Source organism: Taudactylus pleione, unplaced genomic scaffold (assembly GCF_031769625.1).
Source record: "Taudactylus pleione unplaced genomic scaffold, aTauple2 ptg000329l, whole genome shotgun sequence".
Classification (NCBI taxonomy): Eukaryota; Metazoa; Chordata; class Amphibia; order Anura; family Myobatrachidae; genus Taudactylus; species Taudactylus pleione.
In genome coordinates this window covers 6,656,301-6,935,849 of record NW_028284730.1, presented here as the reverse complement: position 1 = coordinate 6,935,849, position 279,549 = coordinate 6,656,301, and the positions used below count along the sequence as shown (strand labels likewise).

At 45.4% G+C, this 279,549-nt stretch overlaps 3 protein-coding genes across 3 annotated transcripts; 1 reads left to right on the top strand and 2 right to left on the bottom strand.

Annotated features, from left to right (window-relative positions):
• Positions 1–54,712: 54,712 nt before the first annotated feature.
• On the top strand, positions 54,713–130,838 carry LOC148509305 (zinc metalloproteinase-disintegrin-like VLAIP-B). Its single transcript, XM_088443228.1, has 25 exons — positions 54,713–54,782; positions 64,019–64,101; positions 74,710–74,786; positions 77,213–77,291; positions 82,965–83,041; positions 84,162–84,342; positions 86,278–86,340; positions 87,879–87,950; positions 89,706–89,875; positions 91,063–91,147; positions 91,359–91,483; positions 99,222–99,399; positions 101,661–101,750; positions 102,461–102,656; positions 104,226–104,322; positions 104,433–104,577; positions 105,403–105,483; positions 106,786–106,861; positions 113,929–114,022; positions 114,994–115,090; positions 116,113–116,187; positions 117,689–117,751; positions 119,448–119,522; positions 121,175–121,237; positions 127,455–130,838. Exons 1-25 carry the CDS (start codon positions 54,731–54,733, stop codon positions 127,479–127,481), a joined length of 2,421 nt encoding a protein of 806 aa, XP_088299354.1. The 5' UTR covers positions 54,713–54,730; the 3' UTR covers positions 127,482–130,838.
• Positions 130,839–133,976: 3,138 nt separating this feature from the next.
• LOC148509304 (zinc metalloproteinase-disintegrin-like ohagin) lies at positions 133,977–211,102 on the bottom strand. The gene is made up of 19 exons (XM_088443227.1): positions 211,051–211,102; positions 203,792–203,874; positions 194,878–194,954; positions 194,530–194,614; positions 189,841–189,917; positions 186,321–186,498; positions 183,052–183,120; positions 179,290–179,361; positions 178,778–178,947; positions 177,064–177,148; positions 173,085–173,215; positions 166,098–166,275; positions 154,373–154,462; positions 153,163–153,358; positions 148,278–148,380; positions 139,376–139,520; positions 137,604–137,684; positions 135,089–135,157; positions 133,977–134,051 (listed from the first exon to the last, which is right to left on the bottom strand). Exons 1-18 carry the CDS (start codon positions 211,100–211,102, stop codon positions 135,095–135,097), a joined length of 1,935 nt encoding a protein of 644 aa, XP_088299353.1. The 3' UTR covers positions 133,977–134,051; positions 135,089–135,094.
• Positions 211,103–234,938: 23,836 nt separating this feature from the next.
• LOC148509303 (scavenger receptor cysteine-rich type 1 protein M130-like) lies at positions 234,939–260,138 on the bottom strand. The gene is made up of 8 exons (XM_088443226.1): positions 260,052–260,138; positions 257,579–257,700; positions 249,178–249,322; positions 248,254–248,364; positions 246,066–246,199; positions 240,191–240,366; positions 237,614–237,879; positions 234,939–237,398 (listed from the first exon to the last, which is right to left on the bottom strand). The coding sequence occupies exons 1-8, from the start codon at positions 260,101–260,103 to the stop codon at positions 237,148–237,150; spliced, it is 1,257 nt and encodes a 418-aa protein (XP_088299352.1). The 5' UTR covers positions 260,104–260,138; the 3' UTR covers positions 234,939–237,147.
• Between the last annotated feature and the right edge of the window lie 19,411 nt (positions 260,139–279,549).

Sequence of the window (279,549 nt, the reverse complement as noted above, 5' to 3'; positions counted from 1 at the left end):
CGACCGTCCGCAAATAGCGTCCAGCTCTGAATCAGGCCCAGAGTTCAATTTTCAACCCCACTCCGTGTCGGACAGACCTATTCAATTGTTACTCCTGTCGGGCTTAATCCAGTGGCAAACGCAGGATTTCTAGAGGGGGGTTTCCAAATGCATGATTTTAGAGTGAGTGTGACCAGTCCATGAAGAGGGCAAAATTACTACTTAACCATTTTTAATATGCAACATACAAAGTGTATAGTGTGTCATAATTCCAGCATATACAGGACCAGTGATCACAGTAAGCCATTAAATGCATCAATAGGCCATCCTGCCTGAGCTGAATGTTTTTAGTTTAGATGTGGGCACCATTCCAGGGCATTGTAGCAAGTCCGGGAGTCTGAAGGAGCAGCAGAAGAACCTAGCACTGCCCTGGACATATATGTACATATTGGGCTCTATAGCAGTACAGTACATCTCTAACAGTGCAAGTTTCCAGATCTCCTAGTTGGTGCACAGGTTATTTATTACTGGTTGATACGTGTTAAAAGATCCACAGGTGGTGCTAATTATTTCATTTGTGATACTGAGAAGAACATACAGCACTAGTACAATTCATTTATATTTCTAATTTCTATTGTGGTCATGGTGTGGGCTGGGGTGGGGGGTTTCCAGGCAGACGGAACCCCCCCCCCTGCGTTTCCCTATGCTTAATCAGCTGCCGGCAACGACATTTAAGCTCGCACCCCCCCCCCCCCGGGAGTGTGAGCTGTAATACATTGGGTGCCCAAACTGCATTTTACACGATCGCGCCCAGCACTTTGGTCGCGTGTAGCCGTTTTATGCGCCCAAACCTGACATCTTTGAGCGCGGTCGACGTGAAGATCGGCACCATTTGAATAGCGTCCCGCAAATTTTTTTACAAAAAAATTACAAAATTTAAAGCTAGACCCTGGTTGGTTGCTATGGGCAACACTACATATTCTACACCATTTCCTGTAGAATTGTTTTCATAATTGTCCACCATTGTATATCAGACCAACAGGACCAAGGGATCTAAGTCACACAGTACTATTACATTAAACAATCAAAAGATAGCAAGAAATAACCATTAGAACATAACCACTGGTATCGGGTCCATGCTGCAGGATTTGGTTGAGTGATGCATTGTAGATTCAGGACCCTGGTGTGGTGCAAAAGTGTGTTTTTCGTTCTTTTGTTTGTTATTTTTAAAATAAATCCCCTTGTCTAGGTGGTTTTTTTATTGGATTATAAAGCTGCAAGAACAGTTAGGAGAGAGCGGGAGAGTCTGTCAAATGTCCTGTGTTTACTAAGCAGCGGGTTCTAAACCCCGGCGGTTTGGTGGCGGTTTGACGGCGGGTTCTATTCTGTTCTAAACCCCGAGGGTTTGGTGGCGGTTTTGCAGCAGTTTCTAAATGACAGCCTTGTTCTATTCTATTCTGTGGTTTGGCGGCGGTTTGCTATCTGCAGATTTACTAAGTAAAAAAATCGCTGCAAAACTGCCATCAAAACACATTATAGAATAGAATAGAACAGGGTTGTCATTTAGACACCGCTGCAGAACCGCCACCAAACCACCAGGGTTTAGAATAGAATAGAAACCGCCACCAAACCGCCGGGGTTTAGAATAGAAAAAAAACCGCCATCAAACCGCCGCTTAGTAAATATTGCCCTTGATATCCAAACAGTTAACTTTAACAAAATAATTTGCTACTATGAGGAAGAAAGATTGGCACTGTATTCATTAGATACAGTTATAAAGTAGTGTAACTTAGTAGTAAAAATAAAAAAAAATGCTTATTAAAGAATAAATTATTCAGATACTCACTGTTCAAATTACCATCACCAAATAACCATAAATATCATATATTACCACTTTATTATAAAAGTACAGTGCATGACAGACCTTTATAATGCGTTATAGTTTTTGTAATTTCCAACTGCAACTTCTGTTTCTTACAAGAAACTGCATAGCTACACAAAACACTAACGTACGGCCGTTGCTTATATAGAACCTGCTGTCTATCGTCCCACATTAAGCCTTAAATTCTATATTCCCTTCAAATTGCTATAAAACATTCTATATTGCTACCTTTGACCTATACACTAAACCTCAGCATACCTAGAGGCTGGACTGGTAGTAAATTTAACAGTCAAGTTAGTTTCTCCTCTTCAAAAAACACAGTGGGCCAAATGTAATGGGGTGAGAGTTTAGAAGTAAACTCTTGACACTTTTTAAACTTGGCCAATGTAATAGAGTCCGAGAGCATGCAAACTCGCATGTTTTTAGGGTCCTATGTATCAAAGCTTGATGAGAGATCAAATTGTGACAGAAAAAGTATTAGCCAATTAGCTCCTATCCTTTTTCAAACACAGTCTATAAAATGTAAGTTAGAAGCTGATTGGCTGGTGATTTAGATTTCACAATTTTATCTCTCCTCAAGCTTTGATACATAGGCCACTTAGACTAAAAAAAAACTCACCCAGATGTTTTCCCATTTTGAAGATAAAACTCGACCAATGTGAGCGTTTACTGCTAAACTCTCACATTTTCTAAGCTCTCACTCTATTACTGCCTTCGGGCAGATCCTGGTAAGGCCTACCACAGGTTGCCGGGGGAAACCTCAACTCGCAATACATGACTGGTGATGACTGGCGCACACATACCAGGTAAAGAAAGATAAGCCACTTGCCATGTTTATTAAATGGCCTGGTAACTGAAAGAACAGTGAGTTGGTAATTAAGCAATACAAGGAAAGGACCCTTAACAAAGATAAAGGAATCGAGATAGTTGTAATTATGTAACATAAATAAACTGTGGTAGGAGAATAATACAAATTCAAAGGCAAAATATTTAGTTGAACAATAGCTCAATGATATAGCTTTCAGTATGGCATTCAATTATTTCATTGGATAAGTTAGACTCACCAATAATAATAAGGTCAATAGCATATAATCATCAAAATCTGTGATAGCCAATTGGAGCAATTCACAGTGATTGTGGTAGCAATACCATGTTAAGGTGCCTATTTAGTATTGTATTATTTAGTAGCGGTTCCTCTATTTTCATTCACAAAAGCCATCCCCGCAATTCTCTGTGGGGACTGCCAAAATGGCCATATAGTAAGCTTGTATTAGCAACTACCACTGTAGATTGTAAGCCTGTGAGCAGGGCCCTATTACCTTTATGTCTGTCTGTTACTACCCAGTTTTGTTCTATTCATGTTGTTTCCATTTGTAGAGCGCAACGGAATATGCTGCACTATATAAGAAACTGTTAGATAAAGAATAACACCAATGTAGCCTATAGGCTACCATTCTGCATATTTTTAGCTGGAGAGGGATCTTCCCTTCCCAGTAGCCCATACAGTACTTACACATACGTGGCCTGAGGAGCAGATAGATTACTGAAGTGTGGGACAACCTATTAGACATCCCCTTCTCCCTCACTACAGTACACATCTTACTGTTTGCACATTGAATCAGCATAGTATGACATATGTGCAGAATAGCCCAAGGACCGGTAGGGGTGTATAGAGCTGCAGGATCAAATGATGATTAAATACATTTTTATTTAAATTAAAATTAATAAGAAATAGAAGCAGGATATTCCTCACAGAACTGCCAATGGTTAAAGCAGTATTGAACAATCTTAATTGATAGATCCAGTGTAGGAAATGCTTGTGATTGGCAAGTTCATACAGTTTTCAACTATAGTTGCATGTCAGTAATCTTTGTGAATTATAATAAAACCATTCTACATTGAATAGATTCTATTTTTTAGATAAACAGTGCTGCCGAAAGAGTATTTTATTTAATTAAAGTTAATTTTTTTTTAAATATCTATATTTACTAACCTTTTTAACACATTTGTAACAATAGGGGAGGGATCCAACAGATTTGTAACCATTATAATTGGATTCCCAGAGGTGGCAAAGGCTCCTCAATATTACTAGGATGAGATAATAAACTCATGTCACAAACGTAACAAAATTAGAATTAAAGGTCAATTTAATAATATATTCTGGTCCTAAATAGCATGAATTAAAATACATGCATTAAAAAATGCATAATTTATGCCCTATAATGAAATCAGTCCTTATTATCTATTTAATTATATGCTATGATCTTTTTCTTATTATGAACAGCAGTAATCACCTTCGGTGTAGAACAATTTGAACACTGATTGTTTAGAATTTATTATGAACAACAATATTCTATTATAATCTGTTGATACTAATATGTGAACACCACCAATGTGTTTTTATTGTATATGAAATTTTATGTGTATATCTGTTTTATCTGGTTCAGAAATAAATGTATTTCAAATTATAAGAACATTTGAGACCTTAACCCATCAAGGAATAGGCAAGCAGTCTAAACCCTCTCTTTTTTCTATTGTTTGTGGAATACTGTACATCCCTCTTTATTAGACAGCAGCACTTTTCCTTTTAAATTCTTTGATTAGCGCCTTACATAGTATCCATTTTCCTATTGTACCTTGTAACTGTGCTTACCTGCCTTGCACACATCTTTTTGCGCTACAACTGGCCACTGAGATGTATTGTCTTCCCGCCTAGCTGCGCCTCCACTATAGTCAGCTAAAATTGCTATTAAGTAGACAAACAACACAAAAGGAGCGAGGCTTTGGGCAGGAAGGTGGGACATTTCTATATAAACCAAACAATATATACCCCTTAAACAAAAACACACCCTCTCAAAACCTACTGTCCCAACACATTGGATGAGAAGACACTCCCTAACTAAGGGGCCCATTTATTAATGATCGCATTTTGCAATGCGATCAGGACATGCAGTACCGCCCATGATCGCATTGCAAAATGCGATCATAGCGACCGAATGTATGATCCGGCACATTGCGATGCGGCCGGAGGCTGCTGCGCATGTGCAGTCCCGCAGACGGCACATTAGCGGCGCCCATTGCCAGCGGAGGGATCTGGGAGATCCCTCCGCCGGTTGATATGCGGTAAGTCCCCATAGGCTACAGCGGCTAACGCTATCTTAAGATTTGGCTGGTACATTTGGCAGCATCGCATCCCCCATAGAAACCTATGGAGGGATCGCAGCAGGTATCCCTCCTTCATACATTTGGGGGATATTTAGTATTTGAGGTAAACCCCTGAAAAAAGGTGTTTTCGGGGAATTTACCTCAAATTCCCTTTGATAAATGGGCCCCTAAAACTCTAATCTGCCTGATAACAAGGCTGTATTACTCAGGCAATCGCCAGAAAATGTGGACTCTTACATATCCTTATGTATATCCTCAAGCCTATGTAGCTTTAGGGGTCTATTTACTAAGCAGTGTTAGGAGACAGTGAAAAGTGATAAGATGTCATTCACATTCATTCGTTGAAGCATGGATTGGGGATGAGGGGGGGGAGAGAGAGAAGAAAAAAAAAACCTCTGCTTGAATAAAAGCACTTTGCTCCAGTGCCCTCTGCAAGTGTGCTATATCACACGTGAAGAGTGAGCACTTTTTCCTTTGGAGAGGAAGGAAAATTGTTTGCACAGAAGCTGAAGTGGTACTACAAAGAAAATGAATTGTTTGTGAATTTGTAACAGCAGAGAAGGGGTTAAAGTAAAAAACTGCTTTTCTCTGGCTGAAAGCACCAAAAGTGTTCCTCTGTCTCATTAAATCAGAGAGTGTGGTACTCCGGGCTCCCATCAGAAATCATTGGGCTCTGGGCCTGATTCAGAGCCGGACGCTCTGACCAGAGCGCTCGCTCTGAATCAGGGCCCTCCTACCTAAAAATGGAGCGGTCTCATGGACGCTCGCATAGCTGTGGGTTACCACCCACAGCTATAGCGAGCGTCCCATGATGATGGTCGCGATGGTCAAGACCATCGCGACCATCGGGCTTGCGACGAGACCCTGCGGTAGGGTCTCGTTGCCGCAAGCCCTGGAGTGATTTTGGCTCTATCAGAGCCAAAATCACTCCCACTGACATCACTAGTGATGTCAGTGGGGCCGGACCCAGACGGTAGGGGTTCCCATGGGAACGCCTCCGTCTGGCTGCCACGCCCCCGGCACGCCCACCAAAGGGGGCGTGCTGTCAGTCACCATTGACAGCACGCCCCCTTTGGCGAGAGACCCATAGCGACAGCTTGGCTGTCGCTATGCGGGTCTCGCGCATGCGCACGACGGAGCTCCCTCCGTCGTGCACATACGCATTAGGGCACCATCGACCCACTTGCGAGCGTCCTACGCACGCGAGCGGGTCTGAATTAGGCCCTCTGTACAGGAGAACTGGCTGTCCCCCCCTGATGGTGGCCCTGGTGGTACTGACAGAATAGAGAGATTCCTTTTGAAAGGCTGTTAAAGGGACAGTGCTTGATACATGCTGGTAAATGTAGTGCCACATCAAGTGAAATGTTTTACTGGATTGAGAATGCTCTTGAAAGCAAAGTGTGATACAGTGAAAACAAAGCTGGTCCTATGGTTTATGCTGTGTGCAGATAAAATAAGGGTAATACAAATACATATGCTCCCAGAAGGAGCCAGATGAGTTGTGACTTATGATGATATAATATTATATAAACTCCTATGAGATAACCATTTGCTGACAGTGTGTGTCAGGGCCTGATTCAGCACGGATCGCAAGTCTGCAATGGCACGCACCCCGCTCGCTGCAAAAATAAGCTAATTAATGCGATCGCAGTGCAATCGCAGCACTATACCAAGACGCCCATCACTGTATAAAGCCGCACATTTTCCATTACATACATCCGCAAGTCAGCAAAAACATTGGTAACATCGGACCCATATGCACAGTTGTGGATGAGCTGACTCTGACTCACAAACTGCGAATCCTCCTGTTGCCGTCAGACCTCTGGCTGCGTATGCCGTCGCAGGGGCTTAATTCTGCACACCCCTGTAACGGCGTTCAAAAGCACAGGCATGCCCGCGTTCCTTCTACCAACCCCCCTCTCCACCCCAAACGCTGCTTCCTGTCAATCATTTCTTTGTGCTGCTGCATGTCCGCTGTGTTCGCATACCTGATCGCAGTGGCCGGCTAGCGCACGCACACTGTCATGCGAATGTATGCGCAGAACGCAAACATCGACCGCAGGGGCGTTTCAAGAAAGGATGGGGCCCGTGTGCAGACTCCGTCAAGGGCCCACTCCTCTCAGTCTGGCGGCCAGCAGCGCACTGAGGGCCTGATTCAGACCCACTCGCGAGCGGCTGTCCGCTCGCAAGTGGGTCGATGGGCTGCACTGCGCATGCGCACGACGGAGGGAGCTCCGTTGTGCGCATGCGCGAGACGTGACGAGCGAAGGACTTTCCTTCGCTCGTAGTGTCTGATCAAAGGGGGCGTGCTGTGGATGTTGATTGACAGCACGCCCCCTTTGGTGGGCGTGCCGGGGGCATGCCTCCCAGACGGTGTATGAAGTGTATGAAGGGACATTAGAGTGATGCAGAGCACACGTAAGTAAAAATGGTGGATTTAGGGCCTGATTCAGACCCGCTCGCAAGCGGGTCGATGGTCCCCCACTGCGCATGCGCTGCCTCTGGCGTGCGCATGCGTGAGACCCGTCTAGTGACAGCATCTCCGTCGCTACGGGTCTCGCTGCAAGACAGGGCGGCTGTCAATGGTGAGTGACAGCTCACACCCGTTTTGTAGGTGTGGAGGGGGGGTGGCAGCACAAACGCAGGTGTTCCCTTAGGAACGCCTGACTTTTGTGGGCGGCCCTACTGACATCACTAGTGATTAGAGCAGGAAGTCCACTCGGGCTTGCGGGAGCCAAGACCCTACCACTGGGTCTCGTCGCAAGCCCGATGGTCGCAATAATCAGGACAGACTCCAGGCCGCTCGCACAAGCTGTGGGTGGTCACCCACAGCTTTGCAAGCGGGCTGGAGGAAAAAAAAAAAAACTACGCCCATCAGACCTGCAAGCGAGCGGGTCTGAATCAGGCCCTTAGTTTTGATGTTAAATAGAAAAGACTCTTTAATTGTATCCACACAAGAAAAACTTGAAGAGTGTGATTGGTTGGAATGAAAATCTGGTACGGTATGGGAGTAAATGACGATCAGTAATTTGCTCCTAAATGCCGGAAAATGGACAAAAACTGTAGTTTGAACAAATTGTTTAGATCAAACATTTAACAAAATTGTCTGACGTCCATTTTCATCTGTTTTCTGGCATTTAGGAGCAAATTACTGATCATCAGTTACTCCCATACCTTACCAGATTTTCATTCCAACCAATCAACTAGTTGGATGGTTGGACAGAAAATCTTTACGTGTGTATGCAGCTTTAGAGAGAGATCTCTGGCTGAGAAACTTTGGCCCTCATTCAGAGCCGTTCGTTAACAGCAGTACGCTCGTTGCGTTCCGATGTTGACTAACCGCGCATGCGTCGACGTAACACTGCGCATGTGCATACGGCAGATTGCGAGATTATTTTGACTCGTTCGTACAATAGCGTACAGGAAGTGACATGTCCAATGTGATTGACAGAACAGGGCGTTTTTGGGTGTTGACGGGGGTGGAGATGGAAAAACGCAGGCGTGGCGAGGCGTTTTTGGGGCGTACATACATTAGCAGATGCGAACGTAAAATGTGTTCGGACCGACTCATACGTCACTGGATGATCCTCTTTCCCTTCAAAATGTTCGCACAGCTTAGGGTCTGGATTACTCGACCACATTGGCGATGGCCTTCTCCTCCGTCCCGGCACTCCACGATGTTGCAGCGATTAATCGCGGGTGGTCAGAACAGCAATTAGTGTTGGATTGAAAACCGGCTTGGTATGTGTTTTGAAAGCAGTTTTTTGGGTTAGCACAAAGCGTACGCAGGTGGAAATCATAGCTGCTAATGTCAGGATTACACAATCATTTTGCGTACATTTTGGGGGGTTTATTTTGGCCTCAATTTGTTGGTTTGGGCCTATTGTAACAATAATGTCATCATGTTTTTTTTGTTTTTTCATTTTTCTTTGGGCCTGGTGAATTTGCATCGTTATGTAAATTTATAAACGTTCCTTAAAGAGCCCTTTTTGTTAATTCATGTAAAATGTTGTTTTTGCACGTTTTTGCCTTTTGGCCCAGGATTAAATGTAACCCATTTTGACAATAATGTGAGAATACAATTTCAGACCTTTTTTTGAATTTTATTGCTCAAACAAAAACTAAAATAAAAAACAGATTGTAGAAAAAGATTTTTTGCAGGGTTCATTCCCAAAGTTACAATAATTGGGCCAACAGAAAAGTTTGATGAAACGTAAAACACAAAATTAAAAACAATTCACAAGAAAGGAGAGGGAAGTTTTGTCCAGAAAGGAATATGAGCCAAGCACAGAAGGAGTGTGGGAGAAGTAGCCATTGCTGTCACCGTTTTTTCACCCGTTTGGCTGGGGGAGGGAGGGCGCCAGACCGGGTCCGGGATGTCATCGGGCTGGCCTGTCCAGAGGCAGATGTTGTGGCCTCTGGACTAGGCACAGGGCTAGGCACATTTGGAGGATTGGCTGATGTTGTGCCAGAGGTGGAGGATCCTGATGTTCCGGCAGGAAGGGAGGTCGGCTCCACCATGTGCTGGTGAACGAGCTGCTCCAGGGCATTGGCGATGCGGATGTTGGCCCTGGTATTTTCCGCCAGGGCCTGACCAATTGTCACGTTGGCCGCTGCATTTTGCTCCAGGGTCTCAGCCACCCGTATCAGACTGGCGTCCATCCTCTGCAGAATCTCCATATGGAAATCCGATTTGAAATTGAGTTCTGTGAGGAGGGCCACTGCCTGCGAGGGGGATTGCCCTGGACTGGCTTCTGCAGGGTCCTCAGCCGGATGTACTGGTTCCTCCCCTGCAGAGCCAGCAGAAATTCTGCGGCCAAGGCTCCCCTCTGGAGCAGACTCATCCGCCTGTGTCTCTGTTGGAAAAATGAGAAAAGACTCACTTATAATCTACATATTGGCACAATAACATTTCAGAGTTGGTGACATCACAAAATTTACCTGGGACAACATGAGGAGCCGCAAAGTCTGGCATGTCCGTATCCATGTTGGACACGCCAAACACCTCCACAGGCTGCACACACCCCTGTGCCAGCTCTTCTAAATCGTTCAACTCCAATGACACAGGGATGGGACCCCCACCTGTCCCCCTTGCATGCCTAGCCCTGTCCGCCAGTTTTTGCTTTAGGCGATATTTGAAGTCGCCCCATCTGTGGGATAATATTGGAACCATTATCCTTTTGTTTAAAATGGGGTTTGTTTTTAGGGGGGTCAAGTGTTTACTTACCGCCGTTTGACATCCCGGGCTAGACTGACATAATCACCCACCCTATTGACAGCAACGGCTACCTCTTCCCACATTCTCCACTTCTGGCTTGTACTCATATTCCTGTCTGCCTGTGGCAGGATGTCCACACACTTCTGTATCAAAACCTCCATCTCCTTTCTTGTGAATTGTGGCTGCCTTTTCTTTTTGGCAGCTTTGCCGGAATACTGGGCCCAGCAGCCTCTTCCATGTCATCCTCCTCACCTATTTGTGTAAATATGCAGAATTTTCAACTTCACAACTTGCCCAATATTATGTTTCAAATTAATCATTGAGACAAAATGCATGAAATACTTACCGCCTGACTGTTGGCCATTGTTTCCCTGGTCTGTAGCCATGTCTGAGCTCCAAACAAGAAATACACCAGAATTTTAATTGTGTTTCGTGACGTATTTATACATGCGTCCTTATTTTGCGGCCGCATCATTGATTGTGCGTTCCTATGATCCCTCATTAATTGGTGCGGGAAAATAAACACTATTTATGGCTTGGTGTGTCTCGAGTCGAGGTGGCGTTTTTGGATTGTTGGAGGTTACCTTGGTCGGAGTTTCTTGTTTGCGGATTTTGGATTTGGCGTTTTTGGGAGTTTATTTTGTTTGCTATAGTTGCGTTTTTATTTTCCGGTCGCTTTTTTGTTGGTGTTTTTTTTGGCCTCGTTTCTTGATTTGGTAAGTTTGGGGAAGTCTAACTTTGGTTCAATTTGTGTCTCCTTCTTTTTCATATTTTTCTAAAGTTTTTTTTTCCTAATTTCCTCTCTGTTAGGTTTTTATTTGTTTCGGCCCCAAAGACCTTTGATCGGGAATCTTATATATTAGCTCTTGGTAAGTCCATTTTTTAACTTGTATTTGCGAACTAATTAGCGCATTTTTATCTGTTTGTATAGTGACTTGTATTTGCGAACTAATTAGCGCATTTTTATCTGTTTGTATAGTGACTTGTATTTGCGAACTAATTAGCGCATTTTTATCTGTTTGTATAGTGACTTGTATTTGCAAACTAATTAGCGCATTTTTATCTGTTTGTATAGTGACTTGTATTGGCAAACTAATTAGCGCATTTTTATCTGTTTGTATAGTGACTTGTATTTGCGAACTAATTAGCGCATTTTTATCTGTTTGTATAGTGACTTGTATTGGCGAACTAAGTGGCGCATTTTTATCTGTTTGTATAGTGACTTGTATTGGCGAACTAATTAGCGCATTTTTAAATGCTTATTCATCCTGTAAATTTGTTTGTGTTTTCCCTTTAGCATTTTTGGCTTACATTTGAACCCAATTTGACGTACTGTGTGCAATGTCGTTTTGCTCGTTGGCCAAATGTGTGTTTCGCCTATTTTATGTTTTGTCTTGCACCAAATTTACAAACATAAATGCACAGACTAAACAGATTTTTTTAAATTTTGGGAATATTTACAGTTTGGACGTATCATGACAATACCCCGGCATGTAAGCAGCAATGGATGTTTGCGTTCATCTTTTTTTTTATTAATTTTGTCCCCATCTTCTGTTTGTTTGCATAATCTTTGGCACTCCCACGATGACTACTTCTTGCTACCCTTCAAAAACCTTTATGTGGAAACTTGTGGAATATATTATGTAACCCATATTGCAACGCCATATTTGTGGAATCATGTGGGCATGGACCTTCGTCAACCAGTTCTTGATTTGTTGTGTGTTTGTTTCCTGTTTTTGGTATGTGGTGTATTTCTGATTATCACTGTGTGTTTTGTTTGTGAGTGACCACTTTGTTTTTTGCTTTATGTTGTGAATAAATTTTTTGAGAGTGTAATTTGGTTCCTTTTTGGGCACGTTAGAAGCAAGTGTAACCAGGCTCACAAACGTTACATTTGCCTAAGGGGTAACCCAGTAATGAAGCAAGTTGAGCTAAAATGTAATATGTTTTCGGGGTACAAACCAACACACCAAGGAATCCTGTACAATCAGTTGGCTTCGTAAGATCGGCCTAAGCAGCTTGCACACCAAATAGGAACCTGTAAAATGTTGTAAACTATTATGTTGCCCACCCCAAAAAAGGAAAATGACATTGGTACTGGTAGGTGTTTCTTGTGCCTGTTTGCCTTCAAAATACAACACACAATCTTTAGTGAGAATAATTGGCAATCCTTGCTTGAAGAGTCTACTTATGTCAGTGTAAAGAATCTTTGATTTACAAAAAACGCATGAGACAGAGCGTTAATTAAAACTGATTTATTTTTAAACAAATTTTCTAAAAAAAAAAAAAAACTAATTCCTAAGGAGGACCGCCAGATGGTCAAGGCCCTGCAGCAGCCCGGTGACTTGCTCCCGCATACGGGCCACACACTGACATATTTGAGCCCGACGCCTCTGTCCCTCTGTGGGTGACAAAAGTTTGGGGATTAATACATCAATAATGAAGCCACATTCAAAAAAAAAAAAAAACAAGCAAACCAAAACTTAAAAGCTTGTGAAAAAAACCATCAGTACACGGATAAAACCCAGCACCCCAAAATGTTGTTGGCCAAAAATACAAGGGCCCAAAAAAAATGCCCACAGGTGTGATATGTGTATGGTGAAATCAGCAGGAACAGGTAAAGACAACCCCAAAAAAAACAAAAAGGCGACAAAAAGCCCACAAAAAAGGGGACGACACATGATTACATACAAACAGTTTGTGGTGCCAAAAAAAAAACAAAAAAAACATACCGTTTGCCAAAACGCCAGAGCGAGAAGCCACTCCCTCGACCTCCTCGGAGGTGGCTCCATTCCCCAAACCTAGGGGCAGGGTGTTGGCTGAATCCTGGGAGGGGGTATTTGGAGGAGGGGCGGTTGGAGGAGAGGGGGAATTGGGCTGGAGGGGAAGTAGCCCCGAAGTCTCGGCCACAGGGTCTGGGGAGGAGGGGGTAATTGAGGAATTGGGGGTTGGCGAGAGGGGCCGTGACCGGCGTCTTGTCTGCCGATGATGCTGTAGTCTTTGCTGTGCCCCTAAAAGATGTTAAGAAAATTGTGGTTAGTTTCAACATGAATCAAAAAAAAAAAAAAATTTAAGACAACACAAATAGGAAAACATGGCCATGCAGATATGAGTACAGTGAATAAATCGGACAGACATGAAAACATGCACATGCAGATATGAGTACAATGAATAAATAGGACAGACATGAAAACATGCACATGCAGATATGAGTACAATGAATAAATCGGACAGACATGAAAACATGCACATGCAGATATGAGTACAATGAATAAATAGGACAGACATGAAAACATGCACATGCAGATATGAGTACAATGAATAAATCAGACAGACATGAAAACATGCACATGCAGATATGAGTACAATGAATAAATAGGACATACATGAAAACATGCACACGCAGTTAGGGCCCACAAGATAAACATGAAAACCACAGTCCATAAAACTTACTTTCCGCGATCTGCATGCAAAAGCATGCCAGCAAGCGGGGCGTCCGCCGGTGCAGGTCCGACCACCTGCGCTCCAGCTGGCCGATATGTCGGCGTGAGCCGAAGGAGCGCAGGCGGCGACGTACCTCCGCATATGCGGAACGCTTTCTTTGATTTGTGATGGGTGGAGGCTGCCTGGTGATCCGCCTGTCCATCACCTCCGTGAGCACCAGCAGCTCGCGCCTGGTGAATGTGGCGGCTCTCATGATGGCAATGGTGTATTTTTTAAAAATTAATTTTAATAAAGCACCAAAAAAAAATTTGATTGGCTAATGTATTTTGGAAATTAACAGGACCAATTCTATTGGTTAGTGTATGAGTCATGTGTTCGACAGGGCCAGAAATCTCTTGAGAGTTATGATAGGCTTGATGCAGTGACATGCGTAAGCAAATTTAAATAAAGTAATGAACCCCGGAAAATATGCGGGGATCCAAACAAATAGAACAATTGTTTAATTGGGGCTAACATGTATTTTGACCAATAAAAGTGAATGTTTAAGCCGTACGTATTCTGCGGGTAAACACAAACACGGACAAGATTAAAGTTTATTGCATTGTGTTGAAAAAAAAAAAACAATTAAGCTAATTGATACATTGATTGTCAGGATATGATTGAGGGAGGTAGGCAGAATAAATGAGCAGGTAATCGGAATCTGACAGGCCCACTTCCGGCTTGTACTTGTGCGTGCGTTCCCTTCAAGCCATTTCGGGGATGTACGCTCGCTATTTGGCACGCTCGTTAGTCAGAGGAGGGGTCTGTTGAGTTTGGGGTGGATTTTTATCTGCGTACGAAAATACGAGCGAGTGCTTGAATTTAAATATTTTTTTACGTACGCCGAACGTACGTACGCCCACTTGCGTCCGGGTCTGAATCAGGGCCTTTGTGACTACTTTGGAAAAATAGAGAAATATCTCCAGATGCTGCAAACTTGTCTTCATGCAAGTTTGGAGAAGCAAATACAGATGCTCTAATCCAACTTGGCTACAGCCAGAGCAAGTTCAGAATGTCTGGCTGAAAGATTTGTGTTTTTGGAGTAATGACTGCATGACAGAGTATATACTGTGTATATATATATATATATATATATATATATATGTATGTGCGTGTGTGTGTGTGTATATATACATATATATATATATATATATATATATGTGTGTGTCTGTCTATGTAGTGATAGATAGATAGATAGATAGATAGATAGATAGATAGATAGATAGATAGATAGATAGATAGATAGATAACCAGTTGGCCCCAGACCAAAAATAAATTAGATAGAGCTTGTCTGAATCAGATTTTTGTTTTAGGGATTATGCGTTCTTCCCACTTCCTTCAGAAATATCTTAACTGCTCAGAGGAAAAGATGAAAATCGAACATCATAGCGCCTCTCGTATTACATACATTTAACAAAATTCTAGTGCCAATTAAAAATGTACACTGTATAATAAACATAAGGCTTATCTGGTAGTCGGAGAAGCGCAGGCGTGTCAGTGCATTTGAACGCCGTTGCAGGGGTGTGGATAAATTACCCACTGCGATGCCATACGCAGCTTGGCCTTTCACTGTGTGAGATGAGGTTATCAATTTCTGAGTAAGGTCTGACCTTGTGCGAGTGTGCATGAGGCTCACATTATTCTTGATGTCACCAATGGTTTTGCAGTCTTGCTAAACATTACGGATGTGTGTAAGGTAAGGTGGGCGTCCTTATGTTGTGCTGCGATGGCATAGCGATCACAATGGATTAGCATATTATTGCAGTGAGACTGCGTGCGTAATCGTAGCCGCGATCGCAGTTGCATCCTTGCTGAATCAGGCCCTTAGTCCATGGCAAAATGGCCAAAATCACATCTCCAAAAAGGAAGTTAATGCACGATAATAATTCCTCCCATTAAAGTATATCCTAGAAAACCATCTCCAGTAATGGTCCAAGGTCACCAGGAATATGTAATATTGAAAATGTTGGACTCCAAAAGAGTTCAAGATCAGATACATTTTCTGGTTCATTGGAAAGGTTTTAGGACAGAAGAAAGGTCTTGGGTTCCTTATAAGAATTTACATGTACAAAATGTAAAGAAGGGCTTGTTCAGATTGTTTCCGGGTAAGCCTGGATCTAGGAGTTCTTTATGCTGGGATACTTGTTAGTTGGTATTCTAAGTGCAGCATCATCAACTGTAACTTATTTCACTTGCAGGGGGTTGTTCTAAAATTATGTTTAATGAATGTTCTTTGTGTTTTAAAAGGCAGCCAGGCTTTAACTGCTCTGTCAGTAATAGCTTCATTCCTTGGTGTAAACTAGCTGATCTGACTGCCTGGTAAGTTCTCTGTACTACTGGTATCCTGAATCCTTGTCTGCTAATCCAGTTTGATCTATGGTCTCCTGCTCCCTACATCACCGATTGTTTAGTATCACCTTACTTAATATTGGAAAGTGTAATTTGTTTGCAGTTACCATTACCCAGCTACAGTACCTGTTGTTATACAGCTCCTGCTGTTATTGTAAAAGAAACATGGTTCTAGAGCAGGGATGGGGAGCCTCCTGCCCAGGGGCCATATAAGGCCAGAGGAATCATTTTGACTGGCCCTCTGAGATTTTTTCTGCTAGCCTCATTAGGCCAAAATCTATGCAGCAGTGCCACCTGGAGCGTCCTTAGGAGGCTTCAGACGGTCACACCCCTGCCCTTACAGCTCCCCGGAGCATCCTCAGGATGCTCCAGGCATTGCTGTGATCACCCGCAATTTTGACCATGTCCCTGTGTGACATCACAAGGAGTGGGCATGGCCTGCACCGGGCCCGCAAATCATGCTATATATATCAAAATGGCCCCCGGCAGAAAAAAGGTTCCCCACCCCTGTTCTAGAGGTTTTATGCAATTGTTCAGGAGTATCATAACATAAACAATCCACGTCACCTCCTCTTTATCCTATCTCGACATGCTCACTAGATCTACAAAAAGTGAAGACTTGTATGTGTGGAAGGGGCCCATGGATTCTGTACAAGAGAACGGTCGGGTCCCAATACTGAGGGAGCATGGCCTCTCACTGTAGTGTACAGAACAGTCCTAAGCATGGAAGAATGATCTCACAAGAGGATTATGGGTACTGTGTTTATAAGCATGTGAAAATTGTCCCTATGCTTTCAAATTACATTTTGCATGTATCATAGAAGATATAGTATGACTAATACACGTCATGGTAATAATGTATGTATTACGTATATGGCACTGCATTCAGTATGCTGTGACACCTGTCCTGTTGCAACAAGTTATTTATCACTGAACGTGCTCCTAGTGATAAACAGGATGTTCCAGTTAAATGCTTTCATCAAGTTCCTTTTTTACCAGAAAAACCACAGAATGAAGCAAGTGAGAAATACAGTATGAGAAGTGTCATTTACTTTTATATGGTTATTTCTAACTGCGATGTCAGGCTAAAAAATAAACATTTCTGAAACCAGTTATACCAGATAATACAACAGGAAACATAATTTGCTTTAAATATCAATTATGCTTCTGGGACTGGATGAGGTTTTGTTGATGCCGGTAGCTGCTGACTTCCTTTTAGCTGGAAGGATTTATTTTATACATGATTGCACAGTTGATAAGTAGTCTTGATCATACAGTATTATACTAAGAGATATGAAGACATCACTAGGATGGAGGTACCATAATGAGTCCTTTAACATAAGTGGCTTCAAACTTTTGCAAGAGAAAATGGAATATCTCCCCCAATTTTACTTGACAAAAGATTTCAAGCTCATTAAAGGTTATTTGGGATAGACAGAGGATCCCAAACTCTGCCATTACAGTCCACATTTTAAGGCTATCCAACAGGTGACTTAATTAGTACCTCAGTCAATTTGATTTAACCATCTGGACTCCAGCATGGATATCTTTAAAACCTGGTGTCACGGCTGGCTCAGGGGAATCTCCTACTGAGGAGCTGAAAGCTGAGGTCCCAGGTTGAGGAAGGAATCGGAGGCAAGGGGCCTGGATGTATGTCCTCCTCATCCACAAGTATCGGATGTTGGCAAGACCTGACCAAAGGCACAGAGTCTAACCTGCTGGGAGGTGTTCACCAGTGACCCCTCCAAGCGGGATATGGGTTTCAGCTGCACCCAGCAAGCAGGTCGCGGCCCTTTGGTCAGGTATCCGGTACAGGTGGGAATGGAGGGAGATAACACTGATGAGGCCCAGGAGAATGTACCTCTGAAAGAGGCACTAGCAAGGATTTTGGATTTGGATTTTGTACTGAGTACTCGGGCAAGGTATCGGATACACCGTTGGCACAGGAGAGTGACACTGTGGTTGTACTTGGAGGATGTACAGAGTACGCGGGCAAGGTATCCAATCACAATGCTGGCACAGGAGAGTGACACTGTGGTTGTACTCGAAGGATGTACAGAGTACGCAGGCAAGGTGTCCAGTCGCACCGCTGGCACAGGAGAGTAACTAGAGATGATTCGAGAGTAAACAGCAAAGGAACCTGGAATGAAGTGATGGCAAGCAAACACTAGTAGTAACAACGTTGTACAGGCAACTTCCTGCTGTCCGGTGCCTATTTATATACCCTAAGGTAGCAGTTCATTGGAGGATAGCGTCAGCTGACAACCACCACGCTACCATTGGGTAAAGGGTAATCAGGTGATGAAGACTGCCATGGCTGCATCCATGATGGCAACCTCAGCAACCAAGATACGGAGCAGCTCATGTGTGTCTAGGTGGTCCCTAGGCATAATCCTCAGCGCAACACTCGCTGCTGCACCTGACGTCTCACCACTCGAGAGGTCAGGGGATGCCGGCACTGGGGTGAGTAACAGCCAAACCTAGGCCGCAACCTGACACCTGGATGGTAAGGTCAGAGTTCGGGAACCTCTGGTCTAAGAACTTCAGTATTTCTACAAATAATGTGGAAAAAAGGTTCCAAGTTCCGACAGTCATAACCAAATAATTAGTTTGCAGTATATTTACTGATGCATTTTGTCCTGACACACCAGACTTTATCATACTGCGACTTATACACAAAATTTTACATATTATATACTTTCAAGAAGTAAACTCCTCCCCTCGTATAATTGAATTATTAATTTACTCTTTCATAAACAGTTTTAGATTAGTTGTTTATTGGATAGCATTAATAATTAAAACATACATTTTTAATGTTAGTATTTTAAAAGTATGTAAGTAGTATCATAACTATATATGGCGAAATATAATAAAATAAATAGAAAGTGAAAAAAGGTAATGAAAATGTGAATTAAAAACAAATTAAATAGTTCTCATTGAAACCATGTGTGTGTGTTTTATTTTTGATAATTAAATGACTGCTGTTGGCTGTATGTATCTCAAAAGGAACAAAGCCTATAATTTCCTTATAATTAGGTACTGTTGCCTAGCTGGAGAAAGTATGTTCGTATTTGTTACAGTGGATCTGTTACATTGTATTCAGAGATATAACTACTGCACACATTGTATCTTTTTGATTAGTGGCCCTGATTCAGAGCCAGACGCTCTGACAGAGTGTTCGCTTTGAATCAGGGCCGTCCCTCTTAGTTTTTAGAGCGGCCTCCTGGCCACTCGCATAACTGTGGGTGACCACCCACAGCTATAGCGAGCGGCCAAAAAGATGGTCATGATGGTCAAGACCATCGCGACCATCGGGCTTGCGACGAGACCCTTGCAGTAGGGTCTCGTTGCCGCAAGCCCTGGAGTGCTTTTGGCTCTATCAGAGCCAAAAGCACTCCCACTGACATCACTTGTGATGTCAGTGGGGCCGGCACAAAACGGTAGGTGTTCCCATGGGAACACCTCCGTCTGGGCAGCCACACCCCCGGCCTGCCCACCAAAGGGGGCGTGCTGTCACTCACCATCGACAGCACGCCCCATCGTTATTCGGGTCTCGCACATGCGCATGACGGAGCCGCCTCCGTCGTGCGCATGCGCACTTGGCCAACATCGACCCGCTTGCTCAGCACTCGCGTGGGGGTCTTAATTAGGCCCAGTGTTCACTGGCAGGTTGTATCCACTGATCGGATTTAGTTCTCTATGGGATATGTTTAATTATCAAAAATAAAACACACACATGGTTTCAATGAGAACTATTTAATTCGTTTTTAATTCACATTTTCATTACCTTTTTTCACTTTCTATTTATTTTATTATATTTCGCCACATATAGATATGATACTACTTACATACTTTTAAATACTAACATTAAAAATGTATGTTTTAATTATTAATGCTATCCAATAAACAACTAATCTAGAATAATTTTTCTTCAACATAATAAATTAACAGCACACTCCCAGAGTGCACCAGAGAATCTCATTTCTTTTTCTTCCTTGTATATTCACAATATTTTTATGAGTCTGGTAGCACCAAATCCCAGAATGGATATGTTCCTGATTAAATATATGTAGTTATAGTAAACTCAATTAGAAGAACAACTTGTCAAATTTGGGAAAGGAGTATAAGAATACCATCATTAACGATACATTTTTTTCTCTGTGCAGGATAATCTGCTTCTTTGATCTTTAATAAACAGACAATTTCCTTTAACAGCTGTAGTCAATAGTTGATAATAAAGTATATTATTAAGAAAAAATTATTCAACAATAGGAAATAAATATATTTCTATCTCTATTTTAATTTACCATATAAAAACATAGTCAGGACTGTTGATATATTCATGTTTATGGGTGCTTTTTATGTATTTTATTATCATTTCAATTATTTAATTCTATTTTAATACCTACAGTGTATATATTTATCTGACATTCAATTTTATATCAATAAGGTCCCATATATCCACTTCATATATCAATATGTATATAGTACTGACAAACCCCTTAATTCATCCACTATAACTGCAACATAATAAATATTCTTGACAATTATGATCATTTCAATAACAGTTGCAGTCAAATGTATAACAAGAATACCATTATAGATCTTTTAATGAAGTTCACTGAATTCCAATATTTCATTTAGTCCCTCTGGAGATAAAGTATGTAATTTGTGAATCCATAAAACTTCACTAATTCACAATTTATGGAGATCTCCTCTCCTTACAATAATACTAATACATTCTGCTCCTCCATGAAATTATGAAAAAATATTGGGGAACATTATAACTGCTCAATATGTTTAGAATGTTTCTTCTAAAACTGGGCATTAAGTATCCTTATTGGCTTTCTCGGATGTTTGAGACCACAAGGACACTGAAGCACATAAATCCCATAGAAATGTTTGTAAATAATATACTGCAAAATAGAAAATATATTCTTAGTCACTTTACTGATGTATAACACACATTGATTTATTAGATTAATAACAGCCTTTAAATTCTTGAGATAACTATATATTTTTTACAGATTGTATTGTTTTAAATTGACTACAAAATTTTTCTTCTGTGTGCCTAAAACTGGGCATTAAGTATCCTTATTGTCTTTTTCAGATGTTCGAGACCACAAGGACACTGAAGCACATAAATCCCATAGAAACTTTTGTAATTAACATACTGCAAAATAGAAAATATCTCCTGAGTCACTTTACTGACTTGTAACACACACTGATTTATTACATTAATAGCAACCTTTAACTTATTGAGACAAAATATATTGTTTTAAATTGACTAGGAAACTATGCATTTATAAGAATTCTGTTCTTTTTAAAAACTATTTCAGGTTTTTATTTCAAAATCCCATTTAAAATATTATCCTGTTTTAAAATACTGAAATTTTGAATCCAGGTAATTATAATTTGTCTAGACTTATTGCTATAATTTCATAAACACAGTATCATATTTTCTGTTGTTTTTTTGTTTTCTTTTCTTTTGGTATTAGAAATGCTTTCCTATCTAAATCAGCTGACCAAATAAATTATAGCTACTTCCATAACATATTGATATTTTGTTTTTTAAAATCCAGATCATTTTAACAGTTGCATCACCATCTGCCTAATTGCCCCCTGGTTATATTGTTCACCAAGGGTCTGTGATGAATGCTTGTATAGTAGAGATAATTATTACAATCAACTAATGTATTGTAATCAGAAGTATTAGTATCATCACAGGAAGAGCATGTAAATCAAAAAGTTAATAGGGAATAAATCCTAATATTGTGCATTTCAAATCATATAAATTGGAATTAAGCAACTAAATAAAATCAAGTGCCACACTGTATACCCGCTGCCTTTCCATTTAATAAAAATATCATCAATATAATGGGCATAAAGGTTTTCCCCACATCGGTCAATCAAAATATATTCATCTTCAAGTTTACCAATGTAAACTAGGGGCAAATCTGATGCCCATGGCCATTCCCACACATGAAGAAAGAAATATCTGTCAAACAAAACTACTTGTGTGTCAAAATTAACATAATCGACTCCAAAATAAAGTCACATGTATCATCTGAAATCATTATAAATAAGTGAATGTACAGCATCCAATCATCCCTGTTGTGGAATCGTTGTATATAATACGCTTATATCAAATGTGAAAAATCTATATCCTGATTCTACAAGATGTAAAATGTGTGGTGAGAGATTCCTGGTACTGCTTCAAAAAATTCCTTTGCAGTGTGGTATTGGAACATATAAGCAAGTCTTTACAGAAAAACACTGACCTTTCAACCCATGAGCTCCTTTGAGAACAAAATTCTTTTCTACAGCTTTCTTTATCCTGCCTGTGACTATTGCAGTATATTTTCTAAGAGTCTGAGGGGAAAGTGTTGTAGCAATTGTGTCTCCAGGCAAAATAGGCAAATCAATTCAGAGAGCTCGCAAGTTCCTTTAAACTGCCGCCACTCTTTGGTTTTGTGAGAACAGTCTGTATGTGAAGGTATAATTGAAACATTTGAAGAACATTTAGCCTTCTAGGTATTTTGTTATGTAGTGGATTAATCTACAATATATGTTGATGGTCTGTGTAGATGGTGATTGAATTAGATATTCCCTCAAGAATACTTCTATACTCTTTGAGTGCCATAACAATTGCTAATAGTTTTATATTGCTGCAGAAAATTTTCTTGGGAAAAGTAAATACAAGGTTGCAGAAGTTGCCTTGGGTATTTGCTCTGTGACAATACGGCCTCAACTGCCATCTCAGGCAAAACTTCTAGAAGAAAGTTACAGAAGCAAGAGCAGGCTGTAAGGTCTTCTTGACTTGGTTAAAGGCTATACATACATACTGTGTCCAACCAAAGGAAGTGAGTGCCCCTTTTCAGATAAAATTAGTCAATGGCTGTGTATTTTTGTAAAAGCTCTAATAAACCACCAGTGATAATTTGTGAACCCCAAAATAATGTTGAAAAACTACAGTAATGTCAGAAATATCTGTTCAATCCTTAAGTGCTTAAGTCATTATATTATCCATCTCAATCTCATCTCAATGCCTTTAGCTAAAACAAAGTGACCGGGAAGCTCAATGTGACCAGCTTTAAATGTACATTTTGGTAGATTTGAAGAAAGTCCATTGGTTCTTGGTCACTCCAAAACTCTTCACAATGTGTTGCAGCATATTGGGAAGAGATAAGGATGTCGTCAAGATATATGACCACAAATTGATCTAGAACAGTGTTTTTCATGCTCAAACCTCAAGTTTTCCCAACAGATCATGTTTTGATGACTTCTGTCTGTGGAAGCAGGTGGGATAATTAGTGTCCCAGTGAAATAGATTAACTCACCTGTACATGATTAAAGAAATCTGTGACAGGACTCCCCACCAGGAATTGGCCAGAGTAGCAAACTGATAAGGAACCTGGAAGAGGTCACCTGGAGACTTCCACCTTAAAACATGTATGGACCTTTATGAGAGGGACTTTTGGTAATTCCTCGTTTTTTATCAGAGTCAAGTGTAATATTCGTCTGGAATTTTTGTAGGAGTGTGTATTATGCCAAATACACCATTTTTATTGTCAAATGTGGAGAATTAAAATTCATGTCTGAATACATTTTTATGTTGCTATATTACACGATGTCTGGCGCTATGTTTATGTCTTACATGTGATGGATCACTATCATCTATGAAAGATCTACCTATTCGGGAGACCATTCTTTGTTACATTAAGAGAAGTATTCCTTTTTAATCACTTTGCTGTGTGGCACTAGCGCATCTTGGTTATCAGTATTTTGTAATTGTGTATTTTGAGTGGCTAGAAGGGTATAGCCTAATTCTGATTTCTCTGTTCCAGCTTTATTTTGTGTCAGAGCACCAAAGGCCACTTCAGTAACCATTATATACACTATATAATATACCACTCCACACTGCTCTAGATGTAACAAAAAGCATAATTTTGGATGTTTCTACTTTATGCAGTTGAAGTCCTCGCTTATGCACGAAAGCAGAGAGTGCTGTGAATTGCTAGAGACTTGTGATTCGCTCATCTCCTTGCTTTGAGAGTAATTGGATGTGAAGCTGGCTTTTCATCACTGGATAAGCTGGAAAGATGTTCCAGCAATTATTTCACGTGTGCAGCTTTCTCTGGAAATGTAATGATGCACTTCCAATCTGCTAGACGTACAAATAAAACCCGCACAAGCAAGCAGTGTACCGTTCAAGTTAAAGTTTTTATACTGCCGAAAAGCAAAAAATGTTCACCTGTCCCTCTTACTGAGCCGAGATTTTGTGATAACACTAAAGCTAGCCAACGATCTTACAAGATTCCAACATTGTGCACCACCCGGCCACAGCAAACATGCTGATATTCTCTACGGAGAACTGTTTTAACATCAGTTCACAGAATAATTTGTGCTCTTATTTCACCTTCCGTGTGCATCACTCTGTAGGGGAGGGGATACAGTGGGAGGAAGTATACCTCAAGTCAAGCTACCAAACTACTGTTGGGAACAACACACTCAACACCCACACCCAGGGCCATAGAGAGCCGGGGGAAGAAGCATGGCCTAATCCTGGAGGTGTGGCCACGTCCCCTTAGAAAAAAAGAAAAATAAAAACCTATTTGCATGGCGCTGCGCACTGAGGAGGGGGCACTGTGAGCCCTGCTGTCCGGCGCAAATCCAGGAGGTGCGCAATCAGTGAGATCACTCCCCCCCACAAGCAGTGGAGAGGATACTGCTGCTGCTCAGTTGCTGACAGGTAAAAGGGAGGGGTGGCGGTGTTGGACCCATGCCGAGCACCTCCAATAAGACCATTAGACCTCCAAGTGCCCTGCCAATGTACACACCCGGTGGATTCGTCTTGTCCTGCTCATTACGGGTCCGAGCCACCCTATCACCCTGAGTGAGTAAAGGAGACAGACTCCAGTGTGCCGCCAGTTTGGGTGCACAGACGTCAGGAGATTGTACCTACGTGATTATGTGTTGAACATTTATCTTTGACCCATGTACACATAATGGAGCCACAGATGATTCAGAAACAGTTAAAGAAATGAGTCACACTATAACCTATCAGCAGCTTCTATGTGGGGTATAAAATAAGGCTCTGACAACCTTGGACCATCCCTCTGATGAAACTGCCGTGTTTGTGGGTAGAGAAATGCGTCAGATGGTCTGTTGTCAGTAGAACGCAGGTGGAACACTGATACCAGAAACTCTGGGCTGACTTCCAGTGGCCGCAAGCATACTTACAGCGGCAGATACCCATCCTCTTGCCCTCGCCCAGGACCATTGAAAGGGCTGAGTAACTGGAGTGGAGGTCCCTCTGCACTGCGACTCGGCACCATCAGTTGCTGTGTGAGCAGCTGGAGAGTCAGGTCAGCAGCACACAGTTCAGCAAATCAGTGACAGTAGTTCACGCTGTCTCCAACCCCGACACGAGGGTAGAGGTATGGACCATTCTAAATTGACTATAACATCCTCCCTGAAGTGTAGGTAGAGTAAATAACTATACTGCATGCACAACTTTATATATGATATCCCTTTTCTTCAAAATTTGGAACAACCCATACTATTAGGGTACCCAAGTGTATAATAAGTTAATATTCAGTGTATTGCTTACTAGACCAAATCCTCTTAGCTTTGTGGTATTCATTGTTTGTTTGTGTTAGGAATTTTATTACTTGCCATTTTAGTGGGAGGGTATTGAGGGTTGATTGCAATCATTGCATACACATGTCAGCATTCACTATTTAACTTTCATTGGGAGGCTGCAGGCCATGGCTGCTGGTGCATAATATTAATAAGTGCATAATTTTCCAAGTGCACTGTAACCATGTTTTGGCGTTAGACCAGCGTTAAACTGAAGTCAAACATTAGGAGACCACTCTAACCTCAACCCATCCATAAAAACCTGAACATCTGGACAAAGAATAAACAAGATATGTAAATTCACAACCTCTTCTCTACAAACAATTGCTGTCTGCTTAACCTTGACAATAATCACTGGACTCACTCTTAGAACTTAACTCTTTGCTTGCTAATATTTGGGCTGGCTCTCTGATTTCACAAATATTTTACAGCATAATGTACTGTATCTGTGCCAATTTCAGTTTATCTCTACCTTAATTATTTGCCAAGCCTGTCATCTGTCTTCTAACACAGTTTACTTTAATATTCCACTGCTTTGCCCCCTTCTTCCACCTTTATCATTTCTCCCTTATCTCCTCCACCTCCTCCTTCCCTTATCTCCCCTCCTCTGTCTGCCTTCCTCCCTCTCCTCTCCCATTACTCCACATTTGTTCTCTTCTACCCCACCTGGGTCCTACTACCCCACCACTAATCCTTCCTCCATGCCTCCTCTCCATGCCATGCCATGCCACCCCACCTCCACCCACATCTCATTAAACTCCCTCCCTGCCCACCACCTCAAGGTTCCCTTCCCAACACTGTTGCCTGCACAATCTCTCCACTACATTCATCTTGGTCACCCAAATTAATCTCACCTTCTCATCACAGCAACCCTGATAATCTCATTCACATCTCTCCCATAAACACTGTCCCTCTATCTTGTGCCCTCTGGAATGCCATATCAGTCTGTAATAAACTGGTTCCCACCCATGACCTTTTAATTTCCAAAAACTTGCATCTTCTAACCATTACTGAAACCTGGATTTCACCCTCTGACACCACTTCTCCTGCAGCTCTCTCTTGTGGGGGCCTCATCTTCTCTCACACCCCTCGGCCCGGGGCTCACCATGGTGGTGGTGTGGGGGGGTCCTTCTATACTCCTACCAACTCCTACCCTCTGAACCATCCCTTACATTCTCTACATTTGAGGTTCATGCTATATGCCTCTTCCAACCAGTACACCTGCGAGTAGCTGTCATTTACAATCCCCCTGGCCCTCCCTCTAAGGTCCTTGACAACTTTGCTTCCTGGCTTCCTCACTTTCTCTCCTCTGACCTCCCCTCCATTATCCTTGGTGACTTTAATATTCCAATTGATATCCCCACAGAATCCTCTGCCTCCAAACTCCTTACCCTCACATCTTCATTTGGTCTCTCCCAATGGACCTCCTCACCCTCACATGTGAGTGGGCACTCACTTGATCTAGTCTTCACTCACCACTGTAATATTTCTAATTATTCCAACTCCCCATTCCCCCTCTCTGATCATCACCTTCTCTCTTTTACCCTATCTCTCTCTCCCTCCTCTCCTCTACCTCCAAAGGCCACCATCACTAAGCGTAACATTGAGGCTATCAATGCCATTTTTTTATCTTCCCTGCTTGACTCACTTCTCTCCCCTCTCCTCTCTCTCTCCTACCCTGAACAAGCTGCTTCCCTATACAATGCCTCCCTTACTTCTGCTCTGGACTCTGTTGCACCGGCAATCACTACTCACCCTCGCAGGTCCACACTACAACCCTGGCATTCCAAATGCACCAAATACTGTATCTGCAAAAGTGTTCAAGAACCACTGAGCGACAGTGGAGAAGATCACGCTCTAAGGCAGATTTTCTCCACTTCAAATTTATGCTCTCATCCTACAGTGTTGCCCTTTCCCTATCTAAACAGTCCTATTTCAAGAACCTAATTTCCTCCCAGTCCTCAAATCCCCAGCATCTCTTCACCACATTCAACTCCCTCCTCTGTCCACCCCCTCCCCGCCTCCCCTCCTCACTCACTGCCATTGACTTTGCTACCTACTTTACATCCAAAATTGATTCCATACGTCAGGACATCACATCCCACCAGTCCCCCTGCTCTACACCTCCTTCTTTCCCTGATCACCCATCTCCATCCATTTCACCAATTCTGACAGCCTTCTCCCCTGTATCTGTAATGGAAGTCATGGCTCTAATCCGGTCCCTCCCCCCTTTCTACCTTCCCCCTTGACCCTATCCCTTCATGTCTCCTCCGCTACCTCTCTCCTTGTGCCTGTTCCCATCTTGCCCACCTCCTCAATCTCTCCCTCTCATCTGGCACTGTCCCTTCTGCATTCAAACATGCAATAGTCTCCCCCATTCTTAAAAAACCTACCCTTGATCCCAACACTCTCTCCAACTACCGACCCATCTCACTCCTCCCTTTTGCCTCCAAGCTCCTTGAGTGTGTTGTTTACAAACGCCTTACCACCTTTCTTTCCTCCCACTCCCTCCTTGATCCTTTTCAGTCTGGCTTCCGTTCTCTCCACTACACTGAAACTGCCCTCACAAAAGTCAGCAATGACCTCCTTGCTGCCAAATCCAAGGACCACTACTCTCTGCTTATTCTCCTTGACCTCTCTGCTGCCTTCAACTCTGTTGACCACCTTCTCCTGCTGCAAATCCTTCACTACCTTGGTTTACATGACACTGCTCTCTCCTGGCTGTCATTCTGCCTCTCAGACCAGTCATTCTCTGTCTCTTCTTATGACTCCTCTTCCCCACCACAACCTCTTACAGTAGGTGTTCCCCAAGGTTCCGTTCTTGGACCTCTACTATTCTCCCTCTATACATCCTCTCTAGGTGAACTCATCAGCTCTTTTGACCTCCATTATCATCTCTATGCTGATGATACTCAGATCTACCTTTCCTCCCCTGACCTCTCCCCCTCTCTCCTCACTCGTATTTCCAACTGTCTCTCTGCTAATTCTTGCTGGATGTCCCAGCGATTTCTTAAAATTAATATGTCTAAGACTGAGCTGATCATTTTCCCACCCTCCAACATAACCTCACTTCCCACTATTTCTTTAACAATTGATGGCATAACTATCTCTTCTAGCTCCAAAGTGCGCTGTCTTGGAGTTATCCTGGACTCCTCCCTCTCCTACAAACCACATATCCAGAGCCTCTCACAGTCCTGTCGTTTCCATCTCAAAACTATTTCCAAGATTAGACCCTTTCTCACCCAGGATGTCACCAAAACCCTCATACACTCACTGGTCATATCCAGATTGGACTACTGTAACCTTCTCCTATCTGGCCTCCCCAACTCCCATCTCTCTCCTCTCCAGTCTGTCCTCAATGGTGCTGCTCGACTCATCTTCCTCTCCAAATGCTCTACATCTGACTCCCTCTCCTACAAGCACTCCACTGGCTCCCCTTCCCTTTTAGAACCCAATTCAAGGTTCTCACTCATGCTTACAAAGCCCTCACCCATTCCTCTCCCATTTACATCTCTGACCTCATCTCCCTCCATTCTCCTGGCTGCCCCCTTCGCTCAACTAATGCACGCCGCCTCTCATGCCAAATGATTACTTACTCCCACTCCCGCCTCCAAGATTTTGCCCGTGCTGCTCCCGACCTTTGGAACTCTCTCCCTCTTCCTATCAGACTCTCCTGCTCTTTACAATCCTTCAAACGGGCTCTCAAGACCCACTACTTCATCAAAGCCTTCCAGCTCCCATCCTAACTTGCTGCAACATGCTCTTTCCTCTGTTTACCCCATCTGTTTCACACCTGTTTGTCTGCCCCTCCCCTTTAGAATGTAAGCTCTTATGAGCAGGGCCTCTACCCTCTTGTGCTTCTCCTTACTTTACTTTCACCTACTTCTTACCCCCCACCGGGGCACCTAACACTTGGTTGCTTACGCTCTGTTGCATATCTAGGTGTTATGGTCACTTATGTATCAATGTATATTATCCATGTCCTTGTCCTATTTTGTACTGTAAGTCAGTTGTCAAATTATTTCTTTATGTACTTTGTAAGGCGCTGCGCAACACTTGTGGCGCCATATAAATAAAGGATAATAATAATAATAATAATAATAATAATAATAATAATAATAATAATAATATTTAAAAAAAGCACTCCCCAATATATAGGACAATACATTTTGGAAAGAACAGTAAATACAATTAAGGCTGGGTGGAAGTGAGAGGCAGTAGCATAGAAAATACTAAAGATAGGCGACATGCGTCACTCCAGCTGCTGTCAAACTACACATCCCAGCATGCCGTGCCACAGATTTGCTGTTGGGCATGATAAAACTGTGGCAGGGAATGCTGGGATATACAGTTCCACAGCAGCTGAAGGGCCAGACGTTGCCTGCCCTGGAATAAATGAGACAGTGTCTATAAGTAGTATGCTGAGTCAGACTAAACAGGCCGTGGAAACAGGAACAAAAGCAAACTAGGGTTGATGAAGGTGGGAGTGGGGTTATACAGTCACAATGGAATTAAATAAAAGTGTTCAAATAAAAAAGCAGAAAAAATGAATGGGTGATATAAATAGATAGTATAGTCAGAGAATAAAATAACACAATGAATGCAATAAGAATGATAAATTGCAGTTACTGTAAGTGAGTTGAGGTGTGCATAAAATGAAGGATGTGTATTAACTTTACCAGGAAAGTAAGGGGTACATTTACTAATGTTTGATTTGGTATTCGATTTTTCGAATCTATAAAATCAACTGAAATCAAATTGAAATCGAACTGCAAAATCCCTTAGCAAATCCCTCATTTACTAATATTTGATTTTGCATTTGATTTTCAAATCGAATTAGATTTTGGATGATTTTAAGAAGGGATTTGATGTTCGATTTTGCATGCTCATGTACAAATCGAACACCAAATCCCACTCCAAACCGAACTGCGAAACCCCAAATAAATAGACCTGCTTCATGATTTCATTTTTAGCTTGAGCAGGTCTGATTGACACAGATGCATGCATACATCAGTGAGATGCATGCATATATCTTAGTGTAAAATGCTTGTTAAGTGTTCATTTAAAAAAAAAAAATTCACGTGGGGTCCCCCCTAAAAGCACAAGCAGCCCCGGACTTTTCATAGCCAGTCCTGGTTGTGTAAATACAGGGGAAAACATGTGTAGGCTTCCCCTGTACTTAGCGCAACCAGTACCAGGCTCTGAGCTGGTCCTGGTTCTGGAAATACAGGGGCAAAAATGCATAGGGTTCCCCTGTAATTTCCATAACCAGAACCTGGCTATTTCTAGCGGGGTGGTAATGCCACAGCCAGGGAAACCCTATCACCGGGTCCCCCAGCCAAAGCTTTACCCCTGACCGCTAGTCAGCCCAGGTCGGAGATCCCTGGTGAGTTGGAGACCCCCCCAATAAGGGGGTCCCCCTCTCCAGGACACCCCAGGCCTAGGCTGATAGCCTGGGGCTATCCCCGGCACCCCTGGGTGGTGGGTGCTGGGTTGATTGTGTCAAATGTTTGTAAAAATATAAGTGAAAACATTGTTTTAAACAGTAGAACTGCAGGTCCTAGCAAGCCTCCCCCACATACTGGTACTTGGAGAACCACAAGTACCAGCATGCGGGGCATTAAGGGCCCCCTGGTACCTATAGTTCACCTGTAAACAAATGTTAAAATAAAGACAAGACACACACACCGTGACAGTATACGTTTATAACACACATACACACTCACACATACTCACCTATAATACCCGGACAGGTCCTCTTCTCCATGTAGGTATCCTCGGTCTTCGGGGAAAAAAAAAGAAAAGTCCCGAACCCCACAAACTCAAGTAATGTCCTGTAAAGACGGTACTGCTCGAATGACGGCCTCAGCCACAGCATTTCCCTTAGAAGTGCCGGGGCTGAGCTTTCATTGGCTGAGCCAATGAACGGCTTCCACCATTGAAGTCAATGGTGAGAGTCATATTTCCCGGCATTCGGGAAGTACCTTACTTGAGTTCGTGGGTCGGGACTTTTCATTTTTGTTTTTTATTCAGAAGACTGAGGATGCCTACATGGAGAAGAGGATCTATCCAGGTATTGTAGGTGAGCATGTATGTGTATAATAAACGTATACTGTCATGGTGAATGTGTCTTGTCTTAATTTTAACACTTCTTTACAGGTGAACTTTAGGTACCAGTAGGCCCTTAATGCCCTTCGTGCTGGTACTTGTTGTCACGGCCAGGGTATTTCAGCATGACGCTAGGCCAGGGCCGGCCCTAGGCATAGGCATTAAAGGCAAATGCCTAGGGGCAACTGGAATGCCTAGGGCATCCCAAGCCTAAGGCCAGATGTATTTTTTTTTCTCTTTGAGCTGCTGGGAACCGGTGCGGCAAACTGAGGCAGCCAGGAGGGAGAGATCTGGAGGCAGCAGCAGCAGGGCACTCTGACTCACACAGGCAGGAAGTGTTTTTAGTTTCACTTTCTGCCTGGGAGTCGAGGCTGACGCGAGCTAGTGCAGAGGAGAAGCCAGGCAACACCCGCGGAGCTGCTGACAGACCAGGGTCCAACACACAGGATAAAAGGTAAGATTTGATTGAGGGGAGGCAGATACCTTTGGGGAGTGGGGGCTGATGGCACTACTATGGGAGGGGGAGACAGACCTGTGGGGAGTAGGTAGTCAGGGAGCTCATGATACTGCTATGGGGGAGGGGGAGAAATATACATAGGGGGAGTGGGGGCTGATGGCACTGCTATGGGAGGGGGACAGACCTGTGGGGAGTAGGGGCTCAGGGAGCTGATGATACTGCTATGGGGAGGGGGAGAAATATACATAGGGGGAGTGGGGGCTTATGGCACTGCTATGGGGGGTGAGACAGACCTGTGGGGAGTAGGGGCTCAGGGAGCTGATGATACTGCTATGGGGGAGGGGGAGAAATATGCATAGGGGGAGTGGGGGCTTATGGCACTGCTATGGGAGGGGGAGACAGACCTGTGGGGAGTCCAGGGGCTCAGGGAGCTGATGATACTGCTATGGGGAGGCAGATACATATGGGGAGTGGGGGCTGATGGCACTGCTATAGGAGGGTGAGACAGAACTGTGGGGAGTAGATAGTCAGGGAGCTGATGATACTGCTATGGGAGGGGGAGGAGGAGGCAGATATGTGGGGGCTGATGACCTGTTATGGGGGGAGGCAGATACAAGGGTGTGTGAGAGCTCAGGGCTGAGGACACTGCTATTGGGGGAGGGCAGAAGGCAGAAACACATGGGGAGTGGGGGCTCAGGGTGTTTATGACACTGCTTTGGGGGAACGGGGGAAAGATATTGAGAGTGGGGCCCAGGGGGGATAGGACAATGCTCAGGTGGACTCCATCATCCACAATGATAATAAGTTGTACTGGGGCAGGGTTGCTATGCTGAGAGAAGGATGTTGGGTGAGTGGTGGTGACATGTGCTGTGTGAGGGTCTCTGGGTGAGGGGTGATGAGTGCTGTACTGTAATCTGTGCTGTGAGGAGTACTGTGCTGGGTGACGGGTGCTGTGAGGGGTACTGTACTGGGTGATGGGTGCTGTACTGTGAGGGGTGCTGTGCTATAATCTGTGCTGTGCGGGGTGCTGTGCTGGGTGAGGGATGCTGTGCTGTAATCTGCTGTGAGCGGTACTGTGCTGGGTGACGGGTGCTGTGCAGTGAGGGAAGAGGAGTGCTGTGAGGGTAGAATTTGCCCTATAGAATGTCTTCTGCAGTGGAGGTATAAGGAACTTTCCCTTAAACCTGTCCCTATTTTCTTAGTTACAGCAGTGTACTGAGAGGGGTGCTACGAGGGGAGAATCTGTGATTTTCTGCTGGGGGCACCAGAGAAAATCTTGCCTAGGGCACCAAATTGGCTAGGGCCGGCTCTGCGCTAGGCGAATGTTACCTGTGAGGTCATTGTGGCGCGGGCTGTCTGGTGGCGGAGCTGGTGTCTGGCGGGGGGCTTTGGCTGCGCGCGTTGTTGTGCGGGCCTGTTGTCACTCTGCGCTGGTAAGGCCTGGTGGCGTCTCCATTCCGTTTGGCATGGGCGCCGCCATCTTGCCTTCTGGCCATGTGATGCGGCTGGCCAATCCTGGTGAGTCACATGTTCCCTCCGGCCAGTAACAGCACGGCATGGGGTATTTAGGAAGGGTCAGTGCCTTCCTTCTTTGCCAGTGCAACGTGTATCTCAGCCTAGCTGAGAGGGAGTTCTCTGTGCTTATCCTGTTCCTGTGAATTCGCTGTCTGCCAGTCTGCCTGTCAGCTCCTAGCTCCCGCTGGACTACCCCACTTCCTCCATCACCCTTGCCCATACCTGAGTGCCTGAGCCTGCTGACATCCTGCTCATTTGCTTCAGTTCACTACCTGCATACCTGGCTTGATTATTTTCAGTTCACTAACTGCATACCTGGCTTGATTATTTTCAGTCTCACTACCTGCACACCTGGACAGCTCTAATTGTTTCTACTTGGACATTAACCCATTACTCCCACCACAGAACTCTTGTGCACATTTATATATTCCTGGACTTTTATTTACTGCCATATTTTATGTCTACTCAAGCACTTATTAAAAAACCTATTTTTTTATTCAAACCCGCTTCTGTGATCGCTCCTGCTACCACCCTGGGTCCACAATTAACCCAGAACATAACACTTGTGGTTTTTCAAGTACCAGCATGTGGGAGAGGGTTGCTGGGACCTGCAGTTCTACTGTTAAAGACAATGTTTTCACTTATATTTTTAAACACATTTTAAACAATCAACCCGGCACCTGCCGCCCAGGGGTGCTGGGATAGCCCCGGGCTATCAGCCTAGGGAGCCTTGGAGAGGGGGACCCCTTTATTGGGGGGTCCCCAACTCCCCAGGGTTTCCCTGGCTGTGGCATTACCCCCCCACCAGGAGCATCTTTAGAGAGGAGGGGTCCCGTGTGCATTCCCCATCCAGGGCCCCCTCCTCTCTTCCCAGCGGCCTGCAATCGACTAATGTGGCTGACCAGCCACCGGAGCATTAGTAGACTATGGGCACTAGTGTGTGCCCGGAGTCTACTGTTCATGCGCAAAATGCTGGAAATATGCCCACGGTGGCCATTTTTCCGGCTTTTTGTACAGCGCTTACACCCAGCACAGGACCTCGGAGAGGTAAGTTTTAAGTAATATAGGTGCAGGGTGTGCAATGCGGGGCCCCCCTGGACCTGGGGGCCTGTGTGCACATTAAAGATACGCTCCTGTCCCCCCGCTAGAAATAGCCACTACGCATTTTTTTCCCTGTTTCCAGAACCAGGAGTGGCTATGAAAAGTCTGGTGCTGGTTGTGCTTTTAGGGTGGGACCCCACGAGTTTAAAAAAAAAAATGAACACTTAACAAGCATTTTACACTAAGACGCATGCATGCATCTCACTGATGTATGCATGCATCTGTGTCAAATAGAACTGCTCATGCTACAATCGAAAGCATGAAGCAATTCTATTCATTTGTTGATTCGCAGTTCGATTTTGAGTTCGTTTTACTTTCGATTTGCAAATCGAATGTTAGTAAATGAAGGGATCCTATATTCTTCTATGGGAAAACATTGATGTTTTGCAGAAATTCGATTTGAAATGAAATTCATTTTTCTGTTAGATTTGAGATTCGATTTGGGCATTAGTAAATCTCCTCTAAGAAAATCAAACCAAAATTGAACCTTTGTAAATATTTCTCTAAGGGGGATATTTAATAAAGCTAGGAGAGAGATAAAATTGGAGATAAATAACACCAACCAATCAGCCCTTGTCATTTTTCAAACACAGCCTGTAAAGTGACAATTAGGAGCTGATTGGTTGGTGCTATTTATCTCCAATTTTATCTCTCTTCAAGCTTTATTAAATCTCCCCCTAAATGTTCTCCGATGCCTAGAAGTCTTGAAGATTGGGACCCAAGGACCCGATTCAGACATGCTCGCTAAGCTGCGTTCGCTCATAACAGCCGATGGTGCAGAATCTGCGCATGACGATCAGGAAACATTCGCTCGCTGCGCATAGACTGCTCTCTGGACTGAGTGACAGAACAAGCTGTTTGTGGGTGGTAACAGGGGTTGGTCTAAGAAAATAGGGGAGTGGAGGTGCGAACGCAGGCGTGTCTGAGCGTCTCAACGCCGTTTAAGAGGTGAGCATAATTAACATAGAGTGTCATAGTACATGTCACTTGGTTGGTTTTCACTCTGAAGCATTCACAGTTCTTGCAGTAGGGTATGGTCAACCACAAGCGCTGCGCATGCATCCGATGGTACTCGATGTTACCGATGGTTGCAAACACTTCCTGGAGATGACGCGCATTAGTGGGCGTCTTAAGACAGGCTGGTGGGCGTATGCATAAACAAAGCAATCGCACGCCAAGACATAGTGGGCGTGCTAATGCTTTGCCATGCGATCGCCTGCCTTTGCTGAATTTGCATACACTGGGTGCGAGCGTACGCTTCTAGCGAGCGGATCTGAATCGGGCCCCTTGTTCCAGGGAACATGTATACATTATGTTATGTAAAATCTTTTCGGCCCAAAAACTGTTTTGGCCACCTCCTAATGTAATTTCTAAAGACTTGACTGATTTTTTTTAATTTAAAGCAAAATTACTGATCTATGATTAAAAAAAACGAAACAAAACATATTCTTCATCATATTTGCTTTTGGTATTGATAGAGCCCCACCCCGAGCCTGTTATTAGATGGATTAGTATGAAGCACAATAATAGTACATTCAGGATATGACGGCTGTAGACAGATGACCTCACTCTGCCAGGCAGCCACAGATTTCAAACAAGATTTAAATTTATTTTTATTTTCAAACTTCAAATCCAAATGACACTACAAAATGAAAATCACAATAGTGTATTACCCTAAATGCAAATTCAACACCCTTGAGCCACGGAATTAGGAATAGGTGCTTTCTTCTTATCCCAGGTATTAGAAACGTGTTCTTTTTGTTCTTTCTCAAGCAAGGATCGCACACCACCATTCCTCATATGTGGATTAACCACTTAACTGACAAATATTTTTTTCCATTTTTACCATTTTAAAATTTTTTTGTAAATTTTGAAATGTGCTTTTATAAATATATTTATTTTATTTAAAAGAAACATACATAGGGGGTGTATTGCCCCCCCAATCCCCGTGTCCATAGGCTCCAATTAAAAAAATCACCTTCCACCCCCCCATCACAAATAGCCCCCTCAGTAAAAATAAAGATCCCCAGCATTATCAATATCCACCCCCCTAGTGGTCATTATTTTTTTAAATATATCCCTCCTCCCTCCATTTTAGTGGGCATAACCCACTAAATCCCACCCCTCCCCCATGGCCTAGCCCCGCCCCTTCACCTTCTTGTATTTGTCAGTGGAACGTTGGGAAGGGGGGACTGATCATCAGTCCTCCCTGTTGCAGCCGATCTCTGCACATGCAGAGATCAGCATAATTGTTCCTCTCCTTGCACCTTTACTTTAGGTGCATGCGCCCCCGGCAGGGGCAGAACTATGGGAGGCAATGGAGGCGCCTGCCGCCTGGCTCCAGCACTGAAGGGGCACCTCATCCATTGCCCACAATATATTCATTCCACTTAGGGCTGTAACTATGTACCCAGAGAGTACCGTCACGGATGCCCAATACATGGCACCAGAGAAGCCAGCATACACTAGCGGAGAGCTCCGTGTCAGACCATCAGCTGCCGCCTCCGTCTATCTATAGCCTGTCCCTACTCATTGGTGTTGCTCAGGGTTGGACTGGCCCACAGGGGTATAGGGGAAATCCCCGGTGGGCCCCCACTGCCTGTGGGCCCACCCCCTCCTCTAGGTGTCAGATTTCCGACCCAAAATTATAAATTGTTACACTATTAGACAGTCAGTTACCTGGTGGAGCAGGACCACTGATTAACAAGGGGGCTTGGTTCACTTCTATAGAAACTACACCAAGTTTTGCCGATCGGTTAGCCAAGCATCTCTGGTGGCGGGCCACACCCCCTCTGGTGGATGACCACACCCCTTAAGCATGGGCCCTTACCACGGATTACCCCGGTGGGCCCCTCATGCTCCAGTCCGACACTGGTGTTGCTGCTCCTCAGCAGCTTCTGTTGTCAGGGCGACACGTCTGGCGCCCCCCCCTCCTCACCCACAACTCCCTGTCTTACTCCTCCATGGCATGCCTATAGTCTGTGTGCAACTGCGGGTGTATCTGCTTGCGAAACGCTAAATTACAGTGTCATCGGTTATGGCGGGGGGGGGGGGCACCAAATTATAACTTGCCTCCGGGCATCTGTGATGAACTTACACCACTGGCCCCCGGAGTGCCATTTACACGATTTTGGAAGTGATGTCGGCGGTCACAGAACGCAACGTCACTCCAAGGGGGTCTGAGCCGGAGAAGGACATCTGTTCTGCACTTGGAGGACACAGCAGGACAACACTAATGCATAAGATGCGACCTGGCCAGGTAACACACTTCTGGCTGCAGCTGCACCTCATGAGTTAGTGCCAGGCAAGAGGTTAAATACCCTTACTTTGAGTGAAACCTTTATGGCATGTCAACGTTCCTTTACACCCTCCTCATATGTTGCCCAATAAAGTATCTCAGTGAAGTTTTCTTGAAAGAGAAAACAAAGAGTATAACAAGTATAGTGCAACACTGTATAACCGATAAATGTTAAATACACAGATTCTGCACTTATAAAATATTTTAAAATAGAATGCAGATAAATAACACAAATATGGCTGGGTCACCTACCAGAGAGTCAGAGACTGAAGACACAACAAATACACAATCAGGACAGATGTTAGAAATTCCTCACTGCTAAATGGCCCACCGATCAGTTCTGCTGTCCTACTGTATAGAATCCCCACCTGGAACCTAGACGAGTTTCGATAAAATGTATTTTTCACAGATGTGTATAGAAGCTACTCTACCTTTAGTAACCTGAGCAGGATTACTATAAGACAGTTAGGGGTCTATTTACTAAGCAGTGTTAGCAGACCGAGTGAAAAGTGATAAGAAAGTGATAAGGTGCCAGCCAATCAGCTCCCAACTGTCATCTGACAGGCTGTGTTTGAAAAATGACAGTTGGGAGCTGATTAGCTGGCACCTTATCACTTTATCACTTTTCACTCTGTCTGCTAATACTGCTTAGTAAATAGACCCCTAAATTGTGTAGCTAGAAATCTCCACAGCATACAAGATGATATACTTCAAGCAAGTAAGGAGTTATACAGAAAATAGGGCTCACAGATCCCCTTATATTGAGTTTAAGCATCAGCCCCTGTCCCTGTAACCAATGTAGCAATGTGCCTGTTCACTGCCCCAGCTGGGAAGTTTATTTTGTCCCCAATGGACAAAGAGGAGTATTCTCTTCTCTGTGCATGAAACTACTTGTGGAGATGCCCTCTGGGGCCTCCAGTACTCTCTCCCACAGGCATGCTTCTCCCACTGGTTGAAAATGGGCTCCAGAGAGAAACAGTCAGTCGCTGGAGAACCAGGCTCCCTTCTACCTCTGAAAGGCTATAGGGGCTTCTGAACAAGTGATTTATCTTTAAAGTTAATCTTTCAAACGTGTCACTGTCACCCTTGTCTCTGGCAAAGTCATATTCTTCATAAAGCCTGCATCTGGCCACCTATTTGTATTTGGCATTAAGGTTCTGCAAATCTACTGGTGGATTCTACTTTTCCACTGCAGGGAAAGATATATACTTTTTCACCACAGTATATTATTGTTAGCGCCGATAGCAAAAGTTTTTCTGTTTTGTATAGATTTATGGCAATAAAATTGCCACGCTGCTGGTACCATGTATGATATGGGTAAAACCAAGCGCGGGCATATTCCTTTTCTGTTTTGTTTCAAAATTTTGCCTTGTGCTATCATGGTAGCTTTAATTTAAGGCTATAAAAAGCCTAGTTGGGTGTGGCTCACAGCCAGATCCTGTATAGATGTATCCCACTGTATCTGGGAGGTGAGTACATTTAACTGCAATGTAATGATTTGCTGGGCATATATGTTAGTGTAGGGACCTGCAGAAAAACAAGGGGTCCCTTGACGCTGGGCTGCAGGCTTAAATGCTTTGATCAAATCATGACAAAATCCCCTTGGTTTTATTTGCTACACATATAGATTTGCAGTATATTATTGTTAGCGCCGATAGCAAAAGTTTTACTACTTTTTCACCACAGTTTGCTATTTTTCGTTCATGTTTAATTGGCTTGCTTGTTAATGGCATTTACACAACATACCCTTGATCTATTTATAGCACTGCAACGCATAGGAAATGCTCCATCAATACAACCTATGGCCTTCCTTTGAGGCATAAAAATGCAATGCATGCTGGAATTTTTCTATGTCAATGTATGTGTCTTTTGAAGACCATATTGATATATTTACAGAAGCTGGATAAAAATAAAGGCCATCTGCTCAATGACTCTCAAAGGTTGGCTCCAACAGCATCACTTCTCCTTTGCAACTCCAAATTTTACTCTTTACTGCACTAAAGCTAGAAGTAAAAGAGCACAGAGTAGAAACAGAGGGACTTCTCTAGATGTTGCACCATGTTTGTTTTTCCAAGTAAGGGCCGATTCCGCGTCAGACAGATCTTTTTGCACGGATGCAAATAGCGAGTTTTAGCATCAGATGGATTAGACGGATCTTTGTTGAATCTCACTTTGCATGAAATGGGTATTTTGGGGCAGGAACTTAGTGGGGGCAATGTGATTGCACAGAACTCTTCTGTCTTGTGGGGGTGTTGAGGAAGCGAAGCACAAGGTCCATGCTACTGTATTCTGAGTCATGCTTGCAGAAAAGAGAAGCCTATTTGTAATGGGTCTCTTGCACTGGTAATGATGACGATTGCGGCTGTAGGCAGAAAAGCAGTAGGTGAATGGCTTCTCTCTGGAAGCTGCACAGGCCCTCGCATTAGCCCTAAGAAAACTCCCATTAGCATAAGGTAGTAAGACGGGCTTCCGTGGCTTCACGGACACACAGCTACAGTACTTTGCACCTACATCAGTATCAGCCCCAAAGTGCACAATCCATAGTGCACAGTTTTCTCAAAAAATATACATGCACTTTTATCTATAGACGTGGATGCGTTATTACTCTTACTGCTCTTTATGCTTAGAGAGGCGGAATGGGGGAGAGGTGGGACAGCCAAGAATAGGGCGGGTACAATAACAGCTTATTCACATAATAGCAGCACAATCGGAGGTGGAAGTGTCACAGAGACTCCTGTCATGAGGCGGCATACTGTACCTCTCACCCATTGGGGCTAATTCTGAGTTGCACACAAGCCATAATGTGCAAGGATCTCACGGATGTCCAGATACTGCACATGTGCCAAAGAAAGAGATAGGCTTCTGCGCATATTCAGTATAACGTATGTCAAGGCGAGTTCAGCTGTACAACACTAGCATTAGTGTAAGATAAATATCAGGGTAACAGGTGTAGAGAAACCATGACAGTGTTAATGTCACATTGCCCTATTTGTACACAAAATAATAATGTAATGAAGTGTCATACACATGACAGAAAATAGCGCCTGGACACCATTATTAATAAATCCGAAAGTTGCATGTTCCACATAAAATGTAAATACACTTCAACAAAAAATACAAGAAAGCAAATACAAATTAGATACAGCTGTTATCTACTCCTTTACACCTCCAATAGGAATATATTATAGCACATCATGATATTATGCTAATATGTAACCAAGCTAGTATGCTACAATTGTTACTAGCATAAGCAGTTTGCATTGGCTGGGGTAGTGCTGAATACGGGTGTCCTATTACAGACGCTCGCTGTGACTCTTCAACATCTTCTTAGTTAAAATAAATGCAAAATGAAATACAGAGCCCTATAATTTCTTCATACCTTGAATGAAATACACATAGCGGATGTAATCTTTGGAGAACTAGATGATTACAAGGTGGTGTCATTTCCTAGAGTTACATAAGGGGAAACGTGACCATAAAGTGTATTGTATTTAGTTTTTTATTTGTACCATTTTATTAACAGAAAATGAAAAGAAAGCCCCAATTATAGCCAAAATAATCAAAATATATGAGATGTGCTTGGGGATACGAAATGAGAACCCAATATTAGAAAGAGATACAGTATGTCAAATCGTTCATTGAGGTGCAGACCATTTCCAGGCACCATGGGGACAAGGAAGTTGGGTTCTGTAATTATTTTATTATGGATTGTTGTAATGAGATGTTCTCTTATTTGTGCTGCTTTGTCCTGTGTTTGTGCCTATTGGTGTTACCACACATCAAGAAACAGTTCGAGGATGTTTCATCACCTTACCCATATCCTATGCAAATTGCAGTATGCTGTATCACACCAACTCTTGCCCAACCAGTGGGTATTTGTTTCTTTATGCATTAACCATACTTAGTGCATCATTAGTGGGAATTATATGTAGCACAATAAAATAAATTTTAAAAATTTACATTTCCAGGGACTGATGGTTCATTGGTAAAAGCATTATAGGAAATGTGTGCACTTTCATCCATCTCAACAATGCGAATTTTAATGAACACTGCGCCAGATCTAATAACATGGATTTTAACGAACTGCTTCAGTGGCTGATGTTTTTAGTCTGCGCATGTGTCTGAGTTGCACTGCATATGCGTCCCAATGGTTAGACGCAGATTGGAATGGCACACGTCCATGCGATTTAGGTGGGAGTTTCTGGGAGGTGCCAGGGAGGTGGCTAGCAGGCGCAGGGGTGTCGCGGTTACACTGACCCTGGCAGCCATATTCAGAAGAAAAAATTGCACCTGCCATAGGATAGGTTCAATCCCCAAAGGTGCAACTGATGGTGCACATCGGCAGATTAGCGTCGCAGCCGGTGAACGCTTCAGTAGGAAATCTATTGGCTGCGGCATTAGCATAAAGACACAGTCGCAGCTGTGTTTAAAGATGGCGTATGGCTGGAATAGTGTCCACAACTGCAGTAGCATTTTACATATGCGTGTTTACTCCCAGACGCAATGCACGATGGTCCCAGGGAACGGACCATCTACTTAAGGTAGACTGTTTTTATATGTTACATTGATACAGTTTATATCATTGTGTCACAGATGAATGAATGTAACTGTTGATACTTTTTATTTGTTACATTGATACAGTTTATATTATTGTGTCACAGATGCATCTGCTCTTTATATATTTATTTTTTGAATGAATTGTGCATGTTCATATACTGTATGTAATAATTTGTGTTTATTATTGGGCACATTTGCAGCTTCTCAGTATTTCCTATCTGCAGCATTGTTCAATTATTTTTTTATAGTTTTTCTCTTTTGGTTATCAGCCATTTGTAACAGCTGCGTGGAGTGAGAAATATCTACTGATGTTTTGAATTTTTATGGGATTATGGGCCTCATTTACTAACGAGTTTTATCACCAAAACAAGTGATAAATGTCACCGTGTATGATAAATGGTGAACCAGCCCCCAACTGTTAGAAAAATGACAGTTGGGAGCTGATTGGCTGGAGCACCATTTATCATACACCGTGAAATGTATCACTCGTTTTGGTGATAAAACTCGTTAGTAAATGGGGGCCTGACTCCATTAAGTGCCTGAAGCTTCTAATTTTCATTTTTTTTTTGCTGGATGCGTTTTATAGAATTATTTATTGGGTAAGTTTTCTAAAATGTTTTTGATTAATTATTCTGACCCCAACTATTTGGGAATTAGATATGTATAGGCTTACCATACTATTCCTTTAAACTGGGACACTCACGTATTACACAGGTTTTGTGGCTGATTAAAACCAGGTGAAATGCCGGCTTCAAGCCTGCCAGCCACAGAATCTGTGTAATTCATGAGTGTCCCTGTTTAAAGGGATATTATGGTAAGCCTAGATATGTACAACTATGCCGGCTAGTTGATATATTACAGACAAGCTTAATTAAAATGGTGTCACGTTTATATTTCTATCTGACAAACTTTTTTATAAGATGTTCTAGATACATTGATGTATCTCAATTTTCCAGTGTATATTGTTTACAATTAAGTTTAGAAAGTTTTTCTGCTTGTTTATTTAGAATATTATTGTTTTGCCACCAGGCTATTTAAGCTGGACTACACTTATTATTCCCAGCGGGATGAGTTAACAGTTACTGTATGATTATTTGTTCTGGTAGGTATATGTCTTTTTTTTACAAAACTATTCCAACAAAAAAGATTTGTTATGTTGGAGAACATGTTATTCGTAACATCCATTAATTATTACTATTATCAACCTTTTAAGAAAATACCCCTGAAGAAGTCCTCTGCAATGGACGAAACACGTAGGGTTGTGTTAAGGGTGTCATACCTATTCACCATTTGAAAGGACCCCGCCATCGAGCTCACACCCTAAGGGTGCTGGTGGGTCGCTACATCTATCCCTCATTGGCATCGGTGATTGACATCTTTTATCAGGTTTAATTTTAAAAAAATAAACCATTTGTATTTATTCTAAATCTTGGCCATTGGGCCTTATATCTTGGGTGATTCTTTGGTGAGCAAGTTTTTTCCAGAAGAAAATCATTGGATGTTGCTGTTTCAGAACAAGTGTAATTTCCAATAGATTTTAATAACCTTCCAAGGAACAAATCGACATAAAAATTTGGGACATGGACCCTGATTGAACATCCAAAAGTTTTAAAGTGTTTCCACATAGTGTTCAGTGCCCTCTGGGTTTATTTTTATTGTGTGTGTGTGTGTGTATATATATATATATATATATATATATATATAGTCAGGTGCATAAATATTGGGACATTGACAGAATTTTCATATTTTGGCCTCTATGCACCACCACAATGGCTTTGAAATGAAACAAACAAGATGTGCTTTAACTGCAGACTTTCAGATTTAATTTGAGGGTAATTACATCCAAATCAGGTGAACGGTATAGGAATTACAACGGTTTCTATATGTGCCTCTCACTTTTTAAGGGGCCAAAAGTAATGGGACAAACTGAACAATCCTAAATCTAACTTTCACTTTTTAATACTTTGTTGCAAATCCTTTGCAGGCAATTACAGCCTGAAGTCTGGAACGCATAGACATCACCAGGCGCTGGGTTTCATCCCTGGTGATGCTCTGTCAGGCCTCTACTGCAAATGTCTTCAGTTCCTGCTTGTTCTTGGGGCATTTTCCCTTCAGTTTTGTCTTCATCAAGTGAAATGCATGCTCAATCGGATTCAGGTCAGGGGATTGACTTGGCCATTGCATAACATTCCACTTTTTAGCCTTAAAAAACTCTTTGGTTGCTTTTGCAGTATGCTTTGGTCATTGTCCATCTGCACTGTGAAGCGCCGTCCAATGAGTTCTGAAGCATTTGACTGAATATGAACATATAATATTGCCCGAAACACTTCAGAATTCATTCTGCTGCTTTTGTCAGCAGTCGCATCATCAATAAATACAAGGGAACCAGTTTCATTGCAGCCATACATGCCCACGCTATGACACTACCACCACCATGCTTCACTGATGAGGTGGTATGTTTTGGATCATGAGCAGTTCCTTTCCTTCTCCATACTCTTCTCTTCCCATCACTCTGGTACAAGTTGATCTTTGTCTCATCTGTCCATAGGATGTTGTTCCAGAACTGTAATGGCTTTTTTAGATGTTGTTTGGCAAACTCTAATCTGGTCTTCCTGTTTTTGTGGCTCACCAATGGTTTACATCTTGTGGTGAACACTCTATATTCACTCTTGTGAAGTCTTCTCTTGATTGTTGACTTTGACACATATACACCTACCTCCTGGAGAGTGTTCTTGATTTGGTCAACTGTTGTGAAGGGGTTTTTCTTCACCAGGGAAATAATTCTTCTGTCATCCACCACAGTTGTTTTCCGTGGTCTTCCAGGTCTTTTGGTGTTGCTGAGCTCTCCGGTGTGTTCTTTCTTTTTAAGAATGGTCCAAACAGTTGATTTGGCCACACCTAATGTTTTTGCTATCTCTCTGATGGGTTTGTTTTGATTTGTCAGCCTAATGATGGCATGCTTCACTGATAGTGACAGCTCTTTGGATCTTATATTGAGAGTCGACAGCAACTGATTCCAAATGCAAATGTCACACCTAGAATCAACTCCAGACCTTTTACCTGCTTAATTGATAATGAAATAATGAGGGAATAGCCCACACCTGTCCATGAAATAGCTTTTGAGTTGATAGTCCCATTACTTTTGGCCCCTTAAAAGTGGGAGGCACATATAGAAACCGTTGTAATTCCTACACCGTTCACCTGATTTGGATGTAATTACCCTCAAATTAAATCTGAAAGTCTGCAGTTAAAGCACATCTTGTTTGTTTCATTTCAAAGCCATTGTGGTGGTGAATAGAGGCCAAAATATGAAAATTCTGTCAATGTCCCAATATTTATGCACCTGACTGTATGATTGTATATATATATATATATATATATATATATATATATGTGTGTGTGTGCGTGTGTGTGTGTGTGTGTGTGTGTGTGAACGTGTGTGTGTATCTGCTGCTTTAGAACTTGTTTGTGTTGTTACTTATGGAAGATTTAAAACATTTTTAGAAATACGCACTAAGGGGCATATTTACTAAAGTTGTAGAAGTGGAGATGTTGCTCATAGCAACCAATCAAATTCTAGGTATTGTCTTCTACAAGGTGCTAGATGAATGATGAGTAGAATCTGATTGGTTGCTATGGGCAACACCTCCACTTCTATTAACTCACAATTTAGTAAATATACCCCTAAAGCCGGTACACACTATACAAAGCTACAACCCAGTGATGCAATGTAATGATACATTGCGTCGCAGTATACACTACATGATCCGGCATATGACAGTGCAATGTAACGTTACAAGCTGCACGTAACAAAACCGCGTTGGCCGTGTGAATCATCCCATCTGAGTTGCAGCATAGAAGATGGGACGATTCAATGAATGACAGCAGTGAACGACAAATAGGGCATACACAATAATACAGTGTATATGATATATCGTTCCAATCCACGTTGGAATGATATATCGGACGTTAGATTGTATAGTGTGTACCCAGCTTAAGAAACAATCTGTGGTTGCATTACTATTGCTGACAGACACGTTGGTCTAATTAATTACAATTGGTATTATTCCTATAGTTTAGAACTGCTCATTCATGTTTAGTATGTATTTCATTTATTTTTACTGGTGTACATCATTTTTAAAGACTAATTATGAATGTATTTCCCAAAGCTATATGGTTAGCTTTCATGTTTGTTCAGTGAAAGTAGAAAGCAGGCTCTAGGCAAGGTAATTGTCAGTACAAAAGAATTGGAGTTGTAGGGTAATCATGTCAGAATGCATTTCATATGCCTGAAGAACAATTAACCCTCCTGGCACAGAGGAGACTTCGGTGGCCCCTAACATCAGCAGCAGGAATAGGAGGTTGGGTCAGTCTACCTATCAGGTTGCTAAGGCTTTAGGGTACAGGGTTGTAGCAGCTCCCATCTATTTGAGCTTGCAGAAGGACCCCATTTTGGGCTGAAGGCCCCCATCATCATCCCAAACTTTTGCTAAATATCCCGGCAGGTGTAATTGTTAGAATGGCCAATTACTGCACTTTCTTCTCCACCATACATATTAATTTGAATAATATAATTTAATTATACATTTTGAAATATTTGCATACCATAATGAAAAATCTTGGAAATGGGACCCAAATATAAGCACAGAATGCATTTATGTTTTATATACACCTTATACACACAGCCTGCAGGTCATTTTATACAATATATTCAATAAGTTTGTGGCTCAAATAAAGTTTGTGTACATGCATGAAATTCATTTATGTTTCATATGCACCTTATACACACAGCCTGAAGGTAATTTTATACAATACAATCATTCTGTGCCTTAAACAAAGTTTGTGTGCCTTGAACCATCAAAAAGCAAAAGTTTCACTATCTCAGTCATGCTAAAAATATTCTGTATTTTGGTATATTTGCATATTGTAGACTCTCCCTGTAGTTAAATAAAACTTGTGTGGTCTCATTATTTTTAGTTAAGTTATTGTGATATACAGTATAAGTTGCTGGCGGTGGTGGTGGTGGGGGGATTTGATGAATGATGGCATTGGCCATGGAGGTTTATAACCTATCTTTGTCGGACCTGGAAGCTGCTGATGTGACTGTTGTTGAGAACCATGTAATTGGTATTCATTTTAAGGTTAGGAATTTCAGGGTTGACAGTTATCAGTCTGGATGCCACAGAGATTGGCCATACCCACTTGTAACGAGGATTCTGTTATTAATATATATGTATACGGAGGTTGACAAAGTAAGTAAAACAAAGCAATAAGCAGGTTCAGCTAGCTAGCCCAGCGAGACACTGACACGTGATTCGCTACTAGCTTTGTTGGTAATAACTAGGACATCCATGGTTTAATATTTTAAAAACAAGAACAGAAACTATGCTTTTCTGCTGACAATAACCAAACCCAAGTCCTTCTTTCTAGCCCTTAACAAGTGATTACACCAATGCATTGAGGTACCATACTGTTAGCAAAATGCCTTTACAACTGATATACTGAGCTTTAATATGTGGTTCAATAGATCTACAATAAAAAAGATCGACAGTCATTTGGTCTACGCCAGAAGGTCGACATGGAAAAAGATCAACATGGAAAAAAAAGTTAGAAGGTCGACAGTTTCAACAGTTTGATATGGAAATGGTCAACACAGAAATGGTCAATACTTTTTTTGTTTCCTAACTCTAAACCTAACGATCCCCTTGGTGCCTAAAACTAACCATCCAGTAAGTGCCTAAACCTAACCATCCCTTCAGCAGCCTAAACCTAACCCTCTGGTAAGTGCCTAATCTTAACCCTAAACCCAACCCTAAAAAAAAACAGAAAAACAGCTGTCGACCATTTCCACGTCGACCTTTTTTTTAAACCTGTCGACATTTTGTCATGTCAACCTTCCATGTTAACCATGTGGTTATACATAAAACGAGTGGTCCACAAGCGCAAAGTTCCTCTAACACTTCCGGTCCTGATAATCCTCTTGTCTGGAATTCCTCACCATCTCAGAAAGAGAAAAGAGAGGATGAAATAATGTTCACATATCCTTCTACAATATTCAATTTATGGAGGTGTTCTTCCCTTTGAAAACTCACGTCACACCAATGAGATGAGTGCCTATAAAGGTTTCTTTTATATCCCTTCTGGTCTGATCAGCATAGGTATTAGCCACATACACCAAGACCCCTCTTATATAAAAGCTTACCTGGGAACAGGTATCGACGTTCACATAAACGTATCTTTAATATCCACTCAAGAAGCTACTTGTTAGTTCACCATATGGGAGCATAAATGGTATCCAGAAGGGTATTTTTTTCAATAAAAAAGTGATATTTATTCCAGTTTAACAATAAAACATAGTCCAACAGTAGATAAAAAAAAACATCCAATATATTGATATAGCAGCATCCAAAAAAATGATAATCCACTATAATGGAAAATATTCCTTCCCCTTGGAAACCTACCGGCAGATAAGAGTTAGGACAAACAGTGCCACCCTGTCATCCGGTCTGAGAAGAGGTAAAGTTGTCCAAGGTATATGTAAAAAACCAAAATCCTTCCACTGCATCCAGGTCTCCTGCTTTACACCAACGCGTTTCTGACTAAGGTCCTTCCTCAGGGTGTTGATCAAATGACTGTTGACCTTTTTATTGTAGATCTTTCATCCAGATACCCAAAAAGCCATGCTGGCCCTGATCTGCCCTGCACATTCTACACCTGCATGCTACGCACCCGCGCACGCAGGGGGGGTTTCCGAGTCTCTGGAAACCCCCCCTGTTCGACCCGGCGAGCAGCGCTGCTTAAAACATTTATTTATTTATTTTTCAGGAAGACTATGACACTGCCTGGGCTGGCTGTAGGGGGAGCTGCAGCGCGCAAGCCCCTCCCAGCCAGTTCCCAGGCAGGCACCGTGACTCCACTCAGCGCCGCTGTGGACTGTCTGCCGCGCCTCCGTACCTGCAGAGTTGATTGTTGATCCTGCGGCCAGTATGTGTCGGGGGAGCACCGGGGATCTTGTGGGTGGGCCGGCGGCGGGGGCTGGGAGTCCGAGTATTAATCGGACTCCCAGCTCCCGCCGCCTGCCCGCTCCCCCCCCCCCCTGGCACTGCCATATAATTCCACTGCCAGACTGTCTGCTATACTGCTACTGTGGGGGGTGGGGGGCGGGCTGGGAGTCCCAGTATTTTTTTTTTTTGTGACTGCAGCCGCTGCCAGGTGCCATCTATTGCTGGGGGGGGTAGGGTAGGCACTGCCATATTCCACTGCCGGTCTGCTATACTGCTGCTGTGGGGGGGTGGGGGGCGGGCTGGGAGTCCCAGTTTTTTTTTTTTTGTGACTGCAGCCAGGTGCCATCTATTGCTGGGGGGGGGGGGTTGGGTGGGCACTGCCATATTCCACTGCCAGTCTGTTATACTGCTGCTGTGGGGGGTGGGGGGCGGGCTGGGAGTCCCAGTATTTTATTTTTTTTGTGACTGCAGCCAGGTGCCATCTATTGCTGGGGGGGGGTAGGGTAGGCACTGCCATATTCCACTGCCAGTCTGCTATACTGCTGCTGTGGGGGGGTGGGTGGCGGGCTGGGAGTCCCAGTTTTTTTTTTTTTGTGACTGCAGTCATGTGCCATATAATTATACTGCTGGGCGGGGGGGGGGGGCGGGCGGGCGATTATTTGGAAAACCCCTTTCAAAATCCTGCATTTGCCACTGCTACGCCTGCTTTCTACGCCTGCATGCTATGCCTGCATGCTGTGCCTGCTTTCTAAGCCTGCATGCTATGCCTGCTTTCTACGCCTGCATGCTATGCCTGCTTTCTATGCCTGCATTCTATGCCTGCATTATACACCTTCATTCTGCACCTGCATTCTACGCCTGTGTTCTACGCCAGCATTCTACGCCAGCATTCTACGCCAGCATTCTACGACAGCATTCTACGCCAGCATTCTACGACAGCATTCTACGACAGCATTCTATGCCTACATTCTATACCAGCTCCTATATTTAATAGGTAAAAACATGGACAAAGCAGGGGTGCATATAAAAATAGTGGGTAATTGTGAAGTTTAGACTGCAAATTGCACTTTAGCTGTCAGAACACCTTTGTCCCAATTCTACTCCACTTTCAACGATCTAATTCAAACCAAAACTTTGGGCCTTACTTGACAAACAAGTAAACTTATGACCATAAATAAATAATATAATGCCCATTCCCATCTCAAATGCTCCTAATTTTGGCTCTCCAATGTCTCTTTCCTGACCTTTCCCTACTGATTTATGCAAGGAAAAAGGAGTGATATAGACCAGTGTTTCACAGGGAAAACAGACAGCCCATGTGCCAGAACCTAGGAGATCAAATAGTAGCTATAGTGGTGTTTCCGTGACACAGGCGCTATCCAAATATGATAAATAAAAAGGGGTGAGGGAGGATGAGCAAATGGAAAAAAGGATATAATAGATTGCATATTATTTTCTGAATTCTTTATATGGTGACTGGTTGCAGTGTCTGTGGAAGAGAAAGGAGTCTCGAAACGCGTTGAAAACCTCACTTTTGTGTCAACCAAGAGGGAACTCTCCTTGCCGTTTTGGTGACTAAAAAACAAGTTTCTGCCTGTGTATATATACAACATGCTCGTTTCATTCATCAATCTGGGAAAAGTCTCTATTTGGACCACTTTTTTTCTTGCATTTTGATAGCAGTTTCATATATATTTCATACATATTGCATGTATTTTATAAATAAATGTGTTATTTTAACACTCAGTCCTGGTGTTAAGGTGGCAACACATTCTAATTGAGGACTTATCACACATATATATATATATATATATATATATATACTTATGCCAAATAGTGTTGCTCTATGATTACTGTCTTTCTATGTCAGTTCATATACAGTATATAGCTACATGCTGAAGCCACAGTAAGCAAGCACCATATAAGAAAAGTAGCATTTTATATACAATCTTGTATATATATTTTTGACATTTGCTCTTCCTCACCCATCCTTCTTATTTCTCACATTGGATGGCGCCAGTGTCTCAGAACCACCGCTATCAGGGATGGTTCGAGGAACGTTCGACCAGTGCGGTTGAATAGGGGTGCCACCCCATAGACGGTGCATTCCTCCTAGCCATTCCTGATTTCAATGGGACAGTCCTGTTTTTGGGGCACTGCCCCAATGTTCCACCCGCAGGGGGAAGTGTCAGGCGGGCGGCCGGGAGGTTGGGTACCTCCACCGCCGCAGCTGTGGAGCGGTGCTGGCACCATAGAAGTGAAATGGATGCCGCTCACATGTGTGCGGCATCCATTCAGTGCATGAAGAGGGCTGGGGGCCCTCCACGTTAACTTGAGGCGTGCCATAAGGTCACATATAAAAATAATGTCATTTGGGGGGGTGGCCTATGTCAATTAGCACACACCCCCATTTCACAGCGCGGGTAACAGGCGCCTAAATCCTGTTATGTACAGGACGCTGCTCCCCCTGGAGCCAGCCCTGACCACTATTTATACATTGTACTCACTGAGTTGATTCCTAATACAGTGGTGGTTCCTAAACTTTTCAGTCACTGTGCCATAGAGTATCAGCATTGTTTTCACGGCACCCCTAAGCCAAAAGTTTGTTATTGAGAAATGTATAAAAAAAAATGTAGTAAAGTGAAGTAAATTATGTGGTTGTGGACAGGTTTGCGCTTCTGTTTGTCGACATATTTATATTACATTGACCATAAATAATATGATTTGATGCTGGACCACCAACCTGAGGCACCCCTGCAAGTGTCCCAAGGCACCCCAAGGTGCCACGGTGCACAGTTTGGGAACCACTGTCCTAATGTCTTATTTATTTTCTATAAATACCTAGAAGCATTGCAGCTTACACCAAGTTGGGGGACAGGACCATTTCTTTAACCTGAAATGTGCAAATTTGTACTGTGCATGCAAACAACAAAAGAGAAGTCTACCCCTACACAGAAGGGAAGGGGCGCTCACATGCAGTCCCAGTACAGTAAGAGTGTGCTTACATAATTGCATCTGAGGCAGACCTGCATGGAGATAAACCAGTCAGTAGCCGAATCACTTGTAGGCGTCTGAAGGCTAGTGTAGTGGCGTCCAGGGGCACCGAGAGGAGGGGGGAGTGGGTACTAAGTAGCCTGGCCCGGGCTTGCTGGAGGGTCCCGGCAGGGACCTGGGCCCGGCACCGCTCCCCCCCTCTTACATCACAGCAGACCAGCACATGCTGCTGTGTGCTGGGCTGCACTGGGAGACTGCTCGCAGCTGCTAAGAAGCAGCCACAGCAGTCTCCTATGCCTGTGGGGGGAGCAATCAAGCTGGTTATGTACCGGGCTGAGGGAGCTCACTGCGCCCCCTCGCCAATGCACAGCACTGCTAAGTGGCGCTGCAAATTTTTCTTTTACTAAAGGGGGCATGGCCACGCCTTCTGAGATTAGGCCATGCCCCTTTTACCAGGGCCTGCCGCGGCTCTTGGCGGACCTGATGGCATCACTCTGGCTGTGCAGACCGCACTGGGTGACATACAAGAGGGTGACACCAGAATAGCAGAGCTGCTCTGCTATTTTCATGTTACCCCCTCAGATGGTGTCACTGAGCAGAGCTGATTGATGACGTGCGCATGCCCTCGTCATCCACACTGTGCTGTGAGAACCTGGGGACTTCCCAGCAGCGCCTGGAGCACTGGACAAGCCTGCAGCGTGACAAGGAGAGGGCGTGACACCCAGCAGGGAGCGTGGCCTCACAGGCATGCGCTAGCATCTTCGTCACTTGCAAGGGGTAGGTGTCACCACACCAAGTGATACCACTGGGTTGGTGCAAATACACGCTGATGACGACAGGCACCAGTACTATTTCATCACTTCTGATTGGTTGATTGCAGATAGACCTCTGGAGCTGGTAGGTGTTTTCTTTGCAGCCTGCAGTAATCAAGAATGGCTTTCATGTTTCTGTCATGCACAGTAGGAGCGCCAGGCCCCCCACCCCAACACCACCAAAAAATGGCTCAAATACTAGTGATATATTACTGTGTTGGGCATGGCATGGACACAAACGATAGAACATTTTGGATTTCTCGGAGAGGTAGAGAAAAATTAGAGACCAGAGTAATTTGAGGTCCACTGGATCCTAGATGAAGCTGAGAGCTGGCAATGGAGGTATTTCTCACCTAGGACAACATATGTCATGGACAGGGCTCCCATGTGTCTCACACCAAAAATCCTTGCCTTATATTACTTATTTTCCCATAACTGAGACTTATGATACTTCCAAAAGGGCAGAAAAGTTTAGAATAGGTTCCTATGACTGTTTTACCTTATTTGAGACCTAAATGAAAGTATGGGGTGGTTTTTATGACCTGGGAACGTTTCCGGTCTACCACTAGCTTGTCGAACCTCTGCCACTAAAGCAAAATGTCCATCTATTTGCTAAGCAGAGTGGAACAGGAGTGTCCACCAGGAAAACTGGTCCTGCAGAGCCACTGACTGAAAATGTATTTTGTTAGAAATAGCAAACGCGTCGGGTACTGAATAACAGGCAACACAAACATGTTAGAGGCACGGTTTCAGGAATTCAGTTAAAATAAAGTTTTCACGTTTCCTTTGCATCACGTCTACCAAAGACTCCAAAACTCGAGTCCCACAGTAGAATTCTCTGAATATAAAATATCCCTTATGCTTGTTGCATAGGCTAGTTCTATCACGTTAACCAACTTTACACAAAAGCACCCAAGTGTGTAGGCACAGGTGATATAGCTGACACAAATCACATTGTTTGTTTAGGCTACCAATAGTTATTAGTAACTATTAGCAGATGTGGTGACAGTGGGTTAGGGAAATAACACTGACGTGCTAATGCAGTTGTCTAGGACACTTCTGTATAGAGAATTATTACACAACCCCCTGTGCTGTGCAGAATTTCTATAGTTGCAGACACTTCCTCCATCATTTGTGCTTCAGGACACCATAGCAGAACACTGACAATGCTGAGACCTGTGCTGTTATTACTTGTACTGCTGGAAGGCCCGGTTCTAGGTGAGTCCTCACCCTTACATGCTTTCAGGAATAGCTGCGATGTTTATTATATATATGGTGTGAATAATAAACTTAAATTGTTCTAGCTTTATTAAGGTATGTAATATTACTCTAATACAGTGGTTCTCAAACTCGGTCCTCAGGACCCCACACAGTTCACATTTCCAGATCATCTACGAGGTGTATTCATTACTCACTGACACATTTTAAAAGATCCACAGGAGGAGCTTTGTCATTCTGTGAGGAGGCCTGGAAAACATGCACTGTTTGGGGTCCTGAGGAACGAGTTTGAGAACCTGTGCTCGAATACTATCATTTTCTTTTTACTATGACAAAATATCAAATATATTATTTGTACACATCAGCAGAAAACACTGTAATCAGTAAAAAAAATATATCTCTTACAGGCAAAGCTAATACTAAATATGACACAATTCTGAAGTGGATTGAACAAGGTGAAAAGGTCTAACAGTACCTGCATATAGTTCATTGAAGTGTTTCTGCTTCTACATCACAATAGTAAAAAAAAAAAAAGGCCATAAAGAAACCAGCAGAGATTAATGGAGTCTATAATATAGCTTAGTATGGAAAAGTAGATTGAAATTTTTCCGACATCCCTTTTGGTCTATTTAACTTTTCTTTATATATGAAAAAAAACAAAAGTCACAGAATTTGACTCATCTTTAGATGTTAATAAATAAAATTGGTGCAGAAAATATTCAGGATGTATAGAAAAAATATTCAGATTATTACTGTACATGTGGGAAAACCACATCCAAGGCATGTCCAGAAAATGGGGCCGATGTCCCCGTAGTCTGGAACACTTCTCCGTCACCGCCCCCAAATGTCAGCAACGTGGAAATCATGCTGCATTTTTTGGGGCGCTGTGACCAACGTCGCAGAACCAGATCTGCACACACGGAGGTTTAATATATTTACATAAGTCTCTGAATCAGGCCCGGTCTGCGCGACGTGCACCAACCTATACTGGATGCAGAATATCTATCTGAAAAAAGGCAAATCTCTGAATATGCACAAGATTACATAGGCTGCATGTTTGCCTACACACCCTCAATAGCCTATGTGTCAATGTCTCATTTCCAGTCACGCTCACTGAGCCACAAGTGGAGAAGTGGAGATGTGTCTGAGTCACTCTTAGAGGTGTACAAGTATATATTAATTAATCAGAGTGGCACACTATTGCAACGTTTCATACAATATATACCATGAAGCAACAAACAACAATTTGCTTGTCAGACATTCTGATACTGGCAGATGTAGCCCTTTATAATATAAACGGAAGCTCCTGCCAGATAACCACAAATCAGCTATGCAAAAGACAGAAAGAAATTCTTGCTGCGAGATACTGTAATACTGCTTTTCCACTTAAATCCTGGGTCTGACCCGAGATTTGGAACACAGGGCCTGATTCACTACAGATCGCAATATAGCGAACGCACGCCGTTCAACTGCGATAGTATGCTAATCCATAGCGATCGCAAAATGCAAACTCAGCACGGCATAAGGACGCCCACTTCACCTACACGCACATCCGTAATGGTTAGTAAGACTGCAAAAACTACGGCACAATCGAATACCATCGGACCCATACGCAAAGTTAAGGCAGGTCAGACCTCATTCAGGAATTGCTAACTTCAGCCCACGCTATGAGGCCACAGGCTGCATATGGTAACGCAGTGGATAAGTTATGCATGCCCATGCAACGAAATTAGAGATGAGCGCTTCGGATCCCGTGGAATCCAAACTGCTCCGAACACCAGGGATCCGAGTTCCCGCCTGACTAGGATCCCACTTCGAGGCCGAACGTTGGATTCTCGCAACAGTTGGTTTCTATATAAGGCACCACGACTGGGACTCGGCGCCATTTCTTTCGCACGCTGCGCACATCTCTGCTCATTAAAGTGTCCAGACTCACAAGTGGCTTTGCTAGTAAAGTGACTGTAGGGGGGCACACTGCATGCTGATGTATGCTGCGCTATGCTCTGCTGATTAAAGTGGCTGTGTCCAGAGACTCCAGACTCACAAGTGGCTGTGCTGGTAAAGTTACTGTGTATAGGGGGCACACTGCACGCTGATGTATGCTGCGCTATACTTTGCTTATTAAAGTGACTGTGTCCAGATTCACAAGTGTCTGTGCTGTTAAAGTGACTGTGTGTAGGGGGCACACTGCACGCTATTGTATGCTGTATGCCTTGTACACACAGTGGCTGTGTGTACAAGGTATGCTGATGTATGCTGAGCAGTACATCTGCACCATTGTAAAATAATATTTTTAAAAAAGTTTAAGAAGTAAAGAAAAAAAAAATTTTTTTGGAGCTGTACCCCACTGTGTATACAAGCACCGTCACTCATTGGTCCGTAGCACACTGTGTATACAATTACTGTGACTCTGTTGGTCGTACCCCACTGTATATACAATCACTGTGACTTCTTGGGCCGTAGCCCACTGTGTATACAAGCACTGTGACTCTGTTGGCCATACCTCACTGTGTATACAAACACTGTGACTCCTTGGGCCATAGCCCACTGTGTAAACAAGTAATGTGACTCTGCTGGCCGTAGCCCACTGTGTATACAAGCCATACTTGCCGACATTCAGCTCCCTTCTTCCGGGAGGGAGCTGAATGCCTGCACACGGTGGGGGGCGTGGCCGGGCAATGGGTCCATTTTGGGGGTGGGGCCTCACGATTGCGTCATTGTGGCCCCGCCCCCTCCTTACAATGCCAAAAATAAAGGCATTGTGAAGCAGGGGGCGGAGCCGCGATTCAGCGCGAATCGCGTCATTGGGCCCCCCGCTGCCTACCGTCTGAAGCCGGCCCCACTGATAGAGCCAAAATCACTCCAGGGCTTGTGGCTGGGAGACCCTACCGCAGGGTCTCCGTCGCAAGTCCGATGGTCGCGATGGTCAAGACCATCGCGACCATCTTTTTGGACGCTCGTATATGCTGTGGGTGGTGACCCACAGCTATACGAGCGTCCAGGAGGACGCTCCATTTTAATGGAGGAGGGCCCTGATTCAGAGCGAGCGCTCTGGTCAGAGCATACGGCTCTGAATCAGGCCCTGAGTCAGAAAAGGGGTTCTATTAGTAAGAGTAAATAAAAGATTCACCTAAACAGAACATACATACAGTATATGATTCAACATGCAGCTGTTCCTCCAAGTCTAGAACTAAGCGCTTAAAAGAATCTATACAAAATCCTCAGTGTATTTTTTAAAGCGCTTGTTTCCACTAGTGATCACTTTAGTTTGTAACTTTATATAACATCAGTATTTGTTTTCATTAGTATCAACTTTACTCTGCAACAGTGGTTAATATGTAGCACAGTTTCCTTATGACATGCACTCTGTATTCACTGAATGTGAATACATCAGTATATAGAGCTGAGACAGTAGTGGATAGGTATATACTGTACTCAAACACAGCCTCCTTATAATGTACAATCTTTTTAAAGTGGTGATTATATATAGCGGCTTCTATAGTCGGCTTACTGGTTATCGTTCCCGTCCGTCCTCCTGCCACTTGGAGAATTTGCTCCGTCTGTTACCAATCTCTTCCCTCTCCCGACTGTTCTTCCCAGTGGTATGCTGGTCCAGATATACTTGAGGTGACGTCCGTTCTGCTTTATATAATCACCACTTTATAAAGATTGGACATTATAAGGCGGCTGTGTTCTGAGGAGCTCATTCAGACCTGCTCGCTAAGATGTATACTCTCGCTGCTGCCAATGGTATGCAGTGTGTATGCATTGTGTGTATGCGCATACCTTAGCGAAAGTTCACAATGCATTCGCTCGCTGCGCATAGACAGCCCAGCAGAGCGAGTGACAGGAGAAGCCAATTGTAGTTGGTAACAGGGGCTGGCCATTAAAAACGGGGGAGTGGAGGTGCAAACACAGGCGTTCCTGAGCATCTCAATGGCGTTTTAGAAATGTGCATAATTATAAGACAGCATCATAGTACACGTCACCTGGCTTGTTTTTACACTGAAGTGCTCGCAGTGCTTGCGGCAGGGTATGGTCAACCTCAAGTGCTGCGATAGCATCCGATGTACCGATAGTTGCATACACTTCCTGGACATGACGTGCACACGTGGGCATATTAAAACAGGCTGGTGAGTGTCTGCATACACTATAATGTGATCGCTCTCTAAGACATACTGGGCGTGCTAATGCATTGCTGTTGGTAGCACTGCCTACGCAATTTGCATACACATCGTGCGAGCGATCGCATCTAGCAAGCGGCTCTGAATCAGGCCCTGAGTACAGTATATACCTATCCACGGGAGTCTCAGCTCTATACTGATGTGGCAAACCACAATCAGTGAATACAGAGGGCCTGTCATAGGGAAACTGATATTTATACAACCGTACTTCATATTAACCACTGTTGCAAAGTAAAGTTGATACTAATGAAAACAAATACTGATGTTATAAAGTTACAAAACTAAAGTGATCACTAGTGTAAACAAGCGCTTAAAAGGATTTATACAAGATCCCCAGGAATAACTGTTATGAACAATGGGCCTGTTTCAGCTTCAGACGCAATAGCTAAGCTGCTCGCAAGCAGCTTAGCTATTCCGTCTGTGCTGATATGGTAATGCAGCAGGGGAGCATCAAGCCTCCTGCTGCATTATGTATGCAAGCTGCGTTGGCCAAAGCAGCATCGGATACTCTGCGGACCAGCGGCCGGCTAATTTGACCCATGGGGTCACATAGCCAGCCGCCGCAGATGCAAGGAAACGGAAGCCATCGCCACCCCCTCCCCGCCGCCAAACAGCAGCAGACTGTCAATCACTGACAGTCTGCTGCCGGTTTACATGTGGGCTCGCAGAACCGTTCTGCACATGTGCAGAACGGATCTGGCATCTGCGAAGATTCCCGAACATCGGGAATCTGCGTTCAGCAGTTAGGCCCTGTATGTAGGTAAAAGTGGACATCAGTTTATTTTTGAAAGATTTTGTTCTAGACTTGCAGGAACAGCTGCATTTTGAATCATATATGTATGGTCTTTTTAGGTGAATCTTTTATTTATTCTAACTAACAGAACCCCTTTTTTGACCCAGGGTGGTTTTTACCTATTTTTATTTTACTTCATTTATTGACATCATTTTACTTCATAATTTTACTTGGAGGATATTAAAGTGCATTTGCTTATGTTATTATGTTAAGTTACGTATATTTTTATAATCATTTCCAATTGATTATTTTATTCAGTTAAAATTAATAAATATTACACCGGTCATTATGAATCATTTGACACTGACTTAGCGCCTTTCAGTTGTGTATTCAGTTTTTCGTGTTATATAGTGGGGGGGGACTTGTTATGAGATAGGCAGCAGAGTCTGGTTGTTACTTTGGGCCTCATTCAGACCCACTCGCGAGCGGCTGTCCACTCGCAAGTGGGTCGATGGTGTGCACTGCGCATGCGCACGACGGAGGGAGCTCCGTCGTGCGCATGCGCGAGACGCGACGAGCAAAGGACTTTCCTTCGCTCGTTGTGTCTGATGAAAGGGGGCGTGCTGTCGATGTTGATTGACAGCACGCCCCCTTTGGTGGGCGTGCCGGGGGCGTGCCTGCCAGACGGAGGCGTTCCCAAGGGAACGCCTACCGTCAGAAGCCGGCCCCACTGACATCACTAGTGATGTCAGTGGGAGTGATTTTGGCTCTGATAGAGCCAAAATCACTCCTGGCCTTGCGGTTGAGGAACTCAACCGCAGGCTTCTGCACGCAGTGGCGATGGTCGCGAAGGTCAAGACCATCGCGACCATCATCCTGCATGCTCGTATAGGCTGTGGGTGGTGACCCACAGCTATACGAGCGTCCAGGAGGACGCTCCATATTTATGGAAGTGGGCCCTGATTCAGAGCGAGCACTCTGGTCAAAGCGTCCGGCTCTGAATCAGGGCCTTTGTTATTAAGGAAGATAGGGCAGCGCAGTCAGACCTAAGTTTATAATATTCTGCAAAATATATGACTGGCATCAGAGTTTGTCTCTAGGATATTGTGTAACATAGGACTACCAACTGGATTTATCTCTGTGTAATATATGAGTGGCAATGGGGATCTCTTTGCCTAATATAAGACTGGCAGTAGGGTTATCTTTGAGCAATGGAGGTGGTCCTGTAAAATATATGGCTGACAATTGTAGTATAACTGTGCAATATATAGTTAGCAGTGGTGGTATAATATTGCAAAATAAGAACCAATGAGACCAGAGCTGGCATGGTACAGAAGTCAAGTCCTTTTGCAGAGTTGTGCCCCTCTGCCAAAAAAATAAAAAAAAGGACCCTCCTGTAAATGTGTGATTAATATACAGTATGTAATTGCTTTGTTGATTGTCAGCCCTATCATACAGTGACCAAAAAAAACTAAATCTGGTGTCACCTAATACATTAAGGGGCATATATATCAAAGCTTGATGTGAGATAAAATTGTGAGATATATATCACCAGCCAATCAGCTTCTAACTTACATTTTGCAGGCTGTGTTTAAGAAATGATAGTTTGGAGCTGATTGGTTGGTGATAAATATTTCACAATTTTATCTCACATCAAGCTTTGATACATATGCCCCTAACACACAGTCAAAAAATGCAAATATAGCAATCATTTAATATAAACTACATGATAATGAACAATTGCTCCCGGTAATGCAGCAAAAAAAGTCACAATGTAACGATAGTTAATGCAGAAAACAACAAATAAAAGCAATTGAGCTCAATCTGTGTACAGTATAATACATGTAAATAGCAAATCGAGATCACTGTATATATAAAAGAAAATAGAACTAAAGCCGCTATATGAATTAGTCCGTCAAATCCTGATGGTAAATAAACATGTTAGTAGCCTCTCCACTTATAGTTCCACTCGTATAGACTTTGATAATAAGTCTCTCCCTATATATGAGGAGGAGAGTGGGACAGCAGGCATAAGTTATAGCACTCCACAAGTGTATAATAAATAGCCTCTCTCACCTCAGCCTCGCTTAAGATGAATGTCCCATAATTGGTGGTGGTAAATCCCTAAACGGCCTGCCGGGACCAGCAATGCAGCTGGGATCAATGTACCAAAGCCCGGGCTGCTAGAGGAGTGCACAGATGGAGTAAATGGTAGGACCTGTGTACACTGAGGTCCTGTAGTGGAGAATGCTATGTCTGCAGCCGGACCAAATAGTTCGGTTAGTATTCAAACATTCAGCCGGCAAGAGCAGGAAACAAGAAAGTAGCTGTGGATGTGGCACAATACTGCGGCTGGACTCCGCATCATCAACGCGTTTTGTTTCTCCGCACTAAAGGGCGGCTTTCTGAAGAAGCGGGCACTTATTCTACAGCAGCGGCAGAACTATGGGAGACAATGGAGGCACCTGGCGCCAGCACTGAAGGGGCACCTCCTCCATCTCCCAAAATATATTTACCCCACTTAGGTCTGTAAATATGTACCCGGAGTGTACCATATCCACTGCTCAATACACGGAACCTCTCCCGGCACCTGAGAAGCCACATAACCATATACTAGTGGAGGGCTCTGTGTCAGACCATCAGTTGCAGCTTCCATCTATCTATATAGCCTGTCCCTGCTCCTCGGCAGCTTCTTATGCTAGTGAGACACGTCCAAAAAAAGAGTATTTTTTGGGCATATCCTGCAAATTTTCTTTAGTAAATAGGCCTAATAGAAACATAGGGCCTGATTCAGACCCACTCGCGAGCGGCTGTCCGCTCGCAAGTGGGTCGATGTTATGCACTGAGCATGCGCACGACGGAGGGAGCTCCGTCGTGCGCATGCGCCAGACGCGACGAGCTAAGGAAAGTCCTTCGCTCGTTGTGTCCGATCAAAGGGGGCGTGCTGTCAATGTTGATTGACAGCACGCCCCCTTTGGTGGGCGTGCCGGGGGCGTGCCTCCCTGACGGGGGCGTTCCCACGGGAACGCCTCCCGTCAGAAGCCGGCCCACTGACATCACTAGTGATGTCAGTGGGAGTGATTTTGGCTCTGATAGAGCCAAAATCACTCCGGAGCTTGCGGTTGAAAACCTCAACCGCAGGCTCCGGCTCGCAATTTCGATGGTCGCGATGGTCTCGACCATCGCGGCCATCACAAAGCATGCTCGTATAGCATGTGGGTGGTGACCCACAGCTATACGAGCGTCCAGGAGGACGCTCCATGAAAATGGAGCTCGGCCCTCATTCAGAGCGTGCGCTCTGCTCAGAGCGTACGGCTCTGAATGAGGGCCATAGTCACATATTCGGGGGTGTGGGGGGGCACCAAATGATAAATTGCCTCTGAACTGACCCCGATAATTAACATCATGAATAGTTCCCTATGTGACAAATGACACAGTGAACATGGCTTTGTAATGTAGTGATCTTAATTTGTCAAAACATAGATACCTTCCATCAAGATTCAGTCCTGACTCCCCATCACTAGCGCAGAGTGGTCTGACAGTGGTTCTGCACACAGAGGGGGAAATTTACAGTCCAGCAGCTTGGTGGGTGGTTTTCAAACTCCCATAGGTGTGTGGCATTTAGGGAAATGCTGCAAAACCACTATAAAGATATCTGGACAATAAGAAGATGAGGAGGCAGAACACACATATTATACGGCATATCATTACGTTTGAATAAGGTGGAAAAAAAACCTTATTAATTATCTTAAGGGGGCAATATTATCTAATGAATATATTAGAGGACCAAATTAATACTTAGATTAATAGACCAATGTAATTTATTAATTATAAATAAGTTATTAATAGTAAATGATTTCTAATAGGTCCAATAAACATGTCTAGGATCATCTTATGGTAGCAATGGCCCTGTATTTTCATCATATCAAGGTCATACAAGTCACTTTTGCTAGCCTAGGGTCATATATAATGTACATACTTGCCTATATTTAGGATCTTTCCCCCTGGGAGGGAAGATTCAATAGGCAAATACAGGAGGTGCGGTGAAGCAATTTGCATAACCATTGCCCCGCCCCTGCTGGACATGCTGTGATTTGCCATGATGATGCGATTGATATAATCACATCAGCAGCTTTATCAATTTAACTAGGGCAGTGGGCGGCATCTGGGATGGCACCCTGCCCTCCGGGGATCCAGGAGAACTGTCCAGATTTTTGGAAGTCTCCCTGACATATCAGGTGTGTAGGCAAGTACAATATGATACACTGAACCTCTGATACTTCATTTTGTAATGAAATAAATGGTCTTGTATCTTCTAGCATTTCATCGAATACCCGCAGGACAGAAATATGAAGTGGTTTTCCCTAAAAAACTTCATGCGCAACACAAGAGAGACACACAGGTACTGTACTGTTACTGAATTGCTGACACTGGGTATGTCACTAGTGAGATATTTGTTATTTGCAAAGAAAATTTATCTCAGCAGGAGGAATATAAACAGGGCCTGGCTCCAGGTGGAGCATCGCCCTGTGCAACCATTGTTTGGCGCTCAACCCTCAAGCGTGCCGCGTAGCCGAGCGTGCCTGAAAGGGGGTGTGGCCTAATTGCCATAGACCATGCCCCCTATGGCACGTCTCCTGTTTTACATTATGCTGGGGGCGAACCCAGCGCTCCATCAGCAGCTGGGCTGCCCCCAGCCATCTTCCTGCACTGAATGGACGCCGCGTGCATGCATGCGGCATCCATTCAGCTTTACCGGCACCACTGCTCTCTGCTTAGCAAAGCAAGTTGGGGCGGGTCCTGAGTGTTCTCAACCTCCCGACCGCCCGTGGGACACTTCGGCCCGCTAGTGGATCAGCGGGACAGTGCCTGAAAAACAGGACTGTCCAGCTGAAATCGGGATGGTTGGGAGGACTGCGCCTCTATGGGGAGGTGCCCCTGTTCGACCGCACTGGTCGATCACCCCTAGAGCCAGCCCTGAATATAAATTATAGTGGAAAAATCTTCACAATGTAAGATGGTATGTACATAAGAAACAGGAGAGGGGAAGGTGGGAACTGAGATTCTGCACAGAGAGACAAAAAGTAAATATTATAAATATGATTATGAAAATAAATAGATAGATAAACCAACCATAATGATATGTGCTTTGGAAGAAATCCTTTGCAGTGATAATGGTGTTGGTGGTGCACCCAATAGTCAGAAACAACAAATTGAAAAAAATTCCTGCACAGGCAGGCCAAAGAGACTATTGTGTGGGGCACTCTTAGTTAATGAATTATAATAGTAGAGAAATTGAATAGTTTGTTAATTTAAAACATAAACTTTTAATAATACTTATTAAAATAATAGTGTACCAGACACCCAGAAAAATATGGTAAGGTGTCCACTATAAATATATAAAAAATATATTTTTTTGGATTGAAAAATCACTAGTTTTAATAGCAAAGCCCTGCTTTACAGAGAAAAACTTGATTTATAGCAGGAAAGATTAGGCGAAAGTTATATTTGCTATCTCTCGATCCCATATATGGAGAAAGAAAAGAAAAGAGACTCACATATAGATATTTTATCGTATAGATATTAGGGGTGTGCACCGGCCACTTTTCGTGTTTTGTGTTTTGGTTTTGGATCTGGATCTTTCTTCGTGTTTTGGATCTGGATTGGTTTTGCCAAAACCACCCTTCCGTGTTTTGGGTTCTGGGTTTTGTGTTTTGGATCTGTATTTTTTTGAAAAAAAGCATAAAAACAGCTAAAATCACAGAATTTGTAGGTTTTTCTGCTCCTATGCTATTATTAACCTCAATAACCTTAATTTCCACTCATTTCCAGTCTATTCTGAACACCTCACACCTCACAATAGTGTTTTTATGTCCAAAAGGTTGCACCGAGGTAGCTGGATGACTATGCTAAGCGACACGAGTGGGCGGCACAAACACGTGACCCATCTAGGAGTGACACTGCAGTGGCAGACAGGATGGCAGTTAGAAAAACTAGGCCCCAAACTGTACATAATGCAAAGAAAAAAAGAGGTGCAAGATGGAATTGTCCTTGGGCCCTCCCACCCACCCTTATGTTGTATAAACAGGACATGCACACTTTAACAAATCAATCATTTCAGCGCCAGGGTCTGCCACACAACTGTGGCTGAAATGATTGGTTCGTTTGGGCCCCCACAAAACAAGCTGGCAATTAATGTGTCCCTGCACAAACTGGCTCTACGGAGGCAAGATGTCATCCTCATCCTCCTCATCCACCGATTCCTCACCCTCTTCAGTGTGTACATCCTCATCCTCACAAAGTATTAACTCGTCCCCACTTGAATCCACCACCACAGGTCCCTCTGTACGTTCTGGAGGCTGGTCTCCCTGGAAGAGCTGATAATTCATTTTGATGAACATCATCTTCTCCACATTCTGTGGAAGCAACCTCCTACGCCTTTCGCTGACAAGGTTCCCGGCTGCACTAAACACTCTTTCGGAGTACACACTGGAGGGGGGGCAACTCAGGTAAAATAGAGCCAGTTTGTACAGGGGCCTCCAAATTGCCTCTTTTTCCTGCCAGTACAGGTATGGACTGTCTGACATGCCTACTTGGATGCTGTCACCGATGTAATCCTCCACCATTCTGTCAATGGTGACAGTATCATATGCAGTGACAGTAGACATGTCAGAAATTGTTGCCAGGTCCTTCAGTCCGGACCAGATGTCCAAACTTGGTCCTGCCTGCCCTGCATCACCGCCAGCGGGTTGCTTAGGATACCTAAGTTTTTTCCTGGCAGCCCCAGTTGCGGGAGAAAATGAAGAAGGAGCCGTTGACGTGTCACGTTCCGCTTCAGCTGACAGTGTGTTCACCAGCAGGTCTTTGCACCTCTGCAGGCTTGTGTCGGCCGGAAAGAGAGACACCACATAGGCTTTAAACCTAGGATCGAGCACGGTGGCCAAAATGTAGTGGTCTGATTTCAACAGATTGACCACCCTGGAATCCTGGCAAAGCGAATGAAGGGCTTCATCCACAAGTCCCACATGCCGAGCGGAATCGCTCCGTCTTAGCTCCTCCTTCACTTTCTCCAGCTGCTTCTGCAAAATCCTGATGAGGGGAATGACCTGACTCAAGCTGGCAGTGTCTGAACTGACTTCACGTGTGGCAAGTTCGAAGGGCTGAAGAACCTTGCACAACACGGAAATCATTCTCCACTGCGCTTGAGTCAGGTGCATACCCCCTCCTTTGCCTATGTCATAGGTGGATGTATAGGCTTGTATGGCCTTTTGCTGCTCCTCCATCCTCTGAAGCATATAGAGGGTTGAGTTCCACCGCGTCACAACCTCTTGCTTCAGGTGATGGCGGGGCAGGTTCAAGAGTGTTTGCTGGCGCTCCAGTCTTCGGCACGCAGTCGCTGAATGGCGAAAGTGGCCAGAAATTTTTCGGGCCACCCAAAGCGTCTCCTGCACGCCCCTGTCGCTTTTCAGAAAATTCTGCACCACCAAGTTTATTGTGTGAGCAAAACATGGGACGTGCTGGAATTTGCCCAGATGTAATGCCCGCACAATATTGGTGGCGTTGTCAGATATCACAAATCCCCAGGAGAGTCTAAGTGGGGTAAGCCACTGGGCGATGATTTCCCTCAGTTTCTCTAAGAGGTTGTCGGCGGTGTGCCTCTTACTGAAACCGGTGATACACAGCGTAGCCTGCCTTGTAACGAGCTGGCGTTTCTGAGATGCTGCTACTGGTGACGCTGCTGCTGTTGCTGCGTAAGGTGATACATCTACCCAGTGGGCTGTCACAGTCATATAGTCCTTAGTCTGCCCTGTTCCACTTGTCCACATGTCCGTGGTTAAGTGGACATTGTGTACAACGGCATTTTTCAGGACACTGAGGACACTTTTTCTGACGTTTCTGTACAGTCTCGGTATCGCCTGCCTAGTGAAGTGGAATCTAGACGGGATTTGGAACCGGGGACACACTACCTCCATCAATTGTCTAAATCCCACTGCACTAATGGCGGATACCGGACGCACGTCTAACACCAACATAGCAGTCAAGGCCTCAGTTATACGTTTTGCTTCAGGATGACTGCTGTCGTACTTCATCCTCCTCGCTAAGGACTGTTGGAGGGTCAATTGTTTAGTAAAAGTAGTGGTGTTCCTACTTCCTCTCTGGGATGATGAACGACTCCCAGCAGCAGCAGCAACAGCAGCAGCGGCAGCAGTAGGCGTAGCAATGCAGGATCCTCCGGAGGAATCCCGGATAGGAGAGTCAGTCATGCCAGTGATATGGCCTGCAGGACTACTTCCGATCCTGACTAAGGAGGAAATTGACGAGGAGGGAGTTGACGGTGTGGTTTGCAGGCGCTTGGATACAACAGGACAACGGGATTTAGGTGTCCCTGGACTGCTTACGGTCTGAGCCAAAGTTTCTGAACTTGACAGTAACTTTTTATGAACGCGCTGCAGGTGCCGTATAAGGGAGGATGTTCCTAGGTGGTTGACGTCCCTACCCCTACTTATTTCACCTTTACATATGGTACATATGGCAAGACAGTTGTTGTCCGGATTTGGATAGAAATATTGCCAGACCAAAGAGGTGGAATGTTTGGTCTTCTGCCCAGGCATGACCGTGATGGGCTTTTTCATCCCACGGACAACAACTGTCTCCCCCGGAGCCTGATTTAAACAAACCACATCACCATCAGAATCCTCCTCGCCAACTTCCTCCTCAGCGCCAGCTACACCAGTATCCTCATCCTGTTGTACTTCAACAGTGACATCTTCAATTTGCATATCAGCAAGTGGACTGTGGGTGCTCCTTTCAGCACTTGCAGGGGGCGTGCAAATGGTGGAAAGAGCCACCTCTTCCCGTCCAGTGCTGGGAAGGTCAGGCATCGCAACCACCACCACACTTGGACTCTCCTTGGGGATTTGTGATATCTTCTTAGAAAGCACAGTTCTTCGCTGTGCTTTTGCCAGCTTAACTCTTTTGATTTTTTTAGTGGGAGGAGTGCTTCCATCGTCATGTGAAGCTGAACCACTAGTCATGAACATACTAGGGATCGACCTTAGCCGTTCCTTGCCACTCCGTGTCGTAAATGGCATATTGGCAAGTTTACGTTTCTCTTCAGCTGATTTAAATGTCTTTTTCAAGGTCATTTTCCTGAACTTTGCCATTTGGGATTGTATGTGCCCTCTACTATGACATTGGGCATCGGCCTTGGCAGACGACGTTGATGGCATGTTATCGTCTATGTCATGACTAGTGGCAGCAGCTTCAGCACTAGGAGGAAGTGGTTCTTGATCTTTCTCTATTTTATTTTTATCGGAGAAAGTTTGGTCCTCCATTTATGTTATATCGATTTGATATATACGTGCGGCTAAACACAGAAAATAATTTTTTTTTTGGTTTGGACTGGAGTGTACTTTGTGGGTTACAGCACCCTTTAACGGTCAAGCCAGCCGGCCCTTTACTTATGACACAGGCGCACTCTTGGCACTACTTTGTTGATGCACGTGCGGCTACTGCGCACACAATTCACAAACACAGAAAATAATTTTTTTTTGGTTTGGACTGGAGTGTACTTTGGGGGTTACAGCACCCTTTAACGGTCAAGCCAGCCGGCCCTTTACTTATGACACAGGCGCACGCTTGGCACTACTTTGTTGATGCACGTGCGGCTACTGCGCACACAATTCACAAACACAGAAAATAATTTTTTTTTGGTTTGGACTGGAGTGTACTTTCGGGGGTTACAGCACCCTTTAACGGTCAAGCCAGCCGGCCCTTTACTTATGACACAGGCGCATGCTTGGCACTACTTTGTTGATGCACGTGCGGCTACTGCGCACACAATTCACAAACACAGAAAATAATTTTTTTTTTGGTTTGGACTGGAGTGTACTTTCGGGGGTTACAGCACCCTTTAACGGTCAAGCCAGCCGGCCCTTTACTTATGACACAGGCGCACGCTTGGCACTACTTTGTTGATGCACGTGCGGCTACTGCGCACACAATTCACAAACACAGAAAATATTTTTTTTTTGGTTTGGACTGGAGTGTACTTTCGGGGGTTACAGCACCCTTTAACGGTCAAGCCAGCCGGCCCTTTACTTATGACACAGGCGCACGCTTGGCACTACTTTGTTGATGCACGTGCGGCTACTGCGCACACAATTCACAAACACAGAAAATAATTTTTTTTTGGTTTGGACTGGAGTGTACTTTCGGGGGTTACAGCACCCTTTAACGGTCAAGCCAGCCGGCCCTTTACTTATGACACAGGCGCACGCTTGGCACTACTTTGTTGATGCACGTGCGGCTACTGCGCACACAATTCACAAACACAGAAAATAATTTTTTTTTGGTTTGGACTGGAGTGTACTTTCGGGGGTTACAGCACCCTTTAACGGTCAAGCCAGCCGGCCCTTTACTTATGACACAGGCGCACTCTTGGCACTACTTTGTTGATGCACGTGCGGCTACTGCGCACACAATTCACAAACACAGAAAATAATTTTTTTTTAGGTTTGGACTGGAGTGTACTTTCGGGGGTTACAGCACCCTTAACGGTCAAGCCAGCCGGCCCTTTACTTATGACACAGGCGCACGCTTGGCACTACTTTGTTGATGCACGTGCGGCTACTGCGCACACAATTCACAAACACAGAAAATAATTTTTTTTTGGTTTGGACTGGAGTGTACTTTCGGAGGTTACAGCACCCTTTAACGGTCAAGCCAGCCGGCCCTTTACTTATGACACAGGCGCACGCTTGGCACTACTTTGTTGATGCACGTGCGGCTACTGCGCACACAATTCACAAACACAGAAAATAATTTTTTTTTGGTTTGGACTGGAGTGTACTTTCGGGGGTTACAGCACCCTTAACGGTCAAGCCAGCCGGCCCTTTACTTATGACACAGGCGCACGCTTGGCACTACTTTGTTGATGCACGTGCGGCTACTGCGCACACAATTCACAAACACAGAAAATAATTTTTTTTTGGTTTGGACTGGAGTGTACTTTCGGGGGTTACAGCACCCTTTAACGGTCAAGCCAGCCGGCCCTTTACTTATGACACAGGCGCACGCTTGGCACTACTTTGTTGATGCACGTGCGGCTACTGCGCACACAATTCACAAACACAGAAAATAATTTTTTTTTAGGTTTGGACTGGAGTGTACTTTCGGGGGTTACAGCACCCTTAACGGTCAAGCCAGCCGGCCCTTTACTTATGACACAGGCGCACGCTTGGCACTACTTTGTTGATGCACGTGCGGCTACTGCGCACACAATTCACAAACACAGAAAATAATTTTTTTTTTGGTTTGGACTGGAGTGTACTTTCGGGGGTTACAGCACCCTTTAACGGTCAAGCCAGCCGGCCCTTTACTTATGACACAGGCGCACGCTTGGCACTACTTTGTTGATGCACGTGCGGCTACTGCGCACACAATTCACAAACACAGAAAATAATTTTTTTTTGGTTTGGACTGGAGTGTACTTTCGGGGGTTACAGCACCCTTTAACGGTCAAGCCAGCCGGCCCTTTACTTATGACACAGGCGCACGCTTGGCACTACTTTGTTGATGCACGTGCGGCTACTGCGCACACAATTCACAAACACAGAAAATATTTTTTTTTTGGTTTGGACTGGAGTGTACTTTCGGGGGTTACAGCACCCTTTAACGGTCAAGCCAGCCGGCCCTTTACTTATGACACAGGCGCACGCTTGGCACTACTTTGTTGATGCACGTGCGGCTACTGCGCACACAATTCACAAACACAGAAAATATATTATTTTTTTAGCACTTGGGGGGAGCACCCCTGATGGACAGAGCACCCCCTGGACAACACTACAGCACCCCTTTAGGACTGGGACACTGCACAGGACTTTGGAGTGGACACAGCCCCTATGGAGAACTGACTGCACAACACAGTCCAGCCAGCCCCTATGGACTTTGAAGTAGTGGACACAGCCCCTATTAACAACAGCAGCACAGCACAACACAGCCAGCCCCTATGGACTTTGAAGTAGTGGACAACAGCAGCACTACACTACACTACACTACACAGCACTAACTCCCACCCTCCCTCTTCACTGTCCACAGCCGAGTGAGAAAATGGCGCCGACGCGGGTACCTTATATAGGATCCAAAACCCGCGAGACTCGGAAGGCGGGATGATGACGTTTTGCCTCGATGTCAGATCCGAGTCAGGCGGGAAAAGTCGAGCCTGACTCGGATCGGACTCGGATCGGGGGGGCTCGGGGGGGTTCGGATTTCAGAAATCCGAACCCGCTCACCCCTAATAGATATATATATATATATATGTATAATAACAACTACAAAATTAACACTGGTAATATATAGTATCTTTTTTATGCATGGGATTCCGATGAATAATCTTAATAATTACTATAAGACACCAAAGATTGTAAGTCAGCTCAAAATATTGTAAAATAATGCAATTAATTGTTTCTAGTCAGAATTTGCAAGAAAATTGTCTCAGGTCTATTATTTGTATCAACTCAGAATACTCTGCGAATAGTCTGAATCAAAATTATATTCAAGTGTTACACAATAAAAATGTGTACATATAAAAACTGATGAGAAGTTGATATCATACAATTAAATTGTGTACATATAAAAATGAGAAGTTGGTACATAAATCACTTGCATATGTGGCACAAAAATAGACTTATGAGTGAATAATTGTAAAGAAATAAGAAAAGTCAAAACACTGCTAAGTGTCACCCCCTTCTGCTTTTGCATGGAAATAGTGCAAGCCGTGCAATGAGAGAGTGAGGAGACTGGTGTCTATAGAAACAACAGCAATGGTAAGGTCTGTTAGGGCTCTGCCCGGTGTTAGAGCTTGTTACCATAAAGGCATTGCAGGGTTAAATGCGCCCAGGAGCAATCAGACCACTACCAGGAGAGATAGAGAAATATCTATTAGACCATGCACAAAGTGTTTAAATACAAATAATTAGTCCAATACTATGCTGCTGTGCTCTCTTCCTGTCAGCAATGCACAAATCTATTAATCAAAAGCACAGTAGCGTCTGCTTAGAATCGCACAGCAGCGACACATGATGCGCGTTTCACCCAAGAGGCTTGTTCACACAAAGATTGCCCAGTTTCTGTTACTGGGCAATCTCTTTGTGTGAACAAGCCTCTTGGGCGAAACGCGCGTCATCACCTACCACCTGAGTACCTGTCAGCTGATTACGGTCACATGACCGCAACTGCATGTTTGTCTGCAGAGTCGGTTTTCCCTAAGTCAGACTGGAAGCCTTATCTGAGAGCTGGAGACTTACAGCCCTGACTATAGCGCTTGTCAGCTGAGTATCAATGTATTATCACTATTTTGCGATTCACTATGGGCATTCCTCTATATCTGACTTGGGAGATGTGCATTTAACCGCTGGGTGTACTGCATAGAGACATGTGATCGCCGCTGTGTGATTCTAAGCAGACGCTACTGTGCTTTTGATTAATAGATTTGTGCATTGCTGACAGAAAGAGAGCACAGCAGCATAGTATTTAAACACTATGTGCATGGTCTAATTTAGATATTTCTAATAGATATTTCTCTATCTCTCCTGGTAGTGGTCTGATTGCTCCTGGGCGCATTTAACCCTGCAATGCCTTTATGGTAACAAGGTCTATCTAACACCTGGCAGAGCCCTAACAGACCTTACCATTGCTGTTGTTTCTATAGACACCAGTCTCCTCACTCTCTCATTGCACGGCTTGCACTATTTCCATGCAAAAGCAGAAGGGGGTGACACTTAGCAGTGTTTTGACTTTTCTTATTTCTTTACATTTATTCACTCATAAGTCTATTTTTGTGCCACATATGCAAGTGATTTATGTACCAACTTCTCATTTTTATATGTACACAATTTAATTGTATGATATCAAATTCTCATCAATTTTTATATGTACACATTTTTATTGTGTGACACTTGAATATAATTTTGATTCAGACTATTCACAGAGTATTCTGAGTTGATACAAATAATAGACCTGAGACAATTTTCTTGCAAATTCTGACTAGAAACAATTAATTGCATTATTTTACAATATTTTGAGCTGACTTACAATCTTTGGTGTCTTATAGTAATTATTAAGATTATTCATCGGAATCCCATGCATAAAAAAGATACTATATATTACCAGTGTTAATTTTGTAGTTGTTATTATACATATATATATATATATATCTATACGATAAAATATCTATATGTGAGTCTCTTTTCTTTTCTTTCTCCATATATGGGATAGAGAGATAGCTCATATTACTTTCACCTAATCTTTCCTGCTATAAATCAAGTTTTTCTCTGTAAAGCAGGGCTTTGCTATTAAAACTAGTGGTTTTTCAATCCCAAAAAATATATTTTTTATATATTTGTAGTGGACACCTTACCATATTTTTCTGGGTGTCTGGCACACTATTATTTTAATAAGTATTATTAAAAGTTTATGTTTTAAATTAACAAATTATTCAATTTCTCTACTATTATAATTCATTAACTAAGAGTGCCCCACACAATAGTCTCTTTGGCCTGCCTGTGCAGGAATTTTTTTCAATAAGATGGTATGTAGTCATAATGTCTTACAATAACAACATTCATAATGTCACAATGTCAACTGTTATGGTGTTAACATTGTTGAAATGTCACCATTGAACATGTCGGCATCTGCAGAATGCCCTAACCCTCTACTGCCGGTCTGTGTATCAACATTCTGCACAGACCGGCAGTAGAGGGTTAGGGTTAACATATTAAAAAAATTAGAAAAATCTTTTTGGATAATTTGAAATCCACGTTCTTCACCTAATTCACTAATTTAAAAAAATGTCAATTTTTGAGTGGTTTTTAGAAAACAAATTTGTCAGTTAAGAGGTTAAGGATCGGTCACTCGCACCTTGAATCCCACATAAATGATCCCTCTTGTCCTATACTTCCAATTTATTTTTTACCACTTTATTATGTGCTTGTGTCTCCTCTCACCCCAGGGGAGTCATCCAGACCTGGTGCAGTATGGCTTAGAACTCAACGGTAAACATTTGGTCCTTCACCTGGAAAAGACTGAGTGAGTGTCCTCTGCGCCTCCCTGTCCAGTTACATACACTTACCGGGGGCATATAATGAGTCAACCAAGGGCAATAAAGGGAGTTCATTTAAAAATGTTTCCTAATCCAGAAACCAAACTGAATTGAAATTAATATATATTTAATAGCGCCCAACACATGTTTTTGATAGATTTCTTATAGCGGATAGGAAGTGCGCCATAGGAAGTGCGCCATAGGAAGTGCGCCGTTGTAAGAAAACCCTGACTCTTATCTATACTGAGAGAATCAGGTGAAGAGAAAATAAGCACAAACAGCAGATTAATCTGATTTTAAGAGGATAATTCGATTAGTGGTAAGTCACATTGCGACTAGAAACATCGCTAGTGTTTCCTCACACCCCATAGAGCTGCGCATGAATATTAGCTACAGTAATTGGCAGAAATGTGCAGCCAAACATGGCCTGGAGACAAATCGCTGCATAACTTACTATGATGTACTTGCTCTCAGTGAATGTAGAATAACCTGCTCAGAAAACACATAAAAAGAATTAAAATTACATTTCTAAAGTTAATTGTTCATATATATATATATATATATATATATATATATATACACACATACACAAATACACAGCGGGTAAAATAAGTATTGAACACATCAACATTTTTCTCAGTAAATATATTTGTAATGGGGCTTTTGTAATGAAATTTTCACCAAATGTCAGCTACAACCCATGCAATCCACACATGCAAAGAAATCATACCACAGATGTCCATAAATTAAGTTATGTTAACACATGAAGAAAGGGAGGTGCACAAGGCATGGAAAGCCAAGACACCAGCTGAAATCTCTCAGTAATTAGAAAGCAATCCTGCCCCTTGTCAGTGCAAATTAATATAAGCTGGTTCAGTCCCAACTGATGTCCTATAAAAAGGTGTCTCATTACCAAGGTGTCACACAAGAAACATCTCATGATGGGTAAAAGACAAGAGCTCTCTCAAGACCTTCGCAACCTTATTGTTGCAAAACATACTGATGGCATTGGTTACAGAAGGATTTCTAAACATCTCAATGTTCCAGTGAGCACTGTTGGGGCCATAATCTGGAGGTGGAAAGAACATAATTTCACCATAAACCGGCCCTGACGAGGTGCTCCTCACAAGATTCCTGACAGAGGAGTGAAAATAATAATTAGAATAATTGTCCAAGAGCCATGGACCACTTGTGGAGAGCTTCAGAAAGACCTGGAATTAGCAGGTACAATTGTTTCAAAGAAAATAATAAGTAATGCACTCAAGTTCATGGCCCGTTTGCACGCTCACCACGCAAGACTCCATTGCTGAAGAAAAAGCATGTTGAAGCTCGTTTAAAGTTTGCTGCACAACATTTGGACAAGCTTGTGAAATACTGGGAGAATATTGTCTGGTCAAATGAGACCAAAATGTAACTCTTTGGATGCCATAATATGTTTGGAGAAGAAATGGCACTGCACATCACCCCAAAAACACCACACCAACAGTGAAGTTTGGAGGTGGGAACATCATGGTGTGGGGCTGTTTTTCACCATATGGTACTGGCATACTTCATATTATTGAAGGAAGACTGAATGGAAAAATGTACCAAGACATACCTGATAAAAATCTGCTGTCATCTACCATGATGAAATGAGGGTGGACATTTCAGCAAGACAATGATCACAAACACACAGCCAAGGACACTCTCAATTGGTTTCAGAGAAAGAAAATAAAACTGCTAGAATGGACTAGCCAATCACCTAAATTGAAAATCTATGGAAAGAACTAAAGATCAGAGTTCATAGAAGAGGCCCACACAACCTTCAAGATTTGAAGACTGTTTGTGTGGAAGCATGGGCCAAAATCACACCTGAGCAATGCATGCGACTAGTTTTTCCATACAGGAGGTGTCTTGAAGCTGTCATTCCCAACAAAGGATTTTGTACGAAGTATTAAATAAATTTCAGTAAGCGTGTTCAATACTTCTTCCCTGTGTCATTTCACATTATTACACATAATTAACTTAATTAGTGGACATCTATGGTTTGATTTCTTTGCATGTGTGGATTGCATGGGTTGTTGCTCACATTGGGTGAATTTCATTACAATAGCCCCATTACAAATATATTTACTGAGAAAAATGTAGATGTGATAGAGATAGAGATATATATAGAGAGATAGAGATATATATATATATGAGAGCGGATAGCCAATAAGATAAATCCGAACGAATCTGAACTTGCGCTAATGTGGCGAAAAGATCCAAGTAAAACTGAACCCGCACATCTCTAATTAAAATGAGTGTGCCCGCATTGCTGAAAGAGGCACCACTTAAAGTTGCCCATTTGGTAGTTAGGAGGACAGATTTATACTACTCAAACAGAACGATTATTGTGAAGTTTATTTTTATATGTTTCTTGTTCTAACCATAGAGACCTAATATCTGAGAATTACACAGAGACATATTACCTAGAAGATGGCACGCCAGTAACAAGCAGCCCCAATGAGCAGGTACTGTATGTGTCTTTGGTGATTTCTGTGTATGTTTTTTCCAAAATCAATTAGCCGCGATAATGTGAAAACTTAATGTATGTTAATTTTTCTCACACTTCGGGACTTTTTATGTGTTTTACCTATGCGTGCTCCAGTTTTTCGCCCAGACTGATTCCAAAAGCCGAGATGCGACATTCTCCCGAAAACTGTCCGTGGTGTAACCGGCAAAAAGTAGAGCAGAAAATGGGGAAATCAGTCTGTACCCCAAAAAAAAGGCAAAATGAGATAGGAAAACTTTAAAAAAGTGTATTAGTGGCCCGAATAAAAGTATTTGGGCTTCTTAAATTGTGCTAAATGGCTGTTATATACATTTTGCTATTACAGTAGAAAAATGATAGAAAGCTATTTATGAGGGGTAAAATAAATGCTGCAGCTAAATTAGGGGTATATTAAAATGGGTGCAAGTATATTTTTGTGTCATTTTAGGACACTTAAAAAATGTTAAAAATACACCTGGTGCAGCCACCTGCAATGTTCAAAAAACATGTCCATCCAAACAGCCCCCCAAATACCTGACCCGCTACTTTAGGCCCATTTTCCATAATTTTTTTTTTTACCCCAAAAATGACATGTCATTATTGGCCAAATTACGCAAATTAAATCTTTTAGTCCCTATTTGGTCATTAAGGGTAGTGATGTGCGGTGAGGTGAGGCAGAGCCATACTCCAGAGTTTTGACTATAAAAATTATATGAAAAATGTAAAGAAAATATTTTAAATATCTTTGTATTATTGTAATCATTTTTATAGTCCAAACTCTGGAGTAAAAAGTATATGGCAGGTGAGGCACTGCCTCCTCTGTCTACCATTTCTTCACATCCCTGATCAAAACTTAACAAATTTCCAGCACTATATACTGCTGCACCTTTGTACAATGCCCACATGAACCCTCAGGTTCATATATGTATGTGTAAATCTGGCCCTGATACTAGCATGGCCTCCTCAGCCATTTGCTTCACCACACGTCACTGATTAAGGGGGGTATCCAAGAGGTTCTGCACCAAGTACAGACATTTTTACCTAGGGATTTGCACAACTTATCACCTGCTCTGGTGGTGGAGAAAACTTTTGCCGCTTTTGGCTATGAAGAATTTGCAGATGCAAAAACTGATGCCAATAGGATTGCCCGATAAGTATAAATTCACATGATAAGCTGTTTTCGCCGAATAGCGGCTAATTTCAGTTAGTTGAATTTGAGCCATAGTCTTTGCAATCCTTTTGACACCATTATGAAGCCCATACTTTCAGGTACAACACAAACTAGATAAAAGTTGAAACAAAGAAAATCTAGGTGCAATAGAATGTCAAGTCGTCCACAATGTATACAGTTAAACCTAAAGCAACCACCCACAAAATAGCTCTAACCAACTATTAAGGTAAACAGTACAGAATAAGTGAACTCAATTTCAATCACTTAAGGGTGCACTTAGTAAAATCATATATCATACATTTATTAAAAAGAAAAAACAAAGCATAACATTAGACATAAAACGGATACAAAAATTATTGCAATCCACATATAATGAAGCATAAATCTTTCAAAAAACTACCCAGTCACTGGTAATAAAAATTATACTTCCACTGGTTTGATTGTGTCCACTTTTAAATTCAAACAGTATAAGAGTTGCAGTTAATTAGTGGTCTTAGCCGCATTAGGCCATGAATAAGACTTGATGAAATTGCTATAAATCTTTTGTGGAGATTTGTAGCAAATTTACATATGGCTTATAGCGGCAATACACTTTAAACGTGTTCTTATAAACAATTGTAGCAATGGTACGTAAAGCCTGTAGCAGCAATAGGGTTAGATTTTGATACAATGTCTCTGTGATCCAAATGCAGCTATGGCAAAAAAGCTTGTTTGTGAGTATCTTATAACAGCAGGATCGAGGTGTGGCAAGATAGGCTAATACAGCACGCCAGTTTTTATATGGAGATCATAATCTCGGTATAATTACCCAGCTCACAATTCCCACGCGAAACCTGGGGGGTAAGACTGGTCCGGTAACAGCCGTCCGCTGTGTAGCGTCTCCTAACCAGGCAAAAATCAGCAATCTGGCTGCTGGTCCAGCTGCAGATATGAATCACACGAGCCACAAAGGATAGTGCCACACACCTTGTAGTCCGCTGTGCTGTGATATTCAAAGCAGGAACACAATCCTGAACCAGCAATTAGAGTTGTAAATATGTATCCAATGTATCATTAAAATGCACATATAATAATCATATAATAGTTAAAACTTTGTGGACAACTTGAATGCAATTATGACAAGGAATATGTCATTAGAAAACAAAAAATAAATAAATACATGGGTTTATTTAACATTAGAAAAGGCATCGCTCACAGATTACTAGGAGATAACAACTACATCTAAATCTCTCATTGGAATCCTGGATCCTCAATGGCTCAATGGAACAAAGAGCTGTACACAGATCCCAGAGATCTGGGTTCAACTCCCAACATAACCAGCAATGTACAATTTTCTTATAACACCAAACATAACATAAAAGTAGTAGAATAGTAAACACCATATTCAAAAGAAATAGATTTGTCTAGAGCTCTTAGTTGGAACAATAGTTGCATTATATATAGATAGATCATTTAAAGAAAATGTTCTTGAAATATACTCACAGACTATAGGCTTCATTAGCTCAACAAGATACGAGACCACACACAGTACACATAGACCCGGGTTCAATACCCGGTACTAACCAGATACACACAACTATTATTATGTCATTTTAATCTAAGAAATGATATTCAACTATAGCAATTTATTAACAATTTATTAACAAGGTAAACCAATAAAGATAGAATAGAGAACACTTTAACCTAGATGTTATTAAGCTCAATATTCTCATTGAGCCCCCCTGGTGTCAAAGTGCCCATAGCAAATATCCAATAAGCCTCTCTCCACGCTAATTTAACAAAATGATCCCCTCCCCTAGTAGTAGGTGGTTAATATTCTATCCCTTGTAATGAGAGGACATTAGGATCTCCCTTGTGTTTCATTGTAACATGACGAGAGATACTGTGTGACATGTTGGTCTTTAATACATTCCTCATGTGTTCTCAGAATCTTATATTTAGGGTTCTGATGGTACGTCCAATATATTGTTTTCCACATATACAAGTAACAAGATAAACTGCATACGTGGTTTGACAACTAATATAATATTCAGTAGAATGTTTTACATTGAACACTGAGGAACAAAAATTTGTACTCAAATGGTTGATAAACTTAGACATAATACATGCAAGTTTTCCTTATTTAAAGCAACCATTAGGTCTAGTTTGTAACCAGTTATTAATTCCTCTTTCCACGCCCTCTTTTGATCTCACAAAGAGGCTAGGAGAAAGATGATCCTTAAGATTCCTAGTTTACCTAAAAATCACTAACGGCTCATTTTCTAGGTGTGGTGCTAATAACCTATCCGTTTTAAGTATTGGATAATTATTTCTCAAAATCTTCCTAACCTGATCTGCACAAACATTAAAATTGGAGAGAAAAGACAAATTAAACTCATATTGAGAAACCACACCATCTCTGTGTTTCTTATCAGTACATATATCTTTAGATAGTAACTGTGCTCTATCTATAGCATCTACCTCAAAAAGAGCCTTCTGTAAAAGACCTATAGGATAGCCTTGATCTAAAAAGGCAGCCATAAGTGTCCTAGCTTGTTCATGAAAATCTTCAATATTAGTACAATTACATTTAATCCTGAAATATTGACCTTTTGGAATATTACTTTTCCATTTCATATGATGGCAACTAAAATAGGTCAAATAATTATTACACTCCACTTCCTTCCGGAACGTTTTTGTGTGGACTGATTGGTTCCTGATCGAGAGGGCAATGTCCAAAAAGTTAATATGAGTGGAGTGAATAGTGGGCCTGATTCAGACCCGCTCGCAAGCGGGTCAATGGGGCCCAGTGCGCATGTGCAGCAAGCACACTGCACGTGCGCGAGCCCCAGAGCGAGCTCAAAAAGCACTCACTCCAGGGCTCACATCCAAAAGGGGTGTCTGTCGATGGTGATGGACAGTTCTCCCCATTTGGAAGGCGGGGAGGGGGGTGGCTGGGCAAATGGAGGCGTTCCTGCAGGAACGCCTGCTATTTGTGGGTGGCCCTACTGACATCACTCATGATGTCAGTAGGTGGACTTCCTGCTCTATTAGAGAGAGAGCATCCGGCTCTGAATCAGGTCCAGTATGTGTAAAGGAAAGACCAAAAGTGTTAGCATTAAGATAAGTGACAAAAGAAAGAGCTGTGTCAACATCCCCATCCCAAATAATAAACACATCATCTATATATCTCCCATAAAGCACCAAGTTCACCCCGAATGGCCCACCCCACACGTACTCCTCCTCAAGGAGCCCCACATATAGGTTTGCAAAACTCGGGGCAAACTTGGTGCTCATGGCTGTGCCAGGCATCTGTAAGAAAAAATGTGAATCAAAACAAAAGTAATTATGTGTTAAACAAAATTGAGTTCAAAACAAATTCCCGTCATTTATCATCAAGGCCAGTGTCGAAAGACATGCAGTGGTGACTAGCTTCCACACCATCTAGGTGTGGGATGTTAGTGTAGAGAGATTCGACATCACAAGTCATAAGTACATAGCTATCACGCCATTCCACATCCTCCATCCTAATTGTAAAAAGTGACTAGTGTCTCTTATATAGGATTTAAGGTTAATGACATGACCTTGTAGAAATGAATCAACAAAAGAAGATAAATTTGTGGTAAGGGACCCAACACCTGAAACAATAGGATAACCAGGGGGTGATGTGAGGGACTTGTGTATCTTCAGTAAATGATAATATGTGGGAATAATAGGATATGGTGAAAAAATATAATAAAATTCCTCTTTGGAGATGGCCCAATTGATCAAATCAGTGGAAGTATAATTTTTATTACCAGTGACTGGGTAGTTTTTTGAAACATTTCTGCTTCATTATATGTGGATTACAATAATTTTTTGTATCCGTTTCATGTTTAATGTTATGCTTTGTTTTTTCTTTTTAATAAATGTATGATTTATGATTTTACTAAGCGCACCTTTAAGTGATTGAAATTGAGTTCACTTATTCTGTACTACAACACAAACTAGCAATAGAATCCGAATACAAGCATTTTACAACATAAATATACTAGAAATAATGCCTAACATATGTATTTGGCATCCCAGATGTCTCCATATTTTAAACATACAGTATGGACTCATTTTATCATACTTGCCTACTATTTGAGTCCCTTCTCAGGGAACAGACCAGAGGAGAGATGTAGCTAGCTGACTTGAGGTGGGGATGGGACCTGGCACTATGTGTCACTAAATCCCGCCCCCTCACGGGAAATGCTGCAAATCGTGGGTTAATAGAGAGGGGACGGGGCCAATATGATGTAATTTTCTTAGAAACACATCATATTGGCTCTTCCCCTTCACTGTTTACCCTCGATTCACAGGATTATCCTCCGCATAGTACTCACTTTACTAGGAAGTGGGCAAGATGTGGGAGGGATGCCTACTCTTCCGGGGTGCGGGGGAATGCTCGCAAATTCAGGAGACTCCTGCAACTTCTGGGAGAGTAGGCAAGTATGAATTGTAGGTACTTGCTTCTTGCAGGATCACTGTTATTATCAAGGCCAGGTGAAGAATGACAGCAGTTCACGGGTCAGCCTCAGCGCATGCCATGGACTAAGGTGAGACATATGAGAAACACTACACTGTGATGTGATTCTATTTATTACAGCTAATCTAGGTGTTAAAGTGGGACAGTGTTTATTATATGTAACAAATCAGATGTGATCGATTTAATGGGTTGGGTACAGGATGTTGGCGCTCGGGATCCCGGCAGTCAATATCCGGATGGTGGCATCTCCACAGGGTTAGGATACTGACAGCTGGTTGTAAGTATTCTAATCCTACCTGTACCCCAAACCTAACCATTCCTCCCCACAGCCTTATCCTCTTTGCCACCTAACCCGAACCCTCCCCCTAGTCCCTAGCCCTAGCCCCTAACCCTAAATAATTGCTATACCATAGTGGTTCCCAAATTTGATCATCAAAGGCACCCTAACAGTCCAGATTGTAAGGATATCCATGTTTGAGCACAACTGGCTTAATTAGTACCTCAGTCAATTTAATTTAACCTTCTCTGCTGAAGCATGAATATAACGGTTATAACTTCTAATACTTAAAATAGAACTTCTGAATAAACTTACCTGTTAAAACCTCAGAAATGCACTATTCCTGCCATTTGATAGATGGTGACTAATTGACCATCTGTAGCCACATCTGCAAGCATGGAATAAAAAAGGGGCATTTAAAAACTGAAGGGGCCTGTGTGTAGTTGCCCATGGGCACTGTTCTTATGAAAACAATCCCTCTGGTACTGTGCCAGTCTTCTGTGCCAGTCTTCTGCACATGCGCCATATTTCTGGCATTATGGCCCCCATTTATTAACGAGTTTAATCACCAAAATGAGTGATAAATGTCACTGTGTATGATAAATGGTGCTCCAGCCAATCAGCTCCCAAATGTCAACTGTTAGAAAAATGACAGTTGGGAGCTGATTGGCTGGAGCACCATTTATCATATACAGTGAAATGAATCACTCGTTTTGGTGATTAAACTCATTAATAAATGAGGCCCTATATATGAAAATATTTCTCCAAATTTCTGGAGATTACTTCAGAAATATGGCTCCCCCACCATATTATAATATACACCACAAATATTACGTGACATTACTTACAGAGCTACAGATATGTAGAATGATGAGAGTGTATTGATTTTCTATGCTTGAATATTGTTACGTAGTGGCATGATTATGACCCAAGAACAGAAGTTCTCGATTGAACCTCTAACTATGACGGAGAGTGGAGCACATGCTATGTATGCGTATCAGGCCCAGGAGACCCCAAAAACTTGTGGTGTAGATGACACAACATACAATGAGACCATAATAACTAAGACATCTCTCTTAAGCACTGATGCAGAGGTAAGATGATATATAAATATAAGGTTTGTGGAAACCTTTGTTGCTCTGCTTTTGTTTCATTTTTGTTTAAGAATATGGTGCACTAGACTCTGATAATTAAACTACAGATAAAATCAGATGTATAGAAGATATATAAATATATATTGTGCAAATATGGTCCTATTATGGCATATTGCAAGTTATGTACTTTTGAGATTGTGTTATAATTCTGTCTACGCAGATATATAGGAAGTTTCAATTACCCCCAGAAATTCAAATTTAAATGTACATTCAATTATGGAATCCTGTAACCAGGTAAACCAATTAACCTGACAGGTTAGGGGCAAACAAACCCTTTCTTCCAGGGCTGCATTTAAAAAAGGATGCCTACTTGACTCCTAACATAGGAGGGGGGTAAACACTCAGCCATCTGCCTATAAATGTATTCAGAGTGACATATGCAGAGATCAAAGCATCATCATATTTTATCTGGTTTTGCTGTAAAATTTATATTTCTATAATAGCGAAGAGTTCCCCAACATTCTAGCTATATAGCTGACGTTTTTACGCAACTTAGGTGCATTTTAGAAATCACTAGGATGCGTGGTGTGGTCCCACATCACATCGCTGATGTGCTTGCACTCATCATAGCTTAAATAATGGAGATCAATGTGAACATACCATTTTATGTCATTATTACACAGGTGTCATTATGTACAGTTATTTTTACTTGTTAAAAATTACATAGGCAGTCCTGGAATGCACCCTAATTTAATTAACTGGTCGGCCAGTCATCATCTATGGGGTGGGAGAACAGGGGATGAAAGGTATAGAAGTATTTTATCCTATGTCAGATTTTGAGGGGTCAATTCTAACTTGAAGCCTGTACTTGGATTTCCTGCCATTCCTCGGCTAGAATAAGCTGCATGTTATAGTTTGTAAATTATTCCTTTATGTAATCCTTAACCATTTTTCTTTATATCATGTCTGTAACTAAGCATTGTACTTTGTACTTCTTTGTAAATACAGTATTCCTTTATTAGTCTATTTCATATATGCTCTAGAATCCAGTCTTTGAGTAAGCTTTTAGATTGCTAAAGATACACTATAATTATTATTTATTGCCTGAAGCAGGGGGACACCAGCTAACTGCGTTTTAGTCTCTGTAAAATTGTGATAGCGTGTTTGGGGACCTGTGGCCCATTGTGTACTTTGAGTGTGTATAATTAAAAATAGGAGTGTGGTACAAAGGGCAGAGAGATAGAATATGTAGTATAAGTATTATATTTGGCCCTGCCCCGGATACATCAGGATATGGGCATCTGCACGATCACAGTAGTGATGCTAGAGTGATACTGTCAAGGTGATTGAAATGACTGACTCTGAACCTAGTCAGAGTGCAGTCATCAGGGATATCTACTGGGCTCCCTAACATACACCACAAAACACAACAAGAAACAGGGGATGCTCCAAAGTTCATAAGTTCTAATTTTTAAACATCATAACATGGACAATGCATCCTACATTTGTACCATAGATAAAATCAAAAATAGCATGTCACAAAATTAATTAATGGTCTCCAGACCAGACAATGATCGGTTTTGCAGGAATCTAACCTATCCAATGAGCATACGATTCCCCTTGGTAGAATCAGTATAGATAAGCTTGCAGAAGCAGGAAGTCACTCCCCTAATACATTTGTCTGACAAGGTTGCATAGTTTTCTGTTTAAAGAGCATCCCTGTAGCTTCACTAAAGGATCATGCAACACCAGTGGCTAACTCTAGCTAGAGAAACCAGATAATAATGATAGCAAACAAATAAAGATAACAGTAACTTAATATGTAATATAAACTAATAGCAAACCATATTTAATTGATAAATACTGTTTAATAACATAATTAACATAATTGAAGTCTCAACTCCTTTGTAATATCATTCTTCACCTTTGCTCCAGAAACAGGATTTTGTGAAATCGAAAAAATTTGTCCAGCTCTATATGGTAGCCGATAATTCCATGGTAAGAACGTGTAATATCCAGCATAGTAAAACTATTCTACATGTAACATGTGGACTATTTCTATATGGTATACATTTAAGTGGCACATTATTGTCTGCTTGTGATCCCTACATGAAAGACACTCTTGCGTTTTCCTACTGTGGTGACTTCGCTGGAAGTAACTCTTTACTTCTAAGTCTAAGACATAGGGGCCCATTCATCATCACTTAACATTTTCACCTGCTTTTGTAGATATGAAGGATCAGGGCTATTCATTATAAAGGTAAAGCAGGAGAGATCACTGATATCTCCTGCTTACCTTTCACTCCAGATGTGTCCTGCAGTCCTCATACACTAGTATGCGGGTCTAAATTCATCAAGCTCCGGCAATATGAGTATTTTCGGAGCTGGACTGCGGGAGGATTCGCCATTTTCAGAAGGCGTTTGCTCCCGCACCCCAGGTTGTGACGAGGAATCCTTTTGCTTCCCTCCGCTCCTGTCCGACACCTTACACCAGACACCAGGGTTTTGTGCACCTGCGTGAACTTTAGTTCAAGCTGGCCCACAAGCACTGCCAAGTCAGACTCAGCAGTGCTAAGTTTCACTGCCCCAAAAGGATCAGTAATTTTCTGATCAGCTCTCTCCACACAGGAGCAATGTTGAATTGCTCTGGTGAATATGTATTCCTGGCCGCTCGCTAAGCTGTGGGTGACCATCCACAGCTTTAGCGAGCGGCCAGGTGATGGTCGCGATGGTCGCGACCATTGCGACCATCGGGGCTTGCGACGAGACCCTTGCGGTAGGGTCTTGTCTGTGCAAGCCCCAGTGAGCTTCCAGCTCTAATAGAGCCAGAAGCTCACTACTGACATCACTGGTGATGTCAGTGGTACTGCCCCCAAACGGCAGGCGTTCCTTCAGGAACGCCTCCATTTGTCCAGCCACCCTCCCCGCCTTCAAAACGGGGCAAGCTGTCGATCAACATCGACAGCCACCCCGTTTGTAGTGAGCCCCGGAGTGAATTTCTCACTCGCTCCGGGGCTTGTGCACGTGCACAGTGCCTCATCATGCAAGCTATGCGCTCTCAAGCGGGTCTGAATGAGGCCCTTTGTCACTTACCGTGCGCAGGAATTTAAGTGATGTTGGGCTATCAGATAAACTGGTCATGTGCGCACTGCACATCACCTGTACATCACATGGTGTTCTGTGATGTAACATCACCTGAAATTTACTAGCTCCCTATGAGCAATGCTTGGAGGTCCATGAAGCAGTCTGTATGTAACACCACACCTGTACAACACATGTGCCTGAATATATTAGGGATTTCAACAAAGCACTTTATGTTATTATAAATTAAACATCTGTAATTGTAGAAAATATATTACTTTCATGTTTTAGACCCTTTTCTCCAGTGCCTCTATTCAGTTCTTACATTTCCTGATGGATACATATCTTTGGATTTGCATAATGCCCTTTATAGATCTACAGAATAGATTGTTTTAATATACTTGTTGTTCTGTCTGAGTTACTTTGCTGTTACTAAGCAGTCTTCTTTCTTCCAGTTCATTAAGTATAACCGAAATAGAGGAGAGATCAGAAAAAGGATATTTGAGATTGTTAATTTTGTGAACCAGGTGAGTTAATGCATAATTGCAGCATATTTTGTGTATTTTGTATTGGCAGACACTACAGTGTTAGGTGGCAGCGTTGTGCTAATGGAGGTTAGTCTACATAATATATATAGTATAGTGACCCCTATATCCACTATATTACCGTGATATAGTGGATAAAGGGGTCACCATACTGTATATCATATACTGTATATATATATATATATCCTCCATTGTAAAGGAGAACACAGGGCTTGTCCAATGCTGCACATTGAGGAGAAGGAAAGACACGGCAGGAAGCTGTGCCTCCTGCAACAGCCAGGTCCTAATGCTCACCTGCCGCAGCAGGAAACAGAGGCAGCACAGAGCGAACCTGTAACATATGTCCTTATGGTTGAAGAGATACCATGGTGGAACTGATGTTGTTCCAGTGGGTGTGGCCACTATGGGGTGAAGTGGAGGTGCCCAGCAGTGACAATCCATTTGCCCTTTAAGTCTCTAGTTTGCTCGTCTGGGCATGTGCAGTAATAGCCAAGTTTGGACTTTCAGTTCCAAAACTGATAGAGTATTATGTATTTAGGAAAATAATGTAAGCTCCACTGCTGAATAGAATGGCATTGGTCCTTATGACCTCTGCAGAAAGTGTGAGATTTACAACTAGCTAACGCCACTGTTTTTGATGGGTGCCATGATCCAACTCATAGCTTGGAGATTAACCAAGCTTTATACCAGAGTCCTAGTTCTGATTTGCCGAATTTCTATTCTAGTCCAAAACTCAAATAGGGGAGCCGCACCAACTGCCAGTGAGTTCTAGCCGGCGGTGTTTGGCAGGATTTGGGGTGGCAGTTGGTGTGGCTCCCCTATTTGAATTTTGTACTGCGCTGCAGCCACCACCTCTAGAGTCGCCACTGGCTGCAAGCAGTAGATATGGTAGATAAGGTATATATTATAGGTAAGTTCTAGTCTCATCCAGCATGTTATTCACACCCCTACCTCTTCCTTACCACCTGACTGCCCAGGTCTTTCCCCTGGGAGTGCCCACAGTTCTATGATGTCACACAAAGGCACTTAATGTGCTTGATATAGTCTCTGTTCTCTGGTTCAGCAAGTTGATGTGGGGTGGTAAGGGGATGCGACTCCGGACTTCTTTTAACAGTGACACAATACTGGTTCTGTTTCTCTCGCTAATATCCAATAGCAAAAACAAGAGTTTGATTTATTTAGGTAAGCTAAACAAATAATGCCTTTCACCCCAGATATTTAACATACTAAAGTACAAACAAAAGTACGGTGTCACTCTAAAAAGAAACTGTTTGTCTTGCACCATTATTTTTGGTTCTTGCTGATTATCTCTGAAATAGAATTCTGTTTTAATTGTATTTTAATTGTAAAGGGAATGGGCCACCACCGTCAAAAAAATATCTGACTGTTGTATCTTGCGTGATCTGGACGGAAAATGCCCTCCTGACTTAAATCAAGAGAACTCTGCAAGTTGAAGAGTCCGGCACATGATTGGATATGAAACAAAGAAATTACACATATTTAATTTCTCAACCAATCAAGTGCCACCCTCAGTGGCTCATAATTCCTTTACTGTCTGAAGACAAGATGGTGTCTCTGGCCCAGTGACTATAAATACAGTGATCAACTTTATCCTGCTAGATGTGGTCAAAACTTTTCATATCTTAAAAAGAACAATATTTTAGTCTATGTAAACTCTCTAAAAATTTGGGATTTGCATTAGTAGATCTCCCTCATTCTGTGAAATCTCATTTACAGGTGTATAAGCAAATAAATACTTTTGTGGCTCTGATTGGATTTGAAATCTGGGATACAGGAGACCAATTCCAGGTAGTCACATCGGCTTCAACCAATCTAGACAGCTTTTCTAGGTGGAGGAAGGAGAAGCTGCTGCCCAGGAAAGCTCATGACAATGCACAGTTCCTAACGTAAGACTCTCCAGAGACTTTCCAGATCCTTAAGACGTATAAATTTTTTCCAATTGATACACCTACATGGAGGAGGTACACTGGGCATGTTCAGACAGCAGTATTGGGGAGGCAGCAAAATTAATTTTAAAGAAGATATTTACCAGCTATAAGGTAACACCCCCTCCCCCACCAGCAGTTCTCTATCAGCCATATCTACTGGTAACAGATCATTTTGGAATCCTACACATAATAATTTGTAATGTTTCAAGAGTACTGAATGGCCGCACAAACAATGGCAAACAATTAGCTGCTGGAATCAGTGCAGTGGGAGGGCATCGCCATTGGTTCTCTGCTGCTTTGATACTCAAGATGGGTTAATATTATAAAATGCTTTTTGGCTTGGTAGATATCTTCTTTTAAAGATTAAATAGATGTGTTAACCTGGGTACACATCTAACAGATATATCTGATGATGGTTGTTCATACACGATGAACAACCACCATCTGTCATCTGGCCGCAGGTCCCGCTGGCCGGGGGTTGCGTCACGACCCCCTCCCCTCCTTGCCTCTGTTGCAAGCGTACGGGCGTTCAGCTGACTGCCCGTACACACAGCATGATGGACAGATATATTTGCATATATCTATCATCGACTGTGCAGCACAGCCAACGCGATATGTCTGCGAACGTCGTTCCCAGACTCCTTGCTGGTACACATTGGCCGACGCGTACGCAATATATTGCCCGATCAATTGATCACCCGATATATCTGCCAGTGTGTACCCAGCATTAGTGGGTCTATATTTATATGCCTGAGAAGATGGAAAGCGGGTTATCTCAATGTGGTGCAAAACATAACTTTTATTTTTTTATTTTGCTTACCTAGAACATGGTGACTTAAAATTCAGCAAAATTACTAACATTCAGAAAGAGTACAAAAAGATGAGAACAGTGATTTAAAAATTGTTGCTGTGCACCTTACAACACAATACAATATAAGTTACAATATAAATCTCTGTGTGCTGGTTGGGTGTCTCTCAGGTAGTCCCTAATAAATGGTGACAAGGGGATATCTTGGGGAATATTAGGTACATTTGCGGGTGCAAATGTAGTGATAAATGATAATTAATGGAGGGAAATTTCATAATATTAATAAATATTATATTATACATTGTATCCATATTGTTTCTGTGTTTGTGTCTTGCAGTGACACTGACTTTGATGGTCCCACGGTTGGACTGGCCTGGATCGGTACCCTGTGCAGTGAAACCCTTTCCACAGCAGTTAACCAGGTAAATTACATAACATTGACCCTTACACTGAAGGACCACTTGGTACTATACATTCCTTCCCCTCCTCATCATATACACACATCTGTGGACAACAATTTTATCATTACACCTGTGATGACATTTTTAAGATAACTGAAGTGATTAAAATGCAGAATAAAAGAGACTAGGAGTTTGGCCTTCATTTTAAGATCATCCAATTATATTTTCTCAGGATCACACTAAGGATTCTATTCTTGTGGGTGCAACAGTTGCCCATGAAATGGGACACAACCTAGGAATGAATCATGATGACAACGCGTGCAGTTGTAAGTCTTGCATCATGGCGCCTAGTTTAAGGTGGGTGAATCCAAACACAGACTTTTTTTAAGTGAACATTAATGGTATATATCTCTATACAATTTAAATACATTGTGACCCTAAATTATTGCTTACCACAAAGTCAATACCCCAGGCTATTGTATTATCACACATATATGATATTGACATAAGGGATCTAGCAGCGAATAATGGGATTATCTAATACAACAACTAGCAGCCCCTAAATGGAGAGTACTGCAAGGAGACTAAGGGAAATATTTATTAATTATCGGGTCCAAGACCTGATAATTCTAATTTCTTTTCTCCTTCCTCCATCTGGGGAACACTGCAATGCAGCAGATGCTTCACAGTTGGACTTCTGAAGAGAGAGCAGTGCTGGTTGTGCTGGTGCGCTATCTATAGCAATAGCTGCCAGTCATTACAGATGATGTCGACTGGCTGCAGGAAGTAACTCTGGACCAGACAACCATGCCTATTTAAAAGAGGGGTGGCTGGATCTATGGCAAAGGCCTCTTCTCTCACCCCACTGAAAGGGTTAGAGTTAGAGTGGAGGCTCCCAGTTCCTGCCCTTAACCAAAATGGTAATGCGTTGGGGTAAGGCTAATCATCAGGCTGATCAAGACAGCCTGGAGGAGTTACAGCACATGGTACAGTCCAGCACCTGAAAAGAGGATCTACTGTTGACTGCTGTGAAACTCTTCTCTTCCCACTCAACTCAGGAGCTCCACATGGCTAGAAGTCTGGGATTTGTTTCTGACAAGTCTACATTTCTTACTAATAATTTTGTTAAAAATGGCTGAAAAGGTGAGTACTTCCAAGGCTAAACCTGGAGGGGGGAGTAGGCTTGTTTGCATGAATTTTGTTCCTGGTTTTTGGCTAAATTATCTAGAAGGGACACGCATGCTCGCTGTACTGCTTGGGAGGACGCCTATGATCTGTGACTGGTTGCGGAGGGCCCCGCCGGCCCTGTGGAAGAACCTGCCTAGGTTAGGTCTTTTACTCTTTTTATAGCCACGGCCCAAATTGTGCAAACCACAGCCTATGGGGAAATTGTCTGGATTTTCGGAATCATATATTTCCTCAGAAGAGGAAGAACATCTGGAAGATTCTGAATTTGATGAATCGGTATCCTTTATAGAAGAAAGATCAGGTGTTCAGGGGGTAAATGACCTGGTTAAAGCAGTGCGTCAGGTCCTAGACCTTATAGATAGTGATAATCAGGAGACTCCCTCCGATGAGTTATTCAAAACAAAGAAGTTAAAGATAAGATTGCTATTGTTCTTTCATCCTCACAATTGTCTGAATTAGTGGCTTAACCATGGCATAATCCAGATAAGAGGTTTCAGATTCGACATAGTTTTCTTTCTATGTTTCCTATGCCAAACAGTGATATAGCTCACAGAGGCATTCACTATGGGTAGATGTTCCAGTAGCTCATTTATCTAAGGCCATACATGGCCCTCCCTATTCCATGTGGAACCTCCCTTAAAGATAGCTCGGACCGAAAGTGTGAAAGTATTTTTAAATCCATTTATGTTGGGGAAGCTTTAAGACCCAGTATTGCTTCAGCTTGGGTAGCCAAGGCAATGGAGAAGTGAATTAACTTCTTGGTAGAGGGAATCCATCAGACAGCTCTAAATCTCAGTTGTTATCCATTGTAGAGCAGATCCAAGTAGAAGCAGATTATTTGGGTGAAGTGTTGTTTCTTTTTTACAGTCTAAGATTTCTGGCCTAGCCATTGTGGCTAGATGAGTTATATGGATAAACTCATGGGGTGTGCATTCCGAGACAAAGACATTTTAAGAAGGCTTACCTTTTCAGGGAAAGTTTTTGTTTAGTCCGGAATTAGATAAAAGAATTTCGGAGGTCACTTGCGGTAAAAGCTTATTTTTGCCATTATGAAGTTCTGCTAAATCTAAAGGTTGTTTCTTTCACCTACCTTTTAAACAGCAGTCAGCCTCATCCTTTTGGGCAGGGAACAGGAGCCCTTGTTCTAAGGTTTTGCAAATAAAGGAAGACAATCTAGGATGATTAACAAGGAGCCAGGGAAATAGGTGCCCAAACTCCATGATAGGTCAGCATGATGGGAAGGGCATACACCCAGAAATATCTGGGGTGGGTGCCCATCTACTGTCATTCAAAGACCAGTGGAAAAAGCTCTCTTCAGACAATGGGTAACAGCCATAATAGAAATAGGTTACATTCTCAGTCTTTTGGGCCCGCCACCACTAAGGTACTTTTCAAAAGAGTTACCAAACGATAGAGAGAAATGTATGGCTTTAGAGCAGGCAATCACAACTCTTCAGGACTCAGGAGTGATTGTTCCAGTATCAGATTGTCAAATGGGAAGTGGGATTTTATTCCAATCTGTTTTTAGTTTAAAAACCAGATGGGAGGCCCAGACCCATTTTGATTTTAAAATACTTAAATACAAGACTGAGGATAGACAGACACAGGATGATATTTGTAAAATCAGGCATAAACGGAATGGAGGCAAAAGAGGTTTTGGCATGTATAGACATCAAGGGTGCCTATCTTCACGTGCCTATTTAGGAAGGCAATCAATGTATGTTAAAATTTGCGATCTGAGAAACACATTTCCAATTCAAGGCTCTTCCTTTCAGTTTAGCCACAGACTCTCAAATTTTTACAAAGGTCATTGCATGCCTGCTAAGAACTATGGGAATAAGATGATTCCCTATTTAGATGATTTATTGTTGAAAGCAGATTCAGAGGTTGCTCTTCAGGCAGATTTGTGAAAGGCAGTGGACATCCTACAGTACCATGGTTGGGTTATCAATTGGCAGAAGTCCAAGATGATTCCCAGTTGGTGCATGAGGTTTTTAGGTCTCATGTTCAATACCTAAATGGCCAAGGTTTTCTTGCCAAAAGAAAATTTCAGAGACATTTAAAATCTAGTCCGAAAAATTTGGAAGAGCAGAGGTCCATTAGCTCTGAGTTGTATAAAGCTATTGGGGAAGATGGTGTTAGTGTTCAAAGCAGTCCAGTATGCAACGCTGAATTCCAGGATGTTCCAATTATACATTCCAAAAAGTTGCTTGTGTTGCAACCATTGGTTATCGACTTAATTTATCATCCTTTCTTTAGAGACGAGACAGTCTCTCAGATGGTGGATCCGTTCAGAACATTTGAACAATGGCAGGAGTTTCTTCATTCAGGATTGTTTGGTTATCATGACTGATACCAGTCTCCAGGGATGGAGCAGTTATTCCGAATCATCATTTTCAGAGACACTGGTCTAGAAAGGAAACAAAGATTCCTATCAATGTGCTGGAACTAAGAGCTGTTCTAAACACATTGAAGAAGGTGGAATCTCTTATTCAAGGAATACCTATAAGAATCCAGTTGGACAATGCTACAGCATTAACATACATAAATCACCAGGGGGGAATGAGAAAATCATTTGAGATCCTTTTTTGGGGAGAGATTCATGTTCCAGTTATATTGGCAGTCTTTATGCCAGGAATAGAGAATTGGAAGGTGGACTTTCTGAGCCGCCAGTCAATTCTTCTAGGGGAATGATCTCTGCATCTGAAAGTCTTCAACAGTCTGGTAAAATGTTGGGTTCAGCCAGAGATCGATCTTATGGCTTCATGATTTAACAACAAGACATCCAAGTTTTGTTGCAGAGCCAGGGATCCATTTGCTTTCCTAACAGATGCGATGGTAGTTCCTTGGAATTTTCATCTCGCTTACATTTTACCACCAATACCAATGGTTCCTCGAATTCGCAGGAAGATAAAAAAGTAAAAAATTTTAATTATATAGGTAGCACCAGACTGGCCAAGGAGAGTTCGGTACTCAGAGATATGATATATGGCAGATGGTCCTGGGATCAGACTCCACTTTGGCATGATCTGTTGTCTCAGGGGCCAATTGTCTGTCAGGACAGCCATCAGTTACATTTAATGGCATGGCTCTTGAAACCAAGATTTTAAAGAAGAAAGATTTTTCAGATTAAGTAGTTCAGAAAATGACTAAAGCTAGGAAGAAGGTATCATCTGGAGTCTGGAGGAATTATATAGCACAGTGTAACAGTGATGGGTCTTAGATTAGATTCTCTTAAGGTGCAAGTATCAGCTTGGCTTTAATTCCAGATGTTAAGACTTTTCTGCAGGGTGTATTACATATACAGCCACCATATAGGCATCCCATAGACCCATGTAACCTACAGTCAGGGCCACAACTAGGACGTGGCTGGAAGTGCACGTGCACCAGCTGCGCCGCTGCACCCGCCGCCAGTGTCTCCACCCCGGCACTGCAGGAGGGCTCCAAGCCTGACGCCCGCTGAGATTTTATTACCAGCGGGCGCCCAACTCCTTCCCTGACGTCTCTCCCATAGTTCTGAGGAGCAGCCGGGTGGACCGGACGTCGACAGACTTAGGAGCGGGGTTTAAGGTAAGTATTGGGGTTTTTTGTGTGTAAGCAGCACTACAGGGGCATTACCATATGGGCACTACTACAGGGGCATTACTATGGGGGCATTACCATATGGGCACTATTACAGGGGCATTACTATATGGGCACTACTACAGAGGCATTACTATGGGGGCATTACCAGATGGGCACTACTACAGGGGCATTACTATATGGGCACTAATACAGGGGCATTACTATGGGGGCATTACTACAGGGGCATTACCTCAGGGGGCATCACTATAGGTGCACTGCTGAAGGGGGCATTACTATATGGGCACTGCTGCAGGGGGCATTACTATAGGGTAATTACCATGGGGGGCGCCAAATTACTGTCTTGCCCCGTGACAAATCGTAGTTTCGACTCTGCTAGAGTAAATATTTTACTGTCAGCATTTCAATTACCACCTTTTGAACATTTGTCGGTTGACTTAAAGTGGGTAACTTGAAAGTTATCTTTTCTTTTAGATATATCATCAGCTAGAAGAGTATTAGAATTAGGAGCTTTATCTTGCAGTCCTCCATTTCTGGTTATTCACAACGATAGGGCAGTGTTACATACACTGCCTTCCTTTCACCCTAAGGTGGTGTCGGATTCCATCTTAGTCCCGTATTCAATTAGACGCGAAAAGTCATAAATTTTTTGCCTATTGTACTTTCTGCTGCATTCGCCTGTTTGAGACGCGAATTTGCAGCATGTGCGTCCCCGTGATTCACCGTATTCAATTGCAGAACAGGCGAAAACGCAAACAGGTGAATGCATTACAGGCGAAAAGTATTGAATAGATTGAGGGAATCAGTCTGTACCCCAAATTATGACGCACTGACACTGGAAATCATCACATTACTATTATATTATATTGGTACTATTAGCCCTAATAAAAGTACTTTGTGTCCTTAAGTTGTGTTAAAAGGTTTCTAGAAGCATATTTGTAAAAGTGGTAAAGAATGATAGATAACAGTATTTTTTGTGGAAAATAAATAGTCCACTTAAATTTGGGGTACTTGAAAATGGGTGCTAGCATGTTTTTGTGTCACTAAAGTGCACTTTTAAAAATGTGAAAAATCCACCTGCAATCCTAAAAACACCTGTCCCATCCATACACCCCTATTTTGCTACTTTTTATCCTTGTCCCCCCCCCCCACACTTTTTACATTTTCATCTTTTTTGGGGTGTTCTATGGTTTTTTTTGTGTTTTTGGCTGATTTGTCCTTTGCCAGGGAGGTGTCCAAAGGGTTCAGAATCAATTCCCCACATTTGTACCCCAAAATATAGATTTTGCACTTTTTTCTGCCTGCCATTCAGTGGAGAATTACAATGCATACACTGCCTCTAAGAAAATCTTTATATATGAAACACTGAAGATGACATAAGTTCTGGTGAGGGGTTGAAACTGGGACCATCCATTACCAAATGTCTAGAATCGCCTATGTGTGCTTTGGTAAGCATTAGCATATTTTCGCAGCTGCTACAACGACTAAGACACTATGTGGAGATGGCGTTAACTACCATGGCCTAAGCTCCGCAAAGCATTGCATTCCAGAGCTTAGTAAATAAGGCAAAAAACAGGGGGGTGCTTTGGCAAGCGAAAATAGAGATAACTGTTTTAGTACCCCGTAGATACATTCGGGGGATACTTTGCAGTTACCTTCCCCAAAATGTGTGTTTTTGGGGATATCCCACAAATATTAATTAATAAATAGACCCCTAGATGGAAAAAAAGACACAATGTAAAAAAGACCTACAGTATTTAATGTTTCCTCTTTCCAAACAGTTATCCATGTCCCCAGTTTGTAAGATGCATCTCTCCTTTAACATCTCTCTCCTTCAATACAGTTATACCCCTGTCTCCAGGATGCTATGTACATCCCCATGTAACTGTGCCTCTCTCCATAGAGTTAGTTATTGCCCTGTCTCCAGGATGCTATGTACATACCCCTGTAACTGTGCCTCTCTCCATACGGGAAGCAGTCGGGAATTCCCGACTGTCTAATCCCGGCAAGGGGATAAATGACAGGCGTTGAAATCCCGACGCCTGTCATTTTACTTACGCCGGGAGCTACACACTTGGCTTACCGATTGAAGGTAAACCGGGCACCGGGCGCAGACAGCCGCGGGGGAGGGGGAGGGTTAGGTTTAGGGTTCCCGGGGGGAACTTAGGTTTAGGCACCCCCCTGGGAGTTTAGGGTTAGACTAGGGGAAGGGAGGGTTAGGGTTAGGCACCCCTGGGGGAAGGTTAGGGTTAGGCACCCCCCCCCGGGGGACTTAGGTTAAGGTGGCGGGGAAAGGGGGGTTAGGTTTAGGCACTTAGAGGGGGGATTTGGGTTAAACACTTGGGGGGGAGGTTTGGATTAGGCACCCCTAAGGGAGAGTTAAGGTTAGGGGGTAGAATTAGTGTAGGAAATACTTACCTTAGACGATCGGGACTTCCACTGCTGCCGGGATGCCGCTGTTGGGATTTGACTCCCTCCATACAGTTATACCCCTGTCTCCAGAATTTTATGTACATCCCACTGTAACTGTGCCTCTCGTCATACAGTTATACCCCTGCCTCCAGGGTGATATGTACAGTTATATCGATGTCTCCAGGATGCTATGTACATTCCCCTGTAACTGTGCCTCTCTCCATACAGTTATACCCCTGTCTCCAGAACGCTATGTACATCTCTCCTGTAACTGTGCCGCTCTCCATACAGTTATTCCCCTGTCTCCAGGACGTTATGTATATCACACTGTAACTGTGCCACTCTCCATACAGTTATACCCCTGTCTCCAGGATACTATGTACATTCCCCTGTAACTGTGCCTCTCTCCATACAGTTATACCCCTGTCTCCAGAACGCTATGTACATCTCTCCTGTAACTGTGCCGCTCTCCATACAGTTATACCCCTGTCTCCAGGATGCTATGTACATCCCCCTGTAACTGTGCCGTTCTCCGTACAGTTATACCCCTGTCTCCAGGATGCTAGTATGTACATCGTCCTTAAACTGTGCCATTCTCCGTACAGTTATACCCGTCTCCAGGACGCTATGTACATCGTCCTGTAACTGTGCCTCTCTCCATACAGTTATACCACTGTCTCTAGGATGATATGTACATCCCCCTGTAACTGTGCCTCTCTCCATACAGTTATTCCCCTGTCTCCAGGATGCTATGTACATCGTCCTGTAATTGTGCCGCTCTCCATACAGTTATACCCCTGTCTCCAGGATTTTGTATACATCATCCTGTAACTGTGCCTCTCTCCATACAGTTATACCCCTGTCTCCAGGATTTTATATACATTATCCTGTAACTGTGCCTCTCTCCATACAGTTATGAGCTTGTGCAACGGTTCAGTTTCTGCAGTCATCAGCACTACGATACTTTTCTCCGGAACAAAATGCCGCTGTGTATGAAGGACATGCCAGAGAAAAAGCAAATCCTGTCTACCCCTGTGTGTGGAAATGGATTCACTGAAAGAGAAGAAGAATGTGACTGTGGCACAGTGGAGGTAAACATGTCTCACCACTTATCCTCCTGATTAGATCATCCCTTTTATATGTCATGGACTTGTGTATTAGCCTTCAGGGAGCAATGACACCCTAGGAAAACCCTCACTAGAAAAGAAAAAACAACCCTGGCCTGATAACACTGGGGTTCCCCTGACACACATTGCTGGTCTGTGTATGGGGTAATAGTGTTTAATAGTTACAAAAAGGCAAAACTAGTCCCAGCAAACCCTAGCATCCATAGACTACTTATATGCTAGTGTTGTAGAAGTTCAAGCGCCATCGTGTTCTGGTATATGGGGCCTGCTGGGAGCTTTATTGCTACATAGATAAATGCTATTGAAGAAACACATACATATATAAAAATTTCTTATTCACCAATTCAGGAGGTTGCCAAAGCACGAGTTCCAAACAAAAAGGTGACAATGATTTGGTCGACATCAGAAGGTGGACACTACAGAAGGTCCACAGTACAGACGGTCCACAGGTCCAAAAGGACGACAGGTTCAAAAGGTTGACATGGAAATGGTCAAAACAGAAATGGTCGACACATTTTTATTTTATTTTTGGGGTTATGGTTAGGCACTAGGAGGGGCGGTTAGGCACTTACCCCAAAGGTTAGGGTTAGGCACAAAGGGGAGGGTTAGGATTAGGGTTAAAAAAAAAAGTGTTGACCACTTCTGTGTCAACCATTTCCAGGTTGGCCGTTTGAACCTGTGGACCTTTTGTACCTGTCAACCTTCTGTAGCGTCTTTTGCAATGTCAACATTTTCCCATGTGAACCTTTTGGTGTCAACCAAATTAGTGCCGAACTTTTTATTGTGGACCTATTGTATCACACCCCGAAACGCTACATTGAATGGTTATGAACTAATGAGTAAGCATGATGTGTGCACTTATTTTGTGTTGTTCCAGATAGTTAGGGTGATAGTGGAGGCTCCTTTTATAGGCATGGAGAAGCTTTAGTTTCTTAACCAGTAGATTTGAAGGAGCTGTGAGAAAGCAGGTGAGAGAGGAGGAGTTGTGTGTGGAGCCTACTTGTGCAAAGTTTATGATGTTTAAGTTTGTGTTAGTGCATTTTTGCTATGGGCTTATTTGACCTTGAGCTGTTTTGTGTTTATAGGTCTGTGGCATTCCGAGCTCTTTTGTGTTCATGCTATTTCATGTCTGTAGCGTGGAGATGTTATTGTGTGTATAGTTCTTTAGCGTCTATTGCTCTTTTACATATAAAGCTCTTTTGTGTTTTGCAGTATTAGCTCATATTATTTAAACATTTTACAAAATGCTTTATTCAAAGTATAATTCACTTTTTTAAATGATTTCCATCTGTTATTGCTAACCTGAGAAAGTGAAAACAGAACAGGTAGGGAAGACATCTAAATGGAGGATACCTGTTTTACCGACTATCTGGCATTTTACATATTAATAAAATTGGCATGGCATTTTGATATAAGGGCGATGTGCAAAGTGACACAAGTGGCCTGAGCTAACGTTGCACTTCTCGGTGACAGGAACTGTATGGGGCAATGTATAAATGTAAATCCCTAAGCTCCTAACTCATACAGAAGTACAGATATTGTAGTATGGGATGAGATAACTCTCATATCACAGTCATTTAATTAATCATTGAAAGGAATCAGCAGGCATATGGGGGCAGTTGGAAGGAATCAGCAGGCATATGGGGGCAGTTGGAAGGAATCTTCAGGCGTAATGGGGAAGTTGGCAGGAATCAGCAGGCGTAAGGGGGCAGTTGGTAGAAATCAGCAGGCATATGGGGCAGTTGGAAGGAATAAGCAGGCATATGGGGGTAGTTGGAACAAATCAGCAAATGTTTGGGGGTAGTTGGAAGGAATCAGCAGGCGTAAGGGGGCAGTTGGTAGAAATCAGCAGGCATATGGGGGCAGTTGGTAGGAATCAGCAGGCCTATGTGGGCAATTGGTAGGAATCAGCAGGCATATGGGGGCAGTTGAAAGGAATCAGCAGGTGTATGGGGGTAGTTGGAACAAATCCGCAGGCGTATGGGGATAGTTGGAAGGAATCAGCAGGTGTATGGGGGTAGTTGGAAGGAATCAGCAGGTGTATGGGGGTAGTTGGAAGGAATCAGCAGGCGTAATGGGGCAGTTGGAAGGAATCAGATTGCATAAGGAGCTAACTGGTAGAAATCAACAGGCAAAAGAGGGTACTTGGTAGGAAAAGCTTAAGGTACACAGCTATAGATAATACATAACCATAGTGTAACCAGTCATTGCTGTTGCTGTTACAGGAATGCACCAATACGTGCTGTGATGCTGCCACCTGCAAATTTAAACAAGATGCTCAGTGCGCAGAGGGGGAATGTTGTTCAAATTGTCAGGTGAGTGCTGTATATAATATTCATGTTTAGCCATTGTCCTGCACTTATCGCAATCAGTGTTTGTAAGTATTGTGCTCTCTGCCTCTTTACAAACAATTTTAAATGTTATGCAAGTATTTTTGTAACACTTGGTTATTAGTATTTTATTTTTTATTATTTATTGTTTTGGTGGGGGCTTCAATGACAGATATTACAGCAAAAGGCCACATCTGTAGTTTCCGTCCTGTTATAGGGGCAGGAGGTATGATCAGCCTGATATTATTTTCTAGAATCTGGTAAACCTGCTAACCCTGCATAAAACTGATCAGTTCTGTAAGTGCTGCAAGCAAGGCATCATAGATGTATGCATATTAAGGTGCATGTATTTTCTCATGTATAACAATCGGATACATTAACATATTTTAAATTGAGACATGTTAAAAAAAAGAAAATCACAAGACAAGTCTTAAATGAGGGCAGCGATTACATTCTCTTCATGCAGAAACACATGTACGGCAGATTTGTAACGTCAAAACCAGTAGAGCAGTTATTTTCCGTTCATTTCTGTGTGGTTGGCAAGTATGGTGAAATAAACGTGAAAAGAAATAGTACCCTCACCCAAAATAGTTATGACTTTTATAAATGCACCTTACAGTGCGTCCTGGAAGGTGTGACGCTGTACAGTACGAATGGGGTAAATGCTTGGCATACATTTGATTATTTCTCCTCAGCTGAAGAAAGCAGGATCTGTGTGCAGACCCGCCAAAGACGACTGCGACTTGGCCGATATGTGTGATGGGAAATCCAGCTCCTGTCCTTCTGATCGCTTCTGGGTAAATGGATCTCCTTGCAAAAATGGTCAAGGGCACTGCTATAATGGAAAATGTCCTACCCACAAGAGTCAGTGTGAGAAATATTGGGGACCAGGTATGTGTAAATGCATTATAAGTACCCCATCCCCAACCGTTTTCAGGCACATGCTTTTCTGCTCTCCCACACAGGTGTGTTGATTATTGAGGGCCTAAATATAAAAGTTGTTTATGTACTTTATTATGTGACCTGTGGTTCATCTGGTAGGTGATCTGGAAAACATGCCACTGTTGGAGTTACCTTGATAACTATCAACACATGACAGTATAAGCACTTTTGCTTCAAAATCTAATTGGCAGCTGTAGATGGAACTGTATTATACTTGTCAATAAAGTTTTCTGGGAAATATTGGAGAGCCTGCACAGGGGGGAGGTGTGTGGGGCATGGCTTTTTGAATAGCACCATCCTGACCAGCCAACAAATGCTCAATGCCACAATTCACCAATTGCATAATCAAGCTTCTTAACCGCCAACTTCACCAATGGAGTGTGTCTATTCATGAGGCTAGTTGACTACTTGGGGGTAAATTTACTAAGATTCGTGTTTGGTCGAGGTTGCAATCTCAAGTGACTTTTGCCATTTTGACCAATTCGCAAATGTACTAAAGACAAACTCGGGTGAGTTTGGGAGAGATTTCTCTACTGTATTTACACTGAAAAACTCGGGTGAGATTGCAAACACAATTAAATACACCATCGGCCAAACTCGAAAGTACTTTCACTGAAAAAGATACAACTCGGGAATTTACCAAGAAATTTACCATCTCTGTTCAAAGATTGGATAAACGGATGTAATGTATTCAACAGAACTCTGTACAGAAATGTTAATGACATTCATGTCATCTTATACTAACAAATATACTAGCATTCCTCTATGAATTGAAAACAATATAAAGTTAAATTCCCCCAAAAATATATAGTAGTATTGTTTAGACCCAGGTTGCTAGCTCTCTAGCTCTCTAGCCCGTGCCCATTGCACTATTTCTTCTGTCCTTGCACACATCCCCCCATCTCTCTCTCTCTCTCTCTTTCTCTCTCACACACACATCTCTGTCCTTGCTGTCCTCCATCTCTTTCTCATCTCTGTCTACCCTTCTGTCTGACTTTCTCTCATTCCTGTTGCCCCCCATTTCTTTCTCATCTTTATCCCCCTCCCCATCTCTCACTTTCTCATCTCTGTTCCCCTCCCCTGCCTGTCTTTATCATCTCTGACCACCCTCACCCTTCTGTACCTCTTATGTCTTTCACCCTTCCTCCCAGTTTATCTCATATCTTCCCCCATCGGTCTCTCTCATCTCTGCCCCCCCCGCCTTCCTCCATTTCTCTCTTTCTCATCTCTGTCAAACATCTCGGGAATTTACCAAGAATCATGATTACAATAACGGGTGTAGAGCTGTGAGGGGGAGCTCTAGTGCGCAACTGCTAGATGGACATTTTAGCCCATTCTGTTATAGATATAGAATGTTACTAGCAACACAATTAAAATTTGGATTTGATTGTAACTTGTAATTAAAATGTACAATGAAACTGTTTGAATCTTTTTTTTTAAAGCATCATTTTCAGGCTGTCACTCTATGAGCTAGGTGTGATTACCCCGTAAAGCCTATGTATTTTCTCCTTAATTTAGGGTCTGATACAGCAGATAATAGCTGCTTTCAAAATAACAGAAGAAGTGACTACGGTTATTGTCTTCAATCGGGAACTAAAATTCCTTGTGCAGCCGAGTGAGTACTGGGATCCCCAAGACTCCACCAGAAATATGTGAAGGTCCTGTGGTCAAGGGTTATATCTCAGGAACATCCATATCTTATCTCTGTTGTCTCTATGTATCTAGGGATGTGAAATGCGGAGTCTTCTACTGCAAGGGGGGAACTTCTGGTCCCATCCTAAATGTTGGTTATTACTCATTCTCATCAAACTGTAAATCCCTATACCCCGGGGAATTGGTGGAGGACGGAGCACGCTGTGGAAATGGAAGTGTGAGTACTTGTGGATCCTTTATTGATGACATATGTATGTATAAAAATGGAATGCTTTCTCCAAGTGCATCTGTTATCCCTCACACAATGGTGGAGGCCATTTTCTAGGCTAAAACTATGTTCAGCCTATGGATTCACTACGACGCGACTGAAAGATGAGGTAGAAAATGTCTCAGTGATGTCACTGGTTTCTAGTTGCCTGATATCTGAATTTATGAGAATGTGGCTTTGACTGCCTCCTGTTTGAACAAGGATTGAATACACTTTAATTCATTTCTATATGGTGAGCACCATGGGTACCTGTTAATGGAAGGTCCTGACTCCTCCACTGCTGTTGTGACTGCTCTAGGACAAGAACATTGCTCTTAAAAGGTCAGATTGGGGTCCTCATCTAAGCGTGCTGGAAAAAATAGGAACACCTGGTTGACTTCAACAATCTGGTGCTGTGCTCTTATATGCTGCTACATCTTGATTGTTTCAGACAGAAAGCATTATTATTGGTGCCCCTCCCATTTGTATGAATTAAACAGGCCAGCTAACAATGGAGAAATCCCCATTTGCACTGACAACATGGCTGCCTGTTTGCAGCACTATAGAGCTCAGGCCCAGACTATTAAAGGCATCAGTAGAATGTTTAGACTCCATGACACCGGTAGACTATTCTTTGCATTTTGGCTTTATTTTTTTAACTCAACCCATAATACATTTTTAGTTTCTCAATGGAAGTGATATAATGTGGTCTGGTAATGCTAGTACTGCTGTGTTCTTTTAATGAGTGTTGTCCCATGACCTATCTCTGACACTGAATAATATTTTTTTTTTCAGGTATGTATGGACGGGAAATGCATCAGTGTTGAAAATGCTTACAGAGCTACAGATTGCTCTGCCAAGTGCCCAGGAAATGGGGTGAGATCCGGGTGTAAAAATTGCTGTTCTAATGTGTCTAGTTTCATCATTGGTTCACTTTTGTCATTTAATTCTTAACCAGTTCTTCACCCTTAATTTGAATAATTGGTTTGGATGATGGTCGACACAGAAAAGGTCGACTCGAATTATCGCTGAGTAAAAAATGGTCAACATACAATGGTCGACACATGCTTTTTTTGTTTTGACAGGGTTAGGCATTTAACGGAGGGTTAGGGTTAGGCACTAGGAGGGACGCTTAGGTTTAGGCACTTTCCTTGACAGTTATGGTTAGGTACTAGGAGGGACAGTTAGGCACTTACCGGAGGGTTAGGCACTAGGAGGGACGGTTGGGGTTAGGCACTAGGAGGGACGGGTAGGGTTAGGCACTTACCAGAGGGTTAGGGTTAGGCACTAGGAGGGACAGTTAGCGTTAGGCACCAGGAGGGAGGGTTAGGCGCCAATGGGAGGGTTAGGGTGAAGACTAGGGTTAGAAAACAAAACATATCACATGTCGACCATTGTTGTGTCGACCATTTTGTGTTGACCTTTTGGCCTTTCTACCATTTTTTGTCTACCTAGACATGATCTATCTACTTCCTGTCTATCTTTTATACCAAACCCCTTACAGTATATAGTGATTTATGTAAGGAGAAGAGACGGGTGCCACTACAGGAGCCAGCCCGGACAGCAGAATCGCTAGTCATGCCCTTAACAAAGTACCATTTGCATGAAAGCTACATTTCTACAACATCTGAAATGACTTTACTATTATTTGCTATTAAAAAAAAACAGCATGATGAATTTATAAATGGACAGCTTTGTAGAATCCAAATTGTAAAGCTCAACAGAATGGCTGGCTCTATATAAATAAATGCAAATATATAATATACTGACGCTTCTAACAGGGAATTTTACATTGCAAACCAAAGTCGTCGTACTGCACCTTCCCAGAAATGCAGCGTCCAGCGAGCTGACGATTAAAACTAATAATCCTGCATCAATGCAAAACTACGTCACTGTAATTCACCTTTTTAGTTTAAAGCGAACATGGTGCAATAGAGAATATTTTATTGCCGTCATTTTGATACAACAGTAAGAGGCTGATCCTGAGTCCGGTGCATTGTGGCTATTTAGATCCCATTGTACGGAAAGACATATCCGCCAAAGATCCGTCCAATAATGCAGAGAAACACAAAAATGTGTAAATTCACATCCGCTCATGCGCTTTATGCTATCACTAGCTATTAACAGTCCATGCAAGGAGATCCGTCCCTAAGTTTCTCTACCTTGTTCTTCCTACAGGTTTGTGACCATGAAATGCAGTGCCAGTGTGAGGAGGGCTGGGCGCCTCCCAGCTGTGACACCAGAGTTGATTTTAGTAAGTGAATATTGGTGGATGGAAATATATTTATGTGTTAGGAAAATAATCCTAGATTATCCCATCTGCAGCAATTGTATGACATTGCGATGGTACATAAAGAAATGGTTCACAGTCAGAACCAAACCACACATAAAGTATAAGCGATAGGAAAGAATTCCGATCCTAAGGGGCATCATCATCATTATTGCCCTAAAGAAGATTTTCTCTGACAGATTGATTTTCGACCCAATTTATCAATAGAACTTAGTAGAGATGTGCGGTTCGGTTTCCCTGAAATACGAACACACCCAAACTTAAGGGGTCCGAGTCTAATCAAGTCCTAGTTCGGAATCACTTTGGGGTTCCAAGATGAACTGAGTCCTGGTTCAGTTCTGCAGTCAGTTCAGAACTCAGATTTGAAAACTGAACTTGGGTTTTGGATTGCATGTAAACAGGTCCAAAATAGCTGTTTTATCGATTATTTTGACGATTTTTTTAAATCGATTTTCATAGGTTTTTTAGGGATCCAAAACGAACCAAAACACTTGAGGGTGGTTTGGCCGAAAAACAAACACGATGATGAATTAGAACTTAAACCAAAAAACATGGGGATATCCTCTCACATTTCCACAAATTAGTCATGCTCAGCAACCTGGTGATACTGGCTGGTAGCGGTATGAGGAGATTTTCCACTTTGCCAGACGGTCCAGGTCTCCTATTGCACTTAGGGCCTGATTCAGCAAGGAACGCAGTTGCTAATACACACAAAATCGGTCGATTGTTGTGTTCTGTGCATGCATATGCATCGCAGTGCACGTGCGCAAACTACCAATTGCGATCGGAACTGCATTGGCAGTGGCTATGCAGACCCAGAGCAGAGTGATTGACAGGAAATGGCGTCTTGTTGGTGGTGACTGGGGGGGTGGTCTGGTGAACGCAGGTGTGCCAGTGTGTTTAAGTGGTGTGCATAAATTATCCACTGCGTGGCCATAAGCTGCCATAGCACTGATAGCGTGCGTGGCTGTTAGCAATTTCTGAGTAAGGTCAGGGCTTGTGCAAGTGTGATTATGGATCCGATGTTACTCGATGTTACCGATTGTTTCGCTATGTTACCCTAGTATATGGATGTAAGGTGTCAGGTTGCGATCGCAATGTGAATGCACACATTTAAATGGCTCCGCTGATATTAGCAACAGCGGGGCGTGCGTATAATCAGAATTGTGATTTGTAGTGAATCAGGCCCTGAATGCCTTAAGCTGGGTACACACTGACGGATATATTGGCTGATCAATTGATCGGCTAATATATCTGCTGCCCGTCAGCCAATGTGTACCCGCGATATGTCTGTGAACTACGTCATTCACAGATAGCCGATGGATAGATATGTCTGCAGACCACCCGTACACATGCAGCGGCAGCCACGGGGAGGGGGGAGGATACGCCCCCGGGGACCCGTCCCTTACTACACACTGTACACAGATGATGGTTGTTCAGTTTGTACGAACAACCATCATCTGCAGATACATCTGTTTAGTGTGTACCCAGCATAAACCTGGCTTTACAGTTGCTAATTAAAAAACAAATATATATATTTGTTTTTTTGGCAATTCCGAGTAGGATCCGAGTCTGGCTTAGGTTTTCCTGCCTGACTCGGAATCCAAAACGAGGCAAAATGTCACCCTCCTGCTGTCGGGTTCTCACGGGTTTTGGATTCAATAAAGGTCCCGGTGATAGGCGTGCCTTTTCATTCCAGCGGTGGCTCTTGTGGTGTTTGTGTCAGGGCTGTTCTGTGTCCATCCAGGGGCTGCTGTGTCCATGAAGGGGCTGCTGGCTGTGTCCGTCCAGGGGCTCTGCTCCAGTGTAAAAAAATAAAAGTAAAAAAAAAGTATTGTGACGCTGTAGGTCATACCGCAGTGTAATATTCATACAAGTATTGTGACGCTTCCGGTTGTACCGCAGTGTAATATTCATACACGTATTGTGATGCTGTAGGTCATACCGCAGTGTAATATTCATACAAATATTGTGGCGCTGCCGGCTGTACCGCAAAGTAATATTCATACACGTATTGTGACGTTGTAGGTCATACCGCAGTGTTATATTCATACAGGCATTGTGATGCTGCCGGCCGTACCGCAGTGTAATATTCATACACGTATCGTGACACTGCAGGCCATACCCTAGTGTATCTATTCAAATACTGTGACACTGCTGGCCATACCCCAGTGTATCCGTATAAGCACTGTGACGCTGCAGGCCGTATCCCAGTGTATGTTTCTGTACCCCAGTGTATCCATACAAGCACTGTGATGCTGCAGGCCATACCCCAGTGTATCCATATAAGCACTGTGCGTTTGTGCTGCTGCTCTAAGGCTTACTTTACTTTTTTTTGTTTCATACTGTATAAATAGGTATACTTGCAAAATAATCTTATGCTATTTTTCAACCTTGATTTGTAGATACCAACCTGGTGGGCTTTCCTTGACCATAACAGTCATGTTTGGTCAATGCAATAGTCAATGCAATGCAAGCACCAAATGGAGAGGCTATTTTGTGATGGTATCTGGAGATGTTCTCCTACCTCCCCTCCCAGCCTTCCCATACATAATCCCAGAAGCACAATGATAAAAGATGTTTAGTACCAGACTTTTAAATCCCTCTGCCCCCTTTCTGTTCAGAGCTTCCATTTTATGTGCTGTCACATTAATAGTTCATTCACCCATTCAAGTATCAAAATGGGCAGGTGTGACACCGGCATTACTCCTGTCGGTGGGAGGGTAACAAGGACAATTGAATCTTGCACATCTTTTCTTTGCATTAGTGGATGACAAACATTACTGTTATAGTTTATTAAACTGCCATCCTGCAGTGCCATTGTCTTTCCTAGTTGTGCCATGTTGGTAATTGAACTGCCACAGCCACTGAAGTCTTCAATATGCGGTTATTGGATGCCAAAATTGTCCAGAATTTTTATGGCCACAGACAGCATCGCCTGCATGCCCCTTTAATTAAAAAAAAAAATGCAGAACCACCAAAGAGCTCAACTGGGGGCAAGGACTCATGTGAATGATTAAAGATTTTTTGGAAATGCCTCCCCTCCTCCCTCATAAATTTGCTTCGGAATCCAAAACTTAAATAAAATTTACTGCAAATAAACCCTTCCTTTCCCTGTCTTCAACTACATACATACTCCAACTTCCTCAGGCCTCAGTCTTGATTAATAAAAAACATTTGTTTCCTGATGTGCCTGTTGGAAGTTGAACTGCCACAGCCGCTGAAGTCTTCTACATGTGGTTGCTGAATGCCAAAAAGGTCCAGAAATGTTTATGGCCACAGACAGCATCCCCTGTATGCCCCTTTCATTTAGAAAAAAATTCTGAACCACCAAGTTGATTGGGTGGGCAAAACATGGTAGATTTTAAATGTACCCAGTTTTTTTAATTGCTCCCCCCCAACACCAACCGGTTGCCCCAGTACTTTAGTGAATTGATAGGCTGTTATAAATAACGGTTCAGCTCAATAAACGCCTGCCTTCTTTGTATGTAGCTGACTCTAAGTTGAATAACTGGATAATGTAGATGGTTAGTGCCATGCGAGATACCAGAAATATAATATCAGCAGCAGAGCATCTTACTGTCAGGATTTGTGCTATAAAGTGCAAATACGTTTAATACAAAAATTAATTGTGTATATTGGTCACATGCATACATATTTACATGGTACATACCGTGCAAAGTAGGCTGATGTAACCTGAGGCATGCCACCCACTTCCAGCAGGCCCTGCAAACAGCATGGATTCTGGGAGTTGTAGTTGCTTTCCTCTGATGTAAACAGCAAGTCTTGGTCCCATTATCCCTAACAACCTCCCTCCCATTATCCCTAACAACCTCCCTGAGCACAAAGTAAATGTCTGTTTACAGTGTGTACTATTAAGCAGCACCTCCACAAGCAAGGCCACCACATTTCTATTAGAAGTATAAAAATCCTCCTCCAGATCAAAGGTGTCTTTCAGGAACTGAAGAACTTGATCCTACAATGATCCTCCCTCATAAATTTTCTTCAGAATCAAAACATTAAAATACATTTACAAACTAATCAATCCTTCCGTCCTTTCCTGTCTTCAGTCCATAAACATACTCCAACTCCCTCTGGCCTCTGACCTAGTTCTTGATTAATGAAAACACTCTTGGTTTTTAAACTTCCTATGGGGTCGTATAGTTTATTAAACCTTCATCCTGACTACCACTGCAGTGCCATGTTTGTGCTGCCCACTGCTGTCACTTAGCTTAGTCAGCCATCTAGCTCGATGTAACCTTTTGGCCTAAACTGGATATAATCAATATTGTGAGCTGTGATGTGGTCAAAATTGACTGGAAATGACTGGAAATAAATGTTATTAAGGTTAATAATAATGTAGGAACAAAAACAGGCCCAAATTATGTGATTTCAGCTGTTTTTATGATTTTTTAGAAATAAATACAGATCTAAAGCCAAAACCAAGATATGCAAGGGCAGTTTTGGCAAAACCAAATCCAGATTCAAAACACGAAGGAGATACAGATCTAAAACCAAAACATGGGGGTCGGCGCACATCTATAATATACAGTATATAAATATATATATATTAGAGATGTGCGCTGGACCATTTCTTGCTGGATTCGATTTTGGCTCTGTTTCATTGTGGTTTTGGATTTGGATTTGCCAAACATCCATGACTGGTTTTGGATTTGGATTTGCATTATTTATTAAAGATTGACAAAAAAAGCTAAACTCACATAATGTGGGCCTTTGTTTGTTCCTAGAGCATTATTAATCTCAATAACCTTCATTTCCAGTCATTTCCAGTCAATTTTAACCCCTCACAGCTGCATGGAGTCAGACCGCTTTACGCACACACTCTGGGCTACTACAGCGTACTGGGGTGCTGTGCACAGTACAAATAAATACAACAATTTGGTTTTAAGAACTGGCAACTTGGCTCACACTGCGTGGAGTCCGACCGCTGTTACAGATATGCTCTGGGTGCAGTGCACAGTACAAACAAATACAACTATATTTATTTTTAAAAACTGGCAGCTTGAGTGCAGTGCACAGAACAGTACAAATACAACCATTTGTATTTTTTTTAACTTGGAGTCACACTGTGAACGCAGTGAGTGGGGCCTGCAGACTAAGTGCAGCAACACTGTGATGGAATTAGACTAAAGGGACTGAACACAGCTTGTGGACGGACACAGCCCAGCCACTTAGAGATGGACACAGTGACAGCACAGCCCCTTAGAGATGGACACAGCCCCAGCAGTACAGCCCCTTAGAGATGGACACAGCCCCTTAGCGATGGACACAGCCCCACTTGGGTACCACAGAGCAGAGTGCAGCATTCAGAAGCATGACTGGACTGGAGTGAATGGCCCGAGTCCCGGCTGCGGCACCTTATATAGAATCAAAAAACAGCGAGAATCCAACGCCGGGAGGATGACGTTTGGCCTTGATCGGGCATCCGAGCCTGGCCAGAAACCCAGAGCCAGGACTTGGATGCGGCTCGGATTAAGAAGTTTGGAGTGGTCCAGATTCAAGGTAATCTGGGCCGCTCATCTCTAATATAGATAGATAGATAGATAGATAGATATGAGATAGATAGATAGATAGATAGATAGATAGATAGATAGATAGATAGATAGATAGCCATCTATCTATCTATCTATCTATCTCTCCTATATCTATCTATCTATCTATCTATCTATCTATCACTATCGGCATCCTGAGATGGTGACAGTGATTGGAGGTGAGCAGCAGTACTTGTACCACTGCTGTCCTTGTTCCATGGGCTTTCCCTCAGATGGCTATTGGTTGCAATACTCAGCAATAGCCGGGTTGGGTACGAGATCCAGACAGTCGGGATGCTGACGTACAGGATGCTGACAGTGGCATCTCGACAGTCAGAATCCCGACACCGTAAGCTAAGTAGCCTAACCCTAACCCCTAACCCTCTCCCTAATCCACCTTTCCCGCATTATAACTCCAACCCCCCCCCCCTCTGCAGCCTAACCCTAATCTTCTCCCTAGTGCCTAACTCTGAACCTAACCCTCTCCCTATCCCTAATACTTACCATCGGAATGCCGGGGGTGGGGATTCAGGCGCCGTATTCTGAGCGCCGGCATCCCGACTGACGGGAGAGTGACTACATCCCCAACAGCCACCACTGGTGATGGCCTTTAATAAATATGACAGAACCTTACCTCCAGAATAGCAATATCCACCAGAGATAAGGCTGTGTAACCTGTAATTTCTCCAGAATGTACAGAATTGCTCAGTAGTTTACATATTTACAAATTAGCTGTTTTAGTAGGTGAAGATCCTGAACAATCTAGGTTGATATCATCAGAAGCAACAATGATATATAGGACTGCTTAAAGCCTTTCTCATACCATTTAAGGATCTATTAATAAAAAATATTCGCTAATAAAAAATCTGTATCACTACATTTCGCGGGAATACAGATTTAGTTCACCGTGTTTGACCAATCTTAGCGCTACTGGTGAAGGGTTCGGTAAAACGCATATGCACTGGGAGCAGCCGCGCAGGTGACCTGTAGCTTCACTTTTTGGGGGCAAAGCAAAGCCTTTGCAGATTGGCAAGTATCCTTTCTCAAGGTGACATTACCCAGCAGCGCCCATAGACATCTATGGGGACGTAGGTAAGATCTATGGGGATAGAGGAGACAGTGAATGAGCTGCTTGCATTTAATACAGTGTTTCCCATGTCCAGTTCTGAGGGACCCCTAACAGTGCATGTTTCCAGGGGACAACTGGCATAATTAGAGCAACTAGTGGACTTTTTAAAATGTATTAGACAATTATGAATACACATATGCACCAACAAGTAAGTATGGAAAACATGCACTGTTAGGGTGTCCTGAGGACTGGATATGGGGCACACTGGTCTAGTACTGTAAGTGCAGTAATAAATATTGTAATTCAGAGCAAGTTCAGTTTGTGAGATATATCAGGTTATTCTAAATATTGTAAGTTCAATAAATAACATACAGTATGATTAAATATAATCTCCTGCTTTGTTCCCACAGACTATGGCTACATTGCGCTCATTGTCATCATTCTATTGGTCCTTATAGTCGCTGGATTTCTGCTATACAAGAGGACACAGCGGAGGAAGCAAAGGTATGACTGGGATAAGTATAACAAGTGGGAAAGCCAGTCCTTGCACCACAATACATGTAAATGATTAACTATAAATGAGATACAGATAATACTTAATTAGACCCTTTTCCTCATTTCAGCTTTTTTCTGGTCAGTGTCTGCGTTCAGTGAACAACTTTCTTTGTGTGTCCTCACCATACGGGGATATGGGGAAGCTAAAGAAAACAGTAATCCCAATAGTGTAGTATTAACATTTCCAACAGACCAATCCACCGGAATCCGTATGGAAGATCGACAATAGGTCCACACCACATAGTCGACATGCAATAGGTCCACATAGTCAAAGGGTCGACTAACAAATGGTCAACAGTGCAGAAGGTTGACAGGGTTAAAAGGTCAACAAATTTAAATGGTTGCCATATAAATGGTTGACACAAGTTATTTTATGGTTAGGGTAAGACTGCCAGAGGGGACGGTTAGGGTTAGGCATTAGGGGAGGGTTAGGGTTAGGCATTAGGGGAGGGTTATGTTTAGGCAGTAGTGGGAGGGTTAGGCTTAATCATCATAGGAAGGGCTAGAGTCAAATTGCAAATGTTTGTGTCGACCAGTTGAACCTGCCGTCCTTTTAACCCTGTAAACTTTCGGTACTGTTGATCATTTGTCAGTCAACCTTTTGACTATGTCGACCTAGTGTATGTTTGCCATCTGGTGTCAACCTATTGACTGTCGATCTTAACATTGTCGATCTATTATTATACCACACCCCAATCCACCATATCACAATTCAAGGAATTCTGTTTAAATTAAACTTTAATTGTCTGTGTTAGCTGCTGTATGCTATGGGCTACGCAAAATGTACCGGGAGAGGGTTCTGCCAATATCAACGATAAGACATTACAATTAACGAGTCTAAAACGTAATAAATATGCCCCTTAGTGAGAGCTGGCAGCCGAGTGTACGCCTCTGTATATATTGCTCTTCCTGTATTTCAGGAGACCTGCAGGTGCTACCTCAGGTGTGACCAATCCCGCCTTCAACATCCAGAATCGGACACAGCAAGCACCATTACCCTATCCATCTACCCCGCAGGTAAGTGAGAGGTGTCATTTGAGATGGACGCACACTTGTGTTTCTGTTTTATTCGAGCAAACCATTCTGTGCAACCGCACCTTTATTCAATTGTGGCGCACACGTTATCCAATCGCTTTGTATGTTTTGGAGCAACGAGAGTCTCTTCAGTTCATGTTACTAGAGGGTTGTTAGACATTGATCATGCGATTAGAAATCTGCAATCATAGACCTTAGTTTATAAATGCATGTGATGTAACCTACTGTATTATCATACTGTGAAAACAGTCATGTATTTACACAGAGTCTGGGGATACATGCTTTATGACAGACAGATCACATATATATCCCTGCTTGACTCCTCTTCTGTAGTGTCTGGGAGCCTCCCAATTTTAGAGAGCTCTCCCAGGAAAAGTAAACAGCGTTAGATAACATTCCTGCATCCTATTCACTTCTGCATGATGGCACTATACATGGTGCCACCAACCACAGTTGCCTGTGTGGTCTCACCCTCCAGAATTTCCCAGAGAGTAAACCAAAGTTGGCAACTATGGGTACATTACAGCAGTATGAGGGGAACATTGGGCCAGATTCAGACCCGCTCGCGAGCAGGTCGATGTTAGGTCGACAGCTCGCCCGGTTTTGGAGGCGTGGCGTGGAGGTGGGTTCACAAACTGAGGCATTCCCATGCGAACGCCTGCCGTTTGTGGGCGGCCCCATTGACATCACCAGTGAGTCACTATTAGAGTCAGAAGCACTCTGGGGCTTGCGGCCACGAGACCCAACCACAAGGGTCTCGTCGTAAGCCCGATGGTCGCGATGGTCTTGACCATCATCCTGGCCGCTCACAATAGCTGTGGGTGGTCACCCACAGATATGCAAGCGGCCAGGAGGCTGCTCCAAAAAAAACTAAAAACGCCCTGATTCAGAGCGGGCGCTCTTTCAGAGCGCCTGGCTCTGAATCAGGGCCTTTGTCCCTACAATATAACACTTGTTGTTCCTAATGTATTGGAGGGTCCTAATTGTCACGTTTATTCCTGTAGACACAGATTACGTATGATACTGCAGCGTACCCTCGTCAAACACCTTCCCAGTCTCAGCAACCACAGGTTCCTAACGTAAGTATAGAGCAGGAAGTTCCCTCCTGCAGTCAGTGTATGGGAGAGTATCTTGCATGAAATCACTCTGCACATGCCCAGAAAAGTGGGGGCACATATATTCGCCTACTGTGTGCTTATTTGCGTGATTCTGTCACTTACGCCAGCCTTCACCTGGGAAGGCAGAATGGGAGAGGAAAGGGGCACTCTTACACAGTCCATGTACTCAATTGTGAAGTTATGCAAACCAGGACACAGGCGACAATCAGGACACAGACGCCAATTCACCTAAAAGCCCCCATACATCAGCAAGTGATTGCAGCAATCGTGCAATTTGTAATCGATTGTGTATAAAAAAATCTTTCCCCTTTTCAATGGATTGCAGATTGCACGATTGCTGCAATCAATTGCTGATGTATGGGGGCCTTTAGAATAGAAAGGGTTACCAGGCCAGGTGCAATCAGCGGATGATGGTCACCAGCACCACTGTTAGTGATTGCCTGTTTGTGATCCACCGATGACCCTGATTGGTGTTTCCTTCATTGCTTGGGCATATGTTATATACTTTTGTTTTGCTTGTTACAGTAATTTTATTTTGTGATTAGTTTTCTTGTATGTAAGACAGATTTGTTTCTGCAGTATGAGAGAAGTGTTTGTAGTTTTATTGATGCCTAATGGCAAATGTGTGTTACTATTACCCCTTTTACACTGGAGCTAAAACCCGGGTTTTTGAAGTGTTAACCCGGGCAGCTCCCTGGTGTAAAAGTGGAGAGAGTTGGATCGCCGGGTCGAGTGACCCGGCAATCCAACCCAGGTAACTAGCAGGGTTTAACATGGGCGTAGCCTGTGAAACCCTGCTGTGAGAACAGCGCACTCCGGGTCACGATGACCTGGAGTGCGCTGCTAGCTGGCCGATTGGTCCGGCTTCAGTGGCGCTTGGAGATGACGTCATCTCCAAGCGACCACTTTCACTCCGCAAAAGCCGGGTCTATGCAGACCCGACTGCGGTGTGAGCGGCGCTGACTCAAGAATATCCCGAGTCGGCGCCGGCAAAATTCCGGGTCTGATCCGGGTAGGAACTTTGTTCCAACTCCGGGTCAGACCCGGAATTTAGGTGGAAAAGGGGTATATGTGTGGGTGTAAGTGCATGTGATGTATGCCTGGTGTAAACCATTTGCATACGCTTCTGGTGCTGACCTGCACGTCTCGTGTAATCACTGCCGCTCTGCATGTACATTGTTAGGGAATGCAAATTGCAATTTAGTGCACAGCTGCGGTCAGATCTACATCAGCCCCTTATTTGGTGACTGTGGCCCCGCACATACACTCAGTGTTTGCTACTCATCTCCCTGCAAATGGTCTGTGACCAGAGTATCAGGGGAGGTGGGCAAGGAAGTGAGCTGTGGTCCATCTCTGTCACGTTCTGTCTGAGATGGGGTCACAAATACCTCAGGGCTGTGGACAGAAGACTGACCCTTGTTCATGGATTCATCTAATTTTGCCCTTTCTGTTTTAATTTCAGGCATTTCAGAAGCCATCCTCTGTCCCTCAATCCAGACCACCATACCCTCCATTCCCAGCACAGGTACACCACCGCGCCATGTCATAAACACAAGCAGAGGGACTTATTTATTAGGAAGGATGCACATGTATTCTTCACATTGTGTGGTATATTACAGCAGTGCAAAAGTGCTGAGAGAGGATAGTATTTACAGGTCACCACTTCACAAAGGTACAGAGGGATGGTAGCAGACAGCAGCATTTATTTACTGGGTGACAGGAAAGTGTAAAATGGTAGAAGAGAGCTTAGCAGAGCAGCAGAAACTGACAGCGTTATATAGTGAATGAAAATGTTATAAATGGATAGTAGTGCTAAGCAGGGGCGCCGAGAGGGGGGGGGGAGCGTGTACAGATTACCCGAGCCCGGGCTTCCTGAGGGGCCCGGCGGGGGCCTGGCTGGGGCCCGCGTCCGACGCCGCCCCCCCTCCCTCACAGCAGCCCAGCACACAGCGTGTGCTGAGCTGCAGTTGGAGACTGCTCGCGGCTGCTGAGCAGCAGCCACAGCAGTCTCCTATGCCTGTGCGGGGGAGCGACCACACTGATCGCGCCCCCCCCTGGCTTTGCGCCGGGCTGAGGGGGCTCAGAGCGCCCCCCTCCCCGGCGCACAGCGCTGCTTTGCGTCGCTGCAAATCTTTTTAGTTTAGTTTTTTTTCGCCAAGGGGGCGTGGTCACGCCTCCAGAGATTAGGCCACGCCCCCTATTACCGCGGCCCGCCTTGGCTCTTGGCGGCCCTGGTGCTAAAACAGTCAGATTACTCACCATTCAATAGTAGTGGTCAGCAGCAGGGACGTGCAGTCAGGGTAGGCAGGGTAGGCAAAGCCTCCCCTGTCATACTCCTAAGATTTGATATAAAAATTATTAGAACAATACAAAGAAGATATTTATAACTTATAAACATATTCTTTGTTTATTGTAATCATTTTATAGTTAACACTCACCAGCTTTGTGGAACTACCTGGGATTGCAGGGAGACAAGAGATGAAGCATGAACAGCTCAACCTCGCTTCTGTATGTCAGACACTGCTTGCAGAGCTGGGGGCAGGACCACACGACAGGCAGTAAGCTGCACAGAAAGAGGGCTAATAGAGGCATGCCTCTGAGCATGGGGGGAGTGCCTTAAGCACTGATGGACACATTGGATGTGTTATATGACCAGGAAGTGCACTGCAGTGTTTAGAGATCGGATCTCAGTCAGCAGCACCATGATACATGTAGGTGAATCAATGGACACTGAAGCTTAGTGTAGTGAGGGGAGAGTTACAGTGAGTAGGGGGTGAGACAGGCTCCCAGCACTCAGACCCATCTCCATGTGTGCCTCCCAGCCAATGACCTCACCGCACATCACTGGTGTGGTGTAACAGTGTATTGCCTGGCCTCGTGGCACAATTTATGTAGCGCCCAGGGAATGCCTCTCTAGTGTACTTGGCCCCCTGCTCTCAATAGAAAAGAGCAGGGACCTATTCTAGGCATGCATGCGTGCGGCGCTAGTACATAGTGGAAGCTGCAGGCACCTTGGGGGCTTGGTGGCCAGCCCTACTAACCTACGCGCCCCATGGCAGCTATGTCCTTGTAGTTGTTCCACTGCCGTCATATTCATTATCGTACACTGTTGGCATATGACGACACACATGATACTTACTTTAGGAAATTATGCTTACAGTGAGACCGTTTTTGTTCCTAATGTAATTGATGTACTTAATTCTCTACATTTGTTCCTACAGATGCAGGTGAATTATGGGAATGCAGCATACCCTCCTCAACCCCCTTCCCAGGCTCAAAAGCCACAGGTTCCCCATGTAAGTATAGGGCAGAAGAGGGCTGGATTAAGATTTGTGGTGGCCCCAGGGTAACTAATTTATAGGGACTCCTACCAATAAAATGGTCAAAATTATATACTGGCAATGTTATTAAAATATAATGTGTAAATAAATACTCCAATGCACCACAAATGTATTAAACACACAATGGAGCCCCCCATTCACATTAAAGTTGAGATTTATCAAAGCGAGAGATACAGTGGAGACAGATAAAGTACCAACCAATCAGTTCCTAACTGTAATGTTTCAAACATGGTCTCTAAAATGATAGAAGATGATTTGTTGGTACTTTATCTCTCTTCACTGTATCTCTCCCCAAGCTTTGACAAATCTCCCCCTATGCCACAAGGAACCCACAATTCACATTACACCACAGTAACCCACTGATGTTGTAGCTATATGTGGCCCCCTGCAGAGCCGCAACTAGGGGGGGGGGCTAGAGGTGCACGTGCACCGGGCGGGAATTGCGGGGGGGTGAAAATGCAGACTCTGCCATCTGAAAATGGCCGCCGCCGAAGAGGAGTCTAATGCTAGAGATCCTTACTGGATCTTACTAGCCGTCCGCATGGACTCTGCTGAAAACGGCCATCAAAAAATGGCCGCCACCAAGGAAGAGACAGATGCTAGAGGTCCTACTGGACCTCTAGTGTCTGTTAGCAGAGCGCAATGCACACAGCGTTCCCGGAAGTGCCGGGAACGCTGGCGCTGCAGGGAGAGGATGCTGAGAGCTGCATCTTCTCCCTTCAAACCCCCCTGGCAACGAGCATAAACCCCCCTGGAAACGAGCATGGAACCCCATGCCAACGAGCATGGAACCAGGGACGTCTGAGTAATGCACTACCTTATGGAGGAGCAAGGACAAAATCCAGGTACGGGAAGGGAGGGGGGCGCAAAATTGCTGCCTTGCACCGGGTGACAGATATCCTAGTTTCGGCCCTGCCCCCTGTGTGTGGGGGATCCAGGGTGACTGACCGAGCCGCCCTGTTGTTAATCCAGGACTGGGGCAGAAAGTGGAGCAATTTAGCAGTTATATCATTTTGTAGGTGATCCAGAAAATATATACTTACATCAATATTTAGTTTATTACCGATGCATAAAATGTCACACAATTACTTGCAATACCAATTTAGACCTCAGTTTTACATGCACATTGAGAAAATAGGTGAAATGTGTGAAAATGATTGCATGCTTTAGACACATTTGTCATACGTATTGTATGCACTTTTTTTTTCATGTGCTTTTACCAGTGCTATAACTTATACTGTTCTGGTAGTTACATAATACATGAGAAATAGGTTGTGTCATGTTTTAACATTTTAAAATGCTGCAATACAATTTTAGAGGCATTCATCCTATTTGTAATGTGCTTTTCATACATTGGTTAACACCTGAATAGGGCATATTGTCCTTAAAAGAGCAGCCTCGGTTAAACATTATGGCCTCCATTTCTGTGAAACCGGTCCTCATTTATTTGGCTGATTAAATGATGACCAGTTGTATATATCTGCTATATAAAAGGGTGACCCTATTGATAAATGTCACCTTGCCTCATGGGAAAACCAGGCCTGTGAACAGGCGACTGACCCTCGATGCTGCTTTAATCTAATTTTATTCTTTCTGTTTCACTTTAGGCATTTCAGAAGCCATCCACTGCTCCTCCATCTAGACCAGGATACCCTCCAGTCCCACCACAGGTACACCGTTGCGATATGTCATAAACACAAGCATAGGGGCTTATTTATTGACAAGGGACATTAGGGCAATGAGAAGGTGTAACCATAGAAACCAATCAAATTTCACATTTTAGCAAACAAGTGGTGTCAGACTAATGACAGCTAATATCTGGATGCAAAACTGTTTTTTTTAAACAGAGTCCTATAACAGACCCTCCAACATGACCCGTTCCATTAGGTACAAAATGCTCTGTTCCTGGACTTCCCTCTTAATTGATGATTGCAGCCACCTGTGCTAAAACACCTGTCTCATCAATTACCTAGTTCAACACAGGTGACTGCAATCATACATTAGGTGGGAAGTCCAGGAGCAGAGTGTTTTGTACCTAATGGAACGGGTCATGTTGGAGGGTAGGCTTTAATGTAATGATAATACAATGATTCATCAGTAGCATAACAGGGCGAGGCTAAACAGCTAACATAGGGAAATGCAGCACTGCCCAGAGCGTCCTAAGGCTGTACAGACTGCAGGGTGCGCTCCTGGAGCGTCCAAAGAACTGCAGCAGCAATGTTACTTTGATGAGGCACAAAATACTCCTGAGGAGTGTAAAGACAGGTGACACATCACACCCCACTAGATCCATCCACCTGCAGCAGTGCTCCTCTGTCAGTGCAGGAGCTTCCTCCCCCCTAGGCTCTGAGGTGGCACAGAGGGTGGCTCTAGCGATTTAGGTGTTGATATAGTGTCAAACTAAGTGAGCGAGAGAAGAGAGTAGTCGTCATCACACACGTTGTGGGCTCCTCTCCCCAGATCACCAGCCTCTGGGCTACCTGTATTACTCAGCACAATATCACTCTATACTGCATGTTATACCAGCATTATCTATACAACTGTAACAGACCAGTGACCACATGATTAAACACTAGCAGAGGTAGATGCCCATTTTGTACCAAGTATACCAATAGAGGTACCCATGTTATACCCATGTGACTGCATACGCAGAGATGTGGATCACCATATTATACTGGCACTGCTTATATGGCTATATAGCAGCTGACTCTCACATATCATACCAGCAGTGCCCATACAGCTGTATGACAGCAGATGTGAGTGCCCACAGTCATACTCACATGGCTAGATACCAGCGGAGGTGATTGTGTGATTGCCAGCAGCAATGGGTGCTTTTATTATACAATAGCAGAGGTGGGTGTCAGTAACGTATCAGTAGCTCTGACCCACTGTTTCCAGCCAAGATAGAATTTTGTTGGGCAGTACATTCCGCTTCACGTTATCCTCCTGTCCCAACCCTGCCAGTCTCTCATACCCTGCTGCATTGTCTGAGAGAAGAGGTGGCACAGTGTAGCGCTGCACTACACACTGCTGCTGCTGCATGACGTGGACGTCTGTGCAAAATGCAGTTTTCGGGGGTTTTACCGAATACCCCATATGATCCCGGGGGGTAACTGCTCCTTCATGGGTTGTTGCTGATATTTGGTGAAAATTTCATTACAATAGTGTAACCCTGGTTAGGGTTACGGAGATATATTATATATAAATATAATTCATATATACAATTGAAACAGGTATATATTTTCATTCATCTATTTACAGCAAAATGCCATTTATGAGGTAAATGTTAAATATACTGTAGAGATAGATGTGATGTGATGTAAATATAAGTAAATATGTGGAAATGTATGTACCCTGTGCATGTTAGATATCTATGATGTCAGTGGACTTTGGTGCTTCATGCTACAAATATACATTTCACAGACATTGGTTATAGTTGCAGAAGGGGGCGGAGTAATATAGATGGGAGTGAATTGGTTCCTGTCAGGAAATGAGGATCCGGTGAGAGGGAGGATATATAACAGCTGTTAGCAGCAGCTAAGAGGCAGTCTGCAGGTCCCTCCCTCCAGTGCCTGACCTCCTGTGACCCGGGCAGCCAGTGAGCGGCTATATGCTGCCGGGCGCAGGGGGTCAGAGCCGGAGAGGGAGCCCAGCCGGAGCTGGGGAAGAAGGTGGGACAGCGGCTCCCACCCAGCGGCGTCACGGGAGGTGGACCTGGCAGCGTGAGTGGAAGTGGCTAGGAGCCGTGCAGGAAGTCCCGGTGTCAGCCATCACGTCAGCGGGGAAGCAGATCCGGAAGTTCCGGCTACTGTCCAGTGACAGGAGGGCTGCCTGCTTGGTGGCAGGCTATGACAGAGCCGGGGGAGAGAAAGAGACACAGCAGCAGCAGTGGTCCCAGCAGCAGAGCAGTGCAGAGGGCCTGGTGGTGAGCAGAGGCTGTAAGTGGGCGAAGCTGCAGCACATCACCACAGCTTAGAGGCTGTATCCCAGGAGGAGGGGTGCATCTACAGTTGGGGAGGTGGAGCGGCAGTGGCTGTATCCGGTGGTCAGCGGTAGTTCCCTGCAGGATAGCCCAGCAGCAGTAATACAGTGGTGGGCTGCAGTTAGCAGAAAGAGGGCAGGGTTTCTCTGCAGATGGGAAGGTCACTGATTGACAAGTTAGCAGTGGCAGCAGCTAACAGTGAGTATATATATACACTGCACTCACCAAGTATCTAGCTGACCGGCCCTCAAGAGAAGGTGGGTAGCTGCCTTAAAAGGAAAGTGCTGGGGGAGGAAGTAAACTTTCCTGTTACCGTCTGCATAGGAGCAGAAAGAAAGCATAAATTCCTGTTGAAGGAAAAGGAAGACATATGGTGCATACACACGATCAGATTTTTCCTTCAGATATGAACGATAACGATTTAAAAATCGTTCAGTCGTTCATATCTGAAGGAAAATCGTTCATATCTGACATGCCTGAACGATGGACGATCAACGATGCGCGTTCCCGTTTGTCAGATAACGATATCTGACATCTGATGGGTTTGCAGTCAGACTTGGACGATTCCATTCATTTAAATGCAGTCAAAAATCGTTCAATCGTTCAAATCGTTCAAAACTTTGGTAAAATCGTTCAAATCGTTCAGATCGTTTAATCGTTCAATCGTTCATCTGACAAATCTGACAAGTCTGACAAATCTGACCGTGTGTACGCTCCATTAGGCACAGGGAATAAGGGTGTACACCGAAGTTACAGCAGTCACTTGCCTCATCTGGGGTCATATCTATCCTTTGGAAGGCATTAGTTTGACCGTCATCTGTATAAGGTATAAACGAAACTTGGATGGTATAATGCAAATGTGAATTCAGGAGGTAACTATGTGGTATCTAGTGTTATGCTTTGTTCGATTTATATATATACCAACTGAAAGTTAAAGTATATTATTTATGTATAACAAATCTTAAAAGCTGTAGAAAATATATGTGAAGCTCGGTGGCTCACACCGGTAGTTATATTGTTGTACATGAGCAGGGATCACACATTATAGCTTTAAGTGCAAAAGGAGAAAAAGAGGTTGACGTAATGCAAATTAATAGTATGTTATTGGTGCAAACTCATTCGAATGTATTCATTGTAAATTATAGCAATGTAAAGGTTATAACTTAAATACTGTTCTTAAAATAATTAAGAATAAGAAAGATGTTTACAAATGAATAACTTGGAGTGTTTATTTACATGAGAACATTTCCGGTTTCAACTATCATCACATTACAATATATTTTAACCATTGGGTTTTCCCAAGTAGACCCACATAAACCATATGTACTTGGGTGGAGGCACTGACATTGGGGATGTACACCACTTAGAGGAATGCTAAGAGTGGGTACATTAGGAGTAACAAAGGTGTTAGTAACCTGGTGACCCTTTAGTGGTAAAAAGGGGGGTTACAATAGCCCCATTACATATATATTTACTGAGAAAAATATTGATGTGTTCAATACTTATTTTACCCGCTGTATATCCCACACACTCTACTCAGATCTCAAATATGTTTCACCACCATTATGCTCTTGCCACATATGGAGGGGGAAGCACTGTAATTAGGCAATTCCTGTGATGTGACAGGGGGGTGGTTAGCCAGATGCAGTCGTCTCGCGGAGTCAATAATGCAGTGAACCTCATTATTTAATGCATTTCTCATATACATCAAGCCCCAGAATGCGATACATTCCGGGGCTTTGATGCAGATTCAGATGGCTTTGCCCAATAGAAGCCTATGGGCTTCTCTTTCTGGCCGCCCCCCCGGGAGGTATCCATTCGGATCCCTCCCATCACCCTTCGCGCAGCAAGTCCTTATGTGCATGCGCAGAGGGATGCCAGAGGGATTTCTGGGTGGAAGTCCCTCACTTGCAAAGGACAGCTCTTGCCTAGAGAGCTGTCCTTTGTGGTTTCTTCATGCATACCGTCAGAATCAACGCCAGCATGCATGCGAAGGGTGGCTTGATGCATCGCATCCCGAATGCATCCCGCCCAGAATCACAAGTGAATTAATAAGCTCCACCCGTGGTTCTTTTACAATGTGTCACTAAGTAATAAATACACCTGTGCACCTGCTAGGTGACCTGGAAATCGTGAACTGTGTGGGGTCCTGAGAACTACTGGTGTAAATTGGTGGTTGAACTAAGACCTTCACAATCAGAGAATGGGTTATACTTGCCGACTCTTCCAGAATGTTTGGGAGACTCATGAATTTGAGAGAGCTCTCCTGATCCTACCACGTCACATCGCAGTGGATCACTCCCCATGGGCCTGATTCAGAGGTGGACACATATTGGGTCTGTGTTGTGTCTTCAGTCGCAATGGACCTGAGAAGATATGCAAATGCCGCAGGAGCCATCTTTTGTAAAGAGACGCCTATTGGCAGCTTCTCAGTTTCGCCACTTGCATCTGAAGACACAGCTTCGGGCTAACATCGAGAACATTGGTCACATCATCGGACCACTGCGCAACCCTATGGTTGCTCAGAATGTTCGACGCAACTGCGTCATGGGGGCCAGATGGCTGGCTGCAAAACGCACCCAATACTGTTGTGACACACCTGCGTTTTAGTCCCACACCCACGTTACCACCCCAAACGGTCGTAGGCTGTTAATCAAACTTCTTCTAGATCCACACTGCCACCACCAACGCAAGACCATTGCAGAACATGCGCAGTAGACACAACATCGGGTAATTGCGCAAGAATGGAAACCTCTGAATCATGTCCCATGGCCGCACTCCTGCAGTGGAATGGCACAAATAGCGGCATTATGTTGCATGGGATGGGCCTGAGATAACTTGTTTCATGGAGCTATGCCCCTAGCACTTCCCACTGAGGGGCAGCCTGGAAGGTACCATTTAAAAGTAGGTAAGTATAGAATGGATTTTTACAAAGAGGTAAAGACGTGCTTATTCCCTAAATCAGTAGTTGCCAAACTCAGAACCTGATTCAGACCCGCTCGCTAGATGCGTATGCTCGCAACCAGCGTATGCAAATTCAGCAAAGGCAAGGCATTAGCACGCCCACTATGTCTTGGCGTGTGATCGCTTGTAGCTGGCTGATTTTTACATTGTCCGCAGGTCATGAGGCAGCAAACACTCCCAAAGCGTTTCATCTTATGACCCCTTGATGAAATCATAAGACGAAATGCATTGGGAGTGATTGCTGCCTCATGAACTGTGGAATACTACCTCTCTCTTAAATTCAGATAAGCTGCTAAAATTTCAACTCGTTCTTTTCTTAAATTTACAGTGCCGTTAATGTTATTTATTCAACTTTTTAGTGTCTTTTATATGTCTAAAAGAATCATGCAAGCCCTTATGGTATTCTATTAATTTTTAATTGCCTATTCTTTTATTGTGCTTTAATAAATTGTCTTATTTTTTTACTCCTATTTAATCAATTCTGCACTAGCACTTTTTTGTTCTCAAATTGATACAAATCATTCACTTGCCAGGAGCACATTCTCCTAACGTTTTGAACTTCTTGGTATATACCTAATTTACAGGAGATATACTGTATCATTCACATTGCAGAATACGCCTAATACATGTAGCAAACTTGTCGCTCAAACGGTCAATTCACACTTTTTTCACTGTTTCCTAAATACTCACACTAGTAATTTACTATTGACCCAGAGCTGACACCTGAACATTCGTAGGCCCAGTTGCTATAATTGTATACTGCACACACTACAGTTTGTTCACTCACTAAATATACAAGTAGTGGCGCTGTACCCACCTATTTCTTAGTTATATTATATGTTTTAAATCAAATTAACAGCAGGCTTGATTATTGCCCTTTGTGAGATATTTATAACCGCTCTCCATGTGGATGATGTGACAAAATCTCTTTATGATTTCAGGTTATGAAACCCAACTTAAGAAGATAACATGACCTCTGCAACGTAGATGAAGCAATTGGAGAAACAGATGAATACACTCACTGTTTGCTATTTATTATATTAAGAATGCAGTACCTGAGATATATATATTGTGACAAAAGCACTGGGGAAGTTGTTGATGAGAGGTATATATTTCCAGTTTCTCAACGTCTGTGTGGTAATTATCCAGGTAATGAGCAGCTTTGATTGCCAGACCACCTGTGAGAGGCTGATAAAAGGTGTCAGTTTCTCTGGGTAGTCTCTCACTACCTGGGGAGCAGGCTGATAGACCTGTTGAAAGACACTGCTTTATGTAAGTGCTGTATTTATATGATGTCATGTGTGAGTTGGACATTAGTTCCTCCCATTCATAGGGGTATATTTACTTATGTGTGGGTTTACAGAAGTGGAGGTGTTGCCGATAGTAACCTATCAGATTCTACTTATCATTTATCTAGCATCTTCTAGAAGATACTAGCTAGAATATGATTGGTTGCTATGGGCAGTATCTCTTTTATAAACCTGCACTTTAGTAAATATACCCCTTAGAAAGGGGGATTTATGTATACAGGAAAGGATTTATTTTTATGTTTTGTTTTATTTTATACTGTGGAATAAAATTTGCTGTGGATACTTGTACCAAGGCACTGGATTGGTGTACTATTAATCGGATGCTGCAAGATAAGTGCTTCCGTTTACCCCAGGAGATGACACTCATGGACCTGATTTTTTGACAATATATGTAAATATATATATAGTTATGTTTTTATTATTCCAGAAATATTTATCTCTATAGGTCAGTTTATCCACTATGTAGGATTGTGCATTATAGTGGAAGTTATTTAAGTATATATACCATTAATGTTATCAAGTGGATGGGCTAAAGCATATGATAATTCTAACTTCCCCTATCACTGCGTTCACTGAGGTGGACCTTTGCTTGGTGCTGCAAAATGTATTTCCTTCTTTCCTGGGAGTCCAAAAACTCTCGCCCTAATGCAGAAGTCCACTGGACATTCCAAGCGAGTACCAACTATGGTATATAGGGGCTGATTCAGAGACCCAACGGTTATGCAATTGAGCATTTTTTTTCCTAATGCACAAAAAGTCTAGGAAACCCTTAGTGCGCATGCACTAACCCAGATGCGCGATAGCGTACACAATGGCATACGACATCGCTATGATTAGAGTTAACAACTGTGATCCGTGGACTGAGAGGTGAGCTAAAGTGTTCACATAAAAAAAGACCATCTCTTGGGCGTGTTATGGGAGTGTCAAGGGCGTGTCTTTCATCGCAGCTGCCTTCCCAATCACACATTCACAGTCTCAGAGGCCATGTTTAGAAGCATTTGAGATGAATGGCCTAAGTAGCACCCCAGACTCCCGCAAGTGCCTATGGAGCATCCAATGGTGGGCTGATGGTGGAGTGTTTATAATCACCATCGCAGTTGCGCAATCCATGGAGCCTGAAAGTGGGCGTCTCAGCAATTGTACTCTCCATCGCACGCTGGTGCACAAGGGGAATTAGCAATTCCATATTTCGGCATACGATTTTGAGACAGCGGTTGTCCTTCGTCTCGGAATCAGGGTCATAGTGCATTTGTTGCTTTCACACAGAACAGTCTTTTAGGATTATATTTACTAATGATCATTTGTATTCAGTGGTACTTACACTGTATCACAATGCAATGCAGTGATACAGTATGATGTACTGCTTTCATTTACTAATGTATAGTAGAGCATCTGTCAGATGGTCTACCAAAAGAGGGGCCAGAGAACTCATGCATGCTCACAAAATATTTTACCATACCTACATAACAGGCAAGTGCAAGTCCATTACGGTCCCCATCCCAGTAAGTGGAGCTGTAGGGCCCTGCCCTCACTGAGTGCCGGATTCAAAGGAGAATACAGTGTCGATGTTTGTGCAATTGAGTAATTATTTGCTACTGTGCATGTGCAAAAACTCAGAGAAACCCCCACAGTGCATGCGCACCCCCGAGTGTACACAGAGAGCGCTCTTGTGACGTTGTCAGTTTATTAAAGGATGGAGCAGCTTGTTAAATTCTGCCAAAGCACACTCTTCTGGAGCAATTGGGACTCGGGGCCTGAGTCAGAGATGTGCGCAATGCCGAAATTGACGCAGAGCAAGCGATTGTTCACCATTGCACATGCGTGTAAGTCGCGCTGTGCACACGTAGTGATTGGTCCGCGATTACGCTTGCACAGAGGATCCACTCGCAAAGTGAGTGACAAGGTAGTCAGCTTTTGGGGGAGGCAACGGGGGGGTTAAATAAACGCAGGCGTGCCTGACCGCTTAAATGCTGTTTTCTGGGCGTGCATAATTTAGTCACTGACTCTTTGCTAGCAGCAGGAGACTTAGGCCCTGACTCAAATCTGGTAATAGAGTAAGATTGCGCAAGTAACTGTGCAGCTCGACAAACCATGTTGCACTGCAAGAGGTGCAAATACATACAGTTTTTCTGCATGTGGGGTAAATACTGGCTGCATTAGCATCGTTCACAGATATATCGCATTGGTTGTGCTGCACAGCCGATGGACAGATATATCTGCAGACATATCTGTCCATCGGCAAGTGTGTACAGGCAGATTCACTCCGACCTGCCCCCCGGCCAGCGGGACCTGCAGCTGCCTGGAAGATGATGGCCGTTCAGTGTATATGAACAACCATCATCTACAGATATATCTGCAGATCACTTGATCTACAGATATATCTGCTAGGTGTATACCCACCTTTAGTCAGAAGGCTGATGGCCGTCTGATCTGTGTTCGATGTTTCCGGTTTTGTGCGTGAGCGGTGGACATGAGATGCTTTCAGTGGGAGTCTCTAAGTACTGGAAGGCAAGTGATTCTTCATTAGCATATTATCGCAGCTGCGTTTCGTGCGAAATCGCAGCCGCAATTGCATTAGTGTATATCTTTGAATCAGGCCCTCAGTCAGTATTCTGTCTCCTGCCTGCTTTCTTAGCACTCTGCAGACCCAATATCATGAGGGGAGTGACAGCTACATGGTTGATACAGTGGAGAGGATGAGGTGGGAGGTTTTTAAATTCCCCCTTAGTATGTCTGCAGGTCCTGTAACTAGTAACAACTTCGCTGGTTTTATATATTTGGCCCTATGCTTAAAATAATACGTTGTGTAAAGTGATTCCAAAATAATCCACAAATACTGTATATACTATATGTAAATGTTTGAGGATCTTACCAGAATGAATATATAATATTGAAGGGTGGATACATTTTCTCCATGCACACCAGTTAGTGAATTGACATTTATGAGCATGTTAGTTTAATGACTGTTTATCATCCTGAGAGGACTCTTATTATACCCTTGTTTAACAATTTATTCATAATAAAGTTTGTTTTGTTTGTTTATTTATTTTTAATTAAAAGTCCTTTACTTTTCACAGTGTCTGATGATGCACATGCATAGATCAAACACAATACTATGGACACTGTTATAGATTGGTGTTGCTAATACTTCCCCCATACATATTCAGTGGACTAATGAAGAGACCAAGATAGACATGAGTTTAGGCCTAGTCATAGTAACATAGAAACATAGATTTTGACGGCAGATAAGAACCACTTGGCCCATCTAGTCTGCCCCATTTTTAAACATATTGTTACCTCAACCCTTATTGATCCTTACTTCTTCTGACGGATATCCTTATGTCTAGCCCATGCATGTTTAAATTGCTCTACTGTCTTCGCCTCTACCACCTCTGATGGGAGGCTATTCCACTTGTCCACTACTTTCTGTGAAGTAATTTTTCCTCAATTTTCTCCTGAACCTACCTCCCTCCAGTTTCAGAACATGTCCTCTTGTTCTAATACTTCTCTTTCTTTGAAGAATGTCTCCTTCCTTTACCTTGTTATAACCCTTTATATATTTGAATGTTTCTATCATGTCCCCCCATTCCCTTCTCTGCTCCAAACTATACATATTAAGATCTTTTAGTCTTTCCTGGTACGTTTTGTGGTGTAGACCTTGCATCATTTTAGTTGCCCTTCTTTGTACAGTCTGTAATATATTAATATCCTTCTGGAGATATGGCCTCCAGAACTGAACACAGTATTTGAGATGAGGACGTACCAATGACCTATACAGTGGTATTATCACTTCTTTCTTTCTGCTACTGATTCCTTTCCCTATGCAACCAAGCATCTGACTTGCCTTCCTCATTGCTTTGTGACAATGTTTGCTTGCCTTTAAGTCACCTGAAATAGTGAATCCTTGATCCCTTTCCTCTTCAGTAGTTTCTAGTATAGTGCCATTAATACTATATTTAGCCTTTGGATTTTTGAGACCCAAGTGCATGTTCTTGCATTTTTTGGCATTAAACTGTAGTTGCCACGTTCTTGACCATTGTCCCTCTGGTCTCTGATGAACATGGATAATGCTGGCCCCTCTTGAGTTCTTTCTCATCCCTGTATATCAAAATGTACATAGAGCGCCCATAGTTCAAATCCTTTCCACTGGTGAACCTCAAAACCACTGGATAGAACATGAATAGAACAGTGATAACTAAACTATGAAGGAGAGGAGTCTGAGCTTTGCGTCACTGCTATGGCTTTTCCTGCTTATTGACTATTCTGAAATGAAGGTTTGGTCTTGCCCCAAAACCTATGATATCATTTTGGTAAATATCTGTCTCTGACGTGCAGTGAGAGCCGGCCAACCGCATCAGTGTGTCCTCCACGCAACCCTCACTCAGCTCCCACATCAACGAAAGCCGCCACTACCCTGGGCTGGCTCACCCATGCCACCCACTTTACATTACCCACTCCCCACTTACATTATAATTATGCTGGCAAGTGCTAGAACACCACTTAATCCTGGGCCTGTGAAGTCATCCATAGGCAGCCCGCGCACTTCTGGGATGACATGGCAATGATGTGGCTGCAAGTGGTTGGACATGATTCAGCTTAAAAAACCCTCAGTTTGAGCACAATGAGGTATAAATAACTAATTCAGAGACAAAAGAGCCAGAAGGTGATACTGTAGGGAGCATGATTTTCTGCATGTAACATACCTGTCCCATGTCAGAATCAGAGCGCCCATGTCTATACTAAAGCACATCCTCCGTAGATGGCTGCACACAAATAGTAAAGCTGCTTTTGCTTTTACAGGTGCATTATTTCTTATAATTATAATAATAATACATAAAACACATACAAGCATGGAAGAGAACATACTTGCTGATCTTCAGTAACAGTGTCCCACACTAACATGGTCAACTACTGTGCCAGACACAAAATACAAAAAAAAAAACACCTAACCTAAACAGAATGAGAGAGAGAGAGGCAAAAAAATGGGAATGAGAAAAAGTAAGAGGTGAAAACAGTGAAAGATGGGGCAAAGAGGGGGAGAGAGAAAAAAAGGAGAGACCGAGAAAGAGGGAGGGAAAGACGAGGGGATAAAGGGGGTTTGGTGAAGAGAGAAAGAGGCAGGATAAAACGTGAAGAGAAAAATAGAAGAGATGATGGTGCGATATTGGTGAAAGAGAGAGGGGGAGGGCACGGCAATACTGGGCACAACAACTGGCGACCCGGCAAAAGAGGGGTACATAATGCTAGCTATTAAGCTCCTCCCATAGCTCAGGGCCGGTGGCCGGTGGGGAGAAGTCTAGCCCTTGATGTTGTAAGTTCCCTCTATTACAAAAGCCATGCCTGAGCAGCATCTGAGATAAGTGTATTGGACTGTGCCACCACCAGCATCAGACGTGATGTGCTTTACATACAAAAGCACATTTGGGGGGGCTATTTCTTCCTTGTAAGATATTTCGAACCACAACTATCTGGGCAGTGCTAAAGACCCCGCTGAGTACTCAACAATGGTATCTTGGTGTCTATGGCCAATAGAAAAGATATACAGGTCCAAAGTGTACGGTGCTATACAAACATGATTCAACCTTAACTTCTTTTATTTCAGTTACTTTCTTCCTATGACTGCAACAACCCTTTTTCCCAATGGGCCATCACCAATCATGGTAATTAAATATCTTCTTTATGTCTTTTGTCTTATACAATCCTCTTAGACCAGTGGTTCTTAACTGTAGTAACGTCAAAGACTCCCAACATGTTGTTCTATTAGGAGGACAGGTAAGTTCATGGTATGGCTCTTTCAAAAAGATCCACACACCACCTGTGGTTATGAGAGGCTCTCTAGACTGAGGCTAGAGTGACATGAATGCATTTGTTGGACATGCATGAGCTCTGGAGCAATTTGTTTTACAATCTTACTCCCTCAATATCTCTCCTTGCAGAACCTAAAAAGTCGTCCTGGTGGACGTGGTCTGAGAACTACCCTGCACATTATTGTAGGCAGCGCTCTATCTTGCCCATAAAATTCTCTATGATTTAGTGAATGACCCAGTTTTGAGACCTGTTAGCATCTCTTTCCATGATCACATTCATCATCCACCAGACTGCAGCAAAGACTCATTACTCATTGTCTGCTTTATTTGAAGTATTTTTATTATGGTCCTATTCAATTTGACACTTTGAATTATGATGTAGATCCATCCTTAGTTCCCGGACACTGTGGGGGAAGTGTGTCTGAAACAGAACAGAAATATATGTCATAAGGTGCATACACACACAACGATTTTTTGAACGATTATCGTTAACGATATCGTTTATCGTTCAAAAAATCGTTCACTTTCTGAGTTAAAACGATGAACGATTATCGTCATGCGCGTTCACGTTTGTAGTTTGTAGTTCAGTCAGACTGGCCAACTCAACGATTTTCATTAAGTTAATATGCAAAAATCGTTTGTAGTTCAAAAAAATCGTTCATTACACTTTAAAAAATCTGACAGATAATCTGATAGAAAATCGTTCATAAAATCGATGGTAACAAAATCGTTGTGTGTGTATGCACCTTTGGGAGCAGGAAGATCTAGAACACAATACTAGAGCTGGCCTGTCTAAATTGAGTGCAGTAAATAGGGGATCTAGGGTATTAATTGAATAAATGAAATTTCAGAACCGTGTAGAGTGACACAGGGAATCTCAGCTCTGGATATAATGGTACTAGTCATGGTCTATACAGTATATGTTTATATCGAAGAAGTTTACACCTTCGCCCCCAGCATCTGGCGATGGAACTATTGATAATTATGGATAACCATGGCTTTTGAGCGATACATATACCAGTATTGCAGCAACTTTAAAGAAACTATGCTTTCCGCACACTGATCCCATGTTCTCATGGCTGTTTTAAGGGCAGAAAATCTGAAAAATATAGCATACTTGACTACTTTAGGGACCTCCCATCTGGCTGGAGATCCGAGAGGGGAGGTCCAAGTGGAAAGAGCAGTGGGCGTGGCAACTCATGCATCACAACTGGGAGGAAGAGCTATAATGATGCAATTCCTCAGGAGAAATTCAGGGTCTATCGGACATTCAGGGAGAGTAGACAAGGATTAATTGGCTATGTATTAATATGCTATGTATTTTATAGCAAAGTAATTTTGCCTATATTTAACAAAGAGCCAAGAAAGACAAACAAACAGAATAATTTGGTAAGAAATACATAATCCAACATAACGTAAGTAAAATGCAACTTTTCAGTATCTCTATTGTATACGCACATGAGTTTAAGGGATGCTACAATCGAGTGGCCAATCGTTTTTGCAATGATGTCCCTCTGGATCATAGATCTGAAGAAGAAGAAGAAATTATTATTAAACAGGAAGGTCCACTTGGGTTCAACATTTCTGCATACAGTAAGTATCATAACCAACCAGAAGCTTGCTTTCATTGACTAACTTGCAACAGACAACAGCTAACTGTCGATTGGGTGTTGTGGTACAAAGCAAAGTGTGAGTTTCAAATTAGAAATACATAGAGAAGGTGTTAGAAGTAAGAGGCCAGTTCAGACAACTGGAGATGTAACATTCACCCTGATTGATATTGGCAGATCCTATAGATGTTGATATAGGTGGCAGCGGTGTGTGATGGAGGTCAGTGCACACAATAGATAACTTAACCAGGTCTTAGTTTGTTTTACCAGGTAGAACGGTATACAATCGGGAAACCGGCTGCCTTAATACCGACAGCCGGCTTCCCGACTGTCATATCCCGGCGAGGGTGAAATGCCGGGCGTCTATATCTAGACGCCTGTCATTTCCCTGACGCCGGGAGACAGGCGCCCGGCATCCCGATTGAAGGGATGCCGGGTGCCGTGAGCGGACAGCCGCGGGGGGGGAGGGTTAGGTTTAGGCACTTGGGGGGGAGGTTAGGGTTAGGCACCCCTAAGGAGGGTTAGGGGCTTAGGTTAGGTTAGTTTATACTTACCTTAGCGACGATCGGGATTTCCTGCACTGTCGGGCTTCTGCTGCCGGGAACTCTGCTTTTGTCGGCCAGGCGCTGCTGGGAAGCAAGCCAATTCATACCGATTCCGGTAGAACAGGTTTGCAGGATTTCACTGGGTTAATGCAGCAGGTATGTACAACAGGTACACAATGCACATATACAATGGATGAACCAGATATATCCGGGAACGTATATTTGGTTGCACAGGTTTGTCTGGACATACAGTGGTGGCAGTGAAATATGAACACTGACTCATATATAGGGGTGTATTCAATTAGTTTGGCACCGGCGGAAAAGTTTTGCCTGCCAGACTTTCTGCCGACATTGCGTGTTTTGGATGCGGAAAGTTACCATGCGAGTCCCCGCTATTCACCATATTCAATTCCAAACCACGCGAAAACGGCAAGCGGCGAGTTAAGTACAGACGGAAAGCGCTGTCAGAATTGGGAAAATGAGCCTGAACCCCCCCCCAAAAAGATGCACTAACATTGGGGATCAATGTAGATGTGTCCCAATAGCCCTAATAAAGCTATTTTAAGTTGTTTCAATAGCTTCTTATTAGCGTCTTTGCACAAGTGGTGAAGAATGGCATTAAGCAGTATTTTTTGGTGAAAATAAGTAATCTTGTCAAATTTGGGGTACTTGTATTGTAAATGGGTGCCAGCATATTTTAAAGTCTCTAAAGTTAAGTTTTAAAAAACTTGAAAAATGCACCTGCTACAAGCACCTGCAATGATAAAAACACCTGACCCCTCCTTGCAGACCCCCAAGAAGTCTATCTCGCTAGTGTTTATGCTTGAGCCCCCACTTTGTGCATTTTCACCCCAAAATTGAAGTACTTTTTTGGGGTGTTCTTAAGTTTTTTCCTGGTATTTTTTTACACAGTTGTCCTATGGGGGCTGTCCCAAGGGTTCTAAAAGGTTTCTCCACCTTAGCACCCCAAATTCTAAATTTTGCACTTGTTTTCACCTGCTATTCAGAGGCAAATCTTTTTCGCCTATTACATTGTATTGACTTTCCACGTAGGCGAAAACCGGCTGGAATTGAATACGGAGATAAGTTCCGACCAGGCAAAAAGCCGCAATCGGCGATACTTTTTCACGGAAAACGGCTTTTTGCTTCTAATTGAATACAGCCCATAGTGGTATAGCGGTGATGGGGAGAACACAGCTGTATGTATACATATAGTGATGGCAGTGGAGTATGCACACCCTGGCTCATATACAGTGGTATAGTGGTGTTGGGGAGCACACAGCTGTGTGTGTATACATACAGTGGGGGTAGTGGAGTATGCACACACTGGCTCATATACAGTGGTATAGTGGTGATGGGAAGAACACAGCTGTGTGTATACACATTCAGTGGTGGCAGTAAAGTATGGACACCCTGGCATATATATGTAGCGGTATAGCGTTACTGGCCTGAGTAACACCGTCTCTCCGTTATGGAGATATCAGGGGCACATCCTCTCTCTATGGAGGATGGAGCTAAAGATGTCTGGTATGGCTGCGCATGCGCAGTAGCCCACAAGGGTTGTAGATCGCGCCAGACCGGGGTACTAGTACCAGCCGGGTAAGGAAACAGTGCATGGCGCTCTCCATTAACAATTTAGATGTCAATATCCAGCCAAAAGGCAATGTCCCTAGAAGTGAACTCGTTATCATGTGAGGCATTTATGCCTGTAATGGAGAAAGTAACATGTAAAGAGGCATGATGCATATAAAGAGGCATGACGCTTTCTGTTTAAAACCAGTGGAAGCACCCACAATGAGGGTGGAGGGTGTCTCTTACCTCTTGTCCTAGTAACTTGCCACAACCAAGGGTTGGCTCAGGTACACTGTCAAGGGCCGTGCACTTCCCGATGTAACAGACCTAAAAAGAGAGCACAAAACAACATTTCTTAACTAGACGCCGCAATTCTGGTCTGCACCCCATTTTATAGCCAGCAGAGTCACCTCCATGTTTTGAAGACCATTTCAGGTATCAGTTGGCCAAGTAACACCTTTGCATCCTATTTTAGTGACCACCCATATATTCATGAATGTTGGGTGTCTAGATCAACCAAGGTTCAGAGCATCCGGCCTTCTGGAGATAAATCAATGATCTGCAGGTCCTGCAATGGGAGACCTCGCAGCCCGAGACTGCAGTCAGGGTCTGGAGTGATGACATCTGAGTGTCCCCATCTGGGTCTTCTGCAGAATTAGCAGAAAACCCAGCACTGTGAGAGTGACCATTGACAGTGCTTCTTGCTTCTCATGGGGGGCTGGTGCAGAGTTGCACACAAGGCTGTTATGTTAGACGGAATCGGTATGAGATGCCGACACTCGGGAACCCGGTTGTTAGAATCCAATTGACGCCATCCCAAAATGACTAACATACGATGGGATTTCAGCACCGGTAATAGGAGCATCGGCATCCAGACCACCGGGTTGCCGAACGCATACCCTGTAAGACATGTGCCCGAGTGTGTAGCAACTACAGATGATTCATAGTCATATTCAACTCAGTCGTATTACCACTTGCAACTAAATGGATATAATTGGGTGGTAACAGGGTATTCGCACACCGGCTAAGTTGAGTAAGGGCGTGTCATGTCATATAGGCGGAGTTATGGATGTCCTGTACCAGGGATAACATAGGTGCTAGTGTGCGCTAGAAATGATGGAGGCTACTTTCACAAGCTGATGGATAAAGGTGATGCGGTCACATAGATGTGTACAACTCAGAGTGAGGGCGAATCCACATATAGGTCCCTGCACGCAATGTAAGTGCAATTGCAGATAACTTGTGTGTAGAATCTGAATAAGCCCCTGGGTGACTAATAATGGCAGGTTGCATGTCTGAGCTAGGGGTGCATTTATACAATTCTCACACCAAGAGGAACTACTAACCCTACTGTCCTGACTCCTAAGTGAGATTGTAGCCAGAGACTACTTCAGCCACAGAGCCACAGCACCTATAATTTGTGTGAGCGACCCTGAACAGACTGTGCTGTATATTTAATAGGTCTCAGAATGTTTTGTCAACAATAACAGAGTTTCAGAATGTCGACAACCACAAGGTCAACTTGCAAATTATCAAATCATCAACACTGACTCAATTTTAACCCTAACCCCAAACCCCAGACCCTAACCATAGTGTCTGAGCTCATTAGTGTTGTACGTGTCATGCACAGTTGTGTTATCTGTCTCCTGCCATTAATGATAAGACATTTAATTGTTTTCTTAAGTCATTAACCATGAGGGAAAGTCAGTGCAACAGCAGAGTAATACATGGTGAACGTGCAATTAGGCATCTGACTGCAGGGGCTATAAGCCAATAGATACTACACATGCGTTCAATCCAAAAGGACTGTGCCCTTCTAATACAATCTTGCAGTGTGTACATAATACGATAATAGTTTTCATATAATAATAATGATGATATTTCTTTCCCCCAGAAGCAAATGTGGTGTATGGAATTTCTGGAGTACTCCTATATACCTGGAGCTGATATGATGATCGCATACTATAAACCCGTAAGAAGCCATGGAGGAAAGGCTTAAAGTAGATGCAGATACCAACCATATTATCTCCACACTTTGTTCCGTTCTTCACCATGCCAGCAGGATCCAAGACCCCTCTACACTTTTCAAAGAAAACCACATTGGCATCGACATTTGGGTAGTCACTGCAGCCAAAGCAGTACAGCAGTCCGCACATTACATCCCTGTATAGGAAAAAGTACAGAATTGTCCAGCAAATCACAATCAGGCAGATACAAGGACTGAAAAGGAATCCAGAAATGACTGCGGGGGAATGAATATTTCATAATAACAGATTGGGGCACTCTCATTGTTTTCTATTATGCTTCTTTATAAAGTGAAAGGATGTCCATAATTCCGCCAATTGTTCAAGAAAGTATATATATATCTACACATTACACACACATATATATATATATATATATATATATATATATATATATATATATATATATTGTGAGACAGTTAGGTTAGGGGGTCCCTCTCCTGGGTAGAGGACTCCTTCCTTACACACACACACACACACACACACAGCAGCAGGGAAGCAGCACACCAGTCTGGATGCAAGTACAAGCTGGTCGGCGCCAGTCTTTATTGTACAATGACAGAAATATAAAGAAAACATAAATGTAAATCCTAGCCCTGTCGGGGCATTAACTTCACAGGTAGTTCCCTCACTACCAGAACCTGGCAGGGCCTAATGCCCTCGCCAGCAACAAAGCACAGCACAGTACTCACAGATAGGTTTTCCAAGTGTCTCTGAGCAAACTCCCTGTCTGCTCTCCCAGGTAAGACAATCAGCCCTCAACACACTAGGCTTATATTGGCCACCCTCAGGTGGGAACCCAATCAAGCCTGTTAGCAGGCTGCGAGAACCAAAACCTGGAGTGGCCGTGGGTGGAGCCCTCCCTCTCCTCTCACCCACAACCCCCAGGTCCCAAACCGGCTTTTCAAAAAGCCGAAACTCAAGCCTGCTACACTGCAGACTTTCTCCTGGGGGTTTAAAACACAAAAGACAGGAATCTGGGACAAATGTACCTGCCACAGACCACTTTACCAGTGATCCTATCACATATCCCCCCCCTTTGTTTTGACCTGTGGGGCGGAACAACTGAAGCCCCCAAACAATGAACGCGTGACAACGCGTCAGCATTGGCCTTGGCCAGCTGGCTTCCTGGCCTGTGTTCCACTGAAAATGTAAAAGTTTGTAACGCCAAGAACCATCTTGTAATTCTCGCATTACGGTCCTTATTTTCAGACATCCACTTCAGAGGGGCATGGTCAGTGATCAATTTGAACTTTCTTCCGACCAAGTAGTACCTGAGAGCCTCTAACGCCCACTTTATAGCCAACGCCTCCTTCTCCACTGTGGCATAGTTTCTCTCATGTATATTCAACTTTCTGCTAAGATAGAAAATAGGGTGTTCCTCACCCTCCTTGTTCTGGGACAGGACCGCTCCTATACCTACTTCTGATGCATCGGTTTGTACTATGAATTCCCTTTCAAAATTAGGAGTCATCAGGACTGGTTGGGAACACAACGCTACTTTCAACTCCTGAAAAGCTTTCTCTGCCTCAGGACTCCATTCTACCATGACTTTTTGTTTGCCTTTGGTTAGGTCAGTCAGTGGGACTGCCATGGTGGCAAAGTTGGGTATAAACCTCCTGTAGTACCCCGTAATTCCCAAGAAGGCTCTCACCTGCTTCTTATTCAGAGGCCATGGCCAGTTTTGTATGGCATCAACTTTATTGAGCTGAGGCTTTATCAGGCCTCTGCCAATGGTGTATCCCAGATATTTTACTTCCTCCATGCCTAGACAACACTTTTTTGGGTTGGCTGTCAAACTTGCCTTATAGATGGAGTCCAACACTGCTTGTACCCTGGGTAAGTGAGTTTGCCAATCAGGACTATGAACGACCACGTCATCCAGATAAGCAGCCGCATACAGTCTATGGGGCCTTGAATCCTGTCCATCATTCTTTGGAAGGTAGCAGGTGCCCCATGTAGCCCAAGGGCAACATTTTGTACTGAAACAAGCCCTCTGGCGCTGAAAAAGCTGTCTTTTGTTTGGCGCTCTCGGTTAACGGTACTCGGTTAATGGTACTTGCCAATACCCTTTGGTTAGGTCAAGAGTGGTTAAATACCTTGCCGTCCCTAGTCTCTCAATCAGTTCATCCACTCTTGGCATCGGGTAGGCACTGAATTTTTAAACACTGTTCAACTTTCGGAAGTCATTGCAGAAACGCACACTCCCGTCGGGCTTTGGAATCAACACAATGGGACTTGACCATTCACTATGCGATTCTTCAATAACCCCTAACTCTAGCATATTTTTAATTTCTTTCGACACCGATTCTCTTTGTGCTTCTGGTAACCTATTGGGCTTTAGATTAACTTTAACCCCTGGGTCAGTGATGATGTCATGTTTAATGACCGAGGTTTTCCCAGGTACGTCAGAGAACAGCACCCTATTTCTAATCAGAAACTCCTTGACCTCTTGTTGTTGAATTGCCGACAGGGTTTTTGCCACTGTTACTTCGGGAACTAAGGGCCCTGGACTTACTGGAGGGTCTCGGACGGCCGACAGTACCGTTCTATCTTTCCAGGGCTTTAACAGATTTATATGGTATATCTGTTTTGGCTTTCTTTTCCCCGGCTGGTAAACTTTGTAATTGACCTGCCCCACTCTTTCTAAGATTTCAAAGGGCCCTTGCCATTTAGCCAAAAGTTTATTTTCCACAGTGGGAACCAATACTAACACTCTGTCCCCAGGAGCAAAGCTGCGTAACCGAGCATTGCGGTTGTATACCCTCTGCTGTGCCTGTTGAGCCTGTTCCAGGTGCTCTCTCACTATCGGCACTACCGCGGCAATTCTCTCCTGCATTTGAGAAACATACTCAATCACCGTTTTGTAAGGACTAGACTGCCCCTCCCATGTCTCTTTGGCAATGTCTAGTAACCCCCTTGGGTGTCTCCCATACAACAAGTCGAAGGGTGAAAACCCGGTGGAGGACTGGGGAACTTCTCTTATGGCCAACAATAAATACGGCAATAAGTAGTCCCAATCCCTACCATCCTTGTTGACCACTTTCCTAAGCATGTGTTTTAACGTCTTGTTAAACCTCTCGACCAGCCCATCGGTTTGGGGGTGATAAACCGAAGTTCTTAACTGTTCGATTTTGAACAGGCGGCATAACTCTTTCATGACTTTGGACATAAACGGTGTACCCTGGTCAGTTAGTATCTCCTTAGGTATACCCAGCCTGCTAAAGACATGAACTAGCTCTCTGGCAATGGTCTTGGTTGACGTATTGCGCAACGGGATCGCTTCCGGGTACCTGGTAGCGTAATCCATTATGACCAGAATATACTGGTGTCCCCTGGCAGACTTCATTAAGGGTCCAACCAAATCCATCGCTATTCTTTTAAACGGCACCTCTATGATAGGCAATGGAACTAGTGGACCCTTAAAATGTGGCCTGGGAGCATGATATTGACACTCAGGGCAGGATGCGCAAAAGTCAGATACCTCTTTATGAAGCCCGGACCAGAAAAACCTCTGCATTATTCGCTCAGTGGTTTTCTCTACCCCTAGATGGCCTGCCGTTATATGACCATGGGCCAGATCCAACACTGTTCTTCTGTAGGCTTTGGGAACTATTAGTTGTTCCACAATATCTTCCCCCTTCTTAGTCACCTGATATAACAAATCCTGACACATTGCCATGTGGGGATAGGACAAAGGACTATCAGAGTCTACGGGTTTACCATCAACTACTTTTACATTCTCCCTGGCTTTTACCAAAGTAGGGTCATTCAACTGCTCCACGGCAAAGACCTCTCTTCTGACCTCTAAATCAGGCAGACGATCACCTGGCCCAACAACACTTCCCACCTCAATGGGTAGCACATCAGTTGGCGGGCCACCGTCACGTTCCGCATTCTCTAGTTCGCCAACCATAGTAGAAAAAGGGAATAACTCTGACTCAGAAGAAACTCCCTCCTCCACTACATCGACAACCTTCTCAAATGGATCGGGGTTGTTCACCTCTGGAACAAAATGGCTTTCCCACAACTTCCAGAAGTGAGCAAAGTCTCTCCCCAATATTGCATCATACACCAGACCATGCACCAAACCCACAGAAACTATAGCAGAGCCACATGGTGTCTCGATGTTCACCTCGGCCGTAATATAATATCGAGTATCCACATGTATGCAGGTCACGCCAACAGTTTTCCCTGTATGCCTCAAGGGGTTCACCAGCTCAGCTTTTATAAGTGTCACCAAGCTACCAGAGTCTAACAGTGCCTCTACTCGGTTGCCATCTACAATGAGTACACACATGTGCTTATCAGTCTCAGCCTGCCGGTCAGCCGTACAGGCTATCTGTGCAAAGAAAGACCCCCTGCGGTAGACATGAGCAGTATCACATTGCATAGGTTCAGTTGTAAGTTCACAATTAGCGGCAATATGGCCGAAGCCACCACATCGGAAACACTGAGTCATATTAATGTCTAGTCGTTTACGGGGCAAGAACCTTCCCGGCCTGGTAGGCCTGTCTCCAGGTTCTACACCCTCAGTCTTAGGTACATTCCACCGCCCAGCACCCTTCTCCCCTGGAACAGTCTTACCAGTGTCTCTGGGAGTTCGCCGGTGCGCCATCGGGGCTCGGTGGGGCATACTCATCAGCTCCTCAGCCGCCACGTACCTCTCCACCAGCTCGACCAACTGGTCCGCGGACTTAGGGTCTGCATGGCTCACCCACTTGCGCAGAGTCACAGGTAATGATCGCAGGTACCGGTCCATCACGACCCTTTCCACGATCTGTGGTCCCGTCAGCGTCTCGGGCTGTAGCCATTTTGAGGACAGATGGACGAGGTCATGCATCTGTGAACGTGGAGGCTTGTCCTTATGGAACTCCCAGCGGTGGACCCGTTGGGCACGAACAAAGGTGGTGACTCCCAAGCGAGTTAGGATCTCCTGTTTTAGTTTTTTATAGTCCTTGCCATCAGCCAGGCATAAGTCGAAATATGCTTTTTGTGGCTCCCCAGACAAAAAAGGTGCCACCAGACTTGCCCACTGCTCCTGGGGCCAACTCTCCCTTTCGGCCGTTCTTTCAAATGCGGCGAGATAGGCCTCCATATCATCGCCCGAAGTCATCTTTTGGAGGAAGTGACTGGCTCGTACGGAGTAAGTGGTGGTGGTGGGAGGACCAGTATTAACATCTCTGGGCCGGGCGACCAGGTGCTGTACCACCTCTCTTATGGCCTGGCTGTTTTCCGCTAAGGCCTGGCGGGTTTCCTCGATGGCGAACTGTGGTTGCCTCTGGGCTGTCTCCAAGGCCAACAGTTGCACCCTGGGGGATTCCTGCTGAGCTGCTGTAGCTTCCTGCTGAAGTTTGTTTGTCTCCTGTTGAGCTGCTGTAGCTTGGAGCAAGGCCTTAATAATTTCCTCCATTTTGTTCTGGGGTGTAGGTTGGAAGCTGAACCTTGCCTCTCTGAGCATTGGCTGACGCCTCCTCTATGGGACTTCAAGGACACAGTGTTATTTCCACACTCACAAATTGGGTGTCTGTCCCTTTAATTTTTAAAAGGAAAGTTTTCCTCTCGCTGCAACTTCAGTGTGTGTGGTTGCCCGCATTCTCCACCATATTGTGACACAGTTAGGTTAGGGGGTCCCTCTCCTGGGTAGAGGACTCCTTCCTTACACACACACACACAGCAGCAGGGAAGCAGCACACCAGTCTGAATGCAAGTACAAGCTGGTCGGCGCCAGTCTTTATTGTACAATGACAGAAATATAAAGAAAACATAAATGTAAATCCTAGCCCTGTCGGGGCACTAACTTCACAGGTAGTTCCCTCACTACCAGAACCTGGCAGGGCCTAATGCCCTCGCCAGCAACAAAGCACAGCACAGTACTCACAGATAGGTTTTCCAAGTGTCTCTGAGCAAACTCCCTGTCTGCTCTCCCAGGTGAGACAATCAGCCCTCAACACACTAGGCTTATATTGGCCACCCTCAGGTGGGAACCCAATCAAGCCTGTTACCAGGCTGCGAGAACCAAAACCTGGAGTGGCCGAAACTCAAGCCTGCTACACTGCAGACTTTCTCCTGGGGGTTTAAAACACAAAAGACAGGAATCTGGGACAAATGTACCTGCCACAGACCACTTTACCAGTGATCCTATCACAATATATTATATATATACCCAACGTATACCCAGCACTCTTTGTCCTGGCGCACTCAGACTTGCCCCCGAGGAAATCTTTGTCACTGCTTTTGCACCAGGACGAAACTCATTGGGTATACAATGTCTTTGCCTGATATCTTCCGATTATATTCAGATAAGCCATACCTTTCCAGGTATATACACATTGTATGTATAATTCCATTGTTTATTTTGGTAATTGCTTTTTACCTAAATAGAATTACACTATGGGCCTTATTCAGATGTGGGCACAAATGCCATCAAAGCTGTGATCTCTCACAGATTGCAAATGTGAAAATATGCTAATGACTCACTCGCCATCCAGTGCTTACAGACACCCACTGACAGCATCTCACATCCGCCGCTCACGCACAAAACCGGAAACATCGAGCGCAGATCAGGCGGCCATGGTAGCCTTCTGAGTAAGTCTAAGCTGTCGCAGACATAATGAGTCTCCAAGATTGCAGTGGCTAACTTATGTACGCCTAGAAAACAGTGTTTAAATGGTCCGACACGTCTGCATATTTTTAATCACCTGTTACCTCCCCGAAAAACGCTGACTACCTGTAACTCACTATGCGAGTGAATCCTCTGTGTGAGCTTAATCGCAATTCAATTGCTGCGTGTGGGCAGTGCGGCTTACACGCATGTGTAAAAGCTAATAATCGCTCAATCTGCGTTAATATCGGCATTTTTACTAGTTTTGTGTGAGTTTAAAAGTCGCACCCTATTACAGTACATCCAGCAAGTTGTATGTTTTTAATGGGAAAACATCTGGATGCGTGTTTGGGCCATGCGAGAAGTGGAAATGCGAGTTTAATGCGAGTTTGCATGTTCTCGCAGCCTATTACATGTGCGAGTTTTAAACTTGCACATTTTTAGCAGTAAGACTCGCGCCCTATTACATTTTGCCCTTGGTGTGGTTCAAGATTGGCTGCCATCCTGGAACAAGTTTACTAGGCAATCACTATCACCATTTATGTTGGATTTCTTGTTGTGTGCACATTATATTGATAAACTTTTTCTATTTTCTCTTAGAGATTATGGACCTCATTCAGAGACGGTCGTTGCGGCCGCACGGTCGTAGGGGAAAGGGGCCGGATATGCAAATGAAGCAATCACAAGTTGCGGTCCTAAGATGAGATCGTTAGCTGAACGACCGAGGGTAAGAAGCGGCCGTAAGACTAAATAACGCCCCCTTCTCGATCACAACACACGTCATCTCCTGGGATATAAGGATTAATCGCGACCATCGGGACCCATCGGAGCTGATCGTAGAGCTTAAGGCTGACCATACCCTCTCTTAAGCACTACGATCTAGTCAGTGCAATAACCACAATGTCATGTGTGCCATGACACTACTTTGTTAATTATGCACTCCCATTAAAACGCCGTTCGCATAGTCAGGCACGCCTGCGTTCGGATCTCCACTCCCCCGTTTTCAAGCACCTTCCCCTGTTACCACCCACAAACGGTTCATTCTGTCACTCAAACTAACGACCTGGCTGTGTTCAAGGAGAGAGAAATTTCTGATCGTAGCAGCTAGTTTGCGCACGCGCATTGCGAACTTTACGCATGCGCAGTTTAGCGAACATCGGCTGTGTACGACCGTGCGGCCGCAACGACCGACTCTGAATGAGGTCCTATATCTTCATTCAGTGCCATATTGTTTTATATACAAACGGCATTGATCCACCGCACTCTGCAAATTATAGTGTGCACATAGTGCACTCTCCAAAACATGGGGTGCACATGGTTTGTGACCATATTGTCTAATATAAAAATCACAGAAGGCTCTGCACTCGCCATAATAAAACATAGGGTTTTAGGGTCGTATTCAGCACGGATCGCTGCGACAATATGCTAATGATTGCAATCGCAAAGCCATTGCACAGCCAGCATAGAGACGCCCACTACCGCCATCTCACATCCGTAATACTGTGCAGTCCTGCGTATACATCGGGAACATCAAGTAACATCGGCCCCTCACTCACAATTACAACAGGTCTGACCTTACTAAGAAATTGCTAACCTCGTCGCACGCAGTGAGAACACAAGCTGCGTATGACGTCGCAGTGGCTAATTTATGCACGCCCACGCAACAACGTTCAAACAGACAGGCACGCCTGCATTTCTCCTACCACCCCCCTATCATCACCGCCAGAACCTGACTACCTGTCACTCACTCTGCGATGGCTTTCCGTAGTCTGTGTAATCGCAATGCTTCAGTCACACACTTGCACTGCGTTGCATAGGCATGTGCAGTGCGCAACAACCATCTCCGTACGCCGTTGCAGTTGCGATCCGTGCTGAATCAGGCCCTTAGTTTAGATTTTGTACAAAACATTGATCTTTCAGCCCCTGTCAAGGGATTCCACTTTTCTGCAAGTACTTACTCTATTATGTTATATAACATGAGACTGGCACTCATAGAAGTTTACAAAGTGTAATACTTGCCAGGTTGCCTTCCAATACAGTCCAAAAGGAATACGTAAAATAACAATACTAAATGGCAGCATTTCAGGGCTTAAAAAAATTTAAGCTATACCCTGCTTAATGCCAACATTTCTGTCAAAATTTTACTTTTGACAAGGCCTTGAATTAGAATTAATTAGCGTGTAGCTTAAATTTTTAATAAAAAAAATTAGTATGTTTGATTTAAATACTTTATGAGAAGACAACAACAGTCATTGCTGATCTTGATGCTGGACTTGCAGTATTACCACTCACCCTTTGTCACAAGCTATGTAGTTTTCATTAGTCTGCTTACAGTGGCCATAGATCTTCCCTGCTGTATTCATATTGTAGCAGGAATCATTAGCTACTCCTCCACCTGAAAGATAAGATGCTAGGATAATAATGCATTTGAAAGTGTAGCACTGTAGAGGTTACATTACCACTCACATGGCACGGCAGGTATTGCTCCAACCTCATGCTTTTTTATTATCCTTTATCAACAGCAACAAGTACGGCGTTCTTATACTTGCCAATTTTTTTTCTCATGATTCCCAGGAGATGCCAGAGTGAAATTGAAGGATGAAGTTATGGGTGGGGTGGGGTGGGTGGGGGGTGGCACAGTGAATTGCATTGTCCCCCTCCCCACTGTACAATGCAGTGTTGAGGCAGAGCCATGATAACATGAATAATCGCAAACTGCTTTATAGAGGCACCTGACTACCAACCAATTTGTGTACAGTAGACAAATATGAGCTTTCATGCGTCTGGATGGTTACTGCAAGAGGACGCAGAATGAATTAAGACGCAGAGAGAGGCAATTTCGGTGGCCGTTCCTGGGAGGTAAAAGGGGAGTAGCTAGCCAAACGCTGATGTGTTGTGGTGTTCTTTCCGCAGTTGCACATATTTTGGCGGCAGTGTTCAGACGGACATTCCGCACTTCCGTGGAGCAATACCCAATGGTGCTTCTTTGTATGCACAGCGGCAGATTAGCGCCGCAGCCGAAGGACGGCTCTGTGCTAATCCCATCAACTGTATCGCTATAATAAAGGTGCAGTTGCGCTGCGTAGTACGATGCTGAATCAGGCCCACAGACTCACAGCTCTAAACATGTCAGGCCATTGCAGAGGAGGGAAAAGTTGAAGGAGGGTTTCATAGAACTCACTGCTCAATACATTTTGTGCAATGTGACTGTGGTTGTCATTGTAGTCACATGACACTGTTGAAACGCTGCAGAGTTATGAATCATTAATAGCATCCTACAGAAACAATCCAAGGAAAAATGATAATTAGAAAAGTTATTCTTGTAGCCTGCCACAGTGATTTATGTAAAAAAAAACCACAACATGTTTAGAATTGCTGCTTTAGCAATGAGCAACATTTGGGACGATTCAATTCAGCGGGAATTAAATAGCGGCGGGAGTGAGCACCCGGAGCTATTCAGTTCAGTGTGCTGTTTAGTCCGACTAATGATTTCTTCTCACGGGATGCAATCGGGAAGCCGGCTGACATTATACCGACAGCCGGCTTCCCGACTGTCATATCCCGGCGAGAGTGAAATGACCGGCGTCTACATCTCATTTCACCGACGCCTGGAGACCGGCGCCCGGCATCCTGATCGAAGGGATTCCGGGCGCCGCAAGCGGACAGCCGCGGGGGGAGGAAGGTTAGGGCTCCCGGGGGTACTTAGGGTTTGGCATCCCCCAGGAGGTTAGTGTTAGGCTAGGGGGAGAGTTAGGGTTAGGCACCCCCGAGTGGAGGTTAGGGTTAGGCACCCCCCGGGGGACTTAGGTTTAGGCAGCAGGGAAGGGGGGTTAGGTTTAGGCACTTAGAGGGGGGATTAGGGTTAGGCACTTGGGGGGGAGGTTAGGGTTAGGGTTAGGCACCCCTAATGGAGGGTTAGGGTTAGGGGGGTAGGTTAGTTTATACTTACCTGGGGACGATCGTGATTTCCAGCGCTGTCGGGCTGCCGCTGCCGGGATCTGTCCACTGTCGGCCTGACGCTGCCGTCGGTATTTCATACCAATTCCCTTCTCGCACCCTATTGAGGGTCTGAGGAGAAATCCAACTAAAATGTCAGCCACAAGGCTGCTTTCCTGCTTAGCGTAGTGCTAACAGCCCCGCGGTCTGCACTTTAGTTATAGAATGCCGGTTCTTATGACTAAACACCCAGGTTAATTCGCGAGAACCAGCATTTTCCAACTTAACTGCTTCCCGTCAGAGTAAACATCGCAGTGAATTGAATAGCTCTTGGAGCTCTTTCCCGGCCATATTCAACTTCCTCTGAATTAAATCGCATTCATTGTAATGATTGTGCATTGTGTATTGCAGAATCTGTAGACTTCAATACATTGGGTGTGTGGCTATTGGCTAATAGCATGGATACTGCAACAGTGCCATCTACTGGACAAAATAATAATGCAGATCAGAGCATGAACTGCACTGTGGTGCATATTCATCAATATGCAGTGTTCACCTGCTCACAGGTGTCGGATGACTCCTTGTCCAATGTGATCTGTCAGAATCCATATATCTTGGCATATTAACTATTACTTGCTCCATAGTTCTAAGGGGGTGATCCGGTCTCATCAGAGCTTTGGGCCTAAATCAAAGATGTACGTTCATCCGATGATGAACGTACATCTCCGATATTTCTGGGTCTGTGCCTGCGATTGCTGATATGTTGTGGCTTTTGGGGGGCGGAGCGGGGAGTGTCGCCCCCGTTTTCAGGGCCTGTTTTGGCGGATGCAAATTCCTGGCCTCTTATGTGACCAGCTCCCGTTTGGATTGCAGGAAGCTTCAGCTCCCGCAGCCTGACCAAAGGAGCAACCGGTTGCGATGAAGTTCCCAGCCTGCGTCGTCGGTCGTCAGTACTGGGATCACAAATGCAGCAAGGAAATGTCTGACACCTCCTTCACAATTTGCATCCTAGTTGGACGGATTTGCACATCTGCTTGTGTGCGGCTCTGCAAATCCGACCATCTCTGAATCAGACCCTTTGTTCAGAGGCACAGGGTGAATGTAGATGGGTACTGAGCCATCTTACTGCAGTAACCATAGCCAACACCCATGAGGTGGCTTCTACCACTGGAGCAATGATGCCCAATGCTGTCATGTGATTTAACTCCTCTATCATGTTGTCCTTCATGGCCAGAGGCATACATTTGGGAGAACATACTGGGGCAGAAACAGTCTCATCTAAACACATGTGATAAGTGACTGGGAGTTTCCCAATTGTATTACAACTCAACAGATCAGCAAAGTCTTTTAACTCTGGAACATTGTGTTGAATGACAGGCACATCAGCACTTAAAGTTATTAATCCCGGTTTTATACTGTCCGGCATACCTAGGAGTGGTTCTACATTACTATCCTCTATATGAAACTGCAGCAGGAAATTTGTGGATTGCAGAGTGGCCCATGGTATTGATTACCTGGCCACCATAAGAGATTAGATTCACAGTGTAATAGCAGTCAATATGTAATTTGGGGTTTGTACGCTGGAGGCAGGACCAGTGCTTGGATCTTCAGCTATAAATCTGCACCCTTCTACAAAAGTACCTTTTAACCATTTTTCATTGCAGAGTGCACACTATTATATGCAATAAACCCCGTCCCTCTCCCCCTCCCCTGCAGCATCAGATATGTACTTAATTAACTGAAATCTACACGCTTAGCTTAACGCTGGCTGACTGGTGCCCTCACCTCCGTCAGGGACAGGCAGCTTCCTGCTGTCTCTCTCTCTCACTACAGCGAGTCCTCCTCCTGGCGTTGCGGTGCGCAGCTGAGGCAGCTCCTCCATTGCTCCTCTTCTTGGGCACAGCACACCATATCCAGAGAGAGTGGGTGTGCGCACGCGGCGTGCAGGTAAACTGCCGGTCTACAAGCTATTGCTGGCAGTGCCGCTGCTTATAACAATTTAACAAGGCTGGGGAAAGAACTAGCTCCTCCCTCTCAGGGCAGGCAATGCAGGGCACTGATATCAGTTTGCCCTGCTAGGCCTGCCCATGGCACTGCTGCATTGACTGCCTCAGCCTGCTTATTACAGGTGCAGCAGCACAGCGAGTGCAGCTGCAAAGGCTCTAAGAAAGCAGACGCCTCTCCAGCCTGGCACCCCTCTGCAATACTTACCCCTGAGGACTGCAGTGCACCATAATCACATTTATAGCTTCAGTCTGACAGCAGATGACTGGATACTCTGAGAGGGGCCCTGCACAGCAGTGGTAAAAGCAGGTCTGTCCATTATAACATTTTTCGCTGGTGGTAAGTATATCTCTTCATACTGTTTTATTCGTGTTTCTGGGTCCTCCTGATCTTCCCCCTCTGAATAGACAAAGGTGTGATCATCATCATCAGCCTCAGCTAGGTTGAGCAGGGTATATGCCTGTACCTTTTTTGACTTGTGAGAGTCCTGCACAGCAGTACATGTGCCATTCCTTCTTGAATTTGAGCAATGGCAAACCAGCGGAGTCGAAGACCTTGTGCCATCATAGCCAGACTCCTGACGCCATCTGTGTGCAAATCACCACAGGACTGTGGAGAACTGCAGAAGTGTTCTATTACTATTACTAGCTGCAAGTCATGCTGAACAATGGCTATAGAAGCATTTCCTGTATAATAAACACTTCTTGTATAACAAGAGGATGGCAATGATGCAACTTCTGCCATCCACATACAGCACACATCTACAACACCCCTAAAGGCTCTGCACAGGTCTTTATGAGTATTACAGGGCACCATGCTTGGGCAATGAAGCCCAGTTTTCATCTTCCCTTGCAGAGGAGCATGACCGGGGGCCTCGCTCAGGAGATAGTGGGTCTTGCTGGATCCTCCCCCAGATTTTGCTCTGGGTCACAGTGATGCTGTGTAGCGCCCCTGTTTGGTGATAACAATTATTGCCAGCAGTGACCCTTTCCTTGTATTAGCTGAAGTGAAAACAAGGGCATAACATTATTATTATTTCAATATCACACACTTATTCCGCAGCGCTTTACAGAGAATAGTTGGCCATTCACTTCAGTCTCTGCCCCAGTGGAGATTACAGTTAGGGCCATGATGGGAATCGAACCCAAGACCTCAGTGCTGTGAGGCACTAATGCTAACCATTACACCAATCATGCTGCCCCATGAATATGATTTAATACAATATGCTATCAATCACCTGGTCCCCAAAGATCAATGCACTGGTTCTTCAGGGTTGGACACATCCCATTGTAACAGTACCCCTGGCCATCCATACAGGAGACTCCATTGTCTTTGAAGCGATCGGTGGTGCAGAGATTGGAATTCCCATCACACATGTCTGGCAGGTCACAGTCATTACTACTGGGTCTGCACACAGCTCCCGCTGTCTTAAACTGCAGCGACAGCCAAAACCACACTCATTAGTGCAAAACTCTTCCTTCAAACTTATATCCCAGCCCCACTTTTGTACTATGCCAGCTGAGTGATTTGAAAATTGCAGTTTTAAAAACTACAGTAAACAGGGTTACACTAAACATCAGATTCTCAGTGCATGGTGTTCTCATTAGATTAAGGGGTCTATTTACTAAGCAGTGTTAGGAGACAGATTGAAAAGTGATAAGAAAGTGATAAGGTGCCAGCCAATCAGCTCCCAACTGTCATCTCACAGGTTGTGTTTAAAAAATGACAGTTGGGAGCTGATTGGCTGGCACAGTAAATAAAATAAAAATCTTCAGCAAGCCGGGCGGGAGGTTGGGGTGCGCAGCTGCAGCCTGTCGGGGTCCAGGCGGCCAGGTAGGTGGGGGAGGGGAGCGGAAAGGGGGTGGGGCAAACAGACACAGTTACCGCAGCTGTAATCAGTGCTGCACATGTGCCGCTTTTGTGAACGTAACGGCGTTCATCGCAAAAATAACAGCTTTTCGGAATAGATAGTTATGGAGAGGAGGAATGATGAATTCCTCCGGGAATTAGGTAGAACTCCATGCGAGTTCTAAACCTAATTACCTCCATCGATATTTTAGTGTTGATGAATAGGCCCCTAGGCCTGAAAGCATTATAGACCCTATGTATATTTACCCCATAATCATTAATCATAATAAGAAAAAACATTCTAAGAACAACTTCCAGATTCAGATTGTGATCTATATCAGATCCCCACATCAGGTTTGGCAAAACTGAATGACACCTAACAGTTCATGTTTTCCAGATCTACTAGCTGTTGCACAGGTACATTGATTACTGACACATTTTAAAAGATCCACTGGTAGTATGGGAAACATGAACTGTTAGGGTCCTAGTTTGGCCACCTCTGTCCTACATCATGCTCCATACATGAGAAAGTGATTGTACAGTATGATGCTGACTTATAACACTGTAAAGCAAATAGTTATACTGGCCGGCCCACCTACCTGACAGTTCTCACAGCATTCGCCTTCTGCGCATTCAGCATCTGTTTTCATTTTACACGTAGCCGCTTCACAGCAAGGATTGGTGCATTCCTAAAACACAATGATTACATCCAGTGATCTGGTGATATCTGAGTCAGCTCCAGAGTGATCCACTCAATATAACGCTGCATTTCAATCAGTTATCAGTCATGTGATATACTTTTATAACTGTACTTGTTCTATAGCCTTTTGTGGCATTTATTACTTACAGGTAAGTGGTAGATAAGACATATTAGGCCTGGTTCTGAATTAGATGCTGATGCTCCTGATTCTTATGCCAATACCATTGGCCGATTTTCACACAGCTGAGATGCCCACTTGCAGTGTCTTGCATTACCGTCTCGTGTGTCTTTAGATGCCACCATCGGTCACACCAAAACTTGCACCCGCCCTATGGCAGATGCAGTTTCTCCATCTAAGTACGGCTTCCTGTGTGAGCGGTTCAGTGTCCTTAGACGCAGCTGCTTTCAGCGACACACCAGCATTGGCTTCACCACCCACCCGTTACCTCCCATGAACGCACACTAAAATGCGTCCGGTTCTACGCTTCGTCTCTGACCGCTGACAATCACGACGCATGTGCAGTGCTACTAAGACACAGGGCCGCAACTAGCTATGGGCGACTGTTGCCGCCGCACAGAGCGCAGTGCTTTGTAGACGGCACCTCTGACCATCCACAGTCCCTGTATCTGGATAGCAGGGTGCCTGGAATGGCACCCAGCAGCCAGAATCACAGATGCAGTGCTGCCCGGAACGTCCTCAGGACCTGAGGATGCTCCAGGCAGCGCTGTTGTTCTGGTTGATTGTGGCCCAGCCCCCTGTGGCATGATGTCATGCACTGAGTGGAGGTATGGCCGTCACCGGGCGCTTAAACTCGAAGATACAACGCTGCAAAGACACAGGCTCAGACTTAAAACATTGGCCAACTGCATGCAGCATTTGACACTGCATCCTACTCAGAAACAGGCCTATTTTCTAAAAACGAATTAATGACTGAATACACCAATGTTTTATTTGTATTTTATGTAACAAGAAATCATGATTAGCCATATAAAGTGCAGACATGTCTTAGGTTACCACATGATTCTAGTCTACACCCAATCCAGGCAGCCATTTTCTGAGGTTCGGGTCCTGATTGAGAGTCACGCATTATGCCATTATGCAATTGGCCAATGTTTTAAGAACTGCGTGTGCATCTGAGTCGCACTGCGCAAGTGTCCCGATTACAAACGACGCAGCCATTGCCGCATCTGCGTCTGGCTCAGAATCAGGCCCTCAGTATCTATGGTATGGCAGCACATCGCTGTGGAAGATCTCTCAAATATTGGCTCGGTCCACAGAATGGCTGCCCAGGTGCGCTGTAAACAAGTCTAGTTAGGAACTACAACAGACATAAAATAAAAATGAAACCTTACCAAATGAATTTTGTGCTGTATATTTGCAATAATTTTTTTCTCAAAAGGCAAATTCTTAAAAATACCTTTGTTCCCAAAATCTTGCATCACGTCTTTGAGAAGATGCGGAAAGAAATACTTATTGTGCAGTAATAGCAATCATTTAACCTTTACCTCTCTGTAATTTATGAATTACAAACTATTAGAGATGAGCGGTTCTGAATCTGTGGAATCTAAAACGATCCAAACGTCGGGGATCTGAGTCCACCCGAGCCGCTGCTTGAGTGTTCCCGCCTGACTCGGATCTAACTTCGAGGCCGAACGTCATTCTCCCGACGTCGGATTCTCGCGAGAGTTTGTTTCAATATAAGGTGCCGCGACCGGGGACTTGGTGCCATTTCACTGTTCACTCGTAACCTGCGCACTGCTCTGCAATGTGTCTCTATTAAAGTGGCTGTGTCCAGAGTTTCTGTGCTGGTAGCGTGACAGTAGGGGGCACACTGCACGCTGATGTATGCTGCGCTACTCTGCTGATTAAAGTGGCTGTAGTAGCCTGTGTCCAGACTCCAGACTCACAAGTGGCTGTGCTGTTAAGTGACTGCACTATACTCTGCTGATTAAAGAGGTTTGTGTCCAGACTCACAAGTGGCTGGGTGTTCAAGGCATGCTGATGTATGCTATGCTGTACTCATGCCCATCTGCTCCAATGTAAAAAAAAAAGTAAAATATTTTTTAAAAACTAAAAAAAAAACTTTTTTTGTGATGTATTCCACTGTGTATTTTATACAAGCACTATGACTCCTTGGGCCATAGCCCTCTGTGTATACAAGCACTGTGACTCCTTGGGCCTTAGCCCTCTGTGTATACAAGCACTGTGACTCCTTGGGCCATAGCCCATTGTGTATACTGTATACAAGCACCGTGACTCCTTGGGCCATAGCCCTCTGTGTATACAAGCACTGTGACTTCTTGGGCCAGAATCGGTATATATTACTGCCGGCCGCATGGCCGGCGGTTCAAATCCCAACGTGAGAAGCCCGGCAGGGGTGAAAATCCCGACAGAGGTTTTTGGTAAGTACTACTAACCCTGCCCCCCCCTAACCCTCCCTTAGGGTTGCCTAATCCTAACCCCCCTAGTGCCTAACCCATTTCCTCCCCCTAAGTGCCTAAACCTTACCCCCCCATCCCCGTAGCCTAAACCTAAGTCTCTGGGGGGGTGCCTAACCCTAACCTCCCCCTGGGGGTGCCTAACCCTAACCCCCCCTTCCCCTAGCCTAATCCTAACCCTTTCGGGGGGGGTACCTAACCCTAAGTCCCCCCCCGGGAGCCCTGACACATAACCCTCCCCCCTTGCAGCAGTCCACACCTGCTGCCCGGCTTACCTTTGTTCGGTATGCTGGGCGTCAGGCTCCCGGCGTAGGTCTAATGATAGGCGTAGGAATTTCAACGTCTGTCATTAGTACCCTGCCAGGATTACACAGTCGGGAAGCCGGCGGTCAGCATTTCAACTGTTGGCTTCCTGACTGCATCCCCTTGGGCTGTAGCCCTCTGTGTATACAAGCATCGTGACTCCTTGGGCCGTAGCACACTGTGTATAAAAGTCAGGGCCGGATTAAAGGGGGGGGCGACAGGGGCGATCGTCCCTGGGCCCCCACACCTGAAGGACCCCCACACCCAGCCATCGGGGTTACAGTGAACCAGAGGAGACGGAACCAGTTCCGCCTCCTCCGGACACCTCACCCCGGCGCCGCAGGGAGGCACCATTGGCCATGCGCCCGGCTCCTTCCCCGCAGCGGCAGCCTGAGTGATAGGACGGAGATCACTCCTAAGCTCCGACTTCCGGCTCACGCAGTGCTATATGGGAGAGATGTCATGACATCTCTCCCATAGTGCAGAGGAGCAGCCGAGCGGACCAGAAGGCAGTGGGAGCGGGGCTTAAGGTAAGTAGGACTTTTTTCTTTTTAGCGCAAGCGGCTTTTCCACTGAGGGCATTGCTAGGGGGGGCATTACTACTGGGGGGCATTACTTCAGGGGGCATTACAACTAGGGGCATTACTATCGGGGGCACCATTTCTGGGGGCATTACTGCAGGGTGCACCATTTCTGGGGGCATTACTGCAGGGGGTATTACAACTAGGGGCATTACTATTGGGGGCACCATTTCTGGGGGCATTACTGCAGGGGGCATTATAACTAGGGGCATTACTATTGGGGGCACCATTTCTGGGGGCATTACTATTGGGGACTACTTGAAGGTAGGGCATTACTACTGGGGCACTAGTACAGATGGAGCATTACTATTGGGGGCACTAATACAGGGGCATTTATACAGAGGGTACTACTACAGGGGGCATTACTACTGGTGCTAGTACCACAGGGGGCATGACTACTGGGGCACAACTACAGGGGCATTACTACTGAGGGCATTTATACAGGGGGCATTACTATTGGGGATACTACTACTGGGGGCATTGCAGAGGGGGAACTGCATAAGGGGCAACACTCCTGGGGGCACTACTACTGGGTGCACTGCATAAAGGGCACCACTACTGTGGGCTTTGCATACTAGACACTACCACAGTGGGCACTGACACTACTGGGGTCCCCATTGTGCATACCCCCAGTTCGTCACATTTAATAGGGGCCCCCACATGTTTGTTGCCCAGGGACCCCCACAGAACTTAATCCGGCCCTGATAAAACTACTGGGACTCTGCTTCCCGTACCCCATTGTGGGCCCAAGGGCAATTCCATCTTGCACTACCTTTCATTGCTGCCACTGTTTTGTGACAATGTTTCATAGATGTGCTTTAAACTGCAGCCTTTGGCCCATAATGGTGAAAACAATATTATAAGCTGTGAGATGGTCTAAATTGTAAATGACTGGAAATTAATGTGATTTAGGTTAATAATACTCTAGGAAGAAAAAAAAAGCCCAAATTATGTGATTTTAGCTTTTTGACAATTTTTGTAAAAAATCCAAAGCCGGACGACGAATCAGAGCCAAATCCAGCAAAAATGGTCTGGCCAAATCGCTACAAACTATACATGCGCACATTGCATTTCATATTGCACAAAGAGAATGAAAATGCACAGTGTGGAGTAAGCACGGTCTCCCATTGTACCACCTCCTTCATTCATTGTCACTTTTATTATTTATTATTTTTCATTAATTTTACTGATTCAGTTTAGCCTAATTTATTATTCACTATTTATTAAGTGTAAGAGAACATTGGGACTATTTATCAGATATGCAGGGGACTCTCATGTATTATAAATATGGGATTGAATTTCTGACAATCACATGTTGGCTTGTGGCAATTACCTGCACTTTGCCCAAATACCCAAACTGTGTCACACTATTCCTCCACCAGAGACCCGCACTGTACCACAGCCACATTCTTCTCCCCCAGTTACCTGCATAGTGCCACAGTCACATTCCTCCCAAAGTTACCTGTACTGTACCACAGTCACATTCCTGCCCATGTTATCTGCACTGTGCTACAGTTACATTCTTCCCCGAGTTACCTGCACTGTGCCACAGTCACATTCCTCCCCTAGTTACCTGCATTGTGCCACAGTCACATTCCTCCCCAAGTTACCTGCACTGTACCACAGTCACATTCCTGCCCATGTTATCTGCACTGTGCCACAGTCATATTCCTCCCCGAGTTACCTGCACTGTGCCACAGTTATATTCCTCCCCAAGTTACCTGCACTGTACCACAGTCACATTCCTGCCCTAGTTACCTGCACTGCACCACAGTCACATTCCTGCCCTAGTTACCTGCACTGTACCACAGTCACATTCCTCCCCGTGTTATCTGCACTGTGCCACAGTTATATTCCTCCCCAAGTTACCTGCACTGTACCACAGTCACATTCCTGCCCTAGTTACCTGCACTGTACCACAGTCACATTCCTGCCCTAGTTACCTGCACTGTACCACAGTCACATTCCTCCCCGTGTTATCTGCACTGTGCCACAGTCACATTCCTCCCCGAGTTACCTGCATTGTGCCACAGTCACATTTCTCTAGTCACATCTCTCCCCTAGTCATCTGCACTGTTCCGCAGTCACAGTCCTTCCAGAGTTACCTGCACTGTGCCAGAGAAGCAGTCGGGAAGCTTCCCGACTGCTTAATCCCGGCAAAGTACAAAAGACGGGCGTCGAAAACACGACGCTTGTCATTAGACCTAAGCCGGGAGCCCGACACCCGGTTTGCCAATCCAAGGTAGGCCGGGCGCGGACAGCCACGGGTGGGGGGGGGGTTTTGGGTTAGGTTAGGGGCTCCCGGGGGGACAGGGTTAGGCACCCCCCCGGGAGGTTAGGTGTAGGCTAGGTGGAAGGACGGGTTAAGGTTAGGCACCCCCGGGGGGAGGCTAGGGTTAGGCACACCCATGGAGACTTAGGGTTAGGCTGCGGGGAAGGGGGGTTAGGTTTAGGCACTTAGATGGGGGTTAGGGTTAGGCACTGGGGGGGAGGTTAGGGTTAGGCACCCCTAAGATAGGGATAGGGGGTAGAATTAGGTTAGTTTATACTTACCTTAAGGACGATCGGGATTTCCTCCTCTGTCGGGCTGCCACTGCCGGGATTAGAACCACCAGCCATGCGGCCGGCGGCAAATCATACTGATTCCCTGTGCCACAGTCAAATTCTTCTCCCCCCGCCCCTGTTACCCCAGTTTCCTGCACTGTGCCACAGTCACATTCCTCTACCCCTGCCCCCGTTACCCCAGTTACCTGCACTGTGCCACAGTCACATTCCTCTACCCCCGTTACCCCAGTTACCTGCACTGTGCCACAGTCACATTCCTCTACCCCCACCCCTGTTACCCCAGTTACCTGCACTGTGCCACAGTCACATTCCCCTACCCCCGTTACCCCAGAAACCTGCACTGTGCCACAGTCACATTCCTCTACCCCCGTTACCCCAGTTACCTGCACTGTGCCACAGTCACATTCCTCTACCCCCACCCCCGTTACCCCAGTTACCTGCACTGTGCCACAGTCACATTCCTCTACCCCCGTTACCTGCACTGTGCCACAGTCACATTCCTCTACCCCCGTTACCCCAGTTAACTGCACTGTGCCACAGTCACATTCCTCTACCCCCGCCCCTGTTACTCCAGTTACCTGCACTGTGCCACAGTCACATTCCCCCGCCCCCGTTACCCCAGTTACCTGCACTGTGCCACAGTCACATTCCTCTACCCCCGTTACCTGCACTGTACCACAGTCACATTCCTCTACCCCTACCCCCGCCCCTGTTACCCCAGTTACCTGCACTGTGCCACAGTCACATTCCTCTACCCCCACCCCCGTTACCCCAGTTACCTGCACTGTGCCACAGTCACATTCTTCTACCCCCGCCCCCGTTACCTGCACTGTGCCACAGTCACATTCTTCTACCCCCGCCCCTGTTACCCCAGTTACCTGCACTGTGCCACAGTCACATTCCTCTACCCCCAACCGTGTTACCCCAGTTACCTGCACTGTGCCACAGTCACATTCCTCTATCCCCAACCGTGTTACCCCAGTTACCTGCACTGTGCCACAGTCACATTCCTCTACCCCCAACCGTGTTACCCCAGTTACCTGCACTGTGCCACAGTCACATTCCTCTACCCCCAACCGTGTTACCCCAGTTACCTGCACTGTGCCACAGTCACATTCCTCTACCCCCAACCGTGTTACCCCAGTTACCTGCACTGTGCCACAGTCACATTCCTCTACCCCCAACCGTGTTACCCCAGTTACCTGCACTGTGCCACAGTCACATTCCTCTACCCCCAACCCTGTTACCCCAGTTACCTGCACTGTGCCACAGTCACATTCTTCTACCCCCGCCCCCGTTACCCCAGTTACCTGCACTGTGCCACAGTCACATTCCTCTACCCCCGACCTCGTTACCTGCACTGTGCCACAGTCACATTCCTCTACCCCCGCCCCCGTTACCCCAGTTACCTGCACTGTGCCACAGTCACATTCCTCTACCCCCAACCGTGTTACCCCAGTTACCTGCACTGTGCCACAGTCACATTCCTCTATCCCCAACCGTGTTACCCCAGTTACCTGCACTGTGCCACAGTCACATTCCTCTACCCCCAACCGTGTTACCCCAGTTACCTGCACTGTGCCACAGTCACATTCCTCTACCCCCAACCGTGTTACCCCAGTTACCTGCACTGTGCCACAGTCACATTCCTCTACCCCCAACCGTGTTACCCCAGTTACCTGCACTGTGCCACAGTCACATTCCTCTACCCCCAACCCTGTTACCCCAGTTACCTGCACTGTGCCACAGTCACATTCTTCTACCCCCGCCCCCGTTACCCCAGTTACCTGCACTGTGCCACAGTCACATTCCTCTACCCCCGACCTCGTTACCTGCACTGTGCCACAGTCACATTCCTCTACCCCCGCCCCCGTTACCCCAGTTACCTGCACTGTGCCACAGTCACATTCCTCTACGAGTTACCTGCATTGTGTCACAGTCACATTTCTCTAGTCACATCTCTCCCCTAGTCATCTGCACTGTTCCGCAGTCACAGTCCTTCCAGAGTTACCTGCACTGTGCCAGAGAAGCAGTCGGGAAGCTTCCCGACTGCTTAATCCCGGCAAAGTACAAAAGACGGGCGTCGAAAACACGACGCTTGTCATTAGACCTAAGCCGGGAGCCCGACACCCGGCTTGCCAATCCAAGGTAGGCCGGGCGCGGACAGCCACGGGTGGGGGGGGGTTTTGGGTTAGGTTAGGGGCTCCCGGGGGGACAGGGTTAGGCACCCCCCCGGGAGGTTAGGTGTAGGCTAGGTGGAAGGGCGGGTTAAGGTTAGGCACCCCCGGGGGGAGGCTAGGGTTAGGCACACCCATGGAGACTTAGGGTTAGGCTGCGGGGAAGGGGGGTTAGGTTTAGGCACTTAGATGGGGGTTAGGGTTAGGCACTTGGGGGGGAGGTTAGGGTTAGGCACCCCTAAGATAGGGATAGGGGGTAGAATTAGGTTAGTTTATACTTACCTTAAGGACGATCGGGATTTCCTCCTCTGTCGGGCTGCCACTGCCGGGATTAGAACCACCAGCCATGCGGCCGGCGGTAAATCATACTGATTCCCTGTGCCACAGTCAAATTCTTCTCCCCCCGCCCCTGTTACCCCAGTTTCCTGCACTGTGCCACAGTCACATTCCTCTACCCCTGCCCCCGTTACCCCAGTTACCTGCACTGTGCCACAGTCACATTCCTCTACCCCCGTTACCCCAGTTACCTGCACTGTGCCACAGTCACATTCCTCTACCCCCACCCCTGTTACCCCAGTTACCTGCACTGTGCCACAGTCACATTCCCCTACCCCCGTTACCCCAGAAACCTGCACTGTGCCACAGTCACATTCCTCTACCCCCGTTACCCCAGTTACCTGCACTGTGCCACAGTCACATTCCTCTACCCCCGCCCCCGTTACCCCAGTTACCTGCACTGTGCCACAGTCACATTCCTCTACCCCCGTTACCTGCACTGTGCCACAGTCACATTCCTCTACCCCCGTTACCCCAGCTAACTGCACTGTGCCACAGTCACATTCCTCTACCCCCGCCCCTGTTACTCCAGTTACCTGCACTGTGCCACAGTCACATTCCCCCGCCCCCGTTACCCCAGTTACCTGCACTGTGCCACAGTCACATTCCTCTACCCCCGTTACCTGCACTGTACCACAGTCACATTCCTCTACCCCCGCCCCTGTTACCCCAGTTACCTGCACTGTGCCACAGTCACATTCCTCTACCCCCACCCCCGTTACCCCAGTTACCTGCACTGTGCCACAGTCACATTCTTCTACCCCCGCCCCCGTTACCTGCACTGTGCCACAGTCACATTCTTCTACCCCCGCCCCTGTTACCCCAGTTACCTGCACTGTGCCACAGTCACATTCCTCTACCCCCAACCGTGTTACCCCAGTTACCTGCACTGTGCCACAGTCACATTCCTCTATCCCCAACCGTGTTACCCCAGTTACCTGCACTGTGCCACAGTCACATTCCTCTACCCCCAACCGTGTTACCCCAGTTACCTGCACTGTGCCACAGTCACATTCCTCTACCCCCAACCGTGTTACCCCAGTTACCTGCACTGTGCCACAGTCACATTCCTCTACCCCCAACCGTGTTACCCCAGTTACCTGCACTGTGCCACAGTCACATTCCTCTACCCCCAACCCTGTTACCCCAGTTACCTGCACTGTGCCACAGTCACATTCTTCTACCCCCGCCCCCGTTACCCCAGTTACCTGCACTGTGCCACAGTCACATTCCTCTACCCCCGACCTCGTTACCTGCACTGTGCCACAGTCACATTCCTCTACCCCCGCCCCCGTTACCTGCACTGTGCCACAGTCACATTCCTCTACGAGTTACCTGCATTGTGTCACAGTCACATTTCTCTAGTCACATCTCTCCCCTAGTCATCTGCACTGTTCCGCAGTCACAGTCCTTCCAGAGTTACCTGCACTGTGCCAGAGAAGCAGTCGGGAAGCTTCCCGACTGCTTAATCCCGGCAAAGTACAAAAGACGGGCGTCGAAAACACGACGCTTGTCATTAGACCTAAGCCGGGAGCCCGACACCCGGCTTGCCAATCCAAGGTAGGCCGGGCGCGGACAGCCACGGGTGGGGGGGGTTTTGGGTTAGGTTAGGGGCTCCCGGGGGGACAGGGTTAGGCACCCCCCCGGGAGGTTAGGTGTAGGCTAGGTGGAAGGGCGGGTTAAGGTTAGGCACCCCCGGGGGGAGGCTAGGGTTAGGCACACCCATGGAGACTTAGGGTTAGGCTGCGGGGAAGGGGGGTTAGGTTTAGGCACTTAGATGGGGGTTAGGGTTAGGCACTTGGGGGGGAGGTTAGGGTTAGGCACCCCTAAGATAGGGATAGGGGGTAGAATTAGGTTAGTTTATACTTACCTTAAGGACGATCGGGATTTCCTCCTCTATCGGGCTGCCACTGCCGGGATTAGAACCACCAGCCATGCGGCCGGCGGTAAATCATACTGATTCCCTGTGCCACAGTCAAATTCTTCTCCCCCCGCCCCTGTTACCCCAGTTTCCTGCACTGTGCCACAGTCACATTCCTCTACCCCTGCCCCCGTTACCCCAGTTACCTGCACTGTGCCACAGTCACATTCCTCTAGCCCCGTTACCCCAGTTACCTGCACTGTGCCACAGTCACATTCCTCTACCCCCGCCCCTGTTACCCCAGTTACCTGCACTGTGCCACAGTCACATTCCCCTACCCCCGTTACCCCAGTTACCTGCACTAGGCCACAGTCACATTCCTCTACCCCCGTTTCCCCATTTACCTGCACTGTGCCACAGTCACATTCCTCTACCCCCGCCCCCGTTACCCCAGTTACCTGCACTGTGCCACAGTCACATTCCTCTACCCCCGTTACCTGCACTGTGCCACAGTCACATTCCTCTACCCCCGTTACCCCAGTTAACTGCACTGTGCCACAGTCACATTCCTCTACCCCCGCCCCTGTTACCCCAGTTACCTGCACTGTGCCACAGTCACATTCCCCCGCCCCCGTTACCCCAGTTACCTGCACTGTGCCACAGTCACATTCCTCTACCCCCGTTACCTGCACTGTACCACAGTCACATTCCTCTACCCCCGCCCCTGTTACCCCAGTTACCTGCACTGTGCCACAGTCACATTCCTCTACCCCCACCCCCGTTACCCCAGTTACCTGCACTGTGCCACAGTCACATTCTTCTACCCCCGCCCCCGTTACCTGCACTGTGCCACAGTCACATTCTTTTACCCCCGCCCCTGTTACCCCAGTTACCTGCACTGTGCCACAGTCACATTCCTCTACCCCCAACCGTGTTACCCCAGTTACCTGCACTGTGCCACAGTCACATTCCTCTATCCCCAACCGTGTTACCCCAGTTACCTGCACTGTGCCACAGTCACATTCCTCTACCCCCCAACCGTGTTACCCCAGTTACCTGCACTGTGCCACAGTCACATTCCTCTACCCCCAACCGTGTTACCCCAGTTACCTGCACTGTGCCACAGTCACATTCCTCTACCCCCAACCGTGTTACCCCAGTTACCTGCACTGTGCCACAGTCACATTCCTCTACCCCCAACCCTGTTACCCCAGTTACCTGCACTGTGCCACAGTCACATTCTTCTACCCCCGCCCCCGTTACCCCAGTTACCTGCACTGTGCCACAGTCACATTCCTCTACCCCCGACCTCGTTACCTGCACTGTGCCACAGTCACATTCCTCTACCCCCGCCCCCGTTACCTGCACTGTGCCACAGTCACATTCCTCCCCCACGTCAGTGAACTTGTTTCCACACATAGCTGGGGCTACAATCTTCTCTCTATTGGGCTTGTTCTCCATACAGCTTGGCACATTGTTTAAAAGGAACGTCTTCAATTGTTCCAGGCTGCAGTCACTGAACTGGGAGGGGAGGTTTTTACTGCATGGAGACAGAATACAGGTAGATAAATATTCAATAATTTGATGAAAAGGTTAATCTTGCTCACATTCCATTGTCACATGATAAATGATCATCTTTTTTTTCCATTAACTCTTTCTCCTCTGTACTGTATGTTAAAATGTGCTGAGTCCCTGCCGGGTTGAAGAGGCTCCACTCATGTGCATTTAACCCATGTTGCCAGTATAAGGCTGCTGGCAACAACAAAAAAGACATTGCAGAGGAGGGAGTCTCCGCTGGACCTTGCTGGGCAGGTACAGTTGGTAATGCTGAATACCGGCGGTATAATGGGAAATATCACTGTGAGATGTAATATGAATAAAAGTAGTCTCGTTGTTAAATGGAGACCTATCACTGTGGCGATAAATTGGAGGAATATTTTTTTTCTTTTTTTTCTTTACAGAAACTGTAAACTGCATTGCGAATTCAGGCAATATCACAGGGATTTACTACAAATCCCTTGCAGGGACAGAGCTTGCGATAAAGCTCTGTCCTTGCAAATCCCCTTCGGAGCCTTATCACGGTATTTTTGCAAAAAATACCGTGATTAAGTGCCCGCGCATGGCCGACAGGTCGGCGCTGCTACCCCCCCTCCGGCGCTAAGCCCCGCCACCCGGTGTTAAGCCCCGCCCCCGTGATCGCCATGGCCAGTGCGGCGGGCCCGGCGGCCATCTCAACCACGGCAGCCATTTTAGGTAGCATACTTCCCACACTGCCCACCCACACTAGTTTACAGCAGGGATCTTTTTATAATTTTGCAAATGCTGCCCCGTGGCAGCCTTTTCCAATTCCAGGTCCCCCTGGTCCTTCTCCGTCCCCTGTAGTTTCACAAGTGTCCTGGATGCCCTCCACAGTCTCTCACCCCACTTTCCTTTCCTCTGCCCCAGTGGTATCAGCAGCTGGCCCTTCCTGGGGTCAAGCTGCCTGGAGCACCGGTTACCCCCATTTCTCTGCCTCTTCCTTCCTCTCTTACCCCCCCCCCCTTTGTACAGCCTTACACTCACCAACCTTACTTTTAACCTTTGCTTTCTTCTTCCTTACCCGTGTCTCGTTTTCAGCCCGTCCAAGTCGCTCCGCCTGCTCCAGCCACTTTGGCCCCTTCTACCACCCAGTGAGTAACATCCCCACCCACCAATAACCCACCTATTCCCCCTCCTTCTCCTCGTCCCCTGACACCTCCAGCCCCGATTCCTGAATCCTCTTTACCCGTTACTCACCATGTGTATGTAGTTTCAGGTCCATCGGCTTCAGGCGAATGCTCGATAGAAGATTCTTCAGCTAGTGCGGCTGCTATTCCTGAACGTATCGAAGTAACCCCGGCTGTTCGGCACGTGGCTTCTCCTCGTGAAGAGGTCGATGGCGAATTTCCGGGTCCCTCTCAAGTTGGTGAGTATGATTCGTCTAACTCCACATGTTTTTTCCAGTTCCTCTTCTCATTCCTCTGATTCTCCTGCGCGCCCGCATAAAATTGCCAGAATGGTTTCACAGCGACTTGCTAAAAAGGCAGATAGCAGCAACAAGAAGGTGGAGTCAGCAGTGTCTGAACCAGGCTCGGATGCTGTGCACTGAGCAAACACCGCAATTCTTCGCGGATTGCATAAAAGTGTTTGAGACAGAATCCGCAACGGTAAATTTGCGGATTTTTTCTCGCTCACGGAGGAAACAAAAAAAGATTTGGTGAAAGCAAAGAAGCCCGGGGCTGTGGGGGAGGATACCTTTTGTAATTTTAATGCCAGGTTGAAGCGCATGCTCATGTTCGCGGCATGTTACCTCCACTCGCGGGCGGACCAGCATGTTAACATTCTGAAATACATTTTTTCGGTGCATGACATTTTTGTCCGTTCCAGAGGCGTGGCATGGCGTGATTACGACGTGCAATTTTGCAGAAAACACGAGGGTAGACGTATCTTGCCGTTCGGCGTAAAAGATATCGAGGTATGGTTGGAAGTTTCTCAGAACCAACGGCCCCCCTTGGATGCAGCTCAGCCCCGCAGGTCCCCGGTGTCCCTGAAGCGAGGTGCGACGGGTCTGGCGAGAGGCAAGTGTTTTGCCTTTAACGACTCGAGGTGCACACGTGGCGCCTCCTGCCGTTTTCGCCACTCCTGTCGTCTCTGCGGTGGCGAGCATCTGGCCAAGGACTGCCGACGGGGAACGGGTGGCTCAGCACCTGATCGCCCCGAAGGAGCAAACAATGCTAACTAAAGCTAGGTCCCCTATTTGCCTCGAGGCACTTTCCAGGTGGTTAGGTTGGTACCCCTTAGGCGAGGAGGCTAAATTATTGTTAGAGGGTTTTTCAACGAGTTTTCGTTTGCCCATTTCGGGCCCTTTGTTTGTCTGCGCTCCCCGTAACTTGCGTTCAGCCAGAGACCTTGCGGATGTGGTGATCGCCAAAGTTGAGGCCGAGGTCCTGTTGGGGAGGATGGAGGGCCCTTTCCCTGTCCCTCCTTTGCAGGATCTCTGCATTTACCCGGTAATGTGCATTCTACGGTGCATTCCGGGTGGGGGAATTAGTCGCAGCTAGTAAGAAGTCAGTTTCTTCCGGCCTTTTGTTATCTGATATTGTGTTTAGGGATTCTGCGGTGCTCTGTAAATTGTGATGTTCAAAGACGGATCAGTCGGGGCGGGGTAGATGGGTGACGTTGCATCGTCAGGAAGCCAATTTAGTGTGCCCAGTTAAATTGGCATCCTCCTATATGGGTGTGCGCCCATCCGGGGGATCGCAATGGCTGGTGCACGTTGATCACACCCCCCTCACTAAGTTTCAATTCACGGCTAGTTTTAAGCGTGCGTTAAGGGAGTTAGGTTTGGAGGTCTCAGTCTTTGGGACGCATTCTTTTCGCATAGGTGCGGCTACATGCGCGGCTTTGGTAGGAGCTTCACCTGCTGCCATTCAAAGCGTAGGTAGATGGAAATCAGTGGCTTATAAGTCCTATGTGCACTGCGATAAGTTACAGTGCACGTTGTTTACCTGCCAATTGAACGGCTAGCGTTCAGCAATTGGAGGTGTGAAGGGATTATTTTGTTTTTCCCCCCGGGAGCCATGATCTGGCCCACTTTGGTTCACGGGTTGGGTTTTTTAGTTTTTCTTCTTCACTCGGGTTCTTTGTTTCCCCCTTTGTATGCATCCCTGCTAGTTAGTTGCCATGTCGTTCATTTAAGTTGTGTTGTGGTGGTGGTTTTCTACAATTTCTCATGGTTAGGCTTCTTTTTCCTTTTCAGCACCTACAAGGGAAGATGGACAGGTCTGGTTTGTAGTTCATTCCTATGTGTTCTGGGCAGAAAAGCATGGGCTAGCTAAGAGGGCTAGTTTGTTACTTGGTGGACGGCGAGTCCGTTGGATTGGTGTAAGAGGTTTGCGTGTGGAGGCTGTTCTGGATTTGCTGATCTCATCCATTGCTTCTTGGGGGGTCCCGGAGTGGTTGATGCTGCATGTCGGTGGTAACGACGTTGGTCATCTAAAAGGTGTTGAATTGATTGTTCGTATGCGAGGCCTGTTGGAGGACGTGTGTATGCGGTGGCCAGAAGTAAGGATTGTTTGGTCAGAGATGGTTCCTCGTTGAACTTGGAGGGGCGCTCGAAAGCACGCTGCTGTGGACAGAACGAGAAAGAAGGTGAATGTGGCAGTGGACAGTCATGTACTTTCCTTGGGTGGTTGCTTCTGAGTCACGGCTTTTTGACTGGCGATTTGGTTCGATTTTTTCGCCCGGATGGTGTGCATCTAAATGCTCTTGGCCTTGGGATTTTTATTAAGGATCTGCTTTCCTTTCTAGATTAGTTTTTTCGGTGGTGGCGGGCCAGTCTTCCTTTGTTGTCTGGCTTGGCGGGAGTTCGCTGCAGCTCGGTGGCTTCATGTGGTGCAAGAAAACGTTGTGGGGGCGCTTGCCCTCGATGTGCGTGGCGAATTTGTCCTTTTCTGTACGGGGTGACCCGAGCGCTTTTGTACGGAAGTGTTTTGGTTTGGCCCAGGAGGGAAGCGAGACCCCCACATCGTAAGTGCGTCTATAGGAGGGTCGTTTTAGTAGTCCCTTGAGTCATTCGTTTTTTCTAAAAGCTAGAACCCAGCTTGCAGTGTCTCTTGCCACCGTTTTTGGTTAGGTTAATTAATTAATTAATTAATAAAAGCTGTGACCTTTTTAGCCAAGCTGCTTTGTGTCTGTGTCATTATTTATTAATTAAGTTAAGAAGGTTTTTTAAGGTTGGAAGCAATAAACCAATGTATCTCTTATAATATTGTAGTGTTGGACTGGAGCATGAAGGGCCCACCAGGGGAATGCAGTGGTAAGGGTCCATACTTAAGTGGTGTGGTCATCCCCAGAGAGGGTGTGGACAGCGACAACAGGGGTCACTATAGTCCTGGGAATGCAGTATAATGTAACATATGTTTAATAATTAAGCACAATAGAATAACAATGTAAAATGAGTACACAGTCTGGGACCTGACCCTAGATCAGGGGATGGGCCCTCAGGCAGTGGAGCCCACAGGGCATTTCCCCTGTACACCTGTGGACCATACGACCCTGATATTGTACATCTCCAATAGGGGTATTTTAGGGCAGATAGGATGAAATTTGTGGACTTGTCAGATCCTTTATACTGAGTGCCGACAATTCTGGTATTTTAAACCAGCCCCCAACCTTCCACTACTCTGTTGGCTCCCCTGAGCAACTATGTATCTAAGGGTTCAAGAGCCCATGGCAAGGTAAGAGACTGGCGCCTTCCCCTCCTCCTCCTCTTTCTCCATTTCACTCTAGGCTTCCCCGGTGTCACTCCTGGTCTCCTCTGTGTCACTCCAGGCCTGAAGAGGCAGTGCTGCAACCAGTAGCTTTTGCTTGGTACTGTGGAAAATCTACCTTCACCAAATACAGAAACCAAAGCTCCAGACAGTGGTGTAGTAAAAACTCACAATCTCCAGAACATTAGAATGGACTATTTTAATTTTTTTTATTGAAGCCCGAGGTGTGTGTTCCTTCCAATCACTCAGGGCATAACTGGGGAATGGGACTTTTGCTCTCCTCAGAGCCAAAATGCTCTCTTGAGGAGAAAAAGGAATCTTCAGGTCCCCTTTTCAAAGCTAAGGGCAACCCCTAAACATCCCCCTCCCCAAAAGGCCCTTTAGGTAGGGACGGACATTGGAAGCTGATGGTTAGCAACCAGCAATGTTTCTGATTCGATGGAAGTACTTTTTCCATCGAATACTGGGAATTTGATGGTTGCCAGCCATCGGGTGCAGCTTTCGATGCCCATCCGATGGCTGGCTGTGGGAGGGGAAGCAGTATGCAGAGCAGCGGGTAAGCAGCAGGAGATATTCTCAGTGTAGGGGGAGCCTGGGGTCATTGTGACGTGGGGTGCTACAATGCTCCGCCCCCTTTCCCAAAGGCTCCACCGCTTTTCCCAACACTAGTATAGGGATGGCCATCGACCATCGTCATTGATGGTGACCGCCCAATGTTAATTAGTTTTGCCATTGATGGCAGAGAACCAGTGGTTCCCAGCCATCGATGGATGAATGGGAGCTGATGTTTTTTTTTCCTTAACAGGATGGAACTTAGCCTCGCCCCCTGAGCACATACCGACAGTGATGTGGTTGTAATACAATGGCTAGATATTTATTTGGGATGCAGTTATAATCCCAACAAATGGGATGCCGGGGCTTAGAATCCCAGGCTGGCATCCCTACAGTGGGTGCTGGGGGTTTGGTTTGGGCACTGCAGGGGCATGCACAGCATTCTTCAATATGCTGGGCTGCTCCCAAGCTCCCCCTACCCTATATCTCCTGCTGCTTATCCGCTGCTCTGCATAGTGCTTCCCCACCTACAGCCAGCCATAGGATGGGCATCAAAAAGCTGCATCCAGTGGCTGGCAACCATCTAATTCCCACTATTTGATGGAAAAATCAAGTCGAAAACATCGATGGTTGCTAAATATCGGTTTCCTGTGTCCATCCCTATGCTTCAATAGTAAGTATAGGAAGCTCCTTGGGACAGAGGGCCTGATTCAGACCCGCTCACGAGTGCTGAGCGCTCGCAAGTGGGTTGATGTCGGCCCAGTGCGCATGCGCACAAGGGAGCTGGCTCCGTCGTGCGCATGCGCGAGACCCAGATAGCGATGGCCAAGCCGTCGCTATGGGTCTCGCTACAAAGGGAGCGTGCTGTCGATGGTGAGTGATGGCACGCCCACCAAAGGAACGCCTACCGTCTGGGGCCGTCCCCACTGACATCACTTCTGATAGAGCCGAAAGCACTCCAGGCTTGCGGCAGACGAGACCCTACCACAAGGGTCTCGTCTCAAGCCCGATGATCGCGACCATCATTTTGGCCGCTCGCTATAGCTGTAGGTGGTAACCCACAGCTATGCGAGCGGCCAGGAGGCCGCTCAAAAAAAACAGGGACGGCTCTGATTCAGAGCGAGCGCTCTGTCAGAGCGTCCGGCTCTGAATCAGGGCCAGAGTTTGTATTTGTGGCCAGAAATCTGGCTGCAGAGAAGGACCTAGCAATACCCACTCCCTTGGCCGACGGCCCTAGCGAGTGCCATCCAGGTGTATATATGCCCCTGAGATCACCACAGCTAGAAAAATAGATTTGAAAAGGCATGCACCTGGTACTTTCAGTGCAGCAATTCAAAACACACATTCCTACTGTATGTGTACAATTATTATCTTGGAGTACCATGACATTATGGAAAAATGCTTTTATTTACAAACAAACCTTCCACAATGCCATAGTTTGACGGTTTAAGGTGAATTCTAGACACATAAACACCAGTTTAAGTCCATGTTATATTTATAATCCCACCTGATAGTTGGTGTCATGAAGCACGGCAATGTCGAACACGAACAGCTACTATCATCATGATGCATTCCAAGGTTATGGCCCATTTCATGCACTACTGTGAAACCAACAAAGGCAGTGGTTGTTGTGAAATCCTGGAAGTTTGGAGAGCAGATCATCAGACACACCAGAACATATGCAAGGGTGAAGAATTTAGTATGTACAAGGAGAAAGGTAATTACAAACCAAGGCAATCATGAGTTCCACAGCGATTATGGAACTACAAGTCCCACCGTGTCCAACTGCTGGAGACCTACTGGTTGAATGCCTCCAAGGAAAATGAATGGGCCTGATTCAGACGTCCACACAGTTCATGCACGGCTGCGATTCCTTACGGATTCGCAAGTGCAAAAATGTACAAATGCCACCTTGAGCGTTCCTCATGTGTACAATGGACTGGACTATTGTGGCACCCCTGAGTAAGTCCTGGTGACACCATTTACAGCACCACGAAGAAACGTGTTTGGACTTGACCTGGACTTTTGGCTTAATTTCTTTGTTCAGATAAGTGCAAAATGTTTTATACCTGGCTCGGTGGAGTCTAGTCAGCTTTTGACTTCACCTGTAAGCCCAACCAAAGGTGGTTTAATAGAGGAGAGGACCCTCGTGATGAAGGAAGGGAGAATTCAGGTGCTGGAATGGTGGAGGGGGCAAGTGGGCGGTTCACCCCCATCCAAACATTTGAGAACAGCACTGTCTGGGATGGATTATCACGGGCAGTGTCCAGGCAGAGAGAAATTATCCCCTTTTTGGCTGTTCCACCTCCTCCCTCCCCACAGACCTTCTCTACCTGCTTCCAGTGCCCTCCTCCCCGCTGCACCTGGCTCCGACAGTTGTGTTCCTAGTTACTGTGGGCTGGCCCTGCACCCTTCTCACCTCCCACTTCACACTTCCCCTCAGCTCTCGTGGAAGCTGGAGCCACCCGTGGCTGAGAAAGCGGGAGCTTAGGTAAGTCTTCTGTGCTGGTGCAATAATTAATGTGTGTTTTATTCATTTCCTGTGTTTTATTTTTTTTCTGCAAAGGACAATATGTGTGTTTTTTCTGCAAGGGAAATATTTTTGTGTGTGTGTTTCTATGGGGGACAATGTGTAGCCGCAGCTGCACACATTTCTGCTCGCAGCCTACAGAGGTGGTGAGCAGAATTGTGCAATAAGTTGGCTGTTTGGGCACCCAAACTCGGGACTCTAAGGCAGTGATTCCCAACCTCGGTCCTCAAGGCACACTAACAGTCCTGGTTTTAGTGATATCCATGATTGTGCACAGATGGTTAAATCAAAATAACTGAGGTACTAATTAAGTCACTTGTGCTCAAGTATGGCTATCCCCAAAACCTGGACTGTTAGTGTGCCTTGAGGACCGTGGTTGGGAACCCCTGCTCTAAGGCATGCACACGCTCTACCTCTAGGTTTAATTGCTCATTTAGGTCCCCTTGAGATACAGTATTCAGCCGGTGGATCCAAAACGATTCCAGCCGCAATAAACTTTTAGCTCTATCCCCACCTCTAAAAGATTGTGGTACATGATCTATAAGCTCATATTTCAGTGTCGCCAGACTATGGGAGTCATTCAGACCCAGTCGTTAGCGCCGATGCGCTCGGACCGAGTCGATGGGCCCCCACAGAGCATGCGCCGGCGTGCGCATGCGTGAGACCCGCTACGACCGACAGCGCCGGTCGTTGCGGGTCTCGATCCAAAGGGGGCGAGCTGTCAATGTTGATTGACAGCTCACCCCGTTTGGAAGGCGGGCCGAGGGGGTGGCAGCCCAAACGGAGGCGTTCCCATGGGAACGCCTACCGTTTGGGGGAGGCCCCACTGACATCACTAGTGATGTCAGTGGAGAGCTTCCGGCTCTGACAGAGCCAGAAGCTCTCCGGGGGTTACGACAAGTGAGACCCTACCCTAGGGTCTCATCGTAAGCCCCGATCACCCAAGCGGTCGTTAGAGTTGTGGGTGTTAACCGACAGCCTAACGACCGCAACAGAGGCGGGCGGTCAGGATGCAAGTGGCCGCCCAGTTTCTGAGCGACCGCTTGCATCCTCCGACCACCTCTGAATGAGGCCCTATGTCTTTCTTCTACATAGTGTCTGGCGACAGGTTGGTCACTAGTTCTCCCCTCCAGCGCTAGTCTGATTGGGGACCTATGTTGGGCTGCTCTTTCCTTAAAGGGGCAGATAGTCTTTCCCACATAGGCAAGACAGCACGGGCATTTGATCAAATAAATTACACATTTGCTGGAGCATGTTAATACGTGCTTGATGGGAAATTTAGTGCCTTGATGGGGATGAGTAAAGAAAGCTCCAACTTCTAGGTAGCAGCACGTCATTGTTGGCACTCGTTGCCATGGTGACGGACTAATACACCCATATGTTTCTGTAGCGGCCAGATATACTCTGGTGATACGTAAATATAAGCCTTAAGATTATATACTACCACCTCCTAGAGAGTTAGAACCATAAGCTTTTAGCGGTTGGAATCGTTATGGATCCATCGGCTAAATACCGTATTTCTAGGGGGCTTTAATGAGCTTCTATGCTTGCCTTGTTTCTTAAAAATATGGACTATAGTGTAATCCTATTTATGTCCCTCTAGTTAAACTATGTCTGCGTTTTGTATATACTTATGGGCCTGATTCAGAGCCGGACGCTATTTGCGCTCGCTCGTTCAGAAAAAAGGGGTGGCTATTCAAATGAACCGTTCGCTCTTTGCGGTCTGTTCACGCCTCTAGGTCTGAACGAGCGAACAAAACTTGCGGTCGTTTTTTGGAAAACTACGCCCCCTGGCCGCTCGCATCCTACGTCATGTCCGCTATTTATTAGATTAATCGAGTACATCGACCAGCGTATGAACTGCTCGCTATTCTTGTGGTTGGTTTTTCCTACCACAATCTTGCGAGCAGTTCTGACTATAAAATAACCCAGTGACGTGGTCAATGACGCTGCTGTATTAATTATGCACGCCCATAAAACGCCCGTTTTGACCTTTAAGCACGCCTGCGTTCGGATCTCCACTCCCCGTTTTCAAGCACCTTCCCCTGTTACCACCCACATGCGCCTCCTCATGTCACTCAAAATAGCAGGCATTCGCTATTTAGCGAACAAATGATTTTCGGCCGCACTGACTGGTTCGCGCATGCGTATTACGATCCGTACGCATGCGCAGTTGTGCAAATATCGCTCGGAACGAACGAGCGGCCACTTATGAACGGCTCTGAATCAGGCCCTATGTCTTTTTGACTTGCTACAATATGTGCTATGCGTTGCTACCTTCCTTACCGCTGCTATTGAGATTCTGTCTGTCCATTTTTAATCCATGTTGTTGTTATTTGCTGCTATGGTGACGGATTTACTCACTTACATGCTTTGCAGCGTGCGGTCACCTGTTCCGACGAGCGACGTCATGCCTCACTACGCTGGAGGGGAGGGATGGCCGCCCGCTTGCAGCCGCACTCGGGGGTGATTAGAGTACTTAAGGTGAGTTCTTTCTATGTTATGTTTTATGTTGGCTTGACGAAAGATTATAATAAATCTGAAACATTGCAGTATCTGTATCACTTGTGTGTAGTCCGTGGAGTGCTGCACCTAAAACTTGGTGCTACCTCTGCCTGCCATAATGGAGGTAGCACCCCGGCTGTTGTTCTAAGGATGTGGAGAGCCGGTCGTTTCTCTACATTATATATATATATATATATATATATATATATAATGTAGAGAAACGACCGGCTCTCCACATCCTTAGAACAACAGCCGGGGTGCTACCTCCATTATGGCAGGCAGAGGTAGCACCAAGTTTTAGGTGCAGCACTTTTTTGGTGTATATATATATATATATATATATACACACACACCAAAAATAAAATTATTTATTGGTCCCCCCAACCTAAAAACATTCTGGCGCCCATCTAACCATTACTATGTAAATAGTAATCTATTGTGTGAATCTCACCTGGATAACTGCAGCAGACCAGGTGTTACTGCACATTTTGCCAACATATGCCTTACCAACTATAGCACCATCAAAGTCTGTGTTTCTGTGAGACAAGCACAACTCTGTGAGAACAATTACAGAACGTACATTCAAGATAAGCGAGTAGATGGCAACAATTCTTAATAAACCATTAATGCAAAATATTTTCAAACTGCAGTGGTAATATAATAGATCTAATTCAGGACTTTGGGCCTGATTCAGACCCGGTCGCAAGCGCTGTGCGCTGTGTGCTCACAACCGGGTCGATGGTAGGCCAGTGCGCATGCGCACGACGGAGCCGGCTCCGTCGTGCGCATGCGCGAGACCCGGATAGCGACGGGCACTCCGTCGCTCCGGGTCTCGTACCAAATGGGGCATGCTGTCGATGTTGAGTGACAGCACGCCCCCTTTGGTGGGCGGGCTGGGGGCGTGGCTGCCCAGACGGAGGCGTTCCCATGGGAACGCCTACCATCTGGGGCCGGCCCACTGACATCACAAGTCTGTTAGAGCCGAAAGCTCTCTGGGGCTTGCGGCAACGAGACCCTACCACAAGGGTCCCGTCGCAAACCCGATGGTTGCAATGGTCTTGACCATCGCGACCATCATCATGGCCGCTCGCTATAGCTGTGGGTGGTCACCCACAGCTATGCGAGCGGCCAGTAAGCCGTTCTGAAAAAAAAATGCCCATCCCTGATTCAGAGCGAGCACTTTGTCAGAGCGTCCGGCTCTGAATCAGGCCCTTTATCCCTTTATCCAATTTGATAAATGGCCATAAGAATAAATTACATCTACTGTTGCTACATGGCAAATGTATTAACTATTCAATGTATGGCATTAATGTTTTCAGGTTAATTTGCGACAGTTTATTTGAAGCTTTTGTACTATCCCCGAGAGCAGTAGTGTAAACTATCCATGGCTATTTACTGCAGATAGAGAGGAACCCACATTTTGAGGTCTCAATTCTAATACTTTGTGTGTTGACAATTGCACAACGCTAGTTCTTGTGTTCTGTGTGCTGGGCTATGTGACAGCACTAGGGGCTTGATTCTGAGTTATTCCGATGTTCACGCAGTTCAGTGACTATCGCTGATCAGCGCGTGTGTCACTGACGCATTGTGCATGTGCTGCGAACTGGTAGCTCTCGCTATGAGGATTCATGCGCAATTGATTGACAGGAAGAGGCCATTTTGCGGGTGATTATGGGGAGTTCCGGCCAAAATACGTGCTTGTTGGGGACATGTTCTAGCTAGCGTCTGTGATCATGCACGCAGAGAACAAAGCTCCAGCGTCTCATTACCGCGCCCATACTGAGTGACCATAGGCTCACTCGAGGGGTTGATGTTTTGAGGATCTGGGTCCAATGCTATGTTTGTGTGCGGCCAGCTGCGAGGGCACCGGTGGGCGTCTTAATACACATTTCCCAGGATGATGCATTAGCATCTTTTAGCAATTGCTAAGCGGCAAAAAAATCACAAATACGTATGCATTAGCGTACAACACTGAATCAGGCCCTATATTAGCAATAAGGTTTTAAAACCATGTTACGAGTCTCACCCTGAAATAAACCTAGTTAGATTCACAATAGCCCTGCCCGCTATTTTGCTTTACCACTGCACTGCAATGTGCTCTCTTTTATAACTACTGTATTATAGCCCTGGTATATAAACGTACTGCATCAAACACATAGACCTACGTGATAAGCTGAGCATTATCGTGTGCGATCCGCGGCAGGATGTTTTCCTTCCTCCATGCGGCAAAGTGGTTTAAAGTCTCGAAAGAGTTAGAGGTTACTTCGATATGGTTTTTGGTGTTCCAGATTTCAATGCCAGTCAGAGCCACAAAAATATTTAGGATCTTGAACACCTGTGTGTGATTAAATAGTTATCCCGCAAAACCAAACCTTACACTGTTCCAGTTACCAACATTAAGAATTCCGTTACCTAGCAGCAAGTCATTCCAATGCGTTATTACAGAGAAGTAAATTTGCTATTACTTGGGAAATGACGCCGCTTCTCGGTCAGCAACTTTTGGAATGCAAAGTGAAGGGATTTCTAATAAAATACAATGTTGTTTATGTAAAAGCCTAAATTACGGGTATTTACTTCAATGGGATATCTAGCATTTCCTTTGCTTGCCTGGCACATCACTGCGCAAAACTATAAATGGTTGTAATGTCAGGTTATAATAATTTGAGCGTAGACTTACCAGGTTGGCGTAATTAACTATATCATAGATTCTGTGTTTGATGATTGTCACATTGCCGCCATATTTCTCAAACTAAAACACAAAAATTGGGATTTTAAATATCATCACCCACTCATACGCACCTAATCATCAACTTATTTTTATTTGCCTGATAAATTACAGAAGAGCTGACACTTCCTGGACAATTAGGATTAGTACCTGCAAAATAACTGGGTATAGAGCCTTAGGCCCTTAGCTCACTCTGTAACCCAGCGTAGTATTACAGTTCATGCAAGACATCAGGAAGATACAACAATAATCTTTATTATATTTTAAGGTAGGAATACAATATAATATATCACACTAAGGGGTAAATTTACTAAAGTGAGAGTTTTTAGAAGTGAGTTTAAAAAGTGATGTTACCCATAGCAACCAATCAGATTCTACTTAACATTTAACTAGCACCTTCTAGAAGATACTAGCTAGAATCTAATTGGTTGCTATGGGCAGCATCACTTTTTAAACTCCTAAAAGCTCTCACTTTAGTAAATTTACCTCTAAGGGTGGGATGTACTAAAGGGTAAAATGTGGTCAAAACGCCGAAAACCCCTGTTCTGAGTTTTGCCTCCATTTCCCTATGTACCAAGCTCCCGAATGCGATACATTCCAGAGCTTGGACCCGGTGGGTAATGCCGCGGCCTGGCGATATTATCGCCGGTATGTACCTGATAAGTGGCGGAATGTAAAGCATCATGATTGCGATGCTTAGTACATCCCGCTTTAAGTAATCATACTAAATTGTACTTAAACAGTCACCACCTAGTTCAGATCTTACCCTGAGTGTTCCTGGGATGAGGCAGCACTCCAAGTTCTGACTGTTGTCAGTCTCAGCAATCACCTACAGTATGCCCATCCGGAGACAAAACTCTCAGGTGCGGTGTTCTGCAGATGTGTGACGGGGAGATGTACAAAGCCTTGGAGATAAAGATGGTGAAGTTGCCGAAAGCAACTGATCAGCTTCTAAAGCCAGATGAACACTAGATGACATGTCGTCTGATCCGACGAATCGGAATTACATATCGTCCACATTGGCCAGTGTGTGCCGCGCGTCGTCAGCGACATCGCCCGTCGGATCCGCATGCAGGTCCGAAGGGCCGAAGGGCGATATCATTAGCGGAACCATGCAGCATGGCCGTTGTACCGTCATTGGCGTCATCGGCAAGAATGTATGCACTTGCCGATGCCAGCACCCCCGCTGGGTCCAGTCGCTAGCGACATCACGCTGGGTACACATCGTTTGGTGTGTATCCAGCATAACTGTCATTTATTTACCAGTCTTTGAAATTACATTTAGAAGATAAAGCATATAGGGGCATATGTATCAAATCTTGATGTGAGATAAAATTGTGAAATATATATAACCAACCAATCAGCTCCAAATTATAATTTCTTGAACACAGCCTGCAAAATATAAATTAGAAGCTGATTGGTTGGTGATATATATGTCACAATTTTATCTCACATCAAGCTTTGATACATATGCCCCATAATATCACCAAAATTTTATCCACAGGCGCTAGATCCTTAGGCTGTTTGTGTTGTGCGCACCAGTCTCTGTCCATATCTGTGTTTAGATACATTTAGAAGCTGATTGGTTGCTTGGGCAACTTCTCCACTGCACTCAGGGGCCTATGTATTAAGGGAAATATGTAGAGTAGCTTAATCTGAGGCTGAAGCATGGTAAAACAGAGGTTGGTCCCAGTTGCTGGTACTTGAGTGGTTAAACATGGCAAGAATCAGAGGAAGAAGCCAGGAGTTTGGTACAGATGTAAGCAGCCAGGCATCTGTTGATGTTATACAAAGGCTAATCCATGGTCAAGGTCAAGAACAAAGTCAAGGGAATCAGAGCCGGAGTGGAAGTCAAAGAAAGCCAAGGTTCAAAGTTCAATATGTCTTACTAAAGGATTAACCCATTTGGTTTGTATGTCTTGTTGATGTTGTGATATTTTCTTCACAGGAGGCCTACAGGTGACATCATGGCCCTTAATATCCCGGCATGCTGATACTTGTTGTACCACAAGTGCCGGCATACTGGGGCAGGCTAGCTGGGACTTGTAGTCCCACTGTAAAGAGCAATATTTAAATCTATTTTTAAACCATTAACCCCGCATCCACCTGGGGTGTGGGGAATAGCCCTGGGCTGGGAGAGCCTTGTGAGTGGGCCCCCAATTTATTTTTGGGGTCCTAAGTTTTCAAGGATTTCCAGCTCTGTACTGACCAGTTTGGAGTTGGCTTTATGTAATGACAGGGGGACCCCACGCTGTGTGTCTCCCTGCTATGACGTAAGCCCCCAGGCTGGTTCAGCCTTGTGCTGGTTAATGGAAAAGTTGGGGGACCCCAGTTTTCCCCCCAATTTTCCATGACCAAATCAGGCTGAAAGGTCTAGGGCTAGTTATAGATTTAGGGAGGGACCCTACACCATTTTTTTATTATTGTTTTTAACTCTATCTGTACTTGTAACCCTAAAGCTGTGTACACACAGACGATGTCGGCACGATATGTCGTTTATGGCCGAATTGGAATGACATAGTGGCTGTATCGCTTAGTGTGTATGGCCAATATGCGCGCTCCCTGGTTGCATGCGGCATTGTCTGGTCAGCATTGTCTGATATTGCATGTGGCCCCGTTGCAGGTAATGAAGGACGGAACGTTATAATGTGTACCCGAGGTATGATATGTCGGCCCGCCGTACCGACATATAGTCCTGGCACACATCACTCAGTGTGTACCTGGCTTAAGAAGCTTGCACAGATTATAGTGATCTGTGCAGTGCTTCTTTTTGAATGGGTATGCCATTGTACTTTAGGTTCTATTTGCCACCGGTTTTGGACTGAAAGATCAAAACCGACGGCAATTACACCTGCAAAATCCGACTGACAACGACATCGGGTTTCAATTGAAGTTGAAACCCGACGGATGATAAATATGTGGATTTTGCTGTTGGAAATCCCGTCGATGTCTGTAGATTTCAAACAATTTGAAAGTGAATCTAAAATCGACCGTTGATAAATATACCCCTTAGTATTTTTTCTTGTGAGATTGTGACATGGAGAAAACATTATCTCTACTCTTTTTTTCTATGTTTCCCTCTGGATGACCAATTTACCATGGGGAAGGGGGTGGGGGGCTTGCCCAGAGTAGAGGGTGATGTAAACTGAGGACCTGCACATGTTGAAATTAGATTAATTATTACCCTGCTTGTTACGCCAATAATCCCTATCACTTCTAGCAGCCCTGCTACCATTTGTGGATAATTACCTCTAGAATTCTCAAATGACTGCCAAATGAAGAATGGGCATCTTCTGTGTAGATTACTTACTTATGTCCACAACCTGATCATTATATATGAAACTTTTTAATGTAAGTGCTGTAGATGATCAAGTGGTCGGAGTAATGTGATATAAATGTACGGGTGTAACTACCATAGGTGTAAGGCGTATACCTGCTATGGGGCCCAGAGCTTATGGGGGCCCATTTTCCTTGGGTGGTACATAGGGGCCCTTACAAACTTTTGCTATGGGGCCTTCAAATGTCTAGTTATGCCCCTGTATAAATGGGTCGTCCAAGTGATAAAGTGTGATGAGGAAATATAAGCACTAATAGTATCATGATGTAATTAGGTGGACAGTGTAACTCTGTCCATTTCTGCTGCCCATCTCAAACCTTTACTGCGCACTATCTATAGCAGAAGACTTGTTCCACAGAATACAGACACAGACTTACCACAGACACATCGGTCACCATGTAGAGCTCAATATACTTCTGTGACATCAAAATGTCAACTTCCCTTTTCTGCTGGCTCTAGATAAAACATGAATGTAAGTGAATAATATATAACAATTGAGAGATGTCACTGTGTAGAATTGTCAGGTTTACATTAAAAAGCAAATAGTATTTTGTCTCCCTAAAAATAATAATTGTGTTTTCTGCTCACAATATCCCATCACTGCAAAGTATAGTTAATAATTTTTTCTTTAAACAATTTTAATGAATAGTTTAGTTTTCCTAGGCATTATTAACAAGTTCTAGCCTTGGAGTTTATTTGCGATATCTGACCCGGGATCGGTATGACTTACCGCCGGCTGCAAATCGCGACAGCAGAAGCCCGGCAGAGGTGAAGATCCCGAGGTAAGTATAAAGTAACCTAACCCCCCCAACCCTAACCCTCCCTTAGGGATGCCTAACCCTAACCTCCCCCCAAGTGCCTAACCCTAACACCCCTCTAAGTGTCTAAATCTAACCCCCCTTCCCTGCTGCCTAAACCTAAGTCTCCAGGGGGGTGTGCCTAACCCTAACCTCCCCCCAGGGGTGCCTAAACCCCCTTCCCCTAGCCTGAACCTAACCCTCCCAGGGGGTTCCTAACCCTGAGTCCCCCCCCCGGGAGCCCCTAACCTAACCCTCCCCCCCACGGCTGTCCGCGCCTGGCTTAACTTCGATCGGTAAGCTGGGTGTCGGGCTCCCGGCATAGGTAAAATGACAGGCGTTGGTATCTCAACGCCTGTCATTTAACCCTTGCTGGGATTAAATAGTCAGGAAGCTGGCAGTCGGCTTCCCGACTACTTTCAACTGACCCTGCCTGCCATACTCAATACAGTTGACCCCCACCCCAGTCTCCATCTGGACACCCTCCACTCACTTGGCCTTCACTGCACTGTTCTCTCCTGGTTCACTTCCTGCCTCTGTAAATGATCATCAGTGTTTCTATTGTTGAATCTTCTCCCTCTATTGGTTGGATACCGCAAGGCTCTGTTCACAACCTTCTGATTTTCTCTCTTTACACTTGGTGAGCTAATATACTCTTTCAGCCTCTATTACCACTTCAATACAGACAAAACCCAAATCTATCTCTCCTGTTTGACGTCTCTGTCTCTTTTATCTGGTGTACAACTGCCTCTCTGCTATGTCCACTTAGATGTCCCAATTACCTAAATTTCAACATGTCCAAAATTGAGCTAATCCTTGTTAGGATACACCCGCACAATCATATAAGGCCCCTAGAGTTACTCTTGAGAGGTCTTCTGCCTATAACAGCTGCCCGCTATTCCCTTAGAGTATGACACACTCACCGGTACTTAGGATGCCACCAGGACTTATAACAGAACAGTAGGGGCTTGTACTAATTGCCGGGTGACCACTGGGAAATAGCTGGAGCAGATGGAGATAAATGTGACCCCGTAATATTAATGCTAAACTGAGGTCACTAAGGTAGAACCGAGAGATCACGGAAATATGACAGAGTTCCTATTTCCAGGTAGCACAAGGATAATACAAATCCACAGGAGATTAAATAGCGGCAAAACAGGGGTAACCAAAGTTCCAAGGGTAGAGCAGGAGTGCAACCGAGGAAGCAGGCTGGACTTGACAGAAGCAAGGGGCCAGGACTACAAGTACAAGGAGGGACCAGGAAGAACCAGAGACTGCAGCGTGAGACTATCACCTGCAGTGAAGTGCAGAGCTGACTGTCTTATAACAGGAGAGAGGGCCAAGGGGAAGAGCCCAAGGAGGCCTGCCCCATTACAGAATATTACATGCAGCTGAAGATCTGCACATATAGAAGTGTCCATGAAGTAGCACAGCCGCCCAGAGTTCCTGGTTGCCATGCAACCTCCTGGACCATGAAGCCACGTGGCCGCCCGGGATCCCGGATACCTAGCAACCACCGGAACCAGGGCAATCTGCAGCCGGCATAATGCGGTGTCCCGGTCACCTAGTAGTAGGCCACGGGACCTGCTGCAGAAGTGAGCCCCCGCACCTCACAACAATCCTCTCCCCTACTCCCAGTGGCCACTAGTCTCCCAATAAGCCTCCCTTTTTGTCTACCTTGGGGGATAATTTTACTATAGCTTCTAAAACAGATTCTGTCTATCATTTTCTAGGATGCAATAGAGTAATGACAGTTAGAATCTGAATAGTTGCTATGGCAACACCACCACTTTTCATTTTAGAAGCTTTAGTAAATCAAGCCCTTGGTGTCATTCACCAGTCTGCTCTCCGCTTTACTCCACACATTAATCCCTTGCACTGTTATGTTGCCTAATCTTTTAAAGCATTGCCAGAATGTGCCCTTTTTTATCTCAGCAACCCTTTATCAGTGATCCTATTATCTTTCACACATACTACAGGTTCCCGCTATGGGCTTTCAGGTCACCTGTCTTTCACCTCTCTACAATCCATCCTAAATATTACGGTGAGATTAGCTTCTCTCCTGTCCTTCCACAACCACTGCTTCAGTCTGCCAATCCCTACACTGGCTCCCTGAAACCACTTTAATGAACTCGTCCTCACCTTCAGAGTCATCACCCACTCATCCTCTACCTACATCTCTGATCTTGTCCTCTTGCCCTCTTAGATCTGCCTCGGGCCTCTCTGATATTTCACTCCCACTTCGGTATGCAGTCATCATTTTGATTTTCCGAATGTCAACAGCATAATGTCAACATGGTCATCACGTCGACATGTTCACAATGGCGTTATACATGTTGACACTGACATAATGTCGATATTGCCAGACATCGACCATATTATTTTAGGGTTCAGGTGTGGTTAGGGTTAGGTTTAAATTGAAAGTTCCATTGCCGACATTCAGACCATGTCGACATTATGCTGTTGAATGTCGACATAATTTACCACACCCTCCACTTCTTCTCTACTGCTCCCCACTTATCGTCCTACCTACCCAGCCTGACTAAACTCTCCCGCAACATTCAAGTGTTTCTTTAAAACCAGCTCTTCACTACGGCTGCCCCATCCATGTATTACTATCTGGGTGTTCTACCAGCTACTGTGTCATCTCCACACTGAGTCCCACTGACTCCTATTATCTCAGCAGTGCCATCTCCCTCTAGACTGTAAACTGTCGTGAGCACAGCTCTCTCTACACTACTGTATAGTTCACATCTGCTCCTTCTTCATCAACCTTGTGTGGCTAGTTCTGTTCCGATGTATGATTTATGTCTTGTCACACAGTTTTGTGTGTTTGCTTTCTGTCTCACCTTAACAGCAACCTCAGAACTTGACATCATCTGGGCATGGTCTTCTTCCCAAGCTGTACTCATCACACCGCATGTCCTGAAAGTTTCCTCCTCTGCATCATACACAGCATGTTGTCCAACATCTGTCAGTTCCAGGGGCTCAATCATCAACCTTCGTCCTTGTGTCAGGATTATACCACTGCAAAGACAACACTTCATTACCATACTTACACATGGATTTGAAATTTATGGAGTACTAGCAGCAGTACGTGGCATTGCCCGGGTTTAAATCTTTAAGTTATTAATTTTATTATGTAATGTCCTCCAAATCCATCCAGTGGAAGGTCCAGGGCAGTCTCCATGTATTAAAGTTCTGTCCAGTGTCCCCTGGTCAAAGTTCTGCCCAGCATACACTAACCGGAGGTGTGACCGGGACCTCAACTCCATAATATATGTCTTCTGGGATCCAATGTTACCACTCTGAAGTTTTCATCCAATTCCATCTAGTGGAAGGCTCAGAACAGGCTCCCCAGGTCAAAGTTCTGCCCAGCATACACCAACGGGAGGTCCGACCGGGACCCTAACCCCCCTAAAACCTGGTCAGGATCCAAAAGGACCACCTCGCATTGGTTTCATCCCAATCGGTGCAGGGGTGTCCGAATGCATAACCGAAAAGACAAACAAACAGACCAATGAATTTTATATGTAAGATATGGGCTATTTTCATATCTTCCCAAAATGGATGCACTATTACTGTATGTGCCTAATGCAGAACGTGGATCATGCAGAGAGCAGACATAGCAGAGATTGTATTCGATAGCATGGTGTACATAGTACAAATGTGCTGTAACTTGAACCACCCAATCACTTAACTGTGACTAAACTAACCAAAGATAATGGGCGGGACGCATGACGCATCTACACATGCATGCCGGCGTAGGTGATGCCGGTATGCATGATGATCACCACAAAGCTGTCGGAAAGAGTGGCCCTTTGCGATGGAGGGACTTCCGGGTCTATGACCCAAAAGCCTCTCCGGTGTCCTTCTGCGCATGCGCAGAAGGACGCATGCGCCGCGGGGGTGTGCTGGCTCCTGACACTTTGCGGAGAGAAGCCCATAGGCGCTACCCACCACAACCAAGCCCCAGAGTACATCGCACTCCAACCAGCATTTTGGGGTTTGACTGCATTTCTCCATACTTGCCTACCCTCCCGATTTGGTCGGGAGCCGCCCGAAAATCGGGTGCCGCTCCCAACCTCCCGGGAAGGCAGGCAAGTCTCCCGGCGGCTGCAAACCCCTCCTGCCCCCCACCGCAATTACAGGAAAATCCTCAGCAGCGGGGGGCCTGTGACGCGATTCACGTCGAATCGCGTCATTTTGGCCCCGCCCCCTGCTTCACGCTGCCTGTAATATTGGCAGTGTGTAGCAGGGGCGGGGCCAAAGTGATGCGATCGCGTGGCTCCGCCCGCATACTGTTAGTCTGGCCGGCCCCGCCCCCGTTTGCTGGCCACGCCACCCCAGTAAAGCCGAACTGGCTACTCCCTCCCGGAAGGGGCAGCCAGACAGTCGGCAAGCATGCATTTCTCCCCTTCCTGCATCTCGCCCAGTGACTGATGTTTAATAACCTAAATATAAGAATCAGCTACTATCTCTGGGTAATTTAGTACAAGTCCGAGCAATAAAAGACAATGAGTTGCACCACATTTGTGCCATTTAGACCATATCAACAATAAAGTGGCAAAACTGTAAATTACACGAATAGACATGATATACTACATGTACCAACACTGAAACCTTTTCTCATATCTCAGTCTCACCACAATATTGGTGCACAGCAAAATCAACTATGATGCTCTAGTGTAATTCCCAGTTATGTGCTAATCCACACATGCAGATCCCTCCGAATTGAGTTACCGCCATGGACTGCAACGCAGCTGTCATATTTACTGCTTACATTAGATTGTACGTGCAGCACCAAATTACACCATCTGAAGGCGTGCCACCAAAATAGTAGTGCAGCTCTGCTATTTTGGTATCACCCCCTCTGATGAGGTCATCGGACAGTGACACCACTGACTGGTTATATTGGACGCAGCAATGAATCAACTGTGTAACCATCTGACATTTGGATACTCCTCAGGTTTCTCAGGATGTCCGGGAAAATCACGCTGGCAGGGACAGTAAAGCTGCGTCCAAGGACGCAGCTAATGGCTTCGGCACGCCTTCAAAACCAGGCCTAATTGACCCTATTTTCTGGGTTGCTTCGTGTCATTGTCCCCCAAATGCCAGCAGCAGTTGGGCCACAAGGGGGGTGCTGGCCACACCTGGGTGTCACCTGACGAGGGGTGAAACCAAGGTGCAGACTCCCCCTCAGTGACAGGAGCTGGGTGTTGCACTGTAGCATTAAGTGCAGCACTCGGCTCCTGACACTGTCAGGGAGCCGGCACTGCACACAGGGCAGTCTGCACCTCCCACCCCCTAGTGATAAGCACGGGACCACGGGTGTTCGGGATGCGAAGCCACGCCCCTTCCCACAAGGTCACGCCCCTTTCTGTGAGGCCATGACCCCTTTTAGGTGGCGCATGGGTACACCGCGTGCACAGCATCTGTCCCTGCACCGGGTAACACCGTGGGGAAGCACGCCACTGGCCAGCAGCATGTCAATTATGTTTCGGCGTTTGGGACACTGTATGCTCCGGATCTGCACATGCGCAGTGCAGCTTCTGGGCATGCTTAAATCAGAAAACAGGTGTCTACTGGTGCGGCACTGCGCTCGGTGCGCAGCCGGCCGCCGGAGAGAGAGGAGGGTGCCCTGGACAGAGACTGCACACTGGCCCTCTCCTCTCTTGAAACACCCCTGCTGGTGCAGCAGCTAAAATGACGACCGTTTTATATTTGCGAGGTATTAAAATAAAAGGGACAAAAAAGGAAACAAAATCTGAGAGAGAATGTTTCTTTTTTTTTTTTTTTTTTTTTAAAAACAGGGCCGGATTCATTACGGATCGCTATTGCGATCGCAGCTTCGTAATCACACGCACAGCCGCTGTGAAATTATACTAATCTTTGCAATCGCCATGCCGTCTCAGCACAACATAAGGACGCCCACTTCCCTTTACTCACATCCGTTATACTGTGCAAGTCTGTGAAAAACAGTGGTAACATCGAGCACCACCGGAGCCTCACGCACAATTGCACAAGGTCAGACCTTACTCAGAAATTGCTAACCTTCCGGTACACAGTGAGATCTCAAGCTGCGTATGGCATCGCAGAGGGTAATTTATGCACGCTTCTGTAACCGCGTTCAAACTCACTAACACGGATGCATTTCGCTGACCACCCCCTCTCGTCACCACCCACAAATGCTCACTTCCTATTAATCACACTGCGATGGGTCTGCGTGGACACTGCGATCGCAGTGATGTCTTCGCAACCGCGCACAGCGATGCATGCACAGAACGGAACAATCGGCTATCTGCGTGTGTAATCGCAGTTGCGATCAGTAATGAATCAGGCCCACAGTCCAGTTGTCATCCATCTCACCTTATCCCAAAGCATATGCTAATACTGGCCAGTGATTCATTATCACTCTTCACGTAGCCCTGGTAATGGCAGTGATCCTGGAAGACAGATGCAGTTGTGGGAGTGTAATACAATACAGTGTGGATTTATAATAGCCTTATCACCTACCATAGTTACTGTGGGTCAGCTTGGTGGCAGAGTGGTTAGCATTGTTGTCTTACAGTACTGGGGTCATAGGTTAGATTCTGGTCGGGCCCATGCAGTAGGGAATAGAGGCCCTGATTCTGCAAGAAATGCTAATGCAAATCTGCACGCAGGCAGCTTTGCAATTGCGTCCTTGCAGTACTGCAAATGCAGCAGGAGGTGTATGACACCTTGCGACCATCGGTGGTCGATGTCTGCGATGGTGGACAGCTGAGTTAGCCTCAGTTTACTCAGCCTGGCCGGCTTGGGAGCCCAGGACACTGCATTGATCAACGCAGATTCTGGGCTTGCCACTGACGGAAAACGGAGAGGATACGCCCCCGTTTCCGGGAACGGCACCTGCCCGTTTCCACACCGCCCCTTAAATGCTTCTGCCTGTCAATCAGGCCGAGGCATTCAAGGGCTAGCGTGCGTGTCAGCAGGACCCATCCTGCACACTCACAGAATGGTTCCTGCATGCACTGCTGAATTAGCTCCAGAGATTATAAGCTTAAATGAAGCAGGGACTGATGTGGAATGGATGGGTAACAATTCTTTGTAAAGTGTAATATATATGGTAGGTGCAGTATAAATGTTGTGATAGAAGCACTGGAGAAGTGTGGAATGGCTTCTATATTTGTCCCAGATTCTTGTCTTATGTCTTTTAAAAACCCCAGGAGAAGTCTGATAGAAAAGCAGACTAGTAGTGTCAGCTTCTGTGAAAAGTCACAATGGGTCCTGGGGGTGTGGATGTGAGGAGAGGGAGAGCTCCATCCACAGGCCACTCCAGGTTTTGGGCCTTTCAGCCTGGTAGCAGGCTCATTAGGGCTTCCACCTGGAACTGGCTGATTTAAGCTGGGTGTCTCATACCAGGGGGAGCTGGCAGTCTAGCCTGTTCAGAGACACTTGGTTAAAACCCTGTAAGTACTGTGCACGTGTTTTGTTGATGGTAAGGGCAATAGGCCCTTCCATTGTAGCAAGGGAATCTGCTGTGTAGTTAGTGCCCAGCCGGGCTAGGACTTATGGTTATGCTTTTGTTTATATTTTTGTGTGTGGCACAACAAAGACTGGCGCCGACCAGTTTGTACGAGATTCCCAGACTTGTCCCCTGTTTCTACGGCTGCTGTGTGTAAAGAGGGAGTCCATCTACCCCCCGGAGAGGGACCCCAATCCCAACTGTGTCACATTGTTAATAAATTATAATTGAAAAAAAAATTGTAGACATGTCATGATGGGAATTGTAGTGCTCCAAGGTCCATCAAGACAGTATTGTCTTAGGGCCTGATTCAGAGATGGACGCTAATGCAGTTGTCACGCAGATCGAGCCATTGCCATTGCGCATGCGTATAAGCCATACTGCACGTGCGCAGCGATAGCACTGCGATTATGGATGCACATAGAAATCCGTTGCAAAGTGAGGGACAAGTTGTCAGCGTTTGGGGGTGGTGACGGGGTGTGGTCTGAAAAGCGCAGGCGTGTCTGTCCATTTGAATGCCGTTACATGGTCAGACCTGCCACAAAAGCAAGATGGCCGCCGATGTGCGTCAATTTTACCGATATTTACACAGGTATGCGATGTCGCACGCAGGTAAGAAAGCAGCAGTGGGTGTCTCTATGCTCGGGTAATCTTTGCACACATTAACATACCTCCCAACTGTCCCGTTTCTAGCGGGACAGTTCCTTTTTTAAGGGGCACTGTTCCGCGGGCGGGGGCTAGTTGAGGAGAACACTGTCATACCACTGCCCTGCATAGCTGAGCAGCTGTGAATTGATGACCCCCAGCATGATGAAAACCGGGGCGTGGCATTTCCAGTGAGGCATACTTGCCTACCCTCCCGATTTGGTCAGGAGCCTCCCGAAAATCGGGTGCCGCTCCCGACCTCCCGGGAAGGCAGGCAAGTCTCCCGGAACCAGCCGCAGCCATCCCGCACCCCCCCATTGGCGGCCACATAGTATGCAGCCCGGGGGATCAGATGACGCGATTCGCGTTAAAACGCGTCATCGAAGCCCCGCCCCCCGCAGTACAGTGTCTGTATTACGGGCTCTGCACAGCGGGGGGCGGGGCCACGATGACGTTTTGAGCTGCCACGCCCCCCGCTCCGCCCACCTGATGTGTAAAGAGCGTGGTCCAGGCTGTCCCCTCCCGGAAGGGACAGCCTAAAGGTAGGCAAGTCTGCAGTGAGGCCATGCCTCTTGGCGTTACGCCATGCCCCAAATGTCCCTCCTACCTGGAATGAAATGTTGGGAGGTATGCATTAGCATATTTTCGCAGCTGTGTTGCATATGAAAACGCAGCTGCGATCGTATTAGCATCCATCTCTGAATCATGCCCTTAGATCCACAGGCTCAGCAGCAGTGAAAGCTGGCACCACACATAATGGGGGCCATTTTGTCCAGCAAATTAATTCACTGCAACCTAGGGATATCACTGAGACATGAGGCACATTTAGCTGTATTCTCATGGTTCACCCTATAAAATGGTTACCTTCACTGTGAACAGGCAGCTGTAATGTCAATGGCCTTGCAGTATTTATATATACACCTGTAACCAGTGCTATTTTTTATCGGGAACAAGCAGGTACTCAGGCCCCGATTCAGACCCGCTCGCTAGATGCGTTGACACGCAGCCATCAGCGGCCAAAGTATGCAAATCCCACGATCGCAAGGCAAGACATTAGCACGCCCATTATGTCTTGGCGTGCGATCGCGTATGTATTTAGACGCCCACCAGCCTGTCTCAAGACGCCCACTTTCCCTTAGTAACACACGTCCTCTACAGGAAGTGTATTAAATAATCGGTAACATCGAGTAACATCGGATCCATACACAGCACTTGTGGCTGACCATATCCTACCGCAAGCACTGCGAGTGCTGCAGTGTGTAATTCAGCCATGTGACGTGTATACTGACGTTACGTCTTAATTATGCACGTCCCTGAAATGGCGTTCAGACACACAGACATGCCTGCATTCGCACCACCACACCCCTGTTTTCATCGATCGCCCCCTGTCACCACACACAAACGGCTCGTCCTGTCACTCATTCTAGCGAGGCGTCTATGTACAAGGGGCAATCGCATGGACTGGTTCGCGCACGCGCACTGCGTCTTATACGCATGCGCAGATTGCAAACATCGGCAGGCTACAGGCGAACGCAGCCTAGCGAGCGGGTCTGAATCGAGACCACAGTTCCTGAACCTCTCATTAACTGCAAAAAGGAGGGGGGGGGGGGGGGAGGAGCAGGTGCACACTATAAGCACTAAGAAAACAAATAATCAAAAATATCTATAATAGACTGTAATAATTAACATGGTTTTAAATGTAAGGTTTCTTAGTACATGTTTGGCCAAAGATGTTTGCCCACCTACCACGTCACGGTGAACCTTATACAGGTGGGTCCCTAACATCTCTAATACTAACACACTAATTAATTTATCAAGGACTTACCTATCATAGAGCCCATTAGATGTGTGTACTGCAATGCAAGGACCCATACCAGTTAAAATCACCTGGGGCAGGCAGGAAGAGTGCTAGCCCAAATAAGGGGTCTCACCTTCAGAGTGTACCTTAAATACACACACACAGGAAATGGGAGGGGCTGGGCTGCACATCTTAATATTAAACATGATAATAGGTGCTACCATGCTGAGACCAGTAGTTCTACAGCAAAAAGGAGAGGGGGGGGGAGGAGCAGGTGCACACTATAAGCACTAAGAAAACAAATAATCAAAAATATCTATAATAGACTGTAATAATTAACATGGTTTTAAATGTAAGGTTTCTTAGTACATGTTTGGCCAAAGATGTTTGCCCACCTACCACGTCACGGTGAACCTTATACAGGTGGGTCCCTAACATCTCTAATACTAACACACTAATTAATTTATCAAGGACTTACCTATCATAGAGCCCTAGATGTGTGTACTGCAATGCAAGGACCCATACCAGTTAACAGTTACATTTAAAACCATGTTAATTATTACAGTCTATTATAGATATTTTTGATTATTTGTTTTCTTAGTGCTTATAGTGTGCACCTGCTCCTCCCCCCCTCCTCTCATTAACTGTCCTGGGCCAAAATGTATTTTCCATAAGATTAATTTTATTTTAAACCTGTTAAAGTCCCTTTTGAGTGCCTTCATTTGTAAATAGTATATCTATGTATATGTTATATATATATATATATATATATATATATATATATAGGTTTTTCTATACTTCCACCCCCAGTAGCTCCACCCACAGTTCCTGAACCTATTTTTCCTGAATGTATGCAAGGGGAGCAGCTGCTATGGGGCCCAGAGCTGAGGGGGGTAATCTTCATTGTCAAAGTTACATGTGTTATATATATTTTTCACCATTGGGTGGTACATAGTGGCCCTTACAAACTTTTGCTATGGAGCCTTCAAATACCTAGTTACGCCCCTGCCTGTAGCAGATGCCACAGGCACGAGTAAAGTTTTCCTGTATGGTAAATAGGCAATGCCTATACAAAAAGCTAAAGTTTTCCATTTCTCATATCTCCTACCTGTATCTGATCACCAGGGCTGGTCATTATTGGTGTGCCGTCCGGCAGGTAATGAGTCTCCTTATAATTATCTGATATCAGGTCCCTGTGGGAAACACAGGATGGGTAAAATGCTGTGACTGCCGATGGTAGCGTTTTGCAGAGGCTTAAGGCACATTCATACTAAATTTCATATCACTTATAGTCAAATGAGGGCAGATACTGAGAGCAGATCCTTGTATAACAAGAACGGCTACTGAGAGATACTGAGAGCAGATCCTTGTATAACAAGAACGGCTACTGAGAGATACTGAGAGCAGATCCTTGTATAACAAGAACGGCTGTGATGAGATCTCAGGTGTCACTTACTCATTTCTTTCCAGATGTAATATCAGTGTACTTCCTTCAAGTTCTAATCCATACTGTACCACATGTGGGTATTTGCCCTGGGGAAAAATAAGGAACAGTATACATTGGCGTTCATGTTTATACACAACCAAGGGATAATATATTCAGGATTACAGCACACGAGAAAATATATTTTCTAGAAAATATCCAGACATACATATTTTGCATGTTGACGCACTGTACATGCGCTAGAAATGGCCATACGTAAGTACGGGCAATGCGCAGTTGTGCGCATTTTAGTCTCTTCTCCACTTGCGACTGAAGAGGAGCAACTGGGCTGTAGTGGGGTATTCTCACGCTGGTAAAGGTCAGAGAGGGCGTGATGATGGAATGGCGGGCTGCGCAGAGTTGGCCGGAAGCGTACATTTTATATGCTTCTATTGCACCCAGTATGGGGCACATTGATGATGATGATGATGATGGATATTAAAACAAATATGGACATCGGTGCTCAGCTCGCACAAATCCGCATACTGCCAAATATGCAAATTTTTAGTTCTCAGCACGGAATGCGGGAACATCTACAGTACTACAACTCAGCATAGGTCTCATAGTGTGCCTGATTCAGAGGCGCACGCGGTGTGCATCAAGTCTAACCATCTGAGATTGCACCAGCCCTATGAGGAGTGCCTGTCTGAACATGGCCGCCAGTTTCAGTGCAACTGCGGCAAAAGACACAGTGGCTGACAGAAACACACCAACAACATGCCCACCACCCCGTCACCAAACAAAAGCACCCAATGACATTGCCTCTCTCTGTGTCCAAATTAGTTCAGCGGCTCACGCGGTAACCATCGGGACACATGCGAGTGCGGCCCAGTGTGTTTTATTAGGTAATACCACTGTGTAATGCAGTGCTGGCTCCAGGGGTTAGAGCACCCTGTGCTGGCTCTTAAGAGGGCACCCTTGGGGCGTGGCATAATTACCATAGACTATGCCCCCTACGTGACGTTATCTGGAGGCGTTCCTGCATGGCGAGCCTCCAAATAACGTCAGTCTGGGGGGAGCCTCACTAGCTGGGCTTCCCCCAGCCCTCTTCCGTGACTGAATGGATGCCGCGCGCATGTGCACAGCATCCATTCAGACTCTGGGGTCCGGCACCACCGCACAGCTGCAGCGGTGGGGGTTCCCAACCTCCCGATTTGACCACCCGAGAGCCACTCCTGCCCTGTCCCGCTGAAGTCGGAATGTTGGGGAGGGATGCGCCCTCTATGGGTGGTGCTCCTGTGCGACCGCACTGGTCGAACACCCGTAGAGCTTGCCCTGGTGTAATGTGACTGGCCATCATATTCTAAGCAGGGGTCAGGTACGGGATGCCGGCCCTCAAGCCAGAATGCCAACACCGGCATCCAGACAGGGTTAGGATTACCCAACCTCCACCCCTAGTGCCTAAACCTTCTCCCCCTAGTGCCTAACCCCTAACCCTTCCCCTATCCCTTTATGTGTATAGACAAACGCAGGGGGGTTCCGGTAGTCCGGAAACCACCCTCCCTAGGCAGTGGCTGAAATTCATTCCAGACGCCTGGAGGCAAGTTATAATTTGGTGCCCCCCCATCACAGCCACTGGCACTGTAATGTAGCAATTTGCATGCAGACAGGCTATAGATAGACAAAGGCAGCAGCTGATGGTCTGACATGGAGCTCTCCATTAGTGTATGGTGGCTTCTCAGGTGCCGGGAAGGGGTGTCATGTATTGGGCGGCCGTGACGGTACACTCCGGGTACATAGTTACAGCCCTAAGTGGGGTGAATATGTTGTGGACAATGGAGGAGGCCCCTTCAGTGCTGGAGCCCGGCGGCAGGCACCTCCATTGTCTCCCATAGTTCTGCCCCTGTCCCTAGCCCACACCATGATGACCACAATAGAAATAGCATATAATACTAAAGTTGCATGTTTTTAAGATCCCCTCAGTGTCACAAATGAAATAATTAGCACCATCTGTTCATCTTTTAAAATGTGTCAGCCAGTAATGAATATACTTATGCACCAACTAGGAGATCTGGAAAACATGCACTGTTAGGGGTGCACTGATATAGACCATCTATAGGGTCAATAATTAATACTGTATAATAATACACTATCCAGTACATAAGGAGACAATCTTTACATATATGTCCAGGGCAGTGCAAGGATTTTTTTCTGGCCCCCCAGATTCCCGAATTTGCTCAAATGATCTGTAATGGAGTCCACATCTGAAATAATATGAGATATGGTAAGAACTTACCCTTGTTATCTCTATTTCTACGAAGTCCATAGGGTTCCACAGGATACCTTGGGGTATAGGTGTGACGTCAGTCGCAGGGCACCAAAGAGTTAAGCTTTCAGCCTCCCAGGATGCACTAGGTCCCCCTCCTATACCCCGCCCCCGAGCCAAGGCACCTCAGTTAGTTACCAAGCCATAGGCCGGAGGAGGAGAAGGAAGAGAGAGAACAAAGATCTGGACACATACAAGAATCACATTCTCACCAGAGGGAGACGGAAAACCGGTGACCAGAGCAAAGCCCATCTGCAGCACAGGTGCGACAGGGCGGGAGTCCTGTGGAACCCTATGGACTTCGTAGAAATAGAGATAACAAGGGTAAGTTCTTACCATATCTCATATTTTCTACTTCAGGGTCCATAGGGTATCCACAGGATACCTTGGGGATGTCCCAAAGCAGTATCCTTTAAGGGTGGGGACGCTCCTGTGCAGAAAGGAGAATCCGCCGCCCGAAGGAAGCATCCTGAGAGGCGAAGGTGTCAAACCTGTAATACCTCACGAAGGTATGGACAGAAGACCACGTAGCAGCCTTGCAGATCTGAACTGCCGAGGCACCACGTCGAGCTGCCCACGAAGGACCCACAGACCTAGTGGAATGAGCCTTCAGAGAAGGAGGGACCGGTAGGCCTTCATGAAGATAAGCTTCAGAAATAGCCATACGGATCCAGGCTGCCAAAGTTTGCTTTGAAGCAGGCCAACCCTTTTTACGGAAGCCAAAGAGGACAAACAAAGCGTCCGACTTCCTAAACGAAGAAGTGCGGTCAACATAAGTCCTTAAGGCCCGCACAACATCCAAAGAGGCCTCACCCACGGAAAGACCCGGTGAGTTAAAGGCCGGAACAACTATTTCCTCGTTAATATGAAACTGGGAAACAACTTTGGGAAGAAACTCGGGCCGAGTGCGGAGCACTGCCCTGTTCCCATAAAAAACCAAGAAAGGGGGTCTACAAGAAAGAGCCCCTAACTCAGAAACACGTCTGGCCGAAGCAATGGCCAGAAGGAAAACAGTCTTAGCTGTTAGCCATTTAAGATCCACTGAGCCCAGTGGTTCAAACGGCGGTCCTTGGAGAGCCCTCAGGACCACAGCCAAATCCCAAGGCGCCACAGGTGGAACAAAGGGCGGCTGAATGCGGAGAACACCCTGCATAAAGGTGCGCACATCCGGGATTGTAGCAATCCTACGGTGAAACCAGACAGATAGGGCCGAAACCTGTACCTTCAAAGAAGCAAGGCGAAGCCCATGATCTAGTCCCGCTTGCAGGAAGGCGAGAATCCGAGACAGACGAAACTCCCGCGGTGCATAACCTCTCGGTCGACACCACTGGAAGAACGTATGCCACACGCGATGGTATATCCTCGCGGAAGACGGTTTCCGAGCTCGTAACATGGTCCGCACCACAGAGCTGGAAAACCCCCGGGACCTCAGCATGGCCGTCTCAACAGCCACGCCGTCAAAGACAGCCGAGTCAGGTCCGGGTGAAGGCAAGGACCCTGAGACAGAAGGTCCGGTCGTAGCGGCAACCGCAGAGGAATGTCCACGGACAGACCCTGAAGGTCTGAGAACCAGTGCCGTCTGGGCCACGCGGGAGCTATCAACAGGAGCGTCCCTCCTTCCTGTTTGAATTTCCGGATTACCCGTGGAAGAAGGGAGACCGGAGGGAACAGGTATGCGAACCGGAACGTCCACCGGACGGACAGAGCATCCACCAGAGACGCCCCTTCGTCTCTTGTGCGAGACCCGTACACCGGCAACTTGTTGTTGTGCCGGGACGCCATGAGGTCGATTTCTGGAAGACCCCACCTGTCCACCAGTAGTTGAAAAACGTCCGGGTGCAGGGACCATTCCCCCGGATGAACGTCCTGGCGACTTAGAAAGTCCGCCTCCCAATTGAGCACTCCCGGGATGAAGACCGCTGATATGGCCGGAAGATTGCGCTCCGCCCAAACCAGGATCCGAGAGACCTCTACGAGAGCCGCCCGACTGCGAGTTCCTCCTTGCCTGTTTATGTAGGCCACGGTGGTAGCGTTGTCCGACTGGACCTGCACCGGGCGACCCTGGAGAAACCGCTGTGCCTGCTGGAGAGCATTGAAGACCGCACGGAGTTCCAAGATATTTATTGGAAGCTCCGCTTCTGTCGGCGTCCACCTGCCCTGGAACAAGTGTGGACCCGAAACTGCTCCCCAGCCCCGAAGACTGGCGTCCGTTGTCAACAGGACCCAATTTGGAACCCAGAACGGACGTCCCTTGTTGAGGTGGGTCGTCTGTAACCACCACGTAAGGGACAGGCGAACCTCCTGGGTGAGCACAATCGTCTGGGACTTCAGAGACTGAGTCAGCCCGTTCCACTTGGACAGGATCAGGTGCTGCAGAGGTCTGGAGTGAAACTGGGCGTATTCCACCATGTCGAACACCGACACCATGGAGCCCAGTAACCTCATCGCCGAGTGTAAGGACACCCGGCGGCTGTGCAGACAACTGCGCACCCTTGACTGTAAAGCAGAGATCTTGTCCTCCGTCACGAAGATCCTTTGCTGTCCCGAGTCCAATAAGGCTCCAAGATGCAGAATCCTCCGAGACGGGATTAGAGTGGACTTCTGCCAGTTGATTAGCCAGCCGTGCCGTTGCAGCAGTGCAATGGTCAGGTCCAAGTGGCGTAACAGGAGCTCTGGAGATCCTGCCACCAATAACAGGTCGTCCAAATACGGCAACATGCGGACTCCCTGCAGCCGCAGAGAAGCCGCCATGACCGCCATCACCTTGGTGAAAACACGTGGTGCTGTTGCCAGGCCAAAAGGTAACGCCCGAAACTGGAAGTGGTCGCTGCTGATTGCAAACCTGAGGAACTGTTGATGGCGCCAAAGAATAGGGACATGCAGGTAAGCGTCCTGTATGTCCAATGACACCAAGTAGTCCCCAGGTTCCAGCGCCAGAATGATGGACCGTAAGGTCTCCATCCGAAACTTCGGGACCCTCAAAGACTTGTTGAGTGCTTTGAGGTTGAGAATCGGACGATATGACCCATTGGGTTTCTGTACCAAAAATAGATTTGAATAGAAACCCTGGCCCCTCTGGGAGAATGGAACCGCCACTATAACTCCAGCCTGGAGCATAGTGTGCAATACCTTCCGCAGCTCCGTAGCCTTGTTCCGGTCTGATGGGAGACCCGTGGTGAAGAAGCGAGCCGGGGGTCTGTGCCGGAAGGAGAGGGCGTATCCGTGGGAAACCACCTCCAGAACCCAAGTGTCTGTCGTAGTGGTCGACCAACACTGGGCGAACTGTAGCAGGCGGCCTCCCACCCTGGGATCCCCCAAAGGGAGGCCCGGACCGTCAGGCCGCAGGCTTGTCATCTGGCTTGGGGGCCGGACGTCTGGTACTCCATGCCTGCTTCCGGGGCTTGACCGATTTCTTAGGGCCAGCCTGTCGAGGAAACGACTGTGGTTTGGGCCTGCCCTGGGCCCTAGATGACCGAAAGGACGATGGTCCCGAACCAGAAGGAGCAGCGGCCGACGGGAGACAGGCAGATTTGGCTGCCGCCAGCGTGGCCACAATCTTATCCAGATCCGGACCGAAGAGAACTTCTCCGGTAAACGGCAACGCTTCCAGACCTTTCTTGGAATCTGCGTCCGCCTTCCAGGATCGCAGCCACAAGGTGCGACGAGCAGCTACCGCTGCTGAAGAAATTCTAGACACCAGAGTACTAATGTCTAGAGCCGCCTCGTTGATGTAGGTGGCCGAATCACGGAGATTGCCAATCAACTCCGCCTGATCGGCCGGACAGTCGGATTCAAAAGAAGCCTCTAATGAATCCGCCCAGCGCTCCATCGCTCTGGCAACCCAGCAAATGGCCATAGCCGGCCGTGCTGCACCCCCCTGCAAGGGAATAAGCGGACTTCAGGCAGATTTCTACCTTGCGGTCCATAGCATCCTTAAGGGAGGACATGGATGGCATCGGCAATGTGGCACTACGGACAAGACGGGTCACGTGAGAATCCACCTGTGGAGGGGATTCCCACTTCGCAAAATAATTATCCGCGAACGGATAAGCCACCGCCAGGCGTCTCTGCGGCTGGTATCTTTTGCCAGGTTGTTTCCACGCCTCCTCTAAATGGTCCACCAACTGACCCGAAAGAGGAAAGACTGTGGCATCGCCCTTCACATCTTTGAAAAAGGCATACTTAGATTTAGCCGCTGGGGGAACTTCGTCCTCAATCACCAAGGCTGTGCGGACCGCCCGAATAAGTCCAGGAATATATACTTTGGACTTAGCATCAGCGTCCTTAGTATGGAGAGGTTCCTGATCGTAAGGATCTAGAATCTCCCCATCATCAGACGTCCCTTCGTCATCCTCATAAGGAGCGGACAGAGACGCCACCGGCCTTTTATGAGACCGCATCACAGACTCCCCTTGCAACACATCCGACAAGTGCTGTACAGAACTCGTCAGGGAGTTAACCCACGCTGGCTCCTGAGAACCCGGGAGCGGGGAAATAGGGAGACTGTGGGGTACCACCAATTGTCGTGGGAACCCCTGCATGGGTGACGACACCACAGACTGCTGGGACAAACCCATCGGAGTAAACGCGGGCTGCGGAGCTAACTGGCCCACTAAAGCTGTTAACGCCTGAGCGAAACAAGCCCAGGGCGGCTCCTGTACCGGTGCTGTAACCGTAATAGGCCGCGCCATGGACAAACACTGCCGGCAAAGGCCCTCCGCGCTACCCTCCCCCTCCGCTAACGGTACTTTGCACGTGGTACACTGTAGCCGGAGGGGAAAATCACTTTCAGACATGATGGCACCACGTATGTGACCTCTCTCACCAATTAAGTATTAAATAGGCGAGAGACCACCCTGCAGCACCGCACCGCAAGGGCTTTAGCAGAAAGAACAGGGACAGTAATAAAGCTGACAGTTTAGAGAAGAAAAGATTACAGGCAGCAGCGCTAGCACAGTCACATACAATGCAGAAAAATAACAATTCCTGCACTAACAGCGCTGATCACTCAACTACACAGACACAGGGCCTGGTAGGACACAGCGCTGCATACACAGACCTGACCACAGCGGAGGAGAGGTATGCGGGGGGACCCAGACCACGATGCTTCCTTCCAGCGCTTCCAGCAGCGTTCACCATGCGTTCTGGAGAAGATGGCCGCCGAGGAGCAGAGAGGAGGCTGGCCTGGGGGAGGAGCGCTGCCACAGGACCAGTCGGCAGCATGCAGAGAGGGCTGTGTGCAGCGGGGGAGGCGCCGGCTGTGAGACAGGGAAGGCGCGCTCCCCTGGCATGCATTTAACCCCTGGGACGCCGCAGCGCTACCGCTCTGCTGCGGTCCGCTGTCCCAGGGGGTAGTGGAAGCGCAGGTTGGTCGCCTGGCTCCACGCTGCAGCCAGTCCCCAGGGAGCCCCCTGCCTGGGGACTTAGGACCATGTGATCAGCGGGGACCCACCGCGGGACCCCGCTGCTTACCTCTGTCCCCCTTGAATCCGGCCATGGTCCGGAGCATCTGGGGTCACCGCTAGCTGTGACCCCAGACGCCCACCAGCATCCCCGGATCAGTACCGGCGTTCTCGTACCGGCGGGGTGTAGGGAAGACAGCATGGACGTCAGGACTGACTGTCCATGCTGTTCATCCAGTTGTGCAGCCACAGCTGCATGAAGAATAAGCTTCAGGGGCTCTTCTAGCCCCCACTCCAACAGGTGCACCCGACTCCGGCCGGGCACCAAACTAAACTGAGGTGCCTTGGCTCGGGGGCGGGGTATAGGAGGGGGACCTAGTGCATCCTGGGAGGCTGAAAGCTTAACTCTTTGGTGCCCTGCGACTGACGTCACACCTATACCCCAAGGTATCCTGTGGATACCCTATGGACCCTGAAGTAGAAAAAAACATTAAGCTCAGGCAAGATGGCCCTACTGCTGCATCTAATGGCCTACTGTGATTGTTGGTCCTGTATATGTCACAATTATTAAATATCTTTGTATGACGTATATTATAGCTGGATAAGTGCTGATTATGCCCTCTTCATGGACTGGCCACACTTGCTTTAAAATCAAGTATTTGGAAACCCCTCTCTAGAAATCCTGCGTTTGCCACAGATGTGCTGGTTAAATTGCTGGACAGCAGCTATAGAAAAAATCAGACTGATTCATTCAGCATTGAGAATGCTCAGTCCTAACCTTCCCTTGTGCCGTTCCCTCTGGACCTGATGGTTCCAGCGAAGCTTTGCAATATTCTAAGGATTGTTTAATAATGTGCAAGATATTTGCAAAATCTCTTGCGTTCAGCCTTTAATACATATGAAGATGCTTAAACATGCAGAAAATGCTGTTTCCTTATCTATTTTTTTTTTTACTAAAAAAGAAACCAACAAAAAATGTATACATAATAAGCAAAAGCAAATGTTTCTGACTACATAGGTCATCCATATGTAATAAATTCTGATTACAGGATGGCCAGAAGAGAAAATTGATTTAGTTATGGCTGCCTGATACGGTCATCTCAGCTGAAGAAGAACTGATTGTCATGCCACTGGTTCTAATCAACTCCTTGGGGGATAGAGATCTTTCCGATCCTGTGAGATATATATCTGCTGTTGTTATATATGATGGGATTGTTACCTGGTCGTCAGTCTTGTACATAGAATAAAGTCTTTTTAAATAGACCACTGCATATTTCTGTCCTGTGGGCAACGCATAGGAGACTGAAACAAAGGTAAAATGTGTTACTGCAATAACATGCCTATACTACATAATACATTAGTAAAGACTAGGAGTGAGCGGGTTCGGATTTCTGAAATCCGAGTCCCCCCGATCCGAGGCCGATCCGAGTCAGGCTCGACTTTTCCTGCCTGACTCGGATCTGAAATCGAGGCAAAACGTCATCATCCCGCCTTCCGGGTCTCGCGGGTTTTGGATTCTATATAAGGTACCCACGTCGGCGCCATTTTCTCACTTGGCTGTGGACAGTGAAGAGGGAGGGTGGGAGTTAGGGCTGGCTGGGATGTGTAGTGTAGTGTTGTGCAGTGCTGCGCTGTGCTGCTGTTGTACATAGGGGCTGTGTCCACTCCTCCAAAGTCCATAGGGGCTGGCTGGGCTGTGTTGTGCAGTCAGTTGTCATTAGGGGCTGTGTCAACTCCAAAGTCCTGTGCAGTGTCCCAGTCCTAAAGGGCTGCTGTAGTGTTGTCCAGGGGGTGCTTTGTCCATCAGGGGTGCTCCACCCAAGTGCAAAAAAAAAAAAAAATGTTTCTGTGTTTGTGAATTGTGTGCGCAGTAGCCGCACGTGCATCAACACAGTAGCACCAAGCGTGCGCCTGTGTCATAAGTAAAGGGCAGGCTGGTTTGACCGTTAAAGGGTGCTGTAACCCTCAAAGTGCACTCAAAACAAAATAAAAAATTATTTTTGTGTTTGTGAATTGTGTGCGCAGTAGCCGCACGTGCATCAACAAAGTAGCGCCAAGCGTGCGCCTGTGTCATAAGTGAATGGCCGGCTGGCTTGACCGTTAAAGGGTGCAGTAACCCTCAAAGTGCACTCCAAACAAAATAAAAAAATATTTTCTGTGTTTGTGAATTGTGTGCACTGTGGCTGCACGTGCATCAACAAAGGAGCAGCGCCAAGGTTGCTTCCAGAAAATGTGGAGAAGATGATGTTCATAAAAATGAATTATCAACTCTTCAAGGGAGACCAGCCTCCAGAACGTACAGAGGGACCAGTGGTGGTGGATTCCAGCTGGGACGAGTTCATACTCTGTCAGGATGAGGATGTACACAACACTGAAGAGGGTGAGGAATCGGTGAATGAGGAGGATGAGGACGACATCTTGCCTCCGTAGAGCCAGTTTGTGCAGGGACAGATTAATTGCCAGCTTGTTTTATGGGGGCTCAAACGAACCAATCATTTCAGCCACAGTCGTGTGGCAGACCCTGGTGCTGAAATGATTGGTTTGTTAAAGTGTGCATGTCCTGTTTATACAACATAAGGGTGGATGGGAGGGCCCAAGGACAATTCCATCTTGCACCTCTTTTTTTTCTTTGCATTATGTATTGTTTGGGGCCTAGTTTTTCTAACTGCCATCCTGTCTGCCACTGCAGTGTCACACCTAGATGGGCCACGTGTTTGTGCCGCCCACTCGTGTCGCTTAGCATAGTCATCCAGCTACCTCGGTGCAACCTTTTGGACATAAAAACATTATTGTGAGGTGTTCAGAATAGAGTGGAAATGAGTGGAAATTAAGGTTATTGAGGTTAATAATAGCATAGGAGCATAAAAACCAACACATTCTGTGATTTTAGCTGTTTTTATGCTTTTTTTCAAAAAAATACAGATCCAAAACACAAAACCCAGAACCCAAAACACAGAAGGGTGGTTTTGGCAAAACCAATCCAGATCCAAAACACGAAGAAAGATCCAAAACCAAAACACAAAACACGAAAAGTGGCCGGTGCCCACCCCTAGTAAAGACTATTGGTTAATGCACTTTGCACAAAATATATTACAAGCTAGCTCCCCCATGCCAAAGCAAGGTATGCAGTCATGATGCAACAACGCAGAATGTCAACATCAGAAGGTCGACATTGATGATGTAGATACGGTTAAAATGTCAACATCAATAATGTCGACATCTGCAAAATGTTGACATTGGCAGAATGTCAACATTGGTAATGTTAACACTGTCATAATGTCGACATTTCGATTAGCATTAGAGTTAGACAGGGTATGTTTGTTGAAAAATTCACTCATTAAATCAAAATTTGCTTCAGGGCCCCTCCGGGTTAGGGGCCCTGAAGCTTAAGCTTCATTAGTTTCACAGTAGATCCGCCTCTGCCTCCGGCCACACACCACCATACTAAACTCTCTTTGGCACAGGACCAATACACAGGTACACAAATCTTAGTAATAACCATTTAGTAGAGCAATACAGTTATATAGTGGACTATATATATTTGTAACTTGTGTTTATAAATATAGTGGTGTTTGCATCAACTCTTAAAGCTGCAGAACGTTATTCCATATTATTGTAAAACCTTACTTAGAACTAGGGATGAGCGGGTTCGGATTTCTGAAATCCGAACCCCCCCGAGTCCCCCCGATCTGAGCCGGGAAGCGAGTATGGCTCGGGTGTTCCCTCCTGACTCAGAACTGAAATCGAGGCAAAACGTCATCATCCCGCCTTCCGGATCTCGCGGGTTTTGGATTCTATAAAAGGTCCCTGCGTCGGCGCCATTTCTCACTCCGGCTGTGGACAGTGAAGAGGGAGGGTGGGAGCTAGGGCTGGCTGGGCTGTGTTGTGCTGCTGTTGTCCATAGGGGCTGGCTGGGCTGTGTTGTGCTGCTGTCATAGGGGCTGGCTGGACTGTGTTGTGCAGTGTCCCATAAAGGCTGTAGTCCTAAAGGGGTGCTGTAGTGTTGTCCAGGGGGTGATCTGTCCATCAGGGGTGCTCCCCCAAAGTGCACTCCAAAAAAAATTAAAAACATTTTTTTTTCTGTGTTTGTGAATAGTGTGCGCAGTAGCCGCACGTGCATCAACAAAGTAGTGCCAAGCGTGCGCCTGTGTCCCATAAGTAAAGGGCCGGCTGGCTTGACCGTTAAAGGGTGCTGTAACCCCCAAAGTGCACTCCAAACAAAATAAAAAATTATTTTCTGTGTTTGTGAATTGTGTGCACTGTGGCTGCACGTGCATCAACAAAGGAGCAGCGCCAAGCGTGTGCCTGTGTCATAAATCAAAGGCCGGCTGACTTGACCATTAAAGGGTGCTGTAACCCCCAAAGTGCACTCCAAAAAAAGTTAAAAATTCTTCTTTTCTGTGTTTGTGTGCGCCTTAGCCGAACGTATATATATCAATCAATATAACATAAATGGAGGACCAAACTTTGTCCCCTAAAAATAAAATGGGGAAAGATCAAGAACCACTTCCTCCTGGTGCTGAAGCTGCTGCCACTAGTCATGACATAGACGATAAAATGCCATCAACGTCGTCTGCCAAGGTCGATGCCCAATGTCATAGTAGAGGGCATATAAAATTCCAAATGACAAAGTTCAGGAAAATGACCTTAAAAAAAAAACATTTAAATCATCTGAGGAGAAACATAAACTTGCCAATATGCCATTTACAACACGGAGTGGCAAGGAACGGCTAAGGTCTTTCCCTATGTTCATGACTAGTGGTTCAGCTTCACATGACGATGGAAGCCCACCTCAAGCTACAAAAATCAAATGAGTTAAGCTGGCAAAAGCACAGCGAACAACTGTGCGTTCTAAGATGATATCACAAATCCCCAAGGAGAGTCCAAGTGTGGTGGCGATTGTGATGCCTGACCTTCCCAGCACTGGACGGGAAGAGGTGGCTCTTTCCACCATTTGCACGCCCTCTGCAAGTGCTGAAAGGAGCACCCACAGTCCACTTGCTGATATGCAAAGTAAAGATCTCACTGTTGAAGTACAACAGGATGAGGATACTGGTGTAGCTGGCGTTGAGGAGGAAGTTGGTGAGGAGGATTCTGATGGAGTTGTGGTTTATTTAAATCAGGCTCCGGGGGAGACAGTTGTTGTCCATGGGATGAAAAAGCCCATCACGGTCATGCCTGGGCAGAAGACCAAACATTCCACCTCTTTGGTCTGGCAATATTTCTATCCAAATCCGGGCAACAACTGTCTTGCCATATGTACCATATGTAAAGGTGAAATAAGTAGGGGTAGGGACGTTAACCACCTAGGAACATCCTCCCTTATACGTCACCTGCAGCGTGTTCATAAAAAGTTACTGTCAAGTTCAGAAACTTTGGCTAAGACCATAAGCAGTTCAGGGACACCTAAATCCCTTTGTCCTGTTGTATCCAAGCACCTGCAAACCACACCGTCAACTCCCTACTCGTCAATTTCCTCCTTTGTCAGGATTGGAAGTAGTCCTGCAGGCCATGTCATTGGCATGACTGACTCTCCTATCCAGGATTCCTCCGGAGGATCCTGCATTGCTACGCCTATTGCTGCCACTGCTGCTGTTGCTGCTGGGAGTCGTTCATCATCCCAGAGAGGAAGTGGGAACACCACTACTTTTACTAAGCAATTGACCCTCCAACAGTCCTTAGCGAGGAGGATGAAGTACGACAGCAGTCATCCTGAAGCAAAACGTATAACTGAGGCCTTGACTGCTATGTTGGTGTTAGACGTGCATCCGGTATCCGCCATTAGTGCAGTGGGATTTACAAAATTGATGGAGGTAGTGTGTCCACGGTTCCAAATCCCATCTAGATTCCACTTCATTAGGCAGGCGATACTGAGACTGTACAGAAACGTCAGAAAAAGTGTTCTCAGTGTCCTGAAAAATGCGGTTGTACCCAATGTCCACTTAACCACGGACATGTGGACAAGTGGAACAGGGCAGACTAAGGACTATATGACTGTGACAGCCCACTGGGTAGATGTATCACCTTACGCAGCAACAACAGCAGCGTCACCAGTAGCAGCATCTCAGAAACGCCAGCTCGTTCCAAGGCAGGCTACGCTGTGTATCACCGGTTTCAGTAAGAGGCACACCGCCGACAACCTCTTAGAGAAACTGAGGGAAATCATCGCCCAGTGGCTTACCCCACTTAGACTCTCCTGGGGATTTGTGATATCTGACAATGCCACCAATATTGTGAGGGCATTACATCTGGGCAAATTCCAGCACGTCCCATGTTTTGCTCACAAAATAAATTTGGTGGTGCAGAATTTTCTGAAAAACGACAGGGGCATGCAGGAGACACTTTGGGTGGCCCGAAAAATTTCGGGCCACTTTCACCATTCAGTGACTGTGTGCTAAAGACTGGAGCGCCAGCAAACACTCTTGAATCTGCCCCGCCATCACCTGAAGCAAGAGGTTGTGACGCGGTGGAACTCAACCCTCTATATGCTTCAGAGGATGGAGGAGCAGCAAAGGCCATTCAAGCCTATACATCCACCTATGACATAGGCAAAGGAGGGGGTATGCACCTGACTCAAGCGCAGTGGAGAATGATTTCCGTGTTGTGCAAGGTTCTCCAGCCCTTCGAACTTGCCACACGTGAAGTCAGTTCAGACACTGCCAGCTTGAGTCAGGTCATTCCCCTCATCAGGCTTTTGCAGAAGCAGCTAGAGAAAGTGAAGGAGGAGCTAAGACGGAGCGATTCCGTTCGGCATGTGGGACTTGTGGATGAAGCCCTTCATTCGCTTTGCCAGGATTCCAGGGTGGTCAATCTGTTGAAATCAGACCACTACATTTTGGCTACCGTGCTCGATCCTAGGTTTAAAGCCTATGTGGTGTCTCTCTTTCCGGCCGACACAAGCCTGCAGAGGTGCAAAGACCTGCTGGTGAAAACACTGTCAGCTGAAGCGGAACGTGACACGTCAACAGCTCCATTTTCTCCCGCAACTGGGGCTGCCAGGAAACAGCTTAGGTATCCTAAGCAACCCGCTGGCGGTGATGCAGTGCAGGCAGGTCCAAGTTTGGACATATGGTCCGGACTGAAGGACCTGGCAACAATTTCTGACACGTCTACCGTCACTGCATATGATACTGTCACCATTGACAGAATGGTGGAGGATTACATCAGTGACAGCAATCCAAGTAGGCATGTCAGACAGTCCGTACATGTACTGGCAGGAAAAAGAGGCAATTTGGAGGCCCCTGTACAACCTGGCTCTATTTTACCTGCGTTGCCCCCCCTCCCCTCCAGTGTGTACTCTGAAAGAGTGTTTAGTGCAGCCGGGAACCTTGTCAGCGAAAGGCGTAGGAGGTTGCTTCCACAAACTGTGGAGAAGATGATGTTCATAAAAATGAATTATCAATTCTTCAAGGGAGACCAGCCTCCAGAACGTACAGAGGGACCTGTGGTGGTGGATTCCAGCGGGGACGAATTAATACTCTGTGAGGATGAGGATGTACACAACACTGAAGAGGGTGAGGAATTGGTGGATGAGGAGGATGAGTACGACATCTTGCCTCCATAGAGCCAGTTTGTGCAGGGAGAGATTAATTGCCAGCTTGTTTTGTGGGGGCTCAAACGAACCAATCATTTCAGCCACAGTTGTGTGGCAGACCCTGGCGCTGAAATGATTGGTTTGTTAAAGTGTGCATGTCCTGTTTATACAACATAAGGGTGGATGGGAGGGCCCAAGGACAATTCCATCTTGCACCTCTTTTTTTTCTTCGCATTATGTACTGTTTGGGGCCTAGTTTTTCAAACTGCCATCCTGTCTTCAACTGCAGTGTCACTCCTAGATGGGCCACGTGTTTGTGCCGCCAACTCGTGTCGCTTAGCATAGTCATCCATCTACCTCGGTGCAACCTTTTGGACATAAAAACACTATTGTGAGGTATGAGGTGTTCAGAATAGACTGGAAATGAGTGGAAATTAAGGTTATAGAGGTTAATAATAGCATAGGAGCAGAAAAACCCACAAATTCTGTGATTTTAGCTGTTTTTATGCTTTCTTTAAAAAAAATACAGATCCAAAACCCAGAACCCAAAACACGGAAGGGTGGTTTTGGCAAAACCAATCCAGATCCAAAACACGAAGAAAGATCCAGATCCAAAACCAAAACACAAAACACGAAAAGTGGCCGGTGCACACCCCTACTTAGAACCAAATGAGTAATGCAAGGCAATGTAATTAGTAGTAGCCAAAGAGACTAGAACATGTTACCATTAGAGGCACTGTTCCACTGGAAACTCATTCTGGGCCTTAATGTTTAAAACAGATAAATTTGGTTCTATCTGTGGAATGACATATCACAGGTTTTACTGGGAATTTATAGAACGTTACTATAGCACCCCTGTTTGCAATGGTGTAAGACAGTATACATAGATTCTTGTGCTATTTTTTAATCACATGGGAAGATTGTTTTTTATATCCCCTACTCACCCAGGACCTGGCAGCTCAGCAGTACCACCGGCATCAGTGCCAGTCTCATCATTACCAGCGAGGGTGCACAGTGTGTCTCTGTCTTCTGAGTACGTCTATAGAGAGTGGATGGGACTGGAGCCTAGGACACCCTGTGATTTATATCTAGATGAGCACGTAGGATCTTAATCATAACAATAGCAAATGTTACACTGTGTTTGACCCCAAGTATTGTACATTGTATTTGTATGGCAGCTCGTGTTGGCATTGATGTAGTACTGTCATCTGCTGTCACCTGCTGACTTGACGAAAAAGAACGTTTAGATCATGATCTTCCAAATGATGTCAATTTTGTTATAGAAAGTTTTGATCACCCAAAATGATCAAAAAATATATATCCAAGAATGTGAATTCTAGCCTTGGGGTTCCCTGAGCTTCAATTTTGAATAACTATGAATTAAATACATTACTCAACTTCTCAATGTATATCTTATCCATCTGCTCTCATCCATATGTAGACGAGGGCTAAAGAGACAATTTGTAAACATTCTTATTAAGAATATATTATCTCATATTTACTTTCCTGCTGTCAGTAGCTGCTGTATTATTTCTGATGGGAGAATTAGGGTTGTACAATGGTTTTTAGTCTAGTGGCAATGTTATGACACATATCTCTTAAATAGATAAAACTCATTTAAGTTCTGTAAGGACCATCAATAATCTGCAAGAGGTTGGGATAATGAAATCTGCAAGGTGTTTATTTTATTTGTGAGGTACTGTACCATAGAGAATTTGTACTGTGCAAAAGGTCTTCAAATATGATGGCATTCAACACTTTCAACAGAATGATGATTGCTCATTCTAGGAGTGTTATTATTATTATTATTATAATTATTATCATTATTATTGAGATTTGAGGCGGGATCCATCCAGCCCAAAATGCGGTGAAAACTGTCGATTTCGGAGATTTGGCCACAATCCGCATATGCATAATGCTCTGCAAAGCAAAATTTTCCGGATCTTGTACCCCATAGTCAACGCCATCTATAGATGGTGTTGCCTAAAAGAAGCCTATGGGCTTCTCTCCCGCAGCATTCCCCCAGAGAGATCCAATTGGATCTTCTCAGAAGAGCTGTCCTTCGCTATTTTAATCACAATTGTACATACCTACAGCGTTACTGAACGCAGCGATGCATGCAATCAATGGCAAGATATATTGCATACAAAATGTGATTCTTGAGGCATCCTGCCCTTTGGGTCTTTCAGGATGAGGATGTGCCGGATTCTAGAAATATTGCAGAGGTGGTAATGGCAGGATTGGGAGAGGTACTGTATATGGGTGACACCCAGATGTTGGAGTTGGGGAACAGAGGAGAAGGATATAAGGGGCTTTGGCTGAGGAAAAGATGATGAGTTCAGCAATCATTGTGCCATCCAGGAGAAGATAGCTGACAGACACGAGGTGACACGGGAAAGGTCAAAGGGAGTGAGTTGAGGGGAAGTCAGGTAAATTATTTAAGATATTTTTATTCCTAATTAAGTGATGACAAATGGTTGGATTACATTTTTTTGTTAATTAGTGGGTTAGATGTAAATTAAATCCATAATGGTTCCATGTTGTAACACAGCAAAATGTGAACAAGTCCAAGATGATTTATCACCTTTTATAGCTACTGTGTAATTTAGGACACCTGGTGTACACACGTGCTCGTTTTACAACTGATACACATCACATACACTTACGTCCCTCAGATGCCCACGTTTTTAACCAATACAGTAGAAACCTGTGTGTTTTATTTATTTATTTTTTAATAAAACGCACCCACACTGCACAAGCTATGTCAGTCCCATCGTTTTGGTTTCATGCAGAAAGTGTAGTGTACAGACCTCTGCCCGACGTCTGCCGATAGTTTATCATAAACAGGGACGCCAAGAGCCGCGCATGGCCCGGGTGACATGGGGCGAGGCCTAATTGCTGGAGGCGTGGCCACGCCCCCCTTAGAAAAAAAACAGAAAAAAAACAGTCTAGCTGCGCGCTGGGAGGGGGATGCTGGACCCGGGCCCCCGCCGGACCCCTCCTGCAAACGTGGGTCAGGGTAATTTGTACCTGCTGCCCCCCCCCTCTCGGCGTCCCACTCTTGGGCGTTTGTATTTAAATCAGCCATGACGTGACTTTTCTCAGCTCTTCAGCAGCTGAACGAACATTATGGGCAGGATGCATGACGCATCGCATTCAGGATGTGATGCATCCTACCACTCTTCGCATGCATTAGTGCAGAGCCATAACTAGCCAATTTGGTGCCCTGTGCCAGAAAGAGCATTGGCGCCCACCTATTTTTTAAATAGGGAGATAATATAACCGAAAAAGGGCCATGGCCTCATGGGGAAGGGCATGTGAAGAGAAAGGGAAGGCCAGGAGATGTTAGGGATAAAATAAGGGGAAGCTACAAGTGATGATATTATTAATGATAATAAACAGAAAACTGACAGGCCCAAACAGCGCCCCCTGCCCTGCGGTGCCCTGTGTCATGGCACTGGTCGCACTACCCTAGCTATGGCCCTGCATTAGTGGCACAATATAAATAAACAATAATAAATTGTAGCTTAACATTATATTCTAGTTAATATTCATTAATATAAAACATACCACTTCTTTACTAAACTCATGGTCTCACCCATCTGTTTGCACCTCCCCTATAGATTGTAAGCTCTCACGAGCAGGGCACTCTTCCCTTTTGTGCATTCTTTCCCTGACCTATATCGTAATTTCCTCCCTACATTTGGGCTCACCCGGCGCTGCTTTTGTGGTTATTTTCAGTGGTGCATGCAGAGGGGGTTTCTGAGTACTTAGAAACCCCCTCCGGTGGGCTGAATTTTTTTTGGGGGAGACAGAGTTTAGCTGTGTCTCCTTCTCAGCACAAACGATCATAGAGATGCAGCTACAGAGAGCTCTGATCAACAGCGCTCTCTGCACGTCTGCGGGTGGCTGCTGCGCATGTCTAGCCGCTGAAGCTCCCTTCGTCCTCACACACAGTGTCAGTCTCCTCTCAGCCCAGGGTATGTGTAAAGTGTACGTATGTATGATATGTGTGTGTGTGCATATACATTATTATCTGTTACTGGTTATATCCGTCACCTCAGTAAGCCAGTTGCAGTCCGTGACTGCACTGGCTACACTGTGACTGGCAGTGGTTTCCTATTGGAAAGCACTACATGCCAGTCACACACAGGACAGGCAGCCCCATGGGGAGGTGTCGGGACTGCCAGTACGGGCTGCGATTAGCAGAGAGCTTGCTTTGTCTTGCAGCCACTCCTACCTAGCTTCTAGGGACTACAGCCGATGCAGTCTCTAGAAGCTGGTGTTATGCGATTGCGCAGAGCCACCACCGCTTCTGAGCATGTGTCCTGCCCTGACGTTTGCCAGATCCATTGCACAGCTGGCAACAATATCCCGACGATCGGGATGCCAACTGCCGCAATCCCGGAGACGGAATCCCTATTACCGAGAGAACACCGGTGCCGGAATCCCGACATGATTGGGGATGCCAACGTTGGAATCCCGGCAGCTGGCATCTCGAGCGTAATATTAGCCATGTTGGGGGGAAGTTTAGGCACCCCGGGGGGATTTAGGATTAGGCTGCGGGAGGAGGGAGGTAAGGATTAGGCTCCAGAGAGGGGGGGGTTAGGTTCAGGCACCACCAGGGGGAGGTTAGGGTTAGGCACTTACTGGGAGGGTTAGGGGTGCAGGTTAGGGAGGGTTAGTATGAGGGTACAAAAAAGGGGGGTTAGTGGGTAAATAGGACAGGGGAACAGTACTCACCATTCCACTGTCGGGATTCCAACCTTCGGGGTGCCGCTGTCAGTGTACTGACAGCCGGCATCTCCTCCATCTGTATTTCATACCGATTCCGGCAGTCCCCCGTGACGGTAATAGCTGCTGCTGATAATAACACAGAACATTTTTTCCGTTTTATCTTTTTCTTTTTTGCTAAAACATGACTTTTAATAAGAGTTTTGACTGTAGTCCCATGAGACATGAACACTGATCTGCCACTGATTTGGTGCCAGTACGATGAGCTGAGAACACAACCACACAATTTCCAGCAGCTGGTTCTCAGAATAAAGCCTAATTCTCTGACCTGTTTGCAGTTGTGATACAATTCCAGAGCCCAGTGCACATCATGTACTCACGGACTGAAGAATTACACACATGTTATTTGTTTAACAAGTATAAAAATTAGATGTACTGCAGAATTCCCCAGGGCTAGTTGTAAAAACACACCACAAAGCTGAAAATAACAGGGACAAAGCAACGCCAACTAAATAAAGGACTTAGCGACCTAAAATCCTGTTTGTGCTATTATGCTTACAGCTCTTTTTAGCTTCCCACATGCAGGATAATGTTCATTGGAAAGGGCATACTGTAAGTGACACTGTGCACTGAATGATTGAGTCTGTTCCTCACTCTGAGGTGTAAGTAGAAGCCCTTGGACGCTGGAACAAATGTTGGTGCCACATGAGCTTTTTATTAGAACCCACTCTGTGCACTTCACAGCTTTTGAACAAGGCTGAGCTTGAACGGATAGTTACTCGGCAAAGACAAGCCTAAATAGGTAGTAGAAGTTGGACTCACTGATCCCCATTAAACTCAATCACCCCACTATAGAGGTCCTCTTCCTCTCTTGTACTAATCTCCAATCAGCTATTAGAGTTCAGTGCACTGGGCAATGGGATGTGCCCATTACGTACCTCAGGTGTACCCAAGTGTTACAGGTGGCACCGTGGTGGTTATTGGACATACAGGTGTGTCCTCAATGTCACAACTGGGGTACTTAGACCCTCTTACCCTACTCAGCGCTGCTGATTCACTGTCTGGAGCATGTCTGCTGGCCAGTCATCTCAGGACACACCTGCAGCTGCGGTCCGGTGCAGCAAGTGCGCTGCCATCTTGCCTAAAGTCAGCTGAGTTGTTTCAGCCATCCACATCGCTTCTGTGCTGCACATGACTCTCACATCCAATCCTCTGCAGGAGCTCCCTATTTAAACTGCACTCTGCCACCTTTCCTTTGCCAGTACAACAAGTCTCCTGTGACAGAAGCGCTCCCCAGCTACTAGTATGCGAAGGCTGGATAAGCGTGAGTATAACTAAGAATACTGTTTTTTGCTGTATGGCTGTTGATGACAGCCTTGTTGCTGGGCAGATTATTGGGCTGTCTGGTCAGCTGGTTGGGTAGCCAATGATATTGCTGGACGGAGTGGTCAGATGATCAGTATATATTGGCTTGTTTGAATATAGACAGCCTCTTTTTTCTGGATCTTTGAAACAGGATCAGGCTGAGTATCTTTGCCCCTTTTTATACATTCTTACTTTGTATTCCCAGTTTTATATGCCTTTTCTTTGGTGCCTGTGTCCCTGTCTTTCTCACTTATGCCATCTTTCAGCCAGCCATACAGTGTCCACGCCGGCTGTCCCATCCCATCCCCGCACACCTTCTTTTATTAGTTCCCCACCTGCTTCGCTTTTCTCATGTGTGGGCAGCCCCCCTCTCCTCTCCCCCCTCAACCCTCTCTCCCCCCTCACCTGCCAAGGTTATTCCCCATGCTTCGGTGGCTTCTGCCTGCGCAAGCAAGCTCCGGCATCTTACTCGGCTCTGCCTCGCCGGTGTAGTGGCCACGTCCGCAGCTCCCGTTGACACTCTACATTAGTCACCAACCCCTCCCCGGAGGTCAGCGCCATAGCGCATCCTCCGTATCCCCCTCTTGCCCTCTGCTGCTGGCGGTTTCAGAGCCTGCCCGTGCGGCGGGTCCGCGGGACTTTTCCCATCCCAGCGGCCATTTTTGTCACCGCATCTTCAACACCGTCCCGGCGGCCATTTTGTCGGCGCCCCCCACCCCCGTTTGAGTTTCCTCACTCATAGCCCTGCTCCTCTATGGGCTAAACCACCTTAAAATCCCGGTGGCCATTTTGGGCGGTGCGCCCCAGCACCGCTCGCCAGGCCAATCATCCTGCCACCCCTGTTAGGGCCCAAAGGCCCCCCCTTCACCCAGGCAAATTGCCCCAGGCAGCAGGATCACATTTTTTCTGCATGCCTCTTCCCCGCAAGGCCCTGTTACCTCCAATCCCAGTGCCTTCCTCATTTCCCATTTAGTGCAGGGGGTTCTGGGCAGTACCCCCCCCCCGGGCAGATGTCATTGTTTCCCCAGGCTTGCTCCCCATTTCACCAAACCCCCCCCCCCATTTTTCCTAATTTCCTCTGATCTATGCCTCCTCAACCTCCCCCCCGCCCCTTTATGCATGTACCATTCCTCATCTTACACCTATTCCACCAGGTGCCCCCCTCCTTTATCTTCTCCCTGCGATCATTGGCAGCTCCTGGGTGCACCGGTTTCCCCCTCACTTCCGGGGCTGCCCTTCCAGTTCTATTATCTGTCCAGCCACTCACTTCCTCATACATCCCTGCTCACACAACCGAGCCTCCTTTACTTTTCCTTATCTATTTCCTGTAGTTACAGGTTTCCTGTGGTTGCGGGAGGGGTTTTGGGAGAAGACTCGTGCAGCTGTTGATTCTATATGTGTCTGGGGCCACCTGGTTCTGTTACAGGTCTGCCTGCCTCCGCGGTGGTTCCTCAAGATGATGCAGTAGTTAGTGCGGCTACCGTTCCAGTACTGTTCCAGTGCAGGGGCTAGTTCGGCAAACTGATCCAGTGCGTGTTGACGGCTATGGCGGTAGAGTTGGCGGCTCCACCTCGTGAAAACATTGAAGATGGCCTCCTCGCAGAAGCATTGTAGAGGAGGTGCTGGGACACCTGGTTCTGGTGAGTATGATTGTGTCACAATTTGCTATGAATCCAGTTTGTGTCTTTCATCTACTGTTTACCTGGCGCACCTGCGTAAGATTGACAGGAGGGTTGCGCAGCGGTTAGACAGGGGATCAGGCGATAATTCCAGGGAGGCTGATGACGCAGGCTATAGGGGTTAGGAAACAAGGATACTGTACATGGTGTGAATTCAGTTTCTTCTGTGCGCTTTGCGTTTCAGCGAATAAGGATCCGCAGAAGTAAAATTTGCTGCATTTTCTTCCTCAATTTGGGATGTCATAGAGTGGAATCAGGTTACATAGGCGAGTGTCGCAATTTTCGTGAATATAATAATAGGGCATGCACAGCTTTGCCAGGGGATATTTGGTAGCGGATTGCGGAACATGGGCAGTTTTATTAATATATCTGTTTTTGTATTTACATGTTTGTCTGGTCCATAAATTTGGCATGGGGTGAATTTATGCCCAATGCGGACGGAACCATGACGGTAGGGTGGTTATGCCTTTGAAAAAAAAAAAAAGATGTTTAGTTTTGTTATAGGTCTCACAACAGCGTCTACCCCCTTTGGTCATGGTAACCTCTTAGAAATGTGTGTAGGCATGGTTCAAGAGGCAGCGGGGAGCAGATGTTTGACCCTATGCACACGGGCTGGCATTTGCCCTCATGCCTCACCTGTGGGTGAGCTCTTGGCCGAGGACTTAGGGGTCAGCTCCAAGGGAGTTAGTTAGGCTCAGTCGCCATTTTGTTGCTGCTTTTTCTCTGTGGTTATAGCTAGCTTGGTAAGTAGAATTTTGTTGTGGTTCTAGGGTTTTTTCATTCATTTTCGTTGGACGTTACTATAGCCTCTTCTTGACAGGTCACCCCGTAGTTTGCATTCTGTTGGGATTTATTACTTATGTTTGCTGGCCAAGATTTGGGGCAGAGGTTTTTTCCTGGGGTAGATGGCGGTGCTTTTCCTCATCCCCCCTTGCAGGATCTCTGTATCTCTCCGGTGGGGTGGTCCCCACGCAGGTTGCAGGTGAGTTCCGGTTAGGCAGCATTCATCATTCTATCGTGGTATCCTATGCATTGTGTAGTTCCGTTACTTATGCCATCCCCGCGGTTCCTCAGAGCAGTTTCTACATTTTGACCAGTTTTTTGGTTTTTAATTTGCAGTTTTGGTTATGGTGACTTTCTGGCTACGTTTATTCTGGGTGGGTTTTTCGTTTGTCTTGCACTCGGAGGTCGTGCTATGTATGGGATTTTCAGTAGGTTTTAGGTGATTTAGCAGATAAATGTTTGCCTTCGGGCGGTGTGTTTTCCGGCACCTATTTTGAGAAATCCATTTTATTTACATTGGTGTGTTCGCACCGGCACTTAACAGGTCGGTTCAGCACATCATCTAGTCTGATTTCTCTTCATGGGTGCAGGAAGGAGTGACGTCTGTTCGGGCCTCCTTTTTTCTGCGCATGCACCTTTTTTCCGTGTTTTGGGGTGTTCCAGTTTCACATGACATGGTTGTAGGTTATGTGTCCTATTTGTCTGTAGATCGATATAGTCGCGATAGTAGGCTAGGGTTTTTTCTGCGCTTGTCATTGGACCCAGTTTTGGTACTAAGCAGGTTTTATGAATAATTGTTGCTGTTGGAGCCGTTTCCCTTCTTTCGTGCCCATATAAATCTGGAAGTGCGACTGAGTTGGTGGATTAATTATTTCTAGTGTGCATTGGGTTTAGCTCAGGCCATCAACTACCGAAGCTCTCTGGTTTGCTTTGTCATTTAGTTTTGTGAGTTAGGTATCGAATTTTAGTTTCTAACATGCAATATTGCGCTGCGGTCTCTTGTGCCAAGGATACTCCGGACATAAACGTCTGCCTGGCAATTTTGGTGAGTTTATAGTGCTCAGCCATCTATGGAAGGTTAGTTTTTCAATATTTTGCTAGTATTTATGTTACTTCTCTGTTTGAAACCATTCGTAGTAGGGTGGGTCCAAAGCTACTGGCGGCGGCGCTAGCAGAGATCACATTCTATTGAAGCAAAAGGTATTTATGAACAAACCCAGTCATTTATTACATGGTGGGTGAAGGGGTTCCCTGCTAGCGGCGTCACCTTGCGGCCCTTTAATGTGCAGTTTGGGGGTCTTTGCTTGTGGTTACGGGTCAGGTATCTTCTGTACGGGTGTTAGGCCTCTCTTTTCCATTTGAACTTCTTGGCTGCAAGTTTTGGAGCGTTTAGTTTGATATAGGGGGTGGCTGTCAATAAGACATAATCAGTTGAGACCAAACAGGTGGGGGTGGATAGTTTATTTTATCAACATCCTGAGGGTTATTTTGCCCGGTACACCTTGCGGTGCATTATATATGTGGTGTCCTGCTAGTTGAGCACAAGGGTGGTTTACATGCCAATCTTACCCTGCATACCGCATTTCAGTTAAAACGCATGGGCGGTGTACAGGCCTACCTAACCCTGCGTACCACATTTCAGTTCTCTGCTCTTTTGGTCAAAGTTTTGGTTGGAGACGATTCTATGCTTCAGCCTCTAGTACTCATTTCCTTCAAATTGGGGCAGCTATTGGCGCAGCGATAGCGGGGGAATTTAATGCAGAGCTTAGGGTATGAAAGTGGGCTCCCTATTGCGATATATGTAAGTCATACTAGAGCTAGTTGCGCACCTGGCACCAACCTGAAACATAGTTTTTTCTCTTCACTCTGGTTACTGTTTCTCCTCATGCATCCCTGCTAGTTAGTTGCTATGTGCCTTCTTAAAGTTGTGTCGGGATGGTTGGGTTTTGGTGGTACTCATGGTGCGGAATTTTGTTGCTCACTCTGTTTGCAGCAGTTGACAGTTGGGTTTTTGAGAATGATGTGCGAGGTTTGGTGTAGAGTTTTGTATTTGATTTTATTGTATCCTTGGTGGCTAAATAGGGTGTGCCTGACTAGGGGGTGATGCCTGTAAGTGTGCAGCGGAAAGGTGTGGAGTGATCGTTCGTGGTGAGAAGTTTTTGTTGGGCTAAAGGACGAATGGAAGGATTGTGTGATCTGTTATGGTGACTAGTGTGACTTGAAGAGTGGTGTGTAAGCATGGTCTGTTAGACAGGGCAAGGAAGAAGGTGAATGTGTCAGAAGCCTTTCATGATGTGTCACTGGGCGGCTTGGTGTGAGTCATAGCTTTTAGTTGGGTATTTAACTCTATTTTTTCATCCTGATTGACGGCCTTTTGATGATTTCAATCTGTTTGCTTTTTAAAGTTTTTCTTGTTCTGGGCTAGGTCGTGTTGGGTGGCGGGCCAGTTTTCCTTTGGAGTCTGGCTTTGGCGGGAGTACGCTGCAGCTCAGTGGTTTTATGTGGCGCAAGATACGTTGTGGGGGCACTTGCCCTCGATGAACCTGGCAAATTTGTCCTGCTCCACACGGGGGGACCCGGGTGCTTTTTGCACGTCCCCGAGTATTTGAGCAAAGTAAAAGCTAGAACTGAGCCTGCATCGTCTCTTTGCCACCCTGGTTAGGTTAATTAATTATAAATAAAAGCTGTGACGTTTTAGCCAAGCTCTTGTTGTCTGTGTCGTTATTTATTAGTTTAATGGAGCATACACACGGTCAGATTTGTCAGATGAACGATTGGTAAAATCGTTCAAATCGTTCAAATCATTCAATCGTTCAAAGTTTTGAATGATTTGAACGATTTGAACGATTTTTACTGCATTAAAATGAATGGAATCGTCCAAGTCTGACTGATGTCAGATATCGTTATCTGACAAACGGGAACGCGCATCGTTCATCGTCCATCGTTCAGGTATGTCAGATATGTCAGATTTTCCTTCAGATATGAACGACTGAACGATTTTTAAATCGTTATCGTTCAGATCTGAAGGAAAAATCTGACCGTGTGTATGCACCATAAGTTAAGTAAGCTAGACAAGGTTGTTAAAGGTTTGAAGCAATAAACCAATGTATATCTTATGAGTTCCAGCATCTGTTCTACTCTCTCCGCTATTTCACCTGAGTGCTTTCCTTCCAGTGGATTCAGCCTGTCAGCTGCGCTCACCATTCTGCAACTAATAGTTACCTCCTGTTGTAATCAGCGCTAGCTCACACCAGTGTGCTGTCTGCCTTCAGCAGCAAGGATTAATTCATTACTCAGGGGTCTATGTACTAAAACTGTTTTAGGAGATAAAGTGAACGGTGATGAGGTACCAGCCAATCAGCTCCTAACTGCCATGTTACAGGCTGTTTAAAAAATGGCAGTTAGGAGCTGATTGGCTGGTACCTTATCACCGATCACTTTACCTCCTAACACAGCTTAGTAAATAGACCCCACAGTCTGCTATACCTAGCCTTCTGCAAGCAGTCTCTCTAACTTATACTACTCGTGTTTAAGAGCTGCTATTGGCTGTTAGGACCTTATTCAGAGGCGGCCGTACGGTCTACGACCGCATGGCCGCCTCGATGTTTGGCCAGTGCGCATGCGCACGAGGGAGCCGGCTCCCTCGTGCGCATGCGTGCGACCCGCTACGAATGACAGGTCTGGTCGTAGCGGGTCTCTTTCCAAAGGGGGCGAGCTGTCGATGTTGATGTCTATGACCATCGCGACCATCACCCGAGCGGTCGTTAGAGCTGTGGGTGTAAATCCACAGCCTAACGACCGCAACAGAGGCGGGCGGTCAGGATGCAAGTGGCCGCCCAGTTTCTGAGCGACTGCTTGCATCCTCCGACCGCCTCTGAATGAGGTCCTTAATTCCTTCAGCTGTCATCTGCAGACACACACACTCATAGGGGTAAATGTACTAAGATGGGAGTTCTATTTAAAAAGTGATGTTGCCCATAGTAACCAATAAGATTCTACTTCTCATTTATCTAGCACCTTCTAGAAGATAATACCTGGAATCTGATTGGTTGCTATGGGCAACGTCACTTCTAAAATAGAACTCCCATCTTGGTAAATTTACCCCATAGTGTGTTACAGACTGATCCATCCAGTACTCATTTGCAGTTTTGCACTCTCATGTTTCAGACTTGCCAACATTCTGGCAGTCAGACATATGGGGGCAGCCAGGTTGGTCAAGCAGGGTGCGTGGCGCTGCACAGGGGTGTGTGGCCGGGTATAGTAATGGGGCGGAGCGGTGGGGGGCCCTGCCCCCGCTACACAATGCTCTGATTTTCGGCATTGTGAAGCAGGGGGCAGGGTCATGATGACACAATTCAGCGCAAATCGAGTCATCAGCCCCCCACTGCAGGGATTTTTGTGGAAATTGCAGGGGGGGCCGGGGAGGTCAGCTGCCGGCCGGGTGGCTCACCTACTTTTCCAGGGGACCGGGGGAGTAGGTATGTCATGTACTAAGCTGCTAAAGTTATAGCTACCACTGCTAGGTAATATACTTACAGCAGACTAAAGCTGGGTACCCACTGACAGATACATTGGCTGATCAATTCATCAACCAATATATCTGCTGGCCGTCGGCCAGTGTGTACCCGCGATATGACGATGAACGTCGGCGTTCACCGACATATCGCATTGGCGGTGCTGCACAGCCGATGGACAGATATGTCTGCAGACATATCTGTCCATCGGCAAGTGTGTACACACACAGCGGCAGCCGCGTAGAGGGGCGCCTGCTGGGGCACGTCTCCGACACAGCCCCTGGCCGCCAGGACCTGCAGGCAGACACAGATGATGGTTGTTCAGAGCAGGGGCATTTCTAGAGAGGAGTGGGCTTGTGTGCAGTCTCCGACACGGGCCCCCTCCTCTCCTCCAGGCAGCGCGGAGTTATAGACTCTGGGCACTAGAGTGTGCCAAGAGTCTATAATGTATGCAGAGGTCACCGGAAAAATGGCCGCGGTGGCCATTTTCCCTGTACTGCGCATGCGCAAACAATGGGAAAATGGCCGCCACGGCCATTTTCCAGTCGTTTTACAGCGCCGACATGGGACTCCGGAGAGGTAAGTAATATTATGGCCCGTGTTCCCCGCACACCCTACACCCATTATAGATATGCCCTGGTTCAGTGTGTATGAACAACCATCATCTGTAGATATATCCGTCAGGTATGTACCCACCTTTTAGATTTGCTCTGTTCTCCAGTATCATACAGGTATACTGAAAGAGAAGTGTCATTCAACCTCCTAGTTTCATTCACTTTGCTTCTAGTCAGCCCTGCCATGCGGCCCCAGTTCCGGGTACTATACAAACTCTGAAGCGAGCAGCATTAGTGTCGCCTCTATTTATTTTCCATAGAGCTCTGAAACTGTGTTTCAACTCCAAAGTGAGACGTGAGCCCATGTGATGAGGTTGCATGATTTGAATGTTTTCCTGTGTAGCTACGGCATACATGCCTACCCTCCCGGTTTTCGCGGGAGGCTCCCGATTTTTCGGGTAACCCCCCGCACCCCCGGAAGGGTAGGAATTTCTCCCGCATTCTGCCCACTTCCTAGTGAAGTGGGCAGAATTAGGAGAATACCCGCGGCAATCGCGGGTCTCCGTGAAGGGGGCGGGGCTTAAGCTGTGATTCTGCATGAATCACAGCATTTGGCCCCGCCCCTATGTAAATTGTGCCCAATCGCGGCAATTTTACCGCGAGGGGGCGGGGCTTAATGACGCAAATCGTCAAGCCCCGCCCCCGTCGGCCCCCTGCTGCATCTCTTACCCGGGCTTCTCCCGGGAAGAGAATGTTAAAGGTAGGCAACCCTGAGCTACGGCCCTGGCTGCCATTCATCCACAATTGGATTCGGACAACCCTGTAGCTAATTTCAGATTTCCTCTCTGGGGAACTCATGTATCCCTCTCCCTGAGAACTCACCCTGCATCAGAGGGAAGACTTTAGCCTCTGGATGCCTGTCTGGCTACTGGAATCCTCCATGGATCACCTGTTAGCTACCCCAGAAGCAGACAAGACCAGAGAGTATGCCCAGCTAACAATAACCAGTACACAGCATCAAACCAGAGGAGCACCAAACAAGCACAAGACAACTGCAGGACACACCTACTGTGGCCAGCCGTTCATACTCAGAAGCCAGGTGGACAAAGGTACATGTCCTCTTCCCTTAAAAAACGCTTACTGTGATCGGGCACCAGTACATGGCCTACGGTGGCCAAAAACATTGCACTGCAGCCTACCAGCCACTAGTTACACAGCTGTAAAGTTCTCCTGGGAGCCCCCCAATTAAATGAAGAAAGCACCCCAGGCAGTTTTGCACTACACAAGGTCTACCTTCGCCACAAGGCTTACTTTCTGGAGGCCTCTCAAATCATACAGGTGTCCCGTAGTCCTCTTGTCCCCTTACCAGAGGATCTACATAGTTGCTTAGAGAAGATCTTTCAGATTACTCTCTTATTGGCCTAGTCATCATCACCTATTTTTTACGAAAGCAGGTGAAAATTAACATTTTCAGTTTTCACATACTTTTGTAAAAAGTAAATGTCGGGGCCATTCATCAAGTTCCGAAAAAGCATTTTTTTCGGAACTTGATGGTGTAACTAAACGCCATCCTTAGATGGTGTTCAGCCCCCGATAATCTTCACAGGCTGCTGTTTACATGGCAGCCCCCGATAATCTTCACAGGCTGCTGTTTACATGGCAGCCCCCGATAATCTTCACAGGCTGCTGTTTACATGGCAGCCTGTGTAGATTTATATGCCAGCCACAGCAGGGGGATCTATTAAGATCCCTCTCTACTGTGTCTGCACTGCAGAGCCCCGGACCGCAGACTAGTGGCCCGGACTCACCGATAGAAGACAGGTGAGCCAGGAGGAGAGGATGCGGTGGGTGGGGGGTATCGGACACCCGCTTGGGGCCAGATTGGACAGGGAGGGAGGCTGGACCGGATACCCACGGGGGGGCCGGATCCGACACCAGAGGGTGCAGGGGGTTGAAAGACAGCGGGGAACAGAGAGAGGAGAAACCCGCAGCAGTGAGGAAATCCTTGTGGATACCTCAGCTGCAGGGGAAAAGTACTGTATACATGATGAATGCCTCCAAAACATTTTTTAAACTTGCAGCAAGTTTAAAACATAATTATCACTAGTGATAATTATGTCATGAAGATTAGATTTACAGTGGGTCATCTAAACATTTTTATTGCCAGAGGAGGTCCCATCAGGGCCGCCAAGAGCCGCGCTGGGCCCGGTTGACAGGGGGCGTGGCCTTATCATGGGAGATGTGGCCACGTCCCCTTAGGAAAAAAACACAGAAAAAATTATTTAGCTGCAGCTCTGCGCGCTGGGAGGGAGGCGCTGTGAGCCCCTCAGCCCGGCGCACAGCCAATGGGGAGAGCGATCAGCGTGATCGCTTCTCCCACAGGCATAGGAGACTGCTCCAGCTGCTGTGATGTGGAAGGGATGGGGGGCGGTGCCGGACTCCCGCCGGGCCCCTCCAGCAAGCCCAGACCCGGGTAATTTGTACTCGCCCCCCCCCTCTTGGCGCCCCTGGGTCCCATAGTAAATTAGTTTGAGAATCTCTGTTATAAACTATTATCATTATAGCCATATATTTACCCTGAATTGATTTCTATTCAATACACAGCTTCTCTGTTTGTCTGTAAAAATGTGGGTAATGTGTTAGATAGCTTCTCTATCAATGTATTTGCATGCACTGGAGGGTAATAAACCATTGAAATTGGATAACTAGGATGAATTGAGGACCTTTTCCTATAACTGATTGTGAGGAAAGATGTCTGTCTTGTAAGTAGAGAACTAATAGGCGTGACGCCGGAAACTTCCTATCTGTCCGGGACTGGTCTTGTTATGTATATGGACTGATATTTTGGCTCATCTAGTTATAGTAAGTTGGGAGCAAAGCAAAAAAAAAAAGAAGCAAGTAATTTTGCACCTGGACATACCATGGCCATTATTCAATTAGCCCCAATATATATACAGTCAGGTGCATAAATATTGGGACATTGACAGAATTTTCATATTTTGGCCTCTATTCACCACCACAATGGCTTTGAAATGAAACAAACAAGATGTGATTTAACTGCAGACTTTCAGATTTAATTTGAGGGTAATTACATCCAAATCAGGTGAACGGTGTAGGAATTACAACGGTTTCTATATGTGCCTCACACTTTTTAAGGGGCCAAAAGTAATGGGACAAACTAAACAATCCTAAATCTAACTTTCACTTTTTAATACTTTGTTGCAAATCCTTTGCAGGCAATTACAGCCTGAAGTCTGGAACGCATAGACATCACCAGACGCTGGGTTTCATCCCTGGTGATGCTCTGCCAGGCCTCTACTGCAAATGTCTTCAGTTTCTGCTTGTTCTTGGGGCATTTTCCCTTCAGTTTTGTCTTCATCAAGTGAAATGCATGCTCAATCGGATTCAGGTCAGGGGATTGACTTGGCCATTGCATAACATTCCACTTTTTAGCCTTAAAAAACTCTTTGGTTGCTTTTGCAGTATGTTCGGGTCATTGTCCATCTGCACTGTGAAGCGCCGTCCAATGAGTTCTGAAGCATTTGACTGAATATGAGCATATAATATTGCCCGAAACACTTCAGAATTCATTCTGCTGCTTTTGTCAGTAGCTACATCATCAATAGATGCAAGGGAACCAGTTCCATTGGCAGCCATACATGCCCATGCCATGACACTACCACCACCATACTTCACTGATGAGGTGGTATGTTTTGGATCATGAGAAGTTCCTTTCCTTCTCCATACTCTTCTCTTCCCATCACTCTGGTACAAGTTGATCTTTGTCTCAGCTGTCCATAGGATGTTGTTCCAGAACTGTAATAGCTTTTTTTTAGCTGTTACTTGGCAAACTCTAATTTGGTTTTCCTGTTTTTGTGGCTCACCAATGGTTTACATCTTGTGGTGAACCCTCTATATTCACTCTTGTGAAGTCTTCTTTTGATTGTTGACTTTGACACATATACACCTACCTCCTGGAGAGTGTTCTTGATTTGGCCAACTGTTGTGAAGGGGTTTTTCTTCACCAGGGAAATAATTCTTCTGTCATCCACCACAGTTGTTTTCCATGGTCTTCCGGGTCTTTTGGTGTTGCTGAGCTCTCCGGTGCGTTCTTTCTTTTTAAGAATGTTCCAAACAGTTGATTTGGCCACACCTAATGTTTTTGCTATCTCTCTGATGGGTTTGTTTTGATTTTTCAGCCTAATGATGGCTTGCTTCACTGATAGTGACAGCTCTTTGGATCTCATATTGAGAGTTGACAGCAACTGATTCCAAATGCAAATGTCACACCTAGAATCAACTCCAGACCTTTTACCTGCTTAATTGACAATGAAACAACAAGGGATTAGCCCACACCTGTCCATGAAATAGCTTTTGAGTTGATAGTCCCATTACTTTTGGCCCCTTAAAAAGTGGGAGGCACATATAGAAACCGTTGTAATTCCTACACCGTTCACCTGATTTGGATGTAACTACCCTCAAATGAAATATGAAAGTCTGCAGTTAAATCACATCTTGTTTGTTTCATTTTAAAACCATTGTGGTGGTGAATAGAGGCCAAAATATTAAAATTCTGTCAATGTCCCAATATTTATGCACCTGACTGTATATATATATAATCCCTATTTTTAGCACATTTTGTTTATCACTGTATCCCAGTGGTTCCCAATTTTTTTCACTTCACGGCACCCTTAAGGTCTCATGAGTTTTTTCACGGCACCCCTATGCCAAAAGAAAATACTTAACTATATCCCAACAACTTAGCCATTAAAAAGAATAACATACATAAATTGATTAAACAAATACATGCAGAGACATGCAGGCGGATGGTGGCAAAGGCACGAGGCTGGAAAGGCATAGGGGGATGTTCTGGAGAAACATGGGAGGACGATGCTTAGAGACACAGGGAGGGGCTGATGCTTAGAGACACAGGGAGGGGCTGATGCTTAGAGACACAGGGAGGGGATGATGCTTAGAGACACAGGGAGGGGATGATGCTTAGAGACACAGGGAGGGGCTGATGCTTAGAGACACAGGGAGGGGATGATGCTTAGAGACACAGGGAGGGGATGATGCTTAGAGACACAGGGAGGGGCTGATGCTTAGAGACACAGGGAGGGGCTGATGCTTAGAGACACAGGGAAGGGATGATGCTTAGAGACACAGGGAGGGGATGATGCTTAGAGACACAGGGAGGGGATGATGTTGAGAAACACAGGGGTGAGGCTGGAGAGACACAGGCAAGGATCAGGCTGGAGATTGACACAAGGGGAATGAGCCAATTACCGACCAGTAAGGGATGGGGGGCCCCATAATGATGATGGCTGCAGATGGAAAAACAGTGGGCGGACCGACGGATACTCGCATAGACGTTCTGATACTTGCATCCAATTCAGAATGATCCCGTGACCATAATCTGATTGGCAGAGTGCATATTGAGAGCCCGGGTCCTTTTTTTATTATTATTATTATTATTTATTTATATGGCGCCACAAGTGTTCCGCAGCGCCTTACAAAGTACATAAACAAATTGTTGACAAGCGACTTACAGAACAATACAATACAGGACAGGGATAATATATATTTCTACATTAGCGACCATAACACCCAGATACGTAACAGAGCATAAGCAACCAAGTGTTAGGTGCGATAGTGGTGAGTTAAGCTGCATACACACACAACGATTGAGTTAATGAACGATTTTAGTAAACGATTTTCTACCTTGAAAAAATGAACTAAAATCGTTTACTAAAGTTGTTCATTTACTATGTTCATTTAAATGTAATGAACGATTTTTATGAACTACAAACGATTTTTGAAAATCGTTGAGTTGACAAGTCTGACTGAACTACAAACGTGAACGCGCATGAACAATAATCGTTCATCGTTTGACTCAGAAAGTGAACGTTTTTTTCAAACGATTATCGTTAAACGATATCGTTAAACGATAATCGTTCAAAAAATCGTTCTGTGTGTATGCACCTTAAGAAGTAGATGAAACTAAAGTAGGGAGAAGCACAAGAGGGTAGAGGGCCCTGCTTGTAAGAACTTACATTCTAAAGGGGAAGGGCAGACAAACAGGTGAGACACAGATGGGGTAGATGGGGAGGAAGGAGCATGTAGCAGGAAGTTAGAATGATAGCTGGAAGGCTTTGATGAAGTAGTGGGTCTTGAGAGCCCGTTTGAATGATTGTAGAGAGGTGGAGAGTCTGATGGGGAGAGGGAGAGAGTTCCAAAGGTGGGGAGCAGCAGGGGCAAAATCTTGGAGACGGGAGTGAGAGGAAGTAATCAGTTGGCATGAAAGGCTGCGTGTATTTGTTGAACGAAGAGAGCAGAGAGGAGAGTCAAGGGAGATGAGATCAGAGATGTATATGGGAGAAGATTGGGTGAGGGCTTTGTAAGTGAGGGTGAGAAGTTTAAATTGGGTTCTAAAAGGGAAGGGGAGCCAGTGGAGGGCTTGTAGGAGAGAGGAGGCCATATGGGGGTTAAAAGATGCGTTATAGCAGGACCATGGCAATGATATTATTACATGGTTAAATATATTTTAAATTAAGATTAAGGGGTCTATTCACTAAGGGGCCTATTATTCATGAACACACTTAGCAAGGAGATATCAGTGATATCTCCTGTGCTAAGTCCCCCTGCATTAATTTCCACACTCCCCATACATTGGTATGGGGATATGGAAATTAGGCTATTCATCAAATTCCTAAAATTATATATTTTCGGAATTTGATGGTGTTACCATACACCACTGTGAGGTTGCGTATAGTAGGTAACACTTACCTGCTTTCAGCTGGGCATGTCCCCCGGCGTCTTCCTCCATCGCTCTGGTCTCTCCTCTGGCTCAGTCTGCTATCCTGTCATGTGTTCACTCTAGCAGAACACAATAAAGTTTAGGAAAAAAAAAAAACTTTTTTCTTTTTTTTTTCTAAACGACTGAGTTCTGCTGGGGAGAACATATGACAGCATAGCAGACGGGGCCTGAGGCTGCTGCGGGAGCAGGTAAGTCGTGGACAGGGGGGGGGGAAGTTGAGCGGAGGGGGGAGGGGGGCAGGTGAGCGGAGGGGGGAGACACACAAAATTACCGCAGGTGTAGTGCTGCGCATGCGCTGCTTTTACGGATGTAATGGTGCATGGGCAGCACTGATTATAGCTGCGGTAAGTTAGTGTAGAGAGGGAAAAGTATCTATTTCCCATAAAGCTGTCATTGCAAAAATGACAGCTTTTCGAAATAGATAGTTATGGGGAGGAGGAATGATGAATTCCTTCGGTAATTAGGTAGAACTCCATGCCTCCAAAGAAAGTTTAGGTATGATGAATAGGCCACCATGTCTTGGAGAGAGATAAAAGATAAGTTCCAGCCAATCAGCTCCGACCTGTCAGTTTACAGACTGTGTTTGAAAAATGACAGGAGCTGATTGGCTGGGATTTATCTTTCTCTATTTTATCTATCTCCAAGGCTTAGTGAATAGGCCACAAAGTGCTATAACGTGTACCCAGCTTAATTTCAGACAGGAGTCTCTCACACTGTGACTCGTGTAGGACGAGAAAAGCCAGGAAGTGGAGGAGGGGGCGGGGCTGCACGGTTCACACAGACCTGTTTAGGGTTAAAGACAAACCATTTAAATGCATACCTCCCAACTGTCCCGCAGTTAGCGGAACAGTCCCGTTTTTCTGGGACTGTCCCGCTGTCCCACCCGCTGGCTGATGCGCTATGGTCTCTAGCGGGGAGCGCTGGAGGGGGGACTTATCACTCCCCCGCTCCGGCCGATAAGATGTTTATACATCTCATCGGTAGTGCTTCCTGCTTTGCTTCGGTAAAGAGGCGAAGCAGTAAGCGATATAGCGGCACGTTAAGTGCTGCTATAATACATCTACCCCAATATTTATCCTATGGGAACCTTTAGATTTTATGTCATCCTACAAATTGGAATATAGAAGTGTAACACATTGAAGCTGGAAGCCAATAGTTAGCACTGAGAAAGGACAATAACTAGTGCAAGTGGTGAAAACATTTATAACCAACATTTATTGAGTTTTATCAATGTATCACTTATTAAATAAAAGGATGTAGCACCAGCCAAGATTCTGCAGACTTTGAACTATAGATGGTGTTTGCAGCACCAGAATGATAAATCCAGCCAGGACTAATGATATATATATAATTCAGTCATTGTATTTTGAGTATTCAATAACATTTAATGTGATGTCAGTTGAAAGGATGTGTATGAAGATACATACAGGTATACACATAAGGTAGAATGCATATAGTATAATACTAGAGAGTAATTAATAGGTATAGGAACCACCATTAAGGTAACATATAGAAATATACATGTAATTTACGGCATACCTATGAAATACGTTGAACAGGAATGTGGCCACAATGTCTTTGAATAACAGCTTTTCCAGAGATAGGCGAAGTAGTTATTTATATTTATACGGGTATTTTGTCTCATGTAATGACATGTAATGTTATGTTATGTACTATGTTATATGTATTTTCTATAACTATAGCAGGTGATGTAATGTTATGTTCATGGTAAGGAATGTACATAATACTTATCCTACAACTTCATAAACTTAAAGATTTACAACTATTTATTTGTTAGGCTCATGTTATGTACATGTTACCTCACATGTAGCACCTTCAGTATTATTTTTTTTATGTTTAAAGTGCTTATTTTATTATTTAACAAATATGCATTAGCCTTTAACCTTAATGCATTCAACAATATAAATGTGTATACAGAGAATAGAAAAATAGGTTGTGCTGTCAGACAGTCTAAAATATAATAGGGGAGGCACCCCAACTATTAGAACTGTGTTTCAGGCCCACCCTTTGAACCGACACATATATATATATTTGGTAATATAGCGGCCACACATGGCAGAAAGCTCTAGACGGGCCTGATAAGTGCAGTATACAAATGATTTACTAAAAAAAAGTAGGAAACAAAACATAATTATTTGGCTTAATGTGTGTACATATTAAATTACGTACACCCCTATATATACATGTTGCTGAGTTAAAGGCCACCCACACATTGCCCTGAGCTCTTGCCAGGCCTGTTAAGTACAGGATATACAAGATTGTCAAAAAAAGCAGGCCTGAAAAAAAAATATATATATATACCGGACAGCAAACATGAAAAACAAGTCTACAACTGTCTGTTGGCAGTGCTGACAGTAGTGCTAAGTGGACTGTTTTGATTAGTGCCAACTGAATACTATGCACTGTGCCATTTGGTGTATTAATCCCTGTGCCATCTGCATAAGTATGCACAGTGCCATATTGATTAATACTTCCTGTGCAGTCTGGACTATTATGCACAGTGACATGTGGAGTGCTATGCACTGTGCCCTCTGGACTGGTGCTGGCATGTGGAATACTATGTACAGTGACATGTGGATTACTATTCCCTGTGCCATCTTGATAACTATGCACTGTGCCATGTGGAGTAGCATGAGGTGGATTGGAGGGGTTGCTTTGCAGAAATGGTAGGCCTCTGCTATGCTGTTGGTAATTTCTAACAGGACCCTCAGAGTACTGCGGAGGATACATTACATAAGGTTGCGGAGTGTGTAACCTAGACACCAGACCGTTAAGGAAGGACATCTGTGCCTCTCTGTTTTCACGTGAAATTCGTTCGTGTAGATCAGGGGTGGGGGCCATTAAGACTACTAAATGATGTGCAATACATGATTATTCCACAGTGGATAAGGAACTTACCGGCTTTTCCACGTGTGGCTTAACAACAGTGTATTATCTGTTTATTACCTGCTGCTATTCATAACAGATGAGTTTGATTATTTTGTATATGTATTTGAATTGATAATATTACTTTTTTTTTTCTTTTCATCTTTTTATGGAATATTTTGTGAGATATTTTTATGTGGGATTTCCCTGATTTTTTATCTACATATTATGTTCAATTAAACTATGCTAAATAACTGTGGATAGCGCTCCTTGTGTCTCTTTTTCTAGTCACGTGGGGACTTATTAGCTACACATTCTGGCCATTAACTTTAATATATTTCCCTTGTGTGCTGCAATTGTTAGTATTGTCAGTACTGTCAGTGAAGCCTGCAGTGACAATCCAGTCTCATCTCAGCCAGATACTGCAGCTTCAGGGTTGCGATTTGTTTTCAAAATGTAAATTGCGCTTTCCAGTGACTCGGAATAAGGCCCCTTGTTTCTATCTTCCTGCCGCTAATACATCAATCCCGGCAAAGCAAGTTTCTTAAATGTTCTCTCTTGAAAAGTTTTTTGATCAAGATATTCAGTTCTCATAACAGGTTGGGTATGGGATGCTGGCACTCGGGATCCCGGCAGTCAGAATCCAGATCCTGACAGGATTAGGATACAGACACCTGTTGGTCGGTATCCTAACCCTCCCCCTCTAACTAACTCTCCCTCCTCGGTGCCTAAACCTAACCTCCCCTTCTGGTGTCTAAACCTAACCTCCCCTCCCCCCACCCTAAACCTACCTCTCCCCGCTGCCTAAACCTCCCCCTAGTGCCTGAATCTAACCTCCCCTCCCCGCACCCTAAACCTAACCCTCCCCCCAGGGGCGTTTCTACAGAGGAGGGGGCCCGTGTGCAGTCTCCTATACGGGCCCCCTATTCTCTGTCCGGCGGCGGGCAGCGCATTGAGCTGTACGCGGCTAGCGCCGGAGTTATAGACTGGGCCCAGAGTCTATAGAGTATGCACAGGTCACCTAGAAAATGGCCACGGCTGCCATTTTCCCTGTACTGCGCATGCGCAAACGACGGGAAAATGGCCGCGGCGCCCATTTCCCAGTCATTTTAGAGCGCCGGACCCCCGTACAGTCCGGAGAGGTAAGTATGCTATGGGTGTGCGGTGCGGCCGTGCCCCGCACCCATTATAGATACGCCCCTGCTCCCCCCTTAATGCCTATTCCTAACCCTTCCCTTAGTGCCAAACCCTAACCCTCCCTCTAAGCCCAGTACTTACCGTCAAGATGCCGGCGCCTGGACTCTGACAGGTGTCGGGATTCCGGCGCCGCCATTCTAAATGCCGGCGTCCTGACTGTCGTTATTCTGACCACATCCCTCCATAACTAACTCAGTTTCTCTCACATTAACCTTAGTTCTCTCAGTTTTCAGCAATAAATATAATTTTGACAAGTCGCTACAGAACGTTCAGACACTGAGGACACTACAAATAAAACAAGTGTAATCTAGAAATAGGTTTTATGTACAGTACAATATAAAAGAAAACAAATTAAACATAAGACTTCATTAATCATATAGTGCAGATGAGCTGTAATCAATTGCAACCAATCAGATACTGGCTTTTACAGTCAAGTGCAAGTTTGAATATTGAAAGCAATTATCTGATGTGTGCTATTTATACAGTGTTATTACTTATGTCTTACAGTATCTCCATCACTAAAGAGAAAAAAATATGACATCTGTCACCAATCCTGATGCCCCTCTCATGCTGCCAAGATGGCATGGAGTAAACAGAACATGAAAACGTTAGAATTACTAGGAACATTAAAAAAGTTGCAGGTATTATGGTATAAAGCAACAATAAGAAAGATACTCTAACCTTATGTTTTATCAACCTGTATTTATTTAATAGAATATTTAGGAAATAAAGTATAATTTTATGGTTATTATAGAACTATAAGGTAGATGTACTAAGCATTGGAGAGAGATAAAGTACCAACCAATCAGCTCCTATCTATCATTTTTCAAACAGCCTGTAACATGACAATTAGGAGCTGATTGGTTTGTACACTCTCTCTCTCTACTGTATCTCTCTCCAAGGATTAGGACATCCCCCCCTTTGTCATCTTTCTAAAAGTTAGGAAGAGAGATATATGTGTTGTTTCTGTGAAACAGAGGTTCCCAAACACGGTCCTCAAGGATACCCAACAGTTCAGGTTTTAGAGATATCCATGGTTGAGCACAGGTGACTTAATTGGGATGTACTTAGAATACCGGTGTGCGGTATCCCGGCTGAAGAAATCCCGGCGCCGAAATGCACCTACCCTGGCTAGAAGACCAGCACTGGAATACCGACAGGAGGTGACAAATCCAACGCAGGAATCCCGACAGCCAGGATGCCGAACGTAAGTATAGCGGGGTTGATTAGGACTTAGCCGCGGGGGGTGAGGGTTAGGTTTAGGCGTCACGGGAGGGGGGGGGGGGTCGGGGGGGGGGGGTTAGGCTAGGGAAGGGGGAGGTTAGGGTTAGGTACCCCAGGGGGTGGGTTAGGGTTAGGCACCCCTGGGGGGGTGGGGTTGGGCTTAAGCAGAAGGGGGAGGGTTACGTTTAGGCACCCAGGGGGGAGGGATAGATTTAAACACTAACGGGGAGGGTTACGATGGGGTGGGGGGAGGGTTAGTGTTAGGAGGTACAAACAGAGGGTTAGGGGGAGAAGGGGGGAGGGTAAGTATACTTACCTGACCGTTGTCGGGTTCCTGAGTATCGGGATGCCGCTGTCGGTATATTGACAGCAGGCATCCCGACTGCCGGAATTCCATACCCATTCCTACTTAATTAGTACCTCAGTCAATTTGATTTAACCACGTGTGCTCAACCATGGATATCACTAAAACCTGAACTGTTGGGGAGCCTTGAGCACCGCGTTTGGGAAACTCTGCTGTAACATAATCTGACTATCGTCTTTCAGTGTCCTGCCGTCATTTGTTTTCTCATGCAGTCCCCGAACAGAAAAGAGCTAGAGCATGAACTATACGGCAGCAGGTATGACATCATCAGAGTGAGGTATAATGTCATTGGGAGGCTGGCCAGCATCCAATGGTTAGAAACATGGCAGACAGCAATCAAAAGATTTTGCAGGAATATCTCAGACTGTTCTTACCTTGTGCAGAGAGAAGTCTAAGACAAGCAAAAAGCAAAACCAGTAAATGACTTGTGGTGAAGAGTGTGTTAAGGGGGTATATAAACCTATAATAAAAAATGAACCAGTATGAAATAAATCATTCAAAGAGACATAAGTAAATGTTTTCATGTCATGGCATGCATTATGCATTAAGATAATCCTTGTTTCCTTCCACTAGCTTGGGCTGAAAATGGCTCCACACTGACCTTCATTAGGCTTATTTACACTATATCTGGTGTGCATAGGAAAAACATCTTCCCCCGGTCACAATCATGATCAATTCTGATGAGTTTGTAACTTTTACAAATACATTTCTGAATGCTATTAGATTTTATACAAGCAAACGTATAGTTGAGTTTCAAGAAGTTATATGATGAAATAATATGAGAATTCTGGGCAGAGAACATGTGGGGTAACAGGATGAGATCAAGGGTCTGAGGTATTTGGAACTATTATGTCGATGAAAGCGCCGGTTCATATTTATAAATATAGTTTTTGCATAGAATAAAATCAGTTCTCCTGAGTGACACTAAGAATCCTCTTCCTTCTCCTTGTGTGTGAGAACTGCCAGATCCTCCTTCTCGTCATTGTACTCCATTGCATTAACATGGACCAATACAGGGCGGGATAGAATCTTAAGAGCTTCTAGGTAGCTCGGGGGCGGAGTCTGTGTGTTCTCCAGTGGGCGGGACAGGACTCGCAGTGCATGCATGTAGCTGGGAGGAGGGGTGACGGTGTTATTTAGGCGGAACCCATGAGGAGCCAGCAGTGCATTCACTTCTGTCAACAAGAACAGAAAACTGGTTGAATGTTCATTGCATAAACAACAAATATTTAATAAGAGATATTTTATCATTTTAAACCTGTTTAATAAACATTACTATATACTAGGCTTAGAGAGTACTCGCACTTATACAAAATGGATTCAATATTATTGTAGGCTTACCAATAGGCATAAGGTACAGTGTAGTGTTAGGTTGCGGGGTGAAACTTACCACTTGTGTCTTGGATGATTGCTGGGGATGATGGAGGACTGTGGCTTTCCTGGACGATTAGATTGGGGACCTCCCTGTGGTAAATGTTTCTCCGTGTATGCATCTCACGGCTATGGTGGGGTGTTTTGCAGAAAAGGGAGAGTACATTCTTGTGCAAACACTGAGTACAACCCTTGCAGGACTTGACAACACGAACCCAGCAGAATACCACGATCATCAGGGCAGCAGCACATATTGTGAGCCACACGAGCCACGATTCCTCCATTCTGAGAGATACATGGAGAGAACAGGAAAAACATCCGGTCAGACATCACAGGAACATCCTCTAACACACATCACATGGCCATCCCCCAATACACATCATGGGACCATCCCCTGACTACCATCACGTGACCATCCACTAAAACACATCACGCATCACGAGACCATCCCCTGACAACTATCACGGGATCATCCCGATACACATCACTGGTTCATCCCGTGACACACATCACGGGACCACCCTCTAAAACACATCACGGGACCACCCTCTAAAACACATCACGGGACCATCCCCTGACACACATCAGGGGACCATCCCCTGGCACACATCAGGGGATCATCCCCTGACTCGCATCAGGGGATCATCCCCTGACTCGCATCACGGGATCCTCCCCTGACTCGCATCACGGGATCCTCCCCTGACTCGCATCACGGGAGCCTCCCCTGACTCGCATCACGGGAGCCTCCCCTGACTCGCATCACGGGAGCCTCCCCTGACTCGCATCACGGGAGCCTCCCCTGACTCGCATCACGGGATCATCCACGGACTCCCATCACGGGATCATCCCCTGACTCCCATCACGGGATCATCCCCTGACTCCCATCACGGGATCATCCCCTGACTCCCATCACGGGATCATCTATCCATCATTCATTTGGGCTCTCAAGACCCACTTCTTTATAAAAAGCCTTCCAGCTCTCATCCTAACCTACTTCTCCATGCTCCTGGTTCTTTAAACTGTGAGCTCTTCAGAGCAGGGCCCTCTTCCCTCATGTGCTTTTCCTTCCCTCACTTATACAATATAGGTACAGAATTAGCATAAGAGGTAGAGAGTCCAAAATCCTAACACTAGTACACCAGCCGGACAGCGGACCAAAGAAAGTATATTTTATATAGAGCAAACATATCATTTCCAATATTGGAGGACTGTCCCACAGATATAGATTACAGTCTAAATGGAGGGTCTAGAGCTGTTGTAGAACTACACATTCCAGCATGCCCTGCCACAGTTTTTCTATTTAACTATGCTAAAACTGTTGCTGGAAATTCTGGGATGTGTAGTTCAACAGCAGCTATAGGGCCGCTTATTGCCCGCCCCTAGTCTAGAGGGAGCATACCTCGAACTCAGCCATGTACGCCAGATCAGGACATATTTATATTCGGCCTTATGAGTAATGTATAAATAACGTTCATGTTGTACCGTAACACTGTAACACTGACCAAGGACATCCAAACCTGAAATTCTGGCCCAGTAGTTGCCATCCAGGTACGGGGAAAACAAACTTTAGTCAAGGTACAAAGGTCAATAGCATATTGTGTACTATAGGTGTCTAGTTGATCATTGTCTATAATCCAAAGGCAGCAGAACCTGGGAGTGAGAAATAACTGAGGAATACCTGTTTTAGATACTGAATATACAGTATTACCCTAACCCAAAAGGCACCCACCACCGGGCAGTCCCAAAGTAAATGCCAAAAGGTACCCTGGGCAACGTGACACTTGGGGCAGACATCCGAAGCCCATCCACCAAAATGTAACAATCTGACAGGGGGTTAGATACGTCCTATGTAGTATAAATAGCTGAATTCTCTGAAATCTGATGGAGACAGTGCAACCCGGGGACAAGCAAGGGCTTGTTTCCAGTGATCCTTACTAAGCGTGCCGAGCTCCTGTTCCCAGCTCCGTTGCAATTGTGGCAAATCCGAGGCATGGTGGATATATTTATATTTTTAGTAAAATAGTTTGAATATTAAAAAGAAACAAAAGTAATTCTAGCTGAGATCCAAATAAATAAAGTTTGTTTTTAGTAACTGAATATGCGGTTATTCTACAATGTGTAGATAGGGGAAACTACAAACGCCATTGACCGCACATATGCTCTAGCATGCATCATTTCTCACTCACCTAAATAAGAGTTACATTTTTATTGCATCAGACTCAACCCATAATTGCGTTTTCTCTTTTGGTTGGAGCTATACTGTGATTCAGTGTTGCTAAATGGGTCATAGAAGATACACAACATTATCCTCTGAACTGAGCATCAAACACATCAACACTTTAAAGAACACAAATAAGACATAATACAACCCATTACAGCAATGCACACGCTACATTTTGATAAATGTGTGATATCTGTGTTTCTAAGGGGGAGATGTACTAAGTTCTGAAAAGTGATAAAGTGCAGAGTGATAAACGACCAGCCACTCAGCTCCCAACTGTCATGTTACAGGCTGTGTTTGAAAATGTTATAATGATGTTTATCGGAATTACACAACATGCTAACAAGGAAAGGAACCGTCTATAAGGTGCCTCACCTGGAGCGGTTACACTGCAGGTATGTAGTCAGACCAGACACACAGACATTAGACACACGATGATCACAGTCCCAGACAGAGGTCCTGTTGTCAAGGCAATGTAACATCACAGGCTCCAAAGGTGACTTTCCCTTGTAAATTGCTGAGAAAATGGGTCTCTGAGGCTTACACCCCATCTGTTGAACGGGATGGAGCACAAAATCATATTAGAAGATTATATGATACATAACACTGGCAGTAGAGAATTTTTTTAGTAAATTAGCCCAAACAATATTCACAGTCATTTCATGTTGCTTAAGGTGTCTGACATTTCAGATATAAACTATAATTACACAGGTCTGCGATGAAAAATCTTTTTTAACAAATTTATGTGATGCTTAAAAATCTTTGGCTTCTGAACACGAAAATAACTCCCGATTTTGCATATCACATCACGTTTTTTTGCAAAACATGTATTTATGAATGTAATTTTTTTCATATTCTTTAAAGTAATAAATGTATTCTGTCTACATACAGTATATTATAAAACATTGTCTTAAATTAATTCAGTCGGTAGTATAGAACGTCGCAATTCAGTTCTCGTCATAAAACCCCCCCGCCAAGTGCCAGATTAAGATCCACATGGTCCTGGAGCTGAAATTCACAAAAGGCCTAAACCCCATACTGTCTAAAGGAACATTGCACACACACAACTACAACTACAACTACAAGGTGAGCTGGCGAAGGTGGAACCAAATACAACTCATTTTAACCCCTGCCTACCACCACACACACAGTACACACACACAGTACATATACAGTACACACAGTACACACACACAGTACATATACAGTACACACAGTACACACACACAGTACATATACAGTACACACAGTACACACACACAGTACATATACAGTACACACCACTCATACAGTACTAGTGATTTCAACATTTTTAGGCAATGTCAAGGATCCAAATTACAAAGAAATTGTCAGGGAAATGCTTAATAGTTACAGAAACCTTGGCTGAAATATGAGTTTAAAGGTACATTTTTTTGAATTCCCATATTGAGCATTTCCCGAATAATCTCGAAGACTACAGTGAAGAACAGGGTGAACGGTTCCACCAAGACGTTAAAGATGTAGAAAGAAGATACCAGGGTCGTTGGGACGTCAGCATGATGGCTGACTACTGCTGGATGATACACAGAGACTACACAGAAAAAGCTTATAAGCAAAAAGCGACAAAACGAAGTTTGAAGACAAAAAAAGATTAACGATTTTTTCAATAATTATGGTTTTGTTTCTATTATTGTTTGAGTTTATTGTTATTTTATTATGTAATTAAGACAAAAACACAGTGATATCATCTACACTTCTTTATATTTCACAAAAAATATGTCAAAAACAATGAAACTTCTTGTTTTTTTCTTAAAAATGTATGTAACCCCCTTATAGGTAAATGTGATGTGGTAATTTTTTTTATATACTATTTCTTGATGTACACAGTAGTATAATTAAGAATATAAAAGTATTATTAAAAAAGCTTTCAATACCTTAAATTTCGCAGACCTGTGTTATTAGACTAAATTATAAGCATTTTATACAGTAAGTCACTGATGAGTTCGGTTACCATTTAAATGCAAAAGGCCACAGGATAAATACTGTATGTTTACTATGATGACTTGTAATATCTGCTATAACTTACAGCAGGGTGTATATTATTTCTTATAATTCTTTCCTAATGACACTGAAGTGATGCCGTCAGAGCTCGCCGATAATAATCGTACCGGTATGATTGACACGAGTTTAAACATATGTCAACATCACTTGTGTATAGGTGACATGTTTAACAAACGATTAAGTGCGTGTTCATGGACAGGTGCTCGATCATCCTGGGAAGCACCCCTCCCATCAGAAAAGAAATGCTACAGCATGGGGTGAAGGTGACCACCCAGTAGACTTTTAGTAGCCGTTAGTATGGACCTGGTCTTCTAAGGGAATGACTGCACCTAGGGGCGTTTCTAGAGAGGAGCTGTGCATGCTGCATACCTATGTTCTGTGTGCGACTGTGGGTGTATCTGCATGCGAAACGCTACGTTACAGTGTCACAGCCACTGACACTGTATCATAGCATTTTGCATGCAGATGCCCCCACTGTCGCACACAGAATATAGGCATGCCGCATATCATTTTAATCGGCAGAAGTTGCTTGTGTGTCCTAGAAGATGCATTTGAAGGTAAAAAGTTGCACGAAAAGACGCTCAGCATTAGCAAGTCATACTGCTCTCACGCATTATGTGTAGTGCGACTTGTAGCACACACGGGGGATAGATGTACTGTATGTGGACACATCTGTATAAGCTGCACCATTCCCCACCACTCCACAAGAAGAATGACCCATTCATGGATAACAGCTAAAAAACTTTGCTCACACTGAAGCTGATCTCCGGGTCACGCCAACAATGCCTCTGCAAGACTGATCAAGCAACATGGTCAATAGGCTGCCCAGTACGACACTGAACAAATACTAAAATACAGAAAAACATGGATGAGGAGTCATCACGGGGTAAAGCATGCCAAATAGGTCATGGAATTTTTATGTGGTGACGAAAGATGGTTTCCTAATAATCTGTATCAATTATTGGGAGCTCAATAAAATCACTATCAAGAATGGTTATCCCCTCCGACTAAACCATGAGCTCTTCAAGAGGTTCTTTCAGGTTGAAGTCTTCACTAAACTGGAGTTGCAAAACATCTTTAACCTTATCCATGTTCAAGAAGGGATGAATGGAAAATGTCCTTCAACACAAAGGATGACCACTACAAACACGGGCATATGATTCGGCCTGCGCAATAACCCAGCATCTTCCAAGTACATGTGAAATCTCTCTTTAGTCACCTAAAAGAAAATCACTCATCTACCTGGGTGATATAACCTCATTTACTCCAGCACACTTTAGAAACATCATGACCACGTGAGAGAGGTACTGCAGTGGCTCCTGGATAATCGAATGTTTGTCAATATGGAGGTGTTCCTTCAACTAGTCCAGAGTGAGATTCCTGGGGCACATAATTTCAGCATAGGGTAAAGAAGTGCTTTAGGGAAGCTCTTTGCTGTGCCCGACTGGCTGGTGATCAGAACGATCAAAGCAATCCAGAGGAGATTAGCAACTACGAGTGACATTTTAGTCACAATTTCTTATAACGGTCTTGCCCAAACAGTAGACTCCTAACTTGAAATTGAATAGGTGCCAAGTTCTCCCAGACTGATGACAAGGACAAGCTTTGCCTCTGCATCTTTATATCAAAGAATTTTACCTCTGCTGTGGTCAACTACAGCATAGTAAACCAAGAGTTATGGCCCTCAATGAATGGAGACACCTCCTGGAGAGGTCCAGATTCCTTCTCTCTATCCTCACGACTACATTGAATTTGCAGAAAATTGAGGGAGCAAAGAGGTTTAACTCCCAATAGACATAGTGGACGCAATTTCTAACCAATTCTGACTTTATCATAACATACAGGCCTAGATCCACCAGCGTCATTAATGAAGCACTATCCCTACAGTTGTCTACTGAACAATCATGAAGGATAAAGCCGTTACACCACCAGTCTTGATTCTGTGGGCTAACGAGTGATAAAACTCATGCGTATGATAATGGTGCTCTAGCCAATCAGCTTCCAACCATCATCTGTTTGAAAAATGACAGTTGGGAGCTGATTGGTTGGAGCACCATTTATTATATGCAAGGAGTTTTGTCACTCGTTGTGAATGATAAAACTCGTTGATAAATAAGGCCCTGAGAATTCTATCTCTTTGGAGTTGCTGGTCAGGATCGATCCAGCATTCAATAAGTTGCCCAAATCAACAGAATATTTCACCTGGCTGTGAGCTGGAGGTCTAGCAATGGAGACGTAACTCACAATTGACGGGGCATCTTTTCAGCAGAAAATCAAACTATTAAGGTAGGTGACTGTAAGGAAATATATTGCCTACTGCACTATCTTGTACACACATTAAGGCAAGGGACCCTGTTCTCCGGACTCCTGATAACCCTTCATCTTCAATAGAAGCCATGTAGCCATGTCTCCAAGAACTTAGGGCCTGATTCAGAGCTGGACGCTCTTTAAGAGCGCTCACTCTGAATCAGGGCATTTTGTTTTTTTTACGTTGCGGCCTCCTGGCCGCTCGCTAAGCTGTGGGTGACCACCCACAGCTTTTGAGGGTGGCCAGGTGATGGTCGCGACCATCGCGACAATCGGGGCTTGCGACGAGACCCTTGTGGGAGGGTCTCATCCGTCGCAAGCCCCAGAGAGCTTCCTGCTCTAACAGAACAGGAAGCTCTCCACTGACATCACTGGTGATGTCAGTGGTGCCTCCCACAAACGGCAGGCGTTCCTTAGGGAATGCCTCCGTTTGTGTAGAACCGCCTACAAAATGGAGCGAGCTGTCGATCAACATCGACAGCCGCCCCTTTTGTAGCGAGTCCCGGAGCAAGAGAATTTCTCTCTCGCTCCGGGGCTTGCGCATGCGCACGCCGCGCGTGTGCAGAACCCCACCATCGACCCACTTGCGAGTGCTATGCGCTTGCGAGCAGGTCTGAATCAGGCCCTTAATCTCCTAACTCCCCAGTTACCAAAGTGACACCACTATCTTGGTGAGAGTGTATCGTTAGTGAAAGCAAGTCATTTTTACCACCTTGAATAAAATTGTTGTCACCACTCCAAAGATAATTACAAAAGATTCTTAATGCACAGACTTCCCTTGCAGATTTTTGGTTTTTTAAGAGCCTTCTGCAAGGGGGTAAGATAATTTCACAACAATTTTCAGCTAAGTACCATCCCCAAGTCGAACGGACAGATGAAATATGCTGAAAAAAAAATCCCTTGAACAGTTTCTACAGTGCTTGGTTTCAGATGGCCAGGATGACTGGTCCCAATTACCAGCGTCAGTAAAGTTCCATAGACCAGCCTGGGACAGGACTCCACTGATTATCACCATTCTACCAAAACCATAGATTTTACACACTGATCAACCCAGAGGTCATCATCCATGTCCCCTCTGGTATACATACTACTATGATGGTGCAGGGGGAGGGGAGCGGGGAGTTACTCTTGCTTCTATCTCAGTCGAATTCCAGTAGTAAACTTCTGTTTTTTTTTATTGAGTCCTCTGGATAATGTTACTAACTTTTTCATGGGCTCTCTCTGCCTATATTTTCTATATACTATAGGTCTGGAAGAAGAACCGATCCATATCTGTACTCACACAAGTCCACTCAAACGATGGAGTTTATACATCACACCATCAATGACTTTAAGTGGAGGTGAATAACCAATGGGAAAACAGGATGCTTCAGGTGTAGGAGATCCACGAGAGCCAGTATCAGTGATATGGGCCTGCTCTTACTTTGTTTGGCACGTGGTCTTATGTGGATGTCAGTTTTAAGGTCTAAGCTGTATACTTATTTTTTAGTGGTTCTGGATGTGGGATTTAAAAGGGCAATAATATTAAATGCAAAACACTTTCAGTTTTCAAGTTAATGTTATTGCCCTTTTAAATCCGGTGACCAGAACCATTGAAAAGCACCAGCTGCTTAGTAAATAAACCTCTACATCTCCATTTAGGTCCAGCACTCTCTGCGCTCTCTTTATATCTGCATTTGCCAGTTTATTAGCTTCCTTCCTGTGGTGCATGGGGAACAAAACAATAAAAATGTATCCTAAAGATATTTTATACATTCGATACACAATTTTCTAGGATGACATATAAAATAAAGGAGGACAACAATTAAAATATACTTAGAAAGCAACTAAAAGTGTTAATACTGTAAAAACTAAAAAGTGCTACTCAGGATTTTTTTTTGGTCAAAAGAGCTAACCCTCTTACCTGTTGGCAGAGCAGAGGGGCATCACTATCTTGGATGTTTGTAAAACACAGAGGACTCCAGCCGTCCTCCACTAACACCTCTATGTGCCCATCGCAAGACGTACGGCCCATCGACAGTCTCCACGAGCTGTTATCTGTGGAGTTCAAATAAGCAGATGAGAGACAGAGATAACCAGTTTCCCAACATTACCAGCCCATTCCAGATATCTGAACATTATTTTTTTCTTTGGTGTTCAATCTATAATGTACAGGGAGCTTGGAAAGTCCATCTGCAGTGACTGTGGGGTATATGGACTAAGCCTTGGAGAGAGATAAAGTACCAACCAATCAGCTCCTGTCACTTTACAGGCTGTTTGTAAAATGACAGGAGCTGATTGGTTGGTACTTTATCTTCATCTACTGTATCTCTCTCCAAGGCTTAGTGCATAGACCCCTGTGTGCTACGTACGACACAGTCCAAAATTCAAATAAGGGAGCCACAGCAACTGCCAGTGAGTCCTGGCTGGCGTTGTTTGGCAGCGTTTGGAGTGGCAGTTGGTTTGACTCCCTTATTTTAATTTTGGACTGCGCTGCAGCCCCACCTCTGGGGCCACCACTGTCTGTCACACACTTAGCACACACTATACAAACTCCCTATATATAGAGCAAGAGGTTGGACACTAGCTATTAAGAATATTACTTTTTAAAGGCCATACCCTCTTCCAGGCTTGACATCAGTTAACCAGTTCCTCCCAGAGTAGACTTAAGAGTAGAAGGTATCTTCTTAACCAACCAAAGGGCATAAATGGACTGGAAGTAACTGACTTCCCTAATGCACTACACAACCAATAGTCAGCACAGGGACCAGGGAAGTGGTCTAATGGCCGATAGAGTGGCACTGCCATGGTCTTCAGTTTTGTAACACCCACAAAAATGTTTACAGGGCAAAGTGAAGCACCACAAGTTGGTATTGCTGGTCCAGGACTTCAGTCAAGGGAACCAATGCAGTGCTCGGCATCTCTGGATATCTTGATACTGATGGAGAACAAAATGCCTCCCTGATCCATACATGCCCCACTGCCCTCAACCAATCCGTCCTAAAGTAGAGGGTCCTTACAAACGTGATGACAGATCAGTATTGTGGAGCCGACAAGTGGTTTGAATAATGCCACCAGAAACTTGGTACTGAGAGATGAGGGCCCTTTAGCGCTTGGGATAGAGCAAAATTACGCTCTGGGTTATGAGGGTAACTGACTGAAATAAACAGTAGCTATTGTCATGTCCGGCGGGTAAGGACTGTTGGAGGCGTCACCCTGTTGTCACTTCGTATCCGACCCTAGTCAGAAGAGCCTATTCCCCAGCATAATGTAAAACATGAGAAATAAAGTATTTCAAAAGCAAACAAAGAAAAAAAGATCAGAGCATATACAGAATTCCGGATACCTTGTTCACCGCTGCACAGTTATGCAGCAAGGGCTGTTTTCCTGGCACAGAAGAGGTGGATGTAATGGGGATTAGCACATGTATGATCACTTATTAATGCACACTAAATGTCACCAGGTACATGAGGACTATATGGAGTTTGTATATTCTCCCTGTGTTTGCGTGGGTTTCCTCTGGATGCTCCGGTTTCCTCCCACACTCCAAAAATATACTGGTAGGTTAATTGTCTCCCAACAAAATTAACCCTAGTGTGTATGTGTGTGCATGTGATAGGGAATATAGAGTGTAAGCTCCATTGGGGCAGGGACTGGTGTGAATGGCCAAATATATATGTGTGCGCTATATTAATAACTCATAATAAATAAATAAATATTAAAAAACACTGGTCAGCTTTATCATTGGCTGCTTGTTACATATAGACAGTAGAATGCAGACCTTTGTACTTTACATCGATCTAAAAAATCTGCACAGTACTAAATCTAGTGACGAAAAAGAAAATTAATTTAAAATCGACTCTCCCCAATAACACACCAACCTCTGAGGTTTATACCAGGTATAATATATACACATACTTTATTGAAGTATATACTACAGTAAAGTAGGGATAAAACTGCCATCTGTTCTGCATGAGGTCACGTATGCAGCCTCTGTAACCACAAGAGCGAGTTCATTGTGTACCTGTTTGCACTACATACACTGTGTACTACTGAGCCCATGCTGTAAGTACCAGCGAGAACCAGATCTGACAATGAATCTCTGCCATTACCTGTAGGGTCTGTGACGTTCTGATTACAAGCGACAACAGCAATACTGTCAGGATCACAGAGCTGCACGACTCGTCCCGTGCGCTCACACTCACTCACACTAGACTCGTTTCCTGCGAGTGACAGAGAAGAGAAACTGCTGAGTATCAGGTTCGGTGATAGGCAGATACAGCAAACACGGTCGGTCTTTAGTTTGGGGCGAATGTCTTACTTTACTGTGTGATCAGTGGCCCCCATTCAGAGCCGCTCGTAAGCGGCCGCTCGCTCGTTATGACCGATGTTCGCACATCTGCGCATGCGTACTGATTTTAATACGCATGCGCGAACCAGTCAGTGCGGCCGAAAATCGTTTGTTCGCTATATAGCGAATGCCTGCTATTTTGAGTGACAGAGGGAGGCATTTGTGGGTGGTAACAGGGGAAGGTGCTTGAAAACGGGGGTGTGGAATTAGATCGCAGGCGTGCTTAAAGGTCAAAACGGGCGTTTTAAGGGAGTGCATAATTAATACAGCAGCGTCATTGACCACGTCACTTGGTTTTTTTTTTACTCCGAACTGCTCGCAAAATAGCGGTTGAAAAAACCAGCCACAAGAATAGCGAGCAGTTCATACGCTGTTCGATGTACTCGATTAATCTAATAAATAGCAGACATGACGTAGGATGTGAGCGGCCAGGGGGCGTATTTTTCAAAATTACAACCGCAAGTTTTGCTCTGTCGTTCAGACTTAGAGGCGTGAACAGACCGCAATTAGCGAACGGTTCATTTGAATAGCCACCCCTTGTTTTAGAACGAACGACCGCAAATAGCGAGCGGCTCTGAATCAGGCCCAGTGTCAGGAAAAGAGGATTATGGGCAGAGTATATGGAGTCTATGTAAGGAATGAGGACGGGTCGATGTCATGACTCATTACAGTGCGCCTGACAAACCTGTGCATTGCACCCCTTGGATGGCTCCGAATGATCCTCGTGGAGAAGACTTTAGTGTCCATGTGATATTTGGTGCCCCACAGCCTGATTCCTTGCACACCACATGCGCAACTGGGGAGTCTGCGCTCCACTGATTATCGCACACCTGCGCACAAAAACACAATCATCAACCCATATCTGTCACGTGCTTATCCACGTTATACATTATCAGATAGCCCTGGGTAATACTCTGCTACAGCCCCTACTGGTAAGAAATAAGAAATATTTATTGAAAAATAGATAAAATATTTTTTTGTTACAATGTACTTCTCTGTAGAGATCTACTAATAGGCTCGTAATGAACCGCGCAAATCTCTCTTCCCGGATGCAAACGGCGAGTTTCTGCATACAGCACATGCGCAGAAGTGACTTTACGCATTTTGCATATGCCCGTCCTATCCTGAGTCGGGCGCAATGTGGCTGGATCTGCCTTTCTATGAAATATGGCGAATCGATGCAGGAACTGGGAGGTGGTAAAGCGATTGCATGGACCACCCTGACATGTGGCTGTGTCGCGTGCGATTAGCAAAAGTTCTGTGCGAGTCCTGCATAGGGACAAGGGAAGCCTGTGTCTGACTCATCGCTTGCACCTGGCATGGGGCTGGTGCAAATGCAGATACTGGTGTAATATCAATGGGAGGCACTGGTGTCCGCTTGCACAGGCATGATCCCCCGCATTAGTTGAACGGATTCTCGCATTAGCATATGGTAGTATAAATGGCTTCCGTGGCTGCCCGCAACTACAGCCACTTTGCATGACAATCAGATTCAGCCCCTAAAGCTGTGTGCTCATGCGAGATGTATGATATACAGCACCCGTGTATCCTTCAGCTAGCTGAGACAGCCTATCAGAGAACACCGCCTATCAGTACAATCAAGGCGGGTATCCACTACCCGACAGTGAAAAGACTGAATGATAAACTATATCGTTATCGTTGACTACACTGCAGGGTGCCCACACTGAACGATATGTCGTTCAGTGCAGACACAATCAGTCATCTGCAAACATGCTCAACCTGACGATATCGTCAGGTTGACCAGCATGTTTGCACGATGACAGATGTCTAAAAGACCAAATTTTCAAACGATTACCGAACGATATCGTTATCGTTCAATCGCTCATTTTAATCATCTAGTGCAGGGATGGGGAACCTCAGGCCCAGGGGCCATATAAGGCCCCCGGAATCATTTGGTCAGGCCCTCTGAGCTTTTTTCTGCAAGCCTCATCTGGCTAGGAGGGTGCCTAGAATGGCACCCTGCAACCAAAATATATGCAGCAGTGCCGTCTGGAGCGTCCTTAGGATGATTCAGACGGTCACACTGCCCTTACAGCTCCCCGCAGCATCTTCAGGATGCTCCAGGCATTACTGTAATCACCAGCAAATATGGCCCACCCCCGTGTGACATCACATGGAGGGGGTGTGGCCTGAACCAGGCCCGCAAATAATGTTCTATATATCAAAATGGCCCTTGGCAGAAAAAAGGTTCCCCACCCCTGGTCTAGTGGATGGAAGACTGAGCAGGCATCCAGCTTCAGAAGCCTTATTCAGAGGTGGACACTAATCCCATCACGGCTGCGGCTTTGTGTGCAGCGGTACTGAGATAATATGCAAATGCCGCAGTCGCCGGGATCTGTACAGAGATTCCCATCGGTGGTTTCTCTGATCTGCTGCTTGTGTACAAATACGCAACATCGGTCGCACCACTGATCCTCTGAGCAAACCCAATGGATGCTCGGAATGTCCGTCAGAAGTCAGCTTCCAGACGTAGTCGCAGGCTGGGACACCCCCCCAAAACGGTCATGGCACGCCTGCGTGTGACTTGCCACACCCCAAATACTGATTGACTGCAAATCGCTCTGCGTCCAAATCCTCACTGCGACCGGGACGCATGCGCTGTGCAAACATAATCGCTAGGTACACACCTAACACATTTGCGAACCGACCCAGACGCTAATATGCGCATACACGAGTCACTCACTGCGCTCGGAAATTGTGCGCTCGTAGTACACAGACTGAGCGCTACTTTGAGTGACAGAATGTGCCATTTGTGGGTGGTAACAGGGGAAGGTGCTTGTGAACGGGGGAGTGGTGCTGCGAACGCAGGCGTGTCTGGGCGTTAAAACGGCGTTTTAGGGGTGTGCATAATTAGCATGGAAGCGTCATCGTACACGTCACTTGGGTATATTTCAGCGCTGCAGTGATTCCAGTGCTTGCAGCGGGGTAGGGTTTACCTCAAGTGCTACGTGCAGCTCCGATGGCTCTCGATGGTTCTGATTAATCATACACTTCCTGGAGATGACGTGTGCTAAGAAAGTAAAGTGGGCGTCTTTAGACCGGCGTGCGTTCGCTCTGGTGTCGCTCTCTAAGACATAGAGGGCGTCCTTACACCAGATCGCGGAATTTGCATACCCGGCCCCTTTTGGCAGCGAAAGTGAGCTGCTTAGCATCCGGGTCTGAATGGCCCCCACTGTCCTACCAGTGACAGTCTCCCTTTGCATGCTACACACCTTTCATCCTATACAACCACCTACCCCACTGACTTTTCCCGCTGCCCTCTGACACTAATATTATGTGAGACTAGAACTCCAAGGTCCCTGTACTCGGTTACCCAATTGTTTGGGTTTATTTTTATTACCTGCTGTGCTCACGGCTATAAATAACGATAATAGACACCAAAAATAGCCGGCAGTTAGTAGCTGTAAAGTGGAGGAAATTAAGGTGAGTGAGGAAATTGTCATTCGTGAGATGCAGAGCGGAAAAAGCTATTTATACAGAAGCACTGCGTGTGTGTGCATATATGTGAGATTGGAGAAGAATAACATCCGTAATAATGTTACCCAATGTATTCAAATCGGATTTCAGCCCCAAAAACATTTATTTTCCTTTATTTTTGCCTGTTGAACATCCTTTAGGTGAAGTTATAGGAGCTTCCCAACATCTCTTCAGTCGTATTTGAATTCCAAAGTATGTCCAGATAGACATGACCACGCTAAGTGGCACATCACTATGGAGCAGGGGCATTTCAAGAGAGGAGGGGACCTGTGTCCAGTCTCTGTCCAGGGCCCCCTTCTCTCTCCCCGGCGGCCAGCTGTACACCGAGCGCGGTGCCGCATGGTAGACTCTGGACACTAGAGTGTGCCCAGAGTCTACAGCGCATTTTCAGGTCACCGGGAAAATAGCAGCTGCGGGCCATTTTCCATGCGATTTTGACAGTACTGATACTAGCGCCGACGTGGGACTCTGGCGGCGGAGTGGTAACTATTAAAAATATGGGTGCAGGGTGTGCAGTGTGGGCCCCCCTTGGACCCAGGGGCACGTGCGCCCCTCAACCATTATAGAAACGCCCCTGCTATTAGGTCGATTCACTGAGCCTTGGAGAGAGACAAAACGGAGAAAGATAAGTCCCAGCCAATCAGCTCCTAACTGTCATTTTTCAAACACAGCCGGTAAACTGACTGTTAGGAGCTGATTGGCTGAGACTTATCTTTCTCCATTTTATCTCTCTCCAAAGCTTAATGAATAGACCCCTGAGTATCTAAAACCATACCATGGCAGCCAGCATTGTTTGGTCCCCCACAATAGTGGTGATCAGCTATAGGACTGTTTGGTGAGGAGCCTGTGCCTCTATTAGAGGATGGGGTGAGAAAGGAATAGCTTCCACCGTTGGACTTCTCCCAGAACCCTTTGGGCTCTGGATTATGTACAGTGAATAAGCGGACGGGAGCCCGGACAAGGGCATCTACAGAAGGTCAAGTCGAATGTCAAGCCTGAGCCTTCAGATTGAAAGGTATCAGGGTTGGCGTAGTGATTAGCATTACTACCTCACAATCCTGAGGTCATGAGATCAATTATTGACCAAGATCCTATCTGTGTGGGGTTTGTACGTTCTCCCCTTGTTTATGTGGGCTTCCTCCAGGTGCTCCTGTTTCTTCCCACACGCCGTGTGATAAAGAAAACAGATTGTTAGCTCCACAGCAGGGACTGCTATGAATGACTACATGTTCTCTGTAAAGCACAGCGTAATAAGAGCCTGATACAGAAATGTACACAATGGTGATATTTAAGCAGAACGAGCGATTGTTTGCCATTGCGCATGTAAGTAAGCCGCACGCGCAGTGACTGTTTTGCGACTACACTCGCACAGAGGAGTCAATTGCAAAGTGAGTATCAGGTAGTCATGGTTTGGGGTATGTAACGGGAGGGTGGAGGCTTGGCAAATGCAGGCGTGTCTGACCGCTTAAACGCTGTTTCATGGGCGTGCATAAATTAGCCATCGCGATCTCCTTTGCAGCATTAGATCGAGGAGAGACGCTGTGTGTGAGACAGGTCAGACTTGCTGCATATATTGCATGGCTTCCTGATCTACGTCAATGTTACTGATGTTTATGCTGGTGCGCGACGTCGAGAGGATATTAGAACGCAGCAGTGGGCGTCCCTATGCTCGGGCAAGCTTTGGACACAGCCTATTTTCGCATATGCGCACCGTGCGAAATCGCAGCTGTGATAGCATTAGCGTCCATCTCTGAACGAAGCCCTATGTGTGCGTTATATAAATAACTGATAATAAATAAATAATAATCGTGTATCTTCTTTGGGAAGCTTCAGCCTGTTGGCAACAATAATATACACCACCCTCGGGGAGGATGAATGGAAAGTGAAAAAGAGCAGGGCGTATTAGTAAGGGTATACTGACAAATGAGATTAGTCATGATGAAAGGAAAATGTTCAGGCTACAATAAGACCTGCTGCAGGGTTAGTCCTGGGCTTATTACATACACTTGCAGCTCTGGAAATCGTGGGCAGTTTACATTCCTAGATTATAGAGAAGCCCAAGAAATATTTAATATCTCCCAAGGAATGTTTCTCCTTTTAGCACTTAAGACTTATTTAATTGACTTGTTTATCATATTCACAATGAAAGATTTAAAAGTCCACAAGACGTGCCTGTGTCCTAAATCCATCTCTTATTACATCTAACATTGGGGGGATTCCTAATAATAGATCAGAGCAAAATAAACAAACCTGGGAACATTTAATAATTAACAGACAGTGCTCAGGGTTCCAGTTTATACCACTGCATGTGAGGCAGGCTGAGAGGGCACCTGTTATTGAGGCACACAGTAACGCATGTATGGGGAGATGTACTAAGACTTGGAGAGAGATAAAGGGGCTGATTGACTGCGGATCGCTATTGTGATCGCATCTGCCATTACGCACGCAGATCTGCTGCGAAAATATGCTAATGTTTGTAAACGCAAAGCCAGCATAGAGACGCCCACTACCGCTATCACACATCCATAAGGCCTCGCAGACCTGCGTATACATCGGTACCATCGAGTAACATCGGCCCCTCGCATACTATTACAGAAGGTCTGACCTTACTCAGAAATTGCAACTGTCCTCGCACGCAGTGACTACTAAAGCTGCGTATGCCGTCGCAGTGGCTAATTTATGCATGCCCAGAAAATTGCGTGCCAATGGACTGGCACGCCTGCGTTTATACAACTACTACCCCGTCACCACCCCCAAACACGGACGTCTTTTCCCTCCATCTGTGATGGCTTTGTATCTGCGTAAGTGATCGCAGTGCGATCGCAATGCTAACTCATACAAGCGTACTGCGGTGCATGCGCAGTATGCACCATCGACCAACCTGTGCACACTGTTGCATTTGCGATCCACAGTTAATCAGGCCCAAAGTACCAACCAATCAGCTCCTAACTGTCATTTTTCAAACACAGCCAGTGACAGGAGCTGATTGGTTGGTACTTTATCTCTCTCCAAGGCTTAGTACATTTCCCATGTAGGCCTGTATTCAATTAGGTGTGAAAAGTCCCGGACTTTTCGCATTCTGGACCTTTTGCCATCATCGCTGGTTTTGCATGCGAAAAAGTATCGCGCCCAGCACCGCTTATCCCCGTATTTAATTAGAAAGCGGCAAGAACGGAACCCGGCGAATTCGAAATCAGCGAAAAGTCCTGTCAAAAATGGGAAAAACACTCTGTACCTCCCGAAAAGCTGAACTAACATAGGGGATCACTATAGGGGTGTCCAGTACCCCTAATAAAGCTTTTCTGGGGGGGGGGGGGGGGGGGAAGGGGGTCCAAAAAAGCTTGCTATTAGCGTCTTTGCATAAGTGGTGAAAATGGCATTAAGCAATATTTTTTCTGCAAAATAACTACACCCTGCAAATTTAGGGTACATGAAAATGGGTGCTAGCATATCTTGAAGTTGCTAATGTGACGTTTTAAAAAACTTAGAAAATCCACCTGCCGCAAACACCTGCAATTTTAAAACACCTGGGGCATACTTGGGGACCCCCCAGGAGTCTATTTCGCTAGTTTTCAAGTTTGTCCCGCAACTTTGTTTTTTTTCGCCACCAAAATGAAAGTATTTTTTTGGGGGTGTTCTTAGGTTTTTGAAAAACTTTTTTTTTTTTTTTTTTTTTTTACACAGTTTACCTTTGGGGGGCTATCCCAAGGGTGCAGGGTGGTTCCCGCAAGTTTGCACCCCAAAACCCCAATTCTGCACTTTTTTTTGACAGCTTTCATAGGCAAATCTTTTTTGCCTATTCCAATGTTTTGAGTTTCCGCACCGGCGAAAAGTCTATGGAATTGAATACGGGGATATTTTTTCGCCGGGAGAAATGACGTCACCGGCAAAACTTTTTCACCGAAAAGGGCTTTTCGCACCTAATTGAATACGGCCCGTAGTGTGAAATCTCGTAGGTCTCTATGCTTGTCCTATATATGGGTAAGTTAGAGTGCAAGCTCTGTGGTAAAGAGATATATTGGGTTAAAATGGGTGTAGTAGGTATTACCGCCGGACGCATGTCCCGACAGCAGCAGTCCGGCAAGGGTGAAAATCCAGATCGTCCCTAAGGTAAGTATCGCTAACCTAATCCTCCCCCCCAACCCTAACCCTCCCTTAGGGGTACCTAACCCTAACCCCCCCCCAAGTGCCTAAACCTAACCCCCCCCCTTCCCCGCCGCCTAAACCTAAGTCCCCTGGGGGGGGCCTAACCTCCCCCCGAGGGTGCCTAACGCTAACCCCCCTTTCCCCTAGCCTAACCCTAACCTCCCGGGGGGGTGCCTAACCCTAATTCCCCCCCGGGAGCCCTATGCCTAACCCACCCCCCTGCGGCTGTCCGCGCCCGGCAACACTTCGATCGGGATGCCGGGCGTCGGTCTTCCGGCGTCTGGTTAATGACAGGCGTCTACATTTAGACGCCTCTCATTAGTACCACGCCGGAATTAGAACGTCTGGAAGCCAGCGGTCGGGATTTAGACCGTCGGCTTCCAAACTACATCCCGTTAAAATAATACTGGCAAAATCTATATACAAAATATAGGGACATACATGTAACGCACAATCTGTATGACTGTTACAATGTGCAGGTTAATAGAATTTGGTTGAGGTTAGTTCAGAACAAATGAGAGCAGAGCTGACCCAAGTGTAAGGTCACTGAGACCCCAGGTTCTAAAATTAAATAAATAAAAAAAAGACACATTGGATATAATATATATATAAATACCCTAGCAGCTACTCATTAATGTTGGCACAATAACTCTAAATATAGTGCCAGGGAGGACAATCTCAGCAAACACAAGAGCAGCTCATGGACTGTGCAAAACTATTTTTATAAGTAATCAGAATCTGTATGGGATTTTATCCAGTATGGTAGAAAAAGAGGCACAAAATCAACCACACTGCTGTTACACATAATAAATCCCCATGTCCCCAAGATATCAGAAGTGTGGAAAAGGTGCTTAATTTCTGAAGCTGATTGCAAATATGGGATGGATATAACAGTCTCTGCAAATATCATGTCACAATGCTGTTACACTTCATGTATTAAACTAGGTAATGTATTAAACTAGTTTTGCAGTCAATCCTTCGCAGCATTATTTAGGTATCAGGATTATGTATCAAGAGAGCACAGCTGCAGATCCCTCCATGGTAACTCATGCTAGTACATGTACAGCCAGAAGAACACGCGTGTGCAGAAGCCCAGTAGGCTCCGAACCCGGAAGTGAAGTATTAGCATAATCTATCACTTTACTTTTCACTCTTTGCCGAGGTGGTCTCTTACCAGAGCCTGTGTCCCAGCAAAAGAATTATAATACATCTCAAACTAAAATAATTTCTTATATCTGCGATTGATAAATCAGCCTCTTTGGGTCTTAAAGCTGGATCGATATCTCAGTCATAGGGTACCAAAGCTGTTTACCTGGTTCCAGTGATGTAAAGCCGGCCCTGGATGTATACATTTGCCTATACATATATTGTATGGAACATTCCAGTATGAGTGGAAAAGCGAAGCATATCTGTGGAAAGAAATATTAATATATGAACTGTACCAGGTTGCCAGTGTGATTGCTAAAGAGGAAGACGATGCCCTCACAGGTCTCCCGGGTCTCCACCATTGATTCATTCTGGAAAGTTACTAATGTGCTGTGAAGATCAGACGCACCACTCAGCCCTAACCAGGATGAAGGAAGAAATGATGTCATAGATTAGTCACTCAATCAAGCTTTAAAGTGCACATTTCATGGGCCCAAATAATAATCATGAGCGACATCACTGTAGTACATGGCAATACGCTGAGGAGCTCATGCCAAATTGACCGCAAGTTGGCCGTAACTGCTCACGCATTGCGTGCATAGAACTGTGGGGGAGATGTATCGAACCTTTTAAAGAGTAGAGAAGTTGCCCATAGCATGAACTTCTACCTATTATTTTTTAGAATATACTTGATAAATGCTAGCTAGGTGCTCATCGTTTGCTATGAGCAACTTCTCCACTTATCTGCTTTAGAAGATTTGATACATCTCCCCCTGGGCGGGATGCATCAAGCATCCATCCAGCCATTCATCGCATGCATGCCAGCGTTGTCCTTTGCGATAGAGGGACTTCCAGGTCTATGACCCAGAAGTCCCTGTGTGCATTCGCAGAACGCTGCAAGCGCCCCCAGGAGTCCCGGGAGGGATCAGATTGGCACAGGATATACAGTAGCTGTGCTGTACCTCAGATCTGCCAGTGTCCTCCCAGTCGCTAGATAGTATAGATTAGCCACCAGTCTCTGCTCAGCAGAAATAGGCCTCCTAAAATAGGTGTCCTTTTTCTCTATGTGCGGGGTGACAAGTGTGAGAAGCTCCTGGAAGGTAGGCTCATCCATACGCAGGAAATTACGAAAGTCGTCAGGGTTATTCTCACAGATCCCCTGTACTACTGGCATATGAGAAAAGGTGTCTCGCCTCAGCAGCCAATCCTTGGTCCAGCAACTTCTATTCTTGCTCCTCTTTCTTTTTTAATAGCTTGTAGTGTTGTCACCATAGCAGCAACAATACAAGCGTGAGCCTTTCTTCTCCTCAAACTCATGATGGGGATTGCAGCGAATGAATGTATTCTCTCCACAGCACTGACCTGTTAGCTTCCTATGTTTGTTTATGGTCTGTAATCACACACTTTTCCTGCCCATTATGCTAATTCTGTCTACATCTATCGTGACTGTAGCCTGAATGGGGAGAGTGTGTACACTGGTACAATTATTTTCTTTCGATAGTTTGGATAGAGGGGTAAAGAACGGCGCAAGTAATATTGTATAGGTGTGTACATGCGTGATAGGGACGTTCGATCGGGAGTTGGGTCAATTTAACCATCGCGTCGAAAGCGGATTGTATATATGTGTACCTAGCTTAACCCTAAACCTAACCCTCCCTTTGTTGCCTAACCCTAACCGTCGCTCCTAGTGGGTAACCCTAACCATCAGGGTAAGTGTCTAACTGTCCACCCTATTGCCTAAGTATTGGGGTCAGTGTCTAACCCTAACCGTCCCTCCTAGTGCCTAGCCCTAACCAAGTGCCTAACCATCCCTCCAAGTGTCTAACCCTAACCCTCCGGTAAGTGCCTAACCATAACTATCCCTCCTAGTGTCTAACCCTAACCAAGTGCCTAACCCTAACCCTCCGGTAAGTGCCTAACCATAACTGTCCCTCCTAGTGTCTAACCCTAGCCAAGTGCCTAACCCTACCCTCTGGTAAGTGCCTAACCATAACAGTTCCTCCTAGTGATACCCCTAACCGTCAGGGTAAATGCCTAACCATCCCCCCTAGTGCCTCACCCTAACCGTCGGGGTAACAAAAAACAACAAAAGACGTCGTCAATTTTTGTGTCGCTTATTTCCATGTCGACCTTTGGTACCCGTCAACCTTTTGTACTTGTTGAACTAAACCCAAGTCAACCTTTTGCCCGTGTCGACCATTTGGTGTCGACTTATACAACCGGAACTCATCTGACAGATAGAACATGGGTGATAAATGCCCCAGCGGTCGCTGTGGTTTCAGACATAAATCCTTGTTTGAATCCCTAATTCATACTTGCAGAAAGTTACCATTTATTAAAAAGTCATACTTATTAATAATGCAAAGAAATACCGGATTTACACAGTAACAGACTACACAGTTTATGTTTCAGTTAACTGGACATCAGATTACATGTACAGCATTTAGTAACAGATATGATGCTTCCATAACACAATTATGATCTATGTCCAAAGTGATGCAAACGTCGGGATTATTGCATCCTCAGCCCTGCGTACGGTGACTGCCCAGTTTCACTGATTATTAGGAAGCGTTCTATAGAAAGTAAATTTGCAGGGCTCCTGTTCCGAAGAGCTGGCACTCTGAGGCCGGGGAAGGGGAAATAATGTTTGCCGACATTGTGAAAGAGACCAATCAGATTATGGAGAGTGAACGGAAGTCAGGGAGTGCTGGGTGGGGAGATGGCTGGAGGAATGGGGGGTTGAAAGAGGAAAACTTAAATTAAACTCACCAAAACGGGATAACCATAGCAAATAACAGGAAAGGGGCAGTGACAGCTCCATTCCAGGGAAGGATAAATCGGGAGGAGGGCAGGACTTCTGGGTACAGTGGGAGGGAAGTTAGGACTAGAAGAGGAAAATACGTGTGAGAGGAGGGGCAGCAGAGATTTAGGAGTGTCTCTCAGGCATGCAGTAGTACCTGTGTCTCACACACAGTGACAGTGCAGTCTTTTACACAGGTGTAGTCTGTCTGCAGAGCCTTTCACACAGGACAGGAGCAGTCTATCTGCAGAGCCTTTCACACAGGATTAGTATAACTTGATAGTTCCTGGAACCTGTAGTTGCAACTGGATGCTTGCTGGAACCTGTAGTTCCACTGTAGCTTCAGAGTCACAGGTTGTCCTAGCCTGCACTGTACCTAGCTCATGTTACCAGCCAGATATACACATATAATTTGTTTTGGGGTCTATTCACTAAGCCAGAGGTTCCCAAACGGTCCTCAAGGCACACCTACAGTTCAGGTTTTAGAGATATTCGTAGTTGAGCACAGGTGGTTAAATCAACTTGACTGAGGTACTAACTAAGGGCCTGATTCGGAGCCGGACGCTATTTGCGCTCGCTCGTTCAGAAAAAGGGGCCGGATATTTAAATAGAGCGCTCGCTCTTTGCGGTCTGTTGACGCCTCTATGTCTGAACGAGCGAATGAAATTTGCGCTCGCTATTTTTTAAAAAACACCCCCTGGCCACTCGCATCCTACGTCATCTCCGCTATTTATTAGATTAATCGAGTACATCGAAAGGCGTATGAACTGATCGCAGTGCTTGTGGTAGCATTTTCCTACTGCAATCATGCGAGCAGTTCAGGCTAAAAGACAACCAAGTGACGTGATCGAAAACGCTGCTTTGTTAATTATGCACACACCCACGCCTGCGTTCGGATCTCCACTCCCCGTTTTCAAGCACCTTCCCCTGTTACCACCCTCAAACGCCTCATTCTGTCACTCAAATTAGCAGGCATTCGCTATTTTGCGAGCACACAATTTCCGACCGCAATGACTGGTTCACGCATGCGTATTACAACCCATACGCATGCGCAGTTGTGCGAATATCGCTCGGAGCGAACAAGCGTCCGCTTACGAGCGGCTCTGCATCAGGCCCTAAATCACCTGTGGTCAACCATGGATAACCTTAAAACCTGGACTGTTAGGGTGCCTTGAGGACAAGTTTGGAACCTCTGCACTACGCCTTGGAGATAAAAATTGAAGAGAAATAAAGTACCAACCGATCAACTCATAACTGTCATGTTACAGGCTGTATTTGAAAAATGACAGGAGCTGATTGGTTGGTACTTTATCTCTCTCTACTTTATATCTCTCCAAGGCTTAGTGAATCGACCCCTTTGTCTTTAAAACAAACTCGGAGGGCGAGTTAAGCTAGGTACACACTGGAACGAATGGCCATCAACGGTGATTGTGCGTCCACACTGGGTGACTTTAAAGAACGACGTAACGATCACCGTTAAGTCATTCATTAAGAATGCAGTGGCCGCTAGCGATATCGCTAGGTTTGATGTGCAATATGTAGGCGATATGTCGCTGCGAAACGGCATCTCGTCCCAACATCGCTCCAGTGTATACCTAGCTTTAAGGTGGGTACACACCTGATAGATATATCTGTAGATCAACTGATCTGCAGATATATCTGCAGACTGTGCAGAACATATGTTCTGCATACAGTCTACACGATCCGTCATGACTGACGTCACAACTGGGTGGGCATTTACATGCGCCTGCCCAGTTGAGCTGTCAATCACCACCTGCCTGTGCAGCAAGTATACGGGCGGTCGGCTGACCTCTCATACACACAGCACGATGCCTCAATATATCTGTAGATATATTGACCATCGGCTGTGCTGCAGAGCCGTCGCGATGTGTCTGTGAATGACGTCGTTCACAGACATATCGCTGGTAGACACTGGCTGATGCGCACACGATATATTGGCCGTCCGCCAGTGTGTACCCAGCGTTAGGAGCCTATTTATGAAAATTTGCGATCCTGTCCTGAAAAGTAACATCCCTTATCATCATGTATTGCAGAGATTTGGAATGTTCTTTTGGGGCAATATATCATACACAAGTCACCAGGACTGGGGAACTTGTCCCAGCGATGAATAAAAATTAAAGTGAGAGCAAACGTTATCACATCCGGGTTCAGACCTGGCCGTTACAACTGTGCTTACACGTCGATGGGGTGAGCTGCTCAGTTCTCCGGGCTTGGCCCCGCTAACTAATTCCATCTAGTCTTTGTTACTTTCAGGCTTTTTTTTTTCAATAAATTCCCCCTCCTCTCAAATTCGTGGCAAATACTTCCAGCTAATGAAAAATAGAGGTTAAGCCCACTTGGTATCGTCATCCACACCTGCCAATATGTATATATACAGACCTATGTATTATTTACTGGGCATCTCTGTATTCTGTACCAAGGGCCTGATTCAGCGAGGATCGCTATTGTGATTACGCACTCAGATGGACGATTGTTGCATTCTGTGCATGTATCGCAGTGACTATGCTGACCCATTGCAAAGTGATTGACAGGAAGTAACTTTTGGGGGTGGTCGGCGAAACGTAGGCGTACCAGTTCGTTTGAATGCTGTTATAGGAGCGTACATACAGTAAATTAGGCACTGCAATACCATACACAGCTTGAGATTTCACTGCGTGCGCTGATGTTAGAAATTTCTGAGTAAGGTCAGAGCTTATGCAAGTGTGCATGAGGCTGCGATTGGAATCGATATGAATCACCGGCGGATGAAATACAGACGCCAGAAGGCCGGCAGCTGAAGATCCCGACTAAGGTAAGCAACACCCCTAACGGCATTTCGACCACCGGCTTCCTAACTACATCCCCTGCGATGGTACTCAATGCTACCGATGGTTTTGCAGATTTGCTAAGTATTACAGATGTAATGGTGCATACACACGATCAGATTTTTCCTTCAGATATGAACGATAACGATTTAAAAATCGTTCAGTCGTTCATATCTGAAGGAAAATCGTTCATATCTGACATGCCTGAACGATGGACGATCAACGATGCGCGTTCCCGTTTGTCAGATAACGATATCTGACATCTGATGGGTTTGCAGTCAGACTTGGACGATTCCATTCATTTTAATGCAGTCAAAAATCGTTCAAATCGTTCAGATCGTTTAATCGTTCAATCGTTCATCTGACAAATCTGACAAGTCTGACAAATCTGACCGTGTGTACGCTCCATAAGGTAAGGGGGGCTTTCTTACATTAGGCTGTGACGGCATCACAATTGCAATCATTAGCTTATCTTCGCAGTGAGACTGCGTGCGTAATCGCTATTGCAATCGTAATAGCGATCCTTACTGAATCAGGCCCCAAGTCCCCAAAAGAGCTATCTTGGCATATAGGTGTCCCCAGCCGATTGTGCCACACAGACTATTAGGGATATATTTACTAAAGTGAGAGTTTTCAGAAGTGAAGATGTTACCCATAGAAACCAATCAGATTCTGGCTATTACCTTCTAGAACACATGTTCTCAAACTCGGTCCTCAGGACCCCACACAGTGCATGTTTTCCAGGTCTCTTCACAGAATCAAAAGTGAAATAATTATAACCACCTGTGGATCTTTTAAAATGAGTCAGTGAGTAATGATTACACCTGTGCAGCTGCTGGGTGACCTGGAAAACGTGACCTGTGTACCGAGTTTGAGAATCACTGTTCTAGAAGGTGCTAGTTAAATGATATTCGCGGAGAAGAATCCTTAGGAGCCATCTCTGCAGGCCCCCACTGACCACCACCACAATAGATCCATGTCCTGCATACAACCAGAAAGTCTAACATTAAAGAAAAATGACTTCCTGTCTTTTATGCCTTTGGGCCTGATTCAGACCCACTCGCGAGCGGCTGTCCGCTCGCAAGTGGGTCGATGTTATGGACTGAGCATGCGCACGACGGAGGGAGCTCTGTCGTGCGCATGCGCCAGACGCGACGAGCGAAGGAAATTCCTTCGCTCGTTGTGTCCGATCAAAGGGGGCGTGCTGTCAATGTTGATTGACAGCACGCCCCCTTTGGTGGGCGTGCCGGGGGCGTGTCTCCCTGACGGGGCGTTCCCACGGGAACGCCTCCCGTCAGAAGCCGGCCCACTGACATCACTAGTGATGTCAGTGGGAGTGATTTTGGCTCTGATAGAGCCAAAATCACTCCGGAGCTTGCGGTTGAAAACCTCAACCGCAGGCTCCGGCTCGCAATTTCGATGGTCGCGATGGTCTCGACCATCGCGACCATCACAATGCACGCTCGTATAGCCTGTGGGTGGTGACCCACAGCTATACGAGCGTCCAGGAGGACGCTCCAAGAAAATGGAGCCCGGCCCTCATTCAGAGCGTGCGCTCTGCTCAGAGCGTCCGGCTCTGAATGAGGGCCTTTATCCACTATTAGCAAATTCAACTAACTCTCAATCTCTGTTCATCAAGCTTCTATCTATATATTTCTTATGGAGGACAATGGACCTCATTCAGAGGCGGTCGTTAGTTGCAAGCGGTCGCACTGAATCAGGGCGGCCGCTTGCATCCTGAACGGCCGCCTCCTTGTCGATCGTTAAGCTGTGGGTTACCACCCACAGCTTAAGGACCGATCAGGTTGATGGTTGCGATGGTGATCACCATCGCGACCATCAGGGCTTACGACCAGACCCTAAGGTTGAGTCTGGGCACTCGTAAGCCCCAGGGAGCTTTCTGCTCTGATGGAGCAGGAAGCTCCCTATTGACATCACTGATGATGTCAGTGCGGCCGCCCACAAAACGGTAGGCGTTCATAAAGGAACACCTCCGTTTTGGAAACCACCCACCGGCCCGCCTACCAAACGGGGGCAACTGTCGATCAACATCGACAGCCGCCCCTTTGGTAGCGAGCTCCGGAGCGACAGAGTTTCTCTGTCGCTCCAGGGCACGCGTAGTGCGGCCGCTGCGTGTGTGCAGGCCTAACCATCGAGTCGGTTAAGAGCGCATCGGCGCTCGCGACCGACTCTGACCAATATCTCAGTAACCACTTAAAGGTTATTGATGCAGCTGTAAAGAGAACCGTGATTAAACACATTTATCAATATTCACATACTCAATGCGATCTGGGCATGATATTAGCATCCATGATCGCATTGCAGTATGTGATATTAGCACCAGAATGTATTAATGTGCCCTTGCACAGGGACAGGGGCTCCATAAGCACATACCTGCAATGTACTCGGAGTGAAGTGACCGCATCAGTGACCTATTCACTCCTCTAGCAGGACTCCTGCGCGGTCTGCTGACCACATATGTGAGGTGGCCATTGCCGGGGAGGTTTTGGAGGAACCCTCTCTCTGTAATTTTTGCGAAGTGTAGCCCATAGGGTATTGCAGCAAAACACCATCTCTAAAGCCACACTTGCCTACCCTCCCGCTTTCTGTGTGAGGGTAGGCAAGTGATGCAGACGTGATGCAGGGCGTGGCCGGGGCTCGAGGATGTAACAGCGCGACCTTGTTAGTTACTGTAGTGCTGCTACACTCGATACTATAGGCTGGCCACCGCGGGGTTGTGAGAAGCATTGGCCACCTAGCCCATAATCACGCAGGCCATCTCACTGCAGTGCTTTCCTGCCCAGGGTCTCGTGGCAGTGACTGGCGATTAGGGATGTGCAGGCTCGGATAGGTTCGAGTTTGCACGTTGAGTTCGGATTTTTCCCTCCAAAAAAACGGAACTCAGAAAGAGGCTAAACGTCATCTTACATGGACGAACATCATCATCATCATTCCTGGACAAAAGATGATGTCAGCTCCACTGACTCCAAGGGCTCAAAAGGAGGACCCTGTAAGGCCTGAAGAACCACCGCCAAATTCCACGGGGCCACAGGTGGCACAAAGGGAGGCTGGATTCTTAAAACACCCTGGAAAAAGGTGTGTACATCCGGCATAGCAGCAATCCTGCGCTGGAACCACACCGACAGAGCAGACACGTGCACCTTCAGTGAGGAAAGACGTAATCCTAAATCCAAACCCGACTGAAGGAAAGCCAGAATACGTGAAACCCGGAACACCTGGGGATCATATCTTCTGGCCTCGCACCACTGAAAGTAAGTGTGCCACACTCTGTGGTAGATCCTCGCGGAAGCAGGCTTGCGCGCCCTCAGCATGGTGGTAATAACGGAGCTAGAAAAGCCCCGAGACCTCAGGACGGCTGTCTCAAGAGCCACGCCGTCAAAGATAGTCGACCCAGATCCGGGTGAAGACAGGGCCCCTGAGACAACAGGTCCCATCGTTGAGGTAGGAGGTACGGAGCGTCGATGGACAGGCTCCGCAGATCGGAGTACCACGGCCTTCTGGGCCACGCTGGGGCCACCAGGATCAGTGTGCCTCCGTCCTGCTTGAACTTGCGCAGGACCCGAGGCAGCAGAGATATCGGAGGGAACAAGTAAGCCAGGCGAAACAACCATTTCACCGACAGCGCGTCTATTAGACTTGTGCCTGCGTCCCTTGTCCTTGACCCGTATACGGGCAGCTTGTGATTGTGACGGGACGCCATCAGGTCCAGTTCCGGCAGCCCCCACTTGTCCACGAGTAGTTGGAATACCTCTGGATGAAGCGACCATTCCCCGGGATGCACGTCGTAACGGCTGAGGAAGTCCGCCTCCCAATTGAGGACTCCCGGGATGAAGACTGCCGAGAGAGCTGGAAGATAGCGCTCCGCCCAAGCCAGGACGCCGGACACCTCCGACATCGCAGCTCGACTGCAAGTCCCTCCCTGGTGATTGATGTACGCCACCGTGGTGGCGTTGTCCGACTGCACCTGAACGGCCCTTCCGTGAAGAGCGGTGCCGGACGACTGCAGGGCTCTGTACACTGCCCACAGTTCCAGGATGTTGATGGGAAGAATCGCTTCCTCCGCCGACCAACGACCCTGAGGTGACAAGGAGCCTGTCACCGCCCCCCAACCCCGGAGACTGGCATCTGTCGTGAGCAGAACCCACTCCGGGATCCAAAAGGGGCGCCCCTCGAGGAGATGAGCCATCTGTAGCCACCAGGCCAGGGACAGACGCACCTCCGAGGACAACCCCAGCATCTGAGAGCGGATCCTGTGTGGCAATCTGTTCCATTCCGAAAGAATCGGCCTCTGCAGGGGCCTGGAATGGAACTGGCCAAACCCCACCATGTCAAATGCCGACACCATGGACCCCAAAACTCTCATCGCTGAGTGCACCGACACTCTGCCCCTGCTCAGACAACTGTGAATCCGCAGCTGTAAGGAGGAGACCTTCTCTGGAGTCAGAAAAATCCGTTGCTGACGAGAGTCCAGAAGGGCCCCCAAATGAACCATCCGCTGTGATGGGATGAGGGAGGACTTCTTCCAGTTGATCAACCACCCATGCACCTGTAGACAAGCGCCCGTAAGGTGGAGATGCTGGATCAGTACCTCCGGGGAGCTTGCCAGCAAGAGGAGGTCGTCTAGATACGGTAGCAACCGTATCCCCTAGCTCCGAAGGTGAGCCACCATGACCGCCATCACCTTGGTAAATACCCTTGGTGCCGTGGAGAGGCCAAAGGGTAGAGCCCTGAATTGGTAGTGGTTGTGGAGAATAGCAAACCGCAGAAACCGTTGGTGCGATGTTGCTATAGGCACATGGAGGTAGGCGTCCTGGATATCCAGGGAGACCATATAATCCCCCGGTTCCATCGCCAGAATGATGGAACGCAAAGTTTCCATCCTGAATTTGGGAACCCTGAGAAATCTGTTCAGGGACTTCAAATTGAGGATGGGGCGATGAGAGCCATTGGGTTTCTGCACCAGAAACAGCGTAGAGTAATACCCCATCCCACGTTGAGATTGTGGCACGGGTATAATGACCCCCGCCGTCAGCAAGGCCTCTATGGCTTCCTGAACCTGCAAGGCCTTGGTGTTGTCCTGAGAAGGACTCGTGCAAAAAAACTGGCGAGGCGGCCTGTGCCGAAAAGACAGGGCGTACCCCTGGGAGACCACTTCTCGCACCCAGGCATCCGTGGTGGTATTGTGCCAGCACTGGGCGAATTGAAGAAGTCGGCCTCCCACTCTGAGGTCCCCCAGAGGGAGGCCTACCCCATGCCGAAGGCTTATCTTCTTGCTTGGAAGAAGGGCGCCTAGCACTCCAGGCTTGCTTCTTTGGCTTTGAGGCGGTCTTGGTTGCGGACTGCCTCGGGAAGGACTGACCTTTTGCCTTGCCCTGAACCCGAAAGGAGCGAAAGGCCGAGCTCCGGACCTTAGCTGGTGTCGTAGCTGAAGGGAGGAAGGCTGACTTGGACTTTGCCAGGGTATCTACTATTTTGTCCAGGTCCGGACCAAATAGTAACTCTCCATTAAAAGGTAAGGCCTCCAAGCCTTTCTTTGAATCAGCGTCTGCTCTCCAAGACCTCAACCACAAGGATCTGCGAGCAGACACTGCTGCCGCCGAAACCCTAGAGGTCAGCAAGCTAGCATCCAAAGATGCTTCTCCAATGTAGGAAGCGGCATCTCTCATCTGTCCTAACAACGCCCTCTGGACATCCGGAGCTTTATCCGTAAACGTATCCTCCAAGGCGTTGGCCCAACCCTCAATGGCCTTGGCCACCCAGGAGATGGCCATGGACGGCCGGGCTACAGCCCCTGAGAGAGAATAAATAGACTTTAGACAAGTCTCCACCTTCCTGTCCATAGGATCCTTCAGCGAGGATATAGACGGCAATGGCAAAGTGGCACTCCTGATGAGGCGTGTTACATGGGAATCAACCGCAGGCGGAGTTTCCCATTTCTTACAATGCACCTCCGGAAACGGATAATTGGACGCCAACCGCTTCTGTGGCAGGAATCGCTTACTGGGCGTCTGCCAGGCCACCGCCATGTGATCCGTCAACTGATCAGACAAAGGGAACGCTGCAGAAGTAACCTTAGCTTTTTTAAAACTAGGATACCTCGACTTGGGAGCGGGAGCCTCATCCTCAATCAGAAGAATGGCCCGCACCGCCCTAACCAGAGCCCGCACATTGATGGAAGACTTAGTGTCTACCTCCTGGACTGAGGCTGAGTCATCCTGCACCTCGCCATCATCCGAGGTCCCCTCAGAGTCTGAAAAATGCGCAGCCTGCACCATAACTGTGCGTTTAGACGCCCTGGAGGGCACATCACTGCGCAACATCGACTGAAAAGCCGAGGATGCTGCCGCCAAATCTTGGACAGTGTGGGAAAGCGCATCCACCCAGGGTGGAGGAGCTGCCACACGATCCTGAAACGGCACCACAGCCTGCTGCGCCACCGGGGTGGACTGTATATACATTGGCAACCCCGCATAGGGACCAACAGGCTGAGACCCCGGGGGAGTCTGCAATAATTGTGGGACACCCGGGGAAAGGGGGATGGTAGGCTGGGGCAACGCCCTAGTAGGGACGGCAGTCGGGACCGACAGACGGTCCGCGATGGACACCAGCACCTGTGAAAACATCGCCCATGGTGGCTCCTGCGACATAGGGGGTTTAGACGTACCAGGGATCGCCTGGCACCGTCCGCACAGGCCGTCCTGTGACAAATCCTCCCTATCCACTCCTGCAGAACAGCGCCTGCAGGAGAACAATACCGGAGCCACGGAGTGCTCAATCTCCTCCTCAGACATGACCAACTATATAATTAAATATACAGTTATGACATAGGAAGAAAAAGTGCGCACTCACCAGTGTGCTGGACAACAGCCCACAATATGGTAATGTGTAGCACACAACCGTATGTGACGAACCTCACAAATACGTGATCTATATAAGTGAGGTCAGTAGAAACACCCTTCCCCCGCACACCTGTAGGGCTTGTAGGAGAAGGAAAGGGATAGATATAAGCTGACAGTAAGTAGAAATTAGCACAGACAGGCAGCACTAGCAAAAGTCACATATGATGCAGGAAGATATACTCACTGCACCTTTCCACTACAATCAACCTGCCCAGATTCAGTGTCTGGGAGGGCTATAGTGCTGTGTACACTGTCCTTGTCGGGGGAGAGGTACACAGGGGGACCGGTCCGCGTGCTCCCTGAGAGTATCTGCGCTGCCACAGAGAAAATGGCTGCTAGAGACCTCAGAGGAGGAGTGGCCCAAGTATCTGCAGCTCAGCGACGCCAGACTACGAGCTGAAAGGCGCGCTGAGCTGAGGGGAGGAGCCGCTAGACAGGGAAGGCTTCCTCCCCTGGCTAGCATATTAACCCCCAAGGTTGCCGGCATCCCGCTTGCCTTATTCACCCTAGTGGTCTGGCAGGGTATGCCTCCACTGGAGGGGGAGCCCGCCGTCACCGCTAGCGCCCCCGGTCTGTCCCCTAGAACCGGGGGCATGGGACTGCATTTTTAAAAGGAACCCGCGCACCGCCGCTAATCAGCGGTGCGCGGCTTACCTGGATCTCCCCGGCGTCTCCGGCAGCAGTCCCGGGGGAAACCAGAGTCCGGCTAGTACAGACTCTGGCTTCCCCCGCCGCGATCCCCAGTTCAGTGCTGGCGTCGCGGCGCCAGCAGGGAGAAGGAGCGGCAGCGTGGGCGTCTGTACAGACAGCCCATCGCTGCCGCTCTGGAGAAAAACTGTTATTAAAAATAAATTTAACTAAGTTAAATAAAAATTAAAAGCTTTAGGGGGCTGCTCCTGCAGCCCCCCTCCGCAGGGTGACCCGACTCCGGCCGGGCACCATCTTAAACTGAGGTGCCTGTGGCTCGGGGGCGGGGTATAGGGGAGGATGGACCCAAGTGCATCCTGGGAGCAGCTGAAAGCTTTAACTCCGTGGTGCCCGAGGATCCAGGATCCAGCTATACCCCAAGGTCACCCTGTGGACCCCTATGGACCCTGAAGTAGAACTTTAATGATAAATAGGCCCCGTAGAATGACATTTATAGACATATATTACAATAATATCAAGTTAGTATTGCAGTTAGCAGGTACCAGTAACAATAATGTTAACTGCACATACAGTGGTTTACCCTGATTTCAAAATATAGGCATGTCAACATTTGACCATTTCAAAATGTAGACAGTCAAAAAGTCGACATTGACAATATAGGCATGTCTGTTTTTTTGTATGTTGACATTTTGCCCTAATCAAAATATATGACAGTCGACGTTATATATCTTATAAACTTCATTGGTCTGTCTGTTTGCTTGTTTGTTTGTCTGTCTGTCTGTCTATCTGGTTATGCATTCGGACCCGGGGCCGTAGAGAGCTCTGCCGGGCCCAAGTACAGAGGGGGACGTGGCCTAATCGTGGGAGGCGTGACCACGCCCCCTCGAACAAAGAAAAAAAACACTTTTGCAGGGCCACTTGCGCGCCGGGGAGGGGGGCGCTGTGAGCTCCCCCCCACAGGCATAGGAGACTGCTGTGGCTGATGCTCAGCAGCCACTAGCAGTCTACCACTGCAGCTCACCACACGCTGTGTGCTTGGCTGCTGTGAGGGAGGGAGAAAAGGAGGGGGGAGGTGCCAGACCCGGGCCCCTCAGGAAGCCCAGGTCCGGGTAAACAGTATCTGACCCCCCCCCTCTCGGCGCCCAATCGGACCATCCTGCCCAAACTGAGATGAAACTAACAAAAGGTTTTCCAGTTGGCTCCTGGCCAGGTTTTAAGGCGGATTATGGGCCAGGTCGGACCTCCCATTGTTGTACGCTGGGCAGAACTTTGGGAGCCTGTTCTGAGCCTTCCACTGGATGGATTTGGATGTAAACTTCAGAGGGGTGTCAATTGGTCTTGGATGCCTAATGGAGTGGTTGGGATCCCAGTCAGACCTCATGGCGGAGTGCATTTGGCAGAACTCTGACCTGGGGAGCCTGTTTTGGGTCTTCCACTGGATGGATTTGGACAACATCACATAATTTGGACGAAAACTTCACAGAGTAACACTGGATCCCAGAAGACAAACTAGGGGGTTGAGGTCCCGGTCAGACCTACCGTTGGTGTACGCTGGGCAGGACTATCACCTGGGAGTCTGTTCTGGGCCTTTCACTGGATGGATTTATATCAAAACATCACAGAGGGGTGACAATTGGTATGGAATGCCTAATGGAGTGGTTGGGGTCTCGGCCGGACATCACGGCGGAGTAAGCCAGGCAGGACTTTGACCTAGGGAGCCTGTTCTGGGCCTTCCACTTGATGGATTTGGACAACATCACATAATATAACTTGAAGATACCCCCCTGCACCGATTGGGATGAAACCAGCGTGAGGTGGTCCAGTTGGATCGTGGCCAGGTTTTAGGGGGGTTAGGGTCACGGTCGGACCTCCCATTGGAGTACGCTGGGCAGAACTATGACCCAGGGAGCCTGTTCTGGGCCTTCCACTGGATGGATTTGTATGAAAACTTCACAGAGGGGTGACAATTGGTCTGGTATGCCTAACAGAGTGGTTGGGGTCCTGGTCGGACCTCACAGCAAAGTGCGCTAGTCAGAACTTTGACCCAGGGAGTCTGTACTGGTCCTTAACCTGGATGGATTTAGACGATATCACATAAAACTTAATAACGTGAAGATTTAAACCCGGGCAATGTTGGGTACTTCAGCTAATGCATGTCTATATTTTGTATTTTGACAAAATGTCGACATTGATAATATACAGTAAGTCTCTGCACATACCGTAACCTGCAGTGAAAATATAGGCAGGTGTACATCCTTTGATTGTTATTTATGTAGAGCAACTACGCAGGGGATTAGTGTTACTGTTCTTGTCGTTTATTTAGCACTACTATGAAGGGCATTAGCTGCCACGACAACTAATGTATGCTGCTGTGGAACTACACATGCCATCATGCTTTGCTGCAGTTTAAGCCGGCCCTAACAGCTGCAGTTCCGTGATGGGGTTTAGCAGCCATGGCAATTATGGCCGTGGCAATCAGTGTATGCTGCTGAGGAACTACACATGCCAGCATGCCCTGCTCCAACAGTTTCGTTGCAATTAGCATTACAATGGAGGGTAGTATCATCTGAGTTTGCTAATTGCAATCATTCTGACATAACAGACTTAGAGCCTGATTCAGACCCGGACGCAAGTGGCCGTTCGTTCGTTCGGCGTACGAGCGAAAAATTGTAAATTCAAGTGCTCGCTCGTATGTTCTCTCGCAGCTAATCTTCCGCCCCATAGTCTCCCAACCCCTCGTCTAGCTAGCGAACGTTCAAAATAGCGACCGTCCATCTCCTCTTTGGTTGCAGGGAACGCTCGCACAAGTCTATTCCGGAAGTGGGCCTGTCATTTTTCGATTGCCTGCTTTCATTCAGCAAACATACTTGAATCGATTAATAGCAATCAGTATATTCATTAGCTTAATTGGTATTCACATCTTTGCAATCCGTTTTTTTTAACAATGTCAATAAACTTTATTATTGTTCGTGTGTGTCATTCCTTCCGCAGAATACGTACGTTTGTACCAAGGGGATGGTTTTCAATTTTAAAAGTTTGTTTGAATGCTACTATTGTTTTGCGTTTGTTTATATGCAGATTTTTCATCTTTTTTAATAATATTTAAATTAGCTTACGCATGTCACTGCATCAAGCCTATCATAACTCACATTATATTTGTGAGGGTGTAGGTCACATGACTCATACAATAACCAATAGAATGCTTTCTGTTAATTTTCAAAGTACATTAGCCAATCAAATTTTTTCTGGGACCTTTATTAAAACTGTTTTGTGTTGAAAAAATCATTGCCATCATGAGAGCCGCAGCATTTTGTCGCCGCGAACTCCTGGTCCTCACAGATGTGATGGACCGGAGAATAACTGAGCATCCGGCCCCCATCACTAACCTCCGCAAGCGGAAAGCCTATGCGGAGGTGCAGCGCCGCCTGCGTACATTGGGCTACCGCCGAAATATCGGCCAGCTCGAAAGACGCTGGTCAGATCTACGCGGCAGATCCCCACGCCTTTTGGCCAATTTGCATCAGCAAATTCAGGAAAGTAAGTGCATTTTTTTACAATTTTAAATGTAAGCATACCTGTGTGCATGTTTCCCGTCTAGCCCTGTTTCTTTATTTAGGACATACCTGCGTGTGCATGTTTCCCGTATAGCCCTGTTTTTTTTTGGGGGGGGGGTTTGTGTTTTTTTTGGGTGTGTAAATTTTTTAATAAAAATATTAAACATTTAATAATATAAATTTTTATACATCATTTAGGGGCTGAGCGCAGACTATGAAGTCTACAACGTCAACGACATCGGGCTCGTCCCCTATCCCCCACTCCCACCCAAACATCTTCTCCCCAACCTTCACCAAATTCCCCCTCCACCCCAGACCTGGCAGACCGTGATGCCCCTCCCTCTCATCACATTCCCATCCCTCCAAATTCACACTAACCTCCACCCCCCCCTTTCTTTTCATCACCCTCCCCTCCACCCACCCCTCTCTTTTCCTCACCCTCATCTTCCAGCCAAATCACCCCTCCTCCATCCGAGCAGCACTGGCCCACCTCTGAGGAGGACGAATTCGGGGCTCCAGGCCCAGTCATCATTATGAACGGTATGTTTCCCTTTTAAACTATGGTTGCTTTTGCATTAATTTGTTTTTTGTTGATGTTGTCCTTTTGCCTGTGCATTTCAAATTTGTACAGTATTTCTAATGTTTTGGATATATATCTTTGTGAAACAATGTCTAGGATGTTTTCCCCTTACACATATGACACATGTCCAAACACTCATACTTGTGTCTTTCTTGTTTACGGTACCAACAAATGTAGTATTTTGGTGTAGTTGTACCTATTTTTTGTGTTTTTTTATGTTAATTTTTTTTGCTTTTTTTATACAATCTTTGCGTTTGGCATTACTTTTGTGTTGGTTTTTTTTTTATCGTTTTTTTTTGGATAGTCTGATTTTTAAGTTGTTTGGTAACATATAAATTAAGGTGTAATTTTAGTAATCCACACATTTTTTAAACCCACAGAGGGCCAGAGGCAGAACCAAGAAATGGTTGCAGGCTTGCAGAGCTTGAGGGGCCATGTAGTAGGCATGCTAGTGGTCCTGGATCATCTATTGGCGCTCCAGCGCCACTAATTGTTTTTTTGTTTTCTCCAAAAAATTGTTAAAAAAAAAAAAAAAAATTTGATTTATTAAAGTCTTATTCCTTGTCTGTAAATATTAGATTGTTGAACATTACATAAGTCGACTATTGTAGCATGAGTTTTTAAGTAATGTAAATTAGATTATAGAAAGCTCAAGTAAGTATGTAAGCTGGCACATTAAACACCTAACAATACCAATAGGTTTGTAGAATTAACTGCAAAATTTTTTTTTATTTTTTTGTGGGTAATGTAAAAATTAAATCAAACCTGCTTAGGCCTAGATTAGAAAACATACTGATTCACCATAATACCTTTGGTGTTTGTTTTTAGCCACAAAGCAGGGTAAAATACTTTACAATTTAACACATTACAGGATTAGCCATTAAGCAAGTTTGCCTTTTTTGGACCAGGTTACACTTGCTTGTAATTTACCAAGGAAATGTTTGTTTAACGTTAAAAATAAATTTAATGCACACAAATAATAAACACAAAGTGAATTGTCACAATCAATTCACACAGTGAAAACACACTCAAAAATACAACCAACAGTAAAAATACAACAAACACCAAAACGAACAAAATAACAACAACAATCAAGAACTGTTTGAAGAAGTAGCATGCCAACATGAATCCACAAATGAGGTGAAGAAATCATTGTTCCAGAAGTTAGATCCAATGTGGCCACATGAAGTAAATTTTTTGGATCAGGTAGTAGGCATCGTTTTTTAGGTTAATTTTATGGAATAAAAGACAAAAAAATATAAAACACAAATTAAAATTGGCCATTAAAATCTTACATGTCTACATTGTGTCAATTAACTTAATTTTTGAAATAATTACCTAAAAAATCTGGCCACCACATCATATGCGTATGGCCCCCCCACATACTGACCTCCGACCAACCTCCGGGGGGCCATCCTCAGGCAAGGCATCCTCTGGCTGCATTGGGACACCACTCCTTATGGCGATGTTGTGAAATATCCCACACAGGACCACAATTTTCGAAACCATATCCGGCAAATACATGAGCTCGCCACCAGAGCGGTGGAGGCATCTGAATCGGCCTTTTAAAAGGCCGATACAGCGCTCCACCACCTGCCTGGTGGCTGTAAGTGTGGAATTATACTCACTTTGTGGCCCTGGTGTGGGAACCAAATAAGGAGTGAGCAGCCAGGGCGTGCAAGGGTAACCACTGTCTCCTGTGAAAATATAAAAACAAACATCAGAACCATTGTGTAACAAGCTTTGCATTGGTTTCAACAGAAGGTTTCAACTTACCCAGAAGCCACGCATCACCAGCTTGTAGGTTGTTTAATTTGTGCCAAATCCCTGATTGCCGGATGACGAAGAAATCGTGTGCACTGCCGGGGAATTTGGCATTCAGGGACAGGATCTGGAGGGAGGCATCACATACCACCATTACATTCAGTGAATGAAAGTGCTTTCGGTTCCTAAAAATAGCCTCCAGCCTTGCTGGAGGCTGAAGTGGTATGTGAGTGCCATCCACAACCCCTATGATGTGTGGGAAGCCAGCTATTTGGTAAAAACTCGCCTTCGCCACATTAAGGGTACCCATATCCAATGGCATTTTAATAAAATGATGGAGGTGTTTAAAAAGGGCCTCCATCACTGCCCTCAGGATCCTTGAAAAGGAGGATTGGGATATTCCCGCAACTATTCCCACAGTGGTTTGAAAGGATCCTGAGGCCCAAAAATGTAACACCGACATTAATTGAGTAAGTGGTGGTATTGCTGTAGGACTGTCAATTTGCCATTCAAGATCACTCTCTATTAATGAGAGAGTGTCTATGATGATTTGTGGCGGCAGACGGTATCGCCTTAACACCTCATCATCGGGCATTCCAAAAAGGGTGACACGTGTTCTATATATCTGGGGCCTTGCACGCCTATGAGGCCTACGCCTGGGACGAAGTTGAGGTTGGTCGGGTTCTGGAACCATGGCCAATATAATACAACCAACATCAACCTGAAATGGTAAGTCAGGTAGTTATTGTTTTAGACAAATGTGTAAAGAAAAATATACTTATCTTTTCTAAGATTACAGGCCTGGGACGTGTCATGTGCTGAACTACCTACATTTCAAAAGTAGAAAATATATTTAAGATTAACTTAATAAACTATGATTGTAAACAAATTTTTTTGGGGAAAAATAGAGAAGGGAGGACACATTACTTCGGAAAATATTACGCAATATTTAGTGGGAAGATATGATTTTACACAGAAAAAATCAAGACACATTAGTTCGCAAAATAGTACACTACTTTTACAGTTAAATCAAGACACATTAGTTCACGAAATAGTACGCTACCTTTACAGTTAAATCAAGACACATTAGTTCGCAAAATAGTACGCTACTTTTACAGTTAAATCAAGACACATTAGTTTGCAAAATAGTACCCTACTTTTACAATTAAATCAAGACACATTAGTTCGCTAAATGGTACGCTACGTTTACAGTGAAATCAAGACACATTATTTCGCTAAATAGTACGCTACTTTTACAATGAAATCAAGACACATTATTTCGCTAAATAGTACGCTACTTTTACAGTTAAATCAAGACACATTAGTTCGCTAAATAGTACGCTACTTTTACAGTTAAAACAAGACACATTAGTTCGCGAAATAGTACGCTGCTTTTACAGTTAAATCAAGACACATTAGTTCACTAAATAGTACGCTACTTTTACAGTGAAATCAAGACACATTAGTTCGCTAAATAGTACGCTACTTTTACCGGTAAATAAGGACACATTAGTTGGCTAAATAGTATGCTAGTTTTACAGTTAAAACCACTCCAACATTATTTCACAAAAAATTACGTGACATTTAGTGGGAAGAGATGATTGTTCCAAGAAAATAAACAACAGTACTTTACGAAGCATATGCTAAGACCAACAAATCAAATTTTTAAATTCATGAAACCAAAAACACTTACCAAAAACAGACAAATATCCCAAAGTTCAAAAACGTCACTGGGGCAATGCCAAAATAACTGTAAAAATAAAAAATAAAAAATTAACAATTGGACAACTATTTACTATTATTTTTTACGGTGGTTTTTGAAAATACTTACTCAAAAAATCCGAAAAAATAAGCAAAACAATAAAAAAAAGCGAACGGAAAAGAAAGAAGAAAATAAACAAAAAGATCACACCCAAAAATTCCTCCTTCTACTCCACAATCAGCCAACAATCCACTCCAACGCAAAACCTCCAACAATCATAACATGCCACCTCGACTCGAGTCACACCAAGCCATAAATAGTCTTTATTTTGCCGCTAAAATTAAGGACGGAGAATAGGAGTGCACAATCAATGATGCGGCCGAATAATGCTGACGCAGGTATAAAAACGTCACATAAATCCCAAAACGGTCTGCTGTAGTTGAGTCAAATATGACTACAGAGCAGCAAGGTACTGGCCAAGAGGCGCCAGGTAAGTTTTTGTTTATTGGGTGGAAAATGATTGATTAACAATATTTTATAAAACATTTTACTTTTTTTTTTTTTTTCTTTTTAAAAAATGGTGTTGAGGATCACATGGAAGAGGCTGCTGGGCCTAGTAGGCCAATGAAACAAGCAAAAAAAAAGGCAGCCACAATTCACAATGAAGGAGATGGAGGTTTTGGTCCAAATGTGCAATGACACCCTGCCCCAGGCAGCAAGGAATATGGGGGCAAGCCAGAAGTGGAAAATGTGGGACGACATAGCCAGTGCTGTCAATGGGGTGAGTGAGTTGGAACGTTCAACCAGGGAGGTCAAACGCCGGTACATACAAACTAGATTTGTCTAAAAAGTGTTTACAGGACAAAATACTGCAGTAATAATGCCAACTTTTTATACAACAGATGGAGCGACTTCAAATATCGCCTGAAACAAAAACTTGCAGATAGGGCTAGGCATGCTAGGGGGACAGGTGGGGGTCCCACCCCTGTGTCACTTGAGCTCACTGATTTGGAGGAGCTGGCACAGGGGTGTGTGCAGGATGAGGAGGTGTTTGATGTGTCGAACATGGATACCGACATGCCAGACTTTGCGGCTCTTCATGTTGACCCAGGTAAATGTTGTAATGTTAAGAACTCCGAAATGTTTTTAGGAACATATCTAGATTCTAATTTGACTCTTTTCTCTTTTTTCTCACAGAGACACAGGCGGATGAGTCTGCTCCAGAGGTGAGCGTTGGCCGCAGAATTTCTTCTGGATCTGCAGGGGAGAAAGCAGTAGATCCGGCTGGGGACCCTGTGGAAGACAGTCCAAGGCCTTCCCCCTCGCAGGCAGTAGTCCTCCTTAGTGAACTCAATATTAAAACGGATCAAGAAACCGAGATTCTGCTGAGTTTGGACGCCAATCTGCTCTGGGTGGCGGACGCCCTGGAGGCAAATTTTGCGGCCAACGTGCAAATTGCTAATGCCCTAGAGCA

Bases quoted from the DNA above. Each gene is read 5' to 3' on its own strand.
- LOC148509305 (XM_088443228.1), top strand. From the start codon at position 54,731: ATGCTGAGACCTGTGCTGTTATTACTTGTACTGCTGGAAGGCCCGGTT. The intron at 87,951-89,705 runs GTGAGTTAATGC...TCTCATTTACAG, and splicing joins TTGTTAATTTTGTGAACCAG to GTGTATAAGCAAATAAATAC. The intron at 91,148-91,358 runs GTAAATTACATA...ATATTTTCTCAG, and splicing joins TTTCCACAGCAGTTAACCAG to GATCACACTAAGGATTCTAT.
- LOC148509304 (XM_088443227.1), bottom strand. From the start codon at position 211,102: ATGATGAGACTGGCACTGATGCCGGTGGTACTGCTGAGCTGCCAGGTC. The intron at 178,948-179,289 runs GTAAGTCTACGC...AATCACACACAG, and splicing joins TAGTTAATTACGCCAACCTG to GTGTTCAAGATCCTAAATAT. The intron at 166,276-173,084 runs GTGGGATTATAA...GTCTCCATGCAG, and splicing joins TTCATGACACCAACTATCAG to TAAAAACCTCCCCTCCCAGT.
- LOC148509303 (XM_088443226.1), bottom strand. From the start codon at position 260,103: ATGGAGCTGTCACTGCCCCTTTCCTGTTATTTGCTATGGTTATCCCGT. The intron at 248,365-249,177 runs GTTTGTCAGGCG...TGTCACTCGCAG, and splicing joins CCAAGGGGTGCAATGCACAG to GAAACGAGTCTAGTGTGAGT. The intron at 246,200-248,253 runs GTAATGGCAGAG...TGAACTCCACAG, and splicing joins GAACGTCACAGACCCTACAG to ATAACAGCTCGTGGAGACTG.